General features: G+C 44.5%; 4 protein-coding genes across 10 annotated transcripts; 2 read left to right on the forward strand and 2 right to left on the reverse strand.

Moving 5' to 3' along the window:
- Nucleotides 1-27914: 27914 nt before the first annotated feature.
- Nucleotides 27915-53654, forward strand: MCUR1 (mitochondrial calcium uniporter regulator 1). Its single transcript, XM_030317044.1, has 10 exons — nucleotides 27915-27952; nucleotides 28217-28641; nucleotides 36745-36882; nucleotides 40330-40433; nucleotides 41179-41280; nucleotides 42788-42829; nucleotides 43636-43707; nucleotides 47663-47716; nucleotides 48975-49089; nucleotides 50152-53654. The coding sequence occupies exons 1-10, from the start codon at nucleotides 27915-27917 to the stop codon at nucleotides 50205-50207; spliced, it is 1146 nt and encodes a 381-aa protein (XP_030172904.1). The 3' UTR covers nucleotides 50208-53654.
- A 47401-nt stretch (nucleotides 53655-101055) lies between these two features.
- On the forward strand, nucleotides 101056-191763 carry RANBP9 (RAN binding protein 9). Its single transcript, XM_030314813.1, is given in 15 exon segments — nucleotides 101056-101566; nucleotides 101568-101835; nucleotides 116157-116268; nucleotides 154028-154080; nucleotides 154958-155125; nucleotides 159363-159385; nucleotides 167082-167266; nucleotides 169923-170035; nucleotides 171385-171493; nucleotides 173994-174184; nucleotides 175338-175482; nucleotides 178803-178924; nucleotides 180580-180731; nucleotides 187291-187402; nucleotides 190776-191763. Coding segments are annotated over 15 exon segments (2193 nt in total). The 5' UTR covers nucleotides 101056-101257; the 3' UTR covers nucleotides 190907-191763.
- A 693-nt stretch (nucleotides 191764-192456) lies between these two features.
- Nucleotides 192457-196955, reverse strand: NOL7 (nucleolar protein 7). The gene is made up of 8 exons (XM_030314814.1): nucleotides 196667-196955; nucleotides 196516-196576; nucleotides 195803-195861; nucleotides 194089-194120; nucleotides 193766-193847; nucleotides 193068-193189; nucleotides 192912-192989; nucleotides 192457-192634 (listed from the first exon to the last, which is right to left on the reverse strand). Exons 1-8 carry the CDS (start codon nucleotides 196930-196932, stop codon nucleotides 192558-192560), a joined length of 777 nt encoding a protein of 258 aa, XP_030170674.1. The 5' UTR covers nucleotides 196933-196955; the 3' UTR covers nucleotides 192457-192557.
- A 3615-nt stretch (nucleotides 196956-200570) lies between these two features.
- Nucleotides 200571-241310, reverse strand: SIRT5 (sirtuin 5). 7 transcript variants are annotated; one of them, XM_032593109.1, is made up of 11 exons: nucleotides 240460-240607; nucleotides 237480-237654; nucleotides 234173-234322; nucleotides 232244-232330; nucleotides 229986-230119; nucleotides 222891-223116; nucleotides 219907-219994; nucleotides 218754-218807; nucleotides 216642-216765; nucleotides 214226-214341; nucleotides 200571-201112 (listed from the first exon to the last, which is right to left on the reverse strand). In XM_032593109.1, exons 3-11 carry the CDS (start codon nucleotides 234285-234287, stop codon nucleotides 201037-201039), a joined length of 1020 nt encoding a protein of 339 aa, XP_032449000.1. In that variant the 5' UTR covers nucleotides 234288-234322; nucleotides 237480-237654; nucleotides 240460-240607; the 3' UTR covers nucleotides 200571-201036. The 7 variants fall into 7 exon arrangements, with proteins under 7 accessions (XP_032449000.1, XP_030170677.1, XP_030170678.1 ...); XM_030314817.2 differs by lacking the exons at nucleotides 237480-237654; nucleotides 240460-240607 and adding an exon at nucleotides 241174-241310; XM_030314818.2 differs by lacking the exons at nucleotides 237480-237654; nucleotides 240460-240607 and adding an exon at nucleotides 240812-240863.
- Nucleotides 241311-243793: the final 2483 nt, after the last annotated feature.

The following is a 243793-nucleotide window of genomic DNA, read 5'->3' on the forward strand; positions in this document are numbered from 1 at the left end:
TCTCACACACACATCCTCCCTGCTCACGAACAGACATGCTCATACACACACACGCACACACACACACACATGCTCGGACGTCCACACGAGTATCTTCACATGCACACTCAGCCAGAAGGAGGAATTTCAAGGGCTTGCTAGCCAGAAGTAGCTGGACCGCTCAGAGCCTCAAAATCAGTTTGTTACTGTTTTCCGTAACTACTATGAATTCAAGTGGGAAGCCAAGGAAACACCTGTTACTATATAAACTATACTTGGAGAGAAAAAAAATTAGTGGCCCAATCAGAATGCACCATCTCAATTTTTTTGGAAGAGAGAGAGAGAGAGAGAGAGAGCGCGCACACAAGTGGGGAAGGGTCAGAGAGAGAGAATCTCAAGCAGGCTTCACAATGAGCACAGAGCCTGACAAGGGGCCGGATCCTGTGACCCTGGGATCATGACGTGAGCTGAAATCAGGAGTCGGACACGCAATGGACTGAGCCACCCAGGCGCCCTGCATCATCTTAATTTTAATTTCCAACTAGCAAGGGTCCTGAACCTTTCTCTTTAAAAGTCTCTCCCACGACTAGCCAAACCACCGGCTCTCCCTAGCGGAGAATACATGATAATGCTATTTGTGCCGGGGTGAGGGGGGTGGGGTGGATCCTTCTGGGGCTCTGCTTAAAGGAGCAGTGAGCCAGAGCAATGAGCCAGCATTGCCCAGGAATCAGACCCAGTCTGCTCACTAGGGAGCTGATCCTGTAATACCTCTGGATAACAGGAAAAGTTTTTGAAAACAACATATTTTTATTTTATCACTGTAAATGTCTTCTTTGAAGTTAAGATCCTTTTTATGGTATAAGTAACTCTGTCGCCCCCAGAAATATTTATTGAGGGACTCTACATATTGTTCCCTGGGACTTTCTTCCATTCTGGAGCTTATATCCCATTGGAGGGGAGAAGGGGGAGGAGACAAAAATCAAATGAATATGAAAAATATGCAGTAGGTCAGATGGTGGTAAGTCCATGATAAAAACTTAGAAGATGGGGCGCCTGGGTGGCGCAGTCGGTTAAGCGTCCGACTTCAGCCAGGTCACGATCTCGCGGTCTGTGAGTTCGAGCCCCGCGTCGGGCTCTGGGCTGATGGCTCAGAGCCTGGAGCCTGTTTCTGATTCTGTGTCTCCCTCTCTCTCTGCCCCTCGCCCGTTCATGCTCTGTCTCTCTCTGTCCCAAAAATAAATAAACGTTGAAAAAAAAAATTAAAAAAAAAAAAAACTTAGAATAAAGGGTACAGATAAGCATCTCAGTTCTTCCTTCTGAGGTGGTTCTCCATCTTCTTGAGGTATATCTTTTAGAAATTCCCTTAACAAGGATCTGTTGGTGATAAATTCTCAGTGTTTATCAGAATTGTCTATATTTCAGCCTTCTTATTAAAGAATGGCTTTGCAGAGTATGTAGCTCTAGGTTGATAATTATTTTCCTCTAACACTTTCTTTATATTGTTTCCTTCTCCTCTGGCTAAACGCCTCCCCCCCCTTCCCTCTTCCCCCCTCCCCCCCTCCCCACTCTTGGTTCCTCCCCTACCAGTCTAAATTTGTTCTTTGTTGTGTAATCCATGGTTTCTCTCTGGCTACTTTAAGAATTTTGTGTTGTCTTGGATGCTTTACAACTTTATTACCATATGTCTAGTTGCAGATTTCCTTTTATTTACCATTCCCAGAAATGTGTCTTTTCAATGATCCCATTTTCAACTTTGTTAATGTATTCCTTTATGGTTTCTTCATTTTCCGTGTCATTATTTTCCTCTTCTGAGTTTTGCTTCCTGAATTTTCAGCTTTTCTTTTTAAGACTAAAAATCTCTCATGAAATACCTCTTTAGTTATAGGCTTTCAGCTTAGTATTATTATTATCATTCCATGGTTAATATTTTTAAAATATGTATTGTGCTTTCTTCATTAATTCGTTGTGAGGTGTTTAGAAATGTATTTTTTAACTTTCTAAATGTATGGAGTTTTTAGTTGTTCTTGTTGATTTCTAACTTAATTTCACTGTGGTCAGAAAACGTGACCTTTAGGCGCCTGGGTGGCTCAGTCGGTTAAACTCTGACTTTGGCTCAGGTCATGGTCTCACTGTTTGTGGGTTCGAGCCCCACATCGGGCTCTGTGCTGACAGCTCAGAGCCTGGAGCCTGCTTCGGATTCTGTGTCTAACCTCTCTCTCTGCCCCTCCCCCTCTCATGCTCTCTCTCTCTCTTTCTCTCTCTCTCAAAAATAAATAAACATTAAAAAAGAAAAAAGAAAATGTGATCTTTGAAATTTGTCAAGATGGCCTTAATGGTCCCTTCATGGCCAATTTCTGTGTAAGTGTTCTTGTAAAAAATATTTCTATTCTCCAATTCATGGATGCAAGACTTTATAATGTGTCATAATATTGTTAGTAGTATTTTTGAAATCTTCCGTCCCTATTGATTTACTCTCTTTTGGTCTCCCAGAAGTGAAAAGGGTACATTAATATAGCTCCGTAGGCAGGCGGATTTGTCCATTTCTCCTAATGGCTTTTTCCTTTGTGTATCAAAGGAAATGAAGCGCACACAACACGAGTATTGTTATTTCTTTCCGGTAAATGTTTTATCATGATGAAGAGACCCTCTTTCGGTCTCGTAACCCTTTCTGCCTTAAAGTCTGGTTTTTGGACCAGCTGGCTACGGCAGCTTTCCTTGCGTGAGTCCTGGAACCCAGCCTCTCCAAGTGCTGGTTATACAATAGTTGCTGTCCAACGGAGGTCCTTGAACTGACTCTTTAAGGATTCTCGGGACGCAGGGTTCTTGGTGGAGTGTTTCTTCTCGGTAACTGATCATGACTTTGCTCCCAGGAGCTCCGCCCAATTCCCGCCCCACCCCCACCCCCCCACCCCCCAGCCCTAGGGGCGGGCGGGCAAACAATTGAAAGCTAGTGGTTGTTGACAATGTTTCAGACCCTTCCGGGGATTTCAGATGCGTAAATCCTAGTTTCGTCTAGCCGTGAACTTGTGCCGCTTGGGCCTCCCGCTGTCCAAGTGTCCGCGCCCCGCCCCCACCGCCACGCCGCGGCACCTGCTCCTGTCCTCACCTGGTCCCGCCACCGTGAGCTGTGAGCCGCTGCGGCCATGGCCCTGGGAGCCGTGGGTGGGCCTCCAGTGCCCAGTGGCCTGTGCTCCGGGGACCACCAAGGGGTGGGACTCCGCAGGGCAGTGCGGGGGGACCTCCGTTGCCTCGGCACTCAGAGTTCCTGCTCCAGGAGAGCAGGGCGGAGAATTCCTCCGTGGTGATCGCTTCTCCTCGACAGTCCTTGCCCTTCCCGGTCGTTGGTGGTCCAGCCACCTACTTCACAGCCTCTTCATTCTCCTGGGACCCCAGAGCCTGGGGGGGTAGATAATTAACCCTTGCCTGAGATGTGGCAGGCAGGTGAGCGCCCCCCTCCTCACCAGAAGGGCAGGGCAGGAGGAAGGGATTATTGCCATCATCAACTCTGATCCCCCGGAAGAAAAGCCACCTGCCCTCTCCTCCACCTCTTTATCTCTCTCTCTCTCTCTCACACACACACACACACCCAAGAAAAGAAGATGAACCAGTTTTCCTCTTTTTTCTCGACTTTGCCCCATCAGGACAAAGTCTCTGCCCACAGCTCTAGAGGCTGGAAGTCCCAGATCAAGGGGTCAATGGGTTCTTCTCCTTGCCGGTAAGTGGCCGCTTTCTCCCTGTGTCCTCTCACCGTCTGTCCTCTGTACACAAGCACCCCTTAGGCTGTGGCCACACTAAATACGTGCCAACCATCTGTTGCCCATATTTAAGCCCCCTTCTCCCCCCGACTCACAAATATTGGTGTGAAGTTCCTTAACTGCTTCAAATGGGTTCCATAAACCCGTTTCCAGTGGGTGAGCGCTGGTAAATAACATGCGGGAGTTGGGGCTGGGGGGAGGGAGATAAACCCTTCTCTTACAACAGGAATAGCTCCACTCATGCAAAGAGAGTGAGTCACAAGTAGACACCCGAGACTAAAATGTCCCTGGAATCACCCTCACCAGAAGTAAAGGGAAACAATGAAAGCAGGAGCCAGGGTGCCGGAGTTGGCTGAGCCCCAAGACCTCACCTTGGATTACGCGGGCTCACTGCACATTTTTCTGCCTGATAAGCATTAATGAGAGTTATCTCAGGAAGCATTCCACCAAAGTAAAACTCATAGCAGTTTGGCCCCCAGCGCGATTCCTCCTGGATATTTCTTCCCTACTTCTTGCTTCTTGCTGAACTTCGGGAGCAAAACAGAAGCTTGCCTGTCACACCCATCCCAACACCGTAGCTGAATAGGGTTTGTTTTCCGTGTATCCTCGTTGAGTCTCGTAAAGCACGATGAACGGCTGTGATGCCAATTCACTTCTGCACGGCGATGCATTTTCTAGCTCAATCCGTCTCGTGCTGTTTCTCTCACCACTGCCAAGAGCTACTGGCTTCTTTTACGCAGAGCCTCTCTCAGGCCACCGATCCCAAGTTGATTGGAATCCGCACACCCTCGTGCCAGTTAAAAGGGAAGGGATGCCTCATATCTATTAGGATGGCTACCACCAAAAAAACTTGGAAAACAACTGGTGTTGGCGAGGCTGTGGAGCGGTTCGTGAGTTCGAGCCCCGCATCAGGCTCTGTGCTGATGGCTCAGAGCCTGGAGCCTGTTTCGGATTCTGTGTCTCCCTCTCTCTCTGACCCTCCCCCGTTCATGCTCTGTCTCTCTCTGTCTCAAAAATAAATAGACGTTAAAAAAAAATTAAAAAAAAAAAAGAAGAGAGGAGAAAATGGGGAGTTATTGTTCAATGGTTACAGAGGGTCAATTTTGCAAGATGGGTAAGAGTGCTGGAAAGGGATGGTCATGATGGCTGCAGGACAACGTTAATGTACTTAATGTCACCGGATCGCACACTGAAACATGGTCACGGTGGCAGATTTTATGTTGTGTGTGTTTTTGTCATAATGTTTCCACTGAGGAAAAAAAATCAATAATCGAAGATATACAGTTTCAAATGGAATATCTTTTAAAAGAGAAGGAATGAAGTCAAGGATGGGATGGGGGCCAGGAGAGGCAGCAGTATCTGTCAAGCTTTGTTATGTGGCTACAGTTAGAGGTTGCAAGTCAAATGACTTTTTTAGCCTGCAACAAATTACCGTTGTCGAAAGGGTTGTATCAAAACATCAATCACCCCTTTCACAGTTCCAAGGACGATACATCACCCAAGTTTGTCTCTCCTTTTCCTTTGCCTCTTTAAGCACACACATCGGCATAAATCTTAATCCAAACCCATTCACATTCCAATTCTCTTACATCCCACTGGATGGCAGGTGCATGTAAACTGGTCGGAACAGGCCATTGTAACACGGAGAGTGAGAAGAAGATGTTTGACCAGCCATTTGTCAGTTGGGTCAGAACATTGCCTTAGAATTAAGAAACATGTTTTTTATGGCTTAGGAATATTTTCTTTTATTTTTTTAATTTTTTTAAGGTTTATTTATGTTTGAGAGAAAGAGACAGAGTGTGAGGCGGCAGAGGGGCAGAGAGAGAGGGAGACACAGACTCTGATACGGGCTCCAGGCTCTGAGCTGTCAGCACAGAGCCTGACGTGGGGCTCGAACCCACGGACCGTGAGGTCATGACCTGAGCTGAAGTTGGACACTTAACCGACTGAGCCACCCAGGAGCCCCGGACTTCTTTTCTTTCTGTCACGGTGCTCACCTGAACAAAGCCAACAGCAAATCTGTTTGCTTCCAGTGACAAAATGCACCCCAAATCTGACCACTTCTCACTACATCCACCGTCGCCTGATGGGCTCTTAGACACCATCATCTCTCCCCTGGATTCCTGTATGTCCTCCAAATTGGTCTCCCTGCTTTCCCGCTACAATCTCCTCACCACACAGCAGATAGGGGGCTACTTTTAAAGGTGAGTCAGATCGTGTCATTCGGCTCAAAACCATCCAGGGACGTCCCCTCTCACTCAGATACAAGCCTAATGGCTTTGTAAGGGTCCACACAGGCCTCTCTGAATCTCCTCTTCTGCTAACTCTCCCCGTTACTCTGTTCCATTCACACTGGCCTCCTTGCTGTTCCTCACACAAACAAAGCAAACTCCTACCTCGGGGCCTTTGCACTTGATGTCCTCACAACTTTTTTTAATTTTTTTTAACATTTATGTATTTTTGAGAGAGAGAGTGTGTGTGATCAGGGGAGGAGCAGAGAGAGGGAGACACAGAATCTGAAGCAGGCTCCAGGCTCTGAGCTGTCAGCACAGAGCTCCGTGCAGGGCTTGAACTCACAAACCGTGAGATCGTGACCTGAGCTGAAGGCAGACATTTAACCAACTGAGCCACCCAGATGCCCTGAGATTTGCCTCAAATTTTGAGCAAATTAGACTCTGTACTAAAAAAATTAAATTCTGAACAAATTGGTGGTCCCATTACATCTGTAATTGCTATATAATCATTTTTTAAAAAATCTCTGAATCAATAAAAGACTAAAAGTTCTCCTGTTGTTTGGATTAACAGTAATACTTAAAATTTTTTTATTGTATTGGCACAAGAACAGACACTCAGATCAATGGAACAGAATAGAGAACCCAGAAATAGACCCACAAACATATGGCCAACTAATCTTGGACAAAGCAGGAAAGAATATCCGATGGAATAAAGACAGTCTCTTCAGCAAGTGGTGCTGGGAAAACTGGACAGAGACATGCAGAAGAATGAACCTGGACCACTTTCTTTTTTTTTTTAAATTTTTTTTTTTCAACATTTTTTATTTATTTTTGGGACAGAGAGAGACAGAGCATGAACGGGGGAGGGGCAGAGAGAGAGGGAGACACAGAATCGGAAACAGGCTCCAGGCTCTGAGCCATCAGCCCAGAGCCCGACGCGGGGCTCGAACTCACGGACCGCGAGATCGTGACCTGGCTGAAGTCGGACGCTTAACCGACTGCGCCACCCAGGCGCCCCTGGACCACTTTCTTACACCATACACAAAAATAAACTCAAAATGGATGAAAGACCTCAATGTAAGACAGGAAACCATCAAAATCCTCAAGGAGAAAGCAGGCAAAAACCTCTTTGACCTTGGCCGCAGCAACTTCTTACTCAACATGTCTCCAGAGGCAAGGGAAACAAAAGCAAAAATGGAACTACTGGGACCTCATCAAAATAAAAAGCTTCTGCACAGCAAAGGAAACAATCAGCAAAACTAAAAGGCAACTGACAGAGTGGGAGAAAATATTTGCAAATGACATACCAGGTAAAGGGTTAGTATCCAAAACCTACAAAGAACTTATCAAACTCAACACCCAAAAAACAAATAATCTAGTGATGAAATGGGCAAAAGACATGAATAGACACTTCTCCAAAGAAGACATCCAGATGGCCAACCGACACATGAAAAAATGCTCCACATCACTCATCATCGGGGAAATACAAATCAAAACCACAATGAGATACCACCTTACACCTGTCAGAATGGCTCACACGAACAACTCAGGCAACGACAGATGTTGGCGAGGATGCAAAGAGAGAGGATCTCTTTTGCTTTGCTGGTGGGAATGCAAGCTGGTGCAGCCACTCTGGAAAACAGTATGGAGGTTCCTCAAAAAACTAAAAATAGAACTACCCTACGACCCAGCAATGGCACTACTAGGCATTTATCCAAGGGATACAGGTGTGCTGTTTCGAAGGGACACATGCACCCCCATGTTTATAGCAGCACTATGGACAATAGCCAAAGTATGGAAAGAGCCCAAATGTCCATCGATGGATGAACAGATAAAGAAGATGTGGTATGTGTATATATATATATATATATATATATATATATATATATATAATGGAGTATTACTCAGCAATCAAAAAGAATGAAAGAATGAAATCTTACCATTTGCAACTACGTGGATGGAACTGGAGGGTATTATGCTAAGTGAAATTAGTCAATCAGAGAAAGACAAAAATCATATGACTTCACTCATATGAGGACTTTAAGAGACAAAACAGATGAACATAAGAGAAGGGCAACCAAAATAATATAAAAACAGGGAGGGGGACAAAACAAAAGAGACTCATAAATATGGAGAACAAACTGAAGGTTGCTGGAGGGGTTGTGGGAGGGGGGAATGGGTTAAATGGGTAAGGGTCATTAAGGAATCTACTGAAATCATTGCTTCACTATATGCTAACTAATTTGGATATAAATTTTAAAAAATAAAAAATAAAGGGGCGCCTGGGTGGCGCAGTCGGTTAAGCGTCCGACTTCAGCCAGGCCACGATCTCACAGTCCGTGAGTTCGAGCCCCGCGTCAGGCTCTGGGCTGATGGCTCGGAGCCTGGAGCCTGTTTCCGATTCTGTGTCTCCCTCTCTCTCTGTCCCTCCCCCGTTCATGCTCTGTCTCTCTCTGTCCCAAAAATAAATAAAAAACGTTGAAAAAATAAATAAATAAAAAAAATAAAAAAAAATAAAAAATAAAGTTAAATTAAAAAAATTTTATTATTTATTTTATAAATTATTTCTTATTACTTAAATACTAATGGGAAAATCTTACTGAGCATTAATGTAATAGCAATAATTTTACCTCAAAAATTATAATTAGTGGGGTTTTTTAATGTTTATTTATTTATTTTGAGAGAGAGAGAGATAGACCATGTGTGGGAGAGGGACAGAAAGAGAGAGGGAGAGACAGAATCTCACCTGACAACACAGAGCCCTGACACAGGACTTAATCTCACAAACCATGAGATCAAGAGCTGAGCCAAAATCAAGAGTTGGACACTTAATCAACCGAGCCACCCAGGCACCCCGATAACTGATGCTTAATAAACTTTATGCTACCTAGAGATATCATATAATCAATTTTTTAAAATAAGAAATAAATTTTATAATAACTATTAAGAAAGCAACATCTTCTGCCTAGAAATGGGGCATAAAATGTCAGTTTTTAAATAAACAAGGAACAGTTCTAAATCCTCCTTTGACAAGCTAGTGGTGCAGAAATGTGTATTAAAGTTAACATTATCCATAATTCCCTAAACCATACTCAAGAGAGTGCTGATGACATATATATATCTCTACTCCAAGAAAATGCATGGCAAGTCCAATGTGAGGAATTTAGATCAACACAAATGAAAAATCTTATAACTTAATAATTACCAATATAATTGCACCTTCATGTAACATTAATCAAAAGCAATATTTTCAGGGGCGCCTGGCTGGTCAGTCAAAAGAACATGTGACTCTCAGGGCGCCTGGGTGGCTCAGTTGGTTAAGCGTCTGACTTGGGCTCAGGTCATGATTTCATGGTTTGTGAGTCCAAGCCCCACGTCAGGCTCTGTGCTGACAGCCTGGAGCCTGCTTCAGATTTTGTCTCCCTGTCTCTCTGCTCCTCCCCCACCTCCCTCCCTCTCAAAAATTAACATAAGAGCATGTGACTCTTGATCTCGGAGTCATGAGGTTGAGCCCCACGTTGGAAATGGCGATTACGTAAACATTTTCTTAAAGAATATAAAATAGTGTGCTGTTAAGCTCTCCCAATTGTTTCAGTTTTAGATAAAAAGTTATCAAAACACATCTACAAGTAAAGAAAACAGAATGCACTAGAGCAGCAGTTCTCACTCGGGAACTTGTTAAAAACACAAGTTCCTACCCACCCCATCCCTTGACCTGCCGAATCAGAGGGGAGTCGGGTCTGGCGATCTGTTTTTTTAACAAGCTCTCCAGTGATTCGGATGCATGCTACAATTGGGGAACCACTGGGATAAACAAAAACAATCCAAAATTATTTATAAAAAACTATCCCATAGGACAATAGCCAAAAACAGCACTTCTCAGCATAGAAACCCGATGGTTGAAAAAAAATGAATAAATTGAATAAATTGTTGGTATTTTCCTAACGCCACACAATACCAAAAGCCGTTGTTGCGTTAGCAGAATACTGGCTTTAATTTGTTGTTTTCAGATTTGAAGTTTCAGAATTTGATCATGTAATAATGTATTCCATCAAATAATGCTATTTGTTTATTAGTAAAGTGATGTGCATATATTCAGTCAACCTAAGCTTGCTCAGCTGTGCAAGGGGTTGTGGGAGAATATTACTCAGCAATTGGAAATTACTTTGAGGACCCATTTAGCTAATCATGCTACTGACCAACTCTTCACCTCCTTTAAACCAATGGTCACAACTCTCATACCCCAAGTGGAGGGATACCTCTTTTATGATTAATTGTAACAGCTAGCTAATGACCTCCTACAGCCAGGATTCTTTCATTCTCTCCAAATTTACCCTCGTTTTTTCAAGTTAGAGTTCCCTTCGTGTGTTTTCTTTTTTTAATGTTTATTTATTTTTGAGAGAGAGAGAGGTCGAGCCTGAGCGGGGGTGGGGCAGAGAGAGAGGGAGACACAGAATCCGAAGCAGGCTCCAGGCTCCGAGCTGTCAGCACAGAGCCCGACGAGGGGCTCGAACTCACAAACCTTGAGATCACGACCTGAGCCGAAGTCGGACGCTTAACGGACTGAGCCATCCAGGCACCCCTACAGATCTCTTGATTTGGACCAGAAAGACACCAGTAAAGTAGTGTCTCCAAAGTTGGAAGAAAATACTAGAACGTGAATAATTGTAAAGAATAAGAACTGAAACCTTACTAATGTTTAGCATATGGCTTTGCTCCGCCCCAACTGGGCCCACAGGCGGTATGATCACATGCTGTATGTAGTAGGTAAGGGATCATGAAGGAAAAGTAGGATTTCTACCACAACAAGGATTTGTAGTAGCCTCATTCACTTTCAGAGAATTGCTGTGAATTACAGTTTACCCGTGCTAGGTAAGTCAAGTCAAGAATTATCTTATTCGAGGCGCCTGAGTGGCTCGGTCAGTTAAGCCTCCGACTCTTGGTGTCGGCTTGGGTCGTGCTATCACAGTTCGTGAGTTCAAGCCCTGCATTGGGTTCTGCACTGACAGTGTGGAGCCTACTTGGAATTCTCCCTCTCTCCCTCTTTCTCTGCTCCTCCCCTGCTCTCATTCTCTCAAAATAAATCAACCTAAGAAAATTATAGTAAGTAAACCGATCTTTACTTAAGAAGACATCTTTTGTTATGGATAGAATTTGTCATTCCCAAAACCCATGTGTGGGAAGTCCTAACCCCCCCATCTCTCAGGATGTCACCTTACTTGGAGATAGGGTCTTTACAGAGGTAGCCAAGTCAAAGCGAGGCTATTGGTGTGGGCTGTAATCCAACACGACTGCCATTTGTATTACAAGAACTCTGGACATAGCCAAACTCGGAGGGAAGACCATGTAAAGAAGGAGAAGGGAGATGGGGCGCCTGGGTGGCGCAGTCGGTTAAGCGTCCGACTTCAGCCAGGTCACGATCTCGCGGTCCGTGAGTTCGAGCCCCGCGTCGGGCTCTGGGCTGATGGCTCAGAGCCTGGAGCCTGTTTCCGATTCTGTGTCTCCCTCTCTCTCTGCCCCTCCCCCGTTCATGCTCTGTCTCTCTCTGTCCCAAAAATAAATAAAAACGTTGGAAAAAAAAATTTAAAAAAAAAAGAAGGAGAAGGGAGAAACAGTCCTCTGCCAGCCAAGAAGAAAGGCATAGAACGGATTCTCCCTTACAGCCCCCAGAAGGAACCAACCCTACTGACACCTTGGTTTTAGCTCCAGCCTCCAGACTGTGAGACAACCAATTTCTTTTTATTTAAGCCACTCTGTCCGTGGTATTTTGCTACAGAAGCTTTAGCAAGCTGAAACACCCGCCCACGAGTAAACTTCAGATGAAAGATGCTACTCATGGGGCGCCTGGGGGGCTCAGTGGGTTAAAGTGTTGGACTCTTGATTTCAGCTCAGGTCATGATCCCACTGCTCATGAGTTTGAGCCCCGAGTCAGGCTCTGCGCTGACAGCACGGAGCTTGCTTGGGATTCTCTCTCTCTCCCTCTCTCTCTGCCCTTCCTCTACTCACACGTGCACGTGCACTCTCTCTCTCTTTCTCTCAAAATCAATAAATAAACTTTAAAAATTAAAAAAAAATGCTTTTGAAGACATTAGACCGGGGGCATAACAAGAAAATGACAGAGCTGTTGCTTCCCTTGCACACGGTCTTTATTAGTCATAATGTAAGGTAAAAATAATAATCTTCTAATCAGAGACGACCCCAAAAATGGCCCCTCGAGAAATCAGAATTACCAAAACAATAACAAGAAAGACGTAAAATATGGCTGTTGAAAATTTGGATGATGCTGAGTACTTAAACCTCCAAAACTTCGGAGACTCCCTCTCCAGGAGAAGCAACCATCCTCCCTGCGTAATGAGGGTGACCCTACCTTCCCTGCTCTTCTGGAACTGCCCTCCTGCCCCACTCCTCTATCACACCCCCAAACCCACATGGGGTCGGGGCCCCCCGTGCCCCTCGGGAGCCAATTAAGAAGACAGTTCCAGGAAAAACGGAGTCTCACAGCAAAAGGAAAGCCTGGCTTGCGGAGGTTCTGAACCCTTGGGGAGTGAGCGTGGACACAGATCCCCAAGAGACTTATCCCAAAAGGGAAGAGCTCAGCGCTGACGTCATCTATATGGTGACAATCCTTAGCTGCGATTCCTACGCGTGGTGCCTACCGTCTCTGCCGCTAGGAGGGACTCTCACTGCCTGCCCACGGGCCCAACTAAAGCCTGAAGCCAGGGGCAGACTTGACCCAATGAAGCTGAGATGCCAGAAATTCCTCCCTATCACACTGAGGAAGGAACCCGAGGACCCAAGGAGATAGGAATGGGCAATGGATTTGTGCTCACCCGTCCCTGCTGGTGGCCCTCAGTGGGCCCAGAGGATGTGACTTTCATCAGAGCTTTGAGACATAGAAGAGTGAGAGATTGAGAGAGAGAGAGAGGGCCTATCTCTGTGGGAACCTTGATGGAGGCTGTCCTCTGTGTAACACGCATAAATTGAGAGAAGGGTCCGGATTTGGATTCCAGTTCCACACCTCACCAGCTTAGCAGACACTAAACGGCTCCAAGTCTCGGTTTGCTGATCTTTGTTTTTTTTATTTTTTTATTTTCTTGCGAGAGATGGAGAGAGAAAGCAGGGGAGGTGCAGAGAGAGAGGGAGAGAGCCAGCACAAAGCCCCATCTCAGGACCCCGGGATCACGACTGAGCCCGAATCAAGAGTCTGACGCTCAACTGACTGAGTCACGCAGGCGTACTCATCTTTCAACGGGGATAGTGAAACCCTTTGAGGGGGTGTGTTGACAAATACTCTCATTTGTTTTCATCAGATACGGTAAGACATGCAGACACAGAGATTATTGTAATGAAGAAAGAAGTTTATACTCACAGAGCCCTAGGAACAGGAGGTATGTCACGCAGGGACACATGGAGAAGCACCAGGGACAGTCAGGGGACAGAAGAGGGGTGAGAAGGGAGAGCATAGCTTAGGGCCTCTGTTGGGGTTTTCACAGGAAGGAGTGGGCAAGGCAGGGTACATATGCTGAGTAAGTTTGGGGCTGGGTAGTTTTTGGTTTTTTCCAAGTAAAACCAATACAATATTTTTAATTTATTTTTTAATATAATTTGTTGTCAAGTTGGTTTCCATACAACACCCAGCGCTCATCCCAACAGGTGCCCTCCTCCATGCCCATCACCCGCTTTCCCCTCTCCGCCCTCAGTTTATTCTCAGTATCCAAGAGTTTCTCGTGGTTTGCCTCCCTCCCTCTTCATAACTTTTCTTTTTCCCCCTTCCCTTCCCGCGTGGTGGGACTGGATAGTTTGAATAACTTCAGCGGGCTCTGGGCTTTAGGAGTGGTCCTTGGCTGTCCCATATCTAGCCCTGGAGTGATTCAGGGCAGGGAAAAATTGGCTTGGTATTTGAGAATTTGATAAAGCAGATGGTTAGAGTGTTGCGGCACCGGTTGGTTTTTACATCGGAGGCAAGCTCACAGGGGACTTATTTGCTACCTCTAGGAATTAGCTGGCCCTGGGAGGCCCAGGTCGGAGGCCCCACACGCCAGAGCATCAAGAACACGAAAACATAAAAACAAGAAAACGCGCAGTCAACACACAGGGCTACCATGAGATGGAAATGATGCAATCTTTGTGATGTCAAAGAAGAATATATTTTCTTTAAGACAACTAGAAACCAAAGCCTGAGCTCGGAGGAGTCCTGTGTTTCCGTCTGGTCTCTGATCCTTGAACCACACAGGTTACTCTTACACTCAGAGGACGTGGCCTCCCTGCAGGCCCTTCTCAGCTCTTTCTTGGCTCTCTGAGGGGGACTTGGGACATTTCCCCATGCCTCTCACTCAGAAGGTCTTCCCTGGCCCTGTGCCGCATCCACTCCGTCCCTGTCACAGCTCATTGTCAGGAGAACCGGCAAGGCCGGCGTGCGGAGGGCACACAGGTGTCCTTCCTGCCCTTTAGAGACTGAACAGACAGACAATGACCGGACCATTTAGAAAATTCAGACTCTGACCCACAACCTGCAGCACCTGCCCAGGAAACCAACCCCTTATCTACAGTGACCAGCCCCGGAAGTCGGCCTGCTCAAAAGCAGACCTTCCGGAAGTCGGACCACAACCTGGGGCAACAATCCGGGAAACCTAACAGCCCCAAATGGCCAGGACTCGTCTGATAACTGATGGCTTCACGAAGGTTTGTCCCTGCTTCCAACTCAGGACCAATCAGAGATAACCAAATAGGTATCCCTTTCCAGTCACACAGGAAGCCCCCCCTTGTAGTTACCCTGCCTCCAGCCTCCCGGGGCCAACAGCTTCTGATGAGGACACACCTGAAGCGGATCCTTTTTCTTACTCTCAAGCTTTCTCATGTCCCTGCCTGCCTTTGAGTGTCTTTCAAAATGCAAGTCAGCAAGGCCGACTCTTTCACTACAGCAAGCTCTGAATAAATCACCTCTAATTTCCTCACGGGGTTGGTCTTTTCTGTACCTCTGATCCCTAAACACATTCAGCTGTATTTCCACACAGCCTTCACCGGCAGGCACGGCAGAGCGGACCAGGAACAGGCTAGGAGCCCGCTCATCCACCTTTGGCCCTTCTTCCAGCTTCCAGACATCTTCAGTTCCTCTGGGGAGGGAAAAACAACATGGCACAGCCAACATTCCTCCAGGTCTGCTGTTTTTAGGGTGAATACTATGCTCTGAATGCTTAAACGACAGGGCATTCAAAAGCCCAAGACACTTTCAACGACTAACTCTGAGGCAATACTTAAAGGCTACTGTGAAACTCATAAAGCTGAAACTTGACTCTTGTCTTTATATCGCGACTGTAACACCCCGAAGGAAGACAATTTAGAATTAACAGATTTAAGTGATAGAGCAATCAAGGGCGACGTTTGAGCCTTAACTGTATCCTAACGTGAGCCAACAAACTTTGAAAAATGTGGTCAGGTAACTGAGGACATATAAATGCTAACTGGATAATTGATGACAGCAAAGAATTCATGCTATTTTTATCACATATGGTAAGAGTGTTATGTGCGGGTTTTTAAAAAAGAATTATTTTCTTTTAGAAAACAGTGAAATAGGGGCGCCTGGGTGGCTCGGTTAGTTAAGTGTCCCACTTCGGCTCAGGTCACGATCTCACAGTTGGTGAGTTTGAGCCCCACGTCGGGCTCTGTGCTGACAGCTCAAAGCCTAGAGCCTGCTTCAGATCCTGTGTCTCCTTCTCTCTGTCCCTCCCCTTTCCCACTCTGTTTCTCTCTCTCAAAAATAAACAAACATTAAAAAAAATTTCATGTTAATCAGGCCGTTTTAACCTTGGGGCCTTGCTTACGCAGAAGGACTGCCCCTCCCAGGATTAGCCAAAACCTAGAGACAGTAAATGACTTGCCTGGGAGAGTGCCTTTCAAGTGCAAAGCAGCAATCCAGAGCTCACACATCCCACTACCTTCTTTATCAGACTCACTCCGTCGGGACCAATATTCCCCTGTGGTAATCGCCCCAGGGCAGGTGCAGACAACGCAGGACAACCCTACCCCCAAAGCCCACTGAAATGATTCCAGGGAGCCAACCCTAAGCCTGCTTACCCTGCCTTCCTGTTCCTCCCCCATAGAAACCACCATAAAGGCTCTGGCCTACATCTTCCCCTCATTCCCTGCTTCCCCTGAATGGCATACCCTACTCTCTTGGAATCTGTGAATAGAACAAATTATCTTTTCAATGGTAGGCATCTCCTTAACAGGATGAACTCACCGTACTTGTACTTGAATAATAATAAAACCTCCATTTTAAACAGAAGTCTATTTTGAAACTCAAAAGCTAAGATCTACTTTTATTTTTCTTTATATTGTGACTGTAACTACTCTTCCTTAAGGGACTGAATTCGGAATGTCCTGTAGCCCTAGCTGGGTGACACAAGCTGGGTAGAAAAAAAAACCCATATCAGCAATTATCCCATGATAATGATAATAATGATAATTATCTTAAGTGCAGAGTAAGCATCCAGGAAATATTGTTGATTAACCAATTTTGCTTATTACCCAAGTACCTTAAGTAGACTTTTCTTCGTTAATAGATAAAAATAAATATGCTTTTATTTTCCTCTCCCCCCTGCCACTGATCAAGTGCCCCTAAGTATTTTTGACAGATTGAAATCCATTTTGATCTACTTACTGTTATATTTGTGGGATTCTTCTTCTATCCTCTCTACATGGCTTCACTAATGTCTCAGAAGAGAAAATATTTATACTACACTTTTGTGAAAATATATTTATCGAATTTGTATCGTGCCATTTCTTCCAAAGGAGAAATATTCAAATAAGGAATATTTAAGTTCAAAATAGCTATTCAGATAGATTCATGCAAGATTATTGGTTTTGGTAATTTTTTTTAGCTCCAAAGCTGGCTGAAGAAAGCCATCTAGACATGTTCATTTAGAAATAAGACTTGTATGCTGGAATAAAGGCCTATGTTTACAGATTTAAATATGTACATTTATGTATAATTATGTGAAGTTATAAAGACAAAATATAAAAGTTGTACTGCTGTGATTAAGGAATCTTGCCAATTCCCTAGAAGTGAAAAAGAAAAAAAAGAATGTAAGCATCTTCATTACATAAAATTTAAAGGGTGTATTAGTTTTCTAGGGCTGTTATAACAAGTACCGCTGAAGCCACAGAAATTAATTCTCTCACAGGTCCAGAGGCTAGAAGTTCAAAATCAAGGTGTTGGCAATGTTGGTAGCCCCCAGAAGCCTTGAGTAAGATCTGTTGCGTGTATCTCTCCTAACTTCTAGTGGTTGCCCACACTCCTAAGTGTTCCTTGACTTACAGATATGTCGCTTCAATCTCTGACTTCCCTCCCTCGATGTGTCTTTATTAACATCACCTTCTCTGTGTCTCTCTGTGTCTCTGTGCATTGTTTTTTTTGTAAAGACCCCAGTGATTGGATAAGGACCCACCCTAATCCAGTATGATCCCCTCTTAACCAATTATACCTGCAACGACCCTATTTCCAAATAAGGTCACATTCCAAGGTTCTGGGAAAACATGAATTTTGGGGAGACACTATTCAACCCAACATCAGGCAGAAATATAGATAAATGAAAATACCTAGAATCACGTTCCATAGCATGGAGATAGGGGCTAGGTCTATACCTGGAATACAATATAAGATATGGCATTTATCTGTATGATCTAAAATGAAATCAAATTTGGACTCAGATCCATAGCGTCCACTTTTCCACAATTCACCTGCTAAGGACCTCTTCCTCCCACCCTGTTTATCCTAATTTCCAGAAAAAGTAATGAATCATCATTTATGTGGTAAGAATGATACCCAAGCGCCAAAGATAGAATGATGAACACAACACGGCCCCTGACCTCATGGACCTTGCCCTCTAATGCAAGGATGGATGTTAAATTGTTACATATATGGTGGAGGTAACAAAATTGTTGATAAATTGTTATCACTCTGCATAGAGGAGATCCCCAAGACCATCGTCACTAGGAAGACTCATAGAACTCATCACATGGTTGTATTCATGGCTGATTTATTACATCAAAATGAATACCGAGTGCAATCAGCAGAGGAAAAAGGCACACGGGGTGAAGTACAGAGGAAACCAGGCACAGGCTTCCAAGGAATCCCTTTGGAATGACACAGGATACGCTTCATTCCCCTAGCGACAGGCTGTGACCACAGATGTGAAGTCTTGTCTACTGGGGAAGCTCATTAGAGACTCTGTGCCCAGGGTCTTTTTTTTTTTTTAATGTGTATTTATTTATTTGGGGGAGAGAGTGCGTGAGCGAGGCAGGGACTGAGAGAGGAAGAGAGAGAATCCCAAACAGACTCCGAGCCATTAAGCGCACGGCCTGATGTGGGGCTCGATCCCACAAACCGTGAGATCATGATCTGAGCCGAGATCAAGAGTGAGTTACTCAACCAACTGAGCCACCCAGGAGCCTCGCCCAGGTCTTTTTAGGGACTGATCATGTAGACAGACTCTGCTTGACATGTGCCAAAATTCCAGACACCCAGAAAGAAAGCAGGTGTTCAGCATAAGCCATATTGTTTATACAAACAGCTTAGGCACAGTGAGCTAGTCTTGTCACTTAGCAGTGAGACCCCTCCTGAGATCTAAGTTCCCAGACACCACCCAAGTACCAACCTAGTAAGCAGGACTTTCCAGGGACTATGGTTTAAGCTTGCTCTATTAACTCTTTTCTGCATACCCTGAGACACAGTGGGTCGTGTCCAGGGTCAGCCAAGCTCCCTAAAAGATCAGGATGCCACAGCCCATGGGATCTAAGAGGTCGTTGCCCTGGAGTCCCATCTATCCCACTGTGCAGTCACCTTTATCCCTGACAGATTCCCTATTCTTACCTGGAAAAGGCAGCAATGAAAAAGGACAAAATGGAGTAGAAATAGGGAGCAAGGGACTCCTTGTTCTGAGTCCAGCCCAGTTTAGAGGAGCTAATGAATTAGGCAGAAAAGGTAATTGGGAGTGGGGTTGGAGGTGCTCCGGTAAGGCTGCTGGGTCTCTCCTGGGCCTTGCCATGGAGTTGATTTAGTGCACATGTCTCAGACAGGTAATCACAAGCTAGATGAGATGTATTGGTGGTTGTGTGATGACTGATTGTTTTCCTAATATATCATCTTTGAAGCAACGTAGCAAAATGGTGCTGATGGCATTATGAGAAATTATACCTGGGACCTAACTATTAGATCCAAATGGGGTTTGCCATCCTTGAGTGTTATTTTGCCTGAGTTTCCAGATGGCAGTTGGGGCTATAGAAGAATTGGTAAATCCCTATGATTTAAAGGACTTGGCCCTGGTTAGGCAGGATTGTATGACCATCAGCCTAGGGCATCTCTGATGAGAAAACTGGGCACTGGGAAAGCCATGCTCACAAAATACGGTCCATCCTGATGGCTTCTGACCTCTTCACTAATATGGATTTTGTGCTTGCCACACTCACCTTAACATTTATACAGTGTATTGCTGGGTCTCATTCTTTCCAGAACTCAAACCCCATAGGTGGTGACACCAGGGAAGTCAGGATCTAGGTAAGCTCCTGGTTACAACTGGCGGAACCTGGAAGTGAATCAATACGCAGAGGCATTGAAATGACATTGATAAGCACTTGGAGGCAGCAGCGAGCTTGGTTTTTGTCAATTATCAGAATGAAAAGAAGTAGATTGTAGTATTATTCACTAAGGAATCAAATGCGTGTGTGTGTATTTTCTTCCTCTGGCAATATAAAGAAATCTCTCTTTCACTTGTAGAAGAACTGTGAGTTTCCTTCCAGCATTCATTCTCCCTTTCTTTCTGATAGTACTATAACCCCCAGGTTGTAGTGAGGTTAAGGCCACTCCAAATAAAGACTATGTTTCCCAGACTCTCTTTCAGCTAAGGTTGGCGCTTTAACGATGGTTTGGCCAATGGGATGTAAGCAGAAGTAATGTGTCCAACTTCCAGATCACATCCCTAAATGGAAGAGGCACACTCACTCCTTCTTTTTCTGCCTACTTAGAATGCCAGAATGTTGGTCATTTATCTTGGCAGATGAGAGCAACGCTCTAGGAGGAGTCAACCAGTTCAACACCACAGACACACAGAACCCTATACTATTCAATCACGTTTGTGGGTTTCTGTTTTACATTTATTTATTTTTGAGAGAGAGAGAGAGAGAGGGGCAGAGAGAGAAGGAGACACAGAATGCAAAGCAGGCTCCAGGCTCTGAGCTGTCAGCACAGAGCCCGATGCGGGGCTCGAACTCAAGAACCCGAGTTCATGACCTGAGCTGAAGTCGGACGCCTAAGTGACCGAGCCACTCGGGCGCCCCATGTGGGTTTCTGTTTTAGATACGGAACCTATACCCTAATAAGCCAATATAGCTAGTGTATGGGGCTTCTCAAGATGCCTTAACAAAATGCCATCGACGGAGTGGCTTAAAGAACAGAAAAACGATTGCTTATACACGTGTTTTATATTTTGTTGGTAAAAAAGTATATTTGTCAAGTGTAAGGGAGGAAAAACTATTTTCCCGTCACCCATCTTCTTTTTTTAAGTCTATTTATTTATTTTGAGAGACAGTGCGTGTGAGCGCACACACACACACCCACACACACACGGATGAGGGGAAGAGAGAATGGGGAGAGAAAAACCAAAGCAGGCTCCACACCATCAGCACAGAGCCTGATGTGGGGCTTGAACTCAAACCATGAGATCATGACCTGAATCAAAGTGGTATGCTTAACCAACTGAGCCACCCAGGCACGCCTAAATTAATACTTTTAATTTAATTTAATTTAATTTAATTTAATTTAATTTAATTTAATTTAATGTTCATTTATTTTTGAGAGAGAGACAGCACACAAGTGGGGGAGGGACAAAGAGAGAGATGAGGGGACACAGAATCCAAAGCAGGTTCCAGATTCCGAGCTGTCAGCACAGAGTCCTACAGCGGGGCTCAAACTCACAAACCACAAGGTCATGACCTGAGCTGAAGTCGGACACTTGGTCAACTGAGCCACCCAGGTGCCCCCATCTTAAGTTCTTTGGTTGGAGTCCATCAGTTCAACTGCTAAAAGAAAAGATCTACAAACGAAACAGACAAGTTCATTCACAAGTACAGAGGGCACACACAAGAGTGGTCAGAGATGAGGAACACATAGGAGTGGTAGAACTTGGGCTTGTACAGCATCTTAGCAAAGAACAATTATTTGGGGGAGAAGTGGTAAGACAAGCAAAAAGCGCTTTGAGCTTCTAGGGGGAGCAAATTGTGAGAAGGCAAATCTAAGGGGCAGTAATGATTGATAAGGGTAGAAAAGGTTTATTATGTAGGTTCCTCTGATTCTACTTCTCGGCTGTTACTGATCTAGAGTTCCCTCTGGGGATTAACTTCTTTCTGGTAGAGAAAGGGGAGGGGACACCTTTACAGATCTATGTCCTATGTGTAGGCAAATAGGGGAAAAGCAGAGAACTTTTCTCGTATCGACTTCCTCTCAATTGCCTTCAGTTCGAAAACAGTCCTTATGCCAAAGTGGCATATTTTTGGGGTGGCATTTATTCTACTAGCCCTCACAAAAAAGGAGGTTGGAACATGTTTTATTTAACAGGGTCTTGGCTTGATTTATAACTTCTAAATATCTGGATATAGGGGTAATGGGTCTTCATTTGTTCTCTTGCTCTGGTCTCTACAAATGTCAGAGGCAGACTACTTTTAAAAGTAAGGAAGAGAATGGGTATAGCAAAGACTTAAATGATTCCCAAAGAAGAAGGCTTGAGGTCATACAAGTAAATGCAGGAGGAGTAAAAACAGTAACAGTTATTCAAAAGAACAAAATAGATATGGAAAACAAAAGTGATTCAAAATATGGATAGTTGTCCCTGAAATAGAAACTCAGCCGGGCACCTGGGTAGCTCAGTCAGTTGAGTGCCTGACTTTGGCTCAGGTCATGATCTTGCGGTCTGTGGGTTCAAGCCCCAAGTCGGGATCTGTGCTGACAGCTCAGAGCCTAGAACTTCCTTCAGACTCTGTGTCTCCTTCTCTCTCTGCCCCCACCCCTCCACTCTCTGTCTCTCTCTCTCTCAAAAATAAACATTAAAAAAATTTTTTTTTTTAAAAATAGAAACTCAGCCAAGGGATAGGAAAATTATCAAAAATACAGGGAAAAGAAAAGAGAAACTGGTTATGTCTCAACCTTTCCTTCAGTCCTCTAAGTTATCATCATATTGTTCAATGGCAATTGTGCTGTCACGTACCTTTCTTTTTTTTTAAGGTTTTATTTTATTCTATAAAAAAAATTTTTTTTAACATTTATTTATTTTTGAGAGACAGAGTGAGACACAGCGCTAGCCGGGGAGGGGCAGAGAGGGTGGACACAGAACCCGAAGCAGGCTCCGGGCTGTGGGCCTTCAGCACAGAACCTGACGTGGGGCTCGAACTCACGAACTGCCAAATTAAGATCTGAGCCAAAGTGGGACGCCCAACCGACTGAGCCACCCAGGGGCCCCTAAGGTCTTATTTGATTAGTAATCTCTACACCCAGTGTGAGCCTCGAACCTACAACCTCAAGAGGAGAGTCATATGGTCTACCGTCTCAGCCACCCAAGCCCCCCTCTCGTATACCTTTCTTACGCTACCTTACACATTAGTTTCTTATTGCTCCTCCCTCTTAACTTACTGTTTCCTACCGGATAATATTGTGAGAAGGGCTAATGTAGTTAATATTCTATGTAAAAGAAGAACAAATGGGCACAGAATGAGTGTCCAAAGGCCTCTGCGTGGCATAAAGGGCTCAGGTTTGATGGGGGTAACTGACGATACTCAGAGTCACCCTCTGCTTTCGGTTTCAGGGCTATATGCTTCCACTCCGAAATGGCCAGAAATCTGGCTTCCCTAGAAGGGAAGAGGAAGGAAATAGCAAGGAGAACCCCTCTACTTCTGTCAAGTCCCTATCTCAGCACACATTAGAAGCTTCTTTCACTGGGGTTTTTGCCTCTTAGGGAAGCACTAAGGAGAAGCATCTTCCCCTTTCCCCACCCCTGCAACCTACTCACACCCTTCTAACTGAAATGAGTTTCTTGTTAACTATGTAAAGTTAGGTCATTGTTTCGGGGCACCTGGGTGGCTCATTCAGTTAAGCGTCCGACTCTTGATCTCAGCTCAGGTGGTGACCTCACAGCTTGTGTCAACAAGCCCTGTGTTGGACTCTGCACTAACAGCACAAAGTCTGCTTGGGATTCTCTCGCTCCCTCTCTCTCTCTCTCTCTCTCCCTCTCAAAAAAATTTTTTTTGTTTATTTAAAAATAAAAGAGGGAAATTAGGTGGCACCATCAGTGAAGCATCCAACTCTTGATATCAGTTCAGGTCATGATCTCACCCGCACGTCATGAGATCAAGACCCGCATGGGGCTCTGCACTGACAGTAAGGAGCCTGCTTGAGATTCTCTCTCTCTGCCTCTCTTTCTCTCTCTCTCTCTCTCTCTCTCAAAATAAATAAATATTTAAAAAAATAGTTAGGTCATCATTTTTTTCTTTTACTTTTTTTTTTAATTTTTTTTTCAACGTTTATTTATTTTTGGGACAGAGAGAGACAGAGCATGAACGGGGGAGGGGCAGAGAGAGAGGGAGACACAGAATCGGAAACAGGCTCCAGGCTCTGAGCCATCAGCCCAGAGCCTGACGCGGGGCTCGAACTCACGGACCGCGAGATCGTGACCTGGCTGAAGTCGGACGCTTAACCGACTGTGCCACCCAGGCGCCCCTTTCTTTTACTTTTTAATCCATCCAAAAATGTCTGTCCTTTAATAGGTGTGCTTAGGCCACAGGCTGGCAAACAATGGCCCCTGGGCCACGTCCAGCCCAGCACCTGTTTTTGAAGAAGAAGAACATGTGATAGAGATTGTATGTGGCCCATAAAGTAAAAAATATTTACTATCTGGGGGGCCTGCGGGAGGCTCAGTTGGTTAAGTGACCGACTTTGGCTCAGGTCACGATCTCTCAGTTCGTCAGTTCGAGGCCCACGTAGGACTGCACTGACAGCTCAGAGCCTGGAGCCTGCTTCGGATTCTGTGTCTCCCTCTCTCTCTGCTCCTCCCCCACTCACACCCTGTCTCTGTCTCTGTCTCAAAAATAAATAAACATTAAAAAAAATTTTTTTTAACTGAAGAGAAAAAAACTTTGTTGACCCCTGGTTTAGATCACTTACATTTAATGTGATTATTGATATGTTTAGACTTAGGTCTACCATTGTATTATTTGTGTTTAGTTTGTTCCCTTTGTTTTGTTTTGTTTTGTTTTTTTAAATCTTCTCTTTCCCCTTTCCTGTCTCTTTTTGAGTTATTTGAACACTTTTTATTATGGCATTTTATTTATCGTGTATTTTAAATCTATCTCTTTGGATAATATATTTATGGGTTGCACTAGGCATTATAATATACATATTAACTTTTCTAAGTCTGTTTAGAATCTATTTAGAATTAATATTTAGCACTTGAACTGCAATATAGAAACCTTACCATCATATAAATACATCATACATTACATATATTATATATATTACATCATATATGTATAATAATGTACATATATGATATATAATGGATATCCATACCCATAACCATTAACCATAAACACTGAAAACCCCACCAGACACTCATAATTTTTGCTTTCAACCATTAAACATATGTTAAAGAATAGAGGAGAAGAATAGTCAATTACATTTACCTAAATATTTACTATTTCTATTGCCCTTCTTTCATTCCTGATGTTACAAGCTTCCTTTTGGCATCATTTCCCTTCTACCTAATGAACTTCCTTTAGCAATTCTTTTAGAACAAATCTGCTGGCTAAAAAAAAAAAAAAAAAGAAAAGAAAGAAAAAAATTGTCTTCGTTCTCTTTCATCTAAGAAGAGGTTTATTTCAACTTCATTCCTGATGGAATTTTTGCTGGGTATAGAATTCTGGGTTGACAGGATAGGCTGGAAGGATGCCAAAGGGGGAAAAAATATCCGTGAACTCAGCATCGGCTTGGTGGCACTTTGAATTTTTGCCTTCACTGACCCGTTTGCTACTATTTATTTTTCAGAGTCCTCAAATACCTGCTCTGTGCTTTGTGTCCAGATTTTATAGCTGCACTGAGTTGAAGAGATAGGGTGGGGTGTGCTAACTACATCCCCCCTGGAACCAGAATCCTCCCCTCGCCCTTTGTTATTCTTCCATGAGGGAGAAGAGCTAATCTGAGTAGCGGACGCTGATCTCCCCTGGTCAATGTTTACTGGTAAATGAGGTCATTACGGTAAAGGTCACACTTACATGCTCTGACATCTTTGTTTTCTCTTTGACCTGCCATTCATGAGGCTCCTATTATTAGTCGGGATAGGAGACACAAACCCCGCTGTAGCTGGTTTAAACAAAAGCAGTTTGTCGGTTTTTAGAAATAAAAATTTCAGTTTCAGGTTAAGCTAGAACAAGACATTTCTCTTCATCTTGCCAGGCTGTTTTCTCCATAAAGGCTTCAGTCACAGGCCACGTGGTAACCCCAAGAGCTCAAGGTTTAAAACATCCTACACCTAGCTATCGACAGAAAATAAGACCTTCTCCTTCCCAATAACTCTTAGAGAAATTCTAGTATCGAAGCTCTTTGACTCTTAACCGGTGACATGGCCACGCCTATGGCCTGGAGAGAGGTTGGCCTACCCAAACCGCATGGACTGAGCAGGGACCAGCGTCACCCCATGGAAAGCTGAGGTGCTGACACCAAACACAAGAAGGTGCTTTGGAAAGCAAGTAACATGTGTCCCTGCTTTATCTAAGGAAAAGTCGTATCCAACCTGTAATTGGTACTGACATTTGCTAGGCTTCAACCCTATACCAGGCACTGTGCTAGGCACTTTACATATGCCACTGCATTTAATACTGACAATAACGGTTTTTAAAACAACATGGAAAGGTACTCTCAGGGGCGCCTGGGTGGTTCAGTGGGTTAAGCGTCAGACTCTTGCTTTCTGGCTCAGGTCATGATGTCATAGTCATGAGATCGAGCCCTGTGTCAGGTTCAGCACTGAGTGTGGAGCCTGCTTGGGATTCTCTCCCTCCCTCTCCCTCTGCTTCTCCCCCCCCCCCCGACTCACTTGCATTTTCTCTCTCTCTCTCTCTCTCTCTCTCTCTCTGTCTCTCACTCAAATAATTTTTTTTAATTTTTTTTTTAACGTTTATTTATTTTTGAGACAGAGAGAGACAGAGCATGAACAGGGGAGAGGGGCAGTGAGAGAGGGAGACACAGAATCGGAGGCAGACTCCAGGCTCTGAGCCATCAGCCCAGAGCCCGACGCGGGGCTCAAACTCATGGACTCACGGACCGCGAGATCTTGACCTGAGCTGAAGTCGGACGCTTAACCGACTGAGCCACCCAGGCGCCCTGCAAATAATTTTTTTTAAAGGTACTTTGGATATCATTATTCATCAGGAAAATGCACATTAAAATCACAATAAGATAGCATTCCATTAAGGACTGAAAATATGAAAAGTTGGCAAGGATATGGAACAACTGAAACTCATCTATTGCTGGTGAGAGTGTAAAGGGGTCTGATTACTCTGGAAAACATTTTGGCATTTTCTGTACAGTTAAATTACCCTGAACATATGAATCATCAGTTTGACTCCTAGGTTCTTTCCCAAGAGGATGACGAAGATTTTGTCATTAACCAAACCCTACTCAGGTTCCACAGAACTGCTTTCCAACTAGGCCTGACTTTCAGACTTCCCTGTTCCTCTCTGTATGATCCAATTTTAGCAAAACTCCCGATAAATCAATTCAACCAGGACCTTCCATCCTCCATACCTGATCACCCTGATGGGCTGTCGGCAAGAATCCTGTTAGGTTGGTTTAGCCAGAATCCATCTTCTGATGTTTCCTATCCCCACCCTGCTCTGTGGCTATGAATTCCCGTCTGTCCCTGCTGTGTTTGAAGTTGACCCCAATCTCTCTCCCCCACTGCAAAATTCCACAGTAGTGCTCCCTAGACCTATCAAGATAGCCCCCCACCCTTGAATAAAGTTTTCCTTACTGTGCATTAACAAGTGTCATTGAATAACTTTTTTCCTTTAACAAGGGATAAATGCACATATCCACACAAAGATGTATATAAGAATGTTTATAACAGCCGTATTCATAATAGCCAAAAACTGGAAACAAACCACCACATGCTGTCAATTTATGAACATAAAGGCTGTTGATACACTTTGCTAAATTGCTTTCCCTACCAGTTCTACAAATGTGTAACTCCTACTAACTTCTTATGAAAGTGTCAACTTGCACCTTAACATTTTTAGTCATTTGTATTTTGATAGCTACTTAAACCTTCCTTCCACCCCTTTCAACACCATATGCACTCTCTTCTCTCTTACCAGCACTTTATAGCTCTTAAGGCTCATAAAACATGCTTTCCTTCCATCATGTATGTGGACATATGTAAGCGTGTAAGAAAACTCCTGGAGGACAAGGACAACTCATTTTTCTTTCTCTCTCCAAGCCTTGAGCTTTGTGCGTTTCATTCCTTCACTCAGGAAACACCGAGTTCACACAACAGACCAACCTGTAACCGAGACAGGTGCGCTAGGCATTCAAAAAGTTCACTGAACTGAACACCACTAGTGTCAGATATCCTACGCCTGTAGCTCTCCGTTAACATACAAACCCCACGTTTTAAATTCCCCAGATTGTGTACTAATCCGAAAACAAAAGCTCTTAAGTTTATCCTTTAAAATGTATTGACTAAGTAAGCGCCGCTCCCTCGGCCCTGTTAATTCCTTAACGTGCACACCACACGCTGGGGGACTTCGGCCAGAAAAAATGACCAGGGCAGCCTGGTGGTGCGGGGACTTTTCAAGGGATTCTGAAGGGCGCCGGGGTCATTAATTTCTTTGTAAGGACACCAGAACACTGAATATGCAAATCGTGGCAGCCCGGCAGGCAACCCAGATCCCGTAGCGCCCGCCGCCTCCACCCTACTGAGCTGGTCCGGGGCAAGTCACTCTCGCGGTGCCTGCGACCGTGCCCCGCCCCCGGCCCCGCCCCCTGGCCCCGCCCCGCCTCGGCGCGCGTCCGGAGCCCGGCAGCCCGGCAGCCCGGCAGGAAAGGGCGGGTCGAGGCCGCCGCCCACGCTCGCTCCTGTAGTCTGACACCGGCCGGCGCCGCGCGAGGGGCGGCATGAGCGCGCGCCCGGGCCGGTGACCGCCGTGGCGATGGAGTGCGCTTCGTAGCGGCGGGAGGCCGAAGCGCCCTACGGGCCGCCGGCGGCTTCTGCTCTTCCTGCCCTCCGGCCGCTGCGGAAGCCCGGGTGGCCGCGGCGTCCCGGCGCGCCACTGCCTGTCCGCGCTGCCGGGGGCTTTGGGGGCGCTGCGGCCCCGCGCCCCGGCGGCCCGCGGCGGAGCGTCACGTGCCTCCCCGCTGCTCCTCCTCCTGCTCGTGCCCTCCCCGCGCCTGGCCGCCGCCGCCTCCCCGCGCCGGCCCCTCGCGGAGCGGGAGCGCTCGCGCCCGGGGCCCTCCGTGCCCCCGGCCGGTCGCGGCGGCGCTGGGAGGTGCCTGCGGGGCCTCGCCCCGGGCGTCGCCTCGGCCGCGGGCCTCCTCCACCTGTGCCTAGGCCGGGTGGCCCCCGTCGCTTCCTCCAGGAGAGGTGAGGGCCGCGCGGCCGCGGGATGCGGGGGCAGCTCTGGCTTTAACCTCCCGAGCTGGGGCAGGGGGGAGGCTCGGCCACCCACAGGTCGGGTGTGCAGAGGTCGCCGGGCTCCTCTGCTGGGGCGTGGGGACGAAGGTCTGTGTGGTGCCCTGCCCTGGTGACCCCCGGACGCCTGGCCTTGGCCAGCCGGGAAGAGCCGAATGACGCGGAGTCCCGGGCACCAGGTGTGTGGCGCGCTGTTGGCTCGGGCTGCGGGGAGGACCGCGCGCTGGGCGGGGAGTCGGTGCTCCGGACTGCGGGGAGCCGCCGCGTGGGCGCCGCTGACTCGTGCGTCCTGTCGCGCCTGGGGTGCGGGCGGCTGCGGGGGTCTGCGAGCTTATTACCATTTTATTTACGACTGTCATGGATTTTTTTTTAATTTATTTATTTTTTTAAATTTTTTTTTTCAACGTTTATTTATTTTTTGGGACAGAGAGAGACAGAGCATGAATGGGGGAGGGGCAGAGAGAGAGAGAGACACAGAATCGGAAACAGGCTCCAGGCTCTGAGCCATCAGCCCAGAGCCTGACGCGGGGCTCGAACTCACGGACCGCAAGATCGTGACCTGGCTGAAGTCGGACGCCCAACCGACTGCGCCACCCAGGCGCCCCAATTTATTTATTTTTAAGAGAGACAGTGGGCGGGGGAGGGGCAGGGAGAGAGGGAGACACAGAATCGGACACAGGCTCCAGGCTCTGAGCTGTCAGCACAGAGCCCGACTCCCAAGGAACTCACAAACGGTGAGATCTGACCTGAGCCACCCAGGCGCCCCCCCCCCCGTGCCCCCCCTACTCTAACGGATTTATTAACTCCTTAACCACTAGTTGCCTGTTCTGTGTTTCGCACTTTTCTGGGTCCTTGGGATGTATCAATTGACAAAATCTCGGATCTTCACTCTAGCAGAGGAGATGATACGGCTTGATAGCTTTAACTTACACATACACATATAATTTACATATACGTACGCAAATACTGTAGGGGAAAAAAAAAACAGAGGTGGTAAGGGTTAGAAGTGAGGGGGGCCTCCAGCTATGGATTTAATGGGGTTATCAGAATAGGTTTCATCCAGAAGGTGGCATTTGATTAAATTCTGGAAGGTGAGGGCAGTCACTGCCCTGCATAAAGATTAGGGAAGTCCAAAAACAGGCTCAGTTTACTAGGCAGCAAATGGTTGATTATTAGATCCATCATTTGTGGTCATCTTTATTAATTAGCAAAGGGCAAAAATATCACTTTGGGTGGGCTATACGTATGAGTCGGTAGCCATCAGTAACTACACTGATGGGTATTTATTTATTTATTTATTTATTTATTTATTACGTTTTTCTCAGTAGAAATGCCCTGTGAATGTTGACCGCATCTAAAATTTGAGAATGCCTGTGGCTGGGGGAGAAACTGATTGGGAGAGGAAGAAAGTGAAGGGAGGAAGCTTTGTGTATAAAGGGTGGAGAAAGAGTCGTGAACTCTGTCAGTGTCCTGCAGTAATTCTGAGTTAGAGATGGCTTTGGTCTTTATTTCAGTGCTTTTGCTGCTTGCTTGCTTGCTTTCTTTCTTTCTTTCTTTTTTTTTTTTTTTTTTTGACAGGCTCGTAACTTGTGATTTATTTTCATTTCATAATTCAAGATGCTGGGGCAAAGGGGAAGAGCCTTTTCTCATCAGTTTTCTGAGAGTGTGTCAAGAAGGAGGTCCTATTGGGTTAGTCTCAAAGGATCTCATTCTTCACAGTGAGAACGGATGCCTAACTATGGGGAAATAGACAACACACACTTAAGGAGTGTGTGTGCCCATTAACTAGCAGCATAAGTTTTGGTCCTTTTTGCCTCCAGCCTCATGCTGTGTTCAGTACCAGAGCTACTGAGACTTGAGGATGTTACGAATAGGAAGTTTGTGCCTGGCTTCCTCCTCTGTTCAAGGCCAACTTTGGGCTGCTTATGTATGTATTTTTATTTTTTTTTATTTTTTTATTTAAAAAAAAATTTTTTTTAACATTTATTTATTTTTGAGACAGAGAGAGAGCATGAACAGGAGAGGGTCAGAGAGAGGGAGACACAGAATCTGAAACAGGCTCCAGGCTCTGAGCTGTCAGCACAGAGCCCGACGCGGGGCTCGAACTCACGGACCGCAAGATCATGACCTGAGCCGAAGTCGGACACTTAACCGACTGAGCCACCCACGCGCCCCTATGTATGTATTTTTAATATCCTTTTGATAGCCTGATGGTCCCTCCAAAGGAGAATTCCACATGACACTGTAGCATAGCTCCCTTTACTTGCTTCCTGGTTATTGGTAGGAGTTCCCAGTTCTTGGGCCTCACTGTGTTGTCACCATAAAGGAGAAAAAATGAGTCAGAGGTATTCCACATGCCAGAATATTGGTCGTCCTCAGGCTCTGCCCTTTGACAGAAGACAGGACATGCAGCTTCTGTCAGCAGAGGTTGGCCTGCCAAGTGACAAGTGGCCAGTCCTTTTCTCCACTTTTCAGATGGCAGTACATATTTTGCGACCGAAATAAGTTGTTTTTGGACGAGAAAAAAAAATCTGCGGTATCGAAGTTTGGAATTAGCTCTTGCTTCGAAAGTAGTTGTGATAGTTTATTTTGTGTGTGTGTGAGCAGGGGGGGGGGGGTGGTTAAATCACACAAGTGATTATTTTTCTTGGTTAAACAAGAAATTCGATACTAGAAAACTCCATCACTCTTCACAAGCCCCCTCTAGACTCTAGTGTTTTCAACTCGCGACCCATGGGACAGTTCAGCACAGTTAAATTTCTGGCGGTACCTGGGTGGCTCAGTCGGTTAAAGCATCCAACTCTTAATTTCCATTCAGGTTATGATCTCATGGTTCAGGAGAGATTGAGCCCCACATCGGGCTCTGTGCTGACAGTGCAGAGCCTGCTTCGGATTCTTTCTCTCCCTCTCTCTCTGCCCCTCCCCTGCTCACACTCTCTGTCTCAAATAAATAAACATTAAAAGAAAAAAATTATTTCTGGCCTGCAGCATGCCAGGCCTTCTGCTAGATGCTAACAACGCGAACGTGACTAAGACTGGCTGCTCTTGGGATGTTTGGACTAATGGATGATACAGATGTGGGAATAATACAGGGAGTGCTGTGATCGAGCTGTCTGAACTGGGCTGAGAACGCAGATAAGGAGCAATCAAGGCTGCCCCCTGCCCTGGGTGGAACTAGCAGACAGAACCATACAGAGTAGTGTAATGCTCTGCCCGGAACTTAGTATGTGCTTAGCAGATTGTAAAATTAAATGAAAAAGCGTAAAAAGGTTTCATAAAATTTACCAGTTGAAAAAGGGGGGCAGAGCAGACTTAAGGTTGGAGTACCAAGGTTATGTAAGTGCAGGAAACGGAATAGCTTAAGTGGCTGGAAAGAAATCTGAAAGGGCAAGTGTGGGCTAAATTAGGACAGGCTCTGTATTTGTATGCTTTGCCAATGCCTTTTTTTTTTAAGTTTATTTATTGAGAGAGAGAAAAAAATATGAGTGGGGGGGGGGCAGAGAGAGAGGGGAATACAGCAGGCCCTGTGCTGACAGCAGAGAGCCCAATGCGGGGCTCACACTCATGAACCATGAGATCGTGACCTGGGCCGAAGTCGGACACTTAACCAACTGCGCCATCCGGTTGCCCCTTGCCAAGGACCTTATACTGTAGGCCAACAGTTCTCTGAAAGTAAGGGCCTTTCTTTGTTTGTTTGTTTAACCCTTAAACTCACACATACATGTGATAGCTGTTGCATTTTGTATTTCATCAGTCTGCAAACCGCGCTTGGTACAAAATGATTATTGGATTTCTTGTACCTGATCCCGACTGAGCCTCTTTCCAAGGTGGGAACCACTGCTGTAGCTTACAGACAAGCATCAGATCTGTAGGGTCCTGTCCACGCCACACTTTTGCTTACGTGCAGTTTCCTTTAAAATGTTTGGAGGTGAAGGACTGACTATAGGAGCTGATTAGCTGAACTATCTTTCTAGTCACTTAGGGATCTTACTGAGAAAACCTTTGAACTCTTGAGTAGTGACTGTTCTTTCTTCTACCACCCTTCTCCAAACCTGGCATCGTAGAAAAGCAAGGACAAATATGAGGCAATATTTTCATACAGCTATGTTTATTACATTTAAATGAAAGGGTTTTTTTTTTTAACTTTTTTAACATTTATTTATTTTTAAGAGACAGAGAGAGACAGAGCATGAGCAGGGGAGGGGTAGAAAGAGAGGGAGACACAGAATCCAAAGCAGGCTCCAGGCTCCAAACTATCAGCACAGAGCCCGACACGGGGCTCGAACTCCAACCGTGAGATCATGACCTGAGCCGAAGTCAGACGCTCAACCGATTGAGTCACCCAGGTGCCCCTGAAAGGTTTTTTTTTTTTATATCGTTCATCTCTTTTTTTTTTCTTTTGCTGTCAAAGTGTTTTTTATAGTATGATTGTAATAGTAAGGAGCTATTATGTTTAAATGTCCTTTTTGACAGAATTACTCATTGGCATTGCAATTGCTACATATTTTTTAAAACTATTTTTATGGTTCATGAAATACAAAAGCCAGGGAACCTCGAAACAAGTTTACAAAATGGGTTGGATCTGTGGCTAAATGCACAGAAATTCGTAGAAAAGATAATATACAAATTGTTAGGACACCTCTCTCTAAAGATAGGCTTTTACAGAGACATCACAAAGAATGAAAACTATAGACCAGTATCCAATTCTGGATAAAGACACAAAAATCCTCAGCAAAATACGCAACAAATCAAATCCAGCACTATGTAAGAAAGGAGTATACATCATGACAAAAGGGGATTCTGTCCCAGGAACAGCAGGTTCATTTAAGATCTGAAAATCAGTTCACGTACTGCACCGTATTAAAAAAATAAAGAAGAGAAACCACATGATCATCTCAAAAGACAAAGAATTTGACAACATTCAGCACCCCTTCAGATAAAAAGGTGAAAGGCATCTGTGAAAAACCCACAGCTAACATCATACTTAATAGTGAAAGACGAATACTTTCCCACCAAAGATCAGGAGCAAATCACCATCCATCCAACATCGTACTAGAAATTCTGACCCGGTCAAGACAAAAGGCATCCAGATAAGAAGTAAAACTATCACTCTTCATAGATGACATAATCTTGTACATAGAAAACTCTAAGGAATTTGCTAAAAAACCATTAGAGCTAATTAACCAGTTCAGCAAGATTGCAGGATACAAGATCAAAATTAAAAATGTGTAAAAAAAAAAAATCAGTTGCATTACTCTACACTAGAATGAACAATCTGAAAAAAATCTAAAAAACAATACCCTTTATAGTAGCATCAAAAAGAATAAAATACTTAGGGATAAATTTAACATAAAAACCCACAAAACTTATATTCCACATGATTGAAAGTCTGTGTTTAACTTCTGACTTCCTGAAACTTTAACTGGTAATAGCTTGGCCAGAAGCTTTACCTAATAGACAGTTGTGTATAATATAATACTTTGTCTATGACATGTGTTCTATTCCATATAATAGTGTAAGCTAGAGAAAAGAAAATGTTATTAAGGAAATCATAAAGATGGGGAAATACATTTACAGTACTGTACTATAAAAAATCTGTGTATAAGCAGACCCATGTGGTTAAAACCTGTGTTCAAGTGTCAGCTCTTTTGTGAAACCTACATAACATTATTAAAAAATTAAAGACATAGGGGCGCCTGGGTGGCTCAGTTGGTTAAGCATCTGACTTTGGCTTAGGTTGTGATCTCACAGTGCGTGGGTCCGAGCCCTGCTTTGGGCTCTATGCTGACAACTCAAAGCCTAGAGCCTGCTTCAGATTCTATGTCTCCCTCTCTCTGCCCCTCTCCCACTCGCACTCTGTCTCTGTCTCAAAAATAAATAAACAGTAAAACCAAAAAAAAAAAAAAAAAAAAAAAAGAAATGGAAAGACATCCTATGTTCATGGATTGAATTTGTACTCCCCCAATTAATATACAGATTTAAAACAATCTCTCTCAAAGTTTCACGTGTCTTTGCAGAAATTGGTAAACTGATCCTAAAATTCATATGGAAATACAAGGAACTCAGAATAGCCAAAGCAATCTGGAAAAAGAACAAAACTAGACGACTCTTCCCTGATATAAAGACTTATACTACAGAGCTACAAGTAGTCAAGAAAATGTGGCATTGGTATAAGGACAAATATAAATCAGTGATATATAATGGAGAACCCAGAGATAAGCCGTTATATTTTCAGCCAATTGATTTTTGACAAATTCCAAGATAATGCTGAAACAACTGGACATCCACACTCAAAAGAAGTTGAACCCTCATCTCACACCACGTAAAAGTTAAATGGATCAAAGACCTAAATATGAGAGCTGAAATTATAAAACTTCAGGAAAAAAATATAGGTGTAAATTTTTGTGTCCTGGAATTAGCCAGTGGTTTCTGAGATATGACACCAAAAACACAAGGAACAAAAAATAAATAAATTGGATTTCATTAAAATAAAAACCTATTGTGCTTCAAAAGTCACCATCGATAAAGTGAAAGCCAGCCCACAGAATGGGAGAGAATATTTCCAAATCATGTAAATGATAAGGAACTTTTTCTAAAATGTATAAAGAACTCTTAACAACCAACTCAATAATAAAAAGATAACCCAATTTTTTTTAAATGGACATAGATATTTCTCCAAGGAAGATCTACAAATGGCCACTAAGCACATGAAAAGATGCTCAACATCAGGCATCAGGGAAGTGCAAATGAAAACTACAATGGACTATCCCTATGTTTATTGCAGCATTAGTTACAACAGCCGAATTACGGAAGCAGCCCAAGGGTCCATCGGCTGATGAATGGATAGAGAAGATGTGGTATAGATATACATCGGAATATTATTTAGTCACATAAAGGATAAAATCTTGCCATTTGCAAAGACATGGATAGAGCTAGAGAGTACAATGCTAAGCGAAATAAGTCCTATGATTTCACTCATATTTGGAATTTAAGAAACAAACAGGGGAAAAAAGGTGAGAGAGATAAGCCAAGAAACAGACTCTTAATCATAGAGAACAAATAAGTAAATACCATAGTTGAAGAGACATCTAAAGAAAATAATAATAAAATTGTAATGGGATACCACTTTATACCCCCTAGGATGATTGTAATAATAATAAAAAAAAAATTTCACGTATTGAGGATGTAGAGAAATTGTATCCGTCAGACACTGCTGCTGGGAATGAAAAATGGCATAGCCACTTTGGAAAATAGCCTGTCATAACCTCATAAGGTTAAACACAGTCACTATATGATGCAACAGTTTGAATCCTGGATATATACCCACGAGAATTGAAAACTGGTTTACACAAAATCTCATACACTAATGTTCCCAGCAGCATCATTCCTAATAGCCAGGAAGTAGAAACAACTCAAACGTCCTTCAACTGATGAGTAGATAAGAAAAAAATTGGTATATTCCTGAAACACAATGTGATTCAGCAATAAAAAGGTATAAAAAGTGCATGTAATTACAAGGTGGGTGAACCTTGAAAACCTCACCTAAGTGAAGGAAACCAGTCACAAATACCACATCCCTTATGATCTCTTCCTATGAAATGCCCAGAGTAGGCAAATGCGTAGAGACAGAAAGTAGATAAGGGGTTGCGTGGGGGTCAGGGAGTAGGGAGATTGGGGCGTGATAGCTAAAGGGTATAGGGTTTCTTTTTCGGATGATGGAAATGTTCTAGAGTTAACTGTGGAGAAGGTTGCAGAACTCTGTAATTACAGTAAAAATCGCATTGAACACTTGAAATGGGTGAATTGCATAGTATGTGAATTACATCTCAATAAAGCTGTTTAAAAAAAAGAGGGGTGCCTGGCTGGCTCATTCAGAAGAGTGCGCGACTCTTGATCTTGGGGTTGTGGGTTTGAGCCCCACTTTAGGTGTAAAGATTACTTTTAAAAAATAAACATAAAAAAAACCAGGTAGGCTTTTGAGGTATGCCATGTTCTTTCATGGCTTTCCTTTACCACCAGGTCCTGTTTTGAGCTTTATTGTCCTGTCCTTTCTAGAACTAAGCCTGTCTGCTGGAAGCCTGCAGCTGGAACACAGGAGAGATGTGGAGCACAAAAGGAGGGAGTTCACCTCTTGTGGGAACAGGAAGCTCTACTTTGACACCCATGCCTTAGTGTGTTTACTCGAAGAAAATGGTAATCCTTTTGTGCCAACCTCAATGCCACAGAAAAAAAAAAATGCTGTAAAATACGACTTCTCATGATCTTATCTAATTTCTCATATTATTCTTTGACTTTAAGTCTACAGGTAATCTTTTGGTCACTCTGTGTTTTTTAAGTTCTTATTTTTTGCTTAAGGACATTTTCGCTTCATTGGTACAGTTGAGACTTTTCCCACCCATTTTCTCTCTGTCTGAGAGAAGTGCATTTTAAAAAAATTATTTTAATGTTTATTTGTGAGAGAGAGAGAGAGAGAGAGAGAGAGACAGTGTGAGCAGGGGAGGGACAGAGAGAAAGGGAGACCCAGAATCCGAAGCAGGCTCCAGGCTCTGAGCTGTCAGCACAGAGCCCGACACAGGGCTCAAACTCACAAACTGCGAGATCGTGACCTGAGCCGAAGTCGGACGCTGAACTGACCGAGCCACCCACGCGCCCCAAGAAGTGTATTTTTTATAACATCATTCTAGAAGTACAGCGTTCTAGATAAAAATTTAGACACAAGTTAGCAAAAGTCAGGAATGGTTCCTGTGACAGCTGTCTGTAGCATAGAAGGGGTAGCTTTATTACTGTGCATGATGTGTGCTTTGAAGACTTTTATGAAATTAAAATTTTCCTGAGCAGCAATTGCTAATAATTCTAACTTGTGGCATTTTTAAGTAGTCTAATATTTTCCCTTCTTGCTGTTCATTAACATGAAAGGTAGCTCTAACATATATGACATTTACTGAAAGTGCCTTCAGTACATAGGTAACATTCTCTTTTATTTATGTTTTATTATTTTTTAAATGTTTATTTTTGAGAGAGGGAGAGAGTGTAAGTGGAGGAGGGTCAGAGAGAGAGTGGGGACAGAGGATCTGAAGCGGGCTCCAGGCCCTGTGCTGACAGCTGTGAGCCTGACGTGGGGTTCGAACTCACAAATCATGAGATCGTGACCTGGGCTGCAGTCCGACACTTAACTAACTGAGCCACACAGGCGCCCCACATTCTCTTTTTGTCTCATCTAGACGGACACACCAATTCTCATTCTCTGTACTGTGACCCTTTACTACACTGTGTGGCTGTTTGTCCGGGCTACCCTGTGCTTCACTTGCCCAGGACACGCGACGGTGTGAGTTCTGCCGTGCTGGGGCAGGGGAGTTAGAAGTTCTGGGTTCAAGCTCTGCCCGGGGCCCCACTGCACAGCCAGGCAGCTCTGTCATTCTTCCCAGTTTCCATCTCTTCATCTCATCGGTAGCGTCAGCACAATAAGAATTCCGAAGATCTTTTTGAGAATTAAAGGAAATACCGTGTACTTGAACGCACTTTGGAGAAACGGTCAAGCACTGTATCATAATTTTCACCACTTTGCTTCTCAGAGTTGAAACGTTAGGCCTTTCTTTCACCAAACTGTCTTTCAGCTCAGAATTTGAAAAAGAAGAGCATAAGTGAGAAGAGAGGCATAAGAATTGTCTTGATAAGCAGAAGTCTTCCTACTTTTTCCTTTTTTGGATGGACCTCGTGTTCTTGCATTGAAAGTAACCCAACGTGAAAAGACATGTTCAAGATAATGGGGAGGTTTCGCTCCACGCAGGTGCGTGGGGTTGGTGAGGAAGCGTCACAAATTTTGCTAAGTGGCAGGGTAGCTGCAGTGGCCTCGAGATGGCCTCAGAGCTACGTCCCGCTAACAGGTGCGGTTTACTTCCCCTCCCCCCGCATACAAGTCGATTTAGTTAGTTTTGATAAATAAAAATTGTTCATGTTTAAAGTGTCTTATTCCCATGGATGTACTTCCTGCTTTTCTTGTTTTCAAACCTTGACCCCTGAGTGTTTGCATCTCTCAAGACCGGTGTTGGGAGGAACCCACTGCAGTGTAGGGCGCAAGGCCTCTTAGAGGAGCGATATGGGTCCCCGATGCCGTAGGGTGAGGCCCAGAAGGACCCGTCCAGGAACACCCCACCCTCTGTCCTCTTCTCCGCGGCTGTGTCTCCTGCTTGAGAGAAGTTCCGTCCGTCTTGCAGCTTCCCTGACCCTGATCGTGTATTGGTCTGTCCTCCTCACAAAACATTGATTTGTACCTGGTAACCTGGCAGGTTTTTAGGCCTAACTTCTGCTTTTTCTTACCCCTTTCTCCTCCCACAGCTGGCTATAAATTATAAGGTTGTGGAGTTGATCATCAGCATAAGTTCTCCTCCGGTTTCTCTTTCTCTTTTACTCATCGCTGCCAAACTAATTATATTTAACTGGGAACCTGTCATAAAGTTTCAAAACTTGCAAGACTCATTTTCAAAAAATGGGGAAGGCAGAAAAGAAACAACAAAAAAACTGTCTTGAATCCCAATACCCCAGAGCTAAACAGCATTAACATTTTGGTGGGTAACCTTTTAGATGATTTTTCTAAATGTACATGACCCACGTGTTGAAAATTTAAGGATTTCGAGTAAAGTGAAGGGAGTAGGTCTTTGGAGGTCCTTTTTTGTTTCTTTCAAGTCTTTGCCTTTGGTTTTTAAAAATTTTACTCCCATGCTTCGTCTGACCCAAATTGTATCAGTTATAACTTTATTCAAAGTGCCTTTAATTACAATAATCAGTAGATTCTTCCGTAGTTCTTATGGCTGGAAGTGTTTAATAGAAAAAAAATTACTTTCCAGGGACTTGGTTTTAAACATTTTTATTAGGATTTCCAATGTGAAATGTAAATTACCGTCTACAGTTATTGGAAACAGTGACACTGCTGAGTTGGATGTTTATATAATTTAATTCAGTATCATTTACTGAGTAGCACCTGGCCCCCTCTCCACAAGTAACCCAAGAGACCTGTAGAGGAAATATAAAAGATTGATTTTGTATTTTTAACATCAAATAAATTAACAGCTGAATTACTAGTTATCTTTATATGGTCGGTGATTTGACGGATTTATGCAGGTTATAAAACAATTGAACTTTCCTACTTAGGTAAATTATTCTTTACTAACATGTACATTTTAGAATTCGGGAAGACATGTCATTCTAGAAAATGTAGACCACACAGAGAAAAAGAAAAATTACCTAGGGTCTTTGTTAAATTACAAAAGCAGTAAACTGCATCTGTAATTTTGAGTCTTGCTTTCCTTCCCTTGACCCCACACTTCAGGCTTCCTCTTTGTCATGAGACATTCTCTGGAAACATGATTTTTGACAGCTGGGTGGGATGTTAGAGGACACCAGCCCAACCCTTTATCTTACTTGGGGAAATAGACTCCGATGTGTCATGCTTGTCCAGAGTGACAGACACATCACAGTCTCTGGTCTCTTCACCTCCTGCCACACTGGGCTTTCTGAATTCACTTTCTCCCTTTCTTTGCATTGTCTCCCTTTCTGTGAAGGGTTTTTTTCTGGGTTTTGTTTTGTTTTGTTTTGTGACAAACGGAGTCTCCAGAGTGTGACTGTCTGTGTGTGTTCGCTTAGGGTTTACCACCCAGCAAGCAGAAATCACTGTCTCTGCGTTGGTCAAGATCACCGATGCCAATATGGATATCGTCTACAAGGATATGGTCACCAAGATGCAGCAGGTTAGTTGGGGCACTGTAGCAAATTTAAAGTCTGAAGCTGGGATGCTATTTGTGATATATATTTTTGGATAATACTCTATTGAAAAGCATATGGTACTTTTTTTAAAATTTCTTTTTTTAATGTTTATTATTTTGAGAGAGAGAGAGACAGAGCACAAGCAGGGGAAGGGCAGAGAGAGAGGGAGACACAGAATCGGAAGCAGGCTCCAGGCTCCGAGGTGTCAGCACAGAGCCCGAAACGGGGCTCGAACTCACGAACCGTGAGATTATGACCTGAGCCGAAGTCAGTCACCCAACCAACTGAGCCACCCAGGCACCTCTGAAAGGCATATGGTACTTTTAACCAGTAGTTGAGAGGCGAATGATTCCAGTGGCATAAAAAATATTTATTTGAAGCTCTTTTGTCCACTGTTGTAGAATCGTGCTGGAAAACTCACTATGCTTGAAAACAGACTGTGGCAGTCCACCAACCATACGCAACAAATGGCGATCTGGCCAGCACTGTGGCGGCGTGTTCGTGAGCCGCTGGCCCTCAGACTGCCACCCTTCTAACCGTGGCATGCTTGATGATGATACTGGACTTGGTCTTTACCGTTTTCCTTTCCTCATTAATAGAGCATGGCCTCGCTGCGCTTCTTTTCTCACGTCCGCGTTCTTCTGGTTTCTCGCAAAGATGATACCAGGTAGGAGGCGGACGTCCCAGGCCCGCCCAGGTTATTGATATGTTTTGTTTCTCTCTTCCTAGGAGATCACTGTTCAGCAAATCATGTCTCAGATTGCTAATGTGAAAAAAGATATGGTTATTTTGGAGAAGAGTGAATTTTCAGCCCTCAGAGCAGAAAATGAGGTAACACTGAAGAGCCCCTCATCCTTACAAAATAGTATCGAGACATTGAGACCCAACACGCAGAGACAAAGTGCACGATAGACGTGTCTTCACCAGGTGCCCGCTACCAGTCAGGTCGAGAAGTAGAATGTTACTGGGACCCCAGAAATCTGCTGACCCCCACCCTGCTAGGAAACCACTAGCCTGGCCTGTGGCACCGTTGGCCAGTTTTGCCTTTTCCAGAACCTCATCCGGGGGAAGCATCCATTGTGGCTTGCAGCAGCAGATTTTGCTCTTGTCCACTGTCTGTAGGGTCATGTGAATGTGCCACATTATTTTCCTGTGACGTACAGGAGATTGACCCCTGAACAACGTGGGTTGGAACTGAAGAGGTCCACTTACACAGTTCAGTGAATGTGTATCCTCTTCCTTAGGATTTTCTTTACAACATTTCCTGTTCTGGGGCACCTGGGGGGCTCAGTCTGTTCAACTTCCGACTTCAGCTCAGGTCATGATCTCACGGCTTGTGAGTGTGAGCCCCATGTCGGGCTCTGTGCTGACGGCTCAGAGCCTGGAGCCTGCTTCCAATTCTGTGTTTCCCTCTCTCTCTGCCCCTCCCCCTGCTCACACTGTTTCTCTCTCTCTCTCTCTCTCTCTCTCTCTCTCTCTTTCTCTCCCTCTCAAAAATAAACATTAAAAGATTTTTAATAACATTACCTTTTCAGTGGCTTACTTTATTGTAAGAAGATAGTATATAATATAACGTGCAAAATATGTGTCCTGTTACTGGTAAGGCTTCCAGTCAACAGTAGGCTATTAGTTAAGTTTTGGGGGAGTCAGAAGTTATATGCAGATTTTTAACTGTGTGTGGGTCAGTGCCCCTAACACCTGCGTTGTTCAAGGGTCAAGTGCATATTAAAATTGTTTCCAAATTTGGGTTCTCTTGACCAAGTGGTGCTATAAAGAATCCCGTGGTTTGTAAAGTGCGGCCCGTGCTGTGTTTGCATCCTTCCTTTTGTTTTCAGTCCTCGTTAGAGTTCCGTAGAGGAAGTCCATTTATTACCGGTTCATCCTAGTCTTGTAAGAAGGCTTCTAGCAAAAGATTCCTTCTTTTGCTAGAAAATGGTAAAGTTTGAAACTCTCACACTTGTCCTTGAAATCAGCTTGTTTGAAGGCAGAATTTGTTCAAAGTTGAAGGAGGTATTAAAGAAAGCAGGGCCTCTGGAGGCAAACATATATGTTGAAAACAATTGCATTATTGATTTTATGTAACTTTTGAAATGAATTAAAACTGATCTCAAGATAGGCACACGCGTGGTCTTACCCTCCTGGCCTGACAGATTTCTGCTGCGGGGGCTGTTCGGGTCACATTTCATTCTGAATGCGGCGAGGTTCGTGTTCAATGAGAAAACAATCAGGAAAACTCATGCACATACGTGTCCTGATGTGTGTATTACCAAGTTTTGTGTATTTTTTTTCTAACCTTCTAAGCGTACCCTTGACTTTTTTTTTTTTAATGTGTTTTTAGAAAATAAACCTCGAACTACATCGGTTAAAACAACAAGTAATGGTAAGATCCTCACTCCTGCTTTCTTGTTTGCACTTACATAAACGTAGTAATAAATATAATGTCAGAAGCCCTTTAATTCTATGTTAATTATTTGTGTAATATGTCTCAGAAGTACACATTGGAAGATTTAGCTAAGAACATAGTCACGGAATAAGTTAGCGATGTCTGTAACCAAATTCGTTAAGAAAATTGTGTTCTAGGATGAATCGGATGAATTAAGTCATTTTTAGGTTAAAAAATTCTTAGGTAGCCACTTGGAACCTCTAGATTCTCTTAGAAGAGACTGGCCTTGGAGAATTACCTGTGGTTTTAAATGCTTACTGTGCCAGCTGTTTGATTTTTTTCTTTTTTAAGTGGAAAGGACATGGATGTTAAGGAAGAAAAGGTTCTGGTGAGTGTCAGAAAGAAGGCTTTATTTAAACCAGAATTTAGTATTTTCCTTCTTTGAGCCCAACTCTGCTTTCCAGAGTGGTCCGGGGAATGACTTTTGCCACGAATTCTGTAAAGAGATTACACTGGGAATCTTGAGGTTAAAGGCGACAGTAACCCCCCCTGGACTGACTTGAGCATAAAAGGGGATTGTTTGTGTATACAACTGGGGACTCCCAAGACAGGGCTGAGTGCAGCCATGGCTTGGCCAGGGACGGTCCTCCTGTCTCCGTATCTCTGAGAGCCCCTGGCCCCGCCCCGTGCCTCAGCCGTTGGCTCAGGAGAGAACCAGCAGGGTCACCATTCTAGGCTTCGCACCCCAAGGTTCCCCTTTCTCACTGTGGACTTCTTTCTTTCTTTCTTTGCCCTCCTCCTAGGATGAAGTGGTCAAGGTCCGGACAGATACCAAACTAGAGTTCAATCTAGAAAAGAGCAGAGTGAAGGAACTGGTATGTCCTTTCTTTAAAAACCGAGTGCGAATTCATTTCTCCGCAGGATGCGTACTTGGTCAGGTCTGAGTTTATTTACAGCTCAGCAGTGCTGTCACACACTTACCCAGGTATTGTTGGTAGGCAGTTTTCGCTTTAATTCTGTTTTTGGCTTACAACTTAAATTTGATGCTTTCCAAAATGGCATTAAAATGCAAATTTTGGAGGGATGCCTGGCTAGCTCAGTCCGTAGAGCCTGTGACTCTTGATCTCAGGGACACGAGTCCAGGCCCCACATTGTGTGTAGAGATTACTCAAAATCTTTAAAAAATCTCAAAAAAAAATTTTTTTTTAATTAAAATCTTGGTCAAATCAAGTTTGAATCTTATTTCAGAGAGACTAAATTGTGTGTTACTTAGATGTTACCAAAGAAACCAAACTCAATCTCGCTCTATTTAATCTGACTTAAACCTCCACGGGTCCTGATTTCTCAAAAGTTAAGTTGATGATCTGTCTTGAATATTAAATTATTAATATCAAATTCTACACTGAAATTCAGGATTAAAAAAATATTTCCATGTAAGCTTTTTTTTTTTTTAAGTTTATGTATTTTTGAGAGAGACAGAGAGGGAGATGCAGAATCCAAAGCATAGTCTTTTTTTTTTTTAATAAAGACATCTTAATGACTTTATTGCATAGTTTTGAAATGCAAATTCTAAACGATTCTTTAAGTTACGTTAAATTGAAACTTTTAATTAGGAAAAGTAGTTGTATACATTTGTTACAAAAAAGATACTAGAGTAAGTAAGCCGACTAGCACTCATACAGCAATTTGTGGGATCACATACGGGGACCCAAGAAAACTGGAAATACAGTTCTGCTGCCCTTGCTTTTTTCAAACACGATGCAGATAAGTACTTTTTCCCCCCTCAGAACTTTCACAGTAATACTTTTTGAAAAGTTTATTATATTATAATCGACATATACAGCATTATATTCATTTCGGACATACAAGATAATGATTTCATATTTGTATACATTGCAAAACCATCACCACTGTGAATCTAGTCACCATCTCTCACCATACATTGTTACAAAATTTTTTTCTTGCCATGAGAACTTTTATGATCTGTTCTCTTAGCGACTTTGAAATATACAATATAGTACAATTACCTGTAGTCACCATGCCTTACATTACATCCCAGGACTTACAGTGTTTACGACTGTAAGTCTGTACCTTTTGACCCATTTCACCCACCCTGCAGCTCCCACCTGTGGCAGCCACTAATCTGGTCTCTCTATCTGTTAGCTCAGGTTTTGAGGGGTTTCTTTTTGGTTTGGGGGCAGTTTTTTAGATTCCACATGTAAGAGAGATCATACAGTATTTGTCTTTCTCTTATTTAATCACCCGAGGTCCATCCATGTTGTTCCCAACGGCGGGATTTCCTTCTTTTTATGGCTGAGTAATATTTCATACACACACATATATACGTACACACACACACCACATTTTCTTTTTTTCTTTTTTTTGACGTTTATTTTTGAGAGAGAGAGATTGCACAGGTGGGGGAGGAGCAGAGAGAAAAAGAGGAAGACAGAATCTGAAGCAGGCTCCAGGCTCCAAGCTGTCAACACAGAGCCTGACGTGGGGCTTGAACCCGCGAACTGTGAGATCATGACCTGAGCCAAAGTCAGATGTTCAACCAACTGAGCCACCCAGGCGCCCCATATGCACCACATTTTCTTCATTCACCCATCAGTGGACACTTACCTCTTCCACGTCTCAGTGATTGTACGTAATGCTTCAGTGAATATGTTCTAATAAAGATACATGTTGAGTTGCCTCTGGCGATTTTTAAGCCATCCATCTTCTTCAGGCTTTATTTCAATTTGATAGCAGTAGTTAGATAGTGTCTTTATTCTTAGGATAATGAGAAATACGGGGTGCAAAGCATTTTTCACAAATAGAACTGGGTACACCTGTAGAAACTGAGTATGCACATTTGTCCATTGACTTCGTGTTTTTCACAGTCTGTAACCAAAATGTGCTGCGATGATAAATGAAGCCAGTACTCAAATGCAAATAGGTACTTAACTTTATTTTAGAACTGTGTCTGGATTTCAAGAGTTGAGCTGAGCCTTGTTGTCCAAAGTAATTATCAGGCCCATGTCACCTGTCTTTCTTGTCTTAAAAAACACGTCTCAACCATGAAGATTAAATCACCTCCTCCCGCTAAAATAGTTGACAATCATTAGCATACAATTAGTCTCTAGAAGAAGAGAAACTCTTTTAATTACATTTGTCCCTATGGGTTATGTACCTAGCAGAAAATCTGAATGCACTTGATTTAGCCCATAGCTAACCAGGTGGGGAAGAAATACATCTAGGAGATGGGAAGGTATGGGATTGATAAACATGGGCTAAAGCCAGTGAATTTATGTGATTTATTAGCCCAGCTGAGAAATGGTTCTCAGTAATCCTTAACTTAGAAGACTCTGAAATGCAGGACAACCGTATATACTGTTTCGCAGCTGGCGTGGATTCAGTGTGCATTGGGGAAGATGAGTTATTTGACCCTCCCTTTCCTCGTTTAATAAAGTTATTCTGGGGCGCCTGGCTGACTCAGTAGAGCATGCGACCCTTAATCTCAAGGTCATGAGTTTAAGCCCCACATTGGGCGTGGAGCCTACTTAAAAAATAATAGTAATAAAATTAAAGTTATAATGCTGATTCAAAGATATAACTGGTGGCACTTCCAGCCAGTTTCAAAAGCAGTACAGCCTATAAACTGCTTTGGGGTGCAGGAAGATGGAATCCCATAGAAGTTATTCTAAAATCCATGGCCATGTCAAGATTTAGGCTTTTCTTTTCTGTTTAGCCAAGACTGACTTAGGGAAGACTGGAGCCCAAGGTTTGCAGAAAGATCCAATCCACCCTGCCCTCTTGTGGTGATTTGATGCATAGCTCTTTCCTTTTCTGAAACCTTGACATACAAAGAGGCGATGAGCAGTCTTTGGTCCTAGGCTATTCCTTGATTTGGGGTTTTGGGTTTTGTTGGTTTTTTTTTTTTTTTTTTCATTTCTGGGCATCACTGTTTTTATACTCTATCCCCCTGGTATTGCCCGGGGAACATTTTATAGCTAGAACGTTTCTAGATACTAGAGCATTGATTTTCTCTCCTATAACAATGTTAATTTAGTGACGAATTAAAAGCTAATTTTTCACTTAAATTATAGGTTTTCGTTAACTCAGTTAAATCCTAATGCCCATTGCTAAGGTGGTATGTCTGAATTTGGTCTCAATGACAACAAAATTGCACTAAATCTTTGCATAAGCATTAATAGCCAAAGGCAAGATACCATTTTGATTCTGGGTAGTGCTAGTCTGTTCCTTTATTAACACTGGATTGTGACAACACCCAAGTGGGTTGTTGTTGTGTAATTAAAACCAACATGTGATGGTTTGTGCATTTCTTGTATCAATGTACTTAAATTGTATCTTTAGGCAACATGTGCGTCACAGAATAATATTCTTTGAAACTACTTTCCCCCCCAACTTTATAAAACTCCTATCTTTGTCTAAGCCTCAGCTAGTGACCAATTTTGTAATTGTGAAGGGATAGCTCCCAAACTACATCCTTCCCCACTTTTTTCAACCCTCTCACAACCAAAAGGCATCTGACTCAGCAGCCATGCAGATTGGTCCCCTAGTGGGAGGGGCCTAATGACATCACAGCGAAGCGAGCACAGAAGCAGGGGAGAGAGGTAGGGGGTGACAGGGTGATGAAAGGAATCCAGATACTGAAGCAGTGAGTGGCTAGAAATCAGAAAGTTGAGCAAACGCATCTACAAGAGCGGGGCTAGCAGCAGAGGTGATCTCTAGTGTTCTGTGTTCTTGGAAGTACGGAGAATGCAGAAGGAGGAAAGGGAGAAAGGAATAAATCAGAATCTGACCTGGGTTACATGTTTGTTTCAGTATTCGTTGAATGAAAGGAAGCTGCTGGAAATGAGGACAGAAATGGTGGCATTGGTAAGACATGAGACTGACTTTCCTTGATGGTTGTGTCCACCTTTGCTTCATCCCACACATGGTTACTGTCATTCGTGATGTGTCATAGGGAGGATGCACGCAGGCTCAGCGTCCTAGGGGTTTTCTTTTCAGTACACATGAAATCGCCACCTGAACCACTTCTGAGTGAACAGTTCGATGGCATTAGGTACATCCACATCATGACACAACCATCACTGCCGTCCATCTGCAGAACTCTTGACCACCTGTAGAACTGAAACCACCTGCTACACGCTAGGTCGCCATTCCCTTCTCCCCTGTTCTACTCTCTGTCTCTATGGGTTTGACTACTCTGGGGACCTCATGGAAGTGGAGTCATACGGTGTTTGTCCTTTTGTGACTGGCTGGCTTATTTCACTCAGCACAGTGCCCTTAAGTTCATCCGTGTTGTAGCACGTGTCAGAATTGCCCTCCTTTGTAAGGCTGAATAATACCCCATTATATGGACGTGCCACGTTTGCATTATCCTGTCAGTGGACACTTGGGTTGCTGCCGTCCTTTGGCCATCGTGAATAATGCCGCTATGAACGTGGTTGGACACGTACCTGTTGGAGTCCCTGCTTTCAGTTTTTGGGGTATGCACCCAGAAGTTTGATTATCTTAATGGAAGTTTAAATCTCAGTGACTGAAGAATAAGGAATGGAGATTTTTTTATTTTTTATTTTGTTTTTGAACTTAGGGCACGCATTACTTTTTTTCCCCTCCTATGTTACTTGGGACCTCTGAAACTCACAAGACACTTCCATCAGAGAATAGAATATTCCTCCAGAATATTTTTTACTCATCCAGGCATTTATTTCCTTACTCATTCCCTGAATTGTTAGCCATAAGGAACTACAAGTGATCCTTGAACGATAGGGAGATTAGGGACCCTCCCATGCATCAGAACTCTGCATATAACTTGTGACTCCCCGAGCACTGCACCACCAATAGCCTCCTGTTGACCGGAAGCCTTCCCAGTAACATCAGTAGTCAGTACATATTCTGTGTGTTGTATGTATTGTATACTGTATTCTTACAATAAAGTAACAGGAATATTAAAGGCCCTGATCAGTGCACATAGTGTGAGGATAGAAGAACAGAGACCAAAGCTCAGGTCTCCTCAGTCTTACCCCAGCTTTCTCTCTGACTGCACCCTGCTGGGGAGGGTCCTTAGGAGGGAGCCATGGGGACAGAGGTATCCCAGCTGGTTTAATGCTGTGACTCTCTGTTTTAAAAGCATGCCCAGCAAGATCGGGCTGTCACCCAGACCGACAGGAAGATAGACACTGAGGTCGCTGGCCTCAAAACCATGCTGGAGTCGCACAAGCTTGATAACATTAAATATTTAGCAGGTAAGCTATTTTGTGCCGAAGTCGTTCAGAACAGCTGAAAATACATAGAATTTAGAAAATAAGTCAAAGATGCGCACTTTGTTGATTCTAACACATTTTTTTCACATTTTAACGTCTCTGAAATTAGAAGGCACCTTACAATTTCTAATAGGTGGATCATCATACCGTAATTCGCCTTTTTTCCCCTTAGTAGCATAGCGACGTGCTTTACGATGGTCAGAATCTTAAATTTTCTGAGTTACTCTCATTGAACAGTCGTTACTTACTTGAAAACTTTTTTAGTGAAATTCAAGATAGAACATTTTATGGATGGAGTAAAAGGCTTTTGAACTGTGATCTCTCTGCTTCAGTTGGTCCCACTCCCTGTGAGGAGCTATTTTGGTTTTGTAATTTTTGAGCCCGAAGAGGAAATGAAGACTCACGTGTGAATATAATTAGCCATCCGTTGCAACTCCTGTTTAACGTTTTGGATTAATCAGTATTTCAAGTTGCTAAAGCATTTAGAAGTGGAATTTTGTTCATGAAGGTTTAAAGGGTGTGTCCCTGTAATATACATGTATTTTGTGACCACAGAATTTCGGTGATTCTCAGCTTTCATTAAAAAGTTTTGTTGAATATTGGATAATTTGTACTTTGAAGATGATGATTTGAAGGAGTGGAGGGTTTTTTTGTTTAACGTTTTTATATTTATTTTTGAGAGCGTGCAAGGAGGGGAGAGGCAGAGAAAGGGGGGGGGCACAGAGGAGCCAAAGCAGGGTCCACACTGACAGGAGCGATCCCAATGTGGGGCTCAAACTCATGAACCATGAGATCCTGACCCGAGCCAAAGGCAGACACTCAAGTGCCTGAGCCACCCTGGTGCCCCAAGTAGTGGAGTGTTGTCGTGGGCAGGTGTCTCGTGGAATATGGCACATTAGCAGACGATCTGAGTTTCTTGCGTTTGTTCATTGTTTTGCTTGGTGGGTAGGTGGATAAACAGCTGTGTTTTCTTAATGAAAAGTTGTTCCTTAAGTAACTGTTAACTAATACTATGCTCGATTTTTTTTTTTTTTTTTCTTACAGGGTCTGTATTTACGTGCCTAACAGTAGCTCTGGGATTTTATCGCCTGTGGATGTAATAAAGTATCTGTTTAAAGAAATCCTTATCGTTCTGCCTTAAGAAAACCAGACTGCTGTCCTTCCCCGCCCCCTCCCCCATTTCCAGATTTTAACCCTGGTTTCGATTTAACATGTATTATTTATTTTATGCAGATTATGGACATATGACCAAGGAAAGGAGTCAAGAATTTCATAATTGTTCCTTTCGTCTTTTCTGTCTAGTTGGCTTTGTAACGCTGAGCGGTGGTGGACAAAGTGTGGGAGACCCCGCTCAGCTGGACCAGTGAACTTGGTCTAACCTGTGGGACATATCAACAGTAAATATTTGCATAATTCTCCACAATTTTAAATCTTTTGTCAGAGGACGTGGGGGTCTCAGCGTCTTCACTAAGTGCTGAAGAATCACCGAAACTGAACCAAGAGCACCAAATCCTCTTTACCTGAGGACCCGGTCCTTCCCATCAGCCAGTCCCCACATTAGGGTAACTGTGTTTCAGGCCCAGTTGTTTGGGGTCTTAATGATTCCCCTCTCCTGTCCACCCAAAGCAGATTTTTTTCCTCTTCATTTCCATTGTCTTTGTTATTGTCATGGTTATTTTTTACGTGCCTTCCAGCTAGAAAATCTTGTTGCCTAACGAAGTTTTGTAATGGTACTGGGGACTCTCTTTTACCTCCCAGAGTGCTAGGTTTCTCTCCCACCCTCTCACTTAAGTCTCCATGATGTGAGAACCGTAAGGTAACTCCCATTTGTGGCATTGCCTACCTAGAAAACGCGCTAATTCTCGGCATGGAAGTCTAGTTTGTGCAACATGGTCTCCTTCCTTCTGGTCTTCATCTGCTTTGCATGCAAGAGAACCACTCAGTTTTCCTTCTGCAGCAGTATCTAGATCTTTAGATAGCGGATGCACTTTTTACACAAGTCTTTCTTTAATGAATATGCTTGGAAGTTAGAGAACCATCATGCTAGCTCATCGTCCAAACCTGGGTCTATTCGTTTGGTTGTTCAGGACTTTCTTATACTACTACCTTACCTCTGGTTTTTAAAACAAATAAATGCCTAGATACTGACAGGGTCCTTTTAGAGAAGCACGTTCTCATGTTATTTGAATGACTGATGTGGGAGAGGAGAAGCATTTTTAAAAGGAGGACACGGAGACCATGTTTTCCATCTCTCTCCACACGCGTGTGCACACGACCTGGTACGGTGGAGAAGACAAGTGTCGCTCAAACGGGTGGAATAAATCACCCACCGTCACTGTTGGCAGACAAATTACCTTTGTCCTTTGGATGTCATTTCGAAACTTCAGGAAGTGTAAATCGTTGTCTTTTGTCAAAACATGGGTTTAGCACAGAGATTCTGAACTCCAAATAAGCATGAAAATCAAGTACTTTGGCATTGGTGGTATCAGTTTCAAAGTGAATGTAATGTAATCGTTTTCAACTTGATCCAGAATTCTCTCAACTGCTCCATAAACTACTGTGGCAGTACGTTCTTCCCCTTTCAGGGACGGAGCCCCAGAAAATACTGCACATTTAGCAATTGCCTTAATTATTAAAGATTTAAGTAAATGACATCCCATTAAGACCACGTTTGCCACTACTTAATGTAGATACAACTTTCGTTAATAAGAACTTGGAGAGAGGGCCTGGAGCGCAGACACTCCTCCAAAATTAAAAGAATCCCCAAGAGGCACAAGCACTGTAGGCAGTTACGTTTCAGAGCAAACAGTAACTCGTGTAGGTTAAAAACAAGTGAGGTGACCTTACTTCCCGGTAAAATATGTTTTTAAGTGGCATTCAGTGGGGTGACACTCTTTCATCTGCCAGAAAGTACTCCAAGTGCCATCCCCGCTGTTTGCAGTAGTGGGCTGCGTCAGGCCCTGGATCCGGGGCCTTGGATTGTGCTCTGGCGTCGTTTGCAGCACAGGACAGCCTCCCCATCCCCGCAACCTTGGGAACAACGGACTCGCCTTTGGGTGGCTCGGGTTGCGTGCGTCCGTGGAGGTTACAAGGGTTCGGGACCGTGTTCTCTTTGGTCAGAGGTCTTCTATGGGAAGAGCATATGGGCCAGAAACACGAGCATGCCCTCCCCGCTGCTGGCTGGCCCAGGCTTCTGAGAGCAGCGTGACCGTTCCCTGAACTAGCCTGGCCCGGAGGGATTCAGATCACTTGGGGATTTAGGCCTTCGCCTAATTTCTAATCTCAGGAAGGGGGAGGATGCCCGACCCAACTCGCAGGGAGCTCGTGTCCGGGCCCTGGGGAGTTAACCAGAGCTGAGAGCTGCCAACACGCCCCTGTGGGTACAGGTGCCTGAGCTACGCGTGCCCAAGGCAGGGCATCGGATGGACAGGCTCCGTCTCCTTCGAGGCTGCCTCTGCGTTCCTGCCTCCTCCTCCCGCCTGCCCTGGTTTGTTTTTTTTTTTTTTTTTTTTTAAGAACCTAAACTCCAAATCGACTCCTTTCCTGCTCCATTAGTAAGCAAAACCTGCCTGTCTCTACGGTTCTTTCCAGGAAACAGCAGTTTGGTCTCGGGGCCGTTCTTACCCCTTCGGCCGGTTTTCCAGCTTCGTCTCTAACAGAACCAAATCCGAATGTATTCATTTTTTCCCTCAAGTACGCCAAGGACCTCAGTTGAGAAGTCAAGTTCGAGAAGAAAGGCTTGACTCAAACCAGACATCTCGCTGGAATTTGTCTCGGGAACACTCTAAAAATAAACACCCTGAGCCACAGCGAACATGTCCCTGCCTGGGTTGGCCCCGGCTCAGCTCGTGCCCTTCCCTTTGTAGCTGCCCTTAGTGACAGGAGCCTCGCTTCTGTGTCTCTCGGCCTCCTCCCCGTCCCCGCCTCTGCCTGTGCATTAACCATGTCAGCACCGGCCCAGCATTTCTCTTCCACCCCACCATGCTCCGTCGAATCTGTCGCCGTCCTTTGCGAACGAATCTAGGACCCCCGTCTAGGAAACTTCGGCCTTAACGTACGTGTATCAGATTTGCAGCTTTTCTGACACTAGAGCAAGAACGTGTTAAGCGGAAGCTATTCCTTCTGTATTCTCTGTGTTGGGGAATGTCGAGCCTTTCGTTGCGCTTCTATTTTGAAAATACCTGTCCTGCTGAAGATTTACACTCCCGTTCCTCTGATTATAACCCAAATCATTTATTAACCTTTTCGTCACTTAAGCAAACACTCAATTCCATTTTATTGTAGAGTGGGTATAATATCTTTATTGTCTAAAGTAAAATATGTGATTGTTTCTGTGTGCCTACTTCTCATTCAGATTTTTCAATGAATGGAGAAGAACTAGAGCAACCTGTGCGTGCGCTGTATTTTAACTGTTACTCCCTCCAATTGTATAGGGTAATGTTGGTGTATTATAAGAAAATCTAATACCCCCAAGATTGGGTTTGTATAGACAACCTGGGAAGTGCTTATTTGATTTACAAAATAAATTTTTTTATTATTCAAAAGAATCAGCATGCTTGTGTAAAACCCTTTACTTGAGGGGAAATGAGGTTTTCAAGCTCAAGTTTGAGAAGTATGAGTGTTAGGAATCCAAATCAGGCTAGCCTGAGCAAGAAGGAATCTGCCCTTTTAGCTCACAGGATCAAAGCTCAGGAGGGGCGAGACTCCAATGCCATCAGACCTCCTCTCTGCACCTCTTACCTCCCCTTTCTCTCCAGGTGGGCAAAACTCTCTCAGACCAGCTTCCTGGTGAAGAACCGGAAAGGCCCAGCACACGCCCTGAGGCTTGGTGATTGGAGAGCTCATTCCACTGGGACAAAGCATATCCAAAGCCTGCGGCCAAGGTGGCAGCCGAGCAGGAGGGTGCAGGGAGGGGTGCTGTGGTTCCTTGGGGCAGCTCCTTCCCTGGAGACCCGCTGGGCAAGCGTCCCAGCTCTGGAAGAGGGAGCTCTTCACGAGTCACTGTGCAGGCGACCTTCAGTGTAACCGCGTCTGCATGCGAGGAAAGCAGACACCTTGGGAAAGCGGACCAGTGAAATAGCTGAGAAATTAATGTTAGGTACGTTTCATGGTCTCCAACCAGAAATCTACCAACGGTAGAGAGTCAAATAAACTGGACTTGAGGATGAGCCTTAAAGTTGCTAAAAAGCCTCCAATGATTTGCAGACTCGGCCTCCGTGTTTACAAAGCGGGTGGGGGGCGTCCATCCACCTGGTCCTGCTCTCACATGCACGCGGTGCGGCAAAACGAAAGCCTTGGCTTTGCCTCCGGCCTTTGATGTCCTCCAAAATAAGAACGTTGCGTCGAAGGATGGCATTTTCCAGAAAGAGCTTTCTTTCTGGAATCGAAGACTCCGCCTTTCCCCAGCCGAGCTCTGCCACGCATCGTACAGCCAGTGGCGTCTACCTTAATTCCGCAGCTTCCACGCGAGGGTCACAGACTGCGGGAGGCTGGGGAGCTTTCGCGGGGGCCACCGCCACCCACAAGGATGTGGCCATCTGCACCTTAACGTCAACAGCTTTGGGTCGCCTCTTACATGTTACAAGTACGCGCACAACTATTTCTAGGCCAGCACTCTCAGGAGGAAGGAGTTGAGGCTGGGTTGGGTTTTTTTTAATGTTTATTCATTTTTGAGAGACAGAGAGAGACAGAGCATGAGTGGGGAAAGGGCAGAGAGAGGGAGACACAGAATCCGAAGCAGGCTCCAGGCTCCGAGCTGTCAGCACAGAGCCCGACACGGGGCTCAAACTCACCGCAAGATCATGACCTGACCGGAAGTCAGACGCTCAACCGACTGAGCCACCCAGTTGCCCCGAGGCCTGGGTATTTTATAAGGTCCTAATTTATATTTTTCTCTCCGTTTCATCCTCCCCGTCCCCTATCAGTTCATGATTTGGAAGCTTAAGATCGGCCCAGGGAGCTACACTCCCAGTTGTAGCTCGGGCACTTTAACTGTCTCTGGAAGATATTATGGTTCTTCCATGGCCACCTGAGAGCCCACGACGTCCGTCCTCCCAGGAGAGAAGAAACAGCTGCTGAGTGGCACCGTGTCCCTTACTGCACGAAAGCCAGCGTCTGTGCCTAACACGGAAGCATTTTTTTATTATTTCTTTTTTATAGTAGTTTGTGGTGTGTGAGCCTCACGTCATTCTGAGAGGCGGTGTCTCTGTGGTATCTGTGAAAAAGGGTGATGAGACTTCACAGAGAAAGGATGGAAACCTGCGGGACCAAGGTATTCAGCGAACCCATGAGAGCACTTACGAGTATTATTTTTTTACGTCGTAGCGATCGGGTGCTTTCAACGGCAAGTAACGTAAAACACACAGTGGCTTATGCCAGATGACTTTTATAGCTTAATTGAGTCTAGAAATACAGGTGATCCTCAGGGTTGGGTTGGCATGTCAGTGTTGCCTTAGAGGATCCAGCTGTTCTCATCTTTGCATTCTTCCCTTCCTCTGTATGTTAGGCCTTCAGCTTCAGCCTTGGGGTTACGTGATCACAATATGGCTGCCACAGCTCCGGGCCTCACATCCGCAGGTGGCAGCATGCAGAACAAGAGAGAGAGCTCCAAAAGGGCTCTTCTCATAGGTGTCTCGCCTTTTAGTCCAGGCGAAAAGTGTTTCTTTTGCCTTTGCAGCCCTTCCGGTGGGAGGCGGACAAGGAAGAAGGAAGCTGGCAGTGGTTGTCGGCTTGGCATTCACAGCGTTGGTTAAGCGTGCGAGTGACACGGCCTGCACACTTAAAGAGGAGGAGATAATCGCTTCAAATGGACAAATTCACACGCAGACGTATTTCTCAAAGCTCTTCCCCAATCTGCAGGGTTATAGATCCTCAGCTTTGTGGTATTATTTTAGCAAAGCATGGCATAACCCAGATACCACTCCCTTCCCCTTAAAAAGAGCAGGGTAGGGGGGCCTGGGTGGCTCAGTCAGTTGAGCGTCAGACTTTTGATTTCGGCTCGGGTCATGACCCCTGGGTCATGGGATCAAGCCCCACATCAGGCTCTGTGCTGAGCATGGGGCCTGCTGAAGGTTCTCTCTCTCCTTCGGCCCCTCTCCCCCACTGCTGTCTCTCTCTCTCTCTCTCTCTCAAAATTAGAGGGACGCTTGAGTGGCTCAGTCAGTTGGACATCCAACTTCAGCTCAAGGCATGGTCTTGCGGCTCACGAGTTCCAGCCCCACATCAGGCTCGTTGCTGTCAGCGCGGAACCCACGTCAGGTCCTATCTCCCTCTCTGTCCCTCCCCAGCTCCTGCTTTCTCTCTGTTTCAAAAATAAATAAAAGCATTAAAAAAAAACTTTTTTTTTTTTTTAAGAAAGAAAAGTCCCTTGCATGTTAAAAAAAATTTAAAATAAGAAACAGAAAGATCAGGGTAGACTTCCAACAGGCATTGGACCCCTGGCGTCCTGAGGTTTATTTTTGCCTCGGTTGCCTTACGCCGCATGGAGAAGGCATGTGTCCCCCACTCCATTTGTCCTCCTCTGTTCCCAGCTTTCTGGCTCCTTCTTTTCTGACTCTCTCCTCTAAGAATAACTCAAAACACATATACTTGATCTGCAATTCGCAGGTTTGAGGGAAACGTGTAAAAAAATCAGTCGACACCCGGTAGAAGTCAGGGTCGGCTATGGCACGCTTGGTGGCCATCAGGCTTGTTAAGGGGGTGGTGGACCCAGAAGGCATCGCCTTCTCCGCTGAACGTGGTGTGGGATGCTGCAAATCACTGGCGTATCCAATCCCTTCGCTCGGACCCTGGACAGGTGCCCCTGCAGAAAGTCTGCTTCCGAGGTGCGAGTGCAATTAAGAAACAAGGTCAGCGTGCGTGAGAACCAAACAGCGGTCGAATGGAGCACGGCCGGTAACTTCCGAGTCTTCACCATTAATATGCGAATGCCTCCCGTTGGTTATGAGCACTGCGCGTGCTAATAGACCAAAGAGTAGCAAGCCCTCAAAGGTTAAGAAAACTCTAAGGGAAAAAGTTTAAGGTTGAGAGAAGTCCATTAACTTCTTCCTGCCAATGAATAAACCCATGATTGTTTTGTTTTGTTTTGTTTTAGCGGCAGAGGATCACGGTGTGGTTGCTCAACACCCGTTTTTCTAAGCAGATAATTTCAAAACCACTAATGCGATGAGTCAGGAGCCCTGGGTTCAGCTCCCCAGCTTGCCACTTGCCATGCTCCTGGGAAAACCATCTAAGCTTGCCAAGCCACGGTTCCCACATTTCTACAGTAACAGCAGGAACAGTAACGAGAATGGGAATGATTATGGAGCATTTGTTTACCATATTCCAGGCACATTTCGAACGTCTTTCCATGCTCGTTTAATCTTCATCACGTCCCTATGAAGTAAGAGCTGAAATAATCTCTTTACAGATGAGGAAATCAAGGCAGAGACCGTCGAAGTAATGTGCCCACCAGCGCCCAGCTAAGACGTGGTGACTCCGGGTTCAGACCCAAGCGTTCTGACTCAAAGGAATACCTTTCCCTCGCCATCTCCCCAGAGTGCCAAGACACCAACACATACCAGGACAGGTTTAGTTTTTAATGTTTTATTCTTGTTTTTAAATTTTTTAGTTTCTATTTGAGAGACGGAGAGAGAGCGACAGAGCACCAGCAGGGGAGGGGCAGAGAGCTGGAGACAGAATCCAAAGTAGGCTCCAAGCTGCGAGCCGTCAGCACAGAGCCCGACGTGGGGCTCGAACTCATGATCAGTGAGATCCTGACCTGAGCCAAAGTCGGACGCATAACTGACTGAGCCACCCAGGGCCCCCCCAATGTTTTATTTATTTTTGAGAGAGAGCACACATGAATGGGGGAAGGGCAGAGAGAGAAGGGAACAGAGGATCTGAAGCAGGTTCCACGCTGACAGCACAGAGCCCGATGTAGGGCTCAGACCCATGAACCGTGAGATCGTGACCTGAGCCGAAGTCGGACGCTCAACACACTGAGCCACTCAGGCACCTGAGTCAGATGAATTTATTGAGAAAGATGCGGGGTCTTAGCAAAAAACAATAATCGCTTGAACAGCTAGGGTATAGATTGTAGCAGGTACGTACATAGATCATAGCAGGAAATCCAGAAACTTGAAGGAAATGAGCATAAGCTGTGAAGGATTCTACTCTGCCAGCCCCTCGCATAAATCCCAGAGTGACTGTGAATGTTCCTCATTTTATTTGGGGGTTTTTGTATTAAAGGATTGATGTTGACATGAAGGCCACTGTCTAAGCCTTAGATTTATTCAAAGTTCAGGCCTTAAATAATTATTTACTATTTAGTTTAATGCCCTTTTTTTTGGTGGATCATTAAGTAGGGTATTTCATTTTTTTTTAAGTTTATTTATTTTGAGAGAGATGGCGGGGGGGGGGGGGGGGGATAAGGAAAGAGAGAGTCCCAAGCAGGCTTTGCACCTGCAAAACCCACCTGGGGCTCAGACTCCTAAATCGTGAGATCATGACCTGAGCCGAAATCAAGAGTCAGACGCTCAACCGACTGAGCCACTCAGGAGCCCCATTTTAAGATTTTATTTTTAAGTAATCTCTACACCCAGTGTGCAGCTCGAAACCACAGCCCCAAGATCAAGAGTCGCACGCTCCCCTGACTGAGCCAGCCAGGCACCCCTAGAATATTTTGTTCTTAATCAACCAAGTCAACCATCTATCTGTAGCACTACGTGAGAAAATATATATATATTATATAAGATATATAATACATACCATATATATATATATGTGTGTGTGTGTGTGTGTGTGTGTATATATATATATATATATATATTCAGCCACTTTTCAAAAGTTTTCCAGAAAGCCGGGCTACCCAAATCCTGACAGGGCCCTTGGAAGCATTCGCCTCTTTTCCAAATTCTGTTTCGTTTGCATAAAACCCCTCTTGCCTGCTCTCAGCTTTCCATGGAAACAATATATCTCCTGGTCTTCTCAAAGCGGGGCCTCAGATCTCAGATCTCAGAGAGATGAGAGGGAGAAGGGGCACGCAGGAAGGGCGCACTGGCTTTTCATCCCACCTTCTTGTGGGTTAAAAAAGTTACATTAAGAATAGGGGCGCCTGGGTGGCTCCGTTTGTTAAGCAAAAGAAGGACTTGGGCTCAGGTCATGATCTCAGGGATGGTGAGTTCCAGCCTCGCCTGGAGCTCTGTGCTGACAGCTCAGAGCCTGGAGCCTGCTTCGGATTCTGCCCCCCGCCCCCCCTGCCCCTTCCCAGCTCACACTGTGTCTCTGTCTCTCTCGAAAATAAATAAACATTTTTTTAAAGTTATTTAAGCATAAAAGGTGTGCACACACACACAGACATTTCACCGGAATAAGCAAATCCATAGAGACAGAACCTAGACTGGGAGTTGCCTAAGGCTGAGGGGTGGGGGTGGGGTGGAAAGGGTGAGTGCAAAGGGTACAAGGTTTCTTTTTGGGGTGATGCAAATGTTCTAAACATGGATTATGGTGATGGCTGCACAACTCTGTGAATATACGAAGGACACACTTTAAATCCGTAAATTGTATGTCGAGCTCATTGAAACTGGTTTTTATTTTTTTAATTTTTTTTTAACATTTATTTATTTTTGAGACAGAGAGAGACAGAGCGTGAGCAGGGGGAGGGGCAGAGAGAGAGGGAGGCACAGAATCCGAAACAGGCTCCAGGCTCCGAGCTGTCAGCACAGAGCCCGACGCAGGGCTCGAACTCACGGACCGCGAGATCATGACCTGAGCCGAAGTCGGACGCCTAACCGACCGAGCCACCCAGGTGCCCCGAAACTGGTTTTGAAAAAAAAACATGTCCATTCTACCCCTTCAACTTCCGAATGAAGAACCAAAGCCAGAAAATTGTGCAGTCTGCCACGTGGGTCACACGGCTGGTTACTGGAGCTCCTCCCCCCCCTCCCCCCCCCCCCCACCCCCCGACGCCACCCAGGGACCCCGCGGGGGCCAAGTCCTCCTGCGGTGCCCTCCCTGTGTGCCACATGACTCCTGATCAGTCTCCCAAGAAGATGCTTTGGTTACCGATAAATCCTAAATTAGGTTTGTTGTTAAGGTTCAGTGATAACTAAAACGAACTAACCTCGGGCACCCCTCTACTTCAAGTGTTCAAGTGTTTTACAAGGGCAGAGCCGCCTCCTGGTCTGCACAGGGAGAGAAACCGAGCTTGTCCGTGGTGAGTGCGTTGGTCTCCCCGGGGCCGCACAGCAGGCACCCCCAGGGAGGGGTCGGGCCTTCTGGCCTCTCATCCCCAGGGGCCAGCGTCGTGCCTGGGGCAGCCCAGGCGGGCGGAGGCCACCCATCCTGAGCACAGGCCTCTCTTCCAGGGAGTGAGTCAGCCTGGGGCCTGAAGGGGGCGCTACGAATGGCCGGAAGGCCCAGAGGGTTAGCCATCCAGGGAGCCTAGACCCCCGCGCTCCGCGGAAAACTCCTCCCCCGGGACCTCCACGGTGCTCTCCCCACGCCCCGACTCTGAACTCATGCCGACCTAGGTAGGCAAGTCAAGATTCCCCAGCCGTGACGCGTCTTCTCAGACTTCCAGTATCTTCTGAGACGGGACGTCCCGTTCTGCTCCTCCTGTCTCTTGTCTGTAACACAAGGAGGGGAAACTAGGAGACTCTCTTCCTCCCCAGACCACAGCCCTGAGGCTACAACACGTGAGTCCTGGGGCTCAGGGCACACAGGGCCCCGGTACCTGATGCTTGCGGAATGATAAAGGTTAGGGAAGAGGCCTCCCCCTGAAGGAGGCCTTAAAACTAAGGAGTCATTAAAACTAAGAGGGTTAGAGGCGCCTGGGTGGTTCAGTCCGTTGAGTATCCGGCTTCGGCTCAGGTCATGGTCTTGCAGTTTGTGAGTTCGGGGCCACATCGGGTTCTCTGCTGTCACTGCAGAGTCAGCTTCGGATCCTCTCCTCCTCTCTCTCTCTCTCAAAATAAATATTTTTTTAAAAAGCAAGACGGGTTAGCAAGAAGGGGAACCAACTGTCTTTTTTTTTTTTTTTTTAATCTTGCTCATTCTCATTCACCACCAACGTGGCCCCGAATCTCCATCATTCTTTGTGACAACTTACCTCCTCCAGGAAGCCACCTGGATCGACCCCATTCTTCTTTCTCTGTGTTCCTCGCCATTCGCGTCCTGTGTCAAGGTTGGAAGCACAGCCTCCAGAGCCAGGCTGCTTCCGTTTGAATCCCTTGACCTTGGGGAAATGACCCCAGCTCTCAGTGCCTCAGGTTCCTTATCAGTAAAATAGGGATAATAATAGTACGCAAGTCATAGGGTCATTACGAGGATTAAATCGGTTTACGTGCATCGCCACCCAATGCCTAGAAACAGTTTTGTGAGTCGGTGCATTTTCTCATCTGCATTTCCTGCTTAGTGAACATGTGGACTTACAGTTGTTTCTAAGCGCTCCTGGAAGGACTGTCCCCTAACCGATGTCCTTTCCCAGTGATGAAACGACGCCGTGCACACAGCGGTGTGTTCACTAAACACTTGCTCTCTGCTTCCCGGCGCAATCTGTTTCAAACATAGAGAACATTCGCTGGAAATTTTGTCAAGGCGGATCTGCCCGTATTTTAAACCCCGGGTGATTGTTGGAGGCAAGAATCGTCACCTTTTGTGTTTTCCCTCGGAAGTGTCCTTTGCAAGCTGCAGCCACCCTGGTACCTCGGAAGGGCCCCGAACTGGGCTTCAGGGTTACAGGTTAAAATTAGCCACCTCGCTCTCGCAGGGGGTGCCCGGAGATGCAGGGATGGGGCGGGAGTGGATGAAGCTGGCCTGCGATTGGGGACCACCGTGGAGGGGAATAGAGGCAAGAACCTCCCCGCCCCCGCCATCAAATGTTGGCATCTCCGAAGGGGGCACAGAGCCTGGGGTTCCCCGAGGTTGTAAAAATCCCAACTCCGTGTCACGGCATATGTCTTCTCTGCGAGGTCTGCTGCTGCTACATTTGAGCTGTGTTGACAACTGGAATCTTCCAGATTGTTCCTTTTGTGATTATAAACTGTCTTTGGAGTAGCGTCATGTGGGCGGATGCAGTTTATAGAACTACTTGGACCAATCAGCCTGCTCCCCAAAGGAACGCTTGTCTTACCCTCTCCCAGCGTCTTCCTTGCAAAACAACATAGCCTGATGATCTGTTTTGGGGGAAAGGAGAGGAGAAAGGACATCATTCAATTTAAGGACGTGAGGAAATACCCGAGCACAGACCAGACCGGAGTCGAATTGGGCAGGAATTCTCTTTTATGCGACCTCCCCCCACCCGCCCTGGACCTTTCCCCCATTCCATGGTATCTCTTCTTCTGTGAGACGCCCACTGCCTTCGTGTATTCTCAGTGCCCCAACCCACCAAAAATAAACCCAGAAACCTCTCCCCTCGGGAAGAGAGCAAATCTTAGCCCTTCGTTATGAGGGTGGGCTTTGACAGCACAGAGACCTGGGTTCAAACCCCAGCCTTTTCTGCTTCCTAGGGGTCTGAGCTCCTGCAAATCAGCCTGCCTGTCCCACATAAACCACAGATCATAACACTCACCGTGCTTTTAGCCACAAGTAACCAGAAAGCCAACTCAAATGGGTTTAACCAGTGAGGAAATCGATTGACCCCCATCCCGCCCTAATAATGGAAAGTTCAAAGGTGCAACAGGCTGACTGAACCCCGCTATCAGGGACCCAAGTTTCTTTCTGCTTCTCTGCGTTCCATCCTCGGGGTCAGCTGCATCTTAAACCTGGCTCCCTTCACAGAGTGGCAGCCAGGGCAGAGGAAACCACCCCCTTTGACCACGGGCTAATGACTGGCACGAAGGGAATGCTATGCACTGAGTGCCTCAGGCCTGGCTCCGTAAACCAGTTACTAGCAAGGCATGGACAGGATTACCATGGTTGGTATGCAGTGGTTGTCAAACTTGAGCGTACATCGGGGTGGCGGGAAGGACTTACAAAAACACAGATAACCGGGCCTCAGTGTCAGCGTTTCTGATTCTGTAGGTCAAGAGAAGAGCCTGAGACTTTGCCTTTCTAACAAGTTGTGGGGTGCCACGGAAGCCTCCAGATCACGCTCTGAAAACCACTAACATAGTCAGAGCAGGGGTACCCCTAGACTCGGGCCAAATGCCCCAGATTGCATGGTAAGGAAGGGGTGACATGGACGTTGGAGAATTAGCTGTGATACTCAGAATCTTGGAGAGTCAGTGTTTCAGTCATCTGTCGCTGAATAACAGACATCCCAAAACTTAGCAGCGTAAAACACCAACTTATTATTATTTTCAATGGTTCTGTGGGTTGAGCGGTCTCATCTGGGCAATTTTCACTTAGGGTCTCACATGCGTTTGTAATCAGATGTCAGTTGGGGGCCGAATCCTCTGAAAACGATGTTGAGCTGGCATGGAAATGGCTTCTTGGTTCACATGTCTGGAATGTATATGGCTGGGATCGCTGAGGGCTGGCCGGCACCTGTGTCCCCTCCGCCACTCCACGTGACTTGCTTGGGCTTCCTTATAACATGGCTTCCGGAGACTTGGATTTCTCATATGGCGATTGACTTTCCCCAGAATGACCATTCCAAGAGACCAAGGCAGGAGCTGTGAGGCTCCTCCCAATCTAGCCTCAGAGACCACACAGTATGCCTTCCTCCCCCCCTCCAAGCCCCCCCCCCAATTCTACTGGTTACATGGGAGGCACAGAGCCAGCCCAGATTCAAAGGAAGGGCACCACACAAGGGCATGTATATATAGAGGCAGGATCACTGAGGGCTCATCCTAGGGACCAGCTACCACGGGGATTAAAGGAGATCATTCATGGAAAGTCTTGAGTATGAATATAAGCATTTACCATCAATAAGAGTTCAGGAAATGAGCATTATAATAATTGCTGTTCCATGCAGGGGGTTCTGCTTATTACACTTTCTATATTGTTGAGGAATTTAAGGCTTTCTCAACTAGGAAAGGATTTTCAGGCAGTAGCCAGCAGGTGAAGCAGTATTTTCTTGGAGTGTGATCCTTCCAGGTCTCCCGAACCAGACGTACAAAGTCACTATTTCCTTAACCAGGAGAAAGACTACACTCCCAAGTGTATCTGCTATACGATAGAAATGTTCCTTTTCTATTGGCTTCTTCCATGAGGTTTCTATTTTATTAAAGTTTATTTATTTATTTCGAGAGAGAGTGGGGGAGGAGCAGAGAGAGAGGGGGAGAGAGAGAATCCCAGGCAGGCTCCATGCGGCCAGCGCGGAGCCTAACGCAGGGCTCGAGCTCACGAACCGTGAGATCACAACCCGAGCTGAAACCAAGAGTCGGACGCTTAACTGGCTGAGCCACCCAGGTGCCCCAGGTTCCTATTTTTAAATTTTTTTTTAATGTTTATTTATTTTTGAGACAGAGACAGAGCATGAACGGGGGAGCATCAGAGAGAGAGGGAGACACAGAATCGGAAACAGGCTCCAGGCTCCGAGCTGTCAGCACAGAGCCCGACGCGGGGCTCGAACTCACGGACCGCGAGATCATGACCTGAGCCGAAGTCGGACGCTTAACGACTGGGCCACCCAGGCGCCCCTCCAGGTTCCTATTTTAGAATGCTGGCTTTCGATGAGAGATTTTTACCCAGGCTCCTGTAGATTGGCTGACTTGACTAAAAATTATGACAGCTCTTGTGTTCTGTATCGGTACTTAGGTAAAACCTAGTCGTCCAGTGTCCCCGTTCCCATGTCACTTATGGAAAGTCACTAGAATGACAACGACTCAAGTCACTCTGTATCACCCCCACCCAGCCACCTCTCTTCCGAAGCCAAACACGCCTTCCAATTTGAGCGATTCCGAGCACGACTGAGTTTCAGAATGGCCTCAGAGAGAGGATGGGTTTTCTTATTTCTACCAAAGATGCACACATATGTCTTAGCTTTATACCTGCTGGTGCTTTTTCCTTTCCTTTGGAGTGAGAGCGAGTTGGGGCTTTACTCAACCGCATGATGGAGAGAAACTTGAGGGGCTTTTGGCTTGTGTGTGTTGGGGGTGGGGAGGAGCTGGTGCATCCCAATCTGGACGAATCTACTGCTGCTGCGGAGGGAGAAGCACGGAGAGCTTCTAGAGTGTCTGTCTGTCGGCCAATGTACCCGAGCAGCCCTGCCAAGGTCTGATGTGTTTGGACTTGAGCTTGACGGGGAAGGTTGCACAAAGGCAAGTTCCTGGGATTTGTTCTGCCGTCTGAGTGGGCTGGGTGTTCTCACGGGGCTATTTCTGTACAAAAAGCTGTCTGGAACCATCTGAGAATCCACTCACCGCCGCGGTTTACTGGAATATACCTTCTAGTCACTCTGTTGCATCATTTCCCCTCCATTTTGTGCTTAAGAGGACGACTGTGTGTGTACATGTGGATGTCCGTGTGAGTGTGTGTGTTCCAAAGTTATGTTACCATGGAGAGTTATTTGGAAAAGCTATCTTACCAACCATTTCAGCCGAACGTATGAAAGTGCATTTCAAAAATCAAAGCTCCTCTTAATGTGCATAGACTCTGTTGGGAAGGACACGCAAAAAAAGTGGTAATCTTTGTTGCCGCTGGAGAAGGGAACTGGGGGGTCCGTGTGCTGAGGGAGGCTTAGTCTTCATTGTGTGCTAGTTAATTTTGTTTTACCATGAGCGTGTAATATTTTTTAAAAATGAACACTAGAGTTGTCGGGGTTTTTTTTTCTTCTAATGTTTATTTTATTTTTGAGAGAGAGCTTGCGCGAGGAGGGGAGGGGCAGAGAGAGAGGGTGAGAGAGAATCCCAAGCTGGCTCGTCACCCAGCACAGAGCCCGACTCAGGGCTCGACCCCACGCACCGTGAGATCATGACCTGAGCCAAAGTCAACAGTCCGACGCTTACCTGGCTGAGCCACGGAGGCGCCCCGAACGCAAGAGTTAAATGCCAAAGCTTCTCCTGGGAACCATTTGCTGGACTCAATCGTCCCTCTTGACTCCTGCACTCAGCTCCCCAAGAGGAAACTGGGAATCCTTGAGCCATCGTGGGCTGAATATGAAGAAGGAATCTGCCTTCTTGGACGCACACTGCACATTCTCCAGGACACCCTTCGCCTCTTTAGCCGTTGGAATGGATAAAGTATGTGGAGAGGGCACAATGTCTGTCAGATTCAATAATGACTTCGGACACATTCTGCCTGGCGGTATCCCAGAGAAAACACAGCGGGTGGTGAGTGGGGCAGCCCGCTGAGTGCAGGGTGCTAGGCATACCTGGAGTGACCTGCCAGGCCAGCACGAAACAGCTCGTCCAAGTTGTGCAGGGAAGCTCTGTACCTGGTCACATAGAGGAACACTGAACACCTTCATGACGTGTCTACCCACGTTTTGATTCCCTCACAGACGATGGCTCAGGCTTCAGAAGTTATGGCGACCTTACTGTGTATTTTTATATTCTCTTTGCTGAGCTAATGACCTGCTTCCAAGCCAAGAGTACAAATGGCAAGTGGACAGCCCAATATTTCCTCTCCCGTCCTCGCTCTACTGGCAGTCCATTAACATAACGCGTGTCCACACAGCCCCTCTCGTTGGCACCGTGCGTGCAGCTTGGGCTAGCCGAGTCGCACCAGATAGAGCCTGCTCATTGGAAAGCATTAGCCAACTCAAGAGGGAGGAAAAAAGAATAAAAAGGAAAAACACTGCCCATCATAAAAATAACTTGAGAATTGCGCAACCCGCCAGCATGGGTCATTTGTGTTGAACTTGCTTTCAGCGCTCTGTTAAAGGTACCACACCCTACCAGCGAAGAGATTACTCCCTTCCTTTCGAGCAGCAAAATAATGGGAACTAGAAAAGCTTCTGTGAATTTGGCAAGGCTTCATATATACAGGTTTCCATGAGGTCGGGCAAGAGCCAGGATGGTGTTCGGTATATGTTCGTGCTCCCTGTTCATTAAAGGCTGCCTTTCGGAGGTAAAGCCACGCTTTCCTAGACGTGAGATTCTGCCCCGACCCGGTGCACTCGGCTGACGGTGTGGATTTTGCAGCGCAGGTTATTGTTGTCTTGTTTCAATATGCTTGAAATCATCATGGCACTTCACAGAGCGCTAATGTTTTCCCAAGGGAAATACTATGTTTTTGCACGCAGAGCTACCCAGACTCAGAGTTTCCTCCCGAGGACATTGTGCTATTCCACGGAACACAATAGGGCAGATGTTTCAGAGGATTTCAGTGCGGTCGGGAGAAGTTTGCTGACTGCCAGCTGCGTGCCAGACATTTTCATATGTCTTCACGTGTTGTTGACAGCCACCAAGCGAGGCTGATGTCACTGTGCTTTCCCGGGTGGGGAAGCTAAAGCACAGAGGAATGAAGGACCAGCACAAGGGTGTCCCGCTGTAGGCGACAGCTGGGATGTACACCCAGAGCCTCCTGGCCCCAACGCAAACACCCTTTCCTACGGCAGTGACACTGCCTTTCAATGCCCCCTTTGACGCTGAAGATTAAGGTGTGGCCCAAAGTTTGGACATGGCTTTCAGGGAGGCTCTGCCAGACCACGGGTGGGACGTTGATGAGAATGGGGACTTGGGTTTCCAGGGGGAGGTTCTAGTATTGAACAGCACAAGGGCATCCAGAGAGCGAGAGGCGGGATTCCTGCTAATCGAATAGCAGATATCTAGGGACTAGACTGTAAGGGCAGGATCATATCTCCAGAAAGACTGACGAGATAATGAGGCAGACCCTACGTCGTCGTGGAGGAGACAACGGGAGCCACGAAAACATCGACTCAGAATCAAAGGGATCAAGGGGGTCAAGATGGAGACCCACCACGCTGGACTTCAGTCCCAGAGGATGTAACAATGGCCAATGACTAGCATCAGACGGTCAGAGCGTGACCAGCACCAGCCTGACTTGGTGCCGAGGCTCTACTACACGGCAGGGGCCGTGGGAGTAATAGTGGACAAAGTAGGTGGAGTCCCTGTCCTTGTGAGCTGGTGATGGGTGCCCGGGGTCTGTGTTAGGGAGTACTCTTGGGTTCAACTTGTGGAAGGGAAGGGGGAAGGGAGCAAGACGGGGCGGAAGACGAGCTGTCTCCGGCGGGGAGTTTTGAAGATAGGTCGACCCTCCAGAGCCGCGCACCCTGGGGGAGGCGGCTGGGCCCTGGCACCCCCCCCCAGGTCATTGAGCCATGGCTGCCCCTGGAAAGGGCTGGGGTGGGCAGCTCTCCTTCCTGGGGCGCCTGAAGGCTATCGACCGGCAGCACTACCTGCCATGAGCCCCTGATGGGGGCAAAGTGAGGGCGGTGGCAGAAAAGAGTTCGGAGAGGCGTCAGGGGGCCAGCTTGTGCGGACCTCGGAGACCTTCGGGAAGACGGGCTTTTGTTCACCATTGGCGGTCTTGAGAAAGGCATGCCGAGCTCTAATTCACATTTTATTTTTTATTTTTGGGACAGAGAGAGACAGAGCATGAACAGGGGAGGGGCAGAGAGAGAGGGAGACACAGAATCGGAAACAGGCTCCAGGCTCCGAGCCATCAGCCCAGAGCCTGACGCGGGCTCGAACTCACGGACCACGAGATCATGACCTGGCTGAAGTCAGACGCTTAACCGACTGCGCCACCCAGGCGCCCCTCTAATTGACATTTTAAACTGATTGCTCCTGTAGCTAAGGGGAACAGACTGTGGAGAAGCAAAGGGGAAGGAGGAAGACTTGTGTGAGTCTGGAATTCAAAGGAAAGGTCCCAACTGAAACATGAATTTGGTAGCTTTCGTGATGCATTTATTTATTTATGCATTTATTTATTTGAGAGAGAGAGCACGCACACGAGCAGGGGGAGGGGGCAGACAGGGAGAGAGAGAGAGAGAGAGAGAGAGAGAGAGAGAGAGGCTCCACACGCAACACAGAGCCTGATGTGGGGCTCGGTCCCACGACCCTGGGATCATGACCTGAGCCGAAATCAAGACTCCAATGCTCAACCGACCGAGCCATCCAGGTGCCCCTTTCGTGATGCATTTAAAGCCACGTGACCCCAGCTACCCCTTAGGGAGTGAATGCAGAGAGTGGAGAGAAGAAGTCTGAGGATTGAGTTCCAGAAGATTCTGCTGGCTGGGGGCCGGAGATAGGAGGAAGACTCAGCAAAGAGAGACAAGCGAGGCTGCAGGAACTGCGTGAGGGAGCAGCGGTCCCGAGGCCAAGTAAAGAAAAGGTTCCACCTCGGAGAATAATCAGCTGCTGAGAGGTCAAGTAGGAGAGAAGGAGCAGGACCCGTTAGACCCGGCGAGCGCCCTGGACAAGAGCAGTTTCAGATGCTCTTGGTGGTGGTGGGGTGAAAGCCTGATTGAACTGCCTTCAAGAGATAACAGGCGGAGGGGAGTTGGACACAACCAGTACAAACAACTTTCTGAAGAGTTCTGTTAGAGGAGCAGAGAGGGGTGCACGGGGGGCTCAGTCAGTTGAGCGTCCAACTCCTGGTTTCCGCTCGGGTCATGATCTCATGGTTCGTGGGTTCCCTGCTGACAGCATGGAGCCTGCTCAGGATTCTCTCTCCCTTTCCCTCTGCCCTTCCCCTGCTCATGCTCTCTCTCTCTCTCTCTCTCTCAAAAAAATAAAAATAAATTTAAAAAGGAAAGAAAGAGAAGCAGAGAAATGGGGCAGTAGCATGGATGCCTTCAGGGTCAGGAGAAGGCCAGTGAGCCTCGGGTCCCCCGAAAACAGTTCCTGAGTCTGGGCCGGGTGGAATCCGTGGGTGAGCACCCAGAGGCCCACCTGAAGGCTGGAGATTACAGGGTTTGGGGCCGAGGAGGCCATGCAAATCCTGATGTGATGAGTAGAGGGAAGGAGAACAGAGCATTTCAGATGTGCCTTTTCTACACTGTCCTCCTACGGACGCTGAGAAGTTGGATATGGATTGAACTTTTGGAAAACTTGGTCTTGTTTTAACTACTTGGGGGAAATTACTTAGAGGAAACCAGTGGTGATTTTTTAAAAATGCTGAAAAAATGTTTAGTATTTTTGAGAGAGAGACAGAGTGTAAGCGGGGGAGGGGCAGAGAGAGAGAGAGAGAGACCCAGAATCTGAAGCAGGCTCCGGGCTCTGAGCTGTCAGCACAGAGCCTGACACAGGGCTTGAACCCATGATCCGTGAGATCATGTCCTGAGCCGAAGTTGGATGCTTAACCGACTGAGCCACCCAGGCGCCCCAGCTGTGATTTCTTCATGTGAGAAATCCTCTCCGAGTATAACCGTGTTATGAGAATTTCCATGTATCAGTTTTTCCAAAAACTGGGTACACCTATAATCGCACTTTGGGTTCTTGGCTACATCGAGGATGAAACTGAATGTAATTATATCACATTTTCTTCAAAGGCTCTTAAAAAAAAAACAACTGAGGTTATCACAATATGACTGTGAGATTATAGAATAGCATGCAGTGTTTAAAAACTAAAACAGGGAGCAAGAAAGTTATTTTCCAGATGCCACAGAGTAAGCCTGGCCAAGCCTGGCAGGGGGACAAGAAAACAGCAATTCTGGGCCAGGCCAGTTGTCCTCAGGACCCAAGGGAGATGGGTAGGCATCGGGAGCCACAAGGCTTTAGGGAGGGCTTTAAAAGTTAAAGGACCAGCATCCAATACGAACAGGACCCTGGATAGCAGCACGGGGCAGGGGGACAGAAATTCCCGCCTTGGAAAGGCTGCAGGGCAGGGAAGGGGTAGCAGCTCGGGCTCACACTGAGGAGGTGCCCAGCCTGTGTTTGGAGATTCAAGGCTGCAAGGTGTCCCCATGAAGACGCCTCGAAGACGAGCAGGCCCCCTCGGGGCCTTTGCTGTGTGGTCTCTCTGCTTGGACGACTCGGCCCTCTCCGCCATCCCCAGCCGACTCTTACACAACCTTGAGATCTATCTCGTCTGAGACCTGTCGAAGTTTCCTGCCTCCCTTCCCCCAACTTTCTTTTGTTTCTTTTCTCGTGCAGCTGTGGTCCCCTGGCTTCCCCTTCGTTGCCAGGTGTTGGTGCACCTGCTGCCCTGCTTCTCACTCCCCACCCCCAACCCGGGCTCTGATTTCCTGGTTCTCCTTGGATTAAAAGCAAGCCCAACCCACCCCCCACCCCCCCACCCCCAAGCAGTCTGTTCACACAGTGCGTTCTCCAGCTGCTCTCCTCTGGTTCAGGCTGCCCACGTGAGGTCAGTCCCGCCTGTTTTATGGGACAGGGATTTTCAGCAAGAGCCATATCCAGTTCTTGAAGAGACGCCCTCCTGCTAGCTAGTCATGCTGGGGAAAATGTTCCGCTCTCCTGACCAAATAGTGACTACCAAAGGTTTTCCTGCAGATAAATATTCTGGATAATCACCGAGCACCACTTTGATTCCCGTAGAATTCGCCGAGACTTCCCGTGGCTGCATGGAGATCTTCCTGTGGAGGATTTCAGGAACCCTGTTTTTGTTTTTTGTTTTTTTAATGTTTTATTTATTCTTGAGATAGAGAGACAGAGCATGAGCGGGGGAGGAGCAGAGCAAGAGAGGGACACAGAATCCGAAGCAGGCTCCAGGCTCTGAGCCGTCAGCACAGAGCCCGACGCGGGGCTCGAGCTCACAGACCGTGAGATCGTGACCTGAGCCCAAGCCGGACGCTCAACCGACTGAGCCACCCAGGCGCCCCTCAGGAACCCTGTTTTGATGAGGTTCTTTCTAAAGCACCGGCAGAGAACGAATATAGGAGAGGACTCCATAGTCACACGTCATTCACTATTTCAGATATTCAGATGGAAAGGGGAGGACCCCGGATGCTAAGGTGTCCCCGTTCTGAGGCTTCATGCTTTCCCTGTGTGTGATCAGGACAAGATAACAGGCGGTGTACCTTCGTGAGTGTGCCCTTCGTGAGACACCCAGCAAGGGCCCCCAGCTTCCCCTGGGCCTGCTACACTGTCACGTTTTCCTTCTCCCAAAGACAAATGTGGCTTAGACACTTCAGACCCTACTCACCAAAGACTTTCTGTGACTTTGGGTTACGGTCCTGAGGCTGCTTCCTGGAATGCCAAGGAACCCTGGATTGCCCTTACCCACCAAGCCCTCAAGCCCCTGTTTGCTCCCGGGCTCAAAAATGCCAGCTTCCCTCAAGCCATCCTTCGTTTCCTCTTCGAGAACAATACCAGCCACAGGTATAAAAACTGGTGAGGATGCCCTTGCTGTTCCTGGGGAATTAAGACGTCTGATCCTTGCCTCTGTGGATGCAAATTAGACAAATCTTAACCTCTGGTATTCATATACATCTGACAAAGGACTGCAATCCAGACATATTTCTTTAAAAACTCCTACAGGGGCGCCTGGGTGGCGCAGTCGGTTAAGCGTCCGACTTCAGCCAGGTCACAATCTCGCGGTCCGGGAGTTCGAGCCCCGCGTCAGGCTCTGGGCTGATGGCTCAGAGCCTGGAGCCTGCTTCCGATTCTGTGTCTCCCTCTCTCCCTGCCCCTCCCCCGTTCATGCTCTGTCTCTCTCTGTCCCAAAAATAAATAAACGTTGAAAAAAAAAATTTAAAAACTCCTACAAATCGATAAGAAGACAGACATCCAATTTTTTTTTTTTAATGGGCAAAAGATTTAAGCCAACATCTCAGAAAAGGAGATATACAATTAGCACATGAAAAATGCCCAACATTTCTATTTACCGGAGAAAGAAAATTAAAGCCACAATAAGATACCACTACACATCCCCCCCTGAAATGGCTACAGTTTTAAAAACTGACACCACCAAATGTCGGCAAGGACGTAGAGCGACCGAACTCTCACACAAGCTCTGGTGGAAAACAAAACGGCACATCCGAGTTGGAAGACCGTTTGGCCATTTTTCACAAAGCTGCCCTGACCACACGACCCAGCAATTCTACTCCTGCTTGGTTTTTCTTACCCAAGAGAATTGAAAATATATGTCCGCCCAAGGGCTTGTACCTGAGCGTTTATAGAAGCTTGGTGCATGATAGCCAGGCAAAACGAAGTCGTGCATAACCAAAATGTCTATGCCAGCAAGTGAACAGATAAACAAATTTTGGTCAAGTCACATAACAGAACACCTCTCAGCAATGAAAGGGAACAAATTGGTCGTGTCCATGACGTGGGTGAATTTCAGAAACACGACACTCGGGGAAAGAAACCAAATACCCAAGAACGTATACTGTGTGATGCCATTTTTATGAAATTCTAGAAACGCGGAAAAAACCTATAATGACAGAAACGTTCTCAACCTCATACACAATAAAAAAAAAAAAAAAGCAAAACCACAATGAGGTGTGGTTTTGTTTTGTTTTTTTTTAATCTGCAGGGCTGCAAAAATATGTGCTTTGAGCAAAGTACAAATCTAGATTAAAGGTCACTGACAGAGTTTGGGGACTGACTGCAAAGGACCACGAGAGAACATTTTGCGGCGACAGAAATGTTCTATGTTTTGATTAAGGAGTGACTACCCAAGAGGACACGTTTGTCAATATCCCACAAAATGTGCACTTAAAATGGGGATTTTTATTGTATATAAATTATACCTCATCCAAGGGGATCGGGGGTTACCACTTAATAGGTACAGAGTTCCAGTTGGGCATAACAGGGAAGTTCTGCTTTTTCATGGCGGTGATGGATGTCATTTTTAATGTAAATTTTATTTTATTATTTAAAAATTTGTCTTAATGTTTATTTATTTTTGAGAGAGAGAGAGTCAGAGTGTGAGTAGGGAGCGGCAGAGAGAGAGGGAGACACAGGATCCGAAGCAGGCTCCAGGCTGCGAGCTGTGGGCACAGAGCCCGACGCGGGGCTCGAACCCACGCCCCGTGAGATTATGCCCTGAGCCCAGGTTGGACGCTCGACCGCCTGAGCCACCCAGGCGCCCCTCTTCATGTAAACTTTTAAACAACAGTGTGAACATACGTAATGCCATAGGACCATACACTTGAAAATGGTTGCAATGGTGATTTTTTTGCATTGTGTGTGTTTCACCGCAATAAAAGAATTCTGCCTCGTTAATGTCAATTTTACAAAAACGGAAGAGGGTGTTTCAAAGAGCGGCCTGGAAGTGCACTGTCTGGAAATGGATATGTAAAGTTTGGAAGAGTCTTACAGGACCTACTGGGTGCTAGCCGGATGTGAGATGCCCCCGGGCCGTCAGAGAAGATGGTTGAGGCGGCCATGGGGCAGAAAAAGAACTGAGATGCAAAGCCAGACCTGTAGCTCCTGCCGGGCTCCCTGTGTGGCCGGAGAGTGTCACTTGTCCTTCTTCAGCTTGGGCCGCCCCCCCCATAAGGCGTGGGGGCTGGACTGGCTTGTGCCCAACGTCCGGCCTGGGGCTGACGCTGTTTTTATAGCCACTAGGGATTTCCTCCCCTACAGAAGGGGAGATCCATAGCTTAAGTCAGACCTAACGTGTGCTTTAAAGAAGTGAGCAGTATTCACATTCATAATCATAATTACGATTACATAACATTATACAACAATTATTATTTGTCTTAAAGAAGTCGTGCCAGCTTTTTTTTTTCCAATTAACTTTTACTAAGCACTCGTGTTTTGCGTCCAGGCCTCTCCCTCCGCGCCCTCCTTCCTTTTCGTTCTCTCTCTCTCTCTCTCTCTTTCCCTCCCTCCCCCACCCCACCCCTCAGGGCCCTCCCTCCCTTTCTGTCTTTTCCCTTCTTGTGACTCAAAAACCTGCCTATCAACACTCCCCCAAACCTGTTCTACAAAGGTCACAGTGACCTACTTCCTCATTGCTCATTCCAAAACACTCTTAAACCTTCATCCTTCCTGAGCTCTTGGCCAAACTTGACACTGCGGGTCCCTCCCAGCTGAGAGAACTTGGGACCTGTCAGAGCTGCCCCATCCTGCCGCGTCCCCAGCCTCCTCTTTTTTTCTCTTTACCCCTTCCGGGACCTGCGGACGTTTTCCTTTTCTGCCGAGGGCCAGATAGCAAATACTTCAGGCCTAGCGGGCCATAAGCTCTCTATGGCACATTTTCTGGTTTTGGATTGTTAGCTGGTGTCTTAAAACCCTTTAGAATGTCAAAGCCATGCACCTGTCGCATGGGGTGCCCGCCACCCTGCGTGGGTTTCTGCCCACTGCCCCCACTCCAGCACCCACCTGTAACCCCGTGGCCTCACGTGACGGCCTAGGAGTTCCATCTTTCCCCAAGACGGGGAAGGGGGTTAAGGATGCCCCATTTTCTGCACTCCAAGAAAGCTGGTGGCTGCAGGAGAAAGGACAAGGTCAAAGGGCCTGCACAGGTGATTAACGAAATAACAACTGTTGATGGCTTTGAAGCATATTAACGTTCTCAACCTCAAACACGATGAAAGAAAGGCAAAGTGAAACCACGACGAGATGTGCTTTTTTGATCCTGTACAACACAAATGAAAGAGTAATCAGGAACTGTAAGATCATGACCTGAGCTGAAGTCGGACACTCAATGACTGAGCCACCCAGGGGCCCCAAGCATCATCCTTTCGGGTGGGTGATTTAGCCATGCATTGATCAAAATACAAAATGCACTTATCTTTCGGGGGCGCCTGGGTGGCGCAGTCGGTTAAGCGTCCGACTTCAGCCAGGTCACGATCTCGCGGTCCGGGAGTTCGAGCCCCGCGTCGGGCTCTGGGCTGATGGCTCAGAGCCTGGAGCCTGTCTCCGATTCTGTGTCTCCCTCTCTCTCTGCCCCTCCTCCGTTCATGCTCTGTCTCTCTCTGTCCCAAAAATAAATAAACGTTGAAAAAAAAAATTAAAAAAAACAAAACAAAATGCACTTATCTTTTGACCCAAGAGGTCCATTTATAGATAGTTACGTGCAAAGGCAGACTGGAGGGTGTGCTTGTGGTATGTCACTGCCTGTATAAATGGGGCAGGGGTAACGCATGCGTATACGATACGTTGTTGAGATGTTAGAGCTCGGCAGAAAGCAGAAAGCTGGGAGTCAAGGGTGGAGGAGGAACAAACCTTTGCACTGTGTATCTTTTTGTATCATTAGAGTATTTTTATCTTACGCATACAGTATTTTCACCAAAATGAGCCATAATTGCATGATGGATGGATGGATGGATGGACGGATAAGAAGGGAATATCTTATAAACAAAGACAGAGGAATCGTTGAGGTAGAAGGGACCTTAAGATCATCTACACCAATGCCATCATCTGTTGATGAAGACACCGAGTGCCGAGCAGGTCTGTGACTCTTCCGCGAGCTCACTGCTGCTGACTGAACTAGAACTTGAGCCCAGGCTGCTAGTTCTCGGTCCAGCACTGGTCCCTCTAGCTACAACACGCCGCATCCCATCTCTCAGATGACGCTTTGATGCAGGAAATCTAGCTACATAATTTGAACTTGAGGAAGAAATAAAAATATTTATAAAATTGATCATTTGCAACGTATCTCCATGGGGAAAAAAGGGCCCGTTCTTGTATTTTAAAATTGCCAAAGTATTAGACGCTTTGGCATCTATAGAACTGGTAGAAAATGTAAATAATGCACACGTGTCGTAGGGTTGTTTCCACAACAAACATTCCACCCCTCCCCTGTCATGTGGCAGCCACAAGTGATTTGCATGGGATCAACCCCACTCTCAGCTGCAGGGGACACCCTCATTGATCTAAGCAGGATTCTTTGCCATAGTGGTTTATTTAGAGAATATAGGCCCAAGCCCATGAGCACTTGCCATTCCTCTGGCCCCAGGGGTTCATTCAGGGTTGATCCAACTGGTATTGAACCTGAAGACTTTTGCTGAGAATTAGGAGACAAGAACACATCTCTGCTTCCAGGTACTGTGGGGATGCATATGTGACGTTTGGACCTGCTGCAGCCTTTTTGCCACCATGAGGGAATCTTGTTCATGAATGCAGCAGACACAACTGAAAGCAGAGTACAAAGATGGAAAGAAACCAACTCCTTGAAGACGTTATTAAGTTACCAAATCACACCAATCCTGGCCTTGTTAAGCTGCCAAATCACACCAGACCTCCGAATTTTCCAGAGGCCTGAGTAAATATTCCCCTGCAGTATTTAAGTTAATTTGAGTTAGGCTTTCTGTTACTTATGAAGTGAAGAGACCTGAACGATACATGTTTAAAGGAGTCCCCCTACTTTCACATTTAAGGAATAACTAACATAAACAACCTGTTGTACATCCTTTTTCTCAAGCTGCTCTGCGGGGGCGGCTTGTCACAGCAGGATATGTCCCTTCCCCCCCCCCCCCACACACACACACACACATGCTCACACATATAGTTGGTTTAAAAAAAAATCCATTTTGTTGCTCATGCTATTTTACAACTTGCTTTTTTTCTACTCAATAAAATGACGCGAGAAGTTTCCCTACCCGTACAAACCAAACTACCTGTTTGCTGCAGGGTATCCCATGGTATGGCTGTAACTTATGTATCAAGCCGTCTTTCCAATTTTAGAACCTTAGGTTTAGACCCTATAGCACAATAATGCATCCTCATGCAGGTGTGAGGCATGTTAAAGAGAGTGACTTCATGTATGGGCTCTGGAATCAGATTGCCTGGATTTAAATCCTGGTTTCGCTAGTTACTCACTGTGAAAACTTACTTTCCCTCAGCCTCAGTTTCTCGGAAAATGGAGGTGATTATAGGTCATCTTGTGAAGCAAAGGAAGTTGTTCATGTAATGCGCTTGGCATGGGATCTGGCACGCAGTAGGTGCTCACGTAAGGCTAGCTGTTGTCATTATCACCGGAATGAATCTCTACAATTGCACTTTCTGGACACAAGCTTAGTTACCTTTTAAATCGTGATTGGGGCGCCTGGGTGGCGCAGTCGGTTAAGCGTCCGACTTCAGCCAGGTCACGATCTCGCGGTCCGTGAGTTCGAGCCCCGTGTCGGGCTCTGGGCTGATGGCTCAGAGCCTGGAGCCTGTTTCCGATTCTGTGTCTCCCTCTCTCTCTGCCCCTCCCCCGTTCATGCTCTGTCTCTCTCTGTCCCAAAAATAAATAAAAAACGTTGAAAAAAAAATTAAAAAAATAAATAAATAAATAAATCGTGATAGACGCTGCCAGTTGCACTCCAGAAATAAATCAAGTTCTGCTTTCTCTCACAGTGCCTTTCACCCCCACCTTTACCAACACTAAATCTTTTTCTTTTTAATTTTTGTTTTTACATGTATTTATTTTTGAAAGACAGAGAGAGACAGAGCACGAGCAGGGGAGGGACAGAGAGAGAAGGAGACACAGGATCCGAGGCAGGCTCCAGGCTCCGAGCTGTCGGCACAGAGCGCGAGGCTGGGCTCGAATTCACGAACTGTGAGATCATGACCTGAGTGCAAGTCAGACACTTAACCAACTGAGCCACCCAGGCGGCCCCGCACTGGGTATTTTTCATTTTTGTCAATCCGGTGAGCAAAAAAGTTATTCATTGCTGTTTTAATTTGCACGTCTTGATCAGTAGCAAGCCCTTTCATTGTTTATCAGCCATTTGCATTAATACATGAATTGCTTGCGTATTTAGGATACTAAACCTTAGTCTACTATGTACGATATAAATATTTTATTCTGGTCTGTCCTATGTCTTTTAATATCTTTGGTTTCTTAGAAGTTTATTGGTTTTAAGTTTATTCGGAGAGAGAGAGAGACACACACACACAGCATGAGTAGGGGAGAGGCAGAGAGAGAGAGAGAGAGAGAGAGAGAGGGAGAGAGAATCCCAAGCAGGCTCCTTGCTATTAGCACAGAGCCTAACGTGGGGCTCGAACTCACCAAACAGTGAGATCATGACCTGAGCCAAAACCAAGAGTTGGACCCTCAACCGACTGAGCCACCCAGGCGCCCCAGAAGTTTATATTTTTTATGTAGTCAAATCTGTCCTTTTTTTTTTTTTTCCTATGGCTTGTGGATTGTGTCTTTTTAGGATGGTTTTTACTTAGAATTTTTGATACGCATTTGGCTTTTCTATTTAGAGCAGGATAGCATTAGCTTTGGGATTTTTTTTTTTCCTGGAGAAGATTGGGCCTCTTGGACATTATTATAAACTATTAATTCCTTGGTCTGAGAGAGGCCCTTCAGGACACCCAACCTACAGCAGGCTTTCTGAGCTGAGCAAGGGGGGTCTCTGGCCTTCAGTTTAATATTTACGGAGCACGGTGGTTAGCGGTGGGATCCCGGAATGGTACAGGATATAGAAATGATGTAGTTCCTGCCCTGGAGTGCCTCCAGGGTGATGGAGGGAACGGGCATAGAAGCAGATCACTTCAGTCTTTCTCCCATGCTGATCAACAGTCCTCGCCACCCTCACAAAACATTTAAATACAAGCAGTGATACGGACGCTATTGCTTCACTTAGTGTTACGGAATTCTTCAAAAAAAAAAAAAAATGGGGGGCACCTGGGTGGCTCAGTCAGTTGAGCATCCGACTTCGGCTCAGGGCATGATCTCGTGGTCCGTGAGTTCGAGCCCCGTGTCAGGCTCTGTGCTGACAGCTCAGAGCCCGGAGCCTGTTTCGGATTCTGTGTCTCCCTCTCTCTCTGACCCTCCCCCGTTCATGCTCTGTCTCTCTCTGTCTCAAAAATAAATAAAAACATTACAAAAAAATTAAAAAAAAAATGGTTCCAAGAAATTATGGTCTAAGATTCCACAACGAGCAAAGCATTACCTTCTACGAGACCCAAATGCAAAAGGCAGGGGTAGGGGAGGCCACGTGAACAAGGATCAGGTCCTCGGATTCTCAGCTGGGCTGTGCAGGGAACATGCCACATGACTCAGAGTACTCCCCACACCTTTGGGCTTGGTTCTTTCCTGGTTGGCTTTTAGGATCTTGGGGTGAGAGGCGTTTGGGGAAAAGGAGGGCGAGGAAAGGCAGAGGTGCGTAAGGGCTGTTTTGCTGTTGTTTCATTTTGATTTTATTTTTATTTATTTATTTATTTATTTCCCCAACGTTTATTTATTTTTGGGACAGAGAGAGACAGAGCATGAACGGGGGAGGGGCAGAGAGAGAGGGAGACACAGAATCGGAAGCAGGCTCCAGGCTCTGAGCCATCAGCCCAGAGCCCGACGCGGGGCTCGAACTCCCGGACCGCGAGATCGCGACCTGAGCTGAAGTCGGACGCCCAACCGACTGCGCCACCCAGGCGCCCCTCATTTTGATTTTAAAATCAAACCTTTAGATGAAAACCCTTCGGATGAAACTTACACTCAGTTTACAAAGCGCTTTGCAATCCACTCCAGCCTCATCGTGACTCTCTTCCGCATATGGCCCTGTGCTCTCTAGTCTCTGCAGGGCCTTTGGACATGCCTTGCTGGCCTTCCTCCCATTTCTACTTCGCTCACTGGGATGATTTGTGTCGTAACTTCCAGTACCTCGGAAGGGGACCTTATCTGGAGATAGGGCACTGCCCGTGTCATTAGTTAAATTAGGATGAGGTCATACTGGAGTGGGGTGGCCCCTAAGCCACGAGGACTCAGTCCTTATGGAAAGGGAGAAATTTGGACACAGAGCCGTGAGGAGAGGGCCACGGGAAGACTGAAGTCACGAGCCAAGAAAATAACCAGAGATTGCCTGTAAACCCCCTGAAGCTAGGAGAGAGGCAATGCAAAGTGAAAAAACCTGGCTTACAAACTGTCTCCACATGTAATCACTTTAATTAATTTGGATGCCGTTGACATAATGGTAATTTTGTAGACATTCAATTATATATGCATTTGATGTTGATATTGTCGCTCCCTTTCGATATTTTGGTCATGATCCTTTTTTTTCCCCAGAACTCAAACATGTTCATCGCTCCCGAGAAAGCTTGCAGGCCCGAAGCTCCTGCTTGTGGAACCCAACGAACACCCCTTAACATCTGGAGCTAGTTTCAGCCACAAAATCTGGCACCTGCTGGCTAACTGTTATTCCCTTGTGTTTTTCTTTTTATTTTCTTTTTAATGTTTATTTGTTTTTGAGAGAGAAAGAGAGAGCGTGAGCACGGGAGGGGCAGAGAGAGAGGGAGGCACAGAATCCGAAGCAGGCTCCAGGCTCCGAGCTGTCAGCACAGAGCCCGACGCGGGGCTCGAACTCATGAACCACAAGATCATGACCTGAGCCAAAGTCAGGCACCTAACTGACTGAGCCACCCAGGCGCCCCTGCCTTATGTTTTTCTTAAAAGGCTATAAATTCCTCGAGTACCAATCTCTACCTTATTTCTCTTTGTGACTATGTCTAACACGCGGCTTCTGTCCAGCGAGACTCATTTAATGAACAAATAAGCGATTATTTTTACAAATTCCATTTTTAAAACTTGCTAAGTGGGGCAACAATTAGTGTTTCTACTTTATTTTTTTTTTAATATTTATTTGTGGGGGGCGGGGCAGAGAGAAAGGGAGAGAGAGAGAATCCCACACAGGCTCCACATGTCAGCGTAGAGCCCAATGCCGGACTCGATCTCACAAACCACAAGATCATGACCTGAGCCGAAATCAAGAGTCAAGATGCTCGACCAACCGAGCCACCCAGACGCCTCTCGTGTTTCTATCTGAAAGCTCAAATGCAAGGAATAGCTAAACATGAAACAAAGAAAAGCCCAGGACTTTTTTGTTTTTATAGTTGAGGATATTTATATATGAGGACATTATGAGGACAAAGCCACATTTTCTATCGTGAGGACAAAACCATTGTCATTTTGTTATTCCTAAGGGATAGGAGCGGAGGCTAACTGTTGGTAAGTAATCTAAGTGTAGCTGCAACTCTCTTGGCCTTTCTTGGTTCCAGGAGATGAGTCTTGTCTTGGGTTCAACTCAAGGGTTTAGAGCAGGTGCTAGAGAAGATTCCAGGCAGGAGAAAACAATGGGCCGACATCACAGGGGTGGGAATGGGTGCCCTCTGGCAAGAAGCGGGCATGTGGGGAAGAGGAAGGCAAAGAAGAAAACGCGGACAGTTGTCTCTGGAATAATAATGATGCTGCTACCGAGACCATAGGCAGGCAGGCTAGCAGGTGTTTGCTGGGCGTTTTCTAGTGCCCAAAACAGTGGGGAGTGCTTGCGGGCCTGGGTCCTTCTACCCTCCTGACCGCTATCATTCTGCCCACTACACTGATAAAGAAACTGAGGTTTAAAGGGGTTAATCTGAGGTGAGGGGGAAGGTCCTACAGTTGGTGATGGCAGAACTGGGATTGAGAGCCCGTGTGGCCCCAGGACCTGACTCCTCCGAACGACCCCCCCCCCTCTGTCCATCGATATGTTGTGTGCCCCTGGAGGGCAGAAGTTTTGTTTCCTTCTTGTATGATGGGTGGGTTTTGTGAATTTTCTTAATGGGAGAATATATTAATCACTTACCAAACCAGGGGTTTTGATTGAGGAAAGCACGTTATACTCTCCAAGCTCATTTCTCCTGTCATTCCATGCAATATTTATTTGAGGGCAATAATCCCTTGAATCAAGACCTATTCTGGGGGCACCTGGGTGACTCAGTCGGTTAAGCGTCTGACTCTTGATTTCGGCTCAGGTCATGATCTCACGGTTCATGAGTTCAAGCCCCGCATAGGGCTCCATGCCGACAGAGTGGAGCCTGCTTGGGATTCTCATTTTCCCTCTCTCTGCCCCTCCCCTGCTCTCTCTCTCTCTCTCTCAAAATAAAGAAACATTTAAAAAAAGACCTATTCTATTAAAATCATCGAATACTTAAACAGTGTTTCTTCGGCACTTGGCACAATTTCACCTGATCCGTGTCTGTCAGCTCATGTAATCCTCTCCGGAACCCTCCAAGCAGGTCGGCGGCCCACAACTATGCAGGCTGTGACTGGTGCCCGCAACCCTACACAGCTCTCAGTCTGCACAACCTGTGGTGACCCTGCCTATAACCCTTTATATACCCATTTTACAGGTGAAGAAACTGAGGTATGGAGATGTTCAGAGAAACTTTCTTAGTTCAGGGTTTAATCAAACTCACGCTAATTACAGAATACTCTATTCAAAGCTTGATAAGATAAAAATGCATTCATCAACCCAATTGCGAGGTGGGGGTAGAATTTACATGATGTGGCAAATGTATACGAGAATCATTTCTAAGAAATTAGATCTCGTGCATTAAATTACATCACACCAACTAAAATACTACCAGAACGTCGAGCCAGAAAGCAATCATGTCCCCCTAACGAATGCCGAGGTCTCATTTGCAGTCAAGAACCGTTAAGGTACTGGGGCGCCTGGGTGGCGCAGTCGGTTAAGCGTCCGACTTCAGCCAGGTCACGATCTCGCGGTCCATGAGTTCGAGCCCCGCGTCAGGCTCTGGGCTGATGGCTCAGAGCCTGGAGCCTGTTTCCGATTCTGTGTCTCCCTCTCTCTCTGCCCCTCCCCCGTTCATGCTCTGTCTCTGTCTGTCCCAAAAATAAATAAACATTGAAAAAAAAAAACTAAAAAAAAAAAAAAAAGAACTGTTAAGGTACTAAAATTCTTAAAATTAAAAAACAGGCTGGGCTGGCTTTATTTAGTCAATTAAGCATGCCCCCTTGCGAGCCTATTAACTAGCTAGACAATTTATTTACTAAACAATTTCTTCAATTTCTCCAAGACTTCACCATATTCCAAAAAGAACACAATTGCCTCTCAGAATTGAGCTCAACTTGGTAAGGTTTCACTATACTTTTACTTTACTCAGTTAAAGACTGAGTTTGGAAGGTCAGAGGCAAGAGTTTCAAGAGAAAAACGTTTCTAAACTGACAAAATAACTCTTAAGCCAATAAGATAGGATGGAACCTGGTTTGTGGCCAATTTAATACAGATTTTTGTGTGTGCCTAGTTTCTAGAATAAACTGCTCTGTTAAAAAAAACAAAAACAAAAACAAAGTCCACAGAATTCTCAGTAAAGTTTACCTATGCATATATTAACATTTATTATTCTTATCAAACAGGCACTAAGTGTTGCCTGTAAGTGGTTAGACGTCACTCCCCTGAGGCTCCGACGTGCCCAAGAACCCTTCCTGGATCTCGGTGCCTTGCAGATCTGATCCATTAGGTCTAGGGTGGGGTCTGTGAACCTGCATATTTAAAATCTCCCAGGTGAAGACGATGCTGAAGAGTCTAGAACTCAGATTTTGGGAGCCAGATAGTTGGAGCTGGGTCCAGATTCTAACTCTGCCACTTCTTAGATCTGTGTCCTGGGGCAAGGCACCTCACCTCTCTGCGCCTTAGTTTCCTCATCTGCAAAATGGGGCGATGACAACCGTATATACCTCATAGGGGTGTGGCAAAAGTAAGATGATCCAGTAAGAGTAAGGCAGAAAAGCACGACTGGCATTATGCTACATGTGTGGTTTGCAACTTGCTTTGTGTACTGGGCATCTTTTTACGTCAGTAGAATAATAATAGGCTCATCTTTTTACATCTTTTTACCCCATTCTTGCTAACAGTTAGATGGTATTCCATGATTGGATGTATCTTGATTTGCTTCATTCCAATGGATTTTTTCCGCCTATTTTTAAAATTGTGGTCAAATATACCTGACAAAATCGACCACTTTAACCATTTTTCAGTGGACATTTCAGGGCTATGAGGTGCAGTCACACGATTGTGCAGCCATCACCACCATCCATCTCCAGAACATTCCATCATCCTACGCCGAAATCCCATATCCATTATCTCCATGATCTCTGGCACCTGACGATCTCTATTCTACTTTCTCTGTGAAGTTGCCTAATCTAGGTTCCTCACTTAAGTGGAATCATACAATATCTGTCCTTTTGTGTCTCCCGTGGATTTTGAGGGGCAAAAATCTTGCAGTTTGTCCTCTGAATCCTGAGATCTCTGAGCTTCAGGTCATTCCCCCTCCACAGCCCAAGCAGGAATTAGGTCAGAGCCGCTGAACTTCTGTGACGTGCAGCCAGCCTCTGGAGGCTTCTGGCTCGGCAACGAACAAAACTCATCGTCACTTTTCTTCTCTCAGGGTCTACCTTGGGCCAGAAAGGTACTGAAGACCGCAGAGTGTCCCGTGGGGTTGGGAACATGCCCCCCGTTTTGCAGACGCAGAAACGGAAGGTCAGAGAGGCTCGCTGACCCGTCTGTTGCAAGTCGGGGCTGTTTAGGGACAGAAGTGGGTTATAGGTAGGTCTGACTCCACAGTTCGAGCCCTTTCCCACCACCTACCCAGCCCGGCAAGTGAAAAAGGAATTGTGGGTGGTGTTGTTCAACAACCGTCTGATTAAACACAGGTAGAACTTAAACGAAGCAAGCCCGATAACTGAACACGCAGATGGTTAGCCAAAATAACTGGGGGTAGTGGCTCACCGAAAGAATTCGACGCAGAACGTCTCTTGAGCATAAATAAGCTGCTCGGCTTCCCGGGTGGGGAGCGTTTCCAACAGGTGTTGAGTTGGCCGGTCGATTTACACCCTCTGCTGCTGTCCAGCCCCCTTTCCGTGGGGTCTCTTCCTAATCATGAGAGCATGTCGATTTCGAATGGTAGTCCAGTCGCTCAAAGGGCAAGGGCAAGGGCAACCTCAACGGGCCGTTCCTTACAGGGCTAACCCGGGTCCTCAGACGCTGCCGCCTTTCCCTTCAGTGTTTCAGGAGAACTAAGAAGCCTCAGAGGCAACCACTGTGGTCCCTGCCACACATAAGGACCTCAAAACGCTCCTTCGATCTCCTCAGCTAGCCCCCTGGCCAACGAAATGGGCCAGCGGTGCAGGTGTGTGCATCCGATTGCTTTCTAGAACGAGACTCAAATGCCCCGCTTAAGAAAAGAAAAACGCACCTAATTTTAAGTGTGGTGGGAAAACCCTCTACCGGCGGCCAGAACCACGGCATCTAAAAATAGCATCTCTGTCTCCTCCGAGGTGTCTCTTGTCCCTTGTTTTTGCCAAGAAGAAAGAGCGCTGTTTACGTGTCGCCTCACCCTCTTCACGTGCTCCCAGCCGGGGGTCCTCTTCACCAGGCTCACATGTTGTCCTGGCAGCCTGCACGCATTCTTTGGTGCTTCCACCCCTTAAAGGAGCCGTGCCCAGCCGGGCGGATCTGGGACTGTCAGCCCAGCGGCGGCGGTGAGGGGCGGACCGCGTGTTGGGATCGCATGAGCTTCCGCTTTGGGGCTGTGTCACCTCGCTGGGTCTTAGATCAGGGCGATTAGCGGAGGCTTGATGATGCACCACCCCACGATGCACACCCCAAAGCCAGCCACTGGGGTATCTTTCATTGTGCACCCCAGCACGCAAAAAATAAAAAATAAACAAAAACCCACAAGTAGATAACAGTAATACCCACGAGGACTCTTGGAAGGGGTACTGGTCAGAAGGCCAAGATTTGCCAGGTCTGATGCTTTTTAGTGACTTTGGTCAAGCTAGTGAACCTTCTGTGATGATGGCTAACATCTACTCCCTCCACAGTTCCTAGGGGTTTTATTATCGGACAGACCCTCTGAGTTATTTGATAAATAAGCTTGAAATTTCAGTCACCTGTAGCTGCATCCACTGAGTAGCTCCGAAGGATCTACAAGAAGCAACCCCCTTAAACAACGGGGCCGTGACACAACAGACTGAGGGTACACGTCCCACTTGGAAATTGATCTTACTGCTTTCTTTTGCAGCCGAGGAAGCCGCCTTTCTTAACTCAGACTCTGTATCAGAAGAACATCTCACCCTTTGCTCCCTCTCTTCAACTGGTTCGTGAATATAACTGGGCATCCGCGTTCAGGGAGACTCCTCTAAACTGTGGGGCTTGTGTTACGTACAGGATCCAGAAAAACAGGGGTATAAATAAGCAATGCCTCAGCTTTCATATGGATGTCACTGGCCATCCATTTGGAGTCGGGGAGATACAACGCACATGGCTTCTGGGGCCCCGCATATTCTGGAGAATTGTGGTTACTGTATGCGCTAAGTTATAATTCAGTCCATATTTATTGAACGTTTCAACGCTGAGCGTGCCTTCTACTCAAGACACACCGAACTAAACAAGAGGATAAGAGATGAACCACCTAGTGGCTGCTTTTCGAGGTAAGTTCCCATCTTTCCCTTTCCAGCCTGGTTTCTTTTTTTTTTTTTTTTTTTAATTTTCGTAATGTCGATTTTTTAGAGAAAGAGAGACAGAGAGACGCAGAGCTAGCAGGGAAGGAGCAGAGAGAGAGGGAGACACAGAATCTGAAGCAGGCTCCAGGTTCTGAACTGCCAGCACAGAGCCCGATGTGGGGCTTGAACCTTACGAACCGCGAGATCACGACCTGAACCGAAGTCGGACACTCAACCGACCGAGCCACCCAGGCGCCCCTCCAGCCTGATTTCATGTGCCTGCACAGAGTGGCTGCTTTCAATCACTCACCAAGCATGTGCTAGGCACAGTGAAGTACATCTTTAAGGAACTCACTCTCTAGTTCGGGAGAAAAGACACGTGTACATAAAAGAACTAGCGATCAATACGAGGTCATATAGAATCAAGCGTTAGAATGTGGTGACAAAGACGTGAGTATGGGTTGGAATTTTAAAAGGGGATAAAATGGCTGGAATCCAGTTAGTGAGGGTCTTTGTGGAAGAAGGAAGCTTGGGAGTTGGCCCTCGAGTGAAGAATTGAACTAATGCAAAGGACAGAAAAGTGAGCCTTGCAGACTGGAAAACAGATGAGCTTGAACAAAGCACAGAAGTAGAATGAGAGAGCTGTGCCTGCTTGTTTCTCTTTGTCCTTCCTTTATAGTTTCTTGCTGCCGCTTCGCCCATTAGAGCTCCTTCCACTCCAGCTAATAGGCTGCAAATTTATAGAAGAGTCACTTGCGTCTCACGCCATCTGTTCAGGGAATGTTTTGTACCTACTCTCCCAACTTTGGAAGGAGGGGAGGATGAATTGCATTTCACGAGGAAAAAAATGGAATCATGAAAGGGAAATGTGCTCTTTTCCTTCCTTTCCCTTCCCTTTCATCCCAAACGATTCAGACCTGAAGCGTTGGATGGGGCTGGACATCCATGGTGCGGGGAGAGAGGGTTAGCGGTGGTGTGTCAGGTCTTAAGCAAGGTGAAGAGGGCCACCATGCAAAGGGAAGGTAGGGCCTCTGAGGGTGAGAGGGCATCCACATACAGGGTGGCTCCACGTGTGTGTCAGGGTGTGAGCACGATGACAGAGGCATCCTCACGTGAGGGCAGCCGGACACAGGATATCGGAGCCCGAGTAGAGAGGAAAGCATCTGTAATGGAGAAGGAGTGGCAGAAGAGGTGAGGAATGGGTCAAATAAATATATAGAGGTTTCTCACCATCAGGAAAAGAGAGTTAAAAATACGGAAAGGAAGAAAACGATAATGAACGGTGTGATGTTACATTGGAAGTAGGTGAAATAGTATGAAGCATGGTTTGCAAGACAGAATAGGTGGATGGATAGACTAGATGGATGGATGGATAGAGAGATAGAAATATAAACAAAGACGTACATATGCATATACGTACTGTGGCAGACGGACTACAAGATAGCCCCCTTGCCTCTATCACTTAATAAGGTGATCGTAGTAGCAAGCTCTTAAGATAATCCCCAGTGATCCACACTTCCTGGTATTCATGCCTTTGTGTAATTCCCTCCCCTTAAGTGTGGCAGGACCTATGACCTGCTTCTAACCAATTCAATACGGCAAATAGGATGTGATTTCTGTGCTTATGTTACGTAAGATTGTAATGCCCGTCTTGCTTGGAGACTCTCTCTCCCTTGCTGGCTTTGATGAGGCAAGCTGCTGTGTTTTCAGTGGTTCTGTAGAGAAGCCCACAGGGCAAGGAACTGAGGGCAACCTCCAGCCAACAGCCACTGAGAAACTGAGGCTCTCTGCCACCACATGAGCTGAGAAGGGGGTCCTTCCCCAACCGAACCTGCAGATAAGATCACAACCCCAAACAGACATTTTGTGACACCCTTAAGCAAAGGAGTCGGCTAATCCATGCCAGGATTCCTGACCTCAGAAACTGTGAGATAATAACTGGGTGTTGGTTTAAGTTGCTAAGTTTGTGAAATTTGTTACGCAGCAATAGATAACTAGTTACGTGTAGTGCATGTACCTTAGCTTTTACTGAGAAGGCTTAAGGACAACAGCACTCCAGGGGCGCCTGGGTGGCTCAGTCGGTTAAGCGTCCGACTTCAGCTCAGGTCACGATCTCGCGGTCCGCGAGTTCGAGCCCCGCGTCGGGCTCTGGGCTGATGGCTCAGAGCCTGGAGCCTGCTTCCGATTCTGTGTCTCCCTCTCTCTCTGCCCCTCCCCCATTCATGCTATGTCTCTCTCTGTCTCAAAAATAAATAAGTGTTAAAAAAAAATTTAAAAAAAAAAAAAAAAGGACAACAGCACTCCAATAGCAATACATATACCTAGTGCCTAGATTTTCTTCCAACGTCATTTCCAACTACAAGGAACCATGGCTTCTTGGAGAAATGGCTCATTCCAAGGCTGTAGTGTGGAAGGTACAAGACGAGTCTGGAGCATCATCTTGTGCCGGAGAGTAAGAAAATGCTCAAAGAATGACAGAGATGTGTCAAAAGGACCCACTAGCCAAACCACGGGTACTTTGAGCATCAAAATAAATGATAATAGGGGTGATTTATGAACCGATTGAATAAATAGGAAGTCATGTGTTGATAGATACATAAATAACTTTGTGAATTAAAAGTTTGATAAGGAATGAGACATTTAGTTCATTTCTTTCTTTTTTTTTTTTTTTTTTTTATTGCTGAGTGATGTTCCATGGTATGGATATACTACCTTTGATTTATCTGTTCATCCATTGATGGGCATCTGGGTTGTTTCTACCTTCTGGCTATATTATGCATAATGCTGCTATGCATATCTGTGTACAGACTTTTGTGTGGACATGTTTTCATTCCTCTTGGGTGTATACATAGCAGTAGAATCGCTGGGTCATGTGGTAACTCTATGCGTAACTAACCTTTTGGGGAACCACCATACTGTTTCTCACAGGGGCCGCCCCATTTTACATTCCCGCCAGCAGGGTGTGAGGGTTCTGACTTCTCCACGTTCTTGCCAACACTGGCTGTTAGTACATGTAATCTGGGCATCGTAATCAAACTGTGAAAAACTTCCTTCTGAGAATGAAAACCACGAGGTGCTCGTAGAGACCTGGAATCGACGATTTTGAAACTAGCCCGTGTGTAGCACTGGGAAGTACTTAAGGAGAACATACTGGATGTGGGGCATTATAACAGGAAGTGGGCTCTTTGAAGGGGTTTCTCCTGCTTGTGTTAAGTAAATGGGGCACCTGTGACTCAGATTTCCCTGGCAAGCCGGGAAGTGTATCAGGCTCTTTAGGTCTGGTTCCACAGGCAGGGTAGCGTGACTGAAAAGACTAATGTCCCCAATCACCGATGGCAGGTAGGTGGAGGCAAATAACAACACTTTTTGGCTTCTCAGTGAGCCAGGCAGATGGGAGACGGCAGAGCACATCCAGGACATCTGTAATTGGCCCCGAATGTCCGGCTCTGAGCTCAGGGTTGCCTCTAGGCCACTAACTGGTGACCCACTAACCAGATCTGACCCGCAGAGAGATGTTTTGCCTGGCCTGCGTACTGTTTCAAACATTACGATTCGAATTTCTTTACACTCTCCATCTGTGACAGTCCCCACGGCTCCGTATGGTTTTAAACCTAACCTGGGTGACTCTTCTACGTGATCCGGCTGGCTCCTGGAGGTATCTGGATGTGCACATCCTGTTTAGATGGTGCCTGAGTCATACGGTTAAAGCCTGGGTAAGTCATTGAGTAAAACATCACTGCCGTCATCACAAAGCAAACAGTCACGTCTCTACAGTGCATCATCAGCAAGAAGTAGTTATTAAGCAGAAAATTGTGCAACACGCGACATAGAGAACAAAAAATAGATGTGACCTGTGTCGACCAGGACCTTACAGGCTAAAATAAACCCCTCGGACACAGACGGACATTCATGCGGCCAACAGAGAGTGGAAAAAGTCATGCAGGCCACGAAAATAAACACGGTGTGAGGTCGGCACTGAGCGTGGCAGCAGAAACTCACAACTGTGCGGTTGCTCCCACAGGCATCCCAAAAACAGATTTCTCTACAAAACACACTCTTGCTAGATCATTCCTACTGAAAGTTGAAAGTGTTTGCTGATGAGGTCTTCCTCATAGGATTTGCAGGACGTGAATTTCCAGCCTTTCGGGAATGCAAACATGCTTGTTTGTGTGCCTTCCTTCAGGGAGTTCTCTTCTGGCCGCTGTATTCGTTGCAATGATCACCCGTGGGGCGCCTGGGAGACTCAGCCGGTGAAGTGTCTGACTCTTGATTTGGGCCCAGGTCATGATCTCAAGGGGTCCGTGAGTTCGAGTCCCGTGTCGGGCTCTGCACTGACAGTGCAGAGCCTGCTTGGGATTCTCTCCTTCCCTCTCTCTCTCTGCCCCTTCCCTACTCATGCATGCTCTCTCTCTCTCTCTCTCTCTCTCTCAATAAATAAATAAACATTAAAAAAATGTGGGGCGCCTGGGTGGCTCAGTAGGTTAAGTGTCTGACTTTGGCTCAGGTCACGATGTCACGGTTCATGGGTTCGAGCCCCATGTTGGGCTCTGTGCTGACCGCTCGGAGCCTGGAGCCTGCTTCCGATTCTGTGTCTCCCTCTCTCTCTCTGTCCCTCCCTGGCTCATGCTCTGTCTCTCTCTTTCAAAAATAAAATAAACATTAAAAAAAAAGAAAAGAAATGATCAGTCGTGTGATTAGAAATGTAGCTTGGATGGGGCGCCTGGGTGGCGCAGTCGGTTGAGCGTCCGACTTCAGCTCAGGTCACGATCTCACGGACCGTGAGTTCGAGCCCCGCGTCGGGCTCTGGGCTGACGGCTCAGAGCCTGGAGCCTGCTTCCAGTTCTGTGTCTCCCTCTCTCTCTGCCCCTCCCCCGTTCATGCTCTGTCTCTCTCTGTCTCAAAAATAAATAAACGTTAAAAAAAAAAAATGTAGCTTGGAGCAGAGCACACACCCCTAAATGCGATTACTACCCTGACCAGTATCCGTCACCAGACGGTTCACCCATCTCAGGCTGCTGGGAGCACTAGCTGCCAGTGGTTCACACTACATCCTTCTCCAGAGAACTGCCCTTGCCTGAAGGGAGTCTCGTAGCCCAGAGATGCCAGGATGTTATGCTCCCCCAGGGAGGGAGGTGGTCAGCTAATGAGGGCTGAATACAAGTTATAAAAGTCCTGGACTCTTGCCCGAGATGGGGCAATCCTGCAGCATCGCACACACTTCAGAGCTCCCTGTGGGGTCAGGCAGAAGCCAGACTTCGCTGGACACTCATCTTTGCGTGGCTTCTTCCCCTGCCCTCTCCTGCTCCCCTTATTACAGATGTCACTTGAGAGCACTGTCTCAAAAAACCACGTGCATCGGAAATCCCATCTCACCGAACAGAGAGAAAAGAGACTAACATAAGAATAGACTCTTAGATATAAAGAACAGACTGGTGGTTACCAGAGGGGAGGTGGGGGGACCATCGGTGAAATAAAGGGGATTAAGAATACACTTATCATGGGGCGCCTGGGTGGCTCGGTCAGTTGGGCATCTGACTTCAGCTCAGGTCATGATCCCACAGTTCGTGAGTTCGAGCCCCACATCGGGCTCTGTGCTGACGGCTCAGAGCCTGGAGCCTGCTTCGGATTCTGTGTCTCCCTCTCTCTCTGCCCCTCCCCTGCTCGCTCTCTGTCTCTCAACAATATATAAATGTTAAAAAAAAAAAAATTAAAAAAAAAAGAATACACTTATCATGATGAGCAGTGAGTAATATATAGAATCGTTGAATCACTACATTGCACATACACCTGAACTAATAGAACACTGTACGTTAATTATACTGGGATTAAAAAAATAAATAAAAAACAAAGAAACCCCATCTCAGGTTCAGCTTCTAGGAAACGTGAAATAGGACAACTGACCTGTCCTACAAAGTTATCCTTATGGGGTCAGATTTTTCAAGAGTCGTTAAAGCATGATACACATGACATTAGGCATCTCATGGTTAAAAAGTAACAGCTCTGAGCTGGGGCAGCCAAGGTGACCCTCTAATAGTGTCCTCAAGGCCGTTTTACGGCATTTATGCTTCTGACCCATGGAAGAGCCATTTCAGTTCATACCCCAGCCATAAAATTACTTTTCCATCAAACCAAAGTGCTTATAACCCCTTCCTTTACTGGAACTCAGAACCCGGAGAGAGAGGAGAGAGACAGAGAGAGAGAGAGAAATGAGGCTAAGCTATAAAATTATGAAGACAAGTAGTGAGCTTAGATTTGCCTTCTGGAGATAGACAATTAACATGACACGTGAGCTCTGAATCGTATGGCAAAGTACATTCCAGTAAGAAGCAGGGCAATTTTGATGGGGGAAATGTGTTAATGGATCACGCTGGCTTCCACAGCACCCGGTATACTTAATCTTCTTCACGACTTGGTACAACTTTTCCCCCCAGAACCTAATAAGTTTGAAGTATATGTGTGCATGAGTTTCCTAGGCTGCCGTAACAAATGACTGCAAACTTGGCGTCTTAAAGCAAAAGAAGTTTATGGGGCGCCTGGGTGTCTCAGTTGGTTAAGTGTCTGACTCTTGATCTCGGCTCAGATCAGGATCTCACAGTTCGTGAGTTCGAGTCCCGCGTGGGGCTCTACGCGGGCAGCACGGAGCCTGCTTGGGGTTCTCTCTCCCTCTCTCTCTGCCCCTCCCCTACTCGTGCTGTCTCTCTCTCTCTCTGTCTCGCAAAATAAATAAAAATTAAAAAAAAAAAAAAAACAACCCAGAGTTTATTCTCTTATAGTTCTGGAGGCCAGAAGTGCAGAGATCAAGGCACGGACAGGGCTGTACTCTGTCCATCTCTGTAAGGGAAGATCCAGGCTTTGCCTGGTGGATGTTGGCATTCCCTTTCCCCTCCTCCGTCTTCACGTGGCCTCCTGACTGTGTGCATCTTCTCCTCATGGGTCTGTCTGAAATCTCCCTCTGCCTCTCTCACAAGGACATTTGCCATTGGATTTAGGGCCCTCCATAATAATCCAGGCATTACTTCATTACGTCCTTAATCATATCTGCAAAGAGCCTCTTTCCAAATAAGGTCACGTTCACAGGTTCACAGATGGACATCTTTTGGAGTGCTTATGTTGGGGTCAACTACAGTGTGTGTGTATGTGTGTGCACAGCCGCACCAAGATAGAGAGGGCCGTGCACCGTTGAGGAATCTAACCAGGGCAGCACTTACGCACCGTACTCAACTCTGAACGCCCACAGTCTCGGCTCTTTAGAGGCAGCCCGGAAGACTCTTGACAACATTCAGGTTCATAATTTTGCCCGAGCACAGATTGCATCACATGTGCGATGAGGTGAGAGCACTACATGGAAATAGGAACTTGGTCATTGAGTAGTCACCCAACACCCACATGTTAGTGCAGCTTTTCTGTGCTCTAACCATGTCGATGATTCTCATTATGCTTAGTGTGTTTTATAGGGTGGCATGCTATGCTACGGTGGGATTTGGAGTGTAAGGATTTAGAAAGGTCTTTGATCTTTTAAGAATGCTGAAGGTCATGGCGTGCCTGGGTGGTTCAGTCGGTGAAGCATCTGACTTCCGCTCAGGTCATGATCTCACAGTTTGTGGGTTTGAGCCCCGTGTCAGGCTCTGTGTTGACAGCTCGGAGCCTGGAGCCTGCTTCAGATTCTGCGTCTCCCTCTCTCTCTGTCCCTCCCCTGCTCACACTCTGTTTCTCTGTCTCTCTCTCTCAAAACAAACAAAAAAACCCAAAAAACAAAAAACCAAGCATTTAAAAAAAATGCTGAAGATCAATTGTCTATGGGAAATTTTCGGATAGTGGCACAAAGCATATGTCAGGGGCTGAGACAGTTGGTGACAGCAGGAGACAGGCCAGTAATTCCCAGCTAAGGCCACTCCTTTAAATAACTGGTATCTATTTATATAAGTTAAATATTTGTAAAGTAAACTGATTTCAGCTGAGGCAGAAAACTACTAAAGAAGTATTTGAAATCGTTTACGCTGCTTTTGAAAATACAGATGTTCTATAAAATATTTTTAAAAACGAAAAAGGAAAAAGGGGGCTCCTGGTTGGCTCAGTTGGTAGAGCGTGCGACTCTTGATCTCAGGGTTGTAAGCTCGAGCCCCACAATGGGTGTAGAGATTACTTAAAAATAAAACCCTTAGGAGTGCCTGGGTGGCTCGGTAGGTTGAGTGTCTGACTTTGGCTCAGGCCATGATCTCACGGTTCCTGAGTTCGAGCCCCACACTGGGTCTCTGCCATCAGCCTGTCAGTGCAAAGCCTACTTCGGATCCTCTGTCTCCCCCTGTCTCTCTGCCCCTCCCCTGCTTGTGCTCTCTCTCTCTCTCTCTCAAAAAATAAATACAACATTAAAAAAAAAATCTTTTGAGAAAATACAGATGTTCTGACATCTTTGAAATATTATGATTTTAAAAAGCCTCACATATTGCCTGGCATATTTTTCCTCGCATATCATTAAAGGCACTTCAGGAAAACAAACAAAAAAGTTTAAGAAATTAATTACTGAGCATAAAGTGATATACAGCCGTGATGAAGGAAACAGTGAATTGCAAAATAAATTGCCTCACTAAATTACTTTCTTCTTGTATTTAGATTGCAAATTACACCTTGCACCTTCTTTGAGGGCCATTACAATAAAAAAAAATATGTGCATTAATTATGTCTGTGTGGTAACCTAGGTACAAAGAAACTTGGATCGAAGAATTAATTCATTTTACTGACAACAATGGGTTGGCTGGAGAATTACTTTTCCTGGGATATTAGAAAAATAGCCATAGTGCTTTCCGTCTCTATTACAGCACTTTTCCTACTCAACCTGAAAAATTGGTTATGTAAAAGCAATGTTCTTTTGCACACAACGACAAACTCCTCTAAGTCAAGGACTTTAAGATTTCTCCCCCACACTTCCCCTCTCCTTTGCTAGAAATGCCCATGTGCTGCTTAGCGCTGTGTATTATAGACCTCAGGGATGTTTGGCACTTTGGGGAACTATCTACCATTGCCCTTTGAGGACCTTTCTTTCTTTCTTTCTTTCTTTCTCGCCTATTTTTTCTGTTTTTGTCTTTTGTCTTCCTTTCACCTGTCTCTTCCCTCCTAACTATTTGCCAAACTCCAGATGTTGAGATTTAAACCCCCAATGTGATGGAATTTGGAGGTGGGGCATTTGGGACATCATTATGTCACGAGGGTGGAGCCCATGTGAATGGGACCAGGTGCCCTTATAAAAAGATCCCAGAGCACTCCCTAGCCCTTTCGGCCAGGTGAGGACGCACAGAGAAGATAGCCGTCTATGAACCAGGAAGAGGACCCTGGCCAGCCACTAAATCTTCAGGTGCTTTGATCTTGGACTTCCCCGTCTCCAGAACTGTGATCAGTAGACGTTGGGTGTTTATAGGCCACCTGGTCTGTGGTATTTTATTCTAGGAGCCCAAACGGACCAAACCAGCATGCCTTGGGCTGCCTGCATGATCTAGCATCCAGTAGGCTTTTCCTAGGCTCGCAGGTGCATTGTCTGGACCTCAGGGAAATTCTGGGGCAGGCTTCTCATTTTATGATTCCATCAAGAACCTGATCGCCCCTACTCAATAGCACTGAGGGAGACGGTGCAGAGGAAGTAAGTTCCAGATCAGAGCTTTACAGCAAGTTTTGCTCCCTGCTGATATGCCACCTTGCATGTGCTTTTGTGGCACTACCAGGAAATAGAAGGGACGCAGAAATCAACACGGAGGGAAGAGATGCGAGTTTTGACAAAGGAAGGAGGAGCTCCGGGAGACTAGAAAAAGTAGAAGGAAAAATTAAGAGGGAACTCAGATTGATAATAGATTAACTTCTTAGCTCAGCTTCTCTAAGCCAAAATTGCAATTTTTGTTCAAATCCTTCTAGAACCGATTAATAAAACATGTAGTTTCCTCTACATTTAATAACTTTTGGGTCTTCACATTTGTGTTATTAATGAACACTGAATTGTAACTGTTCTAGTCATGCATGAATATGAAATGGTGCATTTGTGTTATTCCAAGTGATTTTGCGGACCCTTTTCACCCCGAACCCTCAGCCGTAGGAATCCTACCTCTGGGTTTGCGATCATAGCCAGCACCACCTTCCTGGCCTGGCCAAGACAGCACACAAATCCTCCTCATATTAGGTTTTGTCTACCTCGCCTTGGACTCTGAAGTCTCTGTTCATCCCCCAGAATCATCCCCTCCCCTTGAATGCGGGCTGCACCTAGTGACCTAGAGTGACTTATGTACTTAGCGACTTACTTTGAAAAAATAGATCATGGCAAAAATGATGGGATGGAACTTCTGTGATTAGGTAGGTTACAAAAGACTGACTTCTGTCTCGCTGCTATCTGCTTTCTTGGCTTGCACACTTTGATGACACAAGCTGTTTTACTGGAGAGGCCCATGGGCCAAGTTACTGAGGGCCACTTCTGGCCAATAGCCAGCAGGGAACTGAGGCTCTTTAGTCCAATGGCCTCAAGGAACTGAATCCTGCCATCAACCAGGTGGGTGAGCTTAGGAGTAGAGCCTTTCCCAGTCAAGCCTTGGGATGAGGGTTGCCCGGCTGACACCTTGACTGCCCCTGAGAGACTCTCACGCAGAGGACTCTGTTAAGTTGGGCCAGATTCCTGACCCACTGAAACTATGTTATATGTTGTTACTTTAAGCCGCTAACTTTGTGGGTAATTTGCCAAGCAGCAGTAGATAACTAATACAGACCCTGAAGCCATACTCTGGATCTCGGCATACTTGGCCGTCACATTTTCCAGTACCTAGAAGGATACTGTCACGGATATTTCCTGAAACTGGCTGGCCAGTGTCTGACCCTCTTTCCTAGTCCTGGGAAATCTTCAACTCTGGGCATCAGTGGCCCTCTTTCCACTAGGGCAGTGTGTTCTAACGTTTTTCATGTCATGCCAGGCATAGAAAACGAATACGAGAGGCACCTGGGTGGTTCAGGCGGTTGAGCGTCCGACTTTGGCTCAGGTCACGATCTCACAGCTCGTGAGTTTGAGCCCCGTGACGGCTCAGAGCCTAGAGCCTGCTTCCGATTCTGCGTCTCCCTCTCTCCATCCCTTGCTTGCTCACACTCTGTCTCTGTCTCAAAAATAAACATTTAAAAATTTTTTTTTTTAATTTTTTTTTTCAACGTTTATTTATTTTTGGGACAGAGAGAGACAGAGCATGAACGGGGGAGGGGCAGAGAGAGAGGGAGACACAGAATCAGAAACAGGCTCCAGGCTCCGAGCCATCAGCCCAGAGCCTGACGCGGGGCTCGAACTCCCGGACCGCGAGATCGTGACCTGGCTGAAGTCAGACGCTTAACCGACTGCGCCACCCAGGCGCCCCTAAAAATTTTTTTAAAAAAAGAAAATGAATATGAGGTGTAAAGTACTCTATGAACGCATGAGGCTGCTCAAGGCCGGGAAAGACCAGCTCTGTGGGCTCCAGGCGTTCAAGGGCTACCCTCTATAACCCACCCATAGAATAAGCTGGGAATCTCTGCTCACAGGGAGCCCCTGGCATGATCATGACACCTAGGCTTTGCCAACTTTGAAATTTGAGTGAGTGATGAGCAGATTGGAGGTCAGAGAGATGAGAGTCCAGGCAGTGGAGGTGGCATCTGATTGATGGTGGCTGCTGTGACCAGTGGTGGGGCCCTGGCCTGACTACCTTTGGCCTTTGTTTTCAGGCTTGTGTCAATTCTGAGAACCATCCTATATCTTTCCAGTAAATTCTTTCTGCTTAAGAGAGCCGAACTGGCTCCTATTGTTTGCAACCAAGAACCTCAGCAGAGAGACCCACATCAATATTATTGCCATATATGGCAAAGGCTGAAAACAGGTGCCAAACGTGGTGGACAAGTTCAAGGCTAATGGATTTTTACCATATATACCTCTATGTACAAGCCGAATGTTTTCATAATTAAAATTTACTTTTAATCATGTATGATAATTACCCATTACAGAAACATCTTGTGATTTTTTTTTTCCTTCAACTCTTTTTGGTAACAATTGGGTCCGGGTATGATTACTGGGTAGTCATTTCCCACGTAGCACATCATAATCTCTTTTCCAGGTCTTCAAAACCATATTTTTAAGGGGCCATATATTTATTTCACACTATGCCCGTGCAAGAGGCCTGGAGGGAGGTCTGAAATTGGGCCCAATATCCACTGACTAAATCAAGAGAAAGGAGTGTCTGTTTCTAATTGGTTGGCCTCCTTCTCCTGGCAATTCCGCTGCCCAGCGGGATACATTTAAAAAAAAAAAAATTTCAAACCAACGTGCTAAACACACTCCTGCAGTCCTACTTCTACTGAGTGGCTTGGAGGGCATTTATTCTACCTTGATTAGCCAACATTTAAATAGAGTGTGGCTTACATTGGACTCGTTGTTACTGTAATGTAAATGAAAGTTTTAGAACAATTTAAATACAATGACATCCTGTAATTTAAAGTGCATTGGCTTGGAAAAAGTCATCAAACAATAGGTTACAATGATCAGAAATTTTTATTAAAGAACCAGAGGGCATCAAGTTGTCTGGGTAATTGAGGGAGAAATTAGACTTGAATGACTTTATTCGTTCTGGCCAGACATTAGGGGCCTTCAATTAAATCACCATTTACCTACCCTCTTCAAGACAAAATAAATACTTCTCTATTCAGCAAACTATTCGTTCCTTGCATATTTGGACAAACAATTACCACCACAATATCTTTGCAAGCAAACAAAATACCAGAATTTACATCATGTCGTTTACACGTGTTGAGATCGATTTTGCCAGCTAAGGAAAGGATAACCCAAACAAAGGGAAGCGAGGAAAACAAAATAGTAATGCTAGGATGGGTCAGAGAGCAACACTTGGCAAGTTGTGCCAAATTAGTCGACCAAGCAAAGCACTCTATTGGGAATTGCAAAGTAGGAAGTCCTATTTTTGACTCTGCTGACCTCGGTGAATATTTCCTTGTTTTAAAAATGTGCATAATTCTTTGCTACCTAACAAAGAGGCCTGTTATGAAAATTAACGAGTCTATAAAATGTTTTGACGTCTCTAGAAGCCCTTTCTAAATCCACACTATAATCTTGTATTCATATAGTTCGTGTTCCTGCTCTTTGAAGATATGCCAGTCTTTATTAGTATTCCTGTGCCACCTTCCACCACTCCAAGTTCACTTTAAGTCCTCATAAAATTAATTAATCAAATGACCACTATTTTAAGTGGGAGACTTTGCCTTCAGAAATGGTTTCCAGTCCCCACATGCTAAACGCTGAGGTATTAAGTCCCGTGCAGAATAAAGAGCAAGTAGGTTCACGGAGAGGGAGGCGGCGGACGGGGACCTCGCCCCGTCCGGGGCAAGCTCGGCCGGCAGAGCCCGGGCAGCCCGTGGGCAGTCAAGGGACTGCTCACCTCGGGGACCCAGCGGGGCCCCCGGAGCCCGAGCCTCTCCGTTCGTCCCGGGAGCCCGCGGGCCGGGCTCGCGGCGGCCCCAGCCGGGCTCGATTACTTTCGCCTGGGCGAGAAGCAGCACCGCCGCTCCAGCGGGAACCCTACGGGGGGGGGGGGGGGAGGTGGGGCGACGACAACAAAAAGAAGTAAAGTAGGAGGAGATTCTCCCGGGAGGGCCCGGGCGGAGGGGGGGGGGAGAGGCGGCGGGCTCGTGGGAGGAGGCAGGGACCGGCAGAGGGACCCCGCGCCGGTAGCCCCGCGCCCCGCCGGGGAGAAGCGCTCCGCCGCCCCCGCCGCGCGCCTCGCCGCCCCCCCCGCCTCCCACTCCCGCGGCCCGCGCGCCGGGACCCCCGCGAGCCCGCCCCTCGCCGCCCGCGCTCCCCCCGCCCCTCGCGCCTCCGTCCCCGCCCCCTCGCCCAGCGCCGCCCGCGCGCAGCGTCTCGCGCCGGCCCGGCCCGCCCGCCGGGAAACAGCCGCGAGAGCAGCGGCCGCGGCGGCCGCCACCGCGCCTTCTGCGCCCGCGCTCACGCTTCGCCCCCGCCCTCGGCGCCGCGTCCCGGGCCCGCGCCCCGGCCAACGTTCTCTCGGGGCCTCCCCCGGCCCGCCGCCCGCTCCCCCGTCTCCGAGCCCCCCAACCGCCGAGCTCTTCCCTCGGCGCGCGGCCCGCCGCCTGCTTCCGGGGCGGGCGGACTGGGCGCCTGGTGCCGGCGGCCGCAGCGACAGCGCCCCCGGGAAGCAGAGGAGGAAGGAGAGAAGAGGTGGAGGTGGCCGCAGGCTGAGTCGCGGCCGGGATGTCCGGGCAGCCGCCGCCGCCACCCCCGCCGCCGCAACAACAACAGCAGCAGCAGCTGCCGCCGCCACCGCCGGCGGCCGTGGCCCCCGTCTCCGGAGTCGTCCTGCCGGCGCCCCCGGCCGTCAGCGCCGGCTCCTCTCCGGCCGGCTCGCCCGGCGGCGGCGCGGGCGGCGGCGGCGGCTTGGGGGCCGCGGCGGCCGCCCTGCTCCTCCACCCGCCGCCGCCGCCGCCGCCCCCCGCCACCGCGGCCCCGCCGCCGCCGCCGCCGCCCCCGCCGCCCGCCTCGGCGGCCGCCCCCGCCAGCGCGCCCCCCCGCGCCCCCGGGCCTCGCCGCGGGCCCCGGCCCGGCCGGAGGCGGCCCGGCCGCAGCCCTGGCGGCGGGCAGCAGCGCCGCGGCCCCCTTCCCGCACGGGGACTCGGCCCTGAACGAGCAGGAGAAGGAGCTGCAGCGGCGGCTGAAGCGCCTCTACCCGGCGGTGGACGAGCAGGAGACGCCGCTGCCGCGATCCTGGAGCCCGAAGGACAAGTTCAGCTACATCGGCCTCTCTCAGAACAACCTGCGGGTGCACTACAAAGGTACTGGGCGTGTGTCGTCGTGCGGTGGGAGTGGGGCCGCTGACCCGACGTGTCCTGCCGCCGCCGCAGCCGACTCTCGACCCGCCCCCGACCCCCTCCCGCCCGGGGCCCTCCGAGGTGACTCGCCGCCCGTTCGCGGCTGCGAGGGTGGGACCGGGGTCGCGGGGAACGGGCGAGATTGTTGGGCAAGGCAGGTGAGTAGCATGTCCCTAGGTGTAATGGAGCCGGTGATCCTAGGCCAGGAGTGGGACACCTTGAGGGAATCCAGGATGACAGGACATAACTCGCTTTCCGATTTCCCTTGAAGATAAATCTTAGGGCTTGGGTGGAGGAATCCACGGACCCGGAGTTGGGTTACATTGTTCTCCAAGTGGTGGTGATGGGGTCAGGCGTTCTCTTCTTACGTGGGGGGTGGGGGGGGGTGGGGGGGTGGACAGGCACGATCCTGAGGTATGATTTCTAATTAAGGGAGATCAGGGATATATAGGGGGAGGGGTAATCAGTGGAGGATTTTGTCCAAAATTAGGCCAGAGCTTGTCTACGGGGACAAAAGGGCAAGGGCCCCAAGTTTGCCATCAGTGTTTCTTACTCAGAGCAACTGGGAGGGGAAGAGGTGAAGCTCAAAAGTAGGTGTTTTCTTAGGGGAGCAGAAACCTACCACTAGTGATTGGAAATGCCCTATATTTATGTGCTCGTGTTATATGAAGTCTAATTGAAAACGGATATTTAAACATGTTATATAGCATTTTAAAGAAAACGGCTTTACGTTTTACACCTGCAGTTAAAAAAAAAAAAAACCACAACAGCAGCAGCCTTAGGCTTGTCCCCTCCTCCCTCACCTATCTGTTAAAACAAAGCTTTAAGCAGATCAGTTTTATACGAAATTATCAATTGCTCTGACGATTCTTGAAACGTAGCAGCCTAAATGAATAGCATGCGTCAAGTTTACTTGTCGGGAGAAAACAAAATCTAACGTCTGTCTGTCTGGAAGCAAATCCAGTTTCTAGGCCCCAAACCTGAAGCAAGAGCTTTTGCATTTCAAAGCAGCCTCGTTTTGATTGGCTACAAAGGAAGGGGCTTCATCAGATCCTAGTGACAGGGGATGTAGAGGGTATAAACAGTTTTTGTGGATAAATTCCTGAAGTACACAGGACTAAAATCGGAGAGGAACCTTGATAAATAAGTTACTGTTTGATCAGAAAGGAGAATGGCGGCAGAAATCTAGCAAATGGTTTGGCTGGAAAGAATCACGCACAAAAAGAGGCCTTGTTGCACATTCCTTCTTTTTCTCCATAGATCCACAGAAGTACTTTCCGTTTTAAATATTATGTTCCTTATTCTAAATGGCTGAAAATGACCTTTGCTTTCTTTTTAAGTTAGGACATTTCGTTCATGCTCTGTGAAGGCTGTTATTTAATTTTGCGTTTTAATTCGTGTGAGCTGTGCTGTGCTGTGAAGTGTTTACTTCTGATCTGGCTACCAGAAAGCTTTTTGTTAGACTTGACAAAACTTTATCTTAAATTTATGGTTGATGGTTAATAGTTAGCTTATAAAATCAGAGGCAAGCGATATGGAAAATTATTGAACAAAGAATCCTACCTTTCTTGAGTCCCGCAGTCATTTGTGATTTTAGGCATGTTCCAGGACAGGGCCTCAGTTTCTTCCTCTTGAGAGTTGAGTGAGTTGAGCTGGATGGTAAGGAAATTTCCAGCTCCGAATTTCCATGAGATCTAGGATTTCTGATTAGAGTCTCTTTAGCACTGTAACATGCCTCGATTAGTTTTACTGACTCCTTTTACGTAAAATTGATGATTTGGGTCAGAGAAAAGTGCATGCTTGTGTGAAATTGGTTGGAGTTTGGAATATTTATGATACTGCTGTCTCCCATTATTTTTCCTGTTGGCCTCTTATTACTTTTTTGTTGTGTAATACTAAGATTCACTTTCTGGAAACTTCACTCTTTTATAAACACAAGGCATTATTTCTGGAAGAACAGATTTTGTTGTTCGTCATCTTTTTTCTGTCTCTCTCTCTCTCCCCTTTGTCTCTCCCTTCCCCCTTGTCACAGTCTCCCCCCCCCCCCCCACTGCCTCTTCCTCTTGTCTTGTTATTTTAATGTGTGTGAGGTTTTGTGTTTTTTGTTTTTTTTTTTCCTGTTGTTTTTCTGTGTGCCTTCTGAGTGTACCACACCAAAGTACTGGGCAACTCTGTCCCAGTAAGAAGGGAAGGGAGCAAAGGGGGAGTGTCATAGGTATGGAGGATAAAATATTGAAGTCCCCAAATTGGAAGAGTGAGTTTTATTTGACATATCATTGGGCTGCTTCGATTTGGACCGAAGCATTTTTCGCACCCTTTTAGCCTGAAAACCACTGTTGATAAAATATTTTTGCATATAATGGAATTTGAAAAGATGGGTGTTATTTTCCAGAAGGATAAGGATTTTTCTTACCTTTGAAATAGAAATACGTTGGCTTCTTTTGCTCTGAACCATGCTCAGTTTTTAAGATGTTATTCTTCTGAGTCGGAATTACTGTTTTGGAAGCCATATGGTTCCTTAAATGATTTGAAGGGATTCATGTTAAACAATGCCAGACATGCAGACAAAGTTGATCGGATTGCAGTGGAATAGCAGGGTGTGTGTACTGTGTGGTAAAATTTTAAAAAAGACCCTTTGCTTAGCAGTCACACACCAACTGGCGAAACACTCAGGCATAGCCCCTTTTATTTTTAAAACTCTCGTCAGCCTTGAATAAGTACGAATGTGACAAGCTTAGACTCCGTTATAATGAGAACTTTATTCCAACTTAAAGCATTTTAATGCATATGACAATTGGATTCAATTAGTCCTAAATGCTTCAGTTACAGATTGCATTTTTATATTTGTAAAGTTATCCCATTTGGATACTTTACAAAGCTTTTTAATACACACAAGTGTCTTGGTGGACTTGGACAAGGTAGTGGAATTCTCAATTTCAGATATGAGAGAGTGGCAGCACCTGGAGGCTAGGTGTTCCCAGTCACAAGTAAGCCAGGCCTGGAAACTAGTTTTCACCAGCTCTAAATTGAGTGCTCTTTCCAACCCTCCAGTATTGCCTCTTTCAATTTGTATGAGTTTTAGTTATCTCTAGTAGATATAATCCAGTGATCACATTTAGAACTTTTTGAGGACTAGTTGACGTTAAAAGTACTTCCTCCAGGGGAAAAAAAAAACGTGGTCTGGAACACACTAATGCCTTGGAAAAGTCCAGATGCTTTGATTATAGCAATTTATGGCAGCTTAGAAGAAACCCAGGATAAGTGAAAGTTGGAAATGATAAGTAGCTATGAACTAGTGAATTGCTCTTTTTGATTGAGGCATTATTAACAGCATCTAATGAAATAGCTTGACTTTCTGGTGTGCCTCCTATCCCTCTCAGTATCCCTGGTCATCAGGCCTTTGACACTTCTGAAATTTAATTACTCATTGAATTCTTTTGTGCTTCTTTAGGTTGAAGAAATATCTTTATGATATTTGCTTCCCTACCAATACGAATGTCTTTCAGGACTTATGGGGATGACAGAAAAATGTTCCCTAATATCAAAGAATTTAAAAACCAAGCTGAGCTTTTCCCAGGGATCTCTTTGCCAGTATTAGGGAAACTGAGCTTTAAAAATGGTATTTGAGGGGCGCTTGGGTGTCTCAGTCAGTTAAGCGTCCGACTTCGGCTCAGGTCATGATCTCAGGGTTCATAAGTTCGAGCCCCACGTCGGGCTCTGTGCTGACAGCTCGGAGCCTGGAGCCTGCTTCAGATTCTGTGTCTTCCTCTCTCTCTGCTCCTCCCCTGCTCTCTCTCTCTCTCTCTCTCTCTCTCTCTCTCTCTCAAAAATAAACATTAAAACAATTTTTTAAAAATGGTAGTTTATAACTACAACAATTAAGTGAACCTAATAATCACACTCATAGAAAAGTAGTAATAATGGCATTCATTGAGCAGTTCCTATGGTGCAGATATTCTGCTAGACAGTTTGTGTTTATGCCCTGCTCTCTGTTCGTTCGTTTATTCAACAAGCTTTTATTTATTTATTTATTAAAAAAAATTTTTTTAACATTTGTTTATTATTGAGAGACAGAGAGAGACAGAGCACGAGCAGGGGAGGGGCAGAGAGAGAGGGAGACACAGAATCCCAAGCAGGCTCCAGGCTCTGAATGGTCAGCACAGAGCCTGACGCAGGGCTCGAACTCACACTGTGAGATCATGACCTGAGCCGAAGTAGGATGCCCAACCAACAAGCTTTTAAGTGAATGTTTACTTTGTACCAAGTTCTAGGCACTCCAAGGTGATAAGATAATGTCTTTGAAAGCACGTGTAAAACACTCAAGGGTAGTAAGGGAAGTGTTAGAGTCCTGTGGAAGAGTGGAGGGGCATCGACCCCTGGCTGATACTGGAAGTGATAAAGTTGGTGAGTCAGGGACAGCTTTTGGGAGGGATGAGGCCAGTGGTCAGTCTGGAAAGATGAGGAAAATAGGAGAAGGGGCGTTAGGAGTGAAAATGCATAACTAAGAGCCCAGAGGAGAGAGTTACCCTGTATGTTCGGATTGACCAGCAGGTTTGGTTTGTTGGAATTTAAGAGTGTGTGACAAGTAGCAGCTGGGAAAAGATCATGAGAGGCCTTTGGAATATTTTACCAAGCTTAGATCTTCTTCTCTAGGACATGAGGAATCTTCAAAGGATTTTTTTTTTTAATTTTTTCTTTTAATATCTTTGAGAGAGAGAGAGAGAAAGAAAGAGAGAAAATGAAAGTGTGGGGGAGGGAGACACAGAATGCGAAGCAGGCTCCAGGCCCCGAAGCTGTCAGCACAGAGCCTGATGCGGGGCTCAAACACACGAACTGTGAGATCCGGACCTGGGCTGAAGTCAGACCTTTACCCGACTGAGCCACCCAGGTGCCCTTCAAAGGACTTTATTTATTTATTTTTTTAATGTTTTATTTATTTTTGAGACAGAGAGAGCGTGAGCACGGGAGGGGCAGAGAGAGAGGGAGACACAGAATCGGAAGCAGACTCCAGGCTCCGAGCTGTCAGCACAGAGCCCGACGCGGGGCTCGAAATCATGAACCGTGAGATCATGACCCGCGTCGAAGTCGGACGCTTAACCGACTGAGCCACCCAGGTGCCCCAAGGTGCCCTTCAAAGGACTTTAGGAAGTGACTGGCTCATATTTTCATTTTTGTCATACAACCAATTGGAAGATAGATTTAAGGAGTACAGGGCTGAAAAGAGCAAATTCATTTAGATGATTGTTTGGCAGACAGACCATAAGAAAGGCCTAGAACTTGGTCAGTGGTGGGATGGAGGAAAACCAGATTTGTGATATGTTTTAGAGTAACACTGATAGGAAGTGATGGAATGATGGAGACAGAAATCAAGGGTGACACTTGGGTTTCTAGCTCTGTTAGGTTCTTGCAAAGAACCAGGAATCAAATAATGATTGCAAGGAAGTATTACAGTGTATTTGGAGATGAGTAGGACTGGGAATCTTAGTCACATGATCTGACTTCATGGCAACCAGCAGAACCCAGAGACACCTTACAGAAAGAGCAGGAACAGATCTTCTGGAGTTAAGGTGGCTCCAAGTCATTGCAGTGGCTGGAGTTCATGACTTTTCGTTTTATTCCAGTGCCAAAGAGACTCAGCTGCAGTTTCTAGTTTCTGGTTGTTTTCTTCTCTTTTCCCTGCTGACTGGTTTATCCTTTCCTTCCTATTTCAGATTCCTGAGGGACTTAGCAGATTGGCTTAGCTAATTGCCATCATTCTTAGTTGGGTGCAGCTTTTCGTTGCGTGCTGTGGTGTGAATGGGTGGCCTTCACGTCAGGTGCTAACCTGTGTTGAGTCAGCTGTAGAGGTGAGAGGGTACTGATGAAATACAGAACACCCTCCGGGCATAAGGAGAGTCTGGGCCCCACTTGCAGTAGGGATGGTGTCTGAGGCCCTTTCTCCTAGGAAGGGTGGGCACACACGGTAACTGACTGAGCTTGGGAGAGAGGTCTAGGTCGTGACTGATCTGGGAGTCACCTCTAGGTGGTGGTTGAAACCCAGAGAGGGAGCAGATAAAGTGAAAACAGTGGGCTAAAGATGGAACCCTGAACAACACCAACATTAAAAGACCGGGTGGAGTCCAAGAAGGAATAGGTGAGAGGTACCTGAACAGGGCAGAATGTGGTGTCCCAGAAGCTGAGCAGAGGACTATGAGAAATGAGGAAGTGACCTCAAGTGTCAGGTGCAACAGACAGGCTCAGTGAGACAGGCAAAGTTTTCCACTGGATTTGGAAATTAGATCATTGTGACCTAAGGAGAGCAGTTTGAATTTAGTGTTGGGGGGCGAAGATCAGAGTAAATAGTAGGGACCAAGCAGAGGGGTTAGTGAATATAGATTACTCTTGAGAAAATAAGTGAAGAAACCTGGAGGAGGATGGAGGTTAAGGCAGGATTTTTTGTTGTTGTTTAAATGGTGGACGGTGGAGTTACATCGTGCCTGGTGATTAGCGTCTAACACCAGCATAGAAGATGAAAATCCACATAATCAAAATTATCCCTGAACACTCCACTGGAAGGTACTGTGTTCGAGACTATTGTATCATTTCCAAGTAAGTCTCGTTTTTGCTTGGCGGTGTGGGTAAAACTGAAGTGACGTGAAGTTGGATGAGAGCGTGGCGTTAGTCGAATGTATGGAGTCCCAGTAAATGTCATGTCCAGATTTAATGGACCTTTTGACAAAGTTACTGTCAACGGTACTTGCTTTTATTACCTTCAAAAAAAAAAAAGTTTATTATACTTACTACCAACCCCAGTGCATTACTGACCATGATGTGGCACCGAAGCACGGGGGATTCTGGGGACACCGCCTTTACAGATTGAGGGGAAGGGGGAAGAAGAGCTTGGGAGGCTGACGCCACTGGCCTGCAGGGAGGAGGGCGGTTCCGGAGCACAATGCAGTCCTGAAGAAGAGAGGACATCCCACTCCCCTGAGACTCCCCCGATCCGGGGAGAGGTGAGGATTGCTGTGGACGCCGACCAGTTTTGTAATAGGAGAGTGGGGACAAGAACATGACCATGCACTTAGCGGAGTCCCAGTGTACGATAAAGGAGGCGAGGCGGTTTGCTCGCATCGGTAAAGTGGGTGGTGACCTTAAAGTGGGTGATGAGAATGTGGACCGGCCATCGAGGGGAAGGGGGCACAGGCCAACTAAAGCTTTCTCAGTACACCGTAGACAGCAGTGGGAGAGCCCAGCCGACGTCATTCCTTCATAGTGGTGGCTGTGTGCGAGGTTGTTGGACTTGACTTGGTAGAGGCCAACTGCCCCCGGCAGGAGGAGGGAAGTGGATTATAATATTGATCTAAGGCTGTGGTTTTGCTGGTTGCGTGTGGCGGAAGGATAGGCGTGGGAGAGAAATCAACGATATTTGAGAGCTTTTGAGTGATTACCACGTAGCCCGTCCCGGAAGAGGAGAGATGGGGCGGAGCGGAGTGCAGCCGGGGGAGCAGGGCTCAGGGAACGGGAGTTGGGAGTTCCCGTTGATCCCTTGATGTTGAAGAGGAGTGTGGATCAGGAATGTTTAGGAAGGGGAGAGCAGAGGGAGTTGTGTCCTAGAGGAAGATACAGGCATTGCAGCTCCTGTGCCAAAAATGTGTTCCTGGAAAAACCTTAGGTTTTCCACAAAATTGGGCACTGAAGGTAACGGGGCTTATGGGAAAAATAGGGCTGGGGCAGACTACTTGAAACCTATGGAACTTTGTAACCAGAGCCCCACAAAAATAACGGCCTAGTAAAACAGGAGCCCGGTTAAATTTCTGCTGGCGTTTGTGTCCGGCATCACAGGCTGCAGCCTGGAGCCCTGGGGTTTGGGCTTCCTTCTTAGAGATGTAAGGGCTTGACAGCCGTCCGATCAAAAATAAAAATCTGATTCAGGGTTTAGCTCTTTTCAAATCCCCGCCCCCCCTCCCCCCTTCCAAACCAAGGAAGAACGTACAAACTCGAGCTGTTAGGATGCCTGAAGTCCAAAGAAAACCTGACGATGCCAGTTGCTGGTGAGGACGCGAGAGCGACGGGGGCTTGCGTCCTGCCGGCCGGGAGCGCGAAGTGATGCGGCCGCTCTGCACAGCGTTGGGTGGTGTCTAACAAAGCTAAATGTAGCTTCACCAGCAGTTGAGCTCCTACCCAGCTGACTTGAAAACTTGGCCCACACAGAAAGCCGCATGTGGACGTTCGAGCGACTTCTCCCATAATTGCCCCAAAGGGGAAGCAGCCAAGAGGTCTTTGAGGAGGTGAATGGGTGAACTGTGGTACATCCATACAATAGAATATTATTTAGTGATAAAAAGAAATGAGCTGTCCTTCCGAGCAAAGGCACATATGGATCTGAAATCTGTATTGCTGAGTGAAAGAAGCCAGTCTGAAAAGATTAGGTGCTGTATGATTTCACTTACCTGATCTTCTGGAAAAGGCAGAAGTAAAGAGATAGTAAAAAGATAAGTAAGTGGTTGTCAGGGGCGTGAGGGGAGGGGAGTGGGGGGATGGGCAAAGCACAGGGGGTTTCTAGGGCAGTGAAAGCACGTTACTGTAACGGTGGACACATCACGCTGTGTATTTATCAAACTCACAGAACTTTACGGCCATAAAGAGTGCACTTTAATGTCTGTACATTTCAAAAAAAAGTGTATTAGGAGAGAGGGGGGAAATCCCAGGATAAAACGCAGAATGTGACAAACCGGTCTAACCGTATTACAAATCCATGGAATAGCCTTGGAGAAGAGGGGGAAAGGAGCTGCCCCAGGTAACTTTGGAAACCGATAGTCTGTAAAAGTAAAGGTAAAAGAAACTACAAAAGCACTGAACTTTTACTGATCAAGTTGTGTCCCGTGGGGATATGGATTAACAATTCAGACGCTATTATACATGTACTGGAATTGCACAGTTAAATGGATGGCGGACGGTGGGAGCTAAGTTTCTTACTGTTGGGGTGGAATTTTACAGATGAGCAGAGAGAGAAGGTTAGAATGATCTGTGTGTGGTAATAAACTTGGAGACCTCAGCGTGACCTCATGTTTGGTTTAATACAAACACAGATGATTACATATAGAAACGTAGATATATGCAGGGTGTGTGTGTGTATGTGTGCATATGTATACATGTACGCATGTACATGTAAGGGTTTAGTATACATCCATATATTTCCCTGCTCTTGTCAATGAACAAGCCTAAAAGCAGTGACACCCCAGTAACAAGGAGCACACCTGGTAGCTCGATCTTGGGTTCTGATGCTATTTGCCAGTAAAAGGAGCGAGCCCCAGGGCTCCTCGGAGAATGGCTGATTCTAGGACTAGGGTGGGAAATACACAAGATGAGCCGCCAGAGTCTTCTAGGGCCAGAAAATAGCAAACAGCAAGAAGCGACATAATGGAGGTATGTCAGGGGAGCCAAATGAAAAAGCTCCCAGGGGCTGGGCAGTTTGAGCAGCAAAACAAAGTAGTAGTGAATTATAACACAGAGTATAAAGTAAATATGCAAGAGACGCATGAGTCCATACCGATATAAACAAAGAGGGAGTATCTTCGTACTTTTTGATCAGTGTCGCGCTTGAATTTTTCCCCAGATGGCTTAATGCCGTGGCAGGTGTAGCTGTTCCTGAGGCCACTGAACACTGGACACCGTAGGAATGCACTTGTAGAGGGCCCCAGGTTTTTTGACTTAAGAGTTTTTTTGCATGTTGCTAGGCTTTGCTCTTTAATTCATTAACGTACTGGGAAAAGCTGTGTTATGAACTAAATGACTTCTTTATTGTGCTGACATCATTCCTGTATTTATCGAGTACGTGTGAGCTAATTTGTATTCAAGAAACGTGTTTTGTAGCAGAACACGTCGTTAGAATTTACTGTTTCTGAGGCGGAATAGTTTCAGGTGCTGTCAGAATCCAGCGTGTGGCTCCAGGAAGGAATGATTGGAGTTAGAGTAGGAGGAGGTCAGTGGAAGTAAAGAGGCCCGGGAATTAAAATGTGAGAACAATAAGATAATCACGAGTAAGTGTGGAGCGTGTAAGTGTATGGGACGAACACGTGTTGCTAGGAGGGCACAGAAGAAGGAGGTTAGACCCAGTCAGGCTAGAGGAAGAGTAATTGAGGAAGAAAAAGTTGAGCGGAGGAGCTAAGGGGCAAGCTGCTGTAACTAGGTGAGGAGGAAGGGGAGAGCTTTCCAGTTAGGGGGAATGGTTTGGGTGCTGGAAGGCGGTGGAAAGTGCTGGGGGGGGGGCGGGCCAGATCGACAGAGTTTTCAGGCAGTGGTGTATCTTTTTCCTGGCTGAACGGGAGGCTGGTGAGAAGGAGTGTTAGCGGTGTGAGGGGATAGTGGCACTAGGAAGACTGATTGATATTTCCAGAAAGGCAGTTGACTGCACGTTGGGAGAGCGGAGGGGGGTGAGAGGTGGGCTTAATTCAAAACCTTGTCCTTGCAGTTAAAAGGAATCGACAGGTTGTGAAATGAAAGAGCTAACCTTACGGTTTTGAAGCAGTAACTGTACTTTGTCTCTGAATCCTATAGAAAACACGTGACGCTGAAGACTTTGTGGGTTTAAAAGTTTATCCTTTCGTAGTGTGAAGTAGTGTTGTCTGGTCACGACAGAATTTAAGGTAACAAGCTTCCTGCCGATGAGCAATTACTAGAAATAGGCCCTTCGCTATTGATATTACGAGTCTTACCTAGGAGACAGTACAACTCCTTTAGTCTGACATCGCAACTTTTGCCTAGGTCTTTCCATTTAAGTTTAATTTAATTTAAAAATGAGACCAATCCTTTTAACATTTACGGAATTTTTCTACAGCGTCTAAATAGAACATAATATAATAGAACCTGGAAGATTGATGATTGTGTAGTTTACAGTTATTTTTGTATAAGAGGAAAATGTAGGGCATTTAAAAAAAATTTTTTTTTAACATTTATTTATTTTTGAGACAGAGAGAGAGAGACAGAGCATGAACAGGGGAGGGGCAGAGAGAGAGGGAGACACAGAATTGGAAGCAGGCTCCAGGCTCTGAGCCATCAGCCCAGAGCCCGACGCGGGGCTCGAACTCACGGACCACAAGATCGTGACCTGACCTGAAGTCAGACGCTTAACCGACTGAGCCACCCAGGCGCCCCAGGGCATTTTAATTCATATATGGATTTAACACACGACTCTACTAATTAGGGGCAAGTTATACAACCTCTGTAAGAGTTTCTCTATTTTTACTTTATGTATGTATGTATGTATGTATGTATGTATGTATGTTTTTGGGGTGGGGGCTGAGAGGGGAGAGAGAGAATCCCAAGCAGGCTTCGTGCTGTCAGCATGTGACAGTGTGGGGCTGGGTCTCATGAACCGTGAGGCCATGACCTGAGCTGAAATCGGGAGTCAGGTGCTCAACTGACTGAGCCACCCAGGTGCCCCACAGTTTCTCCATTTTTAAAGTGAGGTTAAATGATACCTGTTTCACAGATGTTGAAGGAGAAAATCTATACCAAAGCACCTAATTCTTTGGGAGGTTGTTCACCCTCAAATACTAATTTTCTTTCTCTTTTCCCATAGAAGTAGCAAGAATAGGAGCTAGGAATACAAGTGAAGTGATCCCAGGTTGCTCATTGAACCCTTCCTGTGGGTTCGGAGCTCACACTGGATCAGACCTCTTGAATTTAAATCCCAGCACAAATCCTGGTCTGGAATTCTCACACAGCAGTATGATCTTGGGCGAGTTTCTTCATCTTCCCTTAATTTCCTCAACTGTGAAATGATAATAAATAGTACCTACTTCAGAAGTTGTTTTGAACACTAAACGAGTGAACAAATATGGTACTCTTTGAGAAGTGCCTGTCACATAACACTAAATGTATGTTGACTTATTGTCATTTATCATCATCATTATTTTTTAAGTTTATTGTGAGACACAGCAGGAGCAGGGGAGGGGCAGAGAGAGAGGGAGAGAGAGGATCCCAAGCAGCCTCCACAGTGTCAGCACAGAGCCCGATATGGAGCTCAAACTCCAGGACCGTGAGATCATGACCTGAGCCGCAACCAAGAGTGTGATTGCTTAACCGACTGAGTCCCCTGGCACCCTGATTATTATTATTAAATATATACCTTGCGACTACTTTATCCCTCAAAGTTTTGGTCACTTCTCTTCCAGAAAACCAAAACTAAAAGTAAAAGTTGATTCAGGACTCCAGGGTTAATCAGGGTAGGGTTTCTTTAGATTTTTTTTTTTTTTAACTGTCTGAATTTTAAAAGTTCATTTAGTTCACCCTACCATTTCCCAGGCAACTCAATTATTTGAACACATTCTTACTGAAAAACAAGTTTTGCTGAAACCATAATTTATTAAATGTCTCTTTAAGAATTGACTGGTATTCTACAGATTGATGTGTTTTGTTTTGTTTTCCTTCTTCCTAGCTCGATGTAAATCTATTAGCTAACATATGTTAAAGCAGTTTTAGGGGCTTCCATTTTTATCTTCCTCACCAATATTATCACCTCTCAGTGGTCACCACTTTCGCCCATAACGTACATACTTAAGAGATCTGTGGACACAGGTTTTCATGGTAACAGAAAGGAGTGTCTGAGATCACTCAGTTTCTTTTGGGCCATGTGAACACATGCTAGTTTGCTTTGCTAGTGTAAGCTTACCTGTTTAATGATGTAATTTGATTAAGGTGTATGTATGGTAAGGGAAGCTGTCTCATTGGTGCGTGAGGGTTATTGTATAGCTAAGAGAGAATTTTCTATTTGAAGAAGACATTTAGTTTTGAAACATGGTACATTTGAGAAAGGGAAGTTTGCAACCCATGAAGGTCATATTATAGTGTGACTAAAGGGTAATGACCTAAGTTTGTACTGGGGGAAACATATTTAACACCGAAAAAGAATTTAGAGTGTTGTTTCTCAGTCCTTTTGGGGATTGTGGAGAGTTGTCTCACTCTTGAGTACTTTCTGCCATCAACTTATGTTTTTCTTCTTTTGTGATTTTTTGGGCATATCTTGCTCAGTTGATTTTGTTCACATGCTAGCTTTAAGCTAATTTGTGTCTTGGGCAAGGGACAGGGGAGGCGATTGTGAGGGAAGGAAATCCTCCTGGATTAGAATTGAGGAATTGCTATTTTAAAAAGTTTAAAAGCCATTAGCTAACAGATTCCCTAAAGATTTCAGCAGTGGTATGGTGTTAGATTCCTTTCTTTAAAAAGAGAGAAAGAAAATACAACTAGAGTTTAGATATACTTCTCAGTAGGCTGTAACTGACCAAAGAAATTTTATGGATCAGACTTTGTATAGAATGAATGGTAAGAGTATGTCGAAGAACAGACTTGTAAATTCTTCTTTTTTTTTTCTTTTTAATGTTTATTTAGAGAGAGAGGACGCATGTGTGCACACATGAAGTGGAGAGCCAGGTAGCGGCAGAGAGAAAATCCCAAGCAGGCTCTCTACGCTCAGTGTGAAGCCCCACACAGGGCTTCATCTCATGACCCATGAGATCATGACCTGAGCTGAAATCAGGAGATCACCCAGGTGCCCAAAACTTGTAAATTCTTCAAATAAGAAAGCTACTCTGCCAAGTCCAATCTAATTATATAAAACTTCACTTAAAACTAATACTCTGTGAGGGGCTCCTGGGTGGCTCAGTCGGTTAAGTGTCCGACTTAGGCTCAGGTCATGATCTCGCAGTCCATGTGTGAGCCCTGCATCGAGCTCTGTGCTGACAGCTCAGAGCATGGAACCTGCTTCAGATTGTGTCTCCCCCTCTCTGCCCCTCCCCTGCTCATGTTCTGTCTGTGTGTCTCTCTCTCAATCTGTCTCTCTCTCGTCTCTCAAAAATAAATAAACATTAAAAAAAAAAAATTTAAATAAAATAATACTTTATGATATAGATGCTTCTGGTTTAAAAAATAGACCACTTGACAAAAGAGTGGGAATAGTATAAATTATATGCAATTTGGATCTAATAAAATTTCATCTTTTTCAAATGCAGCCTTTTTTTTCTCTTAAAATATAGTCTACCCTAAAATATTTAGTTTGGTAGGTTCTATGTATTCAGATTCTTAAAGTGTATTAAATCTAGTAATAGTGTGAAAAGTCCCGGGGCTAACTTGGGCTGTTTTGAATATTGATTTGCGATAATAAATGTTTCACTAAGTCTTTATATGTACTGATGGGAGCAGAAACGTATATATCGTTCTAAAAACTGTATTTTTCCTGAATTGCTTAAGATTTTTGTTGAATATCTCATTTGAGGTGTTTTTCTCCCCCCTTCCTGTGTCCTATGCAGGTCATGGTAAAACCCCCAAAGATGCAGCGTCCGTTCGTGCCACGCACCCAATACCAGCAGCCTGTGGGATCTATTATTTTGAAGTAAAAATTGTCAGTAAGGGAAGAGATGGGTAAGTGTAAATTTTGGTGGGACGAACTGTTGGCTGTTCTTGCATAATTATTTTGCCTTGATTTATAATAATTGTGATGTAACTGGGAAACGGGGATCTTGGAAGTTTTGGTAATCGGTCAAGTAGGACCCGAACGTTCCACTGTAGCAGGTTGGATGTAGTTCTAGTTCTGTTTAAATACTGGTTGAAGCTAATACCTGAGTTGGTGAAATAACAAAGTTTCTCTGGTGGGTTTGTCATTAAGTTGGAGAATTGGAATTAAACGACAGACAGTGACTCATTTTCCATGCCTTGCCTTACACTGCCTTTGTCTGAATTCTGTTGAGAATTTAAATCTTCCCAGAGCTAGTTAACCAAGGCCAAACGGTGATTCATAGGTATTTTATGGGGGTTAGGAGTTTAACTTTTGGGTTTAGATCAGGGAAGTGTATGTTTATATGTTCTCAGCTGGAGGTGATTGGCAGGGATTAGGATGTGGTGGAACGGCCTCCAAATGAGAACTCCACGTAGATCCTGGAGGCAACTTTGATAGCATTGCTTTTCAACTTGGGATCAGTGTGTTCTGTGTGTGTATACATTAGAGTCACTTACGGCACTATTGGAAACGTAGTAGCTTGGGCCTTATCCTAAAAGTTCCTAAATCACTATTTTCAGAAGCAGAGCTTAGGCAAGATGGGCATTCTGAGTAAGCTTTGCAGGAAATTTTGGTGCCTATCTCTGATTAAGAACTAATTACCTTGAATTATTGGATCTATCCTCTGGTATTTCCAGATAACTTCATTGTGGTACCAGAGGTCCCTTTAAAAAAAAAAAAGAATTTTTTTTTTAATGTTTATTTTTGAGAGAGAGAGAGCACGAGTAGGGAAGGGGCAGAGAGAGAGGGAGACAGAATCTGAAGCAGGCTCCAGGCTCTGAGCTGTCAGCACAGAGCCTGATGCTGGGCTTGAACTCAGGAACTGTGAGATCATGACCTGAGCTGAAGTCAGACGCTCAAGCTATTTAGCCACCCAGGCACCGCCCTCCCCCCCCCCAATTTTTTTAAGTGTATTTATTTATTTTGAGAGAGAGAGAAAGCACAAGCGGCGGAGGGGCCCAGAAATCCTTTAAAGCATCCAGAGTCATTTGTCCGACTACCAAGATAAACTTACTAAGTTGACCTGTATTTGAAGTGAATCATTTAACCTCTTAGTGCTTCTTCTGTGTTTAACTGACAAAATAAGTATGTTTAATAGATTATTCCTCTTACTTTATTTGTGGAATAATTTCATTGTCAGCAATATGGGAAGTAGAAAGTGAAACTTTGGAATTCATGATAACTTCTTATTTAACTGCCTCAGTTTCCCCAGGGTGATCAGGGCAAAGATAAAATCAGAGAAGCCACAGATAAAGTGGTTGAGAGACCCCAGATTGAAATAGGCACATGATTATAATCATTTTTTACTCGGCTGCTGCATACATACTCAGTAAGCCAATTCTGTTTTTACTTCAGATTATACCATCAACCTCATTAATGCTGGTGTCGCTCACAGTGATTCCCAGGATTCTCTTTACCTTTTCTTTTTATTTTTTTTATAGTTTTTTAAACATTTATTTATTATTGAGAGACAGAGAGACACAGAATGGGAGCAGGGGAGGGGCAGAGAAAGGGGGAGACACAGAATCCCAAGCAGGCTCCAGGCTCTGAGCTGTCAGCACAGGGCCCAACACGGGGCTCAAACTCATGAGCTGTGAGATCACGACCTGAGCTGAAGTCGGTCGCCTAACCGACTGACCCACCCAGGCACCCTTCTCTTTACCTTTTCATTCTCCATATTCTGTCTCTTTGCATGATCTTGACCTTATATTTTCATGGCTGCAAGTGCCCTGACGAGTCTCAACTTTAAAGCTGCCCCTCATGTTTTTTTTCCCTCGAGCCCCAGCCCCATACATCTGACCCGGTGTTTGCATGTGAGTGTCCCACACACGTTCCAGGTTAGCTTGGTCAGTGGTGTCACTCGTGCTGGAAACTTGAGAACTTCCTGACTCTTAACTGACTCTGTGCATCTCTACGGCCTCCGCCGTAAGTCAGCTTCCCTCGTTTGTCCCCTAAATTACCGAGGTGGCTGGTTCACCGGTCTTACTTCAGTCTGTGACTGTTGTCAGTGTTCTTTCAGACACAGTTGTGCCTGTCCCCTTTGGGAGATTGTTTGGCGCACTTGTTGCTTGGAGGATAAAATCTAAAACTTCTTAGCAGGGTCCTTCGTGGTGTGACTTTACTCCTTTTGTAGTTTTTCAGTCTCATCTCTTTGTTGCCGGGATCCTCATTCATTTTTTTTTCTTCTCTTTTTAAAATTAGGTGATTTTTACATGTAGTAAAATTGATCATTTTTAGTGTTCAGGTCTGTGAATTTTGACAGGTGTGGATAGTCGTGTACCCACCACCACAGTCAATATACAAGTGGCCTTTGAATGACACAGGTTTGACCCGCATGGGTATAGTTTATGCGCGGACATTTTTTATAACTGCAGTATAGTACTGTAAATATACTTTTTCTTAACGATTTTTTTTTAAGTTTATTTGAGAGAGAAAGCATGAGCGGGGGAGGGGCAGAAGGAAAAGAGAGATTCCCAAGCAGGCTGCGCACCACCAGCGCGGAGCCCGATGCGCGGCTCAAACTCGGAAACCGTGAGCTCGTGACCTGAGCTAAAGTCACATTTTACCGACTGAGCCACCCAGGCTCCCTCTTATGATTTTCTTTTTCTTCCCTCTTAGGATTTTCTTAATAACATTTTCTTTCCTCTATTGTACTTTATTGTAAGAATACAGCATATCATACATATACAACATACAAAATATGTGTTAACTGTTTATGTAATCGGTAAGGCTTTCAGGCTACAGCAGGCCGTTAATAGTTAAGTTTTGGATATGTCAAAATTACACAGGATTTTCAACTGTGTGGCGGCAGGGGGGGTGGAGGGGGTGGGAGGTTGGTGTTCCAAGGCCACCATAGTTCAAGGATCAGTGATAAAACCATTCCTCCCCCCACCCCGATTCCTTCCTACCCCTTTGTAGACAATTTTTCCCCATTTCCAGCCCCCCGGCAACCACTGATTGATCTTCTGTCTCTCTCGTTTTGCTTTTTCTAGAATGGCATATAAATGGAATCATCGTATGTAGCCTTCTAATTCTGGCATCTTTCACTTAGTATGGTGCATTTGAGATTCATCCCTGTTGTTGCATATACTGGTAGAGCAGTCCTTTTATTGCTGATTGTATGGTTGAGCCAACCACAGTTTGCTTATCCACTTCTCAGTTGAAGGACATCTGGGTTGCTGCCGTTTTTGGCAATTAGGAATATAGCCACTCTCAACATTTATGTATAGGTTTTTGTGCAAACTTGAGTTTTCATTTCAGTTGGGTAAATATGTAGGAGTGAGATTGCCGGACCGTGTGTTAGGTGCACTTTTAACTTTATGAGAAATTGCCGAGTTGTTTTTGCAAGGCGGCTGTACTAGTTGGTGTTCCCAGCGGCAGTGTATGAGAGTTCCTGGTGCCTTGCGCCCTCAGGAGCACTTGGTATTGTCAGTTTGTTTTTTTTATTTCAAATCTGTAGCCGTTGTAATAGGTATCTGGTAGTTTCTTGTTGTGGTTTTGATTGGCACTTCCTTAATGACTAATGTTGTTAAAGGATCTTGAGTTCTTATCTGACCCCCCCTTTAACAAACTCCAAAATTACTTGATTTTGATTTTCATCATCTGCCAACCGCTGTGGAAGTGGTTAAGAAACGACTTACAAACAACACTTAAAAATCCTGAATGACAGCGAAACTGAGTGGAAAGCTTCATAGGGCAGTTTTCATTTTGTCATTCACGCCAGTTAAATTCAAGGTCCTTCTACCTCATCTCTTTTCTGAGCACTGTAAGCTGTACCTGGGGCATCCAGTTAATCTCCATTTCCACCTAATGCAAGCTTAGGCATGGAGAAATTAGCCCCAGAAAGTAGAAAGTAGGATAGGAAACAGAGTGGAGTCAATGTGAAATGACCCTAAAGAGGGATGGAACAAACTGTTTGTTTTTTTTTAATGTTTATTTACTTTTGAGAGACAGAGGGAGTGTGAGTGGGGGAGGGCCAGAGAGAGGGGGGACAGAGGATCCGCAGTGGGCTCCACGCTGTCAGCACAGAGCCCTACGTGGGGCTTGAACTCATGAACCGTGAGATCATGACCTGACCCAAAGTCCGGACACTTAACTGACTGGGCCACCCAGGTGCCCGACAAGGACCTGTTTGTAATCAGAATCAGCATCTGTGAAAAATGCATTGGGTAGACAGCAGTGTAGTACCACAGTTTGCTGTGCATGTGGCCAAATATTTCTAGTTCTGTCTGCAGACTCTTCCTTTCTTTTTTTTTTTTCATAATTTTTTTTTTTTTAATGTTTGCTTAATTTTGAGAGAGACAGAGCATGAGCAGGGGAGGGGCAGAGAGGGAGACAGAATTCGAAGCAACTCCAGGCCCTGAGCTGTCAGCACAGAGCCTGACGCGGGGCTCAAACTCAGGAACTATGAGATCGTGATCTCAGCTTAAACCAGACACTTAACCCACTGAGCCACCCAGGGGCCCCTCTTTCCTTCCTTCTTACATTCACCTTCTCTTGTCTCTTTACCATTTGCCCGGCTTAACCAATTACTCTCCAACCCTAGTTTAAAGATTCCTTTTTCGGGGCGCCTGGGTGGCGCAGTCGGTTAAGCGTCCGACTTCAGCCAGGTCACGATCTCGCGGTCCGTGAGTTCGAGCCCCGCGTCGGGCTCTGGGCTGATGGCTCAGAGCCTGGAGCCTGTTTCCGATTCTGTGTCTCCCTCTCTCCCTGACCCTCCCCCGTTCATGCTGTCTCTCTCTGTCCCAAAAATAAATAAACATTGAAAAAAAAAATAAATAAATAAAGATTCCTTTTTCGTGGTACTTTCTCCTCCCCCAAATAGGATTATGCCTTTAATAATCTTCATTTACCTTTTGGTCGGACTGTAATTATATCTATCCTGTTTCACTTCCTACCAGTGGTATAAAGTGCAGAATCAAGGGTAAGGGACTATTTTATGTTTTATGTTTCTGTCACTCTAGTACTAGTGACTACTTTATAGCCAGCATTCATATGAATGAATGAGAAACAGTACTTACCTCCTCTTCTTGGACAGATCTGTTGTATCTTTGGGCAGATCTTAGTTATCTTTCTGGTGCACTTTTTGAACAAAATTCTAGGTCTAACTCCATGTTTTTGGCAGGGAAGCATGATTCCTCTATGAAGGAAAGCAAGTCGTATTGCTAACTGGGCAAGTAGTGTCTTTCTGGAGATGTATTTAACTGTATCAAGAGAACTAAAAATTCCTAAAATCCCAGCATCTTTGTAAAGATGGACCAGAAAGAGCAGCTGTTACTTTTCATTTGCAGCGATATGTGCTCATCTGAGAGTTTATTATATTTGAAATTTAATTTTCTTTTAAACTGTGTGTTTATCCAGGATTAGAGCAGGCAAATAAATATTTAGATCCAAGACCTTGTCTTAAGATAAATTGATAAACGCAGCGTGTTTTCTCATGACATAGCATGAGTTGAGTATGAATTACCTCTTAATTTATATGTGATATGCATCATTTCTGGGTCTGCCTTGGAAAATTAGGAATATGACTGTGATAATTGTTACTTGTACTTTATTGCCTAAGGAATAAGGCTTGAAGGAAGCCTTTTATTGAGTGAAAGAAATAATATATTTTGGTTTTTGCCTTAGATTTTCATTTAAACATTTTGTGTATGTCCAGGAAAATAAGCTTATTTATTGGGACACAAGAGCCTAAGTTTCGTAGTTAATTTAAAAATAAATTTTGAAAAAAAAATAAAAATAAATTTTGAATACATTTTGTAACAAAAGATTAAATCACCTGTCACCTGCATAGCTTTTTTTAGGAGTTATATAACTTTAATATATTTAAATAAACTTTTAAACATATTTAAGGCTATATATTTACTTTGTGGTCCTGTTAATGATTGTTGACTCTCGAGATGAATTTCTCAAAGCTGTGTCTCATGAATGTACATTCAGTGCAGGAATTTCATTCAAGTTTTAGATTATCCATACTAATACAGGCAGTGAACATCCAGTCAGTTTTAAATGTGAGAAGTGATCCATTTTTTACTTGAGTATTTGTAGAATTATAATTTATTATGAGTGGTATTTTTAGCTTTTCAAACGAAATATTGATGCCATTCTGCCAGTGGTTCAAGAGAAGCCAGCAGGTAATCCAGTCTCTGTTCTGTTCCTAACTTCTTCTGCTGATAAGAAAGTGCAGTCCTTAGAGTGTTCCTTCTGTGCTCGCTGACTTTCTGGATTATTTCTTGGGAGTGAGGAAAAGAAATAAGTCCTCTCTTCCCATTTAGTTTTAAACGGCTTTAAAAAGTCTTTCCTTCTGTTTTCGATGGGTGATAAGCAGCAAATGGAAACACAGATGGAAAAAGTGAACAAAGGCATCAAGTGACATATTTATTAACTTAGCAAATATATATTGACCACGTGTGACATGTGATGTGTCAGGCATTGTCAGCGGCTGAATATAAAAATGAAATTATTTTATTCATCTCTGTCTTGTCCATAGTTTCTAGAGGACGCTGAGTGAACTAAATGTGGGTCCTTGCCCTCAAAGAATAGTAAATTCATTGGAGAGTACAGTGGGGCAGGGGAAGCGGCAGACATATACAGATCACTCTGAATTAAGATACACTACTCACTTGAAGAGCAAGAGAGTATATGGGAGAACTGAGGAGAGAGTGATTAATTCTAGCTCAAGGAGACAGATTTGTAAAGAAGGTAGTGTGGATAGGCTTTACAAAATGAGTAAGAATTGAAGACGCTCTTTTGGGGAAAAATACTCCCGACTGTGATAGTGGCGGGACTAGTTTCATTGGAGGAGTGGAGCCGTATGGTATCTTTGGCCAAGGTATGTGGCTCAGTGTTGCTGGAGACTTAAGGGATTATAGGGAAGAGTTCCCAGAAGTGAAAATGGCAATAGAGAGCACTGCTCTAGAGAGCACTGAGGACAGTTCTCACGTGGAAGGTAGTAGGGAGCCTGGAGTCTTTTTAGTAGGGCAGTGATAGCGATACTGTTTCGAAAGGCAGTGCTAACTGGGTGGGGTACGTTGGATATGGTGTGCGGTGGCAGCGTGAAAGGTGGCTACGGTTGGAGTTCGGTTATGAGGCTGGTGCCTTGGGATGGATTACGTTAGCGCTTTAAAAAAAACAATGGAGGGGGGCGCCTGGGTGGCTCAGATAGCTGAGCATCCCACTTCAGCTCAGGTCGTGATCTCACGGTTCGTGAGTTTGAGCCCTGTATCAGGCTTGCTGCTATCAGGGCACAGCCCGCTTTGGATCCTCTGTCCCCCGCCCCCGCCCCCCCCCATCTCTCCCACGCACCCGCTCACGATCTCTCTCAAAAATAAACATGGAAAAAAATAGAGGGACAGGTGGTGGTTTAATTTTTGGCGTACTTATGTGCTAGGAACCTGGGGTTTATAAAGACGAACGGCGTCCCTGCCCTCCAGAGGTTCGCAGGTAAGAAGGGACACGGACAGGTCAGTGAGTTGTTAAATATAGTATAAAATATATGTAGTAATGGAGGAAGTGACCAACTCTATCAGAGGATAGGGTGGGGAGCCACTATAGAAAGCTTGCTTATAGTTACGGAAGAGGAAGGTTAAATCTAAGTCTCTCACTGTCCCTTAGCCCTCATTTACCCTCCTTAGACTAATTGCCTGGAGATTCCCCCCGTCCACCCCCCCCCAAGTCTATGAGCAGAGCTTTTAAAGACATAGCTGTTTTATGGGGGGCTTGGGTGGCTTAGTCGGTTGAACGTCTGACTTCGGCTCAGGTCATGATCTCACAGTTCCTGAGTTTGAGCCCCACTCGGGTTCTCTGTTGTCCGCACAGAGCCTCCTTCAGATCCTCTGTCCGCCTCTCTCTTTGCCCCTCCCCACTTACTCTCTTTCTCTCTCAAAAATAAATAATATTAAAAAAAAAAGATGAATAGGTGTTTTAGAAGCTGATAAGTGACTTTTGCCAAGAAGTACAGTGTACTTTGGGATCGGACAGACGGAGATTCGAACGTTGGGTCTGCGCATGTACTTTTGGATGAACTCCGTTGCCTCATCTGTAAAATGGAAATAAGAGTGCCAGCCTCAGAGGATTAGTGATTCGTTGAAAACACTTACTAGAGTGCCTGGTGCACATGCTTGTTGCTGCTGTCGCTGGTGGAGAAAGAGCAGCCCCAGGTTTTGTGGGAGGATGTGTGCAGAGGTGACCTCACATGGACTTCCAGTGCTTATGTGCGTGGCCCTTGGTCATGTAGGTGCTAGTTTTAAGCAAGGGAATGATAGCGCTTGGCTTTGCATTTTACGGAGGTTACTCTGATGGTGATACAGAGAGGAGATCTGAGACTGATATGGACGGGACCATTTGGGCTATTGTGATTTTAAATCGTAGGGCTTAATCTGTCCTGGAATCTGTCCTGGAGTTGGTGAGAACCTAGACAGATGTGGTTAGCGGAAAAAACAAAAACAACCTTAACTGAGAGAAGGAGGTGGCAAGGATGGGTTTTGAGAGAGAGAGAGAGAGAGAGAGAGAGAGAGTTGAGGACACCTTCCAGGTTTCTGGTGACTAAACAAAATAAATACCGGAGGGAAGCTGAGCTTTCAGGTTGCAGATCGGAGCAGCGTCTGAACTGCTGTGGGCCAGCCAGATGACTAACGGTAAAGCGGTGGGTTTTTCCGAGGGAGAGCAGAGCTACGGGTGGATTCTGGAGTCCTCAGAATGTACGTTGTTAAAGCCGTAGGGATCGATGTGATTGATCACCCACGTACGTGGCGTAAAGAAAGGCTGGCGATGGACACTTGAAACACCACGTTTCTTGGATATATATATGTTTATTTATATATATATATATATATATATATATATCTATATATATATATATATATCTATCTATCTCCTATATATACGGGAGGAAAGAGTCTAGGAAGGAATGGTCAGAGAGAAGGGAGATGGGAGACCGTATTGTGTCAGAAGCCAAGAAAGTCCGTAAAAAGGAGAACTGAAGTGTCCACTGGCTTGAAACAGTTTCCTTGAAGTCAGGACAGAGGCGGGCGCAGTAGGTCAGAGCTCCGAGTTCCGGAGGTGGGGAACGGAAACCACGGAGCCTGCAGACTCCAGGGCTGTTTCGCTGTCGTGGGAAACCATCCTGTCTCCATTCAGCAAAGTAATACGCAGCTAATTGAAAGATTCAGAGAGCACAGAAGAAAAATGAGGAAGAAAATTATAATCTTGTATAATTGCTATTAACAATCCAACTTGTTTCCTTCTAGTTTTTTTTAGATAATGCTCTCTCATATTATAAATACGATTATTCTCTACGTACAGATTTTTGTGTCCTGTTTTATTGGCTTACTTGTTTGTATTTATTATTACATATTTTTTACACAGTGACAAGCATTTTCCTATAAGATTAAAAGCCCTGAACATCTTTTTTCTTTTTCCTTTACTTTTTGGCTGCAACGTAGTTTGTCATACCTATATTAAGGCACATCTGTAGCTGTTCTCTTGTTATTTTAGTGAACTCCTTTGACTGTTATAAATAATTTTTAAGCATGAAATCTATCTCTGTTTCCTAGGGAAGGATTTCTTGAAGTAGAATTATTGGACCAAAGGAAAAGATACACACATTTTTGAGACTTGTGATACAGTAGCCAAATGACTCTCCAGGAAGAGGAGTCCAGCTCCCTTTTAGGTGGGAGAGACTTAGTTATAGAAATCAGTTGATGAGGAGAGTCCCTGCTGAGTCCAAAGAAGGATCGAGGGAGTGAATTCCTTTGCTAAGTGGATGGAGTTGGGGGTTTTAAATAAATTAGGAACATGGGATGGAATTTGAAATTGATTGGAACGTATATATCTCTACTTTGGGAAGCCTTTCTTGACAGCCTTTCTTCCTCCCCACTAGGTTAGGCTCCTGTTGCCTGTTCTCATGGCACTTTGTGCTGCTTCTTCCTAGCATTTTGTCATGTTTATAATTGTTTTTTTAAGGTCTGTCTTCCCTGTGAGAGTGTCTGCTCCATGAGAGCACAGACTTTTTGTCTGTGTGTTGTCCCCCCACATACTTATCAGTAAACAGTCACTGATCAGAGAAGTAAACGTATTGAGGAACTCTTGAGATTTAAAACCAGGAATTTGTGGGGCGCCTGGGTTGCTCTGTTGGTTAAGCATCTGACTTTGGCTCATTTCATTTCACAGTTCTGTGGGTTTGAGCCCTGCGTTGGGCTGTGTGCTGACAGCTCAGAGCCTAGAGCCTGCTTTGAATTCTGTATCTCCCTCTCTCTGCGCCTCCCCTGCTTGTGTGCGCATGCTCTCTCTCTCTCACAAATAAACATTAAAAAATAATAATAAAACCAGGAATTTGTTGTGACAGCAGTTTACATACTCACTACCGTTTTCCTCTATGTTCTTAGCTGATTAGGGAGGAAAGTTGAATTGCATGATTGATGCAGGTTGGGAAATGATTAGGTGAATTGGAAGAATAGTTGCAGTAGATTGTGGTTACTGGTGAGGGAATAATTAAACAGCCAGTTTTAGGGGTACCTGACTGGCTCAGTTGGAGCATGTGACTCTTGATCTCAGAGTTGAGAGTTCAGGCCCCACATTGGGCATGGAGCCTACCCAAACTAAACTAAACTAAACTAAAATAAGCCAGTTTTAGTTCATGCTGGGTAGTGAAGAAATGAAATGAGTAAGGAACTGATAAACTCCAACAAAATTAAAGAGATGTATAGATTGCTGTCTATAGTGAGGTTTAAGAAGAAATTTGGTAGGATTTCTGAGCTGGAATTGCTAAAGAGGCAGGTTGGATGTAGCAGTGAAGAACAACTTCCATGAAGAGAAAGCAGAAGGGATTTGGGGTCCGTTCTGCTCACTCCTGTATTCTCCACAAAATCGGTGCTGGAGGAGTATGTTGACCAAGTGGAGGTAGATAGGGATGTCTTTTCTTCCATATCCCCCCAGCTCTGCCTTGTGCAGAGGGTAGGTATGTATTTAGAATGGATGGAGTGATTTTACCTGCCTTGTGAAAGGATCAGAGATTTTGGGAGCTGTGTTTGTGGTGGGGAGGACAGTGTTTAACAAAGGACCTGGGGAATATGGGAAAAGTGACCGAGAGATACAGCACCGTTGTGTTTCTCAAATTACTCGTTTTGGTTTTTTTAATTTTGGTTTATATATTTGGTTTATATATTTTATATTTATATATTTGGTGTATATATTTGGTGTATATATTTGGTTTATATATTTGGTTTATAAATTTGGTTTATAAATTTGGTTTATATATTTTAGAGAGAGAGACAGAATGCAAGCAGGAGAGGGGCAGAGAGAGAGGGAGACACAGAATCCGAAGCAGGCTGCAGGTCCTGAGTTGTTAGCACAGAGCCTGATGCGGGGCTTGAACCCATGAACCATGAGATCATGACCTGAGCCGAAGTCAGACGCTTAACTGAGTCACCCAGGGGCCCCATCTCAAATTATTCTTGAGTTACTATCTTCAGTGTAATGAATCTCAAATCGTCCTTACCCCCTACTCCCATCAGTTATTTTATACCCAGCAAATGCATATGGATTTTTTCAAGAGTCTTTTTTCTTTTTTTTTGAGGTATAAGGTAACACATTCTTAATGTAAAAGAGTCAGACAAATTCTGTGAAGTAGAAAACAGCATAACTATTTTAAAAAGGATCTGCAGTCCCACCACCCATACATACTAAAGTGCAGTTGACATTTTGTGGTGTTCTCCAGGACTTTTTGTCTCTATTCAAACAAATTTTAACATTACTCTAAAAAAAAGACTTAGGATGTATTTGAATAATGAAATACGTTGTTCTTGTGTGTACCACTACTTACATTTTCACATTAGGATGAGTTTAATGAAAAATTCAGAGAGAAAACCTCTCTCTAAGAATGTCTTGAAAATACCCATAATCTTTCAATATAACTGTAAGGTTGCATAGCTTTGTCATAATGAAGATCTTACTTGAGGTCGTACTTCACTTTTTCAGAACGAGAAAACCGGTTTGTAACCAGTTTGTTTATGGTGACCTCAGATAGCGTGCTTGCTGTTCGCTGACAGGTAGAATCATTTAGGTGAAATTAAACGAATTTCAAAATAAGGAGAAAGTGGTCTGTTGGTCCTAGACCTTTTGCCTCTTTGTGGCTGACCTGGCGGTTCGGATGGGTTGTTGAGGAGGAGCGGTCGAAGTGTTTGAAGTGATTACAGAGCAGTCCTTGTTCTCGGATGGAAGCCTGGGCTGGTTAAAAGTTGAGCTTCATCCCAGTCTTGGTGATTCAGACAGCACGCGTACTAAGCGTTTTCTTCCCCAACGTTTTCACACACACGCAAGAGTTCAGGGAATACCCGTGTACACAGCACCTAGATTTTAGGGTTGGGACTGATGCATTTGCTTTATCACAGGTCTGTCTAGCCATCATCAGTCTGTCTTATTTAGTGCATTTCACAGTAAATTGCAGTTTTCAGATCAGTTTTACTTGCATTTTCTAATTTTATACTTGTATCTCTTTTTTCTTAATCTGAAAATCTTTGCTTCCTACGTTACTGACATTTTTTTCATTTGTTTCATACTACAACATAGCTATATATTTCTTTTTAATTTTTTTTAATGTTTATTTTTGAGAGAGAGTGCACGCGGGCGAGGAGCAGAGGGAGAGGGATACACAGAATCTGAAGCAGGCTCCAGGATCTGAGTGAACAGAACAGAGCAGAGCCGGACATGGAGCTCAAACTCACGAACCGTGAGATCATGACCTGAGCTGAAGTGGGACACTTAACCGACTGAGCCACCCAGGCGCCCCCATAGCTATATATTTCTAAATTAAAATACCAGTATCGTTACTAAAAAGAATATTACTCTATGATGTGTTTTTAGTTGTTTGTTTGTTTGTTTTTTAGAATATATCCTACTAGGGATAGATATTCAAAATACTGCGCTCTAAAGTCCCTTGAAGTAACTCTTTTCTTTGTGTTACTACAACTAACTTGACATTATTAGTTTCATTTATTTAAGTTTTTTAGGTTTTTAGGGGTTTCTTTTTGTTTTCTGTAATTATGTAAAACATTTAAACATTTGCATTGTTCCAAAATTAAAACTGTACAGGAAGGTACATCACAGAAGTTTCATTTTAATGGGTCATCTTCCCCATGCCTGCAAGTAATCATTTTTATTAGTTCTTGGTTTACCTTTCCATTATTTCTTTTGAAAATACATTTGACCCTTGAACAATACAGGGCACTAGGGCTGCTAACTCTCCATGCAGTTGCAAATACATAATTTTGGGGTTTTTTGTTTGTTTTTTACCTGATCAAAAGTTACTTTTCGCCTGGAATGTTTGATACATTTGGAGATGACATCTTTTTTTTTTTTTTTTTTTTTTTCTTGGATGTATACTTGACTCCTGTTATGTTAGTTTCAGGTGTAGACTCTGTACCTTTGGCTGTGCCCCCACAAGCCTAGCTACGGTCTTTCACCCAGCAATGCTATTGCAACATTGACTCTATTCCCTATTTCTTACCTTTCATCCCAGTGGCTTATGTAACTGGAAGGCTGTATCTCCCAATCTTCTTCACTCATTTTGCCCATCCCTCTGCCCCTCTGCCCTCTGCCCTCTGGCACCCATCAGTTTTTTCCTCTGTATTTATGGGTCTGTTTCTGCTTTTTGTTTGTGTGTTCATTTGCTTTTTTTTGTCTGTTTTGTTTTGTTTTTTAGATTCTACATATACATGAAAGAGTATTTGTCTTTGGCTTATTTCACTTAGCACAATACCTGCTAGGTTCACCCATGTTGCCAAACGGCAAGGTCTCATTTTTTTTTTAAATGGCTGAGTAATACTCCACTGTTGTATCCATTCCGTGTGTGTGTATCATATTTCCTTTGCCCGTTCATCTGCCAGCGGACATTTAGGTTGCTTCGGTATCTTGGTCCATGTGAATAATGCTGCAGTTAACATATGGGCGCATGCATCTATTTGAATTAGTGTTTTTGTTTTCTTTGGTAAATATCCATCCATAACTGGGATTATTGGATCACATGGTGTTTCTGTTTTTAATTTTTTGAGGAACCTCCATACTGTTTTCCACAGTGTCTGTACCAATTTGCATTCCCACCAACAGTGTATGAGGGTTCCATTTTATCTGCATCCTCACCAGTACCTGTTATGTCTTTTTGGTTTTAGCCATTTGGACAGGTGTAAAATGATATCTTACTGTGGTTTTGGTGTGCGTTTCCCTGATGAGTGTTGTTGAGCGTCTTTTCTTGTGTCTGTTGGGACATCTGTAGGTCTTCTTTGGAAAAATGGCTGTTTAGGTCCTCTGCCCAGTTTTTAATTGGATTGTTACCCCCACCCCCACCCCCACCGGTGAGTTGTATAAGTTCCTTATATATATTTTTTGATTATTAACCTTTTATCAGATACATTATTTACAGATATCTTCTCCCACTCAGTAGATTGCCCTTTGATTCTGTTGGTGGTTTTCTTTGCTATGCAAAAGCCTTTTAGTTTAGTGTAGTCCCAACAGTTTAATTTTGTTTTTGTTTCCCTTGTCTGAGGAGACCTGTCTAGAAAATGTTGCTAAGGCCAATGTCAGAGATTTTTGCCTCTGTTTTCTTCTAGGAGTGTTAAGGTTTGAGGTCTTGCATTTAGGTCTTAACCCATTTTGAATTTATTTTACTTCTTGGTATTAGAAAGTGGTCCACTTTCATTCTTTTGCATGTAGGTGTCCAGTTTTCCCAGCACCATTTAATGGAGAAACTATTTTTCCCCATCGTATATTCTTGCCTCCTTTGTCATAGATTAATTGACAATATAAACATGAGTTTGTTTCTGAACCCTGTATTCTGTTTCATTATCTTGTGTCTGTTTTTGTGCCACCATACTCTTTTGATTACTATCTTTTGTAGTATGTCTTGAAATCTGGGATTACGATACCTCTAGCTTTGTCCTTCTTTCTCAACATTGCTTTGACTATTTAGGGTCTTTTGTAGTTCCATACAAATTTTAGTACTCTTTACTTGTGTGAAATTGCTGTTGGTATTTTGATAGAGATTACATTGAATCTACAGATTGCTTTGGGTAGTGTGGACATTTTAACAATATTAGTTCTTTGAGTCCATGAGCACGAGCTGTCTTTCCATTTGTTTGTATCATCTTTCTTTCATCAGTGTTTTAGAGTTTTCAAGAGTATAGGTCTTTCACTTCTTTGGTTAAGTTTATTCCTAGATATTTTATTTTTTGATACACTTGTAATTTGAATTTTCTTATTTCTCTGTTACTTTTTTTTTTTTAATTTTTTTTTTCAACGTTTTTTATTTATTTTTGGGACAGAGAGACAGAGCATGAACGGGGGAGGGGCAGAGAGAGAGGGAGACACAGAACCGGAAACAGGCTCCAGGCTCCGAGCCATCAGCCCAGAGCCCGACGCGAGGCTCGAACTCACGGACCGCGAGATCGTGACCTGGCTGAAGTCGGAGGCTTAACCGACTGCGCCACCCAGGCGCCCCTCTCTGTTACTTTTTTATTAGTGTCTAGAGACAACTGATTGCTGTGTGTTAATTTTGTATCCTTCAACTTTACTCAATTCTTAGAGTTTTTAGGGTTTTTCTATGTATTAATGTCATGTCATCTGCAAATAGTGACAGTATAACTTCTTTCTTGCTAATTTGGATGCCTTTTATTTTTTATTTTTTTGTGTGTGATTGCTTTGACCAGGTCTTCCAGGACTGTGTTGAATAAACGTGGCTACACTGGACATCTTTGTCTTGTTCTTGATCTTACAGAAAAGTACTCAGTTTTTCACCATTGAAAATGATGTTAGCTCTGGGTTTTTCGTATATGGTCTTTATTATGTTGGTATATCCTCTCTCTAAACTCACTTTGTTGACAGTTCTTACCATAAACACGTTGAATTGTGTCAGGTACTTTTTCTGCTTTTATTGAGAGGATCATATGATTTGCGTCCTTTCTCTTGTCAATGTCGTGTGTCATGTTGGCTTGTGTATGTTGAGCCATCTTTGTTGCATCCCTGGCATGAATCCCACTTGATCATGGCGAACGATCCCTTTAATGCACTGCTAAATGTGGCTTGCTGATACTTTGTTGAGGAAATTGGCATCTGTGTTCATCGGGGATATTGGCCTGTAGTTTTCTTTTTTTGGTAGTATCTTTGTCTGGTCTTTGGTATCAGAGTAATGCTGGCCGTGTAGAACGTATTTGGAAACTTTCCTTCCTCTTCTAGGTTTTGGGATAGTTTGAGGAAAATAGGCACCAATTCTTTAAATGTTTTGTAGAATTCACCTATGAATCCATCTGGTCTTGGACTTTGGTTTGCCGAGGGTTTTTTGATTACTGATTTAATTTTGTTACCAGTAACTACTCTGTTCAGATTTTGTTTCTTCCTGATTCAGTTTTGGAAGATGGTATGTTTCTAGGAATTGATTGATTTTTTTTATAGGTTGTCCAGTTTGTTGGCATATTGTTTTTTGCAGTACTCTCTTAATAATCCTTTATATTTCTGTAGTGTTGGTTGTTACTTCTCTTTCATTTCTGATTTTATTTGATTCCTTCCTCTTTTTCTTGATGAGACTGCCTGGAAATTTATCAATTTTGTTTTTCTTTTCAGAGAACCAGCTCTTGGTTTCTTTGATCTTTTCTAGTGTGCACGCATGTGTGTGTGTGTGTGTGTGTGTGTGTGTGTGTGTGTGTGTGTGTATTTTATTTCTGCTCTTCTGATCTTTATTACTTCCTTTGTTATACTAACTTCGGGCTTTGTTCTTTTTCTAGTTCCTTTGGGTGTAAGGTTAGGTTGAGATTTTTTTTTGTTTGTTTCTTAAGGTCGGCCAGTATCACTATAAATTTCCCTCTTTGAATTGCTTTTGCTGTGTCCCAGAGATTTTGGTCTGTTGGGTTCCCATTTTTGTTTCACGTGTCTCCATGTATGTTTTTTATTGCTTCTCTGGTTTCTTTGTTGACCCATTTGTTGTTTAGTAGCATGTTATTTAGCCCCCATGTGTTTGTGTATTTTCCAGTGTTTTCCTTGTGATTGATTTCTGGTTTCATACTGCCATGGTTGGAAAAGATGCATAATATGATTTCAGTATTCTTAAATTTATAGAGACTGTTTTGTGGCCTACCATGGGCTTTATCCTGGAGAATGTTCGATGTGTACTTGAAAAGAATGTGTATTTTGTTGTGTTTGGATGGAAGGTTCTGTATATATCTAAGTCCATCCTAGTCAATGTGTTACTCAAAGACACTGTTTTCTTACTGATTTTCTGTCTGGATGATCTTTTAGTGTAAGTGGGGTGTTAAAGTGGACTATTATATTGTCCATTTCACCCTTTTTATTCTGTTAACATTTGCTTTATGTATTTAGGTGCTTCAATGTTGGGTGCATAGATATTTACAATTGTTAACATCCTCTTATTGGATTGATACCATTTTTAATAAGTAGTATCCTTCTTTGTCACTTATCACAGTCTTCGTTTTATTTTTTTATTATTTTTTTAATGTTTATTGATTTTTGAGAGACAGAGACAGAGCATGAGTGGGGGAGGGGCAGACAGAGAGGGAGACACAGAATCTGAAGAGGCTTCAGCCTCTGAGCTGTCAGCACAGAGCCTGACATGGGGCTTGAACCCACGAACTGTGAGATCATGACCTGAGCCGAAGTCAGTTGCTTAACTGACTGAGCCACCCAGGCGCCCCCATAGTCTTTGTTTTAAAGTCTGTTTTGTCTGATAGAAGTATTGCTACCCCTGCTTTTCTGTGTATAACTTTTGGCTCCCCAGAAACTTAACTACTAATAGCCTACTGTTGACCAGATATGTTACCAGTGACATAAACAGTTGATTGACATATATTTTGTATCTCTATTATATGTTGTATTTATGCACTAAAGGAAACTAGAGAAAAGGAAATGTTAAGAAAATCGTAAGGAAGAGAAAATACATTTACAGTATTGTAATATAAAAAATCCATGTATAAGTGGATCCATGCAGTTCAAACACTTGTTGTTCAAGGGTCAGCTGTATAACCGAATATGCCTTAGAACACTCTGAACAAATACCACAAATAAATGGTGACAGCAGTTGCTTCTAGATAGAGGAAGTGGTTAGCTGGAGATGGGAGTGAAAGGAAGCTTGAAACATTTTTGTCACTTCTGAATTTTGTTTTTTATGATACCTATTTTCATTGCTCTCTTTTGGGGGGAAGATTATGTAGTTTTACATTTAGAAAGTTACTTTTATACTAATACCTCTAGTCCCTTCCTTTAAAGAGACTCTCTTTTGTGAGCAATAATGAAATCAGCCAGTAACCTCTTCTTCACTTTACCTCTCTCTTCCCTACTATCTTTTGTTGTTGTTTTCTGGCATTTAAAAATTTATTACTGATTTGCATGCAGTAAAATCCGCTTTTTGGAAAGGGTATATATGGTTCTGTGAGTTTTGACAAATTCATAAAATCATGTAACAACCATTATAATCAAGATACAGAACTCTTCCTCACCTCCCTAAATTCCATCTTACTGCCCCTTTATAATCAAATCTTCCTCCCACCCTTAATTTTTGGCAACCACTGATCTGTTTTCTATGCCTATAATTTTTTTGTATTTGAAACCAGAATGTCTTATAAATGTTACCCTTTGAGTATGACTTTGTTTTCGGTTAGCATGATGCATTTAAGATTCATGTAGGTAGTCCAATGTATATCAATAGTTCATTCTTTTTTTTTTGGCAGACTCCTCCATTTTGTTAGTTTCATTATATCTACATGTTGTAAAAGCACATAATATGTTTGCATCCACAGCTGTGTTACCTCATCTTTTAGTGTTAGTTAAAAATTCAGTGTTTAGTAATTCAGTACCAGACCTTATGCCAAAGCTTCTCTTAGGGGTTTTTGGTTTTTGGTTTGTTTTTTTTTTTTTTTTTTTTCCCGGTTGTCTGAAGATCATTCTTTACTAGAGAACTCAGGAAGAGCTCGTGGGAACAATATTATTTTTAAGTCCTTTTTGGTTCGAAACTGTGACCATTACACTCATTTTATTTGAAGATTTGACTGGATATAAAATCGCTGGCTTATATTTTCTTGAGCTCCATCGTCTTGGATGTGCAGCATCATTGTCACAGCCTTAGGCCATCTTTTTTTCCTTTTGAGAAAATTGGTCTTCCACTCGGATGGCCAAAAGATTTTTCTTTGAAGAGCCAGTACTGAATATATCTTGGTGTTAACCTTCCTGCATGGCCTTAAATAGTAATTTCAAGCCCTCTCTCGTTTCGGAAAGGTTTAGTGTATGATGATTTTCATTCAGTACTTGTCCTGTTCCATTACATAAGTTTCTTTTTTAAGGACACCAGTCAAGAGGGTGTGTTGGATCTTCTTTGCCTGACTTCTATATCATTTGCTCACAAAACCTTTTACTTTCCTTCTTTGTTTACTTAGAAAATTTCTCTGTTCCATCTTTTTCTTTTTTTTCTTTTTCAAAGATGTTTTGTTTATTGTTGAGAGAGAGAGAGCACAAGCTGGGGAAGGGCAGAGAGAGGGGGAGACACAGCATCTGAAGCAGGCTCCAGGCTCCAAGCTGTCAGCACGGAACTCAATGCAGGGCTTGAACCCACAAATTGCGAGATCGTGACCTGAGCCGAAGTTGGACGGTTAACCGACTGAGCCATCCAGGTTCTCTTGTTCCATCTTTATCTATGGGGACTGTTCACTCTTATGTTCTGTTTAGTTTGTCTTCATTTCTGATGTAATTTTTTTCTTCTAATTCTTACATGATGCAGGTAAAAACAGTATTCTACTTATGTTTATTAAAAATTGGGGACTTCCTATTAAAAAGTCTTAAAGATCCAATGTAAGTTTTAAGTTCTAACACGTGTGAAGAGAAATGTTATTGCTGAAAAACCGTAAAATACACCACAGTCTGTGTAGTTTTGTAGGTATACCTCGCTTGGTACAATGGATAGTACCTGTAAAGTTCATAAGATTGAAATGTGAAGCCATTTCTTTTCCTTTAAAGATTTTAAGTAATCTCTACAGCCAACATGGGGCTCAAACTCACAACCGCTGAGGTCAGGTGTTGCATGCTCTACTGACTGAGCCAACCAAGTGCCCCAGATGTGAAGCAATTTCTTATTAACTTATTGGCTTGATTTGGAATTGCTGCTATTTATTGTTTATTTATTGTTTATCAATTTTGTAGGGACATGCTGAAAAATAAGAATTTTATGTATGGAGTACAATAGAAAGAATTGATTTTGTTAGCCAAAGATTTCACTTTATTCGAGTCATAATTTAGTGTCTATGAGGGGAAAAGATCTCTTTTATACCTAAAATGTGATAAATTATTTTCCTTACTCTCTGTTTAACACTATGACAGGCTACTTTCAAAAGTCAGGAAACCAAGTTACATTTCGTTGTTGTAATTAACTAACTACAGATGAGATTCTTTGACAAAGAATTATTAGAGGAACTCTGAAACGAGTATTCTGCTTTTGTGGGTCATTGAGTTTGATTGTCTTAATTGTTACTTAAAAGGCAGGATCAGTGAATACTTGAAGGCCACTCTTTAAGGTATTGTTTATATAGCTCTTTTAGAGGTAATGGGAGAAATCTGCATCTCGAAGTTTGATGTATATTATGGTGGACTTTCCAGAGGCAAGTAGTAGAGCCTGTTAAGTTTGTTTTTCATGACCCTTCTGCTTTAGGAGGAATGGGGGAAGGGCAGTGCAGTGTAGAGAGAGATCGGTAGCTGCTTTGCTGTCAGTGGAGAATCAGAATTGGAACAACATTTTGCGTCACAGGGTGCGCTAGGTTTGAATAGTAGTATTAAGGATAATTATTTCCATTTTCTTCAGTTAAATTTCTTACCTCAGTCCTATTCTCTCAGATAGTCATCTGGTGATTAGTACTTAATTTGTAATATTTTAGATACGCATGATCTTGAATTACCTTCGTATAGTAGCAGTGGCTGTTCTAAGAACGCACGTGTTGGATACGATGGTAAAGGTGTCACAGCTGCAGGAGGAGACCAGAACAAGGCTTGCGAGGAAGTTTATGACACTCACAGGTCCTAGAGAGGGGAGGTCCCACATGCCACGAGGGGCCCCAGGAGAAGTACCGGGTTGTGGTCAGGGGGCAGAAGACAGGAGTAAGGGGAAGGCCTAGGCCAGAGCCTTTTTTGGGGTTTCCAAGGGAAACGATGCAACAGTTTAGGAAAGGCTCGTTTGAATGATTTTGGTGGGCTTTGGGCCGTTTTGGTGGTCTCCAGTTTTCTGGTGCCTGACGCTGGGGAGATTTAGGTCAGGGGACGGATTGACGTGAAAATGAGATAACGAGATGGGCCGCAGACCGGGTATTGGCTGGTTTGTGTGTGGGAGCCTGGGCCAAGTCCTTTGCCGTCTTCTCCTTGGCCAGCAAGCTCCTTAAGATGTTCAAGACCTCATATAGAATACGGTGAAAAGCATGACTATTTTAGTGGCCAAGTGAAGTTTCATGTTTTTCCTCATAATTTCTGATGTGTTCATAATCTTTCAGGACCGGAGCTCCCTAGACAGTTGCTTTATTTTTCTTTGTTTGCTTTCTTATAAGTTTTTAACTGATTTGGTTAGTAATTGTTTTTGTTTGTCTGGTTTTGGTTTTGGTTTTGGTTTTGGTTTTTTTTTAACCCTGAAGCATGCATTTCTTAAAAACCTGATTGAAATATTTTCACGGGAGCATGTGCAACTTTTGATGAAATCTTGTGGTTTAATTTTACAGCACTATATGAGTCACCAGTTGGGTATATGTCTGCAGTTTACTTTTAACAGTTGAAAGTAGTTAGATGTTTTCTTTCACATAAAGAAGAAATGGATGTTATATTCATATCTTTTACACATGTTTTAGATTGGTACTTGTGAGTTGCAGATAAGTGTCCTGAGTTTCTGTATAGAAGGAGATATACATATACCAGTATATCTTGAAGCAGTAATTACTCTCTTTTGGTGTTCTTAAAGTAAGAGTTTTTCTTTTTTTAAGTTTATTTGTTTTGAGAGAGAGAAAGCGTGAGCATAAGTGGAGGAGGGGCAGAGAGAGAATCCCAAGTAGGATCCATGCTGTCAACGTGGAGCCCAACGTGGGGCTTGATCCCACAAACTGTAAGATCATGACCTGAGCCGAAATCAAGTGTTGGATGCTTAACCATCTCAGCCACCCAGGTGCCCTTAAGAGTCTTATTTTACTATGTTCATTATGCCTTCAGACAGATATAAGACATTGTAGTTCAAAAGATATTAAGTAATTTTCAAGTCTTGTGAGGCCAAAAGATCCCTTTTGTACCTAGAGTAACATGAAAAAACTATTCAGAATTTGAAATTTTAAAATTCAGCATCAAACAAGGAATTTGCTTGGTTACCATTATACCCACTAGATGAATGCTTAATGAAGAGCTAACATTTAGTGTAATTTGAAATTTTCTTTATTCCTGAGATTCATGAACACTTTTGTTAAGAAATCACAGTGATTTTTGTTAAGAATCACATTGATAAGATTGCTGTTGGTTTCGAACAAGGCAGTGGTTACATGAATTATTGTAATTAAATTAATATTAAATCTTAATTAAGATTAAATTAAAAGCTAACTCCAGCCCACATGACAGAAACATCCAGTTCACCAGTCTTTTTGAGAACTGCCAAAAGTTGAATTGTTTCACTCAAAAGGGCCATAGTTGCCCTTTTGGAAAACACTATCCCTGTACAGTTCCAGCAGATGTGCACACTGGTTCACAACAGGCTTTCCTCCTCCATTATTGTCTGATATCTTTACATTTTATTACATTTTTTTATAGCAGCATTTGCAGTAATCACATGGATTTGTTTCTTTGTAAGGTGTTGGGGAGTCCAGCAGGGCCTGGCCGCAGTTTGCTGACTCGTCAGGTACAGGGCCGTCTCTTCCTCCAGCCATCACGTTGCAGCGTGCAGGGTCCTGGGGGGACCTGCGTGAGATGGGGACTTGTGTGCCGCCTATTTGGAATGTATGCATGTAAAATGATTTATTACTTGTCCTTTATTGTTACCCATGGAGGAGAATGCTGGCTTTCAAATCACCCATTTTTTTGGTTACAGTACTTCCTTTTTTAAAATTTATTTTTAATTAATGTACAGTAAAACTTTTTTTTGTTTGTACAGTTCTCTGAGTTGTGACAAATTCATGGAGTCCTGCAGCCACTGCCACAACCAAGATATAAAACAATTCCATCACTCCCTGAACTTCTTCCCTAAAAGGGAATGATCACTAATCTTCTCTACACTGGTAACTCCTAAGAGCCACTGAACCATTCTCCTCCCTTCATGGTTTTCTTTTTGAAAAATATGGATGGAATTGTGTCATATGTAATCTTTGGGACCGACTGATTTCATTTAGCATAGTGCCTTCAAGATTAATCCACACTGATGCCTGTACCAATTCTTTGTTGCTTTTTCTTACTGAGTAGTGTTCCACTGTAAGGGTGCCCCACAATGTATTCATCCGTTCACAGTATGAAGGACTTTGTTAGGAGTACAGCTGCAGAGAGTATCTGCAAGTAGGTTTCTTCTTTCACAATATTTTTAAGCACATTCTGTGTTAAGCATAATTCTATATTATGTATGTTGGAATATCACTCCTAACTTGTTTGCCCTTTGTATTGGGTTATGGTGTTTTTCTCCCTAAATGTACCTTCGGGTTTTTGGCCAGTTTTAGGAAATTTTTAGAAATTTAGAAAATTTGTACAGAAAAATTAAGCAGATACTACAAAGAATTCCTGTTTATACCCGTCACTCCCCTGGTTTCTCCCATTAACATCTTGCATGAATGTGGTACTTTTGTTCTAGTTGACAAACCAGGATTGATAGGTTATTACTAACTACAGTCCATAGATTACATTGGGGTTTACTCTTTGTTGTACAGTTCTGTGTGGTTTGGCAAATGCAAAATATCTTGTATCCACCTTTACGGTATCCTACAGAATAGTTTCACTGCCCTAAAAATCCCCTCTGGTTCCACCTGTTTGTCCCTCCCCTCTCTGCCCCCCATCTCCAAACTTCCCGGCAACTGCTGATCTTTTTACTGTCTCCATAATTTTACCTTTTCTCGAGGGTTATAATTGGAATCATACAGTATGTAGCCGTTTCATACTGACTTCTTTCACTTAGCACGCATTTAAGATTCTTCCATGTCTTTTCATGGCTCAATAGGTTATTTCTTTCTATCACTGAATGATACTCCATTGTACGGATGTATCACCGTTTACCTGTTTACCTAATGAGGGACATCTTGGTTACTTCCAGTTTTTGACAGTTACGAACAAAGCTGCCGACATGTGCAGGTTTTTGTTTGGACATAAGTTTTCAGCTTATTTGGGTAAAAATACCTAGGAGCACGATTGCTGGAGCAGAAGGTGGTCTGTCTTGGTGAATGTTCTTGTGAGCGTGAGAAGAGTGGGTATTCTGCTGTTAATGGATGAAGTGTTGTGTATAAATGTCCATGAAAACCAGTTGATTGATGATGTTTTTGAGTTTGACTACATGCTTGCTTCTTTTCTGTGTCTGCCGGTTACTAATGCGTGTTTGTTGCCGTCGCTAGTTGTAATAGTGGATTTAACTATTTTTCCTTGGAGTTCCATCAGTTTTTGCCATACATCTTGTGACGTTTTGTTACTGGTGCCTAAACATTAAGGATTATTATATCTTCAAGAATTGGTTCTTTATTGTTATGAAATGCTCTTTAGTTCTGATAGTTTTCCTTGTTAAATCTGCTTTGAAATTCATATAGCTAGCCCTGCTTTCTTTTGATTGGTATTAGCATGGTATGCCTTTCTCTGTCCCTTTACTTTCCATCTATGTGTGTACCTATATTTAATGTGGGTTTCTTGTAGATGCTGTATACTTTGGCCTTGTCTTCTTATCCAAACTGGCACTTTTCTTAATTGATATATTTCGACCTCTCACATTGAAACTGACTGTTGTAGCTGGATTAGTGTCAGTGCTATTTGTACTTGTCTTTGCGTTTGTTCCTTGTTGCCTTTATTCAAAAGAAAAATCTGCTTTCTTCCTCCTCCGGTTTTAATTGAGCATTTTTTTATGATTGCATTTTCTCTCCTAGTTGCCTCAGAGTTTGCAGTAGTCATTTTCATGAGTATAAGTCCATTTTCGAAAAACACTTTACCATTTTACAGGTAGTACAGGTTCTTTATTACATTATAACCACTTCCTCCCTCCCATCTCATATAATACTGCTCTCACTCATTTCACTTGTCCATAAACTGTAATTACCCAATTTATTGTCGCTGTTTTTATTTCCAACAGTTAAAATCAATTCAGAATGAGAAGAATGCAAGGTTTTATCATATCTTCATTTATTTCTTGCCTGATTCTTTCTTAAAAAATTTTTTTTTTTTTCAACGTTTATTTATTTTTGGGACAGCGAGAGACAGAGCATGAACGGGGGAGGGGCAGAGAGAGAGGGAGACACAGAATCGGAAACAGGCTCCAGGCTCTGAGCCATCAGCCCAGAGCCCGACGCGGGGCTCGAACTCACGGACCGCGAGATCGTGACCTGGCTGAAGTCGGACGCTTAACCGACTGCGCCACCCAGGCGCCCCGTCTGATTCTTTCTTTATGTGGATCTGAGTTTCTCCCCAATACTTTTTCCTTCTCTCCGAAGAACTTTTAATATTTTTGGCAAGGCAAGTCTGTTGGCAGTTCTTGGGAGTTTTTGATTGTCTAATAAAGTATTTGTCCTTAACCTTTTAAGGATAATTTTGCTGGACACCGAATTTTAGGGGAATAGTTTTTTTCTTTCAGCGTTCAGGTATGTCACTACAGTCTCTTCTTGCTTGCGTGGTTTCTGAGAATAAGTCATCATGTAATTCTTTATCCTTTTTCCTTATAGGTGAGGTTTTGTTTTGTTGTGCCCTTAGTTTATTTCAAGATTTTCTTTTTTGACTTTCTGAAATTTGAATATAAGCCTGGGTGTTGATGTTTTGGTATTTATCTTGTTTAGTGTTCTGTAACCTTTCTGGAATTTTGGTTTCATGCCGGTCATGAATTTTGGAAAAATTCCCAGCCATTATTACTTAAAATACTCGTTTCTTTCCTCTTCTTTTGGTATCCCCATTATGTGTATGTTACACCTTTTATATTGGTCCTGCAGTTCTTGTATGTTTTGTTCTGATCTTTTTATTCCTTTTTTTTCTCTTGGCATTTCAGTTTGGGAAGTTCTTAATAACATATCCTTAAGCTCACTGCTGGCTTTCTCAGTTGTGTTTGGTCGAATGGTGAACGCATCAAGAGCACTGTTTGTAATAATGTTTTTAACTTCTAGCATTAAAAAAAAAAATATTTCTTATAGCCTACAGCCTATTAATCACAGTTATCTTAAATTCTTAGTTTGAAAATTCCCAAATCTCTGCCTTGCCTGAGTTTGATTGCGATACTTGCTTTATTTCTCCAGATTGTATTTTCCTTGCTATTTAACATGCAGTGTGATTTTTTTGTTGTTGTTGAGAATGTTACATGATTTATTGGGTAATAGAAATTTAGGTAAATAGATCTTTATGTGATGTTTTATACCGTGGCTAGGAGTCAAGTTGTGTTTAATGTTTCCTTGGTGTATGTATTGTTTGACTGTGTCAGGGGCTTCATTTTTCTCTGGTTTCCTTGTTTTTGTTGTCACTCTTTTTTGGGGTTTCCCTAGAAACTCCTTAAATAGAGTCTGTGTCTTGTACCTCTGTCCGTTGTAATTGACTGTTACAGTGTTACACTAGAGCCTTGCTGATGTGGTGACAAGGTCCCAGGGAAAGGCAGCGGTCTGTGATTTAATGACTAAATCTCAGTTGTTATAGTGGACTAGTGTCCCTTTCCTGTGAATTTAAGAAGAATTTTCGTCTTTTTTTTTTTTTTTTTAACCCCTTCTCTTCAGTCAGGAAGTCTAACAAGAACTGGCGTTGTCTAAATGCTCTTTTTCTAATTCAAATAAGGTTCTGATAAAGTAGTTTCTCTTGAAGGCAGGTCTTTGTTAAAGGGGACACACTGCTCTGGGTGTTATCTCTGAATGGTTACTTTTCCCCTTCCCGTGGACAGAACTGAAGAGCTCTTCTTGCTCCTGGGTGATAACCTGGTGACAAGGTAAAACTCATCCAAGTATGGAGGCTTCTGGAAGACTGGGCCATCAGCAGTTTTAAAGCTTCAAGCTAGTTTATACTCTGCCTTCAGGAATTCATGGTTACCTTTTAGTTTTTGAAAATTTGTTTGTTTTGAGAGAGAGAGTGAGAGAGAGAGAGAGAGAGAGAGAGTGTGTGTGTGTGTGTGTGTGTGTGTGTGTGTGTGTGTGTGTTGAGGAGGGGAGAGAGAGAATCCCGAGAAGGCTCTGCGCTGTCAGTGAAGAGCCAGACGTGGGGCTCGATCTAAGAAACCATGAGATCATGACCTGAGCTGAAATCAGGAGTCAGACAAACTTAACCAACTGAGCCACCCAGGTGATACTCGTACCAGTTACTATCTTCAGAGACTCCTGCTCATGGTTAGCTCTGATTCTCTGTAATCACACAGCGTCGTAGCCTTTTTATTTGTTCACCTTTTTTTTCTTGTGCGGAAGGGAGTGACAGGTTCCAAGCTCTTTACATATTCGTGCTGCAAACAAAAGTCCTCTCGTTTATGTTTTAATGAGAATCTTACTGAGACATTATTCATAGTTATAAAAATTCACCCTTAAAAGCATGAAGTTAGGTAGTTTTTAGCATATTCACGGAATTGTGCAATCCTCACCACTGTTTAATTTTAGAACATTTTCATGGCGTGAAAAGAAATCCTGTACTCCTCAGCAGTCCCTTCTCCTGATCATAGGCAACCACTTGCCTATTTTGTTTCCACGGATTTACCTACACCCTGGGCGTTTCATATAAATGGAATCATACAACACGTGACCTTTGTTTCTGGCTTATTTATCTTAACATAATGTTTTCAGAGTTGATTTCTGCTGCGGCATTTGTCAGTATTCCATTCCTTTTTCTTGCCAAATAATATTCCATTATAAGGATATGTCACATTGTGTTTATTCATCAGTAGGTGGAAACACATTTCTGGCTATTTGGAATCATGCTGTTATGAACATTTGTGTCATGTTTCTGTGTGGATATGTTTTTGTTTCTCCTGGGTAGATAACCAGGAGTTGAATTGCTGGGTCAGAAAGAAACTCAATGATACCCATTTCAAGAAACTTCCAGACAGTTTTCCAAAGTGACTGCACTGTTTTACCTCGTCACCAACTGTGAAAGTTCTAAACGCTCACTCATGATTCTAGTGTATTCTTGATTCTCGTCCTCGTGGGGTGTGTGAAGTGAGATCTCATAATGATTTCGATTTGTATTTCCTTAATGACTAGTGATATGGAGCATCACTTCATGTACTTTTTGGCTATTTGTATATTTTCATTGGAGAAATGTCTGTTCAGGTCCTCTGGCCATATTTTAGTTGGGTTTTCTTTTTATTGCTAAGTTGTAAGAGTTGTTTGTGTGTTCTGAATACAAGTCCCTGACAGCTTATTTGCATATATCTTATCCTGTTTTAAATTCCTTAACAGTATTCTTCAAAGCACAAAAGTTTTATATTTTTATGAAGTCCAGTTTATCTTTTTGTGGTTGTTACTTGTGTTTTTGGTATAATATCTAAGAAACTATTGCCTAATCCGAGGTTATGAAGATTTACTCTGGTGTTTTTGTCTAAGAGTTTTTATGTTCTCTAATTCATTTTGAGTTACATTTTATATATGGTGTCGAGGTATGGCTTTGTTTTCATTCTTTTGCCTAGATGCATCTAGTCCCTGCATCAGTTGTGGAAAGACTATTGTCTTTTCCATCCAATTTCCATTAAATCAAAGACTTGTTTTTTCCATGAAATTGTCTTCTCTCTCTTATCCTAATCACTTGGCCATAAACATAAGGGTTAATTTCTAAACTCTCAGTTCTGTTGCATTAATACATATGTCTGTTCTTAAGCCAGTAATAATACACTGTCCTAAGTACTGTAACTTTATAGCGAGTTCTAACACTGAAGTGTGAGTCCACCAAGTTTTTTTGTTTTGTTTTGTTTTTCCAGATAGATCAGTTCTCCTGGGCCCTGTTGCATTTCCATATGAATTTCAGGATCAGTTTCTCCATTTCTGCTGAAAAGCAAGTTAGAATTTTGATAAGGATTGCCTTGAATCTCTAGATTAATTAGGACAGCATTGCCATCTTACCAGTATTTACAGTATTCTTTCAATCCATGAATGTGGGTGTCTTTCCATTTATTTAGATGTTCTTTAATTTCTTTCAACAACGTTTTTAGTTTTTGGCGTTCAAATCTTGCACTTTTTTGTTAATTTTATTTCTAGATATTCTTTGATTCTGTTGTAAATGAAATTGTTTTCTTAAATTTATTTTCAAATTGTTGCTAGAGAGTAGAAATAAAACTGATTTTTGCATATCGAACTTGTATCCTGCAGTATTACTGAACTTGTTTAATAGTTTTTTGGTAAGGATTCTGAGGATTTTTTATGTATAAAATTGTGTTGTATGTGACTAGGGTATGTTTCTTCCTAACTTTACAATACGGATGTCTTTTCTTTTTCTTGCCTTATTGCCCAAGCTAGAACCTCCAGTCCTGTGTTGAATAGAAAAGGTAAAAGGGGTTATCCTTTTCTTGTTCCTGATTTTAAGGGGAAAGCATTTAGCCTTTTACCATTAAGTATGATGTTAGCTGTGGATTTTTTGTAATAGATACTTTTTACCGGGTTAGGAGGTTCCCTTTTATTCCTGACTTGTTGAGTGTTTTTGTAAAGAAGGGATGTTGGATTTTGTCTAATTCTTTTTCTGTGTCAGGGATCAAGTTTTTATTCTCTATTCTGCAAGTATGGTGTATTACATTGATTATGTTTCGAAGCCAACCTGCATTTCTAGGATAAATTTCTCTTGTTCATGATGTACAGTCCTTTTCTGTGTGTTGCCAAATTTGGTTTCCTAGTCGAAGATTTGAGCATCTATATTTGTAAAGGATATTTTCTCTTGTTTTCTTGTGGTATCTGCTTGATTTTGACAACAGGGTAACATTGGCCCTGTAGAATTAGTTAGAAACTGTTACAAATTTGCAGGGAGGAGTCTGAGGATTGGTGATCAGTTTTCTTTATGTTTGGTAGAATTCACCAGTGAGGCCATCTGAGCATGGGCTTTTCTTTGTGGCAAGTTTTAAGATTGCTATTCAGTTTTGGTAGTTTATGACTTTTTAGGGATTTGTCCATTTTAAATAGTTTCCGTAGTATGTTGCTATATAGTTTTTCACAGTATTTTCTTATAATTCTTTTTATGTCCTTAAAATCTTTTGTTACTTTGGTAGTAATTACCGCTCTTTTGTTGCTGCTTTTGTTGAGTCTTTTTCTTTCGTAGTAGAACCACCTTTTGGATTCAGTGATTCTGTTGCTTTTCTGGTCTTTTTTGTATTTATTTCTGTTCTAATCTTTTAATCCCATTGCTTGCTTGGGTTTGTTAGTTTTGGGGGGTTTTTGTTTTATTTTAATTTTCTAGTTTCTCAGTGTAGAAAGTTGGATTATTCATTAGATCTATTTCTTTTTTTTTTTTCAAGATTTTATTTTTAAGTAAACTCTACACCCAACAAGGAGCTTGAACTTACAACCCCAAGATAAGAGTCGTGCACTCTATCAACTGAGCCAGCCAGGTGCCCTGAGATATTTCTTTTTTTAAAATATAGGAAACTGCAGCTATAAATTTCCTTCCAAGTACTACGTTAGATGCATCCCATAAGTTTTGGTGTATTATGTTTTCATTTTCCTTCATTTCTAAGTATTTTCTAATTTCCATTGTGGTTTCTTTGTGAATTTTTAGAAATGTGTTTAGCTTCCACATGTTTGTGTACATTCCAACTTTTATTGTATTTATGAGTTCTTTAAATTTTTTTAGTGTTCATTTATTTATTGAGAGAGAGAGAGCGTGCACGCGTGTGTGCACTGGGGAGGAACAGAGGGAGAGAGAATCCCAAGCAGCCTCGGTGCTGTCGGTGCAGAGCCGACGCGGGGCTCGATCTCATGAAAGGTGAGATCGTAACCTGAGCCGAAATCAAGAGTCAGACACTTAACCAACTGAGCTACCTAGTACCCCATGTTTGTGATTTCTAATTTAATTTCTTTGTGGTTGGAGAATATGCTGTGTATGATTTCAATTATTTTAAATTTACAGGGGCTTGTTTTAGGGCCTGGAGATTCTTCTGTGTGCTCTTGAGAAGCATGTCTCACCATGGTTGGTGGAGAGTTCTATAGATGTCTGTTGGTTTACAGTTGTGTTCAAGTTTGCATTTCCTTGTTGATCCTCTGATTGTTCCATCCATCATTCAAAGTGAGTTATTGAAATTTTCAGCCATTATTGTGACTTGTGTATTTCTTTTAATTCTTGGAGTCTTCACTTTAAATAGGGCTCTCTTGGTAGGTTATGTTTTCTTGATGTATTGACCCTTTTATCATGATAAAATGTATCCTTTTGTTCCTAGTAGCAGCTTTTGTCTTAAGGTCTATTTTGTCTGGTATTAGTGATAGATTACTTAATTTCTTGTTTGATTACTATTTAGTATGTCATTTTTCCTTCCTTTTATTTTCATCTTGTGTGTTCAAATCTAAAGTGTTCCCCGTAGACAATATGTTTGTTTTTTTAATGAAAAACACTGTTCTATGAGTCTCTACCTCTTAATCGGATGACTTTATCCATTTGTGTTTCTTATCATTGCTGATAACGTCGGACTTAAGTCTGCCATTTTGATATTTATTACATGTGTTGTATCTTTTTGTTTCTGTGCTCTTCCATTATTGCTTTTGTGTGAATTAGATGTTTTCTAGTATACCTCTCAATTTCATTGTGGTTTCTTTTCTGTAGTTTCTGAGTTATTTTCTTAGTGGTTGCTCTGGAGGATTACTCAGATAATACCTTAACATAAAAATATAATTTGGATTAATACCAACTTAATTCCCATAGTATGTTAAATTTTGCTTCCTAATATATCTAATTTCTTCCTTCTTTTCACTGTTATTGTCTTAAAATTTTATCTGGATGCAATTTAAACCTAAAGAGTTATAGTTATTGCTTTTATGTTTTTTATGTAGGAGAAGAGAGTTAGAAACAACCATTCATACCTTCTTTTGTATTTACCTATGTAGTTATCTGTATTGATGTCCTTGCTTTGTATGGATTTGAGTTAGTCTCTAGTTTCCTTTCTTTTATCCCTTATCATTTCTTATGCAGGTTTGTTAGTGACAAGCTTCCAGTTTTTGTTTATTTTGGAATATCTCAGTTTCTCTGTTTTTGAAACATAGTTTTGCTCTATATAGAATTCTTGCTTTACAGAGTTTGCTTTTTCAGCATTGCCAAACGTCATCCCACTGCCTCTGGCTTCCATGGTCTCTGATGAGAAGTCTGTTGTGTGTCTAATGAGTTAAGTAGCATTAACTAAACAAAGCAACAATGGTGCCATTCTTGTGGAGTGAGTGACAAAAATGTGGGAAGAGGTAAACGGGCTTTAAAAGTTTTGTGTTACATTGTCATCATGTAATAAATATACTGATTCAGTCAAGAATATGTGTGTTAAAGATGCATTTCTTAACACATGGTGTTCATTGATACACTATCAAAACATACAGCAGAAAGCTAATAACAAAGGGTAAATATAGAAAAATACAAAGAACGTAGAAAAGGATGAATGGAGAGAACAGATGGGAAATTAACAAGCTAATTGACTTAAACCTTAAACCTATAGTAGGAATATAAACTAATCTTCTTAGTCTCTGTTATTTGATATTTGGTGCAACCATTATTTTTAAAATGTTAATAAGTGTATAATTTGAAATTGTTATATTGATCTGAAAAATTTTTATAGCCATTTCCTTTGCTAAACACAGAGTATCACAATAATAAATTTCTTATTCATTGGAGCTCCTGGGTGGCTCAGGCAGTTAAACATCTGACTTTGGCTCAGGTCATGATCTCACAATTTGTGAGTTTGAGCCCCACATGGGGCTCTGTGCTGACTGACAGCTCAGAGCGTGGAGTCTGCTTCAGATTCTGTGTCTCCCTCTCGCTCTCTGCCCCTCCCCCCTCATGTTCTGTCTCTCTCAAAAATAAATATTATTAAAAAATAATAAAAAATAAATTTCTTGTTCATGTACTTTAAAAATCTTGACACTCCCTCATTGCTGTGTAATTCGAACTTGCTTTTATATGTCATGCCACACCTCAAACATCTACCAACTGTGTTGGTTCACTGACTGTTACAAGCCACACCCATCCACATCTGCTGTTACAGATTTGCCCGTCAAAGAACTTTCCTTCCACCACTTCACAATAAACCACAAGCTACAGTCCTGTGCCACCCACTTCCCCAAGTGAACTTCAAGTCTTTTTCAGTGCAGGATGGTGTATTTATTGTTGTGTTTATGTATTTTAATCAATTTAGCTTGTGTAAAAATTTTTTTTTGAAAAAAATTTTTTTAATTGGGTTCTTCTCTGTCTTCTTTAAATGTGTTACTGCTAGAGTTTTGGAATGCCATGCTCTTACCCCATTTTTTCCCATAAGCCCTGTGGTTTTTATTGCATGATTTTGTATAGTGCAGTGAATTTAAGGAACTTAAATGTGATAATATAATGAGATCCCCTCCCCCAGTTTCTGCATTTATAGATATTTTACTGTGAAATAAAACTTTCTTATTTTCATGTGAGAAATGCACGAGTATGCAGCTCAGTGTTCCTGTGACAGTAATAGGTTTGTTTTTTTTTTTTTTTTCTGGCTGCTTTCACTATTTCACTTTGTCCTTAGTTTTCAGCAGTTTGGCTTGTGACTTGTGCATAGGTGTGCTTTTCTTTGTGTTTAACCTGTATTTAACCTGTTGATTATTGAATCTATAAATGCTTTTCCCAGATTTGGGAGATTTTTCTCAGATTTTTTAACCCATTTTCTCTTTCTCCTTGTGGGACTCGGGCTACATGTATGTTAGACCTTTGGATACTGCCTTAGGCAACTCTTTTTTCCCCTCATTTTTTCTCTCTGTTCTTCAGATCGCTCTGTCTTCATGTTTACTTAACTCATTTTGCCATTTCCAGTGTGCCGTTAAGTATGTAAGTGCTTATTTCAGGTATTTTTCAGCTCTAGAATTTTTGGGTTTTTTTTTTTTTTTATTGTTTCTTCTTCTTTGTTGAAATGATTACAAGCATATTTCCCTTTACGTCCTTGAGCATTGTAACAAGAGTTGCTTTAAATTCTTTATATTTTAATTTCAACCACTCCATCATCTCAGGGTCATTCTGTTTTTTGTTTCTTTTCTCTTGAATATGGGTCATGTTTTCCTGTGTCTTTATATGTAAAGTACCGTTAATTGTATTCTAGCGTGTTAGGTATGGATTATAGAATTTTAAAATAATAGTATTTTGAGGAATTATTTTTAGTTACATATGTCATCATTTTTTGTGCTGATTATTGTTTCTTTGACCCTTGCATTTCTTCTGTTGTTGTTTTTTTTTTTTTTGTTTTTTTTTTTACTTTTTCACTTTCTGGTAAAGCATATCTTGAAGTAGTTCTTTTGTGAGGGTCTGTGGATAGTAAAACTGCTAGCTTTTTAGTGTCTTTAAATACCTTATGTTGCCCTCATTTTCAGTGCAACTTGATCTGGCCATTAAGTTCTAGGTTCTTTACCTTAAGTTCTAGACTGTTCTTTACCCTTAGTGCTTTGTGCCATTGTTTATTGCCATCAACTGCCGCTGGGGCAAAATCTGCTGTCAGTCTAATGGTCTTTTCTTGGAGGGACATTAGCTGCATCTTCCCTTTGGAAGCTTTTAGGATTAAGTGTTACCGATATTCTGTAGTGTGTCCGCATGCGGGTTTATTTTTATCTTCTTCAGTGTGTATGCGCTTTCAATTCAACAATAATAGTTTTCAGTTGTGGAAAATTAGCTACCTATCTTAATAAACACTGATGTTCTGCTTTAATTTTCCGTGCTAATGGCTCCTTTTTCCTCTTACGTATCCTAAATGTCCTTTTTAAATTGTTTCCTCTGTCTTAATTGTCCACTTATTTGTGTCATCTAGAATGAATTCTTGTTGCAGTTGTATTTATTTCCTTGGCCTATGTTTGGTATATCCTGTAGAGTTTTGCTTTTGTAGTCTCATTTTGATTAGAAAATTTAAAGTTTCTCTTCATTTTGTGCATCTTTTTCTATCCTTATTTTCTCCTTATGACAGTTTGTACTTTCTAACCCCTGGGCCCCCAAACAAAAGCAGGTAGAAGAGTCTTCCAGTTCTCTCTTCAGGGGGATTGGCAGCCTGGCAGATTCAGTCCCTGATCATTCAACAGCTTTGTTCAGGTTTAGTCAGGAGGCTACTGCTAGCCTTATCTAGGCCACAGTGTCCAGTAGGCTTAAGCCAAGGCAACAAGTGGTATCAGTATTTTCTTCTCTTCCTTTCAGGAGCCTTGGAAGCCTGTTCCAGTCTTTGGTCTTAAGCAGTGAGCACGGCTGATGTGCCTCCTGGGGAGCATTTTTAGTCGTCGTTTTCCCAGAAGGGGAAACTCGTAGCCATTAATGGGTGCTCCTAGACCCAGAACCTTGCAGGTCTGCCGTTGTGTCCCTGCTCGCAGCTTCATGTTTCTTCTCAAACACTTAAGTCTTGTACTTTATTAAGTCTTTTATTTCTCCCAATACTTACATTGCATGTAAAATACGTGCAATACTCTCAAAATCATTCTAGTTTTGAAAATCCATTGGGAATCTTTCTTAAATCTTATTACATGCATATATTAATTTTAGAAACATAGTCTTTTTTTGTACTGTCAGGCTATCCAAATACATAGTATATCCATGTATTTATAGCTTTTATTTTAATATATTGGTTTCATGCCGTGGGACTCCTGTTTTATGATTTCTGTAGTTTTGTGACTGTATATTTACACACACCACTTTTTTTTTCTCTGGTTACTACTAAAAGAGAAATGTAAATGTTGGTCTCATATCTAGTCACTTTGCCAAAATAATTATAGTTGACCTCTGAACAACGCGGGTTTGAAACTGCGTGGGCACACTTATATGCAGATATTTTTCAATAAATGCAGCACGGTAGATGTATTTTTTCTTCCTTATGATTTCCTTGACATTTTCTTTCTTTAGACACTTAGAACTGTATTGTAAGAGTACGGTGTATAATGCACATAGCATACAAGATATGTGTCAGCTGACCGTTCATGTTATTGATAAGGCTTCTCTGGTCCATAGCAGACAATTAGTTAGGGAGAATCAAGTTATACTTGGATATTTGACTGCATGGGGGTCAGTATTGCAACCCCCTGCATTGTTCAAGGGTCAACTGTAATTCTAAAAGCTTTTAGTAGACTCTGTGGTTTTCTACGTATATAATCATAGCGACTACAGGTACAGATTATATCTTTTAATATTATACTAGTTTTTTTTATTATTTTTATTAAATTATCTGAAAACTTCAAAACAGTGTTTAACAGTTGTAGACAACTCCATGTCCTGATTTTAATGGAAATGGCTTCAGGGTTTACTGTTGAATATCTTCCTGTATTAGAGTTGGGCGGGGGGTGGAGTGTGGGGGGGGAAGTGTGTCATATTTTAGTTTCCTTATACTCTTATTTTGCTTGAGTTTTTATTAGAAATGTAGCTGAAATTGGTCAAATGACATTTTATTTTAATGTTTATTTTTGAGAGAGAGCAGGAGCCGGTGAGGTGCAGAGAATGAGGGAGTGGTGGGGGAAGGGGTGGGACATACAGATTTTGAAGCAGTCTCTAGGCTCTGAGCTGTCAGCACAGAGCCCAACGCAGGGCTTGAACTTACCAACCATGAGATCATGACCTGAGCCGAAGTCGGATGCTTAACCGACTGAGCCACCCAAGGCATCCTGTCAGATGCCATTTTAAATCCTGGTGCAATCATAGTCAATTAGCCTTTTAACAAACTGGATTCAGTTTACTGTTTTATTTAGTTGTTGGGTTTTTTTGTGTCCGTATTTACAGGTGTATTGCTTTATACTTTTCCACTTTTCTCCTGTCTTTATAGGTTTTATTAATATTTCATAAGCTTTTAAAAATACTTTCAAGTGTACTTTTATTAAATATTTCAGATGTTTTTATATGAATTTGACATCCTTTTTTTTTCTAAATCTGTATCTGTGTTCCTTTTTTTTGTGGTCTAGATCTTTACTGTGTCTTTTCAGAAATATATTTGTTTCCTAATTATTGTTTTCTTTTTCTTCCACAAGTCCCCCTACACTTTTTATTAGAAGTCTTAATCCTAAATATTTGTGTGGATAAGTTGAAAGGTTTTTCTAGTTGTTAGTAGAGTGCATAATTATTTCTAATAGTTGGGGTGTCTTTATGAATGAGTACTGTAGGAATTTACTGTGAATCTGGGTTTTATTGTGCTTAATATTGTCCTTTTTGCCATTTAATGAATTGTAATAACTTTTGTAGCTGTCCTAGGAGTTTCAACTTGGGCTGGGTTCTGGTGTTTCAGGGTGTTGGGTAATTTTTTTACATATATGGTTATAATAACATGCTTTTCTCCCCCCTCCCCCCCTTTTTTAACAGTTACATGGGAATTGGTCTTTCTGCTCAAGGTGTGAACATGAATAGACTACCAGGTACTTGTGATTGAATTATAGTACTGTCTTACAACTACTTCTTTCTGGTTAAATTTGAAGTAATAATTTGAAATCGTTAAATACTGATTTTTCTGTGTTTTTAATCACGTGTATTACGAGTTCAAAGTGGAAGCCGAGAGGTTTTAAAAAATTCAAATTTTATGTTATTTAGCAAAACTTACGTGTACTATGCACGTTTTTTGTTTTTTGGTTTTTTGGTTTTTTTGCTTGTTTTGTTTTGGTATTTTAACTTCCAGTATATAGCCATATCAACTACTTTAACTATTTTCATGTGATTGGTTGGTTCTCTTTGCTACCCAGCACATTCCTGGCTTTTAACCTGTTGTCATTTGTTTAATGTTCTGGGAATGTAGGCTAATAGGAAAAGTAAACTAAGAAAGGTGTGAAAGTGATTCTTGGATTATATTTTCTGGTATCCCACTTACCAATGTTAAAAAATTAATTTGGGGGGAAACTTTTTGAAAATAGAAAAATCTTATATTTTATACTAAATGCTGTGTGTGTGTGTGTGTGTGTGTGTGTGTGTGTGTCTCTAAGCCAAATCAAAGCAAAATTCCTTTGGTCTGTTAGCAAAGGAAATATGCACGGAAAATGTGACTTTTTTTTTTTTAATGGTAGGAGTCGTGTTTAATGCATGTTTTAGTCTTCTGTGTGGCATATTTTCCTTAGTGTTGTGAGCAGTATTTTAACGTAGAAATCATGTGGTGTAATTGTTGGGAATTTAAATGTACATTTGGGAATTTATCTTTGTGCTCTTGTTTGTTGTACCATTCTTGCTTGTCGTAATCTTAGTGAATAGCTCTCGTATAGAGGAACCTGACTTTTCATTGTAAATATACTGGAACTTTCTCTTTAGGCTGGGATAAACATTCATATGGTTATCATGGGGATGATGGACATTCATTTTGTTCTTCTGGAACGGGACAACCTTATGGACCAACTTTTACGACTGGTGATGTCATTGGCTGTTGTGTTAACCTTATCAACAATACCTGCTTCTACACCAAGAATGGACATAGTTTAGGTACTAAGATAATGTATTGCATGTAAAATAACCGCATATTGTGATTATTGTACTTATAGCATGGTAGTCACATTTATTATTTAGTTCTCTATTATAAATAGTTGCCCGTGGACATTATTTCTTTGTTCATTACAGGTGGAGGTTGAGGAAACGGTGAAAATTTGTATTCTGTGAAGGCCACATTGTATCACATGTACGGGAATAACTGTGAAAATAATCCCCAGGGCTCACGTGTTTATTCTAGTAATAGAAGTAAATGCTAAGTGTTCTCTGCTTTGCTTTGAGTAAAACACTTCGTAGCATGACTGAAGTCTCTAGGTAACAGGTGCTAAGGGGAAGAGAAGGGCTGTCAGTTGGTAGTGTAGTATGGGGGAATAATGAAGGAAAAGATTGGTACTATCAAGCAAACCAAAGGCCGTGACCTACTGAAAGGTCAAGCCTGCTAACAGTGTGATGACTGCCGGATGACGGCTACAAGTTAGTTCTGCAGAAAGGAGCAGAACTGAAAGGAAAAAAAATAACAGCAGGGTTTCTACGGATAAAAGACAGATGGCAAATACACAATAAACAGGTTAATGGAAACACGAAGAAGCCTGTCCATTGTAAGACGAGTAGGAAATTAGGCTTTTTTAGTTGCGTATGCACCCACAGCACTTCAAATTCCGAATCGTATGCGGTTGTTACACTCGCTTTTCTTAGAAGCCTTTTTGCTTTCGTTTTTATACAGAAAGTATAAAGAAAGAATGGTAAGACTGATGCTTTTACAAATAAAATGGTTTCACATTGTTTGAAAAATCCTTGGCTCAAAGCAAATTATTTCTGATGAGGTGTAAAGCGTAAGGAAGCAAAAAGTAATAAGTAGCTTCAGAAGGCAGAAATTTCAGTTGGCTCATAAACAGTATTGAAAAATTAGACTGCAAATAGTGTCCTTAGGCAAATAAGAGATGTTCTTTGATAGAACACAAAAGCTGTTGTGTCTTTCGTTTCATCGTGGGAAATTCTAAGTGTTTTGCTACATTGGTAATCGCTGTTCCTTTCTAGTGTCTCAGCATCTTCGTGGTATGCAGTTAATGTCTTCACATTTATATATGGCTTCAATCTTTTCCTTCCAATTTTTAATATTGATCCTGAAGCCCTGTGTTACCTGACTAAAAGGTCATTCCAAGTCCTTACTAGACCCTTATATGGTCCTTGGTACAGGAACGTTGATTCAGGACGCCAGGCAAAATGTGTGTATTTAAGGTTGGGTTGCTGTGGCCAGCCAGTTTCCAGAAGGATGCAGCCTCTTCAGCTTCTTTGTTAATAACTGCTTTGGCTCTGACTTATCAAAGCAGTTAACTGGGATGGTCTCAGTGGCCTTGCTCGCGTCAGATATTTGGTCTTAAGTTAGGAGAAATCTGCTTTGAGGTATGACTTTCGATTCAAAGATGCAAAGGAAGACATGTTTTTAAAACTTTATTCCAGAGAAAAAAATTCTATTTTGGGCAGTGGAAAGATCATAGGTGATGTGCCAGTTTCCTGTTCGAGTTTCACAAACATTTATGTTGAGGTTTTCTCTTGAATAAGAAACAGTTTTTAAAATGTGAGATGCTTTTTAGGAAAAGGGTACTTTAGTGATGGGATCACATTCTAGTTTTAAGTAAATTTGAGACATTTGTCATGATTCGTTTCTAAAAGTAATGGTTATTAGGCCCACAGAGAGGCAGTATAAGAGCGATTGAAATGGGTTCTTTCGTTGCCTGCGTTTGTCTCCTGGCTTAGGCCTTGTGACCTTACTAGGTTAGTATTTGTGTGCCTCAATTTGTAAAACAGGATTACTGTAATACCCACCTTTTTTTGGTTGTTCAAGTCGACTGAAATGACGCATGCGAAGTTCTGAGGTGATTGCCTGGCACATAGTGAGGATGCACTAAATGTTGTTTATTATCATTGTTTGCCAGGGTCTGGGCTAGATGCTGGAAGTCCAGTGGTAAAAAATGACTCCTCTAGGACAGAGGTCAGCAGACCATGGCTCATGGTCCAGATTGGTCTCCTGTCTTCTTTTTTTTTTTTTTAAGTAAAGTTCCATTGGAACATAGCCACACCCATTCATTTGTGTAATGTGTATGGTTGCTTTCCCTGTTTCGGTGGCAGAATTGAGCAGTTGTGACAGAGGCCATACAGCCTAGAGAGCAGAACATACGTACTGTCTTTACAGAAGTGTGCTTACGTAACTTTGATCCGAATACTGGCATCTAGAAAATAAAATGTTATTTCCACAGTGTCGTTGTGTACTTCCTGGAGTGGATAATTTCTACCCAAAAGCTGATAACGTCTTTAGTTTCTGTTTCGTGAAGGTTTTCAAAACTGGATATTTACTGATCATAGAAATAGAAATGGAGAAGTTTTTATTTGAGGAAATAGGTAAAGGAGAAACAGTTCGGTATGCAGGTTAACTTAATTGGGAAAGTTTTTTACTTGTTTTATTGAATATTATCAATTGAAGATCACTTTTTGGAAGACCTCTTGCCAAGTCACAAAATGAGAAATATTAAAAAAGTGTCTTCTGTGTGATATTTCAATAATTATACTAGTTACAGTGGCATCTTCCTGTGGTCTGGATGTGTACAGGTTGTGGTAGCTGGGTTTGGCCACGTTCAAAATGTTCATGTGTGGAATTGGGTTTTTCCATTAGAGTTTTTGGAAAAGACTGAAGATTTCGGTAATAACAAAAAGGAACTTTTGCTGAAACTATAAAAGTAGACAGTCTTTGCTATAATAGACATCTTTGAGGAAAATAATTTATCAGGCTGCTAATTTATGGCAAATGGTAAAGATATGAATGGCAACTAAAATATTCTCTGTTGTTTTCCGTATCCTGTTTAGTTTTCTGAAAATTTTAGAATAAATTTTCATATTTGGCCTGTAGTCCCTTTGCTTTCCATTTATTAATGAAGCCAAAAATGATCAGGATGTTTTACAGGGGACTTGGGGGAACCTCCAGCTTTGTTTGCCTTTTGACAAGCCAACATGAATTTACTAGTTTTTAAAAGTCATAAAAATAAGACTTTGACTACAAAACACTATTTCTACACATTAACTAAAAACCATCGAGTAGAGATGTATATAGTCTTTCCGTTTTATTACTTTAATATCAGATAATTGTGTTTTCTGATGGTATAGCACAATTACAGAGCCATAAAATCTCACGTGGGGAGAGACCATAAAGATAATTTAACAGAAACGCCCTCAATTTTTAGATGATGATCAGTCCCAGAGAGGTCATGGTATTGGTGTGGGTTTTTGTTTTGTTTTAGTTTGGTTTGGGTTTTTTTTGCTTTGTTTTAATGTGTATTTAGACTGGAAGAACTGAGATTAACTGACTAGCCGACAGCATCTCCTCCTCTTTTTCTAGAGCTCATTTTTTTAAACCTATCAATGAGACCCTACAGAAATGTTTGGTTTATTTATTATTTTATTTTCCACTAAGTAACGTATTTAAATACCTGAAGAGAGATTATTAAGTCATCACTTCGGGATGCCAGTAGACTTACTCCAATGACGTCACGTTATTCAAGTATATTTGGAACATGACTATGTTCAAATTACTACCAGGACATTCATGAGAAGTTCTCAACCGTGTAAATCTTGATTCTTTGAATGGGGAATTGACTTTTGTCACAGAATAGTCAAGTTATTTAAGAATGTACTTTCATGGGAAACATTTTTTTTTTTTTAAGGAAACACAAATACTGTATTTTGCATTGTTCACTTTTCTTTTTCTTGGTAACAAAAGAAATCTCCGCGCCCCTCCCCTCCCCCCTCGAATTACTGAAAAACTAAATCCAGGTGAGGAAGATTAAGTGATAAGACTGTGCATAGAGCAGCTTGGGTGTTGGTCAAAAATCAGATGTCACTGTCATGCAACCAGTATTCTTGCAAGGGTCCTCACATAGCCTAGGAGATATATCTAAAACCATTTTTCAAAATGGTACCCCATAAACAAACTTGGTGTGTGACTAAGAAGGATGTGGACTTTGAGAGGAGATAGCATTCACTCCAACCTCTGTTGGTGTTATTGAGAAAAAAAGCTGGTCTCATTATTTTATATTTAGCCTTTAAATTTTTCCTTTCCTTCCTTTGCCATTCCTTCCCTTGTTTTCAGTTATAAATTCAGTTCAGCTTTGTCACTGTTGTCTGCCTTTGAAAAACCATTTCTAATGCCACTTTTTTTGGTTTTTGTTTGTTTGTTTTTTAGGTATTGCTTTCACCGACCTACCGGTAAGACATAATTTCTTTTACAAGCAGTCTTGCATTTTTAATTAAAAGAATTTAAACTAGTATTAAGCATGTGTGGAATTCAGTCTTACTGATAATTATTAATTTTAGAATATCATGCGTAGAATAGAGATCCTTTCTGTAGCCACCGCTGTTGTGCACTTTAGAAATTAAACTCCCCAGTTGCTCTGGGTGCCACGGCACAAGGGAACTTTGTTGTAGCTAAAAAAAATAAATCAGGATTGATTCTTAGACTACACCTTGTAATGTCACTGCATTCACTTGGTATCCCTGAACTTTTCAGCAGGTGGCTGTGCCACAGTTCTGGTCATTTATTAATGCAGTTGTATATTGAGTGCCTGCTGGTGACAGGTTCTGTGCTTGGGATACGTCATTCATCAAAACAGGTGGAGGTCTCTCTCCTCTTGAAGCATTCACGCTGGGGAATAGAGAATAAACAATTCATTAAAAACAAGTAAATTATAACCTATTTTAAGTACTTTTTAAAGAAAGAAAACGTGGGCATAGCAAAGACAGAAGAGGAGCTGTACGGTTTGCTCACCTTTGCTCAGGGTAAGTCTCGAGCAGAGACTTGTGGCGAAGTGAGGGAGTCAACTGAATGGGTATGTAGAGAAGGGCACAGGCAGAGGGCACAGTCAGGGGAGCCGTACTGAGGCAGGAGCACAGAGAGTGCTAGGTGAGTCAGAGGTCATGGTGGGAGAGGACGAGCTAGATCACAGAGGCCTTGAGGGCCATTGTAGGGACTTGGCGTTTACTGTGAGTGAAAGGCAGAGACCCTGCAGGGTTTGAGGTATAACTTAAGTTTTAAAGGGTCACTGACTGCTGGTTGAGACCTAGACAGGGACAGGGAGGAAGGGTAGAAGCAAGCAGACCTGTGAGGAGGCCATTGAGAAATTGAGGCAGGAGATGATGGTGACTCCCCTCATTAGAGATGTGAGAACTGGTGTGATTCTAGATACATTGTCGAGTCAGAGGCTGTCCATTGTCATGTGCATCATGTATATATAACACTACAGTAAGGGAAAAAACCTAACAAACAACGACACGATGCTTTCTTGTCACTTAGAATTTTTATTTTGTATTTATTGAATTATCTCTTAGCGTATTTAAATAGAGGCTTTTAATCCATATCACTTGTTGCACACTTAAAAACAATAAGATATGCAATATAGATTGATTGAGGTATTCCCCAAACTTAATGTCAAGAGTCCAACCTTTGAAATCACTTTTTTAGAGTTGACATCTGGTTGTCTACATGATGGGGGCTTCTGGGCCATCAAGAACATTTCTTAAGAGCTGTCCATTACGTCTCTGGCATTTTCTTCTAAGCTCCTGGTGCCGTTGTGCAGGCTCTGATGACAGCCCTTTTTAATATTACCAAAAGGTACTAACCAGAGGTTTTCTGACAACAGTCAGGACTCTGATACTTCTTTCTTTGTTGGTCCATTCATGACTTGTTGACTAAAATTGCAGTTATCCATGTTTCACCAGGAAAAACATTGTTTTAACAAATTCACACTCTTGCGGGCACAGCGACAGCTGCCTGACCAGACACATGTAAGGTGCCACTGATGATAAGACACGTTCCAGTTTCCGAGAAGTTTTGAGAAAAGTGGCAGGAGAATCAGAGGCAGAGAATAGTCATCTGACCTGTAGATTATTAATATTCCTGAAGAAAATTTTAGGGGAGGAAAAAAACCCAGAAAGAAATCGAAATTATAATAGAAAACAACTCTGCTAAGCCAAGGAGAATTTGGAGTCTAAAATCAACATGCTCACCAGGAAGCATTATTTAATAATAAACAGTGATGGAACAGGTGTTTCTTTTTTTTTTTTTTTAATTTTTTTTTTAACGTTTTATTTATTTTTGAGACAGGGAGAGACAGAGAATGAACAGGGGAGGGTCAGAAAGAGGGAGACACAGAATCTGAAACAGGCTCCAGGCTCTGAGCTGTCAGCACAGAGTCCGACGCGGGGCTCGAACTCACGGACCGCGAGATCATGACCTGATCCGAAGTCGGCCGCTTAACCGACTGAGCCACCCAGGCGCCCCAAGGTGTTTGTTTTTTTGAAAAAATATGTCATCTTGGGGTTTTTGTCTTGTGTTTGTTCCAAAGTAAGTTCCAGGTAAAGAGTCAAATTAAAAAACAGAAATCAATATGATTGAACAAAACCCCAACTGAGAGCCAGAGGCAAGAGAATTTTCTGATGGATTGGATGTGAACGTATGAGAAAGAGGATAGGACTTGGAGATTCTTGGCCCGAGGAACGGACAGGATGGCGATGTCACTTACTGATAGAGGGCTGTGTGTAAGGGAAGCAGGCTTTGAGTGGGGGTAGATCTGGCGTTCAGTTTTGGAAAAGTGAAATGGACTTGCCAGGTATACAGCATTCGAGAGCATGATCTGAGCTGGAGATGAAAACTTGGGAGTCTTTGGCATTTCAGTATGTAAATTTAAAGTCACGAGACTGTGACGTCAACAAGGGAGTGTGTGTAGGCAGAGAAGAAGGGGCATGCATGTTTGGGAGAAGAGATGGGAGCAGCAAAGGGAGATTGAGACGGAGCAATGGGTGAGGTAGGAGGAAGACTTAGAAGCGAGTGTGTCCACAAAGCCACGTGAAGAAAACCTCTCTAGAAGGAAGGAGTTAGCAGCTGTGTCAGATGTCCGTGTGATAGATCCCATAAGCTAAGGACTGAGAATTGACCGGTGGATTTAAGCAGAGTGGCGGTCGCTGGTGACTTTGACAAAGTTTCAGCCGACTGAGTGACGGGGAAATCCTCATTGGAAAGGGTTTAAGAGAGAATAGGAGGAGGGGAATCACAGAGTACGGACAACCTGGTGGAGAATTTGACTGCACTAGGGAGGAAACAAGTGGGCTGTCGTGGCTGGTGGCAGAAGTGGGAGCAGTGACAGATTTTTTGATTTACTAGGATGTTTATTTGCTGGTGAGAATGATTCAGGAACAGCCAAACAAGTTAACATAAAGGGAGAGGTACACCGTGAGTGGACAAGTTGGGGATCACATGACTCGTGGAGGGGAGGCTTCAGAGAAGAGCATCTGTGGAGGGGCCAGGGGTGGGGTGCAGCTGTGGATGCTGGCACGTAGGTCAGTGTGGCTCAGAACCATCGCAGAGGCTTCGGGCAACACTTGAGTTTCATTTGCAGTTGGCCAAAGGGTTTAGCTGGTTGGGTGTTCGGGGGCGTTTTTTCCTCTTTTTGTGACCCAAAGTAAGTAGAACCAACTTGTCGGAACAAGCAGATGTTTTAAGAGCTCTTGTTCCTCACTTTCATGAGTGGTGACAATTTGGAAAAGACTCGCCGGTTGTAGACATGTTGACTATTTTTGTGTTGCCTTCTGGTTATTTTTGTCCCATTTTAGAATCACTGGTTATGTTTCTTGCCTTGTCTATAATTAGCTGGTGGTAACTTTTTACCAACAGCGGGTAAAGTGGTAGTTAGGGTAGTGTTACAAGTTTTGTTTTGTTTTGTTTTGTTTTGTTTTGTTTCAATATAGTGGTTCTGAGAGCTTTTTATTCTCAGGATTCTGAGATCTGCTGGGACTTCCACATGCAGCACAGCATTCCGCTCCTTGAAAAGGAAAGGAAAAGTGAATCTTTCCCCTAAGGGCCCCACCAAAGAAGTGTTTCTGTGTTCTCTACCTGTGATCCCTCACTGGCCAGCTGTAGCATTAAATCCTGGTAGAGAGTGTATTTACAGAAAAAAAAAGTTTAGACTATATTCCATTTATCACGGAACCTAGGGTGTTTACGTGGCTCTGAAAACCCTACATTACATCTTTTCCAGAATAATCTTTCTTCCCCAGCTCACCTCACCAGTTGGAGAAGTATCCATCTATAAACTAATTCACTTTGGGATTACATAAATTCTTTCTTTTTTGTTATAGAAGCTGTCCTCATTTAAAATGATGCTATTTTCCAGCTCTTTAGGCTGATTTGAAATCTACTTTTTATAGATAACATTATTCTTTTCATTTCTTTTCATTTCATTTCTTTTCATTAGAAAACATCTTTAGAACAAGATTATGCTACTGAATTTGATTTTGTGTGTATATTTAGTTTTTGAATATTATTTTTAATATCTTTATCTTTAATAGGTTAATAGAAATTATGAGATCTATGTTTCTCTTCATAGAGACTTATTTTCATTTTTGTCTGATTCTACATGAGAAGGGGTGATCTTTTTTTTTTTTTTAATTTATTAAGTTTCCTAGAAAACATTGTTTTACATAAATCCACAACCTAGATTCATGCCGTATCACGGAAGAACCTTGAAAGCATTTTGCTAAATGAGCGAAGACGGTCACAAAAGACCACATATTGTATGAATCCTGTTTGTGTGAAACGTCCAGAATGGGCAGCTGCATAGGGTCAGAAAGTAGATGAGTGGCGGTCAGGGGTTACAGGATGGGGAGCAGGAGGTGACTGCTAGTGATAAAAATGTCATAAAATTAAATAGTGGTGATGGTTGCACAGCTCAGTGACCATACTGAAAACTGTTGTGTTGCTATATTCTGTTTCTAGAAACCTGTAGTCCAGCAAGTTAGTCTATTAGATTTTTTTTTTTTTTTATAAGGTATAGTTTAGCCACTTAAGCCATTCCTTTCTCCTCAGTTCTTCAGGTTTGAAGTTGAGTAAGTGGTATAAAAAATACTGTTACTTTTCATTGAATCCAACTGACTTTACCACTTCTAGTTTTTTATCACGTCCTGATTACAGAAGTAATACACAGTGTTAAGTATTTGAATAATAAATGTTTGTAAATACAGAAAGGTACAAAAGAGAAGTTTCTCGAAATTCCAGCCTGTTTAGACACGATGGCTGCATTGAATATATATCCTTCCAGGTCTGTTTCTGAATTTAGGTTAGCCAGTATGTCCATTATTTAAATGTTTACAGCAGAGGTGAGGTCATAGTTTATGTACTAGTCTCTAGCTTGCTTTTCTGCATTTAGGAATATAACATCTTTCTGTGTCAGCATACAAATTTTTTACTCTTGTTTTTTGCTTGCTTTTGATATCTTATTGTATGATGCGCTACCACAATTTCTGAGATGCACATATTTTCATATTTTGACACTTATTTTTTTAAGTTTGTTTCTTTTTGAGAGGGAGAATGAGTGGGGGAGGGGCAGAGAGAGAGAATCCCAAGTAGGCTCTGCATGTCAACGCAGAGCCCAGTGTGGGGCTCGAGCTCACGAACCTGTGAGATCATGACCTGAGCCGAAGTCAGATGCTTAACTGACTGAGCCACCCAGGCACCCTTCTGTTTTGACTTTTATAAAATGGGGGTGCATCTTAGAATCTGTGGCCTGCCACATTTAATTGGAAGTATTTTTTCTTAGACGTAAAATGATGGTATGTCTTACAATTATTGGAGTCTGAGTTTCGATGAATGTGGTATGTAATACCACTTGTGAATGGACATTCTTTTTAATATTTTTCCATTAAAATAATGTTTCAGGGCATTATGTTTGTTTCTCTGTAGGATTTAATTCTTACAAGTGAAATTGCTCTGTCAGTTTTAATAGATTTTGCCAAACTTCTTTCTTAAAAGATGATATCCTTTTACATTGCTGTGCACAGTGGATGAGAGGGTTTACTGTCTCAACCTTCATCAACATTGGGTATTCTTAGCTTTTAAAATCTTAATCTAATGTGCAAAAAATTCTTCTTGTTTTAATTTGTATCTTAGGAAGGCCAGTGAGGTTAAGTGTCTCTTCATATTTTCATTGTTATTTTACATTTCTTCTGCAAATTGCGCGTATAGCTGTCACCACTTTAAAAACAATTGAGTTGGCCTTTTAATCTTTGTCCTGTATCTTGAGAATATTGTTTACATTGGGAATGTTGATTCTTACATGTGTAGCAGATTTTTTTCCCCATAAAGTCTATTGTCTTGACGTTTATGGCATGTTTTGTCATAGGGAAGTCTTAATCTGTGTTATGGCACAGTTTTATCAGAGTATTTCTGAATGTTGATTTTCTTTTCTAGTGTTGATATGATTATTTTCCCGAGTTCGCCAGGAAAATTTAGATTAGCACACCCTTTTTAAAGCGTCTCTGGGCAGTGCTGAATGTCAGAATCACATTGTGCTTGACAAATGGGATTGCCTTTCACTCTGTTGTTGCCTGTATGAACAGTCTTTGGCTTTATATACTTTTGTTTTAAGGTATGTCAAAGTTTGGTTCTGGAGTTCAGTGGAAAGAATCGTGTGCCAAAAGTGGAGAGGCTTGCGTCCCTTCTTTTATGTGTCTCATTCAGAGATGTGTGCTGCCACTCCCTGGGTCTCAGTTTTCTGGGGGGTGAAATGAGAGGGCTGGAACAAGTATCTCCCTTATCTCTGGCTTAAAATTGTAAACACTTGCTAGTTTGGTTGATCTGGAATCCGGGCATTTGCATACATCGCATCACCATTTATTTCCTGAATCCAGTGCAATTCTGTTCCTCAGTATTTTGACACAGTATTCCCTTTGTTTCTGATTTTGGTTGCTTGATCATCGATGAGTTGTTGTTAAATACATCCTCTCAGCTTTTTGCTGTGAAATATATCTAAGCATCTTATATTCACGTCCAATTATCCGCTCTTAATCTTTACCCAATTTTGTTGTGAAAATATTTGTGCTAACCATTAAAGCAAAGAAATGAGGCATAAATACAGAGAATAAAGATGAAATAAGCCTTGGAGTTAAAACTAAAGTAAAACTAAACGTGGATTGTTGTCAGATTAATCTGTGTTCCAGTCCCTCCTGTGTCGTGATACATACCATGAGCAAGTTAATTTACCTCAAACCTCACTTTCTTTATCTTTGTAATGCAAATAATAATTATTTCACAGGATTATTATTGCGCTTAAACCCTGCTATTTAGTAGACATTCAGTAATTCATCCGCCCTTTAGGTATAACAACTAGTGATAGACCCAAAAGGATTCCTGTATTTTTGGCATACTCGAAGCTATTAAACTTGATTGTTTAGCTTCAGAATCTTGGAATAGATCTAAATGCATTTCTCTGTGAATGTGATTTTTGAAATCCCTTTCCGCTCCTGAAACGTGTGCATTTGAGTCTTTTACTTTTATACAGAGAACCCCACTCTTAATGGCACTGTGTGTTTTGCTTATAATTAAGTTCTTACCACCGTCCCTTTATCATGGCATGCCAAATGCACAGAGAAATGAAATCGGTAAACTTAAAGTGGCGCCTGCCCAGATAGAGTTGTACAGTAACTAGTCTTCTCATGAAGTCTCTAGAAAATGCATCAGACATATCATATATGAAAGCATAAATCCGAATTCATGTGTTTACACTTGAATTAACGTGTAACTAGTATGTGACATGTTCTTAAGAGCAAGACTTATGTTTTTGCTTATTAGAAGTATAATGCTACACAGTCTCTGAATAAAACAGGTGGTTTAGGTGGCTTTAGACTTTTTCTTGATGACTAGATTATAGGAAGTGCTACTTTTTGTCGAGCATATAGTCTCACCTAGATTATTTGCTTACTTTTATTTGTCTTTAGCTAATTTTCTTTCTCTCTGCTGGTTTTGATTGAGATTTTAAACTATTCAAGAAGTAAAATTCTGAAAGGTAGCATTTGAAAGAATGACTGAGTCTTTAAAACAGTTAGATAGATGCTAGTGAAATGTGTTGTCTTACAGCCAAATTTATATCCCACCGTGGGGCTCCAAACACCAGGAGAAGTCGTGGATGCCAATTTCGGGCAGCATCCTTTCGTGTTTGATATAGAAGACTATATGCGAGAGTGGAGAACCAAAATCCAGGCACAGATAGACCGGTTTCCTATTGGAGATCGGGAAGGCGAATGGCAGACCATGATACAAAAGTAAGTGAGGAAGTTTGAATGGACGTTATTCAAAAATATATATATATTTTTATGAAACATTCTTCTAGTATGAAAGAATATTTATTGAAGCATTTTAATCTAATTTCTGTCCTAATAATTTTAGTGTATCATTGATTACATTTAAGTCTCTATAAAAAGTAATTTACTTTTCTTAAACAATTAAAAATAATTTTTATATATCCTAATAATTTTAATGTAGTGATGATATTTTAATCTCTATAAAAAGTAATTCACTCTGCTTAAGCGATTAAAAATAATTTCGTATCTGGTCTTACTGATTTGGAGGGCAAAATAAAGTGACACTAGATAGCTTGGGTTCATTCATTTGCTATCCTTAGTAATAGGATTTAACGATTTCCATAGGCTACTTGATTCTGTTAATAGTGCCAACGCAAAAGACAAATTCAGGAAGATAATTTAGGTTGTATAATTCATGGTTTTTGGACATGAACTTGGCTGTGTCCAGTTCGCATATTTATGGGGCTAAAAAAAATAATCCAGTTAAAATAATGGTATAGTTAATGTACTGGAATACACATTTGGGATGTACATTTTGTATTTCAAGTTTTGACTAAATTTTTCCAGTGTGTGGGTTACTCTGTCAGAATAATACCAGCTACTTTTGCTTACTAGGATTCCTGTTGTCCTAAATATTTACTATTTTTCGTGGAGATTCAGGGAGGCTATAATTGCCTCTGTTCTAAATAGGAAAATCTGACCAAAAGCATTCTATGGCAGGAATTCTTAAGAATCACTAATTATTTTTAATGTAATTTACTTTTATATGTTCTCATTAGACATTTAAGAGGAAGCAAAAAGAATGAAGATCAAAGAGTTAAGAATATGGAGTGAGGATTCCTAAATGCAGGATTAATACTTAGGATTTAGGATGATACAGAATGGGTAGCAGCAAACAATGGGTGTCAGTAAAAGTACTCTAAACTGAACAACCTTTATCTTAATTCTTTTATGAAAAAATAGAATTTCATTATGGAAGTCAGCAGGAAAATGCAAGTCCTGTGACAGTCAACTTTGTAGACTATACCTTTGCGAAAAGGCTAGAGATGACACCTGGGTGTCAGTAGCACTAAACAGTAGCTCTGAAAGCTTGAAATGGTACAGACTTAAAAACTAAGTACCAGTGAATTTAAATAGTCATTTTCACTGCTGTCATCTCACCCAAGAAAATAGCAAAGGCTTGGAGATACCATCTATCCGACAGTGTGTCTTAAATGTCTGTGTAATTGCTTTGAACAGTTGTAAACTTAAAGATACAATAAAATTTTGTGTGTGTGTTTTTTGGAGGAGATAGTGATTGGAAGACATGATGGTAATTTGGAAAACATGCTTCTTCCTTGGAGCCGTTATCATCTGGTATCACAGAAGCTCTCCACCGGTAGTCTTTGCCGGCACACTTGACCCCCAGCAGTGAAGTCTGGCTGAACGTCTCGTGGTCACCATGAGTTAGAGCTCAGATAGGTTGCTGTCCCGGGGTCACCTCCCTTTCATGCTTTAAAAATGGGTGCCGCTGAGCATCCTTGCAGGGGAGTAGTAGAGGAAACCTTGTTTATCTTAATTCTGTGGTCAGAGTCCGGGGAGGACCCTCACCGCCACCACGTCCTTTACAAAAGTGACACTCACCATGACCTCCTAGGGGGTCCATTTAAAACAGTTCTTCCCTACCCTTTTAAATTAATTTGACCAATTAGATGAAATAAAATGAAAAATCTTGTTTCTTGGAGATTTGCCCCTCTGCCCCCCAGTCCCTCCTTCAGGAACCACAGCTTCCTTCCCCATTTTGATAGGGCCTCAGTAGTGCCAGGTGGAGGCAGGTTTAGGAGTTGAATACTTGGATATATTGGTTATTTGGGTTAATATTGTTGAGTCAAGTTTTTGTAACCTTTTGTGATTAGATGTAAATGTGTTTTGACCGCTTGATGGCCTTTTAAAAAGTACACTTGTTCTTTGGAAGTATGGCACTTCCATGTAAATCACAGCTGAGTCAGTTTTTTGTGGGTACAGTCATACTAATAGATTTAGATTAGAAGGGCAATTTCTCATTGATTAGTAGAATCGCCCTCAGAGACTTTGTTCTGGAAGATTCTCAGGTTCACCTTAGCGTTTCTTGTGTTCACCTCCTGTGACCCCATCTCTTGTAACTGAGGAGCAGAGAAAGGAGTCGAGCTCCACACAACACAAAGAGTTAATCTGTTATTTAACAATTACTGTATTTTATAAAACGCTGATACTTCACTGGGATAAGCCATGCAGTAAAGATGAAACCGAAATTATGGTTATTGGGATTGAATATAAGGATTGGAATAGTAGGAAAGGCCCCGGGGATAACGGGGAGCCAAGAATCAAGAGCTGTATAATGTCCTTGCCTCTCTAGTGGTAGTTACTCCTAGGGAGAGCACTCTTCACTTGGGATTTGCAGCTGCCTTGTTGGAAATATGACATGAATAGAACAAAATGATTTTTTTTTTTTAACTTTAAAGTTGAGGTTCTTAAAGCCTGGTTTCAAGGGAATAGGTTGGTTTTGTAACATCAGAGTAGATCTTGTTTTATATAACTTGTAGTATGAAGCCTGTATTCTCTTGACTAAAAGATGTGTGTTTCTTCTTTTTATTTTAAGAATGGTTTCATCTTATTTAGTCCACCATGGGTACTGTGCCACAGCAGAGGCCTTTGCCAGATCTACAGACCAGACCGTTCTAGAAGAATTAGCTTCCATTAAGAATAGACAAAGTAAGGACCCTGTGGTGCATGGATAACACTTGTTTTCAGATTATAGGTTTGGTTATATCAATTTTTAGAAACTTTATTTTTTAAACTAAGATCTTTTCAAATATATTAACTTAAAATGGATGCCTCTGAAATTTATTTTCACTGACATTTTTGAAGACCACCTTAAAAAACACTCACGTAAGACTGGGTTAGCGTTCCGGATGTAGAAAGAATTTTGGAGAAAGTTTTATAAGGAATGTTTACCATTTTTTCTTAAAAAATGTTTGCTTTAGCTTTTAGGAAGTAAACATTAAACAAAAAAAAAAATTTTTTTTTTTTTTTTTGTAGTTGGTAAAGTAATCCCATGATTAGAGACTAGCAGAGATAATACGTACAAAGCAATGTAAACCTTTGCATTCAAATCGCTCGCTAACCTTAAGGTAGTATTGGTCTTCCGTTGTACTTCCCGGGTCCCGGTGCTGTGGCCAGAGCTGTCGGCCCGGGCTACCAGGGGCACGTCAGTGTGTCGCTCCCACAGTTAGCCTCCTAAGTGACAGTGGTGCAGCTAAGTCCACCAGGGAGGGGGTGGCTTGATGAGACCCTAGGCATCGAAACAACGTGATGGGTGAAAGCGATGTTTTTATAGGTCGCGCTGCTATAAGAACACTTACTCCATTGTGTTGTCACCAACTGTAGGCTTGTCTGTCTTTCTCGGTGTGTTTAAGCTCTGGCAAACCGGAGACGATCACTTTTTTTGTGTGCCCATCATGTAATTGAACAGCTTACCTGACAGCGGGGAACACTCAGTGAATGTTGAATTCAGACTTTACTCCAAGGCTACCCATTCTCTCAGTACTGGATTCAAAAGGTTATCATGTTTGATAAGGCATTTTGAATATTACCTCTTTAATGTTTGCTATGGTCTTTAAAAAAAAAAAAACACAACACTCTACTGAGATATGATTGGCATATTAGATAGAAGCTGACGTATTTAGTGTGTAAGTTGAAGAGTTGGGGCTTAAGGATTCCGTGAAGCCAGCACCACACTGTATGCCGTAAAAACGTCCCTGCTTTTAATCTTCGTGTTTAAAACTTCAGTAATGCTTCACAGACGTTTTTCTGTATTACTTGTATATTAATTCATGATTTTTAGAAATAGTTTATGAAAGTACTTGTTTTTCTAATTTTTTAATGTGTCTGAAATTGTTCCTTGATTGCCTGATAGAAACTATGATTTAAAACAAAAAAAGAAATGGAAGTTAATCACCGTAATTTAAATACTTTTTTTGACTAACTCTTTTTTTGACGGTCCACTAAGTTTATGTTTCTACTCTTAAAAAATTAATCTTTTGCCTTCTTTTTCTAAATAGGAATTCAGAAATTGGTGTTAGCAGGAAGAATGGGAGAAGCCATTGAAACAACACAACAGTTATACCCAAGTTTACTTGAAAGAAATCCTAATCTCCTTTTCACGTTAAAGTGAGTTTGTTTAGCAAAACGTTATTGTGTGTGTGTGTGTGTGTGTGTGTGTGTGTGTTACGTATAATCAGAATTGTTTTCATGTTTTAATAGTTTTTGTTTCACCTCGTGTCAGGTATTTACATAGAATTCTGTGATACAGCACGTCTCCATAACAGTTTGTAAAAAACACTTTTGTGGTAGGATTATAAGCAGATGGCATCTCTTGCTATGTTTCTGCTCTTCTATGGTGCTAGCTATATGTTTAAAAATGTTAAAATTGTAGTTAGAAGGTGGATATCTGTTTTTCTTCCTGCAGAGTACCTTATTGTAAGTCTGTGTCATTTTGAAAGCTGTGGTAAAATATATGTAACGTTTGCCATTTTTGCACGTGCACTTCTGTAGTATTTTTGTTTTAAGTTTATTTTGAGAGAGCACGCACGTGCACCAGTGGGGGTGGGGGGCAGAAGGAGTGGGGGAGAGAGAATCCCAAGCAGGCTCCGCCCTGTCAGTGCAGAGCCCGACGCAGGGCTCGTGTTCACGAACTGTGAGATCATGGCCTGAGCCAGAATCGAAAGCCTGACGCTCAACCGTCGGAGCCACCCAGGCAGCCCGTGCACTCGCGTAGTATTAAGTGGAGTCACATTGTTCTGATCGTCACCCGTCATCCACCTCTAGAACTTTTTTCATTCTCCCAAATGGAAACTTGAAGTCCCCGTTTCTCCCTTCCCTGCCTCCCAGCAACCACCATTTTACTTTCTGTTTCTGTGAATTTAAATTCGGCTGCTCTGGGCGCCTCAGATAAAAGAAAGCGTAACAGTGTCTGTTCCTGTAGCTGGCTCATTTCTCCCAGCGTATTGTCCTCAAAACCCATCCATGTTATATCGCATGTGTCAGTTTCCCTCCTTTTGAAGCTGAACAATCGATAGACATTTGGGTCGCTTCCACTTTGGTTCTTGTGAATAACGCTGCCGTGCACAGGGGTGGTGTGTGGATACCTGTGCGGGGTCCCTGCTTCCAGCGCTTCGGGGTATATACCCAGAAGTGGGATTGTTGAACCTGTGGTAAATCTGTTTCACTTTTGGAGGAGATTAATCCTTAGAGCTCTGTAGCCCTGCACCATTTTACAGCTTCAGCCAGTGGTATGCAAGAGTCCTGGTGTCCCCACATCCTGCCGACACTCCGTTTCTGCAGCTTTTGTTTCAATAGCCATCATAATTTGGCGTTTCTTTTTTATTGGTGTTATGAATCTTTGTTATCTTAAAATTCAGGTGTTATGAAGCCTAATATTTCAACTCTCTAAGTACCAGACGCCCTTTGTGTTTGTTTTTCTTTTTTTTGAGAGAGAGAGTGAGCCGGTGGCGGGGGCGGGGGGCAGAGGGAGAGAGAGAATTCCAAGCAGGCTCCGTGCCCAGCACAGAGCCCGACCTTTGCAGGCTTCGATCCCACGACCCTGAGATCATGACCTGAGCCAAAATCAAGAGTCGGACATTTAACCGACTGAGCCACCCAGGCGCCCCACCAGAAACCCTTCCTTTGTAAGCCAGTGTCAGAATGGTTTTGCTTAAGAGTAAAATTTTAAGTGTGGCACATTTTGGTTAAGAGGTTGCAGATGGGAGTTGCAGTGAGGAAGAGTGTGGAGCAAGGCGCTTCGTCTACGTGATGTGTACACGAAAGCTGTACACGAAAGCGTATCGTGTTCTTGCACGCCATCGGACTTGCCGCCAAATGCAAATACTATTTGATTAAACTATTTTTAGCTTCAAAAATGAAGTCTTCTGATTTTAAGCTATGGATTCCTTCATTTTCTTAGTGAATCTTTTTTAAAAAAAAAATTTTTTTTAATGTTTGTTTATTTTTGAGAGAGTGCAAGCAGGAGAGGGGCAGAGAAAGAGGGAGACACAGAATGGGAAGCAGGCTCCAGGCTCCGAGCAGTGAGCACAAAGCCTGACGCGGGGCTCGAACTCACTGACTGCGAGATCATGACCTGAGCCGGAGTTGGATGCTTAACCGACTGAACCACCCAGGCGTCCCTCTTAGTAAATCTTAATTAAAGGAGAGATAGTGTGTTTTGCTTTATACTCTGGTTTTTCCGGAAATGTTTAAATTATTCTAAGCAGTACAGTGTATGAAACTACATGTAGTGTTTTTAGCACACTATCTAAACGCCACACTTACTGATAGATACAAGTTCATAAGGTATTTCCTTTCAGAGATCTGTTGTTGCTACTAAATAAACTGCTCTTTGAAAGTGACCTAAGTAGGGGCGCCTGGGTGACTCAGTCAGTTGAGCGTCCGGCTTCGGCTCAGGTCATGATCTCGTGGTCTGTGAGTTCAAGCCCTGTGTCGGGCTCTGTGCTGACAGCTCGCAGCCTGGAGCCTGCTGCAGATTCTGTGTCTCCCTCTCCCTCTGCCCCTCCCCTGCTTGTGCTCTGTCTCTCTCTGTCTTTCAAAAATGAATAAACATAAAAAAAAAAAAATTTGAAAATGACCTAAGTAAATTTGTCTCTTATCTTTCTAGAGTGCGTCAGTTTATAGAAATGGTGAATGGTACAGATAGTGAAGTACGATGTCTGGGAGGCCGGAGTCCAAAATCTCAGGACAGTTACCCTGTCAGCCCTCGACCTTTCAGTAGCCCGAGCATGAGCCCCAGTCACGGATCGAGCATCCACAGCTTAGCACCAGGCAAAGGAAGCAGCGCACATTTTTCTGGTGAGACTCAGTCTTACGACGTTACTTTGAAGTGTTTGCCCTTCTTTGTAGTTTTGAACCAAAATGAAAATTTTTTGAAACGTGGACGTTTCCACATAGCTGTTTTGCACATGCACATACTTGACCTCAGCGCTGCTCTGGAAGGAAAATTGTAAGTGGATCGGACTCGTGTGTTTTTAGTACCAGAAGGTAACTTGAAGCAGAGCTGTTTCTGAGAATGGATTATTAGCAGATCTTCATAAGCAAAAGTCGACATTCGAGCTGTCTCTAGAAAGTAAATCAGTAGATATTTGGTAAAGGTAAAAGGTAACCTGTGTGTTCTAATCCCATGTAAATGTGAAGGCGGTGCCGTGGCCGTGGCGGCTTCGGCCACCGACCCCCACGCTAGATGGGCCGGCTGCTTTCTCTTTCTTTCCCCACCGGGCCTCTGCTCTGCCCGCTTCATTTTCTCATGTCCCTCTCTGGGCTCACCGGTCATAGTCTCTCAGGCTTTTGGTGTTCTAGGAACTAAAATTCTCTCCTTTCCTGCCTTTGAGGACATCACTTCTACAGGTTTATTTCCAGCCTTCCTTAGTCTTCCTCTGCTGGTCTCTCTCATTCTGTTCTTCCCAATGTGTTCTCTTTCCTCTGTACATTTAACCTTCTAAAGCAAAAGTCACATCCTCTTTCCTTTCATAGAGTAACACCTTTGCTCTTCCTCAGTCGGCATGCACCTTTCTACATTACCACCTCTTGGTTTATTTACATCGCCATCCTGTGCACTGCATGTGATTCTCACGTTTGTACCCTTCGCCACCTCCCCTCTTGAATTTCATACATTCACTCGGGCCCAGATGACTTCTTGGCCTCAGTGTATTCGTGCATTAAATGGGAGCGATGAGAACACAGGCCTCATGGGGGAGCTTGGGGGATTAAATAAGATCCATAATTAAGCCTTCAGTAAATGTTAGAGGAGATGATAATTACAGCCCACAATTAATATCCCTCTGTCCTTTCAAAGAAGTTATGTTTCCTGTTTAAGCAATGCATGGACTCTGCCACGTTATAAAAGTTTTAAATGCAAGATCAGAATATGGGCATATAGTCGTTACAACTGACCAGTAAGTTGGTGTTTGTTTCTGTTTTCATGCCTCTTTTTCTTGTTTTTCCCCAGGTTTTGAAAGTTGTAGTAATGGTGTGATCTCAAATAAAGCACATCAATCCTATTGCCATAGTAAACACCAGTCATCCAACTTGAATGTACCAGAACTGAACAGTATAAACATGTCACGATCACAGCAAGTTAATAACTTCACGAGGTGTGTGATCTCCTTAGCTTTTACGTTACTATAAGCAGCCTAATTATTAGCGTCGTCATTTTTAATCATTTGGAGAACTTGAATTAGATCGTCCATAGGGGGTCTGGGCGCTCCCAGGTCCTCAGAGAACAAAAGGGTGAGGAGTGAGTCCCAAACTCTCCGGGCTCCCGGGGGCCGGCAGCCTCTTTTCCTCTGCTCCTTCGTCGTGCTCCGCATCACCTTTTCCCTCTGCCGGGCTGTAAGCATACACACCGGACTCCTTGCCTCTGGGCTTCCTGTGGGCAGCGGCCTGTACATGTGGTCACGTAATGCTGTGCCTGTATTTCCAGGTTAAGTCCCAGTCGTTCATTTACTCTCTAGAAGTAACGTAGGGTACGTTTACAACCGTCTTTTTCTCTCCGTGTGGGTTTTTTGGTGTAGATGTGCATCAGGTTTTCTGAATTCCAGGTAACTAACTTGACAAAGAATCTTTTTTGAAAGCCTGACTTTAGGGGGCGGGGCTTGCTTGTTGCAGCAGAGGGACCTTCGGCCATTTAGTAAGCATACCATGAGCCCAGTGCGAGGACCCGTCGGATGTCAGACATTCTGCCGGGCCTGGTCTCCGGCTTCAGAGAGCTGGGAGAGAAGAGATGTGTGTGTCACCGTCCTGTCACATATATTCGGGTTGAATATTCACGAACCTCGAGGTTCACGAAATGTAATCGTTTGAATACGGGTTCTTACGAAATCAGCCTGCCCAGATCATCCAGCATCTGAATTCACTTTGGTTCAGGACTAGTGGCATGATAAAAAAATAATACACATGAAAAACGATGTGTAGATTTTATCAACTTGAGGTTGGTTTGGTCTTACAACATGAATTGTTTGGTCACATCCCATCTGGGGGGGAATAATGTTCATCAGTGCAAAACTTTCTCACTGAAGGAGAAAGGATGGGATCTGACTTTTGACATGGGAAATAGGATTCTGGAGAAAGGCGTATGTGTGAGAATCAGTATTGCAAATCAGGAGAGTAATGAGAGTATCAAGATGATCTATCCCAAGCGCCAGCCTGCCGAAGTAATGGCGTGTGGTATATACAGGTCATAATGGCAGTCCACAAAAGTGGTAGGAGAAGAGTAGGAAAAAACGCCCTCTTGTACGGAGGAGATTCAGGTTGTCTTTCACGGTAGAAATGACATAGTGGAAAGTAGGTTAGAGGACTGTGTCGTGCTGAAAATTCTGTATGGAATACGGGTGTGTGCGTGCGTATGTGCTTTATATATAGCACGTTAGCACTTTGTTCTTGGTAGAGGCTTCTGCCATTGTTTGTGGCAGGACTGGGGGCAATTCGGGCAGTGTGTGGGTTTTTGTCTGAAATACCTCCTCATGGCAAAGAAGTTGCTAAAGAGACCTGTTGTTACCTGCGTTCAGGGAAGCAAGCTCCCCGGAAGGGTTTGGCGACAGCATCTTCTGTGTGCCCTCCGGACGAAGAAAGTGAGCTTGTGAAGTGCCCGGAACCATTACACAGTAGCAGTTACTTTGTAGCTGCTGAAGGCTTTCCTTACAGCCCTACTGCGAAGTAGCGAGGGTGGTACTAACTATTAAAACATTGTACAGATGGAGAGCCAAAACCAGAAAAGTAAACGATACTTTGTTGTTGTCAACAATACACGTCAATAATTCGTGGCTAGTAAGTTGCAGAACAGTGACTGCGTCCCAGGATTCCGTGTGCTTTTTCTATTAGCACTCCCCTCCCCTGCTGCCCCATCTGCAACACTGCTCCCTCCGCCCTCCCTCCTCCCCTCCTCTCAGCCGGCTGTAAAACTGAGCTCACTTGTCACTTTCCAGGATGATTTCCTTGTTACATCCCCAGCAAAGGTGGTGGCTCCCTCCCAGTGGGTCCTCTGTTGGCCCCTGGAGGGCAGAGGCTGTCTCATTGTAACCTTAGCCCGCAACACACAGTGTGGGCTCAGGGGCTCTTAAGTGTGTGTTGAATGAAAGGATCCCTCCCAAATACCGAACTGAATTGTCAAAAAAAAAAAAAAAAAAAAAAGAAAGAAAGAAACAAGTGTTAGTATATTAAGATCACTAAGAGCTATGATCTCAACAATTTCCATTACATTAAACATTATTTTTTGAAGTTTGATTTTTCTTCTCATTGTCAAAGCTCATCAAGATACAGTCAGCAAGCTTTTCTGCCTGATGGAGTCATCCTGGGGCCCTTGCCCCCTCCTTCCTAGATCTGTGTCTTTTTGCCTTACACGTCTCACTGATGGAAGCAGTGCTCTCACACGCACACACTTAAACTCACGCACTCACCCCGAGGTGCTACCAGCGGTTACCTCTGGTGGTGTGTGTGCAGAGCGCGTTTTGCTTGTCTGCGTTCGGTGTTGTTTTTTTCCTACGAATGAATATAGGTTGCTTTTTTAATGGGAAAAGTGCATTTTCATTTAAATATTTCCTACACTGTCATCACGCGTTCCTTCTGGGTGGTATAATCCCTGCCTGGATCTTCACTGGAGAAGTCTTCAAGAGGAGGCGTTTGTCGTTTGTAGAGCGAGTGTGCGCGCCCACAAGTTCAGTGTGTGTCCAGACACAGTTACTGGCACGGGGCTGTTCTTCAGTAAATGTGACCTGAGGGAAAATGAGGAGCAACCTAAATACCGAAAATCACATTTTTAAAATGAGGATTTAGCAGTGCTTTTTAGATTCTGTAGCCAGCGAGAAAGCCTGCGAGAGAAAAATCGCGGTGGGGGCTGGCCGGGGTGTGAGAGGGCGAGCCAGAGTGGTCTTCCAGATCACCGTTCACCTTGGTGGGAGGCTGTGTTTCTGAGTGGTGAGGACAGATGCCACCCCGTCCAGGCCATTTAAAGAAAACCTCGTTCTAGAAGGGATGAAGATGAGGGCACGAGAAAGGTGAAGTGGGATCGGGGAATGGTTTGTTTCGACGGGGTAGTTTTCCCCTTTTTTGCCCTGACTGCTCGAAATGCGTGCGGTGTGAGGCTGGGGCACCCGATGAACACAGAACCAAGTGCAGATCTGACCTGGAAACACGGTGAGACGTATGTGAAAAGGAGTTTGTCCATACAGATATAGAGTCAGGAAACCGCTGCATTTTAGGACGTACACTGTTTTCCTCCTTCCAGCAGTACGACTTTGTTGCTAGTCGGCTACCTGCTGGCTTTGAAGACATTCAGGATAGAACCAAATACCTTGTTTTTGCAGACTGCTCTTGCCCTATGAAGTCAGTCTGTGAGGAGGCTAGGAGTAGGAATTTATTTTAAACTACGCTGCGAGGATGTGATTTCTAAAGTTAGGTGTTTCTTCTTTATTTCCAGTAATGATGTGGATATGGAGACAGAGCACTACTCCAATGGGGTTGGAGAGACTTCATCCAACGGCTTCCTAAATGGTAGCTCTAAACATGACCACGAAATGGAAGACTGTGACACCGAAATGGGTCTGCAGTGATATTTCTTACGTTTTTAATAAAAAAATGGTGACTACAAGGTTATGCTTTTACTTGTATTGATTCACAGCTGATGAGCATAAATCACGTTTAGCGATGTATGTGCCATGGGATTTGACAAGAGCACATATCCCGTAAACTGCCTCGTGAGCGCGGGCTGCTGCAGGGCGCGGTGCTTTCCAGTGCCTTCTGAAGTTAAGTTCCAGCCGGTTTTCTGTGCCGGACTGTCTTCAGCTCAACTTGGTGCTGGCGTTGATGCAGCCGTACTCTTACTAGCGTTCACTGTCTTTTAGGACACTTGGGGTTGGGGAAATGAATGTTTTTACACTGGCTTCAGTATAGCCAGCGAAGGCCAAATGGGTACAGCTGATTTTATAAATTCAAATCAATTTCTTAAGTTCATTTAATATGAATATCTGTGACTATGCATAGTTCAGTGCCTGGCACATAGTAGGTGCTTCAGTATGACCCCCTCCTTCCCTCTCCCTCCCCCGGCCCCCCCGAAATTATGTGGCTGAAAGGTGCATTAGCACGCGTAGTTTTGTTTTGTTGGTAACTTGCATAGTAAATTGAACCATAATGTTAAACCATCAGCAGACTTTCCCATCGATTGGAGAATGAAAATGATTGGAGCTTAAAAATTCTTTTCTGCCTGAATTCGATGGCAACATTAGATTTCTGAGTATTTGGGAGTTAAAGGGTCCTTATTGAGGACTGTTGTTGAGGATTATGTGTTCGGCGTGAAATCCATTTTTCCAGCGAGGGGGATAGTTGAGAAGGCAGCCTAGTTTTCTTCTATCAGATACCAGCACCCTCAACATTCAGAGTATAATCAGAGCGTGGTGATTGAGCGTTCTGGAGCCAGATGACCTGGATTTGAATTCTGCAACTGCCATTTACAAGCTGTGTGACCTTGCTCAAGTTACTTAAGAGCACAGTGCCTCGGTTTCTTCATCTGTAAAATGGGTGTGGTAATAATAGCAACCGCCTCATAGGCCACTGTGAAGCTTAAAAGGGCTACTTTGTGAAAAGCTAGTAGGCACAAAGGAAGTGCTTAGTAAATGTTAAGGATCGTCATCGTTAGTAATTTATATGTTATTAGGGATTCATACAGTTACGTTATTGATCAGCGGTTATTGTCAACCAAGATATATACTAAACAATTATTTTCTCAAAGTGTGTAATTCATCCTGTGATTCCCTGGTGTCTTCTATGTTTTTATTGGAGTCATTTAGCTTTTCACCTGGAGGAGTCCTTTTTTTCCATCTCTGCTCTGTGTCAGTCAGAGTAGCTGGAGTGGCAGTGCTGTTTTCTCCTTAATGCTGCTTAATGTAGTTTTAGAGAACTGTGCTTAACTTCTTCTACACTTTTCCCTGATATACCAGGGGCATCCTAAATGGAGACGATTTCGACGGACTTTGACCTGCGTGCTGGAGAGTAGAGCCTAGATTCTTGAGACCTAGATAAAGTATACCTTTTAGCTGCAATGTTTCCTATTAAGTGAAAAAGAAAACCGCATATTTAAATAAACTATTAGGTAGTAATTACTACATGAAACGTACAAAATGTTGTAAGCAACTGATGTTCATTTCTCCCTGGCACTCCATTTAATAAGAAAGTAAAATACTCATTTGTTTTGCTTACAGAAGTTGATTCGAGTCAGTTAAGACGCCAGTTGTGTGGAGGAAGTCAAGCCGCCATAGAAAGAATGATTCACTTTGGGAGAGAGCTACAAGCCATGAGTGAACAGCTGAGGAGAGAATGTGGCAAGAACACAGCAAATAAAAAAATGCTGAAGGTAGATTTGTTTTTCCTTGAAAAATTATTGATGTGTCAGAGGAACTAAAATTTAATTTTGTAAAGCACTGAGCGCTAGGAATTCTTGTTGGGCTTCAGGTAAAAAGGATGGATTCCGGGCACCTGGGTGGCTCAGCTAAGCATCCGACTCTTTATCTCAGCTCAGCCCTTGATCTCAGGGTCGTGAGTTCAAGCCCCACGTTGGACTCTGTGCTGGGCATGAAGGCTACTTAAAAAAATAAATCAGTAAAGGTAGGGATTCAATCCCAGTTCTGCCGCCTGTCAGCGTTTTATGCCCTTTGTCGACTTACTGTAATTTTCTTAGCTGTAAAATTGGCAGACTTATTAGGAGACAGGCGAGTTTGCTGATAAAACTATAAGTTTGCGATATTTTTATTTCCATAAACATTGCTCAGGGCTGCAGCAGATTGAACGTGTACCACGTGGCTTTCATTTTGACAGTGATTGCTGAGGCACTTTCACAACCCCAGATAGATAAAATACGTTTTCAGATCTCTTCTGGATTGATGCGCGTGATAGGTGGTAAGATGGCTAGGACTTCCGCGGTTTAGTACGGTGGTCACAAGTTTGCGTGTCAGTTGCGGATGGAGTTTTTCCCTCCCTTAAGTCGCCGTTGCTGCTAGTTGTAGAGATGTTAAGACTCCAAGAGGGTTTTTTTTCGTACTCGCGTAAGTCCCAACAGCCCTGTAAGTCTATGACATGTTGACCTAGCTGTTGCATTTTTTTTGTAATCCTGCGTCAGCTTGGGCTCAAAGGTGATTCGTTAGCAACATTTTCTCCTGCGTGTTTAAGAGGAGAGACGCGTGTGCTGTGGCCCTGAGACCGATGCTGGGGTGCAGTGGCAGGAGCAAGGCTTCTGCCAGCCCTTCCTGACCCAAACTGAGCCTCAGCGCCACAGTCAGCACCACCTAGCAGCACCAAACGCGGCCTAAAAGCGGCCAAAATTCAAACAGCTACCTGCACCGGAGCCTCCATACGGTGCCTGTGTAGACGGAACACCACCTGCTCAGCCTAGGATGGTGGGTGAAGGAGCCACCCACGTACATCGCCAGTTACGGCGTGCGGTCTTGTAGCGTCGGGGGCTGCGACGGGAGCAGCGGTGTATTTGCTCTACGCGGTACTTCACCCGCTGGATCGCACAACTGCGGTTTCTGGTGGCGACCCTGAGCTATCCAAAAAAAAAAAAGGAAGTTAATTATGATTTTTATGCTAAATAAAATTGGTGGAATATGTAATTTAAACAGTTTTTCATTTAAAATGTCAAATCGCTTGGTGGGACTGCAAACTGGTGCAGCCACTGTGAAAACGGTTTGGAGATCTCCCAAAAAATTAAAAATAGAATTACCATATGATTCAGTAATTCCACTCCTGGGTATTTACCCAAAGAATATGAAAACAGTAATTCTAAAAGATCCATGCACCCCTGTGTTTATAGCAGCAGCATTGTCTACAACAGCCAAATTAGGGAAGCAGCCCAAGTGTCCACCGACCGGTGAATGGAGAAAGAAGTGGGAGACAGACAGACAGACAGACACACACACACACACACACACACACACACACACACACGAATGTTACTCAGCCATAAAAAAGAAGGAAATCTTGCCATTTGTGACAACATGGATGGACTTCATATTCAGCTAAGTGAAATAAGTTGGAGAAAGACGAATACCACACGATTTCACACATATGTGGAATTTAAGAAATAAAGAAAACTGACCAGAAAAAGACTCTTAACTCTAGAGAACACACTGCTGGTTGCCAGAGGGGAGGTGGCTGGGGAATGGATGAAACAGGTGATGGGGATCAAGGAGCGCACTTGTGAGGAGCACTGGGTAATGTGTAGAATTGTTGAATCACCATATTGTGCACCTGAAACTATTCTAATGCCGTGTGTTAATTATACTGAAGTTTAAAAAAAAAACCAATAAATTAAAGCCAGACACTGACATATTAGGAATATGGCTGCCCACGTTTGCCCTATAAGGTGAAGAATTCCTTGAGGTCAGACTAGGTCTTTACTTAACTCCGCCCCCTTTAAATATATCCAATGCGCATGGCACCTCACTATTCATGAATGTTTATTAGAGTTTTGTTTATATGGGTTCTGTTTATTGATATTTACCATACTAGAAATTAAAACAAATGATTAATCTCCTGACCAATAATCCTGGATCCGTTGAATATTTTTACGAAAAATAACTTCCAGAAACTTTGGAAGAATGGCATCGCTTTACATTTGCCAGGCTTAATGGAGGGGAAGTTGGATTCTCGTCCCTACCTGTGCACTCGATGTGCTGTGCTGTCACTGTCACCGGCCCCGTGGCCCCTGGAAACCCCGCTGTGTGGCCGGGAGAGAATGAGAGTGAGGGTGAGGCGAGAGAGGGTTTTCTCAGTGTTATTACGAAAACAGTGTTGACGTTCCAGGACCTCCTGCAAGGATCTTAGATTGAACCCCGTGTTTCTGGACTGTACTTTGAGAACTGCTGTTTTAGGGGATATTTGGGGATACGGAATGTTTCTAAGAATTCACGTGCTTTTTTACGCTAGGTCATCTTGACTGTTTTCTTGTTAAAACTTTATGCTAATTGTGCATGATGAAGGAATGTGATTTATGTAGTGCCTTTCAGAATGTAAGATTTCACTTAATCAGCTTACTGTCTTTGATGCTGATGTGCATAAGCTGAGAAAATGGCATTGATGTGGCCTCTTCTCAAAGATAGTCCTTGATTATATATTGAATTATGTGAAGATGTAATTCATCTTCCTCATCTAAAGAGTGTGGATGGCTTTGATTTTGCACTTCTGACTTCTAAGCACATGCCAACTACTACTTTAAGAGACTTCCTTAATATTCTGAACTCCTTCCTTCCCATTCCCCAAACTTATCTTGATCCACGTGGGGACAAGACGACTGACTGATCCAAGTTACAAGTCCCCGAAGAACAGCTGGAGGATTTGAGGACAACATGAAGAGGTGGTTTTTTTTGTCATCGTTGAGAGGTTTAGAAATCATCCCCTTTCATTTTTCATTTCAGGGCACGTGTGATTGTAGTGGGTAATTTTTATCTTTAATTTTGTGTGGATCCGCGTAAGCATCTGAATCACACAGGCATCTGTAGAGAGAAAGATTCCTTTAAATGTGAAGCTAAGAGTTCCCTAAATGCTTTACTGTATTCTGCTTCCCAGGGTCCTGGGGAGCAGGCCTCGTGCAGAGCCCGGGGGGGCCCGTGTGCGGTAAAAATGGGGGGGGGGGGCAGGGCGTCCTGCAGCGCCCGTTTCCCTTGACCTTTCCCAGTTCTCTGTCTTCCTTTCCTCTTCTCCTGTTCTCTGTTCCTCACCTCCCTACGCCTGCCAGTGGCTTGTCAGACAGCTACCTGAGTTTGTTCAGGAGCTGCGTCCTGAGGCTCTGGCCGGAGGGACCGTGGGGTCGCACACGAAGGAGCAGCCCCGGCTGGCAACTGAAGCCAAAACAGAACCACTTAAGACCAGCCCTGTTTAGAAACTGCTGCAGACTTTAAGCCAACTACAAGTACAGTTTGAGAATCCTACCTGAATGATGTCACGTTTGCCTCAGAAGTTATTCCCACTGAGATCTGTTTGTTTTGAAGTGACAAGTAACCCACGATCCCACGCCTCAGAGTTTCAGTTTTGTGCCTTAAATCCCCCGTGTGTATATTTGACATAGTAAGTATACCATTTTGTGGTGTTGTCATTGTCCTAAAAATGTACTCCCAGTTTCTGTGCATTAGTTCTTTTTAAATGGCTACATGCTACTCTCTTGAGTTGCTGTGTCAGTTCATTTAAGCGTTGCTTTATTCAATTTTTTGCTTTTATTCAGATGCTTTAGTGAACGCCTTTATACATGCGTCTTTGTTCCTTAAAATTACAACACGGGATAGAGTCCTGGAAAGAGAATGATTGAGTCAAAGCTTGGGATTATTGTGGCTTTTCCTATATATTGCTATACTGTTTTCCAGAAACCTTCCCCCAGCTTACAGCAGTAGTAAAGGAAAGTGCCAGAAGTACTCCTGTGTTAGTCTGCTGTAGTGACTTCAAGCTCAGACCTTAAAGTCGCTTGTTTGCATTTCTTTGGTCACCACCATCAGTTAGGTTTTACTGCAGGATTTAAAACATTAATGTTGCTGCCCTGATTTCACTCCCTTTGAAAAGGAAAAGTTGTAGATATTCAGGGAACCTGGTGGCATAAGCCTTTTTTTTTTTTCTTGTTCTTCTTCTTTTAAGGTTTTATTAGTTTTCTTGCTTATAGCTTCACCTGACTTCCAAGCCTGTTCCATTGTGCTGCGCTGGGATCCTGCTGAAGTCAAGTCTTACCCACATCAGTCCTCCATTTAAAAGTCCATTGTCGTATTGGAAAAGAAAAACTTTAAGCCTTTGGGGACATTTTAGGATCTAACCCCCCTTACCTCTGGCTCCATCTGTGCCTTTCTTTCTCTCAGCCTGTTTCCACCTAGTTTGGGTCTCTCTGGGACTGTGACACGTGACACAAAATACTGCATGTTCATAAGCAGTACCCTGTCCATTGTTTATTTACATGTCTGACTTCGCCGTAAGACCGCGTGGGTTCTTGGCACAATGACTGGGTCCTGGTGATTGCTCTCTGTGTCCTCAGGGTCTGGCAGCTGTGTGCAATAATACTCAATTGTTTTGAAAATATTGGAGCTAAATTTTAGACTTTCTTCATCTTGATATTTAGATCGGCAGTTAAAAGAAGCTGCATCTTACTAAAAGAGGTTCTGTACTAACCGTGTGCCCTTAAGCTCTCACTGCCTCAGTTTGCTTCTCTGTAAGATGGGCATAACAGTATCCGTCTCCTAAGGTTATTGTGAGGATAAAATGAGATTCTCCACGTTAGGGCTCGAAACATTGCTTCACCCGGTATGAGTGCACGATAAATTATTACCATCATCATCTTTTTTTCCGTGAGGTTTTGGTGAAATACTAGAAGAAGGTGTTAACAGAAGAACGGTCTGCCTTGAGATCTGGGACCGCAACCTTTCTCGTTTTTGGTTGCGTGTCCAGATGTATAGACCCAAGAGGACGGTTTTGTGCTTAGAGGTTTTTAGGTACCAGTTGTTCCTTGAACACTTCTTCGGTATACTTCAGGTAACTTTCTGTGGCGTGGGGATGGTACCTCACTAGGTGGCTGTGGGGTCAATTAAGTCTTGAGCGAAGATCAGTGACTAGAGTCAGCTTCCCAGGATACAGGACGTTAATACTCTTTCCATCAGTAAATTCGGATGGCGGGGGTGGGGGAGCCAGGAAGTAGAACGGGGTGGCTCGGTGCGATGCACTGGAAGAAGCAGGTCCTGTGATGGGCGGGTGTGTGAAGCTGCTTCCCTGTTCCCAGCGTCTGTGAGTAGCTGCAGGGGACTCAAAATAGTGTAAGAAAGAAATTTTCCTTTCAGAGACCTTTCATTATAAAAACTGGGGCGAGCCGTCTACCACCCGTGAAATATTCAGCAGCGGAAGGAAGACCGTGGACCAGCCGCACGCGTTTTCTTTGAGAGGCACGTGTATTCCCCGCCCGGTAGCCTCAGGCCGCGCGGCTCCGGCTGTGTGGACAGCCCTCCTCCGGGCTCCCCGGTGTGCAGGCCGCGTGGGGTGAGAAAGGGCCAGAGCACAGCTGACCGGCAAGCCCGGCCTCCGCGGCCGCTCTGAGCAGCGGTGAGTTGAGCGGAGGAACGTCCGGGCAGCTGGACCTGGGATCCTTTCCTTCAGAAAGTCCAGTCTCCCACGTGTCCGTAATCCGCATTTTGAAAGTGGCACTGACCGAATTCATTGACGCTGCCTAAGCACTGTCCTACGTAGGCCTTCTGAATCGGGAAGGCGTCCTGTCATTCGCCTCTCTGGGGAACACCGCCCCGGATTAGGGCATGGACTTTGGGCCAAAGAGGACGACCTCCTGTACCGAGAGGTTAGAACGAACGGACGCTGCCAGTGTCCCGGAGCGGTTAGTGCTTACTGACTGGGAGTCACTGACTGAGAAGACCGCGTGTCCGTCCCTTTAGGAAGGGTGGCTCGACGATGGTTGGAACTACTGAATGTTCCTGAAGGGCAGCCAGTTTACCTTGTTGGTCCTGAGTTTGAGAAAATGACATCCAGGGAGATGGATCTCGGCCCCACATCTGTTTAAGAAAATAAATAGGCTCTGTCCTTTTAATGTCAGAGTCATACCAGTGGTGATAAATTATAGAGCATCTGAATGTTTTTGTCTTCCTCTTTAATTAGCCCGTTCCACCAGAATTTAATTTTGCCGTTGTGTATGTGTTGTAGGGATGGGGGAAGATTCAGATTGGCTGTTTACAGTAAAGAAGGAAGACCCATTAGGCTTTGTTGTATAATCTTGTTAAAAATATATATATAGCCTCATAATCATTGGGGTAAATGGGTTTGAGTGTTACCGTAGTCTTGTGCCGGAAAGCTGTGTATTTTACTCGTCTCTCAACCTTGTAGCCGCGGGGAGGACGGTAGCTGAAGCGTTTGAATTAAAAACCAAACCGCTGTGTTTTCAACAGGATGCATTCAGTTTACTCGCTTACTCGGATCCTTGGAACAGCCCGGTTGGAAATCAGCTTGACCCAATTCAGAGAGAACCTGTGTGCTCAGCCCTCAACAGTGCAATACTAGGTGAGTGAAGCGTCACTGCAGCCAGAGTGTCTGCGTATTTGAGACGGGATTCGTATTTTGGTAAAATCTTCATGTAGAAACCATTTCTACGTTTTAAAAAAGGTAAACTTATTTCAAAATACAGAAACCTTCCCCTCCACCATCTCAATTCCAAAATTAAATGGATTCAAATAGAATAATAAAAAAAAAAACCACAACGGTATATTGGGATCATACCCCGGGAAGTCTGGAAAGTGGAAGTCTTTGTGTGCATGTTGTGTAAGCGTTTTTGGGCTGAGCCACACATACCGCAGCTTCCGCTGTGCTTAAGATACGGACACGAGGGACTCGTGGGTGACGTGTGACTGCCCTGCCAGCACCAGCCCTTGGAGTAGCACCGTATTTGCAGGAAAGTTCAGCATATCCAGCCGTATTATGCCCTTACCGGATAACAAGCGAGGGGCGGGGGAAGAGAGCAGCAGTTTCGGTAGTGAGACTTCGCTAGAGGGGAGCACGGAGGGAGACCGGTTTGCCCTTCCCCTGGTCGGTTGCTGTCCCTGTAAGCAACTCACTACAGAGTATGCTTACAGGACTCATGTCCCGAACAAATACTTTTTCTGTGAATGCTATAACATTCTGTGCATTTATGTATAAACCGTACAGGGCGGTTTACGTGAAACTATGATCTTCTCTCGGAGATTCTTTTCAAAGGTAACTTAAAGAAGAGTGGCTTTTGACCTGACTTTACAGGCTAAATCCCCAGGTAAAATGAGGCTCCCACTCCTGCTCGGCCCTGTTACGTTTGGGAGCTTTATAGCAACACGTTTCAGACCATTTCAGGTGCGCGAGAGCATTGCCACAAAGAGCAGGGAGACCTGCAGCGGGCCAGGGACCGTATGGCTAGAATGTGAAGGGAGCAAGTGTTCCTACATGAGCCTTATCTGCTCTTACAAAGTTCATTACAGTTGACGCTCGAACCGAGTGGGGGTTGGGACACCAACCCCCCAGCACAAAAATTTGCGTGTAACTTTTGACTCCCCTAAAACTTAACTGCTGCTGGCGGGAAGCCCTGCCAAGAACAGGAGCCCTTGATAGACACAGATCTGGTATGTGACGCGTGTTGTGTTCTGGATTCTTACAATAAAGCTGGAGGTGAAGAAAACCGGAAGGGAAGAGCCGTCTACATCCCTGTACCGTATCAAAAATCGCAGCTGGAAGCGGGTCTGTGTAGTTCAAACTGGTGTTTCTCAGGGGTGAACTGTGAATTCTTTGTGTTAAAGTAGAACAGTGGGGGGGGGGGGGGTTGCAATAACGGTAAGAAAAAAAAAAGCGTCTTTGGTGGGGTTTCTATAAATTTAGAATCTGTATATAATAAATCACGTGAATTTTCTCTGGTTAATGTGTTGTATTCTCTTTGGTTATATGAAATCCACTTAGCTCTATTGGTAAAAACGGAACTCAGTAGTAATGCTGAGATTGTAGGGCAAATTATGGTTTACTGTAATGGTCTTTTTGAAATTACAGCCTTCATATTTAAGGATCAGATTTGTGAAGAATTTTTGAAGTAACCAGTTTTCTTAGAATAGTTTTTTATGTCGAGTTCTTTAAGGTAATTCAGTGATTAAATATGAAATTTTGTAGGGCCATTAAAGATGTGTACTCTCACTGTGCTACCTGGTAGATGGGTTCAGCTGTACCTAGTACTTAAATTTATATTCATAGGATTCCTGCAAAATTAATGACAGGCTTATTAATATAAATTGCTGTAGATGAATATGTGAATATTTATACATACCATGCTATTTTATGTAGTACCATCTGTAATTAGTGCTTAAAGTTGTTACATATTAATTGTATGTTAGTTCTTGTCAGTTGCAGATCCAAAAAGAATTTAAAGATGCTTATAACCACATGCCTCCTGATGCTTATCTTCCAGCAAGGTTACTTCCCTGTGAACCATCAGACATTTTGGAAAAAAAAAGCTTCCTTTTCCATTTTTTATTCCTTTTCATGTTGATTTTGTGTAAAACTGAAATCGTTCTGGACACAAGACAGAACTATAAAGTCCGTCCTGCTTAGAGCTGGCAAAAACTGTAGCACCATCAGAGTTTAGCTAAACAGCGTCTCGCCAAAGAATAGCCAGGACTTTATTAATCCTAACCCACAGACCGCTTTTCAAACCATACTTTCTCACTGATCTGTGTACCTTTTCTTACAGATTTCCATTCTTAAATTCTTGACCCTATTTTGTGTTCTTTTGTACCTTTAAATCCTGAATTTGCTTCCTTTATTTTTTGGTGCCATTCTTTACGGAACTTTCTCCCACCCCATTGCAACCTTGGAATCAAAAGTAGAATTAAATTGGGGCACCTGGTGGCTCAGTCGTTTGAGCGTCCAACTCCTTGATGTCAGCTCAGGTCATGATCCCAGGGTCGTGGGGTCGTGCCCTGTGTCGGGCTCTGGGCTGAGCGTGGCGCCTGCTTCAGATCCTCTCTCTCTGCCTCTGCCCCCTCCCCCACTCACATGCACGCGCTCTCCCTCTAAAATAATAAAAATAGGATAGTATGGAGTGTGGCCTTACCTGCCAGTATCATGGTCTTTGCCCTTTGTTGTCCACTATGCCTACAAAGGACTGAGGAGTGATTTTATTAATTGGGAATCTAATCAACTTAAAACTTGGACATCTCCACCCAGGGAGAGATCATTAGGAACTTGGCCAGTTTCACCAGTAGTTCATGGTTTCATTTCTGGCACAGAACTTGAAGTCTTGCAGACTTCTGGTATGTAGGACACGGAGAACAAATTTATCGGCCATTTAAAAAATATTTTATCTACCAACTGTAAGTCAACTCCCTCCAACGTTGTAGGGTGGTTTTGCTTTTGTCTTGCCTCACGGCCACCGTCACCATTTGCTCCCTAGAAGCCCAAGCAACATTCACCGGTATGCCTTGGAGACAGTTAGCCTCTGGTGGGTTCTATCCCCAGAAGGGGAGGAGTTTATCGGTGAAACTTTTACTTTAAGCCTGAGTGAGGCCTTTTCCTGTTAGGTCAAGTGACTTAAGTCAAAGAGAAATACTAAATAGTCCTTACTCCCCACTGTAAGTATCAGGTAAGACCGGACCTCTTTCCCATCATAGTTAATGTGGAAGTTTTTAAGTGTCGAATTCTGCAAGAATTTTCCTTCAGAGTCGAATACTCAGTACCCATAGCACCTAGTCCGAGTAGCAGGGCCAAGACGTTAATGACCGGCTTAGAAATGACCATTGCTAGTGAGGTAATTAAGAACAGTATAGGCAGGGGTACGTTTTCAAGTAATGCAGTATTTTCCCCGTTGAGAAGTTTTTGGGAAATGTCTTGCTAATTGCTGTTTCCATTTTTAACCATTTTTCCTCAGAAACCCACAATCTGCCAAAGCAACCTCCACTCGCCCTAGCAATGGGCCAGGCCACACAATGTCTAGGACTGATGGCTCGGTCAGGAATCGGATCCTGTGCGTTTGCCACAGTGGAAGACTACCTACACTAGCTATGCATTAAGGAGCTCACGTGTACATTGTGGCATATAGTCAACCTGGAAGTAGACCAGCTCTGCTGATTTGAAATTTAGATTTTTTAATTATGTACTGGGGACAGGTTTTTGTCGCTTTACATTGCTTCCTAGTTTACAGCATGATGCAAATGATTTTCTAACTTGGTGTTAGGAGAAATTATTTTCCATCTTTAACCTCTTAGTTGTCTAAGAGTTCAATATTACTGAATTTCAGACGTTCAAATTGATCATCACAAATCCTTTAAAACAATTACCTAAAAGAAACCAAAAAATCCTGCCGCCTTTGTTTGGGGGAGAGGGGGGAAGGAAACGGAACCAGTTGTGTTTGTGTTAGCATGTGGGTGATGTAAACTTCAATTTGGGAGATGCTCCGACCCCCGCTCCCATATAAGCATTCAATCAGTGTAACTTGCAAAACGCATAAACATCCGACAGTTTGAATTTATAGTGTTGATGGAAGAAATCATTTTTAATGTGTACTGTAAAACTTGAAATACTCAGGAGCTGAGTGAATATGTTTGTTGCTACTTACAATCCCGACCTGTTAGTCCCAGTAGTTTTGTTTTAACATGGTCTTTTTCAACTTTGTTTCCTGTTTAACTACAGACGACTTCTGTTGTAGACTCACAAGTTTAACTGTTGTATTATAACAGTATTACATGTCAACAGTGTGGTTATGACCTTTATTTATATAAAAACCAAATATTTAGTCAATTTACCGTGTCTTAATTTAATCTTTGTACACCTTCCATTTTTAAGTGCTTAAATGAGTACTATATTGCAATAAAAATGTAGTGATATAATTAACCAGCCATTAAAAATTTACTATTACAGATACTAGAGTGTCAATTGAATTTATATATTAGGTGCCTGCACACTTCTAATACAGAATTAGAGCAATTCTCTAAATCTGAGTTCTGCAACGCAAGACTGCCTTCAGCTTACTGGCCCCCCTAGAGTAGTAGGGTCAGGCCTGATGCTGTGGGTGCTGCCGCAGGAAAACAGGCAATTCATCTCCTGTTTCCGTAACTACAGTAGGAACGATGGCACGTGGCCTGCCACCAAAGCACACCTGCCCAACCTGGTTAAAAGTAACACTTAACCAAGATCACCACATCCTCTGGCTAATGAACTCTGCACGGAGGCTTCCATCTTCCTCGAGAAGAAAGACTTGCTGCACTGAGATACTGAGCTTTCAGCTACTTCCTTCCTGTCCCATAGCCTGGGAAGCAAATGCCCCTCAAAGCACCAGAACCTCTGCGAGACCAAGGCAGCTGAGAGCTGCAGCTGGAAACACACACCCCAGGGCCCACTTCTCTCGCCCTGCTGTGCACCCAACACCGCAGGTGGAAGACGAGCTTTCAATTAAATGCGCAAACGCTCATAAAAAAGGGAAACCATTCTTTTGAACCGGTTTGTCTTCCAACGTCATTCTCAAACTACGAGGCAGGACTGTCCTGAAGGATGACAGGTGATGGGGTACTTCCCCCAACAGACCTACGAGTTTTGCAGTAATCCTTCAAAACTCTTTATAAATCATTTATTAGATCTTTTTAAGAGCATTTTCTAAACCAGATAACTGAGTCCTATACATACAAGTTCTCATCCTTCATTTACTTCATTTGATTTACTTCTTAGAAGTTTTCATCTTTCTGACCATCCACCGTCTTTTAAACCTCTTGGCATTTTGTTTTTTCTGAGTTCCTAGAATAGAAAATTTTATACAGTAAGAATACTGGATACGAAATTCGCAAGAAACAATTCCAAAGTTTTCAAGATTCTATGAACATAAACACTAATCAAATTGTACAGTAGATATACCTACCACGCTGATCTATGTTTTAGAAGCAACCTCAAGATATTAATACAGAAGCCATTGTAAGGAAAAAATGGATATCTCACGATTATTTAAGTATTTACTACCTCCTTAAAAGAAAGTGTGCAATATACAAAAAGCTGAGGGAGCGGAGCTGGATCTTACCCCAAGCATTATTCAGAAACTGGGCTGCAGCCTTTTTCACTGGTAACCTCTTATTTTCAAGAGACAGGAACTTATTTACTAGAAAAGAGAATTATCTATCACTTCTTTGTTTAATCTGCAGCAAAAAGTGAGAGAGACAGTCTGTAAAGAAATTACCAGTAGTCCTGTTGGTTCCTGGACCATATAAAGAATTCTGTACAAAGGCTTTTGCTGCTTGCTGTCTTGAATCTCTCAGATCTTGATCTTTTAGCCTTAGAGCCAAGTAGCTTTTATTCTGGCTGGTGACAAACACAAAAGGTCAAAATGAGCAAATCTGATAACATGCTGAGTTTGAAAATAAAAAGTGTTTTGTTAGCTACTTAAAGTGAAAAGGGGCGCCTGGGTGGCTCAGTTGGTTAAGCGTCCGACTTCAGCTCAGGTCATGATCTCACACTCCGTGAGTTCGAGCCCCACGTAGGGCTCTGTGCTGACGGCTCAGAGCCTGGAGCCTGCTTCGGATTCTGTGTCTCCCTCTCTCTCTTCCCCTAACCCACTCACATTCTGTCTCTTGTCTCTCTCAAAAATAAACAAACATTAAAAAAAAAGAAAAAATTAAAAAAAACCCAAAATCCTAATTTTCTGTAAGTGCAGATCGTGAATAAAATGACATCACTGGGCTGTTTTACTACATACAAATAGACTAACGTTTCCATTTTAGGAGGCAGAGGTCTTATTTTTATGCAAATATCAGAACTGGTTTTCCCATAGAGAAGGTAATCTGAAACTACTATAATGAAACTATTTCCCCCCCACAAGCCAATACTCTCTCTCAGGTCAGCTTCACATTCTCTGAAAAGAAGAAAGACCCTCCTTACCCGACAGACTGTACTTTTTGTACTTTAGCTTTCTTGGAATCACTTCCTTTGTCACAGTCTTCATTTTCCTTCTGCAAATTCGCTAAAAAATTGAGTTTATATATGTAAAACAAAGCAGGAACATTTACCGGACTGTACTTTAAACATCCATTAGTACCAATCTGGGTGCAATCTTTATTTGTAAGAAATAGAGACAACGGGCCCAAGCTACGCTTGGCCGGGCCTATTCCCACACTCTCTCGGGGCCAAACATTTGGCTGCAGATATCTGCAAATGTACCCGACACTTACAAGAGAAGTTATTTAAATGAGAATAGTTCATACCTTCTTTCAACTTTCCTGATGATTTCTTGATGCTAAGGAAGAACAATAAAAACACTGATTGGTAAGGCAGATAGCAAAGACGACCCCACTGGTTAACACAATTTCATCTGCTTTTACAAAGATCTCCCCTTTTCATTACCACCACCCTCGGTTTTTACTCAGGATCGTTAATCAGTTTTGGAAGCAAAAGTCCCTCCCCAGGGCACTGCTACCAATTCCCAAACTAGTAATACGCTAGGAAGGGAGTATCTTCTCAGAAGTGAAGATCTCAAAGCCTATGAGCAAACTTCAGCAGAAGCAGATCGCTGTGGTTGACAGTAAAGTGAAAGACTTCAGGAAAAACGAGTTCTGTAATACAGTATTCAAAATACAAAGTGAAAACGTGGTAAGACTGCCTCGTTTTACTTGGAGGAATCACAAAGGGTTAATTCAGCAGTTCAGACACAAAGACAAGGATGGAGACAAGGACTAGCCGGGAAGAGCAGTGGTCTAACGAGACCAATGTGAACTGACAAAACACAACAGGAGACTCCCATGTGGAAACACCAGCACAGGAGAAAAGCTACACTAAGGAGGCAGCGATGACATCTGAGCTTGGTTTTTAAGGAGGAAAGGGGAATGTGCCCCAGGTAACAACTGTTAGTATGTTTACTGGTAGTGTTTACAGAACTTGAATAGCTCTTTGGAAAAGCCTTTTACTGAAAATTTTGAGAACCGCTGGCCTAGGCGAGAAATACAGGACTAGGGGTGTCTGGGTGGCTGTCCACTAAGCGAGCGGCTCAGGTCATGATCCCAGGGTCGTGGGATTGAGTCCCAGCTCGGGCTCCTGAGATTCTCCCTCTCCCTCTCCCTCTCCCTCCCCCGCCCCTCCCCTGTCTGCACGCTCTCTTAATAAATATTAAAAAAAGAAAAAACTACAGGACTAAACTTCTGAACTTAATAAAGCAGTCAGGAGAGGCCAGGAGAATATTAAAAAATTGCCGAATATCTGGCAGTCTAAATTTATTAAGGTTTGATTTCAAGGGCTAGAGGAGGACGAGAACTACTGCACTGGCCTTTAAACACTCGGCACAGGGCACAGCTGCTAAATGAGAGGAATGAAACAGAAGCCGGGGAGCAGCCAAGGCAAGCTGTCGAGGGACAAGAGGAGCCTCAGAGCCTGCCATGTGCCTGCTTCTCCACTAGCTGATAACAGTTCAAGACATCATTTTACTCACCACCGTCTCCCCTGCCCTTAGTACAAGGACGACAGGAGCACAACCGTCCCCTGACCGAACACACTGGAATCAGTAACTCGGAGGCTAGAGTTTGCTGTGGGAATGATCACAAAGTGGTGGGGCACCTGGGTGGTTCATCCGACTTCGGCTCAGGTCACGATCTCGCGGTCCGTGGGTTCGAGCCCCGCGTCGGGCTCTGTGCTGACCGCTCGGAGTCTGGAGCCTGCTTCGGATTCTGCGCCTCCCTCTCTCTCTCTCTGCCCCTCCCCCGCTTGCTCTCTCAAAAATAAACATCAATTTTTTTTTTTAAAAAGTGGCAGAAGACTGAAAAGTGGAGTTAATTCCCTCCACCTTTCCCACCAAATCCAACCACCTACTGTGTAGCTTTCTGTCTTCTTCTCTTTATTATTATGTGGATTCAAACAAACGTGTGTACCCGTATAGCATCCAAAGACAGGTGTCTAAGCAAGGCGTATATAACAAGATCTATTACTTACTTAGTCTGTTCGGCTGTAGTTAACTTCTCTAGAATGTTATCCGGAAGGAGTTTCCTTTTCTTAGATTAAAACATTTTTAATTAATTTTTAAATTAATCAGAGGTGAGATACACGACACACCCTGGGCTGCTTCTCAAGTTTCTGGCTCTAAGGACACAGCTTTACACCCAGAGCAAGAAATGAATCAGGCTGAACCCTCCCTGCCCCTGCGATCTCTACGCTGTGGAAGGAGTTGGGCCCAGGAAGCTCAGAACCTGTAACACATTCTTGGGAAGACTGAGCCAAGACTGGGAAGGCTGGCCCCTGTATTCCACCCCAGAGGTCACTGTTCTGCGATGAGCGCAGTCAAGTCACGTCCCTCAGCGGGCTCTCTGTGGCCAATCTGCCAAACGTCAGACAGCAAAGCAAAGATACTCCAGGTACAGCCTTCACTTTGCAAAGTACCCCAGCAACCCAATTTCGGGTAAAGAAACGACCTCCGCGAGACTAAACGACCAGGCTCGTCACGGTGAGCTGGTACAAGGGGGAGAACCCCATGATCTCAAACTCCCGCCTCTTCCCACTCCCATTTTCAATCGGTGGACAGCAAAGAGCGCGAGCGCCTTGGCTTTCGCCGCTGTCCCCAGAAATATTAGCGACTCTCCCTGCCAAACATGGGAATTCTGACCCGGCCGGGGTGGCTTTGAAACGGAGACGCCTCCCCAGCCTCTAACCTTTTGTTCGATGAACAGCTCCTCGCGTCGCTTCCTCTTCTCCTTCAGGAGCGTTTTGTCCCTGAGAGAAAGAGTGACAAGTCAGTGCGGGGCGACACGCGCGGGGGGGGGGGGGGGGGCGGTTTCTCCCGGCCGGCTGCGGGCTCCGAACCTGCGCACCGACTCCCGAACCCGCCGCTCCTCCTCTCGTGCTTCCGCCTGGGCGCTGGCGAAAGTCAGCTCCTCCGGGGCCTCGTCGTCAAACTCGTCGTCCCCTTCCTCGTCGTCTTCCTCCAGCGGCTCCGCGGCCGCGCCGCTGCTGGGCTGCCCGAGCAACAGGCCGTGCTCCGCCTCCTCCTCCTCCTCGGAGGCGGGCTGGCCCTCGTCCACCATCGCCGACGGCGGGACGCGGGACGCGCGCGGCCGCAGCTGCACCATGGCCCACACAGCGCCCGGCCGTCCGGCCTCTGACCCGGAAGCAACGCGCAAGCGCCGCGTGACGCAAAGAAAGAGCGACGCGAGTTAGGCCGCCCCCTGCAGGTGCAGATGCGAAGACGGCCGCGCGCCAGCAGAGGCGCAGGCGCAGAACGAGGAAGGGCGTGGCCTAAAGGGAGCCGGCCGTATTTGTTTCCTCTCTGTATGAAGGATGTTTTCCTCGCCTGGGATCCCACCTGGATTCCTCTCCGCCCCGCAGCAGTGGCTCGCGCTCCGGCTGCGAGAGCGGGCAGGGATGGGGCTCGTCTCCAGGAGGGGAAGAGCCATCGTGAGACGTCCTCCGCTGGGAGGCTGGCAGAAGGATTGGCTGGCTCCCCCCCTCCCCCTCCGGTCCAGTGGCCAGCTATGCCAGCCAGTGCCCAGAAACCTGTGACCGCAAGCCCCGGCGGCCCTACCTACCACGGGGATCCGCTTGGTCCTGTTAATCTGAAAAAATAAAACTGCCGGTTGTTTTACCAGCGAAAAATGGGTTTATTCAGGAATCGTAGAGAGTTGCAACCCCGGGGCAAACAGGCTGCAGGCAAAACCACAGCAAGTACCCCCAAAGCGTGGATCGCTCTTTTTATAAAGGAAAGGGAACCTTTGGGTGGGGCTGTTACAAACTAAAAGGCCATTGGAGTAAACTGGGAGTTCAAACTACAGTGGCTTCTCATTGGGCGAGTTGTCACGCTGTCATTGGCTGGGCTGTTGCTGGGGGAAGAGGAAAGCCTCTCTCCCTCCTGTGGGCGTTAATAAAGCTGTCTACACCTGCTAGGTAAACTGTTGGATTTGCAAGTAAGGGCAAGTGGTAGAGCGGGAGACCGCCCTTGCCCAACTTCCCAGCTCCATTTTAGTGAGGTTTCTCTTTATTAATTTTCACAGTCTAATTAATCAGTATTTGTAGAGTCAGCTCCCTTCACTCCCTGCACCCCAAAGAAGTGGCATTTCGAAGGGAAGAATTGTAGCAATAGGACCTCCATGCCTTCCAGTCCTCCTGTCGCCGACAGGAACAAGTTGACAGATGCAGGTTTCAATCAATCCTCAGCACCGAACATGTGCTTGGCAACCTCAGCCACCAGGCTCCCCTGACCACCTGCCCCCTGGACTGTCCACGCCTCTGTTCATCGTTGTTCGTCAACACCACTTCTGACAGCTGGTCATCGGACACCCCTATTAGGATGTAAGCAATGTGAGAATAGGGTCCTGGTCTGGCTCCCTGCTTTAACCCCAGGAGCCTTGAACAGTGGCGGGTGGTCGCAGATCCTGAATCTGGTAGAAGAATGACTTCACCGTTACTTAACTGAATGCAACCCGAGCGTTGTTTATATTCTCCGCCTCCGGGTATATTTTGTCTCTTGGCACACAGGGCCCTTCCTGATCTCTGTGCTTATCTTCTCCCACCCATTGCACAGCACTAAGTGATTGGTCACTCTCTGAACAAACCAAGCTGTTTCACACTTGCTATGCATTTGTACACGCCGTTTCCTTTTCTGATACCCCTCCATGTGGAACTATTTATACTTCAAACATTGCCACCAAGGCTGACTTCCTCTTAGATTTTTGTTTTAACGTTTATTTATTTTTGAGGCAGAGAGAGACAGAGCATCAACGGGGGAGGGTCAGAGAGAGAGGGAGACACAGAATCCAAAACAGGCTCCAGGCTCTGAGCTGTCAGCACAGAGCCCCACGCAGGGCTCGAACCCACGAACCAGGAGATCATGACCTGAGCCGAAGTCGGACGCTTAACCGACTGAGCCACCCAGGCACCCCAAGGCTGACTTCCACTTAAAGTGCCTTAATATCTACCCTATCCCCTCTCCACCCATCTCTAATTGCATTCTTCCCTGAATCTTGCGCATATTACTTCACTGTAGTTGCCACACTGTAAAATAGTTTACGTAACAGTTGTCCCAACCATTCTGTGAACTCCTGGAGGGTAAGGTCCATATCTTGCCGATCATCTTATTTCCAGTGTCTATCATATGGGAGCCATTCAGTAAACATTAAATTGAATTAAATAATGCTACCTCACATACATTTTGTATTTTCAACTCTTTTTTTTCATCTTCTCTAACAAAACCAAAACGTGAACAAAAATGAAAAAACACGAATCAAACTAAAAACTAAAAATAAAAAAAGCCACTGGTGCCAAAGGTCCAGGATGAGAAGAGCTGCAAAGAACAGTTCCAAAACACGTGGGCTTTGGTCAGATAGAAATTACAGGTTAAAAATATAATCAGACTCACGGGGCATGCCTGAGTGGCTCAGTCAGTTAAGTGTCTGACTTTGGCTCAGGTCACGAGCTCATGGTTCATGGGTTCGAGCCCTGCATCAGGCTCTGCGCTGGTGGCGTGGAGCCTGGTTGGGATTCTCTCTCTCTTGCTCTCTCTCTCTCTGTCCCTCCCCCACTTGCACATGTGCGCACTCTCTCTCTCTCTCACAAATAAACTTGAAAAAATATATATAATCAGACTCACTGAGACAGTATGCTGACTTCTGACATCGCTAACCCTAGGAAAATGTATGCATTTAACTTTGAGAAGCCCAACAACAAAACTATTAAAAGTGAATGATGAAAAGTGGGAATCAAGCCCTCAAGATGCTTGGCCGGTCTTTCAGACTCCTTGTAGGTTATGAACACCCCTCTTGCCCAAGCAAAGAACCTCTGGGATTTATGAAAAGCTATGACTTGCAAATGCAGTACAAAGTTTTATGTGACCGTGTCTTGTCTATTTCTACGAAAGCCAACAGTGTAACATTAGATGCGGTTTTGTAAGGGGCTGAGGCAACGTGGCCCAAGTGTGTGATCACCCAGGGAACCCACCTCATCTAAGGGACCCAGGTAGGGCTGACCTCCCTCCACTGTTTCCTAAAGACCACTCTTCCCGGTCAGGCCAGACAGCAGGCATTCCGGGACCTTGGGTGTGGCGTTAGATGGTGAGGTTTGAGCAGGAGCTGTATTTTTACTACTTTACTCCAAGGTAGAATGGGCATAATTTTTTTAAAGTCCACAGGAAAAAAAAAAAAAAAGCTTCAGAATTCAGTGTCTGGGAAAGCTTGGTGGACTTTTCCACCATACACAGACCGTTTGCTTCTGTGTTTATGTTATTGAGAAACAGCAATCACGTCCCCCTTTCCTCCTTGGCTGCTAAGAAGGCCAGCGCTCAACTTTAGGCAGCTGTGTTTGCCCCTGGAGTCCATATATTTGCATCGTTTATTTTTTTTTAATCCGGATTTTCTATCTTTTTAGAAAAATTTTTAAACATTTTTATCTTATTTTTTTTTGAGAGACAGAGACAAAGCGTGAGCAGGGAAGGGGTAGAGAGAGAGGAAGACACAGAATCTGAAGCAGGCTCCAGCCTCTGAGCTGTCAGCACAGAGCCCGACACGGGATTCGAACTCATGAATTGCGAGATCATGACCTGAGCCGAAGTCAGACGCTCAACCGACTAAGCCACCCAAGCACCCCCTGATTATCTGTCTTGTGCTACTTTTCTCTTCCTTCCTTGCATGACTTCTTGTTGTAGGGTTATCCCACGCACTGTGAGGTAAGACAGACAAACGAGGAAAACACCGAAAAGGAAAATCCCCCAACAAAGACATCTCTTGGGGTAGCATCTTTATACAATAAATCACCTACCGTAGAGAGTGAGTTTATTTTCCACCAAAACTTGACAAAAATTAGAAATACCAAGGTTTGACCCCTCTACTCCTATCTTTGCCCAGATAGCAACAATAAAATCAGCACGACTGCTTCTTTAAAAGAAAATCTAATCACAAAAATATCCCCTTCCGATAACCAACCAAACACATCAGAGATATCTTGTGTTTAAGTTCACACAAAATAACATCGCATCAACTCCACTGTTCATTGACTTCTCCCTCTAACCACGTTTGCGATTGTTCCTTCTGAACTGCCATCACTTATCATCAGGTGGGATTCCAGCCAGGGAATCGGAGGTTATTTCTAGATTTTCTAACATTTAGCTCACCATCCCCGTGATTGTTTCGCCTCTGTTTGTGGCCCGGTACTTAGATGTGCCACAATTTCTTCTTTCCCCGGGACAATTAAGACACGTTTTCAGTTTCGTGAGGAGCAAGGGCTTCAGGAAGAGTGGTACCGCAAGGCCCCTGGAAGTGAAACCTGAAATAGGACAAATACAGCAGAGTTAGGAGCAAAATGAACATACGACTTCAGCCGCTCACACACTGCGTGGTTGTATCCAAAGTGAAATCCCAAATCTCACAAATAGGGTATTGTGAACTTTGTCCCCACTCTTGGCAAACTAGCTTCTGACAATTCTAGATGTAGACATTTCATTACAGGTCGGCCACAGAAATCAAGGGGATTTAGTTAGGAAAGGAACAGCCTAGAATTCAGGCGCTATAAACACGAATTTTATTTTAAGGGGTAGGGGAGACATAATTGTAAAGTGCATTTTGTGACCGTATTGCCAACCTCATAACTGAAACTGCAAGTTTTACAAAATCCATATACTACATTAAAAGAGCATTTTGGTGCACTAAAGACAAGAGAGGGGCGCCTGGGGGGCTCAGTTGGTTAAGCTTCCGACTTCGGCTCAGGTCATGACCTCACGGTTTGTGAGTTCGAGCCCCGCGTCGGCTCTGTGCTGACAGCTCGGAACCTGGAGCCCGCTTCGGATTCTGTGTCTCCCTCTCTCTCTGCCCCTCCCCTGCTCACGCTCTGTCTCAAACAAACAAACAAACATTAAAAAAAGAAAAAGACTAAAGAAAAATAACCTCATGTACCACACAGACCATGAACATTTTAGCTGAACAGGCCTCTCAAGCAATCCACTGGACTTCACGACTAACTGACGTATATACAGTCGGAAAGGAGAAAGAAACCAACATAAAGAGCAAACAGCAGGGACAAAGAAGAAAAATTAATGATTTTGGCTTCCTTTGAGGAAAAACACAAAAAATAAGCCCAACTCTGAATGCAGGGTTAGGAGAATCCTGTAAAAGTAGGATTTTCTAGTATGTTAATAAGCAAGCCAACTGAGCACAATTAAAAATGGAAAAAGCACATGTTCAATGTAATTCACCATTCATGCTGTATTTTTTTTTTTAAATTGTTTAAAATGTTTACTTATTTATTTAGAGAGAGAGAGACAGAGAGACAGTCAGGAGAGGGGCGCAGAGAGAGAGAGAGAGAAAATCCCGAGCAGGCTCCATGCTGCCAGCGCAGAGCCCAACGCGGGGCTCGATCTCCCGAATGGTGAGATTACGGCGTGAGCTGAAACCAAGAGTTGGATGCTTAGTGGACTGAGCCACCCACGCGCCCCATATCGTTTATTGTTGACACAACACAAATCGTGGACGCCTTAGACCTCCAACAGTCTTGTCTCTGGACAGAGTGCCGCTAACGGATGTCCCCACCCAGTGACACCTCTACTCCTTCCGGCCACCTACAGTATGTTGAACACTGGCTGCCAGAAGGCTCCTCACCTGCACGGTTGAAGCCCCTTGAGGACCTTCCAAAAATGCCAGCCAGGCACGGAGAACTTACAGGGAATCTCCACAGCCTCAACTTGCACACGTTTTCCTTCCTGAGAAAGTGGCCTTTCACCTGCCCCTTGCCCCGTTCAGCTTTCTCCCACTTTCCAAGAGCCAGCCGAGCCCCTCACCCGCCTGGAGCCTTCCCCCGATGCCTCATCACAGAACGTGCAAACTTTCGAGGGGCCAGATAAAGGGGCGTTTGAAATGTTGGTGTGCATCTCAGAAAACAAACGGTTTCCGGAGACGGGGTGACGACACATCCTTAGGCAAGTAGGGGCCACTCCGTTCCTGTCTTCGATAAAACCGGATAGAGCATCTGGCCCGATGGGGCCGTCGACGAGATCACTAAATGCGATTCAGTAAAAATGTGCCCTCCCAGCCCTCAGACTAGAGAGAACAAGAGACGCAGAGAAAGCCAAGTGCAAAGAGAAGACGGTATTTTTTCCCAGGAGGAGCTGCAAAGGATCCTGACAACCCCCCTTCTCTGCGTGACTGCTGCTTTTTGTTGTTGTTGTTGTTGTTGTTGTTACTCAGGGAGGAACTTTGTTCTCTAAAATCATAAACTGCCCGAAACTGCTGTTGGAAATGACAGCGGTAAAGGGTAAGTATGCTCAGAGGATCTAAGTCACCGTGCCACTGACCAGCAGCCTTGACTTCCAATCCCGGAGCAGACCTTCAGATAAAGGGCATCTGGACACAGCCTTCCACGTCTACCTTCACTTTGCAGGCTCCAGGGAAACAGGACCCTGTGCCCACGCTGCCCGCCAGACTGCACCTGACCCCCTTCCACACAGCCCTGCTTTGCCGTTCCGTCTCCCCAAAACAGCTTTGTTTAAATTTCACCTAATCCAAATCCTGTAGTCACGGCACCTTTTCCTTCGCATGGGGACACGCACCATGTCCCCCTGGGATGCGGTCTCCCTCATTTGCAGAGAACCAGTAAACTTGATCTGACTACAGATTTGTTTCTGGTGACTGCCGGTGGATTGGGCAGGAACCACATAAACGGTCTCCTTCTAACACTTAGCCAGGGACACGGGAACTAATCCAAAAAGTTCGTGTCCCATGCATCTATTAAGAGATGCGTTTTGGGGCACCCGGGTGGCTCAGTCAGTTAAGCATCCGACTCCGGCTCAGGTCATGAGCTCACAGTTCGTGAGTTCGAGCCCCGCGTCGGGCTCTGTGCTGACAGCTCAGGGCCTGGAGCCGGCTTCAGATTCTATGTCTCCTTCTCTCTGACCCTGTCCCGCTCCTGCTCTGTCTCTCTCTGTCTCTCAAAAATAAATAAAACATTAAAAGATGCGTTTCCGATCAAATTTCACTTTTATGGGATTATTAGTCAAAATTTATTATTTATATGTTGTTTTCAACAGCTAAACCACAAATTGTTGTAGCGATGATTCAATCTGGAGAAATTTTTCAATAGGACAGTTTTTAAGTTTTAAGGAAATGGAAAATAAAAGATTCATATCATATTGTGCTACAGAAATAGAGTAGTTAACAAAAAAGATTTTTAAGCATAAAAATATATTACATTAATATGAATTTATATAGTGAAAGTAGAACGGAAATAAAAGTTCATCCCTTCTCGGCCTTTTGGCTAAGATCAAGTGTGGAAATAAAAGTTCAAAGAGAAGAAGAAAAAACGTGAAGGCTGTGGAAAAAGGGGGCAACCTGAGCATCTCAGTCAGCGAAGCATCTGACCTTGATTATGGCTCAGGTCATGATCTCACGGTTCATGAGATCAAGCCCCACTTCGGGCTCTATGCTGACAGAAGGGAGCCTGCCTGGGATTCTCTCTCTCGCTTTCTCTCTGCTCCCCCCGCCCCCCACCCTGCTGCTCATGCTCTCTCTTTCGCTCTCTCTCTCTCTCTCAAGAAAAAAAAAATTTTAAAGGAAATGGCTTGTATATCTATTTTGTAAATAGATGACGGTGAGTATCAAGCAGTTGTGACACTTAGACTGAATACATTTAAAATCATGAAGGGGCGCCTGGGTGGCTCAGTTGGTTAAGTGACTGACTTTGGCTCAAGTCATGGTCTCGCAGCTCGTGAGTTCCAGCCCCGCGTCGGGCTCTGGTGCTGACAGCTTGGAGCCTGGAGCCTTCTTCGGATTCCGTGTCTCCCTCTCTCTCTCTGTCCCTCCCCCGCTCTCTGTCTCTATCTCTGTCTCTCTCTCAAAAATACATAAACATTAAAAAAATAAAAAATAAAACCATGATAATGGCAGATTTGCTTATAATGCATTTTTATTACAAAATTTCAGTATTTTATTTCTAATACACCTAGAATCACATGGTTTTCAACTCCAGTAAAACCTTGGTTTGCGAGCATAATTCGTTCTGGAAACATGCTTGTAATCCAAAGCACTCGTATATCAAAGTGAATCTCAAGAACCATTGGTTCAGTTACGATCATGTGACGTTCGGCTTAACCTACTACTCGTGTTGCGAGGCATTGCTCGTTCATCAAGTTAACGTTTATTAGAAATGTTTGCTCGTCTTGCAGAACGCTGGCAGAACAAGTTACTGGCAATCCAGGGTTTTACTGCATTCCGATACAGAATGTTAGATGTCAAGTTTAAAAAAATACAAAAGTGCTTGAAGACTCGTGTTGTGGCAGCCCAGTGCACCACCCCGCCTCCCCGCCAGCAGCGGGGCGACCAGGTCCACTGTGTTTGTTCCGGAATCTGTTCATGCCACTTCTAACGGTTACTGTGATTATCTACTTCAAGTAAAAACTGTGTAATAAATCCCAAAAATATAGTTGTGAAGAGAGGGCTATTCCTAGGAAAATTTGTTGTTAGGCTTTGGAAAGGCACGGCAGGTCACTGAAAGTAATTCTGTTAAATTAGCACAGGTGGGAAAGACTAGGGAGGAAGCCTGCTCCACAAATTTCTTTTCTGTTAGTTCTGTAATTTCTTTTCTGTTAGTTTTCCCCTTCTAAAAAGAAAAAAAAAAAAAAAAAAAAAAAAGGCAGAAAAAATACCTAAACCAGAGGCTGTAATCCGGTGTCTTCTAAGACTCCCTGATGAGAACAGTCACCTGGGCTGCTGGTCAAATAAACAAATAGTCCTCTCGCCCCGGAAAGTCTGATTCAGAAAGTCTAGACCAGAGCCTTGGGATCGGACTGTTTTTTTGGTGGTCTGTTTTGTTTTACAAAATAAGGGTTAGGGTGACTTTAAAAGAATTTTTTTTTGAATGTTTTTATTTATCCTTGAGAGAGAGAGAGAGAGACAGAATGTGAGCAGGGGAGGGGCAGAGAGAGAGAGGGAGACACAGAATCTGAAGCAGGCTCCAGGCTCCGAGCTGTCAGCACCAAGCCCGGCACGGGGCTCGAACTCACGAACCGCGAGATCATGACCTGAGCCGAAGTCAGATGCTTAAACAACTGAGCCACCCAGGCGCCCGATTTTTTTTTTAATGTTTATTTATTTTTGAGAGAGACAGAGGCAGAATGCGAGTGGGTTAGGGGGCAGAGAGAGAATGAAAACACAGAATCCAAAGCAGACTCCAGGCTCTGAGCTGTCAGCACAGAGCCTGACGCGGGGCTCGAACCCACGAGTTGTGAGATCATGACCTGAGCCGAAGTCGGACGTTCCACGACTGAGTCACCCAGGCGCCCCAAGGGTTAGGGTGATTTTTATCTGCAGGGGCTTGGGGGGGCGGGGGACGCTGGGAGGATTAAGAGCATGATTCATGCAAGAAAGGCGACTGCATGATCAGCAGGCCCCTGCTCAGAGAAATGGCCTCCAGCTCCGTCAAGCAAAGCGAGACAAACCAAATGAATGCACAGTGTTTTGCTCTAAACGAAAATATTTTTCATTCAATAAAATTAAATCTCGTTAGGTATCTTTAAGTATGCTTTATTAAGGCATATATGTGTGCCTTTTAAATTGTTCTTACTCTCAGTGACTTTTTGATGAACAGACCAACAAGGAGCCGAACTGCCTGAACCAAGATTAGGGCCCTTCCTACCCACCCTCAGTGCAGCCAGGGGGAGCACTGGACTTCCTACCCACTGTGGCCAACCGTAATTTAAAAGTATACTCTTTATACTCTTGCTGAGCAAATACATAATTAAAGCAATTTAGAAAACCGGTTTCAAAAAAACCACTTTTTTTTTTTTAACATTTATTCATTTTTGAGAGTGAGAAAGACAGAGCACGAGCAGGGGAGGGGCAGAGAGAGAGGGAGACACAGAATCCATAGCAGGCTGAGCTGTCAGCACCGAGCCCGACGCGGGGCTCGATCTCCCGGACCGCGAGATCGTGACCTGAGCCGAAGTCGGACGCTCCACCGACTGAGCCACCCGGGCGCCCTTATAAAACCATTTTCTAGGGGCGCCTGGGTGGCTCAGTCGGTAAAGCGTCCGACTTCGGCTCAGGTCACGATCTCGCGGTCCGTGAGTTCGAGCCCCGCGTCGGGCTCGGTGCTGACAGCTCAGAGCCTGGAGCCTGCTTTGGATTCTGTGTCTCCCCCTCCCTCTCTGCCCCTCCCATGCTCGTGCTCTGTCTCTGTCTCTCGATATTAAATGTTAAAAAAAAAAAACAAAACATTTTCTAGCTAAGAACTCGGACTTATAAACTCTACTGGCAGTTTGCTTTCTTTCTCCCCTCCCCTCGCCCCCCCAAAACAAGTTCCTTCCTGACCTTCCTGACCACCTCTTCGCCCTCCCTCCCCCTACTCCGGCCACACTGACCTCAGTGCTGGTCCTCACACCTCCCAGGCGTGCTTTGTCCTGGGGGGGGGGGGGGGCTCTGCTCCAGGTGGTCCCATGTCTGGAAAGCTCTTAGCCAGACAGTCCCCTTAGCGCACTCTCTCATCGCCTCCAAGCCCGCGCAGATGTCTTCTCAGTGCGGCCTGCCCCGACTACCCAGCTGAATCCTGCAACCTATCTGCTCCATTCCAATTCGACTTTTGCTTTCTGCCACAGCCTCCGGCCCAGCTGCTCACCGGCTACGGTCTTTGCACGTTTATTCTGCTTTACTGCTTACCGTCTGCCTCCACCACGAGAGGGTCACGTTCACACAAGAGATTTTTTTGCTTGGTGTCCTGACGTACCCTGGCCTGAGCACCTAGGGCCGTGTCTAGGGCACTACAGGTGCTTAGTAAGTGAACACCTGTGGACTTCAACTAAATTCCAAAGTTTAGAGAAATTCCAAGATGAACGACATGGTGATCACAGGGCACGGGGGTGGGGGGAGGGGACCAGGGGACTTGGACGGCCCAACGCATCAGCCTCCTGACAAGCAAACCTCATTTCTGCCTCAGCAAGTGCACAGACCCTCACGTGCCAAGGACCCCGGCGCTGAGTGAACAGCCAAGGACCCAGAAGCCGAAGCTGAAAGTGGCTCGTGTCTACACCAACCGTAATGGCTTGTCAGAAATCATCCGCGACCACCAGCGGGGATGGGACCAAAGACAAAAACAAAACCGGAACTGATGAACACCCTGAGGACATTAATACATTTCAGTGGGAGGCAAATTCTGTGACTTTGTCTCTACGTGAGAATTGGGGCAAAGAATCTAATCGACGCGTGCTCGGCCTAAGACGTCCTGTGAGATCCACGTTCAAAGTGTGGCCCGCGTTCCTGCCCCGCCTATTTAGGCAATAAGGAAAATTAGGCTAAAAGGAGACATTATCCCAGCTTTTGTTTCTCTCATTCACCTACAGTAGTTGTTGGCAAAGCCTTTCTCTGTGAAGAGCCGGAGAAGGCATATTTTAGGCCAGACGGTCTCTGTTGCAACGGCCCAGTTCTGTTGCTATAAACATGGGGCCACGGCCGAGTGCCAATAAAACTTTATTTACAAATGCAGATGGCGGGTGAATTCGGCCTGCGGGAGGCAGTTTGCGGAGCACCGACCCGGAGTCAAATCCAACCAAAATCTATCACGCGTGAGCTGTTAAGAGAAAATCCTGCCCTTGTCGAGCTGTGTGTTCAAACACTCGATCGCCCCAGCCCTGGCTCCCCGTTTGAAAAGCTGAGAAGGGGTGAGAAGGTCACCTACGTCTCTCCTAAATGCCACCTTTGAGGACTCCTAGAGAGAAGCACGACTGTCTTCTCCCGTCAGCTACACCCATCTGGGAAAATTGCCACACTTGGTGGTACAGCCAGCCTCAGCTGCCAGAGGAACGAACGAACGGAAGGCGGTTCTTGTGGTAGGTGCTGGTCACTGGGTAGCTTGTCAGACTTGGTCAAGGCTTCCAAGATTTGGGCCGAGACGGAGCAGCGGCGGAACCGGGTCTGTCGTGTTAGGAGGCCCCGCTTATGCAATGATGTCATTATACGCCACGATTCTCTTCTCAACCTGCAGGGACAACTGGCAGGTTCAATTTCCTCTCACACGAAGACACACACAATGCCTGCCAGTCCCTGCCGGTCAGTCCGGGGCATGAAAGGTAGAGGGCCAGCCCTTGGCTTGTGCGAACACTCTCCTTTCATTGTCTTCTTTTCTCCACCCCCCCCCCAACTGCATTTTGTTACTTTCCTACCATGATGGTTTTGTTTTCAGTCTTTATACTTCTTAGAGGTGAGCTGGAGATCACAGGACTGAAAATAAACCACATTAGAAGAAAGGGACTAGGGACGGAGCTCACTTCCTCCTGCAGAAAGTTTATCCCAGGGCACCCGGCTGGCTCAGTGGGGTAAGGTCATGATCTCGCAACTCGTGGGATCAAGCCCCGAGTCAGGCTCCTTGCTGATGGCGCAGAGCCTGCTTGGGATTCTCTCTCATTCTCTCTCTGCCCTTCCCCACCCCCACCTCAAACAAATAAATACATTTTTTAAAAAAAGAAGGAAACAAAGTTTGTCCTTTCCCATTCTTGGAGAATACTCATGTTCTTTTTTTTTTTTTTTTAATGTTTATTTTTGAGAGAGAGAGAGAGAGAGAGAGACAGAATGCGAGCAGGGGAGGGGCAGAGAGCGGGGGAGACAGAGAATCCGAAGCAGGCTCCAGGCTCCGAGCTGTCGGCACAGAGCCCGACGCGGGACTTGAACTGGTGAACCGTGAGGTCATGACCTGAGCCAAAGTTGGACACTTAAGCCACTGAGCCACCCTGATGTTCTTTCGAGCAGACGAGAGGCCTGAACTGCCTGTTCCGACATTTCTTAGAATGCTTCAGGCTAGTACAGCTGCTACCTGTGTAGGCCACAACGCGTGTTAGAGGTCCAATGTCTACTTTTCGGGGCATACATTAGAAGATAACTTAATTCTGAGCAGGATAGCTTAACTATCACTCACGTATAAGCTGTTTAAAACATAATTTAACGTGTTTTTTTTTTTTTTTTTTTAGTATATCCACAGAATTATATGACCATCACTACAATCCACATTAGACAACTTTTTCTCATCCCAAAAGGAAACGTGTCTCCATTTATAGTTACTCCTCGTTCCTCCCTGCCCTAACCCTAGACAAGCACTCATCGACCTCCATCTCGGTTGATTTCTAGGTATCTCATATAAACAGAATCATATGATGTGTGGTCTTGTGTGTCTGGCTTCTTCCACCCACTAGAATGTTTCAAAGGTCATTCATGTTGTAACACAGATCAGCATTTCATTTCGTTTCATGGCCGCATAATATTCCCTGATATGTATGTACCAAATTATGTTTCTCCACTAATCAGTTGAGGACCGGAAGGACATTTGGATCATTCTTGCTTTTTCTTTTTTTTTTTAATTTATTTTGGGAGAGACAGAGACAGCACGAGTGGGAGACGGGCAGAGAGAGGGGGAGACTGAGAATCCCAGGCTGGCTCTGTGCTGTCAGCACAGAGCCCGACGTAGTGTTCAAACTCATGAAACCATGAGATCATGACCTGAGCCAAAACCAAGAGCTGAATGCTTAACCGAGTGAGTCACCCAGGTGCCCCTTTTTTCCCTAATGTGTATTTACTTTTGAGAGAGAGAGTGCGAGAACAGGGGAGGGGCAGAGAGAGAGGGAGGCAGAGGATCCGAAGCAGGCTCTGCACTGACGGCACAGAGCCCAATGCAGGGCTCGAACCCACAAACTATGAGATCCTGACCTGAGCCGAAGTCGGACGCTTAACCGACTGAGCCACCCGGGTGCCCCAGTAGATGTATGTTTTCATTTCTCTTGGCTGTCTACCTAAGAGAATTGCTGGATCATATATTCACTCTGTACATAACCTTTCGAGGAACTGCCAGACTGTTTTCCGAAGCAGGTGCACTATTGTCCATTTCTACCGGCAACAGGTGAGAGGTCCACTTTTTTCAACACCTGTTACTTTATTATATATATATATATATATATACACACACACACACTTTGTATTATTATACCCATGCTAGTGGTTATTAAGTGGTATCTCATGGTGGTTTTAATTTGCATTTCCCTAATTTTAATAATGTTCAGCATATTTCAATATGCTTATCGGCCCTGTGTACATATTTGGAGAAACGTCTACTCAAATCTTCGGTCCATTTCTAAATTGGACTGTTTGTCTTTTTATTATTGAATTGTGAGAGCTCTTTATATATGCTGGATGCAAGTCCCATATCAAATATTAGACCTGCAAATATTCTCTCCCATTCTGTAGGTTGTCTTTTTCACTTTGCGGATGGGGTCCGTTGAAGTACAGGGGTTTTTAATCTTGATGGAGTCCAATTTATCCATTTTTTCTTAAAGTTTATTTATTTATTCTGAGAGAGGAGAAAAAGAGAGGCAAGGAGAGAGGGAAAAAGAGAATCCGAAGCAGGCTCCACACTGTCAGCACAGAGCCCAATGTGGGGCAATGCAGGGCTCAAACTCATGAACCGTGAGATCATGACCTGAGCCAAAACGAAGAGTTGGATGTTTGACTGAGCCACCCAGGCGCCCCTGATTTATCCACTTTTCTTGTGTTACTTGTGCTTTTGAAGTCGTATCACGGAGGCTTTGACTAACTCGAGGTCAAAAAGACTTACTCCTATATTTTCATTTAAGTATTTTACATTTTTAGCTTTTATGTTTAGGTCTATGACCCATTTGGGCTAATTTTTGCAGGTGGTGTGATGAAAGAGTCCCAGTCCCTTCTTTTGCAGGTGGCTCTCCAGCTGTTCCAGCACCACTTGTTAAAGAGACTGTCCTTTCCTTGAGTTGTCTTCATACCCTTTCCAGAAATCGGTTGGCCACACGCTGACTGGACTCTCGATTCTTTTCCATTAACCTACGTGTATTTCTGGACTCGCGATTCTGTCCCGCTAACCTACGTGTATTTCTGGACCCGCGATTCTGTCCCGCTAACCTACGTGTATTTCTGGACCCGCGATTCTGTCCCGCTAACCTACGTGTATTTCTGGACCCGCGATTCTGTCCCGCTAACCTACGTGTATTTCTGGACCCGAGATTCTGTCCCGCTAACCTACGTGTATTTCTGGACTCGCGATTCTGTCCCGCTAACCTACGTGTATTTCTGGACTCGCGATTCTGTCCCGCTAACCTACGTGTATTTCTGGACCCGCGATTCTGTCCCGCTAACCTACGTGTATTTCTGGACCCGCGATTCTGTCCCGCTAACCTACGTGTATTTCTGGACCCGAGATTCTGTCCCGCTAACCTACGTGTATTTCTGGACTCGCGATTCTGTCCCGCTAACCTACGTGTATTTCTGGACTCGCGATTCTGTCCCGCTAACCTACGTGTATTTCTGGACCCGCGATTCTGTCCCGCTAACCTACGTGTATTTCTGGACCCGCGATTCTGTCCCGCTAACCTACGTGTATTTCTGGACCCGCGATTCTGTCCCGCTAACCTACGTGTATTTCTGGACTCGAGATTCTGTCCCGCTAACCTACGTGTATTCTGGACTCGCGATTCTGTTCCGCTAACCTACGTGTATTTCTGGACTCGCGATTCTGTCCCGCTAACCTATGTGCCCATCTGCAGGCCAGCGCCACGCGGTCTGCGTAACTGTAACTTCATGGTAACTTTCCAAACTGCAAAGTGTGAGTTTTTCAACTTCATTCTTTTTGTTTCGGCTATTCTGGGTCCCTTGCATTTCCGTATGAATTTTGGGACCAACTTGCCAATTTCAGCAAACAGGCCAGCCGCAATTTCGATAGAGACTAGCGGTATCTGTAAATCAGGGTGGGGAGCACTGCCATAGTAACTATATTAACTTGTCTGGTCCATGAACATGAATGTCCTTCCACATATTCTCATCTTCTATATTTCTTCTCCTGGGGAGTTTTCAAAGAATCAGTTTTATAATCGAAGGCAGTTTTTTAAAGGGACGTCTTCCTCGTTCCTACCACTTACACACAAATGAAGAGGTGGACTGAGGACACAAACCGTGGCCGATTAAAAAGACGTGGAGGAGACTAGATTCGGCCAAGTCACCTGAAGACAGTCACACAGTCTGTGGCACATTTTTATCCCAATGAAGACTCAGAATGCTGGTTCTCACCGTGGCTGCACATTAGAATCATCTAGGAAGCTGATAAAAATCACGATGCCCAGGCTACACCTCAGGCCAATTACATCAGAACCTCCTGGGTGGTACCCACATGTTGGTATTTTTTTTTTAATTTTTTTAATGTTTATTTATTTTTGAGACAGAGACAGAATGCAAGTGGGTTGGGGCAGAGAGAGAGGGAGGCACAGAATCTGAAGCAGGCTCCAGGCTCTAAGCTGTCAGCACAGAGCCCGACGTGGGGCTCGAACTCACGAACCATGAGATCATGACCGGAGATGAATTCGGACGCTCAACCAACTGAGCCACCCAGACGCCCCCGTCGGTATTTTTAAAATATGTTGTTGAGGTGAAAACTGCTGAAGTAATGATAAGAAGTTTCAGAGGCGCCTGGGTGGCTCGGTCAGTTAAGCGTCTGACTTCGGCTCAGGTCATGATCTCGCAGTCCGTGGGTTCAAGCCCCGCGTTGGGCTCTTTGCTGATGGAGCCTGCTTCAGATTCTGTCTCCCTCTCTCTCTGCCCCTTTCCCATTCATTCTCTCTCTCTCTCAAAATAAATAAACACTAAAAACTTTAAAAAAAAATAAGTTTCAGTGAAGTTTTCCATTTATCCATATTTCTTTAAGAGTTTTTCATGTTCTACCTTATTCTAGAAAGGAATTAAGCAGACTGATAAAAATGTATAAACTAAGGGAAGACACAACAGCCAGGGTGAAAAAAGAAAGCAAAAGGAAGGTGAGGACAAAACAGAACCCCCAAAACGCATACTCTGATGGTCTCCGCTTTCCACAGTGTGGAAGAAGGGATCAGTATCGTGGCATGGCCCCAAGTACTGATATTGAGGATATGTGGCAACTTGGCAATTATTTGGCAATGAGACCAAAGAGGAGCTCACCCAGGACGCCGCGCAGTGAGAACAGAGTGATGAGGGTGTACGGGCATCTCCCCAGCTGTGCTGGGTATTCAACTCGCCTATACTGAAATGCCATTACTAAATCTCACATAAACACACGAATGACAGCAAAGCCTAGGGAATCAAAGAACTTTCAAAACGCTAATCAAAGAAGAACTTTCAAAATGTGAACCCCAAAAGCCCTAAGGCAAATTCCCTGTAAAAAGACATAGCTACCTTGGTCTACAGTGAAGATTTTGTTCTTCCGTCAAAGCAACGACCGACCAAATTAGGAAACATATACTCTGTGTGTCTCCATCTCTCTCTCTCTCTCTTTTTTTTTCTAATTAGACCCATAGGTGACATCTGTTTAGATAACGTGTCTAAACGTGCTCAGCACCATCCATCTCCCACCTGGTCCCTGTACCTGAATCTGTTCGTGGCTGGGGTGGTTTCCATGTTGAATTCGGCCACTGGCACTCCGCGGGCAGACACCTGGGGGGCAAACATGGCGGCAGGATAAACCACGGAGGAAGTTCCCACCTACAAAGCAAACAAATGGAAACAGACAAATGACCACACTACGGGGAGAGGAAACATTCTTCCAGAAAACCTTACATAAACTCAGGCCAGTTTAGGGTTGCAAGATGTGAGGAAAGCTAGCTGGATGAAACAGATGGAGAGCTTCCAAGGGACAGATGGGGAGTTAAGAGGCATCCTGTCGGCTGATCACTAGAAGAATGTGCTAGGGAAAAGGGAGCACAAATGGAGAGAATGGCAGATCAAGGGCTCGGTTTTGTCTCTGCTCTGTGAAGTAATGCCAATAATCCATGTTCGTTTTTTTCTTTTTTTTTTTTAACATTAGAAAACGCAAAGAAAAAATATACTCACGTTATTCATACTCCCGCTACCCTGTGATAACCACTGTTATACATCCTTTCAGGTTTTTCCCTATAGATACATATGTGGAAGTGTGCTTTACAAGAATGGAAAGGCCAGAACATGTTGTACAAACCAGGTTTTCTCATTTAAGCACTGGTGATGAACAGACACTGAAACACTGGGGTGCACTCAATAAATACTGGCTGAATGAATGTGTACCCATGAGAAAGTGCTTCTGCTTTTAAAGATGTGTTAAGGAAACCCTGAAATATGCACACCCTCTGTCTAATTCATTCCATTTCTAGGAAATATGTCCCAAGGAAATGATTTGAAGAGTACGTGAGGAGTTATGTCTAAGAATAGTCACTACAGGGGCGCCTGGGTGGCTCAGTCGGTTAAGTGTCTGACTTCGGCTCAGGTCATGATCTCGCAGTTCGTGAGTTCGAGCCCTGCATCGGGCTCCGTGCTGACAGCTCGGAGTCTGGAGCCTGCTTCAGATCCTGCCCCTCCCCCACTCACACTCTCTCTGTCTCTCAAAAATGAGTAAGCGTTAAAAAAAAAATTAACGGGGCGCCTGGGTGGCGCAGTCGGTTAAGCGTCCGACTTCAGCCAGGTCATGATCTCACGGTCTGTGAGTTCGAGCCCCGCGTCAGGCTCTGGGCTGATGGCTCGGAGCCTGGAGCCTGTTTCCGATTCTGTGTCTCCCTCTCTCTCTGCCCCTCCCCCGTTCATGCTCTGTCTCTGTCTGTCCCAAAAATAAATAAAAACGTTGAAAAAAAAAAAAATTAAAAAAAAAAAAATTAACAACAGGGGCGCATGGGTGGCTCAGTCGGCCGAGCGTCCGAGTTCGGCTCAGGTCATGATCTCGCAGTTCGTGGGTTCGAGCCCCGCATCAGGCTCTGTGCTGATGGCTCAGAGCCTGGAGCCTGCTTCGGATTCTGTGTCTCCCTCTCTCCCTGCCCCTTCCCCACTCATGCTCTGTCTCTCTCTGTCTCTCAAAAATGAATAAACGTTAAAAAAAAATTAACAACAAAAAAAGAATATTCACTACAGCATTATTTAAAATATCAAAATGTGAAATGGCCTAAATGTCCAACAATGGAGGATTGGTTAAATACATCCTTGTATATCCATGCAACAGAATACCATGCCGCCAATGAAAAGATGATACAGATTTGTGGATGTACTGACACGGAATATGCCCGGTGAATCGCTACATGAATAAAGTTGTTTCAAAGCAGAACATACAGTATGAACGCACTTTTGAATTTTTAACCATATGTATACATCTGCACAATAAAAGGTCTAGACCAGGAGTGGGGAAATGTTTTTCTGGAAAGGGCCATATAGTAATATTTTTAGGATTTATAAGCCATACAGTCTCCATCACAAATAGTCAACTCTGCCATTGGAGTGTGAAAGCAGCCATACACGATACATAGAAGAATGGGCATGGTTGTGTTCCAATAAAACTTTTTTTACAAAAACAAGTGGCAGCCTAGATCTGGCCCACTGGCCACAGTTTCTCACCTCTGATCTAGGAAAAAAATACACTAAAATGAACAGTGGCTATTTTTGGATGGTAGAATCATTGGTGATTTCTAATTTCCTCCTTATAATCTTACACTTTTTTGTGTTTTCTCAAATGTAATAATGAACATGTATTACTTTCAAAATCAGAACCAATAACATGCTCTTTTCATTATTTTTGGCAGGAGGGGAGTGTCTTTGCAAAGCCCAAGACATGGTCTTCCGCAGTTTCACATTTACGATCAATTCGTATTCGTTGTTTCTTAATTCTTCTGTACGGTACAAAACCTCTCAACACACACAGTAGGAAGAGGAGGAAGGAAGGAAAGGGAAGAGAGAGGGAAGGAAGGAAACATAAAAAAACACAACAAACTCCACCCCAGTCCCAGTGTTCCGGAAAATCTCGAGGATCAGGGGAGGGCATGACTTACCACTAGACATAAGTCACAGAGGGTCAGCTCTCTGTCAACCTCCTCCAGAATGGCAGGATCCAGGTTTTCGCCAAACCACACCACGTGGGGTCGCAGCAGGCCCTCGCACCCCGCCTCTTCACACCTGTGGGAACATTATCCTTCACCCAACCCCAACACCTGCCCTGCCAGATCTGTCCCACTGGATCAGAGGAAGGCTAGGGGCTACCCCAAATCAAGTCTGTCGCCCTCTTCCTTGTTATCCTCCCTCCCTCCCTCCCCTTCCAGACCATGTGAGCTTATTCTGAATAGTCAGGCCCTTCTAAAGCTTTCATTTTGTCCGGATGCACTGGGCTGATATGTTGACAGATGTGTTTCAGCCAACCTTACCATTCTCTTTCTAAACCGTGTTAAAAAAGAGAGACCACCGGCCCAAAATGGAGTCCCATGGGATAAGCCCCGTATCAGCAAACCAAGACTTAGTACCTAACCTAGCTGTATATCCAGCCTCTCCAGGGCCTGTGGTCTTTAACCAGTCAATCTGGAGCCACTTGGTCAGCACTAGTGGGGTAACCCGCCTGAAACACCCCTTGGGTCCCCAGAAGGAAGGTGACCTTGCCCGAAACAATTCCCTCTTTGTCCGAAGAACTTCCTCGCCCTGCGTCTTCCACCTATAAACGTCTTCCATTGTGCGAAGCTCCTTGGAGCTTCTGTCTGCTACGTGGGGTGCTGTCCGATCCATGAATCTCGGATGAAGCCAATTGATCAAATGGACTCGGCTGGATGTGGGGTTTTAACCACAGCTTTCCCTTTCCCAGCTACGCCATCGCACTCTTCGGCATGGCAGCCGGGAGGAACCAGGCTCAGCCCTGCCTCGAACACACCAGCCACCTGCTAGTCGCATCTGTGTCCCCCTTTCACTTTCCCTCAGATTCACCCTTCTCTTGCCCTGGGCACGGCCAAGTTCGCCATCTTCCTCTTCTTCCGCTCCCCACTGCCTGTGGGTCATCTTACGTAGACCTTCTACAACAACCTCCCAAACCTCACTTTCATCATAAATAATCTTCTCAAGAACAGCCCACGATTCCCTATTGTTTTAGATCAAACTTTAGAATTCAGTAATAAAAACCCTTATTAAGAATAATAAATAGGGTTCTGGGCGCCTGGGTGGCTCAGTCGGTTGAGCACCAAGCTCTTGATTTCAGCTCAGGTAGGTCATCATCTCAGGGTCATGGCATCGAGCCCCGAGTCAGGCTCCCACACTAAGAGCACAGAGCCTGCTTGGGATCCTCTTTCTCCCTCTCTTTCTGCCCCTCCCCCACTCACTCTCCTTTCTCCGTCTTCTCAAAATAAGTAAATAAAACACTTAAATTAAAAAACGTTGAAAAGAATAACAAATAGGGTTCTGTGGTTAAATAAACTAGTGAAATATTCACAAATTATAACTATTCTTTAAAGAACAGTGTACTCTGGTGTATTAAATGCTCTGAGAAGTCCTGCAGTAAAGCAAACATACTTCAAATTTGTTTACTCTATGGTTTCCATATTTATTTGAACACATAACATCATTTCTTAAGTAACGTCCATCAACATCACATGGATCGAGTGTTCTAAGAACACTTTGGGAAATGCCGTTGTAACGTCTGCTTTTGAAAAACCGACACAAAAATCTTTCTCTAGGGCTTTTCTTATTTTTTTTTTTTTATCTGCAAAAATCCTGTTTGGTCCTATAATTTCACTTTTGCAAGACCTTTTACTGCCTCCTTTGCCCTGGGCTAATAACACACAACAAGGAGGAGAATGAAGATGATACCAGCTAACATTTTCACAAGACGTCCGCCTCTACGCTTCGTAAGCACCAGGTAAGCAGCTGGGGCATAACAGCTCCAGAAACTTTCCAGGCCTCAAATTATCCCACCACGGTGCAAAGCAAAAAGGGACAGTGCAAAGCAAAAAAGGGACGGGAAGGGAGTGGTTCTCCTAGCCCTGGGGTGGTTCACCTTCAACCTTTGGCCCCTGTCCGTCTGCATTTGTGCACTTAAGAGGCATCTCAGCAAATGAACTTAGATTTTGATTGTTTTTTTTTTTATTTCCATCTGGAAAACCAAATACGGATCAGAGATTTTTACCCACCGGGGAAGTTTCTCCACTGGGATTCTGGCATCCTGAGCTTCAGGTTCTGGAGCCCTGGAGTAAGTGATGTTAGTAAAGAAACAATGAGATTGGTATAATCAAAGAACAGACAGAAAACATAACGTAAGTCTGTATATTCGCCTGGCGGTATACAGCTCCCAAACTCATAGTTAATACAAGCTGACTTAGAAGGGTACTGGAAGGGCAGACACCAAACAGTTAACAACCAGTGATTTTATGTCAGAAAAGGGAATTTGCATGTGGGGAGGGGGCGGAGCCACCAGGATGTTAAGGGGAGCTTCCTGATATGCACTGTATACATCATCATTGGAATCCTCTGGGAGGATACTGGATTCATATATTACCTATATAATTTATCCTGATTTAAAATGGCCAGGTAAGAGGCATCTGGGTGGCTCAGTTGGTGAAGTGTCCAACTTCAGCTCACGTCATGATCTTAAGGCTTGTGAGTTCGAGCCCCGTATCAGGCTCTGTGCTGACAGCTCAGAGCCTGGAGCCTGCTTTGGATTCTGTGTCTCCCTCTCTCTGCCCCTCCCCTGCTCACACCTCTGTCTCTCTCTTTCTCTCAAAAGTAAATAAACATTAAAAAAATTTTTTTTAATTTTTTTTAAATGGCCAGGTAAATTTTTTCTCAATATTTCAAGTCTAGTCTTATTTTTTTCCCCTAGTTATAACAGTACATGCTCATCACAGAAATGTTAGAAAAACTCCAGAAAGATATAAAGAACTAATCAAAATCACCCATAACCCCACTATTCTTGATAATCACTGTTAATATTTTGTTGTCTTTTCTTCTGGTCTGTTATCTCTATATACCAGGTATACCCACATGGGGTGTGCGTGTGTTTGCATGAGTATGAGTGTGTGTGTGTGTGTGTGTGTGTGTGTGTATGTGCATGTGTTTAAATATGAAGTTTGGATCGTATTAAATAAGAGTTAGGTCCTGTGGTTTTCACTTACCATTGTAAATTTTGAGCAAAATAGTTCTTTTATCCTATGGCTGTACTGTAATCTAGTCTCATTTCTCCTAACTATCCACAGGAATCTTAGGCTACTGTTCAATTTCCTTCCCTTTATGTTCAACTTAAAAGAGAAAACAAAGTACACTCATTCCGTAGAGCAGTGTCATTACCCTTTTCCCAATAAAGCTGGACAAATGGGACTCTTGTAATTCTCCGCCACAACTCCACAAGAGGTACATCGGGTTTTAAATAAGCTTCCTGAAAAACACAAGTTAAACAAGACCGGAATTTAGCATAATTAGAAGGAATTGTCTCCATGTCTAAAGGGGCACAACAGAATTTAGTTTTTATTCGTTCATTTCAACAAACGGGCCTGCCCTAGGTGTCAAGGGAAATCCAAAGGCACGCAGTTCTACTGAGCCACGGACATCTGCCTCCTGGATTTTGTAATCTGGAAGGGAGAGAGACAGATAAAATGACTTACGGCATGATTAAGGAGCTCTCAAATGATCCTGATGTTGAGGCGGACTTGAAGGTGGTCAGTAGGGTACATGAAGCCAGTGTAAACCCAAGGGCGCGGTTTACTAGGTACATGACTGACGAAGGCTCAAAACGCTGGATGTATTGGCAAAATCCTACCGTCGACTCAACAAATCTTGAGTCTTTCTACAAAAGCAGCTCAGTAAATACATAAGCAACTAACAAATGAAGCAAGTAATTGTTAAAACTAGCAACCCATTTATTGAGCTAAAGCAACGACGGTGACCACGATTCACTAAATGTTCACCACGCGCCAGAGTGGACGTCCACTGCTCCATTCTGCCCAGTATTCCTTCCTCGGGGAGCCAGCTCTCCTCTATCCCGAGTGGGTGGAGCTGTCAATCCCATCCCCAAATACAAGCTTAGGCTCACGCCCCCGACTGGTCCAATCACGGTACCGTAATCCTCTGGCAATGGCCTTCGGTCACAGGGAGGTATGTGACCCAAGCAAGGTGCCCAGAGCGGCCAACAGCTCCCTTCACTGGCCTGGCGCACGGAGGCAGACCGCATGCACGGGGAGAAGTGAGGTTTTATTCAAAGAGTCAACAAAGCTGGGGGGCGGGGGGCAGAGCAAGAAGAGACTGTTGCTCACGACATCAACTCCAACCCAGGACTCCCGGGTTCTGTGAGACAACATCCCTACTTTGTCAGTTTCGGCAAGGCCATTCTCCCCCACGTTTGTATCTCTGAAATCGCATGTGTCCTACGACCGCTCCCCGGCGGGAGGACGGATGTGAGGCGGCCGTCAGAGCCTGTTACAGGCCGTCAGAGCTGGCACACCTGTTACAGGAGAACGATGATGGCTGAAACGTGTGGGGACATGGCTGTTATTCCCCAGGGGCTGCTGGGGCAAGGGCCAGCCCTGGATGTTTCAGCCCACAAACCACCAAAGGGCCATTTGGGGGAAGAAAACGAGTTCGGGTGGTTGTCTAGAACATTCCCCCCGACACCTGTTGGTGTCGACCCAGGAAGGCCCAATATCAGACTTCCAGGATGTGCGTCAGCAGCTTGGAGGGGAACCCGGAGACGAGCGGGGAGCAGCCTTTTAGGAAATGCGTGGAAAACACGCCTGGAAAACACTGACGCCTTGGAGTCATTCAGAAGTGATTCGAAAGAGTCGGAACGTGAGAAGTATCTTAACCACTTTATTTCACTCATTTTCATATGTGCATTTTTATATTTCACTGTTTTTTATATGTGCAAGGGTGATACGGTTTCTAAAAATCTGTGTCTATGTAAGTTTTAGTAGGCCATTTCGGTAAGTGCAAAATAACAATGCTCAGGGATAATAAAATATGATGGCTTAGGCAGACTGTTTCCTTTGCGAGGGTCACACTGAAAACACGATACATGTTAAAAATTGGTGGCATCTTTAGTTTGATGAAAGAAGGGGCTTTCTTTTTTTTTTACCTAAATCAGAATTTTTTTTGAATGTTTATTTTTGAGAGAGAGAGAGAGAGAGGCAGAGAGAGAGAGAGAGAGACAGAGTGTGAGCAGGGAAGGGGCAGAGAGAGAAGGGAGACCCAGAATCCGAAGCAGGCTCCAGGCTCTGAATGGTCAGCACAGAGCCCAACGCAGGGCTCGAACTCACGAACCGTGAGATCATCACCTGAGCCGAAGGTGGCTGCTCAACCAACTGAGCCACCCAGGCGCACCTGTTTTTACCTAAATTAGAAGAGAGTTCTTATCGCTTGCAACCCCGTAAGTCCCAACTAATAATATGTACATATCGTCTTATTTAATCCTTCAAACAACCAAGACAGGTGTTAACACCCCCATCTGACACATTTATACATGGCAAGAGACACTGCCTGCGTTCTGATAGCGTAAAGAAACGAGACGAGCCACATGGACAGTGGCCCAGACCCAGCAGGAGAAGGTGCCAACAAGACACTGGGTCAGCAGGTGGCTGACTATGGCCAGGGCACAAAAGAGGGACGGGACCCAAGTGAACAGTGCTCGGTTTCCGTTATCCCAGGCAAAAATAGGCAACTTCACTGCATACCCAAGGAAACCAGCCACATTCCCCCCTGGGTCACCACTGCTGGAAATTCCACAATTGGCAATGCGTTGCTTGGGATGGAAGTTTTGTAGACTCTTAAATACAAATGCCCTTGGGATTATGCTCTTGTATGAATGAAACGTGAAACTGTCTGAGTTTACGAGATTTTTCGTGAGCTCAAAGGAGGGAGAGGATTAAAGAGGACGTGAGGGAGACGGTGCCATCAAGGGCAGAGGGAAGCCAGCGGGACGTAAGACAAACTCCACAGGTGTCACAAACCTGGCGGGCTTGGTCACTGATCTGTTGAGAGCTGGGCAGAGGCTCAGCCTCAGGGGACAGGCCAGCTGGGGAGGCGGGGAAAGGAAACGGCCACCCCCAGGAATGCCAGAGTCTTCCCGGGCGGCTCCTGCCAAAGCCGTAAGTTGTTCGATGGCCCACACTTCCCTTTTCCCGCCAGCCTCCCTGGGCACTCGCGTCTCTGCCGCGTGACCCGCACACCAGACGCCTGGGTGTCCTGTCAAAGTGCAGACTGTGGTTCGGTGGGTCCAGGTGGGAAATGGCAGGACGCATGTTTTGAAGTCTGGTTCCCCTCCCCACGCGAGGGCGCCTCACCGTGGATTTCCAGAAGGTTCTTGGTGCCAGCCTTGCGGTGCAGCTCATCGATGTTTTGAGTGATGACCACAAGCCGGCGGCCCTGCCCACGCAGCCGGGCCTCACATTCAGCGATGGCGAGGTGCCCGGGGTTCGGTTCCTTGCTCAGCATCACCTCCCGCCGGTAGTGGTAGAATTCCCACACCAGGGATGGGTTTCGCGCAAAGGCCTGAGGGGTGGCAAGGTCCTGGGGGTGAGACAGGAGACACGAGTCAGAGAAGGAAGGGTGCACTAAGGCTCTGGAACGTGGAGGCAGGCGGCTTCCGGGGGGAGCGAGCTGGAACACATCCGCCTTAGGCCCACGCGGTGTGGGGGACGGGGCACAGGGGCCTGGGCGCCAGCCTCCGTCCTAATCCTGGGACCAACAAGGGACCTTGGAGAAACTGCTTTTCATTTCCCCACTTCCAAGGCAGGGATAATGCAACCTGTCCCATTTTCCACTCGAGTAAATTATGACCAGGAAGTAAAGCAATATTATGCAAGAAAGTAATTCAGGTTGAATCTACTCTTTTCATGGAGTCCCAAAACATATGAGGTCCCTTTCATTGACGCAGGAAAAAAAGTGAAATACAAAATGCCCGATTGATCATGGCCACAGTTGACAAACTCAGTTTTTTATAACTATAATTATGGCTCCGCACACACACACACAACTACACACAGAAAGAACAGGGGCGCCTCGGGGGCTCAGTTGGTCAAGCATCTGATGCTTGGTTTCGGCTCAGGTCACCATCTCATGATCGCAGGTTCATGAGCTCGAGCCCTGCATCGGGCTCTGGGCTGACAATGCGGGGCCTGCTTGGGATTCTCTCCTTCTCTCTCTTCCTCCCTCATTCTCCCACTCTCACTCTCCAAATAAATAAACTTCAAAAAAAAAAAAAAACAACAGTGCACATATTAACAGAATATATAAAAATATATTTTTAAAGTACGATTCCTCTTCTAGGAGAGAAAAGTCTCATCTACCGTGAAAGAGAGAAGGGTAGTCATTGTCTGGGGCTGCGAGCCTATGAGGAAAGGGCAAAAGGGAGCCTCTGGCAATGACGGAAACATTCTAGATCTTCATTGCGGTGGTGGTGGTGTTCTGCCTTTCGTTTTACCTTCGAAGGTCGCTCTTCCACCTGCTAATAGTGTCAGCCTTCACTTGGGGAGCGAATGGGGAACAAACATCTACGCCGTGGATCATCGACATCCACCCTGTACCTCCCCACAAACCCTGAGCTGTTTTGACACTTCTGACTATCCTCTCCTCTCAAAGCACCCCGAGATCCTCCGAGCCCCCCCACCCCCTGCCTCTCTGCTTCAGCGGCTGCTTTCTGAGCCTCCTCTTTCTTCCGGGACCCTAATGGCCCTCTGCCCTCCTTCCCCCACTCCTTCATCCTTACGGCAACGATCCCCACAGCTACAGCCACGGGCTCACCTGGAGGGCAGCAGAGAGGGGACGGAACATCCTGAACATCTGCCAGCCGGGGGCATGTGATAGGGCAGGAAAGGCAGCTTCATCAGCCCTTCATTTAACAAGAAACTACCTACGAAATGTGGAATTCGTGCACTGAAGTAACTATGCACGATGGCCTCCATTCACCCAACGGAAGTCTACCAAGCACTCACGTGTGCCAGAGTCCCAGAGTCCCGGGAGCTGGGGATAGAGCAATGCGTAAACCAGACAGGGTGCCTGGGGGGCTCGGTCTGAACCTGAACCTGGGGGGTTCAGCGTCTGATTTCAGCTCAGGTCATGATCTCCAGGTTCGTGAGTTTGAGCCCCCTGCGTTGGGCTCTCTGCTGTCAGCGGGGAGCCTGCTTTAGAGCCTCTGTCTCCACCCACCACCGCCCCCCCCCTTGTGTTCTCTAGCTCTCTGCCCCTCCCCCACTCACACTCTCCCTCTCTCTCTCTCTCTCTCAAAATAAATAAATAAATAAATAAACATTAAAAAAAAAAAAAAGGGCAGACAAAACTTCCTGCCCTCCAAAACTTGGGATTTCCTGAGCCAGGGGGAGAGCAGGAGGATGACTGCAAAAGGCCTGAAGTTATAGTCCGGGCCCATGATCATGGTCATGGCTACGCTACGGGACACACTTGCCAAAACTCATTAAATGGCACGCTTCAGACTGGTGAATTTTATTGTACGTACAGTTGACCCCTAAACAACGTGGGGGTAAAGGGCAGCGACCTCTGTGCAGTAAAAAAATCTTGCGTATAACTTTTGATTCCCCCAAACTTAACTACTAACAGCCTACTGTTGACTGGAAGCCTTACTGATAAAATAAACAGGCAATTAACACACATTCTGCATGTTACGTGTATTGCATAATGTATTCTTACACGAAGGTATGCTAGAAAAAAGAAAATGCTATTAAGAAAATCCTAAGGGAGAGCAAATACATTTACAGTACTGTACGTATCGATACCCAAAGTACATTGTCCATTCACAACGCGAATCACCTGTCAGTATCTACATCAATATTCTTATATATGATACAAAACACTATAGATGCTCTACATATTACTAACGGTAGACATCAAAAAATAAAAGAGGGGCACTGGGGTGGCTCAGTTGGTTAAGGCATCAGACTCTTGATCTGAGCTCAGGTCATGATCTCATGGTCCTGAGATGGAGCCCTACACTGGACTCCATGCTGGGTGTGAAGCCTGCTTGAGATTCTCTCCCCTTCCCCCGCTCGTGTGCACACACACTCTCTCTCTCTCTCTCTCTCTCTCTCAAAATGAATAAACATTAAAAAACACGTAAAAGGCAATGTGAAAAGTTCGTATTTATTCACCCATAACACAATTCATACGTCACTAATGAAGCAGCAGCAATGACTGAAATGGATACGATTGCTCCGCGGTAGCTAGCCCATACGCTGGGTGAGTGGTTATAACGTCTTTACGGCATACGGTATCACAATCATATTCCTAACACAGTGTTAGAAACACTTAAAAAAAAACCACTTGCCTGTGATGATAGGTTGATACACGGTTTCTCAAATTGTAAGAGACGCTCACTGTAGTGTACCGTAATTCTTTGAAAGCAACGTTCGAGAACCGTGAGAAAACTAACACCTTATGAACCTCATGTTAACTATCACTCACTTTATGCCTCCGTACGGGTGGGCGATGCACTTCCATGCAGGTGAACACAGGATGCCGTACACGATGAATTCTTGGGTGATAACGGGGATGACACAAGACACATCCTATGGTCTGAGCCCTACGGTTATGAGGTTCTCACACGAAGACACACGCATGCACGATGGGCCGGCTTATCAACTGTGTGGCGCCATGATTATTTATTATTCACTAAGTGGAAGCGGGTCATCATAAAGTCTCCATCCTCATTGCCTTCCAGAAGGCTGGGGCGGGGGAGGAGGACGGGGTGGGGGCGTCTTGCTGTCCCAGCGGCATCAGGGGAGGGAGCGGAGGGGGAGGTGGAAGGGGAGGCCGGAGAGGCAGGCACACTGGGTGTGAGTTCACAGAAATACATCGTAATCTCTGCCCAACTTTTTTGCCTTTTCATTTCTCTCAAAATGGTTCCATGCGGAACCAATTCTTCCTCCACCATTCGCTTTAGGGACAGTGCCCAAGTCCGTCTTGTAAAAGAAGTCACGGGGCGCCTGGGTAGCTCAGCTGGTAGAGCGTCCAACTCGTGATCTCAGCTCAGGTCATGGTCTCATGGTTGGTGAGTTCAAGTCCCACATCCGGCTCGATGCTGATGGCGCTGAGTCTGCTTGGGATCCTCCCTCTCCCTCTCTCCGCCCCTCGAGTCTAACATCAGTTTGTCTCCTGTGCTGCTTTTGCATCTTCTTCCTCATTGTCTGGCACTGGTTCCGAGGCTCTCGTCTCCATCACGTCGACTCCTGTGGGTGCCTCTGGCGTGTGTCTGTTAGCGCTCGAATTTCTCCAAGATCCAGATCTTAAAACCCTTCACCTCCCTCCCGCCCCTCCGCCATTTTTGCCAGACCCATAATCTTTCTCATGGTTTCCCCGAAGGGCTGCGTGATAAATCCCAAGAAGTCACACACAACGTCTGGACTTTTCTCCAACAGGAATTTATTGTTTCGGGCTTGGCGGCTCTCGCGGCTTTTTTCTGTAATGACGATGGCACCTTCACTGGTGAAATCCTTCCAGACTTCCGTGGCGCTCTCTGTTGGGGTTCCCTTCCACAGCGTTGACAATCCTTTCCATAGGACACCGTGTGTAGTGAGCATTAAAGGTCCTTCTGACCCTTGATCTAGAGGCTAAATTAGAGACGCTGTGTTTGGAGGTGAGGAGATCAGTTTGAAGCCTTCGGTGTTGAACTCACAGGGTTCTGGGACGGGGTACCGTCTGAAATCAAAGATACTTCACCAGGGACCCACCCAGAAAAAGGATTCTTGGTGTCCAGGCCTTCTTCTTGTACAAGATAAAGACAGGAGAATGTTTATATTCTCCCTTCAGAACTTGGGGGTTAGCGGCTCTCTAGAGAAGGGCTGTCTGATCAGAAACCCGACTGCGTTTGTACAAAACCATAGAGTTAGCTTATCCCTTCTGGCCTTAAATCCTGGCGATCACTTCTCTTTCTTACTAGTAAATGTTTTTTGTAGCATTTTTTCCCCTCGAATAGGGCACTTTTGTCTATGTTAAAAACCTGTTTGGGCAGACATCCTTTCTCCTCAATGATTCTCTTAACGGCATCTGGGAACTTGTCTGCTGCCTCTTGGTTGACAGAAGCTGCTTCCGTTAATTTATTTTTGAGAGAGAGACAGAATGTGAGTGGGGAGGGGCAGAGAGAGAGGGAGACAGAATCCGAAGCAGGCTCCAGTCTCTGAGCTGTCAGCACAGAGCCTGATGCAGGGCTTGACCTCACGAACTCTGAGATCATGACATAGGCCCAAGGTGGACGCTCAACTGAGCCACCCAGGCACCCTGACCTTGGCATTTTTTAAAGCCAAACCTCTTTCTGAGGTTATCAAACCATCTCCTGCACTAAAGTCTCCAGCTTTAGGTCCTTTGCTTTCTTTGTGCTCTAAGTTGTCATAGAATGATGTCACTTTCTCCCGAATCCACTTAGTACACAGGTACGCCTTTCTTACGGCAATCCTGAAACCGTATAGAAGCTGCGTTTTCTTTTTTTTTTTTTTTAATGTTTATGTATTTATTTTTGAGAGCGAGCAAGCAAGAGCGGGTGAGGGGCAGAGAGAGGGGGAGAGAGAGAGAGAATCCGAAGCAGGCTTCGCGCTGTCAGCGTGGAGCCCGATGGCGGGGCTCAAACCCACAAACTGTGAGATCATGACCTAGCTGAGATCAAGAGTCAGAGGCTTAACTGACTGAGCCACCCAGGCGCCCTAAAGCTGCATTTTCAATACGAGATACAAACATATTTCATCCAAAGTGCAAGGTTTTTGCGTCTGCTGGTATAGCTGCAGCAATGGCTTCATGATTTATTTTTTCTTTCCTTTAAAAATTTTTTAATGTTTTATTTATTTTTGATACAGGGAGAGACAGAGCATGAGTGGGGGAGGGGCAGAGAGAGAGAGAGAGAGAGAGAGAGAGAGTGAGTCCCAAGCAGGCTCCGTGCCGTCGGTGCAGAGCCCAACAGGGGGCTCGAACCCACGAACTGTGAGATCGTGACCTGAGCCAAAATCAAGAGTTGATCACTTAACCAACTGGGCCACCCAGACATCCTGTGTCACACCATATTTTAAGCAGATACTCGCAACACGTGAGCTCACGGCAACAGCCACAGGAGGTGGCTACGAAATCACTACAGAGGTATCGTGTGCACTACAGTTAGTTTTACGTAGTTATGACTTAACACTGTATCTTCACATGTGTTTACCTTGCTCTAGACTACGAATGGCACCATACAGGCTCTGCATTTGTGTGCCTAAGTTCTGGCAAATTTTAACTTTTTGCAATAAATTTGCATGGTAGTAAATGATAAAAGACAGACTAGAACCCACATGTATTTTATGCATTCACGACATGCCTAACTTTGTCTTCGATTTTTAGAAATTTCTAGGTTACGGGGCTCATGTGAGAGTTTTTTCAAACTGTCGCAAATCTCTAAAAAGTTTTACACTATGTATAAAAAACATCCCCACGTAGATGGATCTGCACAATTCAAACCTGTGTGGTTTGAGGGTCACCTGTATATTATACCATAATACAAGTCTGTTTTTAAAAAGTCCGTGCCCATAGAGTTTCCATTCTAATGACCTTCGTATAAAGTTTTTTTTTTTTTTAATGTTTTTATTTATTTTCGAGACAGAGAGAGACAGAGCATGAATGGTGGAAAGGCAGAGAGAGAGGGAGACACAGAATCGGAAGCAGGCTCCAGGCTCCGAGCCATCAGCCCAGAGGCCAACACGGGGCTCGAACTCACGGACCACGAGATCGTGACCTGAGCTGAAGTCGGACGCTTAACCGACTGAGCCACCCAGGCGCCCCCGTATAAACGTCAAGCCCTAAGCCTTCAAAACTGCAACTTTGGTTTCAAACATGAAAGTTCACAGGAACTTTAAAAATTTGTAATACTTGGGGTGCCTGGGTGGCTCAGTCAGTTAAGCATCTGACTCTTGCTTTCAGCTCAAGTCATGATCTCACGGCTTGTGAGTTCCAGCCCCACGTCGGCTTATGAACTGACAGCGCGGAGCCTGCTTTGGATTCTCTCTCTCCCCTTCTTTCCTTGCCCCTCCCTCACTCGTGCTGCCTCTGTCTCTCTCAAAATAAATAAATACACTTAAGAACTGTGTTAATACTTAATTTCAAGATCTATAGAAGAGTAATGAGCTATGCTTAGCACGACTTTTCTGATTCCACTTTAAGTTGGAGAAGAAATCGAAACTGTTACACGAATAAATGCCATCTGTACATATCTAGAAAGTAAGGAAAGTGGCTGCTTTGCTTAGGCCTGAGACCCTAATCATACAGACTTTGTGTTGAGGCCAAAAGGAATAAGGACAAGAGTCATGGTCAATTTCAAATCTTTTTTCCCTCTGGGCCAGGCATCAGGCTCTGAGTCAAACTGTGCTTCCTTCAGTAGAACCTCTCGGTATTCTGGAAACATCACTCACCTGAGCTTGCCATGTTCTCCAATAGCCCCCAGCTCCTCTGAAGGTCGGAACCCCACTCTCAGCACTAACGCCAGCCCCCGAAATGATGACTATGTGCTTTGCTTTTGCAAAAAACTTCCGAAAATCAGCCATACCTAAAGAGAGCATAAAATCTTTATAAATCCACCGTCCCGTTTGGACATTTATATTCTGTATCAGTCGTTCATATTTTGACTTGACCTTGCGTGAAATTATATTTTAGGATACCCAAATAAAAATCATTCCAATGCCACGAAGATGCCACCCGTGTGGCCTGATGTGAGACCGGACAGCGGCTTAAGAAGCAGGGGCAGGAGCCTGGCTGGCTCGGCCGGTTGAGCGTCTGACTCTTGATTTTGGCTCAGGGCAGGATCTCACGGGTTCGTGGGTTCCAGCCCTGCATCAGGCTCTGCGCTGTCTGCTCGGATTCTCTCTCTCCTTCTCTCTCTCTCTGCCCCTCCCCCACAGGCATGCTCTGTCTCTCTCCGAATAGATAAACTTAAGGGACAAAAAAACAAAGTAGGGGCTTCAGGCACATGACACTGGCTTCCGATCTCAGCTCTGCCTCCCATCCATCCACCTGTGAGATCCGATGCAAACAAGTGGCCTCTGAGGCCCTAGCTGTTTGATGTGCACAGTACTGCCTTCCCCAGAGCAGGCTCTCGCAGGGGTTTTTAGCAGCTAATGGATGGGACGCATCCTCCTTCCTAACAGTAAAAACAAGCTAGTGTAGGAGGGTTCACCTCAGGCCCACTGGACCCCTTCCTCCCCAGATCCCCTTCCCTTTGGGGATCTTGCTAATTGCAGCGTCCCCTCGGCATCATTACAAGCTGAGGGTGAGGCTCCCTCCCCTGCGAACAGATGCTCAGCTCCAAACCTGGACAACGTTCTTTACAACTCAAGCAACAGTTGGATCTTTCAGCAAGACATCACCAGGGACTTGGGGTCACAAAAAGCAGGTGAACCCGGAGCATAACCGGAGAGCAGGTCACAGACTACAGCTGGCTCGCTGTCTGGGATGGGGGGCCTTGTTCTGTACCTCCAGGCCTTCTCCCTCTCCAGCTCTGACCAACAGAGGCAGCAGCAACCGTCCTTCAGTGAGGGCGCACCACGCCCCAGGCTCCGCACCAAGCACCGTGCGTGGACCACAAGGGAGAGTCCGCCCTTGCAATAAATGTCCTTGTCCCTGGTTAAGAATGACTTGGTGACGCCATTGAGTGGTGCTGGGGCCCCCGGAGGCCGGGCCCAAGCGGTGCAGAGCTGAGCACAAGCTGCCAGGAGAAGAGAAAGTCCCCCTTCTGCCCTCCCGCTGGAGAAGCAAAAGCCGGACCAACACTGCTTGTGGCCCCTTGACACTGACGTCTTCTGGGAGTGGCTAACCTGGGCTCCTGCTCTGCAGATTCTCGCAAAAGAGCAAACGAGTTCTTCAGCGGATGCAGACAGAAGGTTTTCTGGTCTCCTGCTGGAGGCAGTGGTGACCAAGGTTGACCCCTGGACGGGATGAGCATCCCCTGAGAGATGGCGCCCATGACAGGAGGATGGGAGAAAGGAGAAAGGATAGCAGGATGGGGGCGGAGAGACAATGAACTTAGACATGAAAGGAATGTGGCTTCATTCTGTGCCCCAGGCTGGGAAGACAGATCCTGCTGGTTTCTCATACATCCACGACGCCTCCCTTACAAGCCCAGAGTCACCTCCACGCCTGGCCCAGGGTGAGAATCTCAATAAAGACCCAACCTGCCCTCCCCGTCCCTTCCTCTCCGGCTGCTGGTAAGAATGCACAGGGAGTGAAAACAGACTCTCAGAAGCAAAGACGCAGAGGCTCACTACTCCCTCTCCTACCACATTCCTGAAGCTTCTCCGGGACCACGTTTCTGGCAGCACAAATCTCAAAGGACTGAAGATGGTGCTGGCACACTGTTCCTGGGGTATAACCAGCCCAACCACTTGCCAACCACACCAAAGCTCAGCCCACGCTCACGTCCCTTTGGGAGATAGACCACCGTGAGAAATGAAGCCCACTAAAGCTGACCAACCAGGAGAAAAGGAACCCCGTCTGGGTAGATTGGGGTTTGCAGTCTGATCTAATCCCCTGAAAGAACAAGATGCTTCATAAGAAAACGGGCAAGTATTTTACTCGGGGCCATTTGTGCGACTCCTGGGTTCAAACCCTACAAAGATCCTCAAGGACTTCAAAGTTCGCCCATAAAACTTTCCCCAGCCCTAAGAGTCTTTTTCACCTGAAATGTAAACTCTTGTCATCCCACTGATGAAAAGATCCCAGGTCCAAGTGACTCCTTTAAAAGGTCCCACTTTAAAAGCAATGTCTAGAAACAAAAAGGGCAACTTAGGTTTGGTTCTTGGAAAACAGGATGTAAGATATAATACTGTTAATGTGGTGCGAAATCCTAAAAGAAGAAAAAGGAGGAGGAGAAAAGAAAAGAAAAAAGAAGAGAAGAGAAGAGGAAAGAAAAGAAAAGAAAAGAAAAGAAAAGAAAAGAAAAGAAAAGAAAAGAAAAGAAGACAAGAAAAGAACATTTCCTAACTACCGTAGGAAAACACAGCAGGACACTTTGCACTTCCAAACCCAGACGGCCCGCTCTGGGCAGAAGCCAGGCACAACCGTGGGTCTCACTACAGCCTCTAGCAGCCTGCCCTGTTCTCCACAGCCAGGAGTACCAAGGGATTGGGTTTTTCTTTTTTTTTTTTTATTTCTGAGGGTGGGCAAACAGAAGCAGGGGCCGTTATGTCTGAGCACACTTGCAGGATTAGAAAAATCCAGAAGTTGAAAATGAGGCAAAAAGAGGTCAGCTTGGCCTTTCAATGCCACCCTGGATTCAGCACTCTTGAACAGGCTCATCCAAGGTCCTTTTAGTATATAAATCTGTTAGACTCTATACTCCCTGCAGACAAATCCTACCTCGGGGCGCCTGGGTGGCTCACTTGGTTAAGCGTCCAACTCTTGATTTCAACTCAGGCCGTGATCTCACAGTTCATGAGATGGAGCCCCACATCGGGCTCTGTGCTGCCATCACGGAACCTGCCTGTAACTCTCTCCCTCTCTCTCTCTCTCTCTCTCTCTCTCTCTCTCTGTCTGCCCCTCCCCAGCTTGCTCTCTCTCTCAAAATCAATAAGTAAACTCAAAAAAAAGTCGTTATCAAGGGGTGCCTGGGTGGCTGAGTCGGTTGAGTGTCCGACTTCCGCTCAGGTCATGATCTCATGGTTCGTGGGTTTGAGCCCTGCATCAGGCTCTGTGCTGACAGCTGGGAGCCTGGAGCCTGCTTGGGATTCTGTGTCTCCCTCTCTCTCTGCCCCTCCCCCACTCGCACTCTCCCTTCTCTCTCTCTCTCTCAAAAACACACATTAAAAAAAAATTTTTTTTTGGGGCGCCTGGGTGGCGCAGTCGGTTAAGCGTCCGACTTCAGCCAGGTCACGATCTCGCGGTCCGTGAGTTCGAGCCCCGCGTCAGGCTCTGGGCTGATGGCTCGGAGCCTGGAGCCTGTTTCCGATTCTGTGTCTCCCTTTCTCTCTGCCCCTCCCCCGTTCATGCTCTGTCTCTCTCTGTCCCAAAATAAATAAAAAACGTTGAAAAAAAAAATTTTTTTTTAATCTTATCTCTGAAGTAGAAAATCTACTCCACATTACCCTGTAGGACAGTCTCCTGCTTTCCCCTCCTGCTGAGAGGTGAGGATTTTAAAGTACAAATCAGGGCGCCCGGGTGGCTCAGTTAGTTGAGCATATGACTTCAGCTCAAGTCACGATCTCACAGTTTGTGGGTCTGAGCCCCACGTCGGGCTTTGCGCTGGCAGCTGGGAGCCTGCTTAGGATTCTCTCTGTCTCTCTCTCTCTCTGCCTCTCCCCTCCCCTCTCTCTCAAAAACAAACATTAAAAAAAATTTAAATGCAAATCTTATGTGAGAAGCTTGAATGCAAACATTCTGGGAGAAGCAATAAAATGTCTTCAATGGGCTTGCACTTGACCTACCAAGAGATGATCCCAGATTGTGACCTGCAGGGGGCTTGCCTGAGGGCAGGAGGGCAGTGTGGCTTTCTCCAAAATCTTGCCCAGCACCCACTCCACTACAGACATTACCCCCTCAAAGTGTAGGAACGTTCAGGTACTTTAAATTCCACCAGAGATAAAGGAGTGGCAGGCTGAGAAAGACCTACTTGAACTTGGTCGAGCCATTGTCGGGCAAATCCGGGTTCTGGTGGAGACTGGAGACTTCAGTCCACTATACAGCCAGGAGAGTAATCGACAGGGGACAATCTGAAGAGGTTGCATCAGGTTTTCTTTGTAGTCCTAACTCCAGAGATGGGCTTCAGAAAAAAAAAACAAAAAACACAGACACAAACAAAAACAGTCAACTTCTATTTCTACACGTGTATATAAAAGTAAGAAGGCCCTTGACAAAAATCATTAGTAACAGATCTTGAGGGGAATGCATCCTCTAAAGCAACGGTTTTCAGTCTGTGTTTTCAAGCTGTTCCAGGTGCCCTGAAGCAGTGGTTCTCAAAGACGGGTCCCCAGACCAGCAGTAGCACCTGAGATCTTACTAGAAATTGCAAAGTCAGGGGCTCCACCGCAGATCCACTGATTCAGAAACTTTGCAGGTGGGGCCCCCGTCTGTCTCCAAGTGATTCTGATGAATGTTCAGGTTTGAGAACCGCTGCCCTAGAGGCTTGGGAAGGGGTAAGATGTGAGAATTCATTCAGAAAACAAGTTCTTCTGCTTTTTAAAACGTACGAAAAGGTAAGAAAAAGGTGTGTCTTCTCAACTTTGGGTCAAAAGACAGTTTCTACGAGAAGGTAAACTCTGAGAACAGAACGAGGCAGGGAAGACACATACTATGACAACGAATGGGAACAAGATGACATCAGGTCAAAGGAACTTGTGACTTAAAGCACAGTTAGTAAATTCTTATCCATCCCTGAGGAAACGTATAAAAGGGAAACAGACACAGAGAAAGACAATATTTAGATCAATGACATCAAAAGGGTAGTTGACAGGGCTGACTTCCATCTAGAGGCAAACCGTTGGATAGACTCAGAATGAAAAAGTCTGTAGATCCAGAAAATAGAAAAAGAAAACATTTACCAAAACTTCATAATCCCTTTGGAAGATAACCTATCAAGATTACAGGCGCTGGGAAGGCAAGCTGGTGCAGCCACTCTGGAAAACAGTCTGGAGGTTCCTCAAAAAACTAAAACCTTACAACCCAGCAATTGCACTACTAGGCATTTCTGCACGGGATGCAGGTGTGCTGTTTCGAAGGGACACATGCACCCCGATGTTTATAGCAGCACTATCAACAACAGCCAAAGGATGGAAAGAGCCCGAATGTCCAATGGATGAATGGATAAAGAAGATGTGGTATATAGATACAATGGAGTATCACTCGGCAATCAAAAAGAATGAAATCTTGCCATTTGCAACGACGTGGATGGAACTGGAGGGTATTATGCTAAGCGAAATCAGTCAGTCAGAGAAAGACAAAAATCATACGACTTCACTCACATGAGGACTTTAAGAGACAAAACAGATGAACATAAGGGAAGGGAAACAAAAATAACATAAAAACAGGGAGAGGGACAAAGCATAAGAGACTCATAAATATGGAGAACCAAGAGGGTTACTGGAGGGGGTGTAGGAGGGGGTATGGGCTAAATGGGTCAGGGGCACTAAGGAATCTACTCCTGAAATCATGGTTGCACTATATGCTAATTTGGATGTAAATTTTAAAAAATAAAAGATAAAATATAAAAAAAAAGATTACAAGTGCATTTTTCCCTTTGCCCTAGCAATCCCAAGTGAGGAAATTTGTAAAACAGTGAGACCTGCCCACATCCAAAATGATGAATCTGTAGGGTTGTTCTTTAGATCAGTTTGACTAACAGCAGGAGACTGGAAACAACCGAACTGTCCACCTATGGGGGATGAGTTCAGTAAACACAATGGCATAGTCACAACATGCAGCTTGACAAAAAAGAAGGTGTGTACGATTCTACCAATATGACATTTTGGAAGGGACAAAACTATGGGGACAGAAAATATGTCATGGTCACCTGAGCAGGGAGGAGTGAACACACAAAGGGGCACAAGGGGATTTTGGGGGGTGATGGAATTGTCCTACAAGTTGATTATGGTGGCGGTTACGATTGTTGTCTGTCAAAACCCACAGAACACCACACGAAAAAAGGGTTCATTTTCCTGTATGTGAACTATAAAATAGTTTAAAAATAAAAGTAATGGGTATAGGGCTTCAGTTTTGTAAGATAAAGAGAGTTCTGGAGATTGGTTATGTAACAACGTGAACGTACTTACTGAACACTATTGAACTGTACCCTTAAAAATGGCCAAGATGCTAAATGTTACGTTATGTGTCGTTTCCTACAATTTTTTTTTAAAAAAACAAATGGGGGCGCCTGGGGGGCTCAGTCGGCTGAACGTCCGACTTCAGCTCAGGTCATGATCTCACAGTCTGTGAGTTCGAGCCCCACGTCAGGCTCTGTGCTGACAGCTCGGAGCCTGGAGCCTGCTTCGGATTCTGTGTCTCCCTCTCTCTCTGCTCCTCCCCTGCTCATGCTCGGTCTCTCTGTGTCTCAAAAATAAATTAAAACATTTAAAAAAATTTTTAAAACACACAAATGAACCAAGTGATCACAGGGGATTTGCTGGCTGATTCCATATTTAGAAGCAGACAGCTCCCTGACTTCAGAGTGAGGGCCGGTATCAGCGGAGCAGAGGATGTTCGGAGAGGTTAAAAATAAATGTCTGAAAGATGAGGCTCAAAACTCTGTTAGTGCCAAATCAGACTATTTAATTCCACAACTCAGTCCGGTATGCAGATGTCCCATGTTAAAAAAAAAAAAAAAAAGAATAAAGACATTGTCTCTAACCTTTTTTTTTTTTTTTTTTAACGTAAGCACTATAGCCAATGGGGGGCTTGAATTCACAACCTGGGTTCAACAGTTGGATGCTCTACCGACTGACCCAACCAGATGCCCCAAGACAGCCTCTCTAACCTGGAGAGACGTCTCCAGAATATAAATACTGTTTTGTAAGAGAAAGGGGATAGGAGGTACCATAGTACTACGGGACCACAGTACTCGTTGGCATTTGCGTTAAAAACGTGGAAGAGGGGCGCCTGGGTGGCGCAGTCGGTTAAGCGTCCGACTTCAGCCAGGTCACAATCTCGTGGTCCGTGAGTTTGAGCCCCGCGTCGGGCTCTGGGCTGATGGCTCAGAGCCTGGAGCCTGTTTCCGATTCTGTGTCTCCCTCTCTCTCTGCCCCATCACCCGTTCATGCTCTGTCTCTCTCTGTCCCAAAAATAAATAAAAAACGTTGAAAAAAAAAAATTAAAAAAAAAACAAAAACGTGGAAGAATTCCCAACTAGTAAGTGAAAAGAGTTGGAGGTGGGGTGGGAAATAGGATGTCCGGAGACAAGAGGGGAAGCAGGGACCCACCATACTTGCCTCTGTATGTTGTTTACGGTGCGAGTGCTCTCCTGTAGCTGGGCAGGTTGCGGGGAGAGAGAAACACCATGGAGACCTCCGGGGTGTCTCAGTAACAGCCTTCGAAAGGATTTATTACAGGATCGAGGCGTGTGTTCGGAAGGTCAAGCAGGGTTGATGGAAGCGGGACCGCGTTCTGGACCGGATGCGGTCAGAGAACACGATGCCTTGGTTATTTTAGTGAATCTTACCGAAAAGGGGCAATGAGGAAAAAAGGGCTGGCACCACGACTGGTCAAGAAGCTGCAGTCCCTCGTATCAGCCGGGACAGGAGAATGTTTTGTCATTTTTGTGGCTTGGGAGACGTGCTTGTTTTTGTCTGGGTTCAGACCTAATCACTGAGCTGTCTTGTTTTCGTCCTGTTTCACCGCCGGTCACAGGGTGGCCTTGTGTGATGTTGGTGTTCTAGGAAATTATTTATGTTCAACAGCAGAACACCAGGGTCCATCACACAGTGCCAGGACAAAAACATGGAGGCAAACCCAACGTCCATCAGCTTACAAAGGGGGTAGAAACACTGTGGTTCGTCCATACGATGAAACACTCGCCTACTTCTTGTCAAAGACATGTAGCTAGCTTCTGAATAAACGGTCTTATTTTTTTTCTCAGACATGAAGGTAGGATTTTAAAAGTCACTAGGAATTTGAGGCGCCCGGGGGGCTCAGTCGGTTAAACGTCCAACCGTGGGTTTCGGCTTGCTTCACGATCTCACGGTTGGTGGAACGGAGTCCTGCGTCGGGCGGGCTCTGTGCTGACCGTGGGAAGCCTGCTTGGGATTCTCTCGCTTTCTCAAAATAAATAAACATTGTTAAAAGTCATTAAGCATTGTAAAGAATTTAAGGAAATAAGATCCAAGCAACAGAGGCATCAACCTAAAGCAGCTGGGAATACTGCTTTGTCCGTAGCTCTTTTGCACAAGGGTCTCAATGATGAGTCTTCTACTAAATAGCTATGAAATGAAAACAAATATTTTTTTCCCCTATTTTTTCTTAAAAAAAAAAATGTTTATTCATTTTGAGAGAGAAAGAGAGAGCCCGAGTGAGCAGGGGAGGGTCAGAAGGGGAGAATCTTGATTTCTGCTCAGGTCATGATCCCACAGTCCTGGGATCCATTCCCAGGTTGAGTTCCACATGGGACATGGAGCTTGCTTGGGATTCTCTCTCTCTCTCTCTCTCTCTCTCTCTCTCTCTCTCTCTCAAATAATAATCATCATAAAGTAGAAAAAAATTTTACTTGATCATATTTCAATATTTCTTTTTTTTATTTATTTTTTATTTTTTTTAACGTTTTTTATTTATTTTTGGGACAGAGAGAGACAGAGCATGAACGGGGGAGGGGCAGAGAGAGAGGGAGACACAGAATCGGAAACAGGCTCCAGGCTCCGAGCCATCAGCCCAGAGCCCGACGTGGGGCTCGAACTCACGGACCGCGAGATCGTGACCTGGCTGAAGTCAGACGCTTAACCGACTGTGCCACCCAGGCGCCCCTCATATTTCAATATTTCTAAAAATCACTAGTTTCTATTTTCTTTGCCCAGGAAATGCAATCAGCAAGTACTTCTTGGGAAGATAGCTTTAGTTCTTATGTGAATTATGCCAAATGTCCCCCCCCCACATATATATGCATGTATACATACACTCAAGGACGATAATACAATTAAAATACTTTCTAAACATCTATATTCTTTGTATTGCAAATCTTTTATCGTACTAACTTATCAATTTATTAGTAAAGTCTAAGTTTTCCTTCTTTTAAATGTTTATTTTGAGAGAGAGAGAGAGAGAGAGAGAGAGAAAGAGAGGGAGAGAACTAGCAGGCGAGGGACAGAGAAAGTGGGAGAGAGAATCCGAAGCTGATAGCGCAGAACATGACATGGGGCTCGAACTCACAAACCGTGAGATCATGACCTGAGCCAAAATCAAGAGTCGGACGCTTAGCCAACTGAGCCATCCAGGCGTCTCAGAATGCAAGTTTTTCATTGTCTATCTGAAGTAGTCAATCAGTGAGATAATTTCTGGTCTCACAAAACCCACTCCGCTTCCTGTTTTATTGGTGAACATCTCACATGATGTTTTTAATGAGCGTAGGAACCATTTTGCTAAGTTTTCCGTCAATTTAAAAGATGTTCTGCAAATCTTTCAGTGAATGTGCAGACTAGAGATTAAATACAGCAGTGCCACCTGAAATTTACTTCCCAGATTGGAAATGCTCAGAACACAAGACTATTTTCAAGATACTCCCACAAAGTATTTATTGGAAACATCTTCTGTGCCAACATTTATCTGCTTTGGGGGGGGGGGGGTGCTGGTCGGAGTGGTCTACCTTCTACAAGCTTACGACCCTATTCAAGTGTAAAAGGAAGTCAAGAGAAAAACACTGATTTAAAATACGTAAGTCTATTGCAAAGGAACTGCAAAAACCGACACAAATAATTTCTGAAACCCTAGGAGTTAAGTGCAATGTACCAGTCCCCACTAGCACACTTATTCCTCACCCCTCTACCAATTGCTCTTGTCAAGGCCACCAGTGACCTCCATCCACATTGCTAAACCCAATGGTCGTCCGGATCCTCCTACTTGGCCACGTCCAGCCTCTGACCCATTTGATCACTTCTACAGGAAACATTTGCTTCTTCTGGTTTCCAGGCACCACACTTTCCAGATTTTCCTCCTACCTCTCTGGGTCTCCCATCCGCCCCTCCAATGTCCAACAGGCGCTCCCACCTCACACAGCCCCGCCTGAGCTCCAGAACCTTCCCCACACCTTCTCCGCGCAAAGCCTTAAGGCATCGTCTCCTTGAACCTGACCTCTCCCTTTCACATCTCACACCCCAGTCTGGCCCAGGCCACCATCATCTGCGACCCGGGCTGCTGCAGTGGCCACACTGGCTCCACTCGGAGCCCCCCTGCGGCTCCCCCTACAGAGGGGCCCGCCAGGCCCACCTGATCCGGCCGAGTGACTTTGAACCTCGCTTCCTGCCCCCTCCCTCGTCTCTCGGGCGGCAGGTGCCCGCGAGCTGTGCCACCACCGGGCTCGGGGCTCCGCACGGGCCGCGGCCCCGCCCGGGGAGCCTCCCGGGGTCCTCCCGCAGAAGCGAGCTCCGCTCCCCTCCCCCTCGCCCTCCCACCCGTCGTGGGCCCCGGAAGAGGGGAGCGCGCATGCGCCCGCCGGCACCGCCCCCCGGCCGGCCCCGGCCGGCGGAGCTTCGAGTCCGCTCCGGTCGGTGCTGGGTTGGGACCCCCGGCGGGGAGCGGAGGACGGGCCGCCGAGCCCGCGGGCCGCGCGGACACGCACCTGCCGGAGGCGGGAACGGCGGCGGCGGCGGCGGCCCTGACGCGGGGGGCGGGCCGTGGAGGCCGCGGGGCGGGCCGGCCACCTGCCCCGCTGCAGCGGCCCCTGCCGGACACGCAGCCTGGCCGCGCTCGCGAACGGCGGGGGCCACCCCCGCTCCTGTCTGTCCGCCAGCGACCGCGGAGCGGAGCCGGGGGCGGTGTCTTGCCGCGTCTTTGCGCGCTTCCCCGAGGTGTCGTGAATTACTACCTGCTTTCCTCCGGCCGGATCACACAGCTTCCGGACAGAGCACTTCAAACACTAGAAAACGCAATCTCCAAAGATGGTTAGTCGGGTTTCCGGGCAGCGACCCCTGAGATCTTTACCTGGGTGTCCCAAGGGAACAGTTTGAGGGTCTCTAGGGCAGGGTGTCCCAAGTGGCTCCACGTGTCTGATTTCCCTTAAAATCGCTCAGGTTTCTTCCTTTTGATTCAGGCTGACCACCAGCACTAGCCTTCCTGCAGTAGAACTGCCTACGGGTGTGCCCGTGGATCTGAACCGGAAGTGGCCTGAGAACCTGGGTGCAAAAAACGTTACCTTGACATTTGTTTTCTGGTGTCAGACCTCAACCACTTCCTAGTTTGGCTGGAAATTCAGCCCACTTTGGAAGCCTCTCTTGCTCCTGTAGGCTCTTGCAGCCCCTCAGGGGCTTAGGGAATCCAAGGATATGGGAGGAGGGCCTCACATCTAACTATTTCCCTCCCCCTGCCCCCCTCCACGTGTATGTGGCACTTACTTTGTGACAGACACTTGTAAGCGCTTAACATACCTTAGCCAGTTTCTTTTTTTTTGAGTTTATTTATTTTGAGACAGAGAGAGAATGCATGGGAGGGGCAGAGAGAGAGGAAGAGAGAGAACTCCAAGCAGGCTCTATCTATGCTGCCAAATACAGAACCGGTCACAGGGCTTGAACTCACGAACTGTGAGATGGCTGACCTCAGCCAAAACCAAGAGCCAGGATGCTTAACCTACTGAGGCGCCCAGGTGCCCAGCCTTAACCAGTTTAAATCTTCCCTGTTATCCCTACTTCACTGGTGGGGAAATGGAAACCCACGGAAGTGATGCCCGAGGCAGAAAAGCTGATGATAGAGCTAAGATTCGAACCTAAGTGCTTTAGCTCCAGATACAAAGGTCGGGGCTTCCACACACACTTTCTCTTATTACAGTGTTGTTCCATGGTTTTGTGTGCATGTGAGATTAGCCTTTGAGTGTTCATCCTTTCCTACATTCAGATACTGGGTGCAGGGAGCTGGGGCGAGGGGGGGGGGGTGCAGTGCCCCTCGCTGCAACCTTTCATGGTTTCAAGGCCCAACACGTAGCCCTCTGCCTCCGCCCACATGTTCACCCACCTCTGGGGCGTGGCCGTCCATCAAGGTCCAGGAGTCTCCTCCCTGCAGCAACCCTCCCTACCGACCCCTCAAGCCATCCCTTCTTCCAGACTTGGATGAGCTGACTGTTCCTCCTGAAGCATCATTAGGTACCGTCCTTGCCATCTTTCAAGCAACTCCCGCTGAATCTCCCGATGGCCTTGTTCTTTCAAAACAAAGACTGTCCCCTCTTCCTGAAATGTTCTTTCCCTATTCCCTCAAGAGTAACTCCTCTCAACCTTCCCGGCTCCCCTCAATCGTAACTTCCTCAAGGAAGCCTTCTCTGACCCCAGCTCTCCCCCCCGATGTGTGAGATCCCTTGTTCCTGATCCAGGCTCTTACAGCACTACAGCAATTATCCCAGTGAAGGTTTCAAATGCACTGCTGTTTATTGGATTCCATTGTCTCCCCTCCACCAGGCTGTAAGCATCCCTGAAGATGACCTTTTTGTCTTTCTTTGCTCACAGTGGTATTTCCAGTGCCTCACAGGGCCTGACAGTGGATACTCAATTTATTAATTCAATTAATATGTGTCACAAGAGTAAATGAGCAACCTCACGGGAAAAGCAGCCTAGCATTGAGAGGAGAATGGCTTGGCTGTCTTTACCAAAATGAAGAAGTAAATTACTTTTTCCTTTCACGTTGCTTATGAGTCCCGAGCAGCACAAAACAAAGCAAAAGTAAACAAGCAAAAGCAGTTTATCGATTAACTACCTATTTGCAGAGGTTTTCCTGGCATAATGAAGGAGGTGATATAAGAGTTTAGGAGTACATACACTAGGAAGTAGAATCTTGCCTCCTCCCTTTAGTGAAATTCAGACATGCCAAACTTTCCCTCTGGGAAGAAAATCTCCCCCCCCCCACTCTGACTTTTTTTAAATGTTTATTTACTTTGAGAGAGAGAGAGAGAGAGAGAGATTAGGCATGCGTGAGCAGCGGAGGGGCAGAGAGAGAGGGAGAAAGAATCCCAAGGAGGCTCCGCGCTGTGAGATCATAACCAGAGCCAAAATCAAGGGGCACCTGGGTGGCTCAGTTTGTGAGATTGAGCCCCAAGTTGGGCTCTGTGCTGACGGCATGAAGCCTGCTTGGGATTCTCTCTTTCTGCCCCACCCCCTGCATGTGCGAGCTCTCTCTATCTCCCCCTGCCCACCTCAAATTAAATAAATAAACATTTTAGGAAAAAAAGAAATCAGGCCTTGGACACTTAACCAACTGAGCCACCCCAGGCACCCCATGTATATTCTCTCCGAGTCACTCACTTTGCTGATTGCCATGCTGCCTCTTAAGGGTGGACTGTCCTCTTTAAGCTCTGGTGCAGATGTAAACATCTAGACTTGGCGTCCTTCATCGATTGACTGATTTTGACATGCTTAGGAGAAAGCTACAAGTTTCTAAGGGTTTTACTCAGTACTAAGGGAGAACAACAAGAAAATCGACATCAAGACCGCAAAACTAGAAGAGATATAAACACCATCCAGAAATGGTGCAAAACCCCAGCGTAGATGATACATTTCCCAGCTCTAGTCTGTTTCCACAATCACATGCCGATGTGACGCTCATCCTCCCATCTACCCCCAGG

The sequence above is a fragment of the Lynx canadensis genome, chromosome B2 (assembly GCF_007474595.2).
Source record: "Lynx canadensis isolate LIC74 chromosome B2, mLynCan4.pri.v2, whole genome shotgun sequence".
In the NCBI taxonomy this organism is placed as follows: domain Eukaryota; kingdom Metazoa; phylum Chordata; class Mammalia; order Carnivora; family Felidae; genus Lynx; species Lynx canadensis.

Excerpts from the sequence above, each read along its gene's own strand:
- NOL7 (XM_030314814.1), bottom strand. The coding sequence starts at position 196,932 with ATGGTGCAGCTGCGGCCGCGCGCGTCCCGCGTCCCGCCGTCGGCGATG. Across the intron at positions 193,848-194,088 it reads ATCAGGAAAGTTGAAAGAAG|CGAATTTGCAGAAGGAAAAT; the intron begins GTATGAACTATT and ends TCAATTTTTTAG. Across the intron at positions 192,635-192,911 it reads GTTTCTGAATAATGCTTGGG|GAACTCAGAAAAAACAAAAT; the intron begins GTAAGATCCAGC and ends TTTCTATTCTAG.
- SIRT5 (XM_030314817.2), bottom strand. The coding sequence starts at position 234,287 with ATGCAACCTCTTCAGATTGTCCCCTGTCGATTACTCTCCTGGCTGTAT. Across the intron at positions 219,995-222,890 it reads GAACCTTCTGGAAATCCACG|GAAGCTTATTTAAAACCCGA; the intron begins GTGAGGCGCCCT and ends TGTGTTTTTCAG. Across the intron at positions 218,808-219,906 it reads CCAGCTTTATTGGGAAAAGG|GGCTCCAGAACCTGAAGCTC; the intron begins GTAATGACACTG and ends CACTTACTCCAG.
- MCUR1 (XM_030317044.1), top strand. The coding sequence starts at position 27,915 with ATGCAAATCGTGGCAGCCCGGCAGGCAACCCAGATCCC. Across the intron at positions 42,830-43,635 it reads GGTTAAAACAACAAGTAATG|GATGAAGTGGTCAAGGTCCG; the intron begins GTAAGATCCTCA and ends CCCTCCTCCTAG. Across the intron at positions 47,717-48,974 it reads GGACAGAAATGGTGGCATTG|CATGCCCAGCAAGATCGGGC; the intron begins GTAAGACATGAG and ends CTGTTTTAAAAG.